Source organism: Myodes glareolus, chromosome 4, assembly GCF_982192425.1.
Source record: "Myodes glareolus chromosome 4, mMyoGla1.1, whole genome shotgun sequence".
NCBI lineage: Eukaryota > Metazoa > Chordata > Mammalia > Rodentia > Cricetidae > Myodes > Myodes glareolus.
In genome coordinates, this window is record NC_142029.1 from 79797681 (window position 1) to 80060171 (window position 262491).

General features: G+C 40.9%; 5 protein-coding genes across 18 annotated transcripts; 2 read left to right on the top strand and 3 right to left on the bottom strand.

The window, feature by feature from the left end:
- The first annotated feature begins 9556 nt into the window (after positions 1-9556).
- Ppp2r1b (protein phosphatase 2 scaffold subunit Abeta) lies at positions 9557-44359 on the top strand. 5 transcript variants are annotated; one of them, XM_048417492.2, is made up of 17 exons: positions 9557-9716; positions 10457-10547; positions 10902-11002; positions 13822-14054; positions 14813-14960; positions 18574-18729; positions 19205-19319; positions 19768-19838; positions 20098-20232; positions 22018-22191; positions 26039-26099; positions 28941-29095; positions 29651-29793; positions 30556-30647; positions 34797-34921; positions 43163-43263; positions 44219-44359. In XM_048417492.2, the coding sequence occupies exons 1-16, from the start codon at positions 9603-9605 to the stop codon at positions 43226-43228; spliced, it is 1980 nt and encodes a 659-aa protein (XP_048273449.1). In that variant the 5' UTR covers positions 9557-9602; the 3' UTR covers positions 43229-43263; positions 44219-44359. The 5 variants fall into 5 exon arrangements, with proteins under 5 accessions (XP_048273449.1, XP_048273451.1, XP_085544864.1 ...); XM_048417494.2 differs by having other exon boundaries at positions 43183-43263; XM_085688738.2 differs by having other exon boundaries at positions 43163-44359.
- Sik2 (salt inducible kinase 2) lies at positions 41032-145350 on the bottom strand. 5 transcript variants are annotated; one of them, XR_015001632.2, is made up of 17 exons: positions 145085-145349; positions 135182-135298; positions 132657-132720; positions 78969-79130; positions 67466-67590; positions 66944-67067; positions 65526-65746; positions 63594-63746; positions 59228-59392; positions 51164-51392; positions 50130-50414; positions 49829-49992; positions 49024-49134; positions 48328-48419; positions 47021-47629; positions 45543-45666; positions 41032-45038 (listed from the first exon to the last, which is right to left on the bottom strand). XR_015001632.2 is itself a non-coding variant. In XM_085688736.2 (16 exons), exons 1-16 carry the CDS (start codon positions 145217-145219, stop codon positions 44951-44953), a joined length of 2769 nt encoding a protein of 922 aa, XP_085544862.1. In that variant the 5' UTR covers positions 145220-145350; the 3' UTR covers positions 41032-44950. The 5 variants fall into 5 exon arrangements, 4 of the variants coding, with proteins under 4 accessions (XP_085544862.1, XP_085544863.1, XP_085544861.1 ...); XM_085688736.2 differs by lacking the exon at positions 45543-45666 and having other exon boundaries at positions 59228-59317; positions 145085-145350; XM_085688737.2 differs by having other exon boundaries at positions 41032-45666; positions 59228-59317; positions 145085-145350.
- Positions 145351-193441: 48091 nt separating this feature from the next.
- On the bottom strand, positions 193442-210867 carry Layn (layilin). Of its 3 annotated transcripts, XM_048417396.3 has the most exons (9): positions 210736-210867; positions 210214-210331; positions 209616-209639; positions 207255-207552; positions 202540-202697; positions 199704-199739; positions 198654-198737; positions 196009-196111; positions 193442-194318 (listed from the first exon to the last, which is right to left on the bottom strand). In XM_048417396.3, the coding sequence occupies exons 2-9, from the start codon at positions 210296-210298 to the stop codon at positions 193955-193957; spliced, it is 1152 nt and encodes a 383-aa protein (XP_048273353.3). In that variant the 5' UTR covers positions 210299-210331; positions 210736-210867; the 3' UTR covers positions 193442-193954. The 3 variants fall into 3 exon arrangements, with proteins under 3 accessions (XP_048273353.3, XP_085544867.2, XP_048273354.3); XM_085688741.2 differs by lacking the exon at positions 210736-210867 and having other exon boundaries at positions 196009-196051; positions 210214-210484; XM_048417397.3 differs by lacking the exons at positions 209616-209639; positions 210736-210867 and having other exon boundaries at positions 210214-210481.
- A 2529-nt stretch (positions 210868-213396) lies between these two features.
- Positions 213397-234822, bottom strand: Hoatz (HOATZ cilia and flagella associated protein). Of its 3 annotated transcripts, XM_085688744.2 has the most exons (7): positions 234575-234816; positions 234058-234096; positions 233542-233612; positions 217563-217622; positions 216191-216243; positions 214302-214381; positions 213397-213874 (listed from the first exon to the last, which is right to left on the bottom strand). In XM_085688744.2, exons 1-6 carry the CDS (start codon positions 234798-234800, stop codon positions 214324-214326), a joined length of 507 nt encoding a protein of 168 aa, XP_085544870.1. In that variant the 5' UTR covers positions 234801-234816; the 3' UTR covers positions 213397-213874; positions 214302-214323. The 3 variants fall into 3 exon arrangements, with proteins under 3 accessions (XP_085544870.1, XP_085544872.1, XP_087761782.1); XM_085688746.2 differs by lacking the exon at positions 216191-216243 and having other exon boundaries at positions 234575-234822; XM_087905656.1 differs by lacking the exons at positions 213397-213874; positions 216191-216243 and having other exon boundaries at positions 214164-214381; positions 234575-234818.
- Positions 234823-236919: 2097 nt separating this feature from the next.
- Btg4 (BTG anti-proliferation factor 4) lies at positions 236920-252824 on the top strand. 2 transcript variants are annotated; one of them, XM_085688743.2, is made up of 5 exons: positions 236920-237147; positions 248330-248530; positions 248980-249117; positions 249714-249912; positions 252424-252824. In XM_085688743.2, the coding sequence occupies exons 1-5, from the start codon at positions 237077-237079 to the stop codon at positions 252664-252666; spliced, it is 852 nt and encodes a 283-aa protein (XP_085544869.2). In that variant the 5' UTR covers positions 236920-237076; the 3' UTR covers positions 252667-252824. The 2 variants fall into 2 exon arrangements, with proteins under 2 accessions (XP_085544869.2, XP_087761781.1); XM_087905655.1 differs by lacking the exon at positions 236920-237147 and having other exon boundaries at positions 248201-248530.
- The last annotated feature ends 9667 nt before the right edge of the window (positions 252825-262491 follow it).

Consider the following 262491-nt stretch of genomic DNA (forward strand, 5'->3'; position numbering starts at 1 on the left):
CCTTAAGCTTGCTAGTCAGCTGCATTGCCAAATACAGAAGGGCAGGGCCTCTCGGGTGCTTGGCTGGCTGTTGTAGAAACATTGCACTCAGTGCTGCAGAAATCATAACCAAGGGAGCTGCAGTTCTCAGCCAGAGCTGCAGGGTAGGAACATGGGGAGGCCTTCGAGCTGCCGCACTGCACAGTCCTCCATTGGAATAAAGAGCTAGTGGCTAGGGGGGAGCAGAGGCTTCATTGTGTTTAGAAAGCGTTCTAGTGCTAGCGTTACACACCACTGCCTTTGATAAAGACTAGGTAAGCTTCATGCCAGAGACCATTACTAACAAAGCAGACAGGATGCTATTATCCTTTTCTGATTGTAACCCCCAGTCTTCAGGCCTTTATTTGGGTCTCTCCCCTCTCTAGGCCCCAAGCCTTCCTTACCTGCTCTGTCTCCGATGCCCTCTGGAATCCTTACTGGAAAACTAGATAACTAGCCGGACACTGATAGATGCTGATGGATACTCGAGGGCTCCTGGAGTGTTCTAGTTAACACATCTAAAAAAAGAAAAAAAATACAATTACTCTTTTTTTGTTACCATATATGGATTTATTAGGTAGGAAAAGAAAGTTTGAGTAGGCAGTCTCAACTTTCATTGTAGGGCTTGACCCTGCTTGGCCTCATCAGGCAAGGACCCATGTCGAACAGGACAATGGGAGTAATAGTGTGTGCTTGTGATGAGCCCATCTTCTCAAGGCACACCCTGGGGCCAACTTTGCATGGTTAGTAAGACACACTTAGCTTAGCTGATTATGGTAACGCGTGACTTTAACTCTCAAGAGGCAGAGGCAGCGAATCTCTGAGTTCGAGCCAGCCTGGTCTACACAGAGAAATCCTCTGTGTGTGTGTATGTGTGTGTGTGTATGGCGGAGGGGGGCACACTTAGCTTTTCACTGGAGCGAGTGTGGTGAAGCCCCCACTCTGTTGTTTGCTACCGTTTGCTGACGGCCTCTTTGCAGCAGCTGCTGGCTGGCCGAGGCACGGGAGCAAAGGTTAATCCCATTTCGAGAGAAGTGACCTGAAGCGTGTTCACTCAACCACTAAGAAGACACTATGTACCATTCAGGAGCTCATGGTGCCTCTTTCTCGTTCCTTTATAAACAGCATGTCTCTGAGTTTCCCTGGGATCCCTTAGCGGGTGTTTCTATTCTTTCTTTCCAGAATACTTGTGGAGCTACATAGGCAAACAGGTGGGTCTCTCCGTGTGACGTTTAGAAGAAAGTCTTAGAAACTTTCCTGACCCTTCCTATTTCTGTTGTCTTTGGCTTTTTCTATATTTTCATCTTCACAGCCTGTGATGGCTGAATACAGTACAGTGCACGCGTGTGTGTACGTGTGTGTTCACGCGCAGTACCAGAGATTAAATTTGTTGCCACACATTTGCTTTGGGTGCACCCTATCTGTAGAGCCGTCATGGGGACTCACTTAGTGTCCAGCAGAGGGCACCCTCCTCTCACTAAAAATCACAGAGGTCCTTTCTCTCCAGGAATTTCTCTGGGCTTGGGGTTTGCTGTAATCCCAGGATGTGTTGAAACAGCCAAGCTGGGAGCTCTGGGACACGTCCTTACATTGCTTCATGTATTTCTACAGCCACAGATGTTTCCTGTGTGGGTGAACTGTCTATCACGTTTAGCATCCCCTGGTTGATAGGCAATCCTACAAGGTGACACTTCTCTGTTAATTTCAGTTGTATTTGTTATGCCCTTGGTTGTATTCGTAGATAATAATAAAATGAAAAAAAGCCTGTGTTCTTGAAGAGGAGGAACAGCTGCTCCTAGGGGCAGCTATCAGCCACCTGCCCATTGTCAAGCTTTCCCATATGGCCAGTTTTATCACATACACATTCCTAACCATACCACTGCTGCCTGCCGTGCGGATGCTGATAGAGGCGGACAGGAGGATCTAGGAATTGTCTGGCGCGCTCACCTTCCGATGCCAGCATGTCATTTACAGCTCAGTAGCTCCATGGAGGGTAATGGTGTTTAGCAGGGTGTGAGCCTTGGGCATTAAAAGGCCTTAGAACACCTTCAATTATGACTACTCCTCATGCCTAGCCCATGAGGTGAAAAGCAAACATTTGCAGAAGGAAGTAGTGTTCACATTTTAAATGTGCAGGTAACTGTGTACGCAGACTTGGGATTTGAACAAGGTCAGCTATGCAGCTATGGGATGAGAGTCCTCTCCTTCAGGTCTGCTACCTGACACCATCCTTCTAGCTTAACCTTAGAAGCATGGAGACTGTATGGTTTGAGACTGATGGTTTATGATTTAGGGGAGGGTTTTTTCTTTTCTTTTGTATCTCTGGATCATCAGATTGGTTTTGTGGGGAAAACATACAAATAACAGCTTATGCTACTGTTTGAGCAGGGTTTGCAGCTTGGTCATAGAGCATTTACAATCCATGTATACAATCCATGTTTGTTTTGTTTTTCAAGACAGGATTTCTCGGTGTAATTTTTGAGCCTGTCCTAGAACTTGCTCTGTGGGCCAGGCTGGCCTTGAACTCACAGAGATATGCCTGCCTCTGCTTCCTGAGTGCTGGGATGAAAGGCATGGACTACCACAGTCAGAAAGATTCTATTCTATTCTTTTTGTTTGTTTGGTTTGGTTTGGTTTTTTTCGAGACAGTGTGTCATTGTAGCTGTGGCTGTCCTGGAACTTGCTTGGTAGACCAGGCAGGCCTCGAACTCACAGAGATCTGCCTGCCTCTGCCTCCCGAGTGCTGGGATTAAAGGCGTGCACCACCACCGCCTGGCCCTCTTTTCTTTTAGTTGGGAAAACTGATACTCATAAATCCCCTCCCCATCTGTCCCTCCCCTCGGAATCCAACTCAGGACCCAACTGTGCTAGACGATACTTTACCACTGGGCTCATCCTCATCCATCCTGACACAAGCTCCAAGTCTGCTCTCCTTCACCTCCTTTGGGATGCTCGGGGGTGGCGGACTTGGAAAGAACAGATGAGCAAAGGGAATGAGATCTAGTCAAGGCCGTTACCCCTTTTTCTTTAAGCTCCTTGTTCCTCTTCAGTGACCACAGCCTGGAGTTTGCAGACAGCACATGCAGTCTTTGCTGGGGCTTTCCTAGAACACTGCCAGATGCATTAATCTCATAGCCAGATCAGAGAGAGAGTGGATTTCCTGAAGTCCTAGAAATTAGTATACATTCTGGCTTGTGGTTACAGCCCCGGCTATATTTCTGCCAAGTTATGAGAGGCATGTGCAGGGGATTTTGGCACAGGTTCTTTCTTATGTCTGGCGACTTTTCTCCTAACAGTTCTCCTGGGCAGCTCTGAAAAGGAAGTGAGAAGGAACGTCACCTTCAGGGGAGATGCAGGCAAGAGCTCCCAGGAGAGCAGGAAGGCGTGAAAGTAAGCCCTGCTTTTGTGAGATCAAATATCTGGCCAGGGGCAACTGTGCTGGTCCCTGAGGGCTACTGTGCTGCTGCCTGGGCCTAGCTTTGATAAGAAGTTTCTAAGATAAGGGAGGGGGGCAGGAAAGCTGGGCTCTACCCTGTAGACATAACGGAACTGAGCAGAGAAGAGCTGGGCATCTCTGGATGCCATAGGTAAGACCAGCTTGGGGAGGCTAAGTGTGGTGATCAAGACCCAAATGTGTGTAACAGTCTTCATGTTTCAAGTTCAAAATACAGTGAGTCTAGCTACCAAATAAGGACACTATCAGAAATATGGGGAAATGGGTGACATTTAAATAAAATCTGGAGGGAGATGTAGCACTGACTGGTTTCAAACTAACAGAAATCCACCTGCCTCAGCCAGGCGGTGGTGGTGCACACCTTTAATCCCAGCACTCGGGAGGCAGAGGCAGGCAAATCTCTGAGAATTTGAGGCCAGCCTGGTCTACAAGAGCTAGTTCCAGGACAGGATCTAAAACTACAGAAAAACTCTGTCTCGAAAAACCAAAAAAGAAAGAAATCGACCTGCCTCTTCCTCCGGAATGCCACCACACTGGCTTGATTTTTCTTAAGACATGTAGCCTGGGTTAGCTGGAATCCTTGATCTTCCTGGAGAGACCCCCAAGTGCTGGGTTTGTAGGTACATGCTGCCATATTCAGCTCTAAGCATTATATGAATTTAGTTTTCTGAACAACCACACAAAGAAGCCGGGAAGGCTATAGGTACACAAACCAAGATTCATAGAGAAGAAGTTGTTTGCCCTGCGGCACGCAGCTGGCAACTGGTAGAAATGGCACTGCAGCCCACAGTATCCCTGACTCCCAAATGTCCGGTCATTTGTAATATACTAAACCAGACCTGGTTAGACCGGTTCTTTGATTTGCTTTTACAAGAACTCAGGTAATGTTTTACCCTAGCTGCTGGGGGGACAAGGGAGGGAATAGCAGTTGTCATGCTTGTGAGGACTGCATTCATTTCATTGCTGTGTGACCTCAGCTAAAGCCTTCTCTCACTGTTGGAGTTTTGCCATCCATAGAAGAGGGTGGGTGGGTGGGAATCTGACCCAAAGAAAAGAGAGGGAAAGAAGATGAAAAGATCAATATATGAAACTGGGAAGAAAACATTTGAGTTTCTTAGAACGAGGCAGTGTTTGAATATGAATTTAAGATGTCACGAATGCCACCAGGGCGACTGTTACATTGGAATGAATTAAACATGGACCTGAGAGTCAGTTTACAGGGTTGTCCTGCTAAATGAAGATGCAGATCTTTTATTCATAAGGTCCCGCATCCCTAGATCCAAATGAAAGTTTACTATGAGCAGACATATTTCCTTTTCATTATGTCCTAATATTCAGTTGTTACAGTGTGGACTTGTTAGGTGAAATGATCTGGAGATGGTTTAAAACACATGTCTGGGTATGGACTGGACACAGATACCAAACCATTTTATAGAAGTGCCTTGAGCATTGTTGGATTTCGGCACAGGGGTATGTCCTGCCACCAAGTCCTTGGCTCATGCCAAGGAATGGCTGTATTTGGAAGGCACCTGTATGTCTCAGTTCACGAACTGAGCCTCATTCCTCTCTTGCTGGTGTTGTTAGTGGGCCAGTGGTCTAGGAGTGCTTTAACCTATAGGTCTCCCTCTGTTCTAGCCTTTCCTTCCAGTGACTGGAGGGGACTCGCTTTTGCCACTGTGCCTGTTTGTAAACCTCTGTGTCCGTGAGGAAGAGGCAAAGAGCCCATTGAGGATGACAGTGTTGTTCAGATTTGGTCTGATTTGTGCGACACAGAGAGCTATGATGGCTGTTGATTCCGCCAAGCTGTGTGATCATAGCCTTGCATTATTGTGCAGAACCTGGGCAAGTCTAGCCTTGCCTTCTCTCGTTCACACGGGGTGAGTGAACTATTGTGTGGGCGGAGAGCTCTGGCTTTGTGCTGAGACAGTCTCCTTTCAGAGCTGCCTTCCATCCTCAGCCTAGACTCAGCTGTAGCCTCTGGGCTCCCTGGTCATTAATTTCTGGTGGTGTGTGTGGGAAGCGGGGAGAAGGGTAGAGGCAGCCTTGGGAAGGACAATGGGGTATGAAAGTAGTTCAGTACCACAGGCTGGATTGGTAGGGCGTGGCCAGCTGCCAGGAATCAGCAGCAGAGGGATTATCTTTCTAATCAGGCAAAACCCATAGCCAGGAGGGACAGAATTGTTTATTGATAAGCAGTTAGCATTGTTGTTTGCTTTTCCTGGACAGAGGTGGCCTCCAAAGATTGTAGATCATTTTTTGAGTTTTTTGCCTGTTGCTGGACCTGGTAATTAATTTTCTTTCTAGATAAACCTTTCAACCATCATACTAGAGTCGCTGGAGAGCCCTGTAAAATATCCAGTCCAGTCCTAGGGACTCTAACTCAGTAAATCTGAGGGAGAGGCCAGGAGTTTGCATTAAAAAGATTTTAAAATTGTATTCACTTATTTGTGACCAGGTGTTACTATATAGCCCTTGCTGCCCTGGAACTCAGAGATCAAATTCCCTCTGCCTCCTGAGAACTGGAATGTATTAAATTAAATTCTTTTTAAAAAGCATACATGTGCGCTTGCATGCATGTGTATATGCACGTGTGCGTGTAGCACGCGTGTGTGCATGTGTGCGTGCGTGTGTTTGTGTAGGGGGCATATGTGAGGGTGTCCTTCTCAATCATTCTTTAGCACTTATTCCCTTAAGACAGGCAGCATCTCTCACTCAGCTCAGGGCTGGGCTGTCAGACAGTGAGCCCCAAGGACCCCCATCTCTCCTTATCACAACACCAGGGCTACAAGATGCTATTGCTACATCCAGCCTTTTAAATGGTGGTCTGAACTCAGGAGTTTATGTAGCGAGCCCTCTTCCCTACTGAACTGTCTCCTTAGCTTTTTCATGAAAAAATGAAATGAAACTTTTCATTTTCTATCCTGTAGATTGAAGCAAAAGCCTTGAGCATATAAAGCACACATTCTATCCACGGGCCCAGGAATCTACATTTATGACCAAACCCGTGCATGGTCAGTAGATCATATTTCCTCAAAGCCTGCCTTTGAACTTGGCCCCCTTTCGGAAGCAGCTTCTCCCGGCAGTGGCCCATTTTCATCCGCATTCTTTCCTGAAGGGTTTATTGGCATCTCTGCGTTTATTACCCGCTTTGTTCCCAGAGCCTCACAGTCACTGGAGTCGGAACCAGGTGGTTAACTCTGTTTTACAGGGGAGGGGGGGCGGAGCCTGTGACCGAGCCTTGGGGAGAGGTACGTGGGTCGCCAGGAGTCAGAGACACAGGTGGGGATTGAAGTCTGGCCTCGATGACTCGCAAAGCAGGCAATTTCTAGGTTCTATTTCCTCAGCTTGTGATTTCATCTTTAATCATAGTTATTCCCTAGGCCTCCACCTGATGGTGCCCGGTTGAGCAGATCACATCTGCGGCTGAAGCAGAGGAGCTTAAGGCTGGCGCGCCGTTTTATGAGCCTATCAAAGTGTGGGAATGCCGGGTCTGCTCCTCCTCTGTGCTTGCCTCTTTTATCATTTCTGAACACATTTTAGATCAGGGGATAGAAATGCTTGCTTCCAGGTCGTAGGAACTCTTCTGATCTTCTTCCTGGTAAAATACCGAGTCAGAACTTTTCAGTTTAGCCCTCTTTCTCTTTCGCTGGGTGTTAGGGAATGGAGTAGCGCCTCCTGCGCGACGGGCAAGCACAGGTAGGATCGCCGGCCTGAGCTTCCCATGCCAGGCTGGATCCATCGAGGTCTCTCTGTGAACCCTGGCTGGCCTAAAACTCTCTATGTATCCCCGTCTCTGATTCCTATCCATTGGATTATGAGCATGCACCTGGGTGCACTTTTTTCTGGGGGAGGGACACAGGGTCTCATTATGTAGCTTCTGCTGACCAGAAGCTCACTATTTATACCAGGCTGGCTTCAAACTCACAAAGATCCCTCTACCTCTATCTTCCTAGAGCTGGGATTAAAGGTATGTACCTTTAAGCATGACTTGGATCCACTTTTATTTTTAAATTTTCTTTATTTATTTAGTCAGTGTTCCCCCCCCCCACAGGTGTGTGTGTGTGTGTGTGTGTGTGTGTGTGTGTGTGTGTGTAGCCTTGGCTGTCCTGGAACTCGCTCTGTAGACCAGGCTGGTCTTGAACTCACAGAGATCTGCCTGCTTCTGCCTCTCTAGTGCTGGGATGTGTCACCATAGCCAGCTTTGGATCTACTTTTAAGGAGAAAAGAATAAACAAAAATCTGTAAACTCCATCAAATTATTAAATGTTACTTAAAATTTCAAATATAAATTAATAATATTATGTTCTTTTAAAATTACAGCCTTTATTCATCTACAAAAGCAAATTTACAAGTTAAATATAAATAAACCAACAAGACCAATACTATTAAAAGTAATAATGTTGATATTTTTGCAATTCAATCTGACAAAAGTATCTTTTACTAAAAGTAAGCCACACTTTGTTAGTTGGGGCTGCTTTAGGCCTCACCACACTCAGCCCCCAGTTTCTTCATTTTCTTATCACTTTTAGAATCACTGAGACAGTGTTATTGCATGATGCCCTCTGGCTTTCGTTTAGTACACAAAAACATATCTTTCACTTAAAATCCCCCTCTGTTCAGTTCTTATGAGCCCAGCACAATAAAAGCTGTGCGGAAACCGATGCCAGTGTGTGTGCTGCTGCAACCATGTGGCAAGGTTGGTCAAAGTAGTCCTGGGGCCAGCAAGATGGCTCAGTGGGTGAAGGTGTGCACCACCAAATCCGACAGCCTGAGTTCTGCTACTGGAACCCAGGTGGTAAAAGGAGATAACCCACTCTGCAAGTTGTCCTCTGACCATACTTGTTCAGTGGCTTACATGTGCACACACACACACACACCCCATACACACTCACTCACTTTTGTTATTTAAAAAACAAAGTAGTCACCCCAGCAGTCCAGACTATGTCTTATGTGAATCTAAAAATTATCAAAATAAAAATAAAACGAAAGCCTTCAAGCAAACATTTGTGGGCCCGATTTGAAACAAAACAAAACAAAATAAAAACCCAGACTGCTAGTCTGTTGGTTTTCGAGCTTTGACTACTAAGGGCTAATCATCTCCTGTTTCCTGCTAAGAGTCCCATGTTTTAAAAAGAAAAAAAAATCTTACCCCTTAAATTGCATTTATTAATAACTTGACAATTTCATGAAAGCGCAAACTAGTGTCGCTTGAGAAACTGTGATAGACTACAGAACTACGAGTCTAAGTCGCTTACATCTCAGTCTCAAACATAAAAAGACAGCGCATTCAAGTTACTTCGTGCAAGTGAAAACTTTCCATTGAGTTCTCCTCTAGGAGGACTTTTGGAGGTCTAGGGAGATCAGTTTCCACCCCACCGAACTGGGGAGATTAAAACTGGGCCTAGTTATGTTTGGTGCTTCTGCTTCTTGCTAAAGAGCGGTTTAAAAAAAAAAGGAAGGCAATACAACAGAAGGCGCCATTCCAGTACCACACTGAAAAGAAACACAAAAACAAGAGAGCAGCATGTTTTGAACAGCTTGCGTGGAAAAATTATTGACTGAGGAGTTTGGACAGCACTGTTCATTTTCTCTCACCGCACTATTATTTGTCTTAAGGAGCAGGAGCCAGCCACGATATTGGCAAACAGGCCAGCGGAAGAGGTGGAGGGGTTGTGCGGAGGCTTCTCGCCCAGGGGGAAATTAGGGTTGAGACCCAGTGGCTCCAGGTCAGCCTGGAGTCTGGGGGAGGTGCTAAAGCTTCTTCCTCCTGACCTAGGGTACCGTCTTTGGCTACCAAGGTTCGGCAACTATCACTCAGGAAGGTCCCTCTCTTTCAGAGCACAGCGAGCAGAGAATGGATCCCTGCCCGTGTTTCTTTCGGCTGGGGAAAGGATGCAGGGGTTCCATTGGTTTTCTCAGCCCGCCCTTCTTCTGGAGTCCAGATCTCCAGTACAGGCAATGCGGGTCAGGCCGGAGTCGCCACGCGCAGGCTAAACACTCGGTTCCTTCGCTTCCCCATAGGGGTCGGATTGGATTTAGCCCCGCCTGCCTAAGCACGGGGCGTGGCCTGGGCGTGGGGCGTGGCCGGAGCGCAGGGCGTACGGCGGCGTCTAGTCAGAGGAGGAAGAACATGGCGGGCGCGGCGGTGCCCGGGGCCGGTCCAGGCGCAGCGGGTGGAGATGGAGATGATTCGCTCTATCCGATCGCGGTTTTAATCGACGAGCTCCGCAATGAGGATGTGCAGGTACTAGACTGGGGCTGGGGAGCCGAGACGAGCGCGGAGGAGCACTTGGTAGGGAAGCGGGAAGGCCGGCTCAGCCGTGGGGGCGGTTCCGGGGTCGGCAGAACCATAGTCGGCGTTCGTTCGGGACCGGGGCGGCGGCGGCTCCGCGGTGGTCCGCCTCCACTCTCAGCAGTCCTACCTCGAGCCTCCGGGGCGGTGGCGCCCCGCCGCTCCGGCAGTGGGCGGGGAACCAGTTCCCGCCTCGGGTGGGCGAGCCCCGGTGGGTTGCGGGACCGCCCGGGAGCGGAGGAGCGGCCCGGCGGCCAGGGACCCTTTGAAGTGCTGCGAGTGTCTGTCTGGCTCTGCCGGCAAACTGGCCCGGCTAGTTGGGTGGGAAGAGCGCCCCAGCTGATTAACTCAGATGTGATAGAACTTTTCTCTGAAAAGGGAGGAGTTGTGTTTAACCGTTTCACCTGCTTCCTTCCGTCCGGAGTTTTCTCTTTTCAGAATCTCCCACTGCCCCGGTGTTTTCATTCATTCATTTCTTTCCCAGCCCTTCAGTGCCCTCCCTGGGAGAGCCTCTGATTAATGACGTATTAAACGGTCCTTGAGTTCTTTTTAGGAATAAGGTCTAAGTGAAAGGCTCATCCTCGTTTTATACTGTATGCCAGTGTCTCACCTGTTTGCTTTTCTTGACCTGAGTTGCAACCATCTCTTTGCTTTGTTGTTGCTCTTCCCACTTTATTACTTTATTTTTAAAGCTCCGTCTCAACAGTATTAAGAAGTTATCGACTATTGCTCTAGCCCTCGGGGTGGAAAGGACTCGAACTGAACTGCTGCCTTTCCTTACAGGTATGTGTCCTTTAAAGAAACACGTTCCATTTTCCATTGGCTTTCAAACTACTTTTTTCGTTTTTTAGTTTGTTACCTACTGTAGAAATAAGTACTAGATGGAGCAGGTGCCTTTTGCAAGGTGTATAGAAATGTTAGGCCAGACAAATGCAAACATAAGCCGTGTAGCTAATGGGAAGGTAATTTGATGTGAGATGTGAATTTCTTAATAATTCTGTGAAACATTTCGGAAGACTTCTGATTCTGATTCGGATAAGGAAGAAAATGCTTTTAGGAGAGTAGTTGCAGCAGCTGTGTGGGTACCAGCTCAGTGGCACTTGCCCCTATGGTCTAACCAACTGTTGTTATCTCCAGATACAATTTATGATGAAGATGAGGTGCTGTTGGCTCTTGCTGAGCAGCTGGGAAATTTCACTGGTTTGGTCGGAGGTCCTGACTTCGCCCACTGTCTGCTGGTGAGTTCTTATCTATGACCTACCCTCCTTTTGGAGCTCTGTTGACTCAGCCTCGTCTTTACTGTCTGGCGATAGACATGCAGCAGCATTTTCATGCAGTTCTTTTTATGGGCAGGTGGTAATTATGTTGATGAATGAATAATGTAGGCACTTTAGCTCTTTCTTGTATCAGCTGAATACAAGAACTTGTGTCTGCTGCTGAAGACTTGCTAGAGATGGGGAGGAAAGGAACTTGATTTAGCTGTCTTTTTCTCTTTTGTTTGTTTGCATTTTTGCAGCAGGGTCTTGCTATGTTGCCTTGACTGGCTTGAAATTCTATATAGACCAGGCTGGCTTCAAACTCATAGAGATCCTCTTGCCTATGCTTTTGGAGGACTGAGATTAAAGGTGTGCGCCACCATGCAGATGAATGAGGCCTTAAAGGATGACTAGAAATGGACCACCCGGACAAGGCAGGCCTGGCTGTTGTAGGACTTTAAATGCTGTATATATGATACTGGCTGCCATGGTTTCTGGCTATAGTATGAACTGTTCTTTAGAACTCCAGAAGTAGATGGATATTAGATGAGTGGAGACTTGTAGAGTTAGAAATGGCTGTCATTTCCCCTCAGAATCTGCCTCTCTTTGGTTGTGTCTCCAGCTACCCAGTTATACAAGTCCAACCTAGAAGATAGCTGTTTTTAGTGGTGCTAGAGATTGAAGCCAGGGCCTTTGCATGCCGGGTAAGTTCTCATTCACTGAGCTGCAGTCCAGCACTAGAAGGCTTTCTTTTTCTTTTTTTTTTTTTTCTTTCTTTCAAGACAGGGTTTCTCTGTAGCTTTAGAGCCTGTCCTGGAACTAGCTCTTTGTAGACCAGGCTGGCCTCGATTTCACAGAGATCCACTTGCCTCTGCCTCCTGAGCGCTGGGATTAAAGGCGTGCTCCTCCACCACTGGGCTAGAAGGCTTTCTTAAGTCCTCCCTTCCCTCCTTCCTCACATCTGAGTCCTATGGACTTTTTATCTGTCCCAATCAGTCTTAGAAGCCCACTTGTGTGCTGAGCACTTGGCCCCCAGCTAGTGGCGCTATTTTGGGAGGTTCTGGGGGCCTTAGGAGGTGAGAATAGCTGTAGAATGTAGGACACTGGGTGCAGCTTCTGGAAGGTGTCTTGTTTCTGTCCTTGGACTCTCTGTTTCTTTGTAGTAAGGCAGAGAAACTCTTCTGCCCTGCTTTGTAACTACCATGTTGTTCTGCTGAGGCTCATGGGGCCAGGCAACCATGAAATGAATCCTTGAAACTGTGACCCAGATTAAATCCTTTGTTTCTCTTAGTTATTTTGGTTCACAGTAGCGAAAAACTTAAAATATATATACTGTGTTCCTCTTGATAATTCATTCCACACACATTGGTCTTTCTGTTCACTGTAAACCCAGCTCATATTGCCTTAAGACATTGGCTGTAGGTGTTACCTCTAGAGAGATGCTATTTAGAGTTTCCTACAGTTGACTCCTTGTAAGTCAGACAACTGCATTTTGTATGAGAGGCCTTTCCTGACCACCATTGAAGTAGCCTCATGATCACCCCGTGCCTTACAGCCTGTTCTCATCTGATTCCACCATTGCATGTAGACTCCTTCAGAGTGAGGCACCTGTGCGTTTATTCCTTCTGGTGCCTAGGGCTACAGCATAACAGTATTCACTGTGGAAAGAACGGGTGTCATAGGGTTACAGCTGTGGAACTTTGGGTTCAAAGCTGCTGGTGTATAAAAAATTGGAGTGAAAGTAAGCAGGAGTTGAACTCAGTGGGCAGAGTTCAGATAAGCCATTCTCTGGAGTTTGGCTTCTTCCTGTAGAAATGAGAGGATATTGCTGTAGACAGAGGACATCATGAGAGACCGACTAGTAAGAAGCAGTGTCTTTTCAGTGGGCCTCTGACATCCTGTCTAGGAGAGAGCAGGGCTTTCTACCTTTTTGAACCATATCAGGCAGGCACACGTCTTCGCTTAAGTCCTGACCTTCACTCTTGGTCAGTTCTGCTATGGAGTTTTGTTCTAGTTTCTGCAGCTGTGCCTTAAGCTGAATTTACTGGGATCAAATGCAAATTGAGAAAGTCAGCTAGAGTTCAGAGAAACAGTCCACCTTCACCTCTACCAGGCTGCCACATTCAGTTACTAACAAGGGCCAGACCTTGAACCTCTCCTATCTTTTATGTCTCTGTAGCTACAGGATCTCCCTGTCCCTGCATTTAGTATTTGCTTGTTCTATCTGAAACTCCTATTTGGCTCTTGGAAAGATCCTGAATTTGTTTTGAAAAAAACCTGGTGTTGACTCTGCTTTTTATTGGTTGCATATTGATGCCACGAGCGCTCATCGATAGATTTCTTGCATCTTTAAGAACGGTAGGATAGTGCACAAAAGGGTGTGGACTAGGGAGCCTGGCTAGAAATTACCATGCAGTGTGGCACCTACAGTCGACCCTAAATTTGGACTTGTTCTTAAGGAAATATGCACACTCCTGTCTGAATGTGGCTGCACATCATTTAAACGTCCTCTCCCAACAATAGTGATACTGTGTCAAGTCTCTTCCACGGTGTCATTTGTAGATACCATCTGGGGATTGCCATCTGGGACACGCGATCTTGGCTTTTCCACAGAAGTCGTGTCTTCAGGTTGGCCACACCATATGTTACCACTGTGTGAACTGAAAGTCACCATTTGGTCTGATGTAGCTGACATTCTGGTTACACGTGCTGTTTCCCTTCAGTCACATAAAAGGTGTCAATCCGTGTCTAACCTGATTTAATAAGTTGTCATCTCTGCTCTTCCTTTTCGATCTCTGCAGCCTCCTTTGGAAAGCTTGGCTACTGTGGAGGAGACTGTCGTTCGAGACAAGGCTGTGGAGTCCCTGAGGCAGATATCTCAGGAGCACACTCCTGTTGCTCTCGAAGCTCATTTTGTACCTCTGGTGAAGCGCCTGGCAAGTGGGGATTGGTTCACCTCTCGTACATCTGCATGTGGTTTGTTCAGCGTTTGCTATCCCAGAGCTTCGAATGCTGTCAAGGCAGAGATTCGACAGTAAGAGAGTATTTTTTAGTGTTGGGATTATTGGGGATTCACAGCTAGAGATTACAGAGTGCTCTGCTGCCCTCAGCGCTTCTTACAAGCCTGTCAGAATTGGTGATGCTTTCTCATGTAGTTGCATACTGACGGCTTTTTTTAAAAAAATATTTATTCATTTATTATGCATACAATCTCTGCCTGCAGGCCAGAGAGGGCACCAGATCTCATTACAGATGGTTGTGAGCCACCATATGGTTGCTGGGAATTGAACTCAGGACCTTTGGAAGAGCAGGCAATGCTCTTAACCACTGAGCCATCTCTCCAGCCCGCTACTGACGGCTTTTGTGTATGAGTGTGTGTGCGGGTGTGTGTGTTTCATGTGGCAACTTCTGGTGTTGGTCCTCAGGTACCTTTCTCCTTTTCTTTGAGACAAGGTTTCTCATTGGCTGGAACTTCACCACAGACTAGCCTACCTGGCCTGCGAACTTTCTGGGATCCTCCCATCTCTGCCTCCCATCTTACCACCTCTGAGGTTATAGGCACTGCCACTGTGTGCAGCTATTTCCGTAGGTCCTGGGGACTCTGAGTGGGTGTCATACTTGGGAGGCAGGCATTTTCCTGACTGAACTATTTTCCTGGTCCTTTCTTTACACACCTGTAAGTAGAAACCTAATCATTAATATTTATAAGGGAAAGACTCTAAATGGCCATCTCCTGGTTTGGGGGCATGTTTAACCAAGTGTTTGACAGGAATACCTTATTTCATGCTGCAGGCACTTCCGTTCCCTGTGCTCAGATGACACACCAATGGTGCGACGTGCTGCTGCTTCCAAATTGGGTGAATTTGCAAAAGTTTTGGAATTAGACAGTGTGAAAACTGAAATTGTTCCATTGTTCACGAATCTAGCTTCAGATGAACAGGTAACGTTAGGCTTTAGATTTAGGAGATACAGATATGCTCTTTAGTAATAAAAAAACCACTTATTTGGGGAGTTTTGACTCTAATGTATGATCCTTTTGCCAAGTTAAAACTCAGTTCTGGCCTGGTGTTTATCCTAATGCTCCTATGTGTCTTTCTTAACTAGGCTCCACTTTCATTAGTAGTTGTTAGGAGGAGTTAGAGAAGAATTGGGTTCTGTAACTAGGAAGCCCAGGGCTGTATCAGAGAAGAATATCTTTCAGATTTGTGGACTGTATTGTGATATGGAGACTTTGGTAATTTCTGCACTAGTGTATGGTCTTACTGCACACAATAGCAATTTTAGACTCAAGGGTCTGGTTTCTTTGGTGTAGAAATGATAAAAGTCAGGAAACCCCTAAATTTCTCAATACTCAATCCAGCTGTTTCTCAGTATGGGCAGTGGAGATGGTTGCAGGGGCATCTGTAGAGCTGGTTTCCATGTGTAAAATGGTGTACATGTTGTGCACATTGCCAGCTTGTACACATCCTCTTGTCCGAGTCACTTTTAGACTACTTGCAATAGCTAATACAGCATAAACCAGGGCTGGAAAGGTGACTCAACCTGTGAAGGTGATAGCTGCCCATGGTCTCCAGAACCCATGCAAAGCTGGATGTCATGGCACGCATCTGCAATCTCAGCACTCTTGTTGGCAGATAGGAGGCAGAGACAGGAGAATCACCCTGAAAATCATGGGCCATCCAGCCTGGGGTACACAGTGCAGTAGCAGAAACAAGACAGACCCTGCCACAGAAAGGTGGAAGATAGCCAAATCCCGAAAGTTGCCCTCTGACCTCCACGTATGTGCTGTAGTGTGCACACATATGTAGTGTACCCACACTCTCACAAACACAATAAATGAATAATAATAAAGCTATAGTGTAAATGATCAGTAAATAGTTACTATACTACTTTCTTTAGGGATTGGTGACAGGAAGACAGTCTGTATGTGTTTAGTACAGATAAAAATAATTTCCCAAATATTTTGATCCATGGTTAACTGAATCCATTGATTTGGGGGGGAACCATGGTCATAGACTGACTGTATCTCCCAGCCTGTTTTAAGTGGCTATATGTATTATGAAATTAAGTTCTTCTAACAGCCCATGGCACAGATACTCAAGGAAATGGAGGCCTACCTAGTTTATAAAGCTTGTTCAAGCATGAATTTATGTATTAACTAGTTGTGGTTCATTTGGGGTTTGAATGTATGTAGACTTTGGCCCCAAGTTTCTAGGTCTTACAGTTTGAATACTGGCAACATTTCAAGCATGCAGATGCCACACATACATGGTGGTTTCCATGTTGGAGCAGGACAAGTTTAGAATCCTTATTTGGAATTTAGCTGGTTATACTTCCCATGGCATAATTTGATGTTTTCTTTTATCTTCTATACTTCCTGCAAAATAGTAGGCTAGGGATGTGCAGGTTTTCTGGTGAAGACCAACCAGGAAATATTTTTGGCTCTAGGGGTCATAGGTCCTTGTTAATTGTTGAACTTTGCTCTTGTATTGCTGAAGCAGCCACAGAGTATGGAAGCCAATGAACATGAAACTCACACATTCATAGGTGGGGCAGGCTGTTAGCATTTGGTGCTTTGTTAGGAAATATGTATACACTGTGCTTTCTCTGGCGACTGGTAGAAGATCTGCTCATGGCCTACTCATTGACAGAAATATTTGTGATTGAATGCCTACATAGAGTACCTACATATGTGGGGCACAGTTCTAGTGTTAAGGTCATACAGGGACCCTGCTCTCATGGAACTTACATATTAATGGAGAAAAACATGATAAAAATCAGACATAAATGTTAAGAAAATAGTGTAATGTAGTAGGACTTGGACTGCCAGTCAGCAGGGGGCTCTGAAGAAGTGACTGATGACAGAAAAATGCTGTCTCCACTCCTTCCATGAGCGTAAGAGTCTGGTAAAGAGAGCACATGAGATAGGAAAAATCAACTTTGGAACATGGTAGTTGGACGGGTCCAATAAGCGTGGGAGTGGAGAAGAAAGAAGGGGTGGGAACATTATTAGCCCACAGAAGACTGAGGTTTTGAATTTTCTTCTTTGATGTAGTGAGACTACCTAGATCTGGAGAAGCGGTGTGACGTGTAATTTACGTTTTTGAAAGGTCATTCTGGCTTATGGGTGGACACCAAATTGTAGGAGGGATAGGAATAGAAGGAGAAGGCCAGGTAGGTGACATTGATAAACCAGGCAGATGGTGAGGGTACGTGTTGAATTTGCATATGTGTTGTATTTATGTGTGTTTTATGCGTGTTCAATTGTATTACATAGACAGTAAATTTCTTGCTCCATTTCTCCTTGGTGCTCATAGGGTTATAGGTCTGATTTTCCCAAGTCTGAACTTGTAACTCCTAATGTCTAATTGAGCTTTAATTTTGTGTTTTCTCTTACTCAAAAGACATTCTTGCTTCCCATTTGGCATCGAGCAGCTTTATATATGGAAAAGCGGGTTGTCTCTGCCTTTCCGATTTTCTTCTCTGTTCACTAGATAGGGTTATCTTAGTTTGAGTTTCACCATTTCACTTCAACTCTGTTATGCGACTGTTGACCTTTCCTTCCTTCTGTGTCTTCCTTCGCACACTCCATCTCGTGCTACTCTTACGGCCATGAGAGCTGGAAATAGCTTTCAAAGTGATCTCCCTTGTCCTTTAAATTCTTCAATTATGTTATTAGTTATTTATGTAAGTATATTTTTCAACTTCATATTATAATAAGGGTTTGAGTATAGCATTAAATTAAAACAAATAATCTTTATATTTTGAGACCAGTCAGATGTCCCAGTGGTAAAAGTGTTTGCCAGATTTCAATGCTCAGAACTCATGGAAAGGTGGAAGATCTGACTCCAGGATATTGTCCTCTGACTTCCACACACTTTATTCATATGCAGTTAATAACATTTAGAACATCTTTCTCATTGTCCTTAATAAAAACTTGACTGTAGTCAATATAATTTGAACAGAGTGTCACTTTTAAGTCGTTGACATGCGAAGGAAGAAGTTACTCAGCCATTTGAAGACTTAAAGACACGCCATCGCATATGGAGGGTGTCTTAGTTAAGGTTTCTGTCGCTGCGATGAAACACCTGACCAAAATTGCATGTTGGAGAGGAAAGGTTTATTGGGCTTCTGCTTCCGCATTGTGGTCTATCACTGAAGGAAGCCAGAACAGGAACTCAAACAGGGAAGGAACCTGGAGGCAGGAGCTAGTATAGAGTCACAGAGGGGTGCTACATAACTGGCTTGCACCCTGATGACCTGCTCAGCCTGTTTTCTTATAGAACCCAGGACCACCCGCCCAGGGATGGAACTACTCACAATGGTCCTCCCCAAAAATAATTAAGAAAGTGACCTACAGGCTTGCCTACACTTGGATCTTGTGGAGACATTTTCTCAATTGAGGCTTCCTCTTCTCAAGTTGACATAAATTAGCCAGCACAGTGGTTTTTCTCTCCCTATGTCTTAAACGGTACCTGTGACAGCACCGCCTCACACTACACTCAGTATGCCCTGTTTCAGCAGACTGACGGAACAGAATGTTTTTCCTCTAGGATTCTGTGCGCCTGCTAGCTGTGGAAGCGTGTGTCAGTATTGCCCAGTTACTGTCTCAGGATGACCTTGAGGCCTTGGTAATGCCTACTCTTCGGCAAGCAGCAGAAGATAAATCTTGGCGGGTTCGCTATATGGTAGCTGACAAATTTTCAGAGGTAAAATGCACTGACATTTAAGGTATTAAAAAACCTCAAAGGCATTTGCCCCACAGATTTTTTAACAAATATAGCTTATAAATTATGTTGGAGGGGCTGGAGAAATGGCTCAGCGGTTAAGAGCACTGACTGCTCTTCCAGAGGACCCAGGTTCAATTCCCAGCACCGACATGGCAGCTCACAACTCTCTGAAAATCCAGTTCCAGGGCATCTGACACCTTTACACCAATGCACATAAAATAAAGATAAATAAGTCATAAAAAATTTTTTAAAAAAATTATGTTGGATAGCTGGATATAACATCAAAAATTTAATCTTTCCATTTTGGGGCCAGTCAGATGACTCAGTGGGTGAAGTGTTTGCCATACAAGCCTGCCAGCCTGTGTGGTTACAGTATACATTTGGAGATTGCACTATTTTGTTTTTATTAACTATTTTGTTAGTATACATTAAACCTGTAGAAATTGTTTTCTAGCTCCAGAAAGCGGTGGGACCTAAAATCACACTCAATGACCTCATCCCCGCCTTCCAGAGCCTCCTTAAAGACTGCGAAGCTGAAGTCCGCGCAGCTGCTGCCCACAAAGTCAAAGGTGCGCCTGGCTATGACCCCCTTTGTCTTTGATGTCACTGATTTGATGGGAGTTTGGTTTGGAGTTTTTACTTAAAATAGGGCCCAAAATGTATAAATCAGAAAAAATAAAAAATCAGTCCATGTAGCAACATTTCCACCCTCTTTGATGCATTTGTCAGGTCAGGAAGTTTGGCATAGCTTGGATTTATAAGATGTTGCAGACAGAGTTGGTGTCAGCATGCAGCTACTGCTGAATAGTTCACATCAAACACCCACTGTATCTTGTTTCTTTAGTTTGAATTAGTTTGTCACACAGGACATTTAGACCATGCAACGAGAAGGAGGCTCATTTTCCCAATTAGAGTTTATTTGCTTAGACATATGATTTAACTTGGTGCTGATGGAAAGAGCTGGTTAACTCTCTTTGGTTCCTTGACAGCATTGCATTTTCTGTTTATATGTTTCAGAACTTTGTGAGAACCTACCCACAGAAGGTAGAGAGACCATAATTATGAATCAAATCCTGCCCTATATAAAGGTAAATGTGACTACATCTTATTTCATTTACTCTGCCTATGAAGCTCTTAGCATTTTAAACAAGGATGAGGCATAAACGTGTCAAATACATAACATTTGTGACAATATTTATAGTTGATTTGTGCATATCATAGTTGCACACTGCTGCCGGTACCTCCCAAGGAGGTGTCTAGGTCATCTCTTCTGTGACTAGTGTTGCATCGACTTCTTGGGAGGGGTGTGGAGGCTTTTGTTGTCTTTAATTTTTCATTCTGTTTTAGGAATTAGTGTCTGATACCAATCAGCATGTGAAATCAGCTCTAGCTTCTGTAATTATGGGACTATCGACAATTTTGGGCAAAGAGAATACCATTGAACATCTTCTGCCTCTCTTTTTAGCTCAGTTAAAGGATGAGGTGAGTCCGGCTATGAATTCTTTTGTTTTGAGGTTATTGATTTGATGTGATTTTGGTGACTTTGCTAAAATAGGACCAAAAGTGGGGAAAAAAGTCTTTATTTAGAGATTTGATAGTCCTTCTGTTTGGGTATAGGGTTAACAGGTTTCCCCAAAAATGGGCACAGGGACTTATTTAAAAAAAAAATGTAGTTGGGTGTGGTGGCCCTTACCTTTAATTCTAGCACTGGGGAGGCAGAGGCAGGAGTAACTTCATGTTCAACACCAGCCTGGTCAACAGAGCAAGCTCCAGGACAGCCAGAGCTATAATGCGAAATCCTATTTTAAAACCCAAAACCAACCAAGCAAACTACAAACTCGGGGCTGGAGAGGTGACTGAGTGGTTACGAGCACTGGCTGCTCTAGAGGACTTGGGTTTGTCTCCCAGCATCTACATGGCAGCTCACAGCTCTAGTTCAAAGGCGTCTGATACCTTCTTCTGACCTCTGCAGGCATCAGTGCACAATTACACATCTAGGTAAAGCACTCATACATGTAAAATAAATAAGACTTAAAACCACCCTAGAAATACCTTCTTTTTTTAAAACTTTATTTAACTTTATTTCATGTGCACTGGAGTTACAGACAACTTGCGAACTGCCATGTGGGTGCTGGGAATTGAACCTGGGTCCTCTGGAGGTGCAGTCAGTGCTCTTAACCACTGAGCCATCTCACCAGCCCCTAGAAATAGCTCTTTTAAATTTTTTATATTATAGTCAATGGTTACTTATTTTTAAAGCCAATATATCTTTGCCTAAACAGTATCTTTTATTTAAGTTTAAAATATTGCATCAGATATTACCATTTAGGGGCTGGAGCTATGGCTCAGCAATTAAGAGGCCTGCTGCTTATAGAGGACCAAGGTTCCAATCCTAGCATCTACATTGAGTGGCCCATAACTACCTGTAATCCAGCTCCAGAGGATCTGACTCCCTCTTCTGTCCTTCATGGGTACATGTATGTATTACACAGACAATCCATGTATACAAATTAAAAATTCAAAAATCTGTGCCAGACATGATCTAATTTCTTTCTCATGTCATTAAACATAATCGCCACAGCAGGCTTAGGTCTTATATTTCTCCCAGATGTTGATGAGGAAGTAAGACAGAGGGAGATAAGATGATATCTGAAGTCTGCCTGCAATGCAGATCTAGAATTTAATTCCAGGGCCTGGGCTTTTTACCATCTCATAGACTTCGTGCTTATTTATTAATTAAATGTCTAAAAACTTAATTGTGTGTGCGTGCGTGCATATGCATGTTCATGCAGAGCTCAGAGGCTATCTTTGTAGACTCAGGTCTCTCCATCCACCATTCCATGGGTTCTGGGGATTAAATCCAGGTTGCTAGGTTTGTGAGGCAATCACCTTCCTGCTGAGCCATCTTGCCTGCCAATTTGTTAATTAATTTTTAAAATTGGCATACAGAGTAATGAAATCTCAGACTTTTTACTGACATTCTGGTTAAGATCAGTTGCATTGTATCTTGAATTATCTGTGTATTTAGCATTTAAGAGTTCCTTCTGATTGTAGTTCTTTTGGTCGGTACTGGCTGTTGAAACCAGGGCTCTGTGCAAGCTGGGCACAGTTTGACCACTAAGCTGTGTCTCAGCTCTTTGCTCCCCAGCTTTTAAAACCTGAGTCAGTACTAAATTTTATTTAGTACTTTTTATTTTCTCATGCCAGGAGGGTACTGGGCAAAGGAGTTAATTTTCACAGTAGTCTCTGGGGCTTGTGTGTTTATAGTGTCCGGAAGTTCGTTTGAATATCATCTCCAATTTGGATTGTGTAAATGAGGTAATTGGAATCCGTCAACTCTCTCAGTCTCTTCTTCCTGCCATAGTGGAACTGGCTGAAGACGCCAAGTGGAGGGTCCGCCTGGCTATCATTGAGTATATGCCACTGCTGGCGGGCCAGCTGGTGAGTTCATGGGCTCTGTGATGGAAGGGTCTGTCAGATTGTGGAGTGGGGCGTGGTGAGTGGGAGGCCAGGTAGTCTGGTCTGGTTCAATTAGATATACCAGAGGTAAATTCTTTGGCCTGTAAGATGGTTTTTATTTTCAGTAGTGCAGTAAGGCCTAACAGAATGGTGTTCTAGAAACACATTTACCTTGCTGCCCTCCTCATGATAAAGGTGTAGAGTATATTCATTCATGTAATAGAAATGTTGAATTATTTAAAACCTATGTGATTTAAGAACTGATCCTTGGAAGCAAACAGATAGGTTCAGGATAAGTCAATTTAACTTTTTGTTCCAGGTACCTTTTTGTTTGACTCTGTCCTGAGCATAATGAACTTAGCCTTTTCCTGCATCCTGATGACAGGAAGTTGAGGCCCCACCACACAAAGAGTCATATCGCTGGTTGTTTTGAATAAAGTCCTGTTACCACACTGGCCTCTATTCTTTGGGTTTCATTATTATTTTTATTATAATGAATATGACTAATTAAAATGTCAAAGCTGGGCGCTATAGCCACATGCTTCCCTTTCTTTATCACTAGGTGCAGACAACAGGAAGCTCAACAGCTTCACCGCATGGGAGCCTCTAGACTCTGAGGGCTTCGGGAGTTGTTAAAGTATAGCTGGGGAGATGGACAAGTGATTGCTCTAGGCAGGAACTGTGTGGTGTGTGGAATGTCCAGTGGCCACTGAGTGTGAGTTATTCATTAGACACTTGGCATTTCTTACCAGTTGGATGAAGGGAGACCTGCATGGTTTTTAAAAATGCTCGTAATATCAGTTTGTTGTCCCCCACTCCCAAGGCTTATTTCCATTCCTTTCAGATCACACCATATGGGGTTTATATTTTCTTGACCACTGCATCGTATTGCTAATTTTGGTGTTGTGAACATGCATCTTATAGATGGCCATGGCATTGTGTTTTAATAAATTTTTTTCCTTTTTTTATTAAGAATTTTTTACTACAATCTTTTCTCATTTTACATCGCTATCCCTGTTCCCACTCTCTTCCCTCCTCCCACCATACTTTTCCCTCCATCCCATTCCCCCATCCACTCTTCAGAAAGGGTAAGGCTTCCCATGGGGAGCCAGTAAAGTCTGACACTTCACTTTGAGGCAAGACCAAGTCCCTCCCACCTATATCTAGACCGAGCAAGGTTTCCTTCCAAAGAGAATGTGCTCCAAGACAACAGTTCAAGCACTAGGGATAAATCCTGGTCCTACTGCCCGTGGCCCCACAGACTGCCCATGCCTCACAACTGTCCCCCACATTCAGAGGGCCGACTTTGATCTTATGCAGGTTCCCCCACTATCAGTCCAGAGTCAGTGAGCTCACACTATCTTAGGTGAACTGTTTCTGTGGGTATCACCATCATAGTCATGACCCCTTTGCTCATATTTATTGCTCTGCCTCTACTATCTCTTGGACTGGCCTCCAGAAACTTGACCCAGTGCTTTGCTGTGGATCTCTGTGTTTGCTTCCATCTGTTGCTGGATGAAGGTTCTATGATGACAATTAAGATAGTCATCAGTCTGATGACAGAAGAAGGCCAGTTCAGGCGTTCTCTCCACTGTTGCTTAGAGTCTTAGCTGGGGCCATCCTTGTGGATTTCTGGGATTTTCCCTAGTGCCATGTTGCTAGCCCTTTAATGTCTCCCTCAATCAAGATATCTCTTTCCTTTCTCTCCCTCTCTGTCCTTTCCCCTTCTTGAGCATTGAAGCGTTCTGTTCTTCAAAGTGAATGCCAAAGATCCCAGCATATTTATGTGTCAGGTGAAGTCACTTTATCATGCTTCTCCAACATCACTTCCAAATGCTGATCTGCTCTTCAGATCTGTGTCATTGTCTGGAGTGGAAAGCAGTGGTGGCAAATAATGGATTTGTTGGACTGAAACATGTGTCTGGAAGGAAGGTGGATTATATTTACCATTTCTTTGAACCTTAGCTCCACCAGACCTGGAAAGTCTCCAAAGGTTGCCCGGGATATACAGAGCAGTGTTCAAGGGCCGCCAGTGATATGCAGAGCAATGTCCAAGGGCTGCAGGTGATATGCAGAGCAGTGTCCAAGGGCTGCAGGTGATATGCAGAGCAGTGTCCAAGGGCTGCAGGTGATATGCAGAGCAGAGTGGAAAGGACAGATGGTGTCTTGGCTGGTTTATACCTTGGGGACTGGGATGACATGCATCAGTCATGGACAGACATTGTGTTTTGCCATTGTGTCTTGTTAGCTTATCTGTTATAGGCTGCTTGCTTGTTTCCCTGCCGCCCAGACTCCTGAAATAATCACACAGAAACTATATTTTTTAAATCCCTGCTTGGCCAATCACTTAAGCATATTGCTAGCTAGCTCTTATATCTAGAATTAACCTATTTCCATTATTTTATATTTTACCATGAGGCTCATGGCCTACCGGCAAGGTTCCAGCTAACATCTTGTGTCTTTCCCCTCTGGCGGCTCCATGGCAGTCTCCCCGACTCCTCCTTCCTTCTCCCAGCATTCAGTTTAGTCCCCCCCACCTCTATTCTGCTCTGCACAGCCCAAGGCAGTTTTTTTTTATTAACCAGTGGTATTCACAACATACAGAGGGGAATCCAACATCACATATTTTTTGTTTGATTTTCTTTTTTTAAAGATTGACTTACTTTTATGTGTGTGAGTGTTTTTCTTGCACAGGAATGTGAAGCATATGCACGCCTGGTACCTGTCTAAGCCAGAAGAGGGCATTTTAGCCTCTAGAATTCGAGTTACAGATAATTGTGAGCTGTCATGTGGGTGCTAGGAAGCAAACTCTGGCCTTCTACAAGAGTCTCAAGTGCTCTTAATGGTTGAGCCATCTCTCCCACCTCAGTTTATGCATTCCTAATTTTTCTTTATGTGTAAAATTTTTTAAGTTAGTTAATTTATAGGATTCTCTCAAGACTATCCTGCCTTGTTTATAGGCTTTGATAAGTAAATAAAAAGTTAAACCACAAAATATCTGAAGGAGATTAAAAGAAAATCCTCAGCCTGGAATAAAAATGGATTCGAAGCTGATGCTGTAGGAGGCAAAGTGCCTTTCAGATTGGTCACAGCAAGATGAAGTTGTTCAGTATAAAGCACAGTACCATTGTTCTTGGTCTTTATTTAAAAATACATCGTCACTGGCCAGGAATGTCTTACGCTTCAATCAGAAGAATAAGCAAAATTACTTCAGAAGGAAGGCACCAGGAACATGTGCATCATGGAGCATCCCTGTGTACTGTGTATGTCCCGTGACCAGAGGTCTAGAGCTTGTCCCTAGCCTGTGTGAGGTGACCAGCAAGCTGGAGAGTCAGGATGGTTCCAGCTGTCACTTCTACCCTTTGCCCTACACACGTAGTATCTGTTTTTTTCTGTTGCTTTCTGTCATGCCCCAGCAATGCTATCTTCTGTGGGAGATATCTTGGTGTCACTTGCCACATTCTGAAGGACTTGCTGTTAACCAAAAAGGAGCAATGCAAATTACCAAGCCTCTCAGCGGCCATTTTTCTGGGGAATTCATTTTCCCACGGCATCTGGATCTGCTGGGCAGACTTTCCACTGTGCCTTGCCTGCTTATCTCAGTCCTGTGCACGGCACAGGTCCTGTCCCGTTAGCAGGGCCACTCCTGCTTGGTTTTGTTTTCTGCCTAGTAAGAGAGTTCCATGGTTTGTAAAGTCTATGGCACTGTTTTGTGGTCAGCTTGTTCGCGAGTGTATCTTTAGCTTTTAGGTAATTATTGAGCAATGTAAATTGAGCCTCTTGTTCTAACTTTGGAAATGTTTATTAATGGAATCCTCTGTATCCATAGGGTGTGGAGTTTTTTGATGAAAAGCTGAATTCTTTGTGTATGGCCTGGCTTGTGGATCATGGTGAGTAGACAAGTTAAAGCAGATATTCTGGGATACCCAGGCTTCTGCATGTGTCTGAGATGGTCACACATGGCCCTTTAGAGAAGAGGCCTGCAGGGCACACTCTTTGCCTTGAGAGCACAGTGCTGAGGAGAAGTCGTTGTGGTTCCACCAGCTTTCTATGACTTCAGAAACATCTCACTTACTTTTCACTGTGTGGCCCTGGCTGGCCCGCCTCTGTCTACTGAGTGCTGAGAGTAGAGGCAGGCACTGCCATGCCCAGCCTGACTACAAATTTGACATTTATACTTCCTGTTATTTTCTGTTTTAATTGTACTTTCTGTGCTGAGGAACTTCTTTACCCTCTCCCATCTCCTGCCACCTGTGGGCTTCAGACTCTTAGATGTACACTTCTTCCAGCGACATGGCTTGTAGCTGACCTGCTGCCTTTGGTGTCCTCAGATGTGCAAAGGTACAGTAGGAGCTGGGGACATTCCTGTGCCCTAGAATAGAGCCAGGGTTTCGATTTGGTGAGAGGAAGGCTTTTCTCTGCCTGCTGCTGCTGGGCTGGAGAACATGGACTCAGGGAAGGACTCATTGGACAGGAATGGGCAGGAGCCTTTCTGGTGCTACCTGATGTGCGCAGTGTACATGCTCCTTTGTTCCCCATCCACCTGGTGTGCACAGTGCACATGCTCCTTTGTTCCCCATCCACCTGGTGTGCACAGTGTACATGCTCCTTTGTTCCCCATCCACCTGGTGTGCACAGTGTACATGCTCCTTTGTTCCCCATCCACCTGGTGTGCACAGTGTACATGCTCCTTTGTTCCCCATCCACCTGGTGTGCACAGTGTACATGTTCCTTTGTTCCCCATCCACCTGGTGGGGGAGGGGCTGTGTCAGGTCTTAGACTTGGTAGCTTTGGTGCTGCCTGAGCCCCATTCCAGTGAGTCCCTTCAAGTTCTCATGTGATTTTCTCCATGAGCTTTGGGTCCATGTTTGGTGAGTGTGATGAGCATCCTGTTGTGGCTCCTCAGTAAACTGTACACTTTATGTAATGAGGGCATTTTATCTGTGGGCAGGCACTGTGACTAGGTACCAGGAAAGAATAAGAGTATTTGTGTCTGCTTACATCTGTAGGTGGTTTTGTTAACAGTGTATTTGTATCATATGTCTAAGTGAGAAAGGAAGGTTGTGAAGCTGTGTATGACAATCTGTTAGGGCATATGTATGGATACAGTTGGTGCTTTTAAACTCCATTGTAAAGACTTCTTTTTTTCTAAAAAGTTGTTTTTATACCATTTAAAAATGACAAAAATGATCATAGGAAAGGTGCATTAATTTTTTTATTTTAAATTCTGTGTGTGTGTGTGTGTGTGTGTGTGTGTGTGTGTGTGTCTGTGAGGTTGCACATGAGCTTGCAGGTACTCAGAGAGGCCATCAGACCCTGAGCTGGAGCTGGGATTGCAGACAGTGGTGCACTCCTGGCTTAGGTGCCGGGAACTGAACTCTCTAGTCTTCTGGAAGAGCAGTATGCATTTTCTTAACCACTGAGCCATCTCCCAGTCTAAGAAAATATCTATTTAAAAAGGTTTATTTTTGGTAAATATTAGTATGAGTGACATTTTTATTACCTCCTTTGAAAGCTAGCCTTCTGGATGAAGACAGGCTTTATTATTTTTTATTTTTTCCTTTCAAATTTTGAAGGACTTTTAAGGTCCAATATTCTACAAGGAGATTCATGATACCTCTTCTGTGTAGGAGTGCTTGCTGTATGCAACCTGAGTATTTTTCCCAACTTGAGAACCGGTGAAGTTTATGGATGGAGACTTCACGATTCCCTGATGCGTGGCTGGATGGTGGCTGACAATGTCCACTTCACCGTGGGCTTTCCATCTCTGCCTTTATTATTCTTCTATGAGACATTGAGACCGGGTTTTTCTGTTTAGCTCTGGCTGTCCTGGAACTTGCTCTGTAGTGCAGGCTGGCCTGAAACTCAGAGATCCACCTGCCTCTGCCTCCTGAGTGCTGGGGTCACAGCAGAACACAGCATCCTACAGCTTTTGCATTTTAACTTAGAATTTTATAATTGGAAGAAAAATTATGTTTTAGCACTTTAAGTGGTATGCAGTGAGCAGGTTTCTTTGGGAACATCCCCTACCCCTCCAAGGGCATGAGACTGCTGAAGACCACTGTGAGCAGTCTGGAGAAGCTGAGGGAGGAAGAAAACATGAAGGCTGCATTCTTGTCAGTGGGCAGTGTGGACACAAAGGGAGGGCTTCATGAGAGGAAGTTAAACAAAAGTTCCGCGTTTTGTTTTTCTGAGTGCTGGGGGCACTTTATTAATTTATCTTTTATAGGACGAAGGAAAATATTAAAGTGAGAATAGACAGAGTTAGGTAGTTAAAAAAAAAACCTTTCAGATCAGCCTGACTGTGAGGGGAAAGACAGACATACAGACAAAACAAGGAGTGAAAACTGGCAGAACTCGGGAAAGGCTTACATTCCTCTGAAAACAGAAGTGAGAGGTGCCAGGAACATAGTAGGCATCTGGCCAAGTAGAGTTCAGTGCAGTTGAGGTCTTGGTCAAGGCTCCGTCTCTGGTTACTTTGGCAGTGTAACCCTGTGTTAGTGACATTGTAGTAAGAACAATCATTTTATTAAAATAAAATATTTATTAAAAACCAGTAGCTAGGAGAAAAACATGGCACTACCATCCTTGGATATGAACATTTTAGAACTGCAGTGGCTGTGCTTCAGCAAGATTATCACCAAGTATGCGACCTTAGGTTTGCACAGAGTTTGTTTTGGGTCTGTGTAAAAAGCAAGAAGCTGAAGACATTCTCTTGCACTCTCTTGCAGTATATGCCATCCGGGAAGCTGCCACCAACAACCTCATGAAGTTAGTGCAGAAATTTGGTACAGAGTGGGCCCAGAATACCATCGTCCCTAAAGTGTTAGTAATGGCGAATGATCCTAATTACCTGCATAGAATGACTACTTTATTCTGCATTAATGTAAGTATTACATGGTACTATTCCTAAACTCAGGCATTAAGTCATTCTTGGTATATTTTTAAGTTCTGAATGAGCTATCTTCTGTTTGAGGTGCATTTCGTATACTGATCAATTTGGATAATTAGAATAGAGAAAATGTTGACTTAAAAATCTGGAGCTAGAGAGATGGCTTAGTGGACAGGAGTGCCCCTGTTCGCCTAGAGGACCTGAGTTTGGTCTCAAGCACCTCTGTCAGATAGCTCACAACTTTTGTAACTGCAGCTGCTGCTATTGGTGGATCTGACTCCTTTCATCTCCCACATCCTCCTCCTCCCCATGAATTCACACAGTGTGAGATAAAACTAAATATTTAAAACTTGCAGTATTTTAAATATTGCCATTTTATTGTATGTTTTGGCGTAGGTCTTTCATCTTTAGAGCCACCTAATGTTCCTTAGATGCTCAAGTAGGAAACATTTTTCTGTTGGTCAATTGCCTTCACTTTAAATATTAGTTTCTCTGGATTTCGGGCGTATTAAGAAAGTTTTAAATGTGCCATCTTGCTTGTTTTCCTAGGCACTGTCTGAAGCCTGTGGTCAGGAAATAACCACTAAGCAAATGCTGCCCATCGTGTTGAAAATGGCAGGAGACCAAGTGGCCAATGTCCGCTTCAATGTGGCCAAGTCACTACAGAAAATTGGACCAATTCTAGATACCAAGTAAGATTTTAGTGTTGCTCTTGGTTTGAAAGTGTCACCTCATGGAGGGGAGTAATAGCTAAAATAAGCGCAGGGGTTTCTTTTTTCTTTTCTTTTCTTTTTTTAACTTTACCTAGAATCTGGGCTTATTCAAAGAATTCAGCCCTCAGTTTTGAGACTGTCTAATTTGACGTTTACGTTTATGTTCTGGGTACGTATAGAACACTGCCCCAAAGCAAATTTCACCAAGAACTTCTTTAGAAATTATTTGATATACTTGTTGAAGCACGATTAATAAAAACTCAGAGACAGATATTGGGGTTCAACCTGAAGACCAGAAAAGCAAAGCAGCCAGCCATTGGCTTTTACCTCGACCTTAGTCCAAAATGGCGATCCTGCCTCCATGAATCTCAGAATGAAACTGTGACTGAGAGCTGTCCCCTCCCATCTTATATTCCTCTCTAGAGCTGGGATTAAGGGCATGCACCTAGATTCTGTGGCAACCTAGTGTGGTTACTGGGATTAAAGGTGTGTGTCATTTCTGTATGCTTTGTAAGGCTGGCTAGTGCGGCTGCTTTACTTTTCTGATCCTCAGGCAAGCTTTATTTATTAAAATACAAATGAAATGCCACTGAAACTTGTCATATTTGTCAATATTTAAAAGTATTTTCATTTTAATTTAAAAAATTAACATAGGTCCAAGCCCCAAATTCCATAGCAGACTGTATCAGCGGACTTCTCCGTACCCCCAGCCATCTCTTCACAGTTCCTTCTGAATTTCAGTGCCTTGCAGGGGGAAGTGAAACCAGTGCTGCAGAAGTTAGGTCAGGATGAAGACATGGATGTCAAGTATTTCGCCCAGGAAGCTATAAGTGGTATGCATTTTGTTTAGTGCTAGACGGGTTAGTGGAAGTTATCCCCTACTCTGTGAGCAGTGGGAAATGGCAGGTGATGGGCATGATGGGAGACAGAGGGTGGCAACACCTGCTATACTGGGCTTGTTTGGGTAGGGATTTCTCAGCTCTTGCTGGGCTTGGGAGAACACACTTGTAATCCCAGCTCTTGGGAGCCTGAGGCAGGAGGATGTCAGAGTAGAGGAGTTTGGGCTACATTTTGAGACCCTGTCTTAAATAGAAATGTCTTGGCCCACGGTTCCTAAGTGAGCAAGCCATTTTCTCAGTTCTGTGTGTAGGATGCTGATTCTTACTGGCAGGAGCAGTTTTGGATTGGACTCGATAAGTCTTTAACTTGCAGACAGCCTGACAGAGTGCAGGGCCACAGTGAGATCTCAGGCTCATGCTCTTGTCAGTGTTACATACTAAATGTTCACATAGCAACCGTTCATGAACTTTCTGTACCACTAACATGATTTTGTTTGGAATTTTCCAGTTCTTTCGTTGGCATAAAAGAGGAACAGGAGGGAAAAGCCTTTACTAAATTCTTATCACAGATCTCTAGTCAATGTGTTCTTACACTGGGTGGAGAAACATGGAAACCTTCAAGATCTCATCCAAGCAAATGGCAACAACTTAGAAGAAATCATATTTCAGTGACTTGATCCTTTCTAAACATGAACTGAGAATGATTTTCTTCTCTCTGTCGGGATAACTTCAAAGCCTTCTACTGACCAGGCACTGATACCCCTCACACAGTCCCCCCTTGAGTGTCTCCCTGTGCTTTTTCCTGCACCATTGAGGCTCCTGCCTCCTCCTTTTTGAGTTAGGCCCAAGCCACTTAAGATTCCAGACAGAGCCTGGATGGATTTGGACCCCGACAAAGTGGAGTGATTCTCTTATGTTTACACGTCTCTGTGCCTCTAGCATTCCAATGTTCAAAGTAGTAAATGGTTTAGAATAACTTATAATTGTCCTCTTGGGAGATGATACTGAGACTTGACTGTTGTGAAAGCCACTTTCTGGTTACAATGGTTCTCATCAGTGACTCACACGAAAGGAGATGTGAAGGTTAATGTATTGGTTCTTCTGGTTTTCATTTGCTCAGTTTTGGCTGTAATCATGTCATGCAGAAGCCTGAAGTGGATTTATCTTGCTGCTAATGTGTGATGTTGAAAAGTATCAATTTCAGTGGCTCAGCACTGTGACTGCCTTCAAAACTCATAAGGAACTTTAGTGCCTCCTACTACACTATGGTTCTACTGTTTCATTGTGAAGTTTTATGTTTCAAGTAAGCGTAGGAACCGCTGGTCCCTGGTTCTTCTTCCAGCGGTGTTAGTTAGCATCCTGCTGTTGCTACACTGTGCAGTATCAAACTGAAGTTTTGCTGCTCAGTGTCAGTGATGCTGGAACATTTTTTTACTTTTGCGCTAAAAACTTCATTAATTTGTCCTGAAATTTAAGGTAGTAAGTAGGTAAAGCTGAAGGGTTTGCTGAAGCAAATTGTTTATGAAAGGCTACTTGACACTGCTTAGGACGCACCTGCTTATCAGTGGGCATGCTGATTGCCTGTCACCCTGTCCAGTTAGAACACACTCCTTTCGTGAGCAGCTCTGACAGGGTCCTACCTTTTCTGGCAACACTTCTGGATTATTTACGTGTCTCTCACCAAACACACTCCTTGTCTCCAGTGGACTCAGTCAATGGGGTTCGTCTGCAGCCTGGTTTTCTCAGTGTGCCTCACCATGTAGTTTGCTGTTTCCATTTTGGTTTCTGAATTGTTGATTTTACTTACAAATTTTTTTAGATATATTAAGTCCTGCTCTGTTTTGTGAAGGCCCAAAGATACCTACAAAACTTTGTATATTAAACATAAGTTACAGAAAACCAAGTTTGTGTAAATGCTTTTATCATACCTTAGAAAAACAGAACAGAAACTTTCTCTCAGAGATTGTGTGCCTGTATTTTAAACTGCTGGATTACTTTGTAGTAAGTTTCCATTTTATGTGTTCTAGGGTGAAGGTATGAATATTTTCCTAAGCAAAAAGATTCTCATTTTAGTGCCTTAAATTACTGTGCTGTAAACATTATAGTTTCTTTTTGGCATCACCTGCAGGCTATACTCCTTTTTATTGAGTTTTATGTTTGGAAGATTATTGCCTTGATTTTGGTTGGAAATGCCACATGCTACACTCACTTGGGAATAAACTTGGAAAGCATCCCTGTCTTGCTACCTCCAGCCTTGTGCATTTACCTTTCTGCCAAAGACTATTGAACGTTGCGGGGTGGCGGGGGGCAGTGAACCCTTGTCTTCTCAAATAAAGGTTATATAGCATGCAGGGTCTGTTTTTGGGTGGCTGTTACAGGCTTCACTATTCTTTCTGATGTACACAATGAACTTCTTGTGGTACCTGCATAGCAGCTGCTCCTCAGCTTCAGTCTGGCCGTTTTCTTCACATACTACTGTTTATACTTGATTTCTTCACAAGCTCCTTGATGCTGACTTGGTCTGTTTTGTGTTGTACTGCTGCCTAGACCAGTGTCTGGTATGTATTGTTGGTGCTATTAAAATCCTGTTCACTGAGTGATTTCTAAAGTCTGCCCTCTGATGTGTTGAACAGAGTCATCAGACTGTCTCACTCTATAATTGATAAAATTAGAGATTTTCTTTGCTCCTAGGAAATAATAGCCTTTGACCTAAGCCAGTCCCCAGCCCCAGGATTTTTCTCTCTCCCTGTAGCCTACATAGAACTATCTGTGTAGATCAGGCTGTCCCTGCTTCTGCTTCCTGAGTGCTGGGATGAAAGGCGTGCCACTCTGCCCGGCTTGAGGAATCATTCTTTTGGAATTGTCTGGTTGCTTTAAACATGTAAATTGTTGTTGTTTGCACCAGGGCAGTTAGAGCAGTTGAGCCTTTTCAGAAAGTGAAGCCTAACAAACACATGCATCCTAGGCCAGTTAAAATGGCTCCATTAATAGTGAAGTTTTTAGTGATTTTCTTCGACAGATTATTTAGGGTTTACCCATCATGAGCTTAAAATACTAGATCTTATGTGTGTAATGTGCTGCCAATGAGATAGGAGCCCAAAGATGGATTTTGTTTCATAAGGATAAGCAGCTTAATGTGTGATTTTGAATGAAGCTTTGTCAAAATAAAGGACAATCTTCTGTTCACGGAAATACCAAGTTTGACTGTGGTGATGTGGGTCTGGGGATGGGGGAGTATGTTTACTGGAGGACTTGTCCTTATTCAAGAGACAGCCTGACCGAGGTGTCTTGTTTAAGTGTCCAGGATGCTTGCGTAACACCCCTGAAGACCTGTGTGGCTTTCTGACACCACTGTGTCCCTGAGCCGAAAGCCTGGTGTTCCCTACAGAAGAGTCCCTGGATCCATCACACTGGGGATGTGGGGCAAGGCAGCCAGACAAGCCGTGTGCTCAGCCTCCCCGGCACTCCTCCCCCCAGGTGCTGTTCTTTGTCATTTACTGTCCACTTGGATGTCAGGTGCACAGGAGGCCCTACACCCCCCCAACACACACCGTGTCCCTGGTAAATCTGTGATGTGGCTGCCGTTCTTTCTCACTGCTTCCTCCCCCTTATAGCCTCTATCTTGCTTGTCCCTCCTATTCCTTCTCAAATATCCAGTCCTTTTCTGTACCTTGAATAGCCTTGCTGTTCCTCATTTGCCTCCATGGGCCTGCTGTTTCCAGGAAATGACATCATGTTCAGTTGAGATGGAAATCTTTTGGAGGATGAAGAGAGCTTAATTACTCACTGGGAAGAAAAGCCAAGTCATTTCTTTCTTCGGAGTTGTTGTCTTAAACTGCTATGATCAGTTCTGAAAGGAGTTAGATCTTTTGTTTATTCAGGGCCCTACAGGCTACCCATGACCAAGATGGTGGGGGAGACCCCAGTTAGATCCAGTGGGGTGACTCTTGAGCAAAAAGGCACCTTAAGTAAAGTCCTGGTGAGGGCTGGCTTTTTCTGCACAGCTGCCCAGAACTTGGTGTGCTGTTGGGCCATCATGGTGCCAGGGTAGCTGAGGGCATCCTGGCTGGGAAGCACAGGTGGGCTTGGGAGGAGACATGCCCTGGTCAGGGACAGTCACAGCGTTGCTGTCTGTATCTCTAGTGGTGGCACAAACGCTGAGGAAGCTAGATTTTCCTGTGAAGGACAGTGAAGAAGAGTCCAGCATCCCTGGGGGTGACAAGAATCTCTTCCTGAGACCCCGAGTGCCTGGAGAGGACACTGGGAAGGTAAGTGCCCCTGAAACTTGGGGCCAGAGCCCTGTCCTTTCTGGGCTGAGAGTAGCCAGCAGAGCTTACTGCTGCGATAGGGAATCCCAGCAAGGTGGGCAGAGAAGCAGTTCCTACCACACTGTCCTGGAGAGGCAACCTTTCCAGGGGTTGGGAGAGTATATTTTAAAGTATTGCTCTGTTTCATTGCCTCTGAAGTGGTGGTCTTGTCCAGAATCATTCCTGTGGTTTGAGTCTTTTGACTCTTCCTTAGTCTGAGAAGATACCCACACAACAAAAGGGTAGACTGGAAGAGCCTGTATACTTTCCACACAGGCTGGGAAGTTAGTGGTACAGTTCTACTTAGGTAGGGAGTCATTTCTATTCAAGACAAGAGTCCATGCTGTTTTACAAGCCCATTTTGTGTACAATTACATGGAGCAGGGATGCAGAGTTTCGATTCATCAGTCCCAGGGGTTCCAGCTGTGGCCAGTGGTAGAAGGGTAGTTATGCTTGGGCTACCTAGTGCTGACATTGGACTAGTTACAGTGACTACAAGAAGTTGGTGCTCTCCACACTCCAGTGGATTGTGTGGTTGCCACTGATAAAAAAAAATTGACTTTAAACCACCTGACTTCATTTTCTGTAAATGGAGGCCACGTTATCGATCTCCTGTTCTGAATAGTCGCTCTTCTGTGTCTGCGCACACTTGTCCTGTTTGAATTGCCCAGCTGTCTCTGGTTCAGTCAGCCCCAGGGGTGTTGTTGCATGCTGCATGATGGGAGAAATGTTGGCTGGCTGACTGCTGCTTACAAAGCCTCCACAGCCTGAGCCCTGGCAGATGCCTGAGGTGCCAGCCCTTCATGCCCTTTTGTCTACTTTACAGAACTTCATTGAGGGAAGAAGCCTGCCTGGGGTAGTAAGAACAGTGAATCCTTAGGGGCCTAAGCCACACACTTCTTAAGTTGTTTTCCAGCATACACAGGACCATTTGGCCCTGCCATTCAATTCATGGAGAATACCTGAGCTGAGTCCTGACCACTTGAAGCATCCCCCTGCCACAGCTGACTTGGTCCGTCTGAAGAAGGCTCTCCAGCTGAGAACAGCACTAGCCACCATTTCTTGAGCCTCCACTACTGTAATACCTCCACAAGCCTTTGAGCATATTATTCCCTTGCAGTACATGTTTACATAGACACATTTCAGGTGGTTGGGAATCTTCCTTAGAAGCCAGCTGTGCTAATTCTCTGAGGCTGCAGTTCATTTTACCCACAAAATTCCCCTTCTCTGTGACTCAGGGAACCTTCTTTGCTCTTGTTTCACTACAGCAAATGCCCTTGGGGTGAAATGGAAAGGGACTTGCCTGTTGCCAGACAGTTTTTCATGTCAGGGCTCCACAGCCAAGTGAATGATCCAGGAAGTCATCCAGTTGCAAACCAGAAATCGTTCTTAACCCCTTTTTATGTTGCTTGGCCAGCTCACTGCACTGTCCTCATAGGGAGAGTATCTGGGTGTTGAGAACTCTGGGAACTGAGTTCAGAAGACTGGTCTCAAAGCCCTGAAGGAGTCATCTGATGTCTTAGGGCTGTGCCTCTTGCTTGGTTTAAGAGAGCAGCTCAGGGCTCCTCCTTGTGAAGGGTGGATGTTGCCTCAGTGCCATGGAGAGAGGCTCTTGAAGTTGCATGGTCTTCTGTGTGTTTGCTGACTCATGTTGCTCATGCAGGATCTGCCAGGGAACAGCTTGAGCCATTCTCACACTGTTACCTTCAGGTCGGCCTAGTCACTCCCTCCTGGGCGGAGGGTGCTCTGACCACAGCTGCTGGCGAGCTTGTCAGGCCCGGCGAGGGTTAACAGTGGATTTGTTTATTGAATCATGAAGTAGCTGTCACATGGTTTTAATCAAAACACCATTTCCCTGACAACAGTGATGTCAGTTTTGTCGTTGCAGGGAGGAGCAGCTGTGAGGGACATTGAGTCTCCTCACTGAGCCCAGGTTTGGAGACCAGATCAAGCGAAACATTCATAAATAAAGGGTGCAGACACTGGGTTGACAATCCACCCTCCTCTTCCTTTTCTCTCTGCCTGGACAGTCTGTTCTGTACAGACACTGACCAGACCCCGTCCCTGCTCCGAGTCTCAGCTAAGAGCTTACCTTCGCTGGCCCTGGCTCCCCCTACCCTTGGTTCTACTGGTGTTTTGCCCGTTTCTATCACCCAGTCTCTGGTTTGTGTCTTCGGGCATTTGTCTCTTCTGGGGTCTAAGCCAGGACTTGCTGGTGACCTAGGTAGGATGTTCTGGCTGGCCTGAGATGAGGCTGTTCTGCTAGGCAACTGGTTTATTCCTCAGATTGAGGGGCATAAGAGCTGCCCAGGAATTAAGGGCAACTATAAGGAGCCCAGCTGTGGGTGTCTGAAGGGCAGGAGTGTAAGAGCGTAACTTCTTAGTCAGAAGATTAGTCTTGAACTCAGAGAGAAGAGGCTCCATGAGGCCCAAGAGGACTACCCAAGGATGTTTGATCACCCCTAGAGCCCTTCAGCTAAGGGAGCTTGATCCCACAGGCCACTGATAGGTCAGAAGTATAGAAGTAAATGGATCGGTCACAGGCCAGCTGGAGCAGGCCCCTAGGGTCTGGTGTCCTGTGACTCCCTGAGGACTGAGGAGCTGTCTGTGCAGAGACTCCCCCAGGCCTTCTGGCTTTCTCCATCCATGAGTTTAATTAACTTCAAAGTTGGGGAAGAAAAGGCTGCCTAGATGGGATGTGTGTTACTGACCTTTGTTACTGTGACAAGACAACCCACATGAGGGTTTAGACTGGGTCCCAGCTTGAGGGGACAGTCCATGGTGGGTAAGTGTGTCACATGATGTCTGCAGTCTGATCAGATGACTGCTGATACTCTGCTGGCTTCCTTGTCTTTCCTTTTTATTCGGTCCAGGACACTAGGCTATGATAAAGATTGCCCACATTTAGGATGGTTCTTCCTTCCAGAGTTAAACATTTCTGCAAATGTCCTCACAGATAGACCCAGGGTGTCTCCTAGGTTGTTCCAAATCCAGTCAAGTTGACAATGAAGATGAACCACCAGATTCTTCTGGATGGGCTTACACTGTGGTACTCATGACTAGTGCTACCCAGAACTCATTACCAAAAGTTCAGAAATTCCAGGACTAGTTTGTCAGAACCTTTCAGTCGGTGAGGAGAGACTACACAGGCAACAGTATCACCATTTTTTCGCAGTGTTGTGCAGAGTGAGCATTGTAACAGGCTGTCAAGGGCAGTTGGTAGAACCATGTTTTCTTATTAGAGGGCAGTGTGGATCAGGCCACGCTCCTGTCACAGTTGGGGACAATGAGCCTTTACAGTGATCTGAAGGTTAGTGGCAGGCCTGGGGGTTAAAGACAGTCTGGAGTTTTTGCTGCCTTCTATGTTGTCTCTGCAGTAAGGGGTGGTACCACCCACCTGCAGTGCCTGCCTGTCTGGCTACCCTCTGGATGGGTCTGGGGAGCCAGTCTGTTTTCCTAAGCCTTGCTCTGTACTGGCCCTTCATCCTGGGGCTCTTCCAACTGCCTGCCTGTCCTCCGGCTCTCACTTTGATGACTAAACTTTTGGGTTTCTGTAGTGACCTAAGACAGTCACAGTGGGTCTCAGGCTAGACAACAAGCAAGACTGTGAACTGGGTCCTGTGTATGGCATGCTTTGTGGAAAAACTTTGTCATCCTCTTAGTTCAGCTGAGCTTGGTGGGCAGTCTTGGGGTCAGGGTTCTCAGTCAGGCCTTTTCTTGGGCAACTCAGGATTCATTATTCCATCTTTGGGGAATGAGGAGGAAAATGGAGTAAGACACCTCTCTGTGGAGGGAGTGACTCAGTGTATCAAGAGCTTCAACACCCAACTGCCTCATTTTCTGAAATATCTGTCCAGCCAGTGTTGGGGACTGGCTCCAGGGCAGTCTGCTTGTCTGCAAAGTTGTTGCTCCTCCACTGAAGTGTTTGCTTGTTTACTCCCTCATTGCCAACCAGTTCAGCAATCCTGAGGAAAGCCCAATAGATACATACGTATATGTAAAAGGAGGGGGCAATGTCCCCTGGCCCTGTGACTATAGATGGAGGGGAATTCAGCAAACTGATTCCTCAGACTCCTGCCTTGCCCCAGGTTCTGCCTCAGTGACTTGTGGTCTCAGGCTTTATGCCCAGATGGTGGCGGGTATGTTACTGATGACAACTCCATGTTTGAAGTGAAGGGCCATCTACTCCGGTTCAAGACCCATACCTAGTTCCTCTTACTGGACATCACCTAAAGTAATCTATGTACAGAAATCCATTGCTCAAGAGCCTTAAATATCTGACTGGAGCCAAAGTGAAAGGATAGAGCTATGCTTAAATGAGCCCAAGGTGCAATAACTATGGTCTGTGTGACTTCCTATGTGTCCATGTAGCACTCAAGATTAAGTGCACAGTGCTTGCACAGGCAGCACATTTGATAAACACTGGAACAGTATAGGGAGATTAGCATGGCTCCTACATGCAAGTTCATGAAATGGTCCCTATGTTATGGGAGGGATGGGAGGAATGAACAAAGAACATACATATCCATAGATAGGTGTGACGACATCATAATTAAAGCTGGTATTTCAGACACTAAAAAAAGCTATATAATCATACCAAAATTGAAAAATGACTTTAGTGCCCAAAGCCCAGCCTTGCCCCTGAGAACTGTAGGCTGAATTGGCACTTCTTCTTTCCTGAATCCAGTGGGAGGTATGAGCAACCCTTAGACAGAAGTCATTGTCAGAATCTTTAACTCTAGAAGGTATAGAGTAAGGGGTTTTGCCATCGGCCCAGGGTGAACCTCTAGATACTGGATCCATAGTCCTCCTAGAGACTTGAATGTCTCTGTCGGTGAGGTTTCTGGGGAAGGGTCCAAAGATTTCTCTGTATATCAAAGGACTGAGTCCACAGTTCAAGACACTGAGGAAAAGAGGAGGGCCGCTCCCAAGAATGAAGCTTGTTTGTTCGTACCTGGCCACAGGATGACTGGCAGTTTTGGAAATGTGATTACTGCTGGCCTGTTGTGTCCCTGAGTTGGTCAAGCAGAGGCCACAGGGTAGTGGCCTACCCTGGCCTGGTCATAGCCTATTCTTTGTGGCTCTTCATAGGGCTTTTGTGCTTGTCATAGAAGTGAAGGTGTCCTTAGACTTAGGGGAGGCCTGGGTGCTTGCCTATGACAACATTACAATGATGTAGTGATCCAATAGACAAGGGTCAAGTTCGCAAAACAGTCACTGAAAGTGAAAAAGAAAATTGAAACTTGTAATGGATTCTCTTCCCAAGGGGAAGAGCTGTTTGAAGGCAGGACAGCTGTGCACATGCTGTGAGGGTTCTGTGCTCTCAGCCCTATATACACCCTCATAGCCACCAGGCTTGCCTCAGTGTGAGCTGTTCCAGTTCTGTATAATACTGGCCCAAGGGGATGGCTTAAGCAAGGGAAACCAAATCTCAGCTGCGCTCACTGCCAGAGAACAGGATTTACTCCTACCCTTTTTCTTGGGGTCTGGCCGCATGAGTCTAGAACATATGAAAGCAGCTTGGCAAAGGAATTCTTCAAAACCCAGGGCAAAAGGTTGCATATTGTATCTTAAGAGATGTGTGTGTGTCCCTTTTACAGACCCAGAGAGGAGGTGACACTGTCATTAAGTAGCAGTGTTCTTTGCTGGCCCTCCTGGCAGTTTAGAGTACCTTACTTTCCAGGACTTGTTCTGGGGGAGCTGAACAAGAGCACGTTGTACTTGGCTTTGTTCCTCTTGCAGACTACCTGCAGCGATGGGCTTTGTCCTGAGACTAACATCAAGGAGCATTAACCAAGCCCAGTGGGGCCCTGTCTGTATGCAGGCTGTGGTTAGCAGTGTTTCCATCAGCGATCTGTAGTGGCTATCGTGTACTCAAGCAATTCGGGGCGAGGTATTATTTACCCTGCTGACGTCAATGAGAACATATTATCCACTGTCCTTTCTGTAGTGTGAAATGAGCACCGGAGCTCAGAGAACACAGCCACCTTCCACAGTTTGAAAACTACCCAGTATTCAGTGAGGTGAGATCTGCCTGTAATCTCATTAGCCTGACATTCACATCACCAGGCTTTTAGAAAACAAGGTGTTTTTATTTTAATTCAGGAGGGTTGGAAACATAAAGACAGTACATTTTCTTTGCAGAAAATTACTCCATTTAAATTACCATTTGGTACAAAGATCATTTATTAAACTGCATTTTAGGCAATTTTCTAACACTGAGTGGCAGGTTATACTTTGATTTTCCACATTGGAGCTATTAGAATTTGCACTCAAAATACCAAAGCTATCAAAGTCAACATTTTTTTCTTAGTAATTAAAAAGCACACAGAAAAAAAAATGACTACAATCAGATTAAGTTTATCAAAAGTAACTTAACTACCAAGCTGAATCCAGCAAGACCACTCCCTTCCTTTCTACAAAGTGCAAATAATCTCCACCACTCTTAACTTCTTAAACTGCAGTCCCCAGAGGCAAGCCAACCTCCCCTTTCCCTGCTGCTTTCTCCTTCACAGATTCTGGTAGAGGCAGATTTTTTGTTGTTGTTGTTTTTTAAACCATGGGTAGTGGGGATGTTCAACCATGTGAATTTCCTTGACTGAGAAAATCCTGGGTGGGCAGGCATCAGTTTTATCTGCACTTGGTACTGTGACATTGCTGCACCCACCTGGATGTTGTCTGTGTCTCTATTATTAAAGCTACCCCTACTCACCCATTTTGGTTCTGAAAAGACCTAGCATTCTATCATCAAAGCCCATTACCATTCTGTAATTCTGAAAGTGTTTAATAAGCCTTCCTACTTGGTAGAACTTAATTGTAAAGAAATGTGCTGGGTGGGGGTGACACACACCTTTAATTTCAGCACTTGGAGGCTGATCTCTGTGAGTTCGAGGCCAGTCTGGTCTACATAGTAAGCCAGGACATTCTAGGATAGTCATAACTACATAGTGAGACCCCATTTCAAAAGATTATTAAAAAAAGAAAGAAAAAAAGGAAGGAAAGAAGGAAGGTAGGTTCTGTGTGCCATCCCTTTAGGATAAAGGTTGAGCTCACAATTTTCTGGGTAGCCATTTTCTCTGGGATCGACTCTGTTACTAAGGAAGCCCTTTGGCAGTCAGGGAGGAGTTTGTCTTTCCCATATATACTTAAAAGAAAAAGCACCGGCTTACATAACTTTGAATAAGCAAACAACCTCAATTTAAGCCTACACTTCTGCAATTTATTGGACAGCAAGATGGCCAATCTCTGGTGTCTGTCTCCCCCTCCTTGCCTAAGTGCAGTCACCTGGATAACTGCATTGGGCACTTAAAGCCAGGCAGCTGTCAAGTGGAGGGTGCAGCCGTCTGGACAGGGCTTTGTTTACATAGCTGTGTGCTATGAAATGATGTGCTACCAAAGGGGGGAGGGGCTGTAGGACAGGGCTCCAGCACAGAAGCCAGAAGCCAGGCAATGAAGGTGCTCGTCTCTGTACTGCCACTTGCTAAGTCATGTATCCTTTGAGAGCTTTGCTTCCCTCAGCTGTGATAAATTAGCTAGTTCTCTAGCTAATTCCACAGAACCGGAGTGAGGACTGTGAGGACTTGTGAAAGTGCTTGGTACATTGTTGTGAAAATGGACAGGCAAGGTGGGAGGGCTGGACCTGCAAGAACCATCCTTGGTTACACTGTTGGGCACTATCCCTACCTGATTGTCAACCCATGCAGTCACATACTCAAATCTGCTCACATATAATGTGGACGTAAGATGTGGTGCAACTAGGAAGGCTGGAAGTCTTCTAGAATCAACTGGGCAAACATGGCTACGTGTTCTACAGATAAGTGAGAGGCTGTTGGGAGAGTAGAGACTTTAGGACCAAAAGGACCCTTGAAGGGTCACTGTCTCATTCCATTTGCCATTGAGGGCAGGTGGAAAAGCCATGGAGGCTCACTTCTCTGGGACCCCAGCCATGGAAGACAGAGCTCTCTCTTCCCCTTCTCTCTCTCTCTCTCTCTCTCTCTCTCTCTCTCTCTCTCTCTCTCTCTCTCTGTGTCTTAAGTTTTGGAGTATGGTTTTGTCCAGTGTTGAAACAAACAGGTAGATGTTGCTGCTCTTGTCTCCCACAAATCAGTTTGAAGGTAAGTTGTGTAAAAAATTTCCAGAAGCAACAAAATGATATAAGATCCCTGCCTGGGCAATGACTCCAACTTACTACCTGTTCTCCAGTTTTTACCTTTGATGTCTAGGCACAGAGAGACCGAGCGGCTCGGATGGCTTCCGAGGAGGCAGTAGAGGCAGCCCAGCTTAGGGGTACAAACGCAGCAAAGGTCAGCCCCGGCACAGGGCCCACTGGGATCAGTGTCATCAAATGACACTATACATCGTTTCTAAAGGAGGAGGAATGTGAAAAAGTCACCTGGACTATGAATTTTCTTTAAACCAACAGAGAGCTTAACTCATTGCTGATGTATAAAAGTGTAATCCAGAGCAGCGAAAACTCTGCTCCTCATATACTTAAGAAGCAGGCTTGTTTAGAGAACCCCATAGAGGGAGGAGAGCCCACTGGGTCCCCATGTTCTGAGATGCTGGCATACACACTTGGGACCCTTGATCAGCTGGCCTAGAAACTGCTACTTTCTGGGTTCCTTCAGTTTCTGGCTTCTCACTTTGTCACTTTCCAGCTGAGAACACACCCTTTCCCCCAGTTCTAGTTTCCCTGCCTTAGGTATAATGGCTCCTGGGGTACAGGGTAGAGAGACCTGTGATAAGTCCTTGCTGAGTGTCCTCGTTATTAAGAGTTCTGGGGCAGGGCAGAGGGTGTCTCTCCACTGGTTGGGTTGTACTGGAAGAATGGGGTAGAGGCCCTGTAACAGTGCAGGAGTTAGGAGGGAGCATGGCAGGCAAAGGTTGAAGTCCTACCTCCCCGATACCAGGACAGGGTTTAAACACGTCTGATCTTGATTTCTGAGACAGAGGGACCCTGGCTTTCTTTTTCCGAGGATGCCAAGTAAAAGAAACGGCTTTGCTCAGATTAGCTCTCATACCTCCCCCATCAGTCCCAGAGGCTTTTCCTGGGTCCTCAGTATCTCCCAATGGGTAGATTCTGGAGGGCTGTGAACACAGAACTGTCCCTGTCTTTGTTCTAAAGGTGGCGGTTCAGACAGGCCGGGTCAGGGCACAGTGAAGGCTGGCACTGGTCAGGCAGCTCCCCGGGAATAGAGGAGAGGGACTTTACAACCTGTCATCTTGCTGTTGCATTGACACCCTCTATTTGCCTTACAGGGACCAGCATGCCAGTTGCATGTAAATACTAGAGACACACTTGCCCAACTGGAGACTGCAGAACTAATGCATTTCCCCCAAAGCAGAGAGTAATACCTGGATAACAAAAGACCATAAACAAAAATAAAAAAGTACCACACATATTGCACTTCTGCCAAATGAAAATTTTACCTCATGTTTGAATTACCAGTCTCTTTGGAGAGGCTGGTTTACAAGATAACAAAGCTAAGGGTTACTATACAGTAGTGTACACACTGCTGATGTGAATTGACAGGCGAGCATGTCAGTATTTCAAAGCTGCCTCTCAGCAAGAGTGGGCCTAAGCCTTCTTAGTGTTACTTTAGTACTTGTGAGGAGAAATGGCTTAGAAGCTTCCATGGTCACTAGTTAGGGGACAACAACAGAAGCAATCAGATGAGTGACCATCAGAGCCCATCTGCTCTCACCAGCTTCCATCTCAGGAAATAAAGGTAGCCATAGAGTTAGGGACTTCTACTGGAAAGGAGTGAGAGGAGCACACGGGAGCTTACGAGAGATCCAGCAGGAGGGTTCGTGTTCTTCGCCAGGCGTCTGTCCTCACCTCCACTCTGTGTGTCAGTGCCTAACAGGCTGGCTGTTGATGGGTGCTCCCGGCTTCTCTCTGCAGCCTTTAACCTTCTGACAGCCTCTCCGCAGCCCCTCATCTGTCGCCTAACTGTCCTGCCATAGCTGCTAAGTCTCGGGCTAAGCAGCTCACAGCCCTGTTGGGGGGCAGGGGTTTATGCCAATCTGTAGCGGTGCTGTTCCTGCAGTCCTGAAATGAGCGGCCCCCATTTTCAATCTGGAAGGCATTTTCATTTCGTCAATATTACAGCGCTTCTGCAGTATATTTTGGGAAAACATCCTCCTCCAGTCTAAACAAATCAAGCCCCGTTTTATAGCTGGCTTATTCTGCAAAGCTTTAAAACGTATTAGAGATCTTAATGAAATGATCTCTCCAATGAAATGATGTTCTTTATCTCACAAAATCATCAATCTTAAGCATGAGGAGGAACAGAATCAATAAAAGAAACACAATTTATCCTTACTGGATTTTCAGTTATTAAATCACAAAAATGACAGTCCCTCCTGCTAACCATTCCTGCTGATACCCACAGCCCAATTCCAAGCAGAGCGCATTTGCAAAGCAGCCTGGCACCAGTGGGGGCCCAACAACTACAGTCTCTGGCCAGCCTCAAAGATGCTTGAATCACCACCACTGGCAGGGGTTGGGCTGGTGACCAACCAGGATGGCTCTCCGTAGACTTCCCATGCCTAGTCTTCCCTTGCCTGCCTGGACACTTACTACAGAGAGGAAAGGCAACTTATAGGTGTTTCTAGATGCAGCATCAGTGTAGTAGCTCTCTTCTTGTGCTTTAAGGAAGACGTTTTGTGCTTAGTGCATTCATCTGCTGATAGGACAAGCCACTCTAAAGAATAGAAATTATAATTTTTATAAATAATACTGAGTTTGTAACACCTGGATGTCAACTGTGCAAATGACATTACTAATTACTTCTTGCTATCTAGTTGACTAGCGATAGCATCTATTTTTCAGTTCTTTTGATGAGTGAATTAAAAAGTTAAGCTTTTCTAGTAAATGGCTAACACATCTGTGGTTCTTTGAATATTACTATAATACTTGAACATTTCACACAAATCAAAACCTTAAGGAAATTAAGACTTTTGATTCCCACATGGTGGAAAGCAAACTGAAGTGACTTTGGATTAACCAAGGACATGAATGGAAAACTTGGTTTCTATAGAAAAAAAAAGTCTGATGAGGCTGGGGAAGGCACAGCACTGTTGCTTCACATGGGACATAAAAGTTCCTTTTATGTGTGTCCTTAAAAGACATCTAAACTACATGAAACTGTCCAACTATGCAAAGCTCCATAAGCTCCTAACAACACAGAGCGGAGAGCCAAAGGGGTTACTACAGGGTAGCAGACAGGAGGTCTCCGGAGACAGGAGGTTGTGCAGGAAGAGCCTGGCTTCACAGCTCAGGGCCCAAGTTCCTGATGCTTTCAGTCTCTACTGTGACAGTCTCCTGTTGTCTCTACAGGTGAGAGCTTTGGAGTCCTGAGCATTTTAACACTTGGCCACCCAGGGGCACTTTTTAAAAAGGCATTATCACGTGCTCCCAGAGAGATGACTGCAGCTTTCAGGGGATCAGTGTCAGCTTAGTGTCCCTGAAACACCTCAGGCTCCACTACTCTGCGGTGTCTTTGAGGACATCTTACATCGATAGCCAAGAACTTAGGATTTTACAACAATGCACAACTCTCTTTTATTCCCTGTGCATCAGATTTCATGATGCACTCTTGGCATGCCTTGAAGTACTTTGCTGTTGCTTGGCTTTAGTGAAATATACTGCCTTTTCCTTTACCCTATGTGTGTATACGCAACATACACATATTTACTGCTTTTACTAAGGCTTTCCTTGGAAATGAATTGGTATAAAACCTAGGTCTGTATGTTGTCATTTTATACAAACATTTCTTGGTACCCTCCTGAAAGTGTGTTCCACTTTATCGAAGGGCATGTGCTTCAGCCTCCAACTATGTTCTAGCCCTTGCCACAGAAAATTTTGTGGTGGGACAGAGCCAGGAGGAACATCTACCCTAGTCAAAAGCCTGATTCCAGTTGGGAAACTTGATTTTTTTCCTACTAGGGAAAAGGGGAAAAAAATAAGCTTTAAAGGGCTGAAATAAAAATATAAACAGCCTGCCTTCACTAGAGCCACCTTCCTTTCTGTGCTGAGATTAATTCACCAGGACATACCCATTGTGTTGTGGATCCACAGCTTCTAGCATTTCACAATCAAAGAGTCCAGGGAGCTCAGAGAGGGCCAGCGGGTCATAGCTAGATGGGGTCTCCTGAAGTCCTGAGTTCCTGGGACAGTCCGCACCTGTGAGGTTGCTCTGCTGGGCTCCATCCACAGGATAGTGACAGGGAGCAGGGTAATCTGGTGCAGAGGAGGTGGTGCTTGGCAGCTCACAAGTCTGATAGGAGAACTGTAAGGGGGCTGGAGCAGTTCCTGGCTGCTGAGGTGGAGGAGGAGGAGGTGGTGGGGGTGGCTGCTGCAATTGTGAGGGTAAAGGATGTGGAGCCCGGGGGCTGGGTGTGGAGGGCAGGGGCTGCAACTGCATGTCTGGGTATTGGCTGAGGAAAGGGCTAAATTGCATCTGCTCAGAAGAGGGCTCGAGGACTGAGCTCAGGGGTTGGGTCAGGCTGAATGGTGGGGGCTGCTGGGATGGCGGTGAAGTCTCCTGATGGGGAAGAGCCAGCTGCTGATTTGGTCGAGGGTAGGAGCTCTCGGCTATCTGCATCTGATTAAAATACGCTTGTAGCTGAGACTGCTTCTGGAGGAAGAGTCGCTTCTGTTGGAGCCTAAATTGGCAATACCAAAAGAGCATTTTACATCTCAAGTGAATTTCAATGTAAATTCAATATCAGGCATTAACTTCTCTTTCCCTTTCTTTTCTGCTTTATTTCTGAGAATCTTCTATATAGTTCAGGCTGGCCTCAAATTTGTGATCTTCCTGACCTAGTCTCCCAGTGCTAGGAATTCCAGGCATGCACCAGCACATGTGACACCCTCATTTGTTATCTCTTTTCCATTCAGAGTAAGAATTCACCACTGTGCATTTTCTCTCGTTTCTTGCTCTAGAGAGGCTAATTACTCAGGAAGATTGCTCAGAAGAAGGTAACATCTTGGCTTCTGTGAGTAGGTAGGGTGATGATTAGGGCAATTTTATCTTGGCCAAGCAGCTTCTACTGGTGGGGCCAGCAGGCACGAACACCACCAAGGGGAAAGTCTCATCAGTGTAACCAACTGCTTTAGGCCACTGCTTCTGAAATCTTAGGACTGATCATATCCCAGATAAATACAAATGGCAAAGTGCATAGGGGGTCACCGTCGTCCAACTCTAGGATTCTCAACAGCCTCATTAACACCATGTCTGAACAGAAAATGACCACGTGCCAGTGCATGGTCCTAGGAGAAGCAACTAGAAGGAAGAGGACAATATACCATTCTCCAGGATGCTGTGAAAATAACTGACTTTACTGGCCAGAGACTTCCTTACCTATGTTCCTGTAGCTGCTGTTCCAGGCTCCGAGGTGGTTCTTTACAATATATTGGACAAGTATTCTGGGTCTTTGGCAGAAGACTGGGCTTCTGGAAGATCAGAAAAACAAGAGCCTAACCATATGCTGTCAGTTGAATGCAGCTCGTGTGTATCCTTTGGATGCCTGTCTGGATGGTATATCCAAGATGTGGCTCCAGAATCCAGAGTGAAGGCACTGCACTGTGCACTAAGACCCTGGAAGAGCACCAGGTCAGCAGACCTTGGTGTCTAGTGCTAGCCTACTTGTTTTCTACTTCTGCAATTCCTCCAGGACAAGGAGGTTCATGGAGAACAATGAGAAACCTAGTGCCTGCAGAGTGATTCATTCTGAATGGGATCTATGTTGTACCATTTCTTAGGATCTTCATATACCAGTGTAGACAACCTTGTTAGCATTTTGTATATTAGAGATCCCATCTTATTATTCACAAATATAGAATTAGAAACAAGCCAGGTCTCTCTTTTCTAGTACTCAATGGTTCATCCTTTCCTATTGCCAGCACAGGATATAAAGCTAAGTCTGAACATGTTTCTAGAAACTACTCATGTAGTGTTAAACCTACCTGCCTATAAGGGATAAAGCAGCCACCTTAAATAACGCAAACCAGGTTTCTGTGACAAAGTGAGCTAAACCAAGAGCACGAAGGAGCCCACCTGGAGTCGATGCTGTAGGTACTGGGTTTCCAAGCTCTGCTGTGGAGAAAGTTGAGGATGCATGCTGGCAGAGAGTGTGGAGACACTTTCCTGCTGCTGAGAGACTTCGTCCTAAGGATCAAGGCAGTGGACATTTCAATTTCTATGTGAGAAAGTTTTAGTTCATAGTTTAAGCACCTTTACAAATGACTAGTGGAACCTGGGCTCCACATAACCTAATACTCCAATGCTTTTACCTGACTAGTAGTTTGAAGGCCACTTTCAGAGAATCTATACAAAGTTAACAACTATTATCTAGACAGTATTAGATTAGAACAAAAGCACCTGCCTGGTATCATAAGAAGGCGCTTATCTACACGTGAGCCCAGAATATGATACTATCTTTGATGCGCTGAACATTGGCTCAAAAATAGCAACATTTGTTATATTTTTAATGTGACTAATCTTCATATTTAATAGTGATTTCACATCAAAAGTAGTGGCAAGAAGCTTCTCAACTGGCTGATGTTCATCATCATCATCAGTGTGTGTGTGTGTGTGTGTGTGTGTGTGTGTGTGTGTGTGTGTGTGTGTGTGTGTGGTGAAGAGAGGCTGAGTCGTCCATATATAATCTGCCTGCTTTGTGAACCACATTGAGTCTGTAGGCCTCTGTCTGGTGCTGAGCATCTGGGAGCAGCATGAAAACCTCTGAGACCTTGGACTTTCCCATAAAGCCAGCTTAGTTAGGTCTAGGAGGACATTCTCTAACTGAAAAACCACACACCTGTAGGACAAGTGTGGTGCTCGGAAGAGCCTGGACACTCACCTGAGGGCAACTGCTCGAGAGGTCTTGGAGCTGAGGAGCAGCTGATGCTAAGTTAGGGTCTGCCTCTGATCCTATTTGTTCATAGAGCAACTGTACTTTGTTCAACTCCAGAATTCCTTTGGTTCTAGCAAGATTCTGAAGATGTTGTCTAAATGCTACAATTCCTGCAAAGTACAAAACAAACATCAAACAGTTTACAAAGCAAAATAGGCCTTTTAGTTATACACTCACACCAGCAAGGCAACAACCTTCTTCCATATCTCTGGTTCAAGTTTTTAAAGCCAGAAAAGAAAGCACTTACCTTGGGTAAGGGAAGTGTCTGATGCCCTGCGGCCTTCTCGGAAGCTCACGGGGGACCGATTGTGGACCTCACGTTTCTGAGAGCTCAGAGCCTGCATGGCTGGGTTGGTAGGTCTGAGGCTTATGAAAGGAGATGCCATGCGGGGTGAAGACTGGTTAGCTAACATGATGTCCTTCAGGGAAGGGCTGTCTTCCAGGAAGTTCAGGTCTCTTTGGGCAGACCCCATATCGTACTCAGAGTCCACACTGTCAAGGGAGGGATTGTCACTCATAGAGAAAATTTTCCCTGTAGAAAAAAGTAAAACAAATATTACCTAAACCGATAGAACTTCTATAAACACACTGACAAATAGAAAGACAAAACGGCAGACTTTAGTCTTGACAGCTGCAATCTTTCAGGATGGGCAAGACGACTGGAGTACTTACAAGTCTGGAAAACAGAAAACTCACCTAAAACAAAAATTCCTGTCAAGGCTAGGGATTCTAAGTGTAACTCAGGGGCAGAAGAGTTGCCTAACATGCTCAAGACCTGCAGTCAGACCAGCACCACAAACCATTCTCCATCTTTCCAGAATGCTTTTACTGGTTAGTTTAACAATCTTCAAATTTGGTGAGGAAAACCCTATGGAAACTATAGTCATAAGATCTTGGCCTTGAAGACAGCCATAAGTGCACTGTCAACTCAGAGACGTTGCCTTTTACTTTCTGAGTAGACCTGATCCAAAGTCCATGGCATCTGCACTGTAAAGGAAGAGGCTATGGATGAAATTCCAGAACTGGGTGAGCATGACCACTATTTCTTTCTTTCTTACTTTGTTTTTCCTTTCAAGAAAGGGTTTCTCTGTAGCTTTGGAGCCTGTCCTGGAACTCGCTCTTGTAGATAAGGCTGGCCTTGAACTCACAGAGATCCCCCTGCTTCTGCATCCTGAGTGCTGGGATTAAAAGCGTGTGCCACCACTGCCTGGCTGGCTGCTATTTCTTGATGCATGAAATATGAAATGATGCTGTAAGGGTTTAACTTGGTGGATACCATACCTGCCCCAGGCATGACAACCAATTGGTTTGTCACTTCTGATAGAGTGTGCCGTCGCTGCCCACTCCGTGTGGCCTGGAAAGCTTCAAAGGCCTGACTGGGGTCTTCCTCAGCCTCTCCTTCTGTCTCCAAGCCTTCATCAATGGAGGTCTCCATCATATTGCTGGGCAGTGACTGGCATCCCTTCCTCACCAGGACAGGGGGCACAGGGTCAAGCAGACAGCCATTCACCTGTCAGCGTGAGAGGAAACCCAGTTGCTGCTCTGCTGAGGAATACCCACAGCAGAAAAATAGGCAAAGACTTAATTAAGGCAAACGAGAAATAAAGTAAAATATTAAAGTGTATGTATTTACTTCCAATGGCAGCACAGACATGAGAAAAGAAGGCAAGTCAACTACAATCCTCAGAGACCCAGACTGGCACTGCCACCAGGTTACTCTGAGTCATCACTGTTACAATAACCACTTTTTCAGTGGCTTACAGATGAATAGAATGTGCTGGCTTAAGGCTTACCAGTTATTATTATTTTTTAAGTAAGGAAAACAGAAGAGGAAGATGAGCTTCTTTTCACTTCTAGAACAAATGTCTCATAGCTGAGAGAATAGTCACTGACATTCTAATTCTCAACCACAAAACATACTGATTCTGGGTATACTTTTATGTTCATAGCTTAAGTACTGATCTATTTGATATTTTGTTTTTAAATCGATTCAAATGTGCCTAAGGAATGGAAAGTAAGAATTTTTTTGTAGACAGATACCACAAAAAAAGACTGAAAAAATTCAAATGGCAAACAGCCAAAACCTTCCATTATAGAATAACAAATGACTCACGGCTCCTAATTCCAGCAGAGGTTAATAAGCCCCAGTGCACGGAATCCTCACCCACTAGCAGTTCACACACCATCTCCGGGTCTATCCCATAGGGAGAGCTCGGCACAGATCCTGAATGAGCACACTGCCTTCCCACAGTTGCCAAGCAAACCACCTAATGGCCAGCAAAACAGCATACAAAGGGGAGTTGTGGTTTCAAGTTCTGGCTGGTAAAAGCCCCAAAGAGCAGGCAATTATTTACCTCATTACTCTAACTATTCCCCTGTGGAAATCAATCCACTTTCTCCTATGAATAGCTGCTCAGGAGCAGCCAGCAAGAGTCAGTTCTCTGTGGTACTTTCAATTGGAACCCACTGGGTAGAGCTTTTGTTTCCACTGAAGCAGAGGCAGCTCATATATGTGAGACGTGACGTGGAACTGTCCTATGCCAGGCACAAGAGGCTTTCCTCTTACGGCAGTTGCCGAAGGCATTGCAAGGTCCTTTTTATGGAGAGGGAGTAGGGTGACTCAGAGCTTTGTTTGCTTGGAGGAGCTGATTCCACAAGCATCTGAGGGGAGAGCTTTCATGCTGGTAAGGTAGCTGATGCTTTCTCCCCAGATCACACCAGTCTTCCCATGGTACAGAAAGCAGGAAATCTGAAATCTGGCCAGCAGCTGTCATTCTCTTCTTGGTCCAGGCCAGATACGTGTATCTTTTGTATTTTATGGTCTTCTTACAGGAAAGAATGACCAGCAACTCTTACTCTAGACTCCTTAGCAGTCCACTGTCAGCTTGCTAAGGCTCTCAAGACCTTTTACAGCAATTATCTACTGAGCACCCTTACATGTGCAACCTTTGTCAAATGCACTTCTCACCTCCCGTGATGTAAGCAAGCTCTTTCTTTCCCTCAGCATGGTTGTTAACTTTTCCTGACTTGGTCAAACAAGCCAGCTTCCTATGAATTTGTAAACTGTCACCATATAACCTTATTATCTCATCTAAACCAGAGAAGGAAATATGTCTGAATAAAGTCTCTTCCAGATATAAAACAATGCTTGGGTTTTTCACTGAAGACTTCATCTGGGGACAGATATGGGTGAGCATCTCTGGCCATGAGTAGGTTTCCTGAAGCAGCTGACCATCATGCTTAGCTAGAATTTTTATTATTGTGATAAAACATGACCAAAAGTATCTTGGGAGGAAAGGATTTATTTGGCTTATATATCCCAGGACATGGTCCACTGAGGGAAGCCAGAGCAGGAACCTGAAGGCAGGAACTCAAGCAGAAGCCACAGTGGAATGTTGCTTGCTGGCTTGCTCCCATGGCGTGCTAAGCCTACTTTTTTATAACATCCAAGATCACCAACCCAGGGGTGGGACTGCCTCCAGTGAGCTGGGCTCTCCTCCATCAATCATTAATAAGAAAATGTTCCAAAGGTCAATCTGGTGTGGGCATTTCTCAACTGAGGTTCCTTCTTACCAAATGACTTGACATTGTGTCAAGTTGACAAAAAACTAACCAGGACAGCAGCCATGCTAATTTACCCAGGGACTTGACTGTAAAATAACCCAGATAAGTTTTCCCCTTTAGTGTATTTCATATCTTCCTGCGAGCAAGAATGGTGCAGAACTCAAACTTCAAAGCGCCTCTCACCCATACACTAAGACAGTCTACAAGGATGTATGACTAAAATGCTGGGCTAATCTACATAAATGACATAAGCTGCTACAAATAAGAATTTATGCTCTAGAAATACTCTAGACAGATTAAATGAGAGGATTTCAAGATTTGGGCAAAATGTATAGTTTCTAACCCTTTCTTTTCCAGAGACTTCATTTGCAATAGATGATATACATACAGTAGTCAAAGCTCTCAGAGGCCCCAGCACTGACTCAGAGAGCCTTCAAACCTGCCTTTCTAAACTGGTATGTTGGCCTGAATTCCCAAGGTGACTATATTTGGAGATGGGGTCTGTAAGTGAGCAAAGCCCTGGCCCAATAGGATTAGTATCTCTATAAGAAAAGACACTTTGAGGGCTGGAGAGACAGATCAGCAGCTAAGGTGCATACTGTGACAATCCAAGTTTGCTTCCCGGCACTCAAGATGTTCACAACCACCTGTAACTCTAGCGCTAGGGAATTTGATACCTCTTGCCTCTGTGGGCACAAACACTCACGTGTATATACCCACAGACATATACCCACAATTCAAAATAAAACACATTTAAAAAAGTAAAATAAGAAAGGACACACAAGTGGTACATACCTATAATCCCAGCACTCAGGAGGCTAAGGCAGGAGGGTTAAGTGTCTGAGGCCAGCCTAGGCTTCACAGTGAGATCCTGTCTCGAAAAAAAAAAAAAAATGAAAAAGAAAAAAAACATCAGAGAGTTTGTTCTTAGTTACCCCTTGACACACAGGAAAGACTGTGTGATGTCTCAAGACAGAGTGAGAAGATGACTGTCTAAAGAACAGGAGGGAGACTTCTTTAGAAACAGAACCAGCTGGAACTAACTCTATTTTGCCCTCTGGCATTCAGAACTATGAGAAACAAATTTCTGTTGTTTAAGCTATGCAGCTTATGGTATTTCATGGGCAGGTGAGCAGGTCCATACAGTACACCAAGCATAATATAAGGCAGTAAGTTGGAAGAGAGAAATGGACCTTAATTCAATTGCATTCCATGTGCCTGGCAAATGGGGCACATGCTGAGCAGGTGCTAAGCTTCATCACTTGCAAGTCAGTTGCTTAGCTCTAGTCAAGCTCTTTTTTGATTTTTTTCATTTGTAAAATAGTTGTAAAGTTGTTGGGAGAATCAGCTAATATAATTCAGAAAAAAATACAGTTCCTTTACAGCTCAATACACTTTGTTGATTTTTTTAAAATAAAGGGGAGTACTTTTCAATAACAAAGCATAAGAATAACATTACAACACTTAAAAAAAAACACATTTTTTTCCCCTGACTTGAGTCAAATTAAACAGGTGAAGAAGAAAAGAAAGGAATTACAATGCTAGAAAATTCTTTTTAAAGCCAGTGTTTTGCTATGGAGCCCCAAGTGCCTCTGTACTTCTGTTCTTTTGCCCCATTCTACTCAGTCCTGGCTATATGTGTACTCACACTTGGCTAAGAAATGTATACTTAAGTAACAGGGCACAGTAGTTACAGACTTGGACATAAAATTAACTACCATCAACCTATTTAAGGATGCAAGATAAAGGAAAAACTGTGTTCAACAAGAGGCGTTTTGTTGTGGAATATCAGGTTAACATTTGTTTTTACTGTAGTTAATGAATTTATTAAATTTATGAATTTATTGGCTAATGAATAAAGAAGCTACTTGGGCCTACAGTAGGGCAGAATAGAGCTAGGTTGAAAACTAAACTAAATGCTGGGAGAAAGTAGGTGGAGTCAGAGAGATGCCATGTAGCCGTCAAAGGAGAATGATGCCCACGGGAACCTGATGGAAACTTGCCGGTAGACCACAACCTCATGGTGATGCACAGATGAATAGAAATGGGTTAATTTAAGATATGAGAGCTAGCTAACAATATGCCTAAGTGATGATTGGCCAAGCAGTGTTTTAATTAATACAATTTCCGTGTGATTACCTTGGGTCTGGGTGGCAGGGAACAAATGAGCAGCCTCCAACTACAGAATATTACTTTGACTGTGAAAGTGTGTTACATTTGTTTATGCTGCATTTGTTTAATTATGTAAATATGTGTTGCATTTGTTTCACCTTGCCTGCCAAAAGCATCTGATTGGCCTAATAAAAAGCTGATTGGCTAATAGCTAGGCAGAAAAGGGATAGGTGTGGCTGGTGTGCAGAAAGAATAAATAAGAGGAGAAATCTAGCCTTAAGTAGAAAAAGAGGGAAGAAGAGAAGAGAATGAGGGAGAAAGAGAGGAACACGCATAGGGTCAGAAGCCAAGCAGCTGCCAGTCAGACTTGAGAAGCAGGAAAATAAGCCATATAGAAAGAAAGAAAAAAAGATAAAAAGCCCCGAGACAAAATGTTGATGAAGAAAAACAGGGTAAGTTACAAGAACTAGCAAGAAATGAGCCTAAGCCAATGCTGAGCATTCATAACTAATAAGTTTCCATGTCATGATCAGGGAGTCGGTTGGTGGCACAAAAGAAAAAGCCTGCTAAAGCATTTAGTTAAAGAGATGCATAAAGCAACAGATTACATAATTCTTAAAGTTTATGTCTGCAAATACTACTTCATGACATGGAAAAATTCTCATAAGATACAGACATAGGATTACACACAACAGAGAATAATTTTAAGACTTTTCCCATCTACTGAGTCCTACATCTTACCCACTAATTTATAGTATGACATCAAATGGGTTATCTTTGAGTAGTGAGATTATAGCTACATTAATTTTATCTTTATTCTCTTCATATTATCATGCATGATTATGACTAGTTTTATTTGTTTTTATTTCAAATTGTAATTTGAAATTTTAAATTCAGAAGTGAAAGTGAAATTTCTCCCCTAAAGCCTCTAGGGGTTAACACTACTAAGATTCTGGTGTGGCTACTTTTCCACCCTTCTCTCGTATGTACCTCTTTCATGGTGTAGGTATTAAGGTGCAATAGACACAGGATGTCTCCACCACACTTGCATTTGCAAGGTTTATCTCACAGGTTCCTTGTCAACCAGCTACTGAAGGTGTGAACCTGGAAATCTTTTTATTACAGTCTCTAATAGTGTTCCATATGGACTGAAATGTGTGTACATGGGAGATTTATTCTATACTGTTTGTGCAAGTGTCTTTCCTCTATGGGCCCTATGTCCTTAGGGTTTCAGTTACTTCTCAGAAAGATGCCTTCCCCTCCTGCCCCAGAAATCCCAAGTCAAAATTTCAAGACAGACTCCTTAAGAGATTTTCCTAACAATTAAGGGAGAGAGAGGTGATGTTTTAAAATGTACAGTACTAGTCCTTGACTGTAAGCAGAAATGGAAGTATCAATATATACAGCTATGATATTTCTTTCAGAAAACAGCTGGGTTATAGTGAATGTATATGAAGCAATGTGAACAAAGGAAGTAAAAGGTTCTTTTGTGTGTGCATGTGTTTATGGGCCTCAAAGAAAGAGGCAGCCAGAAGGACATAATAAACGATCCACAGTAAGTCCTGTGGATGTTTATGGTTTGTATGAATTTCATGGTGGCATTGCCTGTGTGGGGGTCAGTTTCAGATTGACACTCTTATTCCTACAAATGAGAATATACCATCTAGCAACTGTCTATATCTTTTGCAAAACCATTCATTTCCTGTCTGTTTCCTAGTAACTGTAACAATCACAAGCTTTAAAAATAGCTTGCCCTATATATTATAGCAGACAGTGCCCAATCTGTGTTTTGGGCCTGGTGCCCTTACAGACAAGACTTCAACACACTGCATTTTAATTTCTTCAAGAGAATTAGATCTTAAAAACGAATTATGCTGCCCTAATTTATGTCTAAATGCTGAGCATGAATGTATCACTAATGTGTAATGCTAGGCAAACACAGGCATAGAAAACAGACTATCCACAGGAAGCAGACTCATCTTTAGAGCTGGACAGTAACTATTCCTGTTCAGCAACTTGGCTTAACACCTGCTCTGACAGTCTGGCATGGGGCTGCCACTGCCACTGTGCTCCAGCTAGGCTTGTGTAACTTAGGAGTCTGCCTGACATCCAGAGGTCTCAACTGAATGGCATTTCCTATCCCATTTGTCTAGGCTCAAAATATTGCTGGAGGCTTGGAATTCTATCCCCTCAACCCCACTGCTACCATCCCCTCTTCTCGCATTTCAATGGTCATTCCCATATTTCAGGCACTGCATCATCTCCCTCCTGAACCCATGCTTGCCCCCACCCCCTTTTTTTGTTCCCTAGCCTGTGCTTGCTAGAGAACCATTCAAGCAGAATTTCCAAGAACAGGATGCATGTAGTGTTTCCTTGCTCAGAAATCTTCAGTTGTGCTGACTATCCCATCGGCTGACTCACCTATACTTTACCACATTCCACACCTAGACCACTGCCCAGAGACCTAAACTGCTTGCTTGCCATTCAAAACTAACACATACTTCTTTATTTCTACAGTTTTCCTTTACATGCCCTTTCCTTCACACTGAACGACTACTCCAGTTGGTTGAACCTGATTACCTATAGCTTGCTTCTGAACAGCTCTTCCTTCACTGAAGATGTCCCACTCTCATTTCCAGACCCGTGGATTCTCTCGACTCTGCAGCTCCAGCTCTGAGAGTTACCCCCAAATTTTCCTGACCAAGTACAAAGTTAAATCCCCTGCCTCTTCTGAGGTTTACTCTGACTTATGTGATAATGTTATCAATTTATTCAACAGCTGGCATGTTGTTTCAGTTCCATCTAATATCCTTTTTGTTAGACCACAGTCTAGCAGGCTGTTAAGCAAGTCCATGACTGATTCATGTTTTTATTATCTAAAGAGGCTAAAAAAAAAAAATGGGAAAACTATTTGTTGACTATTTAAAATCTACCCTAAACTGCATAGATTATCTTACTTAATTCTCCTAACAGTCTCCTAAAACAAGTATCCTAGTTTATACAGAGGAAAGCAAGTCACCTTGTCCAAATTCACACAGCTTAGTAAAAAGCAGGTTAGCACACACATAGGCCTATATTTTATGATAGTTTTCTATTAATATGATCATATGTATAGCACTTGGTACTGAGTATATACCACTTATATTTGAAGTCAGAAAAAAATCCACTGTATAAAAGAAGCAGTCGTCTTCCATTTCCTAACAGTCAACTTTATACAATACACCAAATACAAACTAAATTCTTTAAGCATGCCCAAGCTGAACCAAAAAGGATGTTTGCTCAGTCAAAAAGAGATCCTATCACTTTGTATTTACAGTTTGCTGCACTGAAGAGAGGCAACAATAACAGTGTAATTCAGCAGAAAAGGTGATCTTTTGTTTTTAAAATCATAGTTTGTTAAATCAATCAATGTACCCTACCCATCCACTCATGCACCCAAAACACTTACAAGAAATCTTAAAACCTGGGAGAGAAGAGGAACTGGCTAGGAAAGGAAAAAGAGGGCTTATGTGGCCTGAGAGTTGTTATTTAATTGATGAGAGCTGATCTTTAAACATTTTAATAGAGTTCTTCACCAAAGCATCATCCAGCAAAGCCACACTACAACACTATACTCCAAACTGAAGTCTCCGGCAACTCTGCACCGCATCTCAAGCACACCAGCTGTACCTTAGGAGTGTCGACACACTCTTCCTCCATAAAGGCAGCTTCTGCTTGACAGCTGGATGCTGGAAATGAAAAGGCCTCCACAGTGGATGCCTGTGGGAGGAGGGTAGATCGCATCAGTCTCACGTTCGGTGAATGCAAGGTCACTGGGAGTCCCACAGTTTGTGCCTGAAAATATGGCAAGAACAGACAGTGTGGGAACATTGTTACTTGCTCTATACACATACACACTTCTCTTACAACTAGTAAGTCTTCTTAAGGCGACTAAAAGATAAAGTATTACCCACTGAAACTCCAGAAGACTCGGTTGTGAGTGTGTATGTATGTGTGCATGCACATGAATGGTAAGCACTAATTTAAGTCTCAATAATCAGACATTCTGAAATAAACTGTACAGAATTTTGTTCCTATCTCATAACGAGAGATACACCTTTCACAAGGCAACAATCTAGATAGCCTTTGTAAGGAATCAAAGAATTATCTTTGTCTCAATTCAACAAAGTTCTATTTTTTCTTTCTTTAAATACACCAACTGAAAGATTAAAAAAAAGAAAAATAAATTGCTCAGAGTATAGGAACTCAACAATGAGCCTGAGCCAGATATACATAAGCCCCACAGCTAGCTATAAAGAAGGCACATGAAGTAACTGGTTTTTTTTCCCTATTTCTTCTCCCCATGAGAAGAAGGAGAGAGAGGCGGCTACTCAGGTGACAGGAAAATCCCCTTTGAGAAGATGCAGTCTGAACACAGCCTGCTAGAGCAATAGAAGAAACACTCATTGCTACAGATTCCTGTTCCTGAAACCAGCCTGCTGCACAGAGCTCTGGGTCTAGTCTGTCTTTTCTCTCTTATCAACTTGGGCTACTGCATCTACCTCTTACGTTCTGAGGTATAGGGTGCCACCACCACCCTTGGCTTCCTGTGGGCAGTTCATCCATTCTTCTGTCTCCTTTGTTAAATGTTTTAAATAAACCAGGATCATACTCTTCTTTAAAAAATCATTTAAAAGAGCCTTTCCTTTTCACGATTGGCCATGATTGATTTTACTGCTGAAGCTCCTGGATGGTCCTATCCACAGCCCTTAAGAACTGACAGAATCATTTCTCAGATATATCTTGAACATAACAGACACTGAAACATCCAAGGGGACAGTTGTCACTGCAGACGATAACAGGAATAGGAACACCCTCTGTTTGCCCTGCTACAGTTACAAGGGATATATAGGATGGTGACTTTTAAAATCAGACAAACGAAAGGGACAAAATTATGAAATTCTATTTCTTTTTCAAGGTGTGGGCTTGATTGGTGGTTCTGTCACTTATTAATTGTATGATGACTTTAATCAGGCAATCTTTCTCTGAACCTTTTCTATATCTATAAAAATAGGTGTAATACCCACTTCATAGTGAAGTTAAGACCGAAAGGTAACATGTGAAGCCCTCAGCTTAGCAATGTTAATTCTCTCTTTCCCTTCCAGTCTTAAAATGACCCCAAAGACAAATCAACTGGACAGGAAGATGGATGCACTTTTGGTCTCAGTCAGTGTCTCATTGTGTCCAGTTGGAATTTTAAGCTGATTTTTGTTGTTGTTTGTTCTTTCGTTCTCTCTCTCTCTCTCTCTCTCTCTCTCTCTCTGTATGTTTCTGAGATAGAGTCTCTCCACGTAGCCCTGGAATTTGCTAAGGAGACCAGGCCAGCCTGGAACTGATAGAGATCCAGTAGCTTTTGTCTCCAAATGCTGGGATTAAATATGTACACTATGTTCAGCTAAATTGGTAATTTTTAAGTAGGAAGGAGTATGTATGGTCTTACTGTACATTTCAAACGTTTGAATATTTAAGTATTTAATTGAATTTTAAGTATTAAAGTATATACTTAAATATACTTTATATAGGATATATTCTGATATTAGTATCATCATATATAGTGCATGAAAAAAAGAACAAAACAACAGTAGTGAGTGTATGGAAAACACTGCAAACAATGCTACAGACCATCTGAGCACGATAACGGAGCAGCTTTTCTTCCATCCTTCTTTGGGCTTATGTCTTGGGTACCTTTTCCTCTTTCAAGAATTAGTCAATTTAATCTCTTGGCTACCACGAGATACTTTCATTTCCTAATAAAGTACATTTAGTACATTCCTACTTCATCACTAGTTTTTCAATCAAAGGGTGAATTGAAAGGTGTGATTTCTAGTTTTCCAGTTTCTTACCTGTTCCTTCCACCTGAGAGTGGGGGAAGCCTTACCTGAAAATACTGCACTGGAAATGAGATGCCCACATCTGATCACAAGGTCCTGTCTCCCTAGAATTCTGTTTCTTTATGGTGGACTGAGTTGTATCAGATTAAGCACATCACATTTTCCTTGACAATTTTTTCTTTTATTGGAGACAAAGTCTTATTCTGGAGTTCCAGCTGGCATTGGCCCTTGAATCCTCCTGCCTCAGGCTCCACTGTGCTAGGATTACAGGCACACACCAGCACAGTCTCCTCTCCATAGAGTAGGATTACAGGCACACCATCACAGTCTCCTCTCCATAGAGTAGGATTACAGGCACACCATCACAGTCTCCTCTCCATAGTGCTAGGATTACAGGCACACACCACTTGTGGACTGTTTAAGAAGAATAAACTTAGCTGAGGAAGTATGTTACTGCACTAGGGGCATCCTGCTTCCTATCTTTTTGTCTGGCCACACTTGTATGTAAGCTTCACTAGAGCTCACTATCATCAACACAGCTTAGGAGTTCTTTTTCCTTTCCCAACCTATTTAAAGGCAGTGTTATCAATTCTAAAAGTTCTCAAGTGCTCAGAAATACTCTGATCCAAATATCTGGAGCTATACTGGTATACTATTACCTCACATTTTTATTGATACATTATTTTATTTATAAGATATAATCTGTTAGATAATCAAGAATTTTCATTCCCTTATTTTTTCATCTTCTATTGAATAAATGCAAAATTTTATATTCCTGTACGTTTATGATTCTGTTCAACAGTGAGTGCTACTTACAGATGCTGGCTGGCATTTAATGTGCAGACACCACTCCATTCCCAGCCTCTACACATGAGTCCTAGATCTCTCTGACCACATTGCTTTCCTAGCACTGAGTCACGTCCTCACTGTGCCCTCAGGCCTTCAAGGACAATGCCACTTTATCTCTGTTGTGGAACAGATACTCGGCATTTGCTTCACAGATGGTAGCTTATCTCCTAACTGTACTCAGTGTCATTCCCATTTTAGAACAGGTAAAGTGAGGCACAGAATCTGGGACTCGCTTTAACCACTAAGGGGAGCTGAACTCACTCAGGTCCACCTTTCTTAGCCCTCCCTCCCTTTCTACTAGCACCACATTAAGTCTTCAGCATCCCGCATCTTGATTAGCATAAGAATCTCAGAAGTATTCTTCAAAAGTTCCTGATCTTCCCAGACTGAGCATGGTAGCACATGTCTTTAATCCTAGTACTTGGAAAGCACAGGCAAGTGGATGTCTGTAAGTTCGAGATCAGCCTGGTCTATATAACAAATTCCAGGTCAGCCAGTGAGATTCTATCTTAGACAGCCATCTCCTGCAGCGCTTCCCTAAGAAGCCATCCTTTCCAATGCTCCCATACTAATTGGCTTATGGTCTTCATAAGATCGTTATTGCTTCCTCATTTATAAGTCATCCTTGGCATTTGGAGCTCTTCACAATATGGTTTCCACTTACCACTTCAAATTTTTATTTTCTTAGCCTTCAGTTCCAATGGACTAAATTCCCAAGAACAAAGCCTACAGTGGGCCATGTGAGCACTTCTGTTCATCCTGTGTGTATCTCCTTCTAGTCAGAATGGTGTCCTTATCACAGTCTCACACCTCCGTGAAGATCTGTTTTAAATGTCATCTCTCCCAGGAAGCTCTCCCTATTCAGATGAGTCTCTCACTCTTGCCCAAGACCTCAGGTGATTCTGGCCTCATTTTGCTTCTACAGGACAGCTCTGAGAAACATGATGGTATTCCATACATTCAAACTCCTAGAGCACCTAGTAACAGCAGCTTGCACATGGTCAATCTGCAATCAAATTCTGTTAAACGAACTGAAAGTACAGGCTAGTTACATTATTTCTCAAGATTAACAAATGATTAAATGACAACATATCTCTTAAAGAAAATGACTGAAAATAAAGTTAATCCTTAGAAGCAAGAAGGTTTTGAGAATCTAGTGAATGACAGTGGTTGAAACTTTCTAGAAAAATACTTCAGAAGATTAGATAAAAAAAAAAAAAGATGAGATCCAAACCTTTTGTACCAAATGATGGAAAATGTGTCCGACATAAAAAGGCTCATGCACAGATGAGACTAATGACTCCATGGGTCGTTACCTTGGCAACTGTTTGTTCTGCAATGGTGCTAGGCCGGCGCTGGCGGCCATCAAGTCTCTGCTCCACGGGAAAACTGCTCCTATGTGATTTCAGACGTTCCACCAACAAGAAATAAATGGCAGCAAAGTGATTATAGCTCTTGTTTTGCAAAGACTGAAAGAGAAAACAGGTGTTGAAGGCATAGAACTATAAAAACCAACCAGGGGTCGTTACCTTCTTAAAAGGGAGGGTAAGATATGTGTCCTGAAAATAAAATCAGAAAGCCTCCCCTTGCTCTCGTTTTCTAAGAAGTGAAGAACAGCCCTTGCCACTGAGCTATGATGTTTAGCTTAAGGGTATGTGTGAGTTCTCTCAGATTTACTCACATGAATTTCCACAATAATTTTAGCTTGAAATTTTAGATCTGTATTTTCCACTTAATTTTGGATATTAAGTTACTTTTAAAAAATCCAGTAGCAAAGTATACCTCACAACAAACCCCTTTCTAGACTTTAGACAGGAAGGCGTACATTCAGATCTTGCTCAATCAACGGTGACATCTTTAAGCAACTATCTGGTCCTATTTATTTGGGGATCCATTCATGTTCCTGCATTAGGAGAAAAATGCCATCACTCCCCCATGTACATATCCCATCTCCCAGCACTAGGTTTAAGATTAGTCAGCACCCTGTGCCCCAAAGTTCTAACTCTGTAACTTCAGGCAAAGATCCAATCACTGAAAACTCTGAAGTGAATGAACCAAGTTTTTTCAGAGCTTGCTGGTGATTATTCTGGGCTGGAGAATGACATCTGGATGCTAGATGGAGAGACACTGTGTCTACGTACTTAGGTAATATTTTCCTTGTTTTTGCAGTCCCGCCCTTTGGAAACCTTGAAAATAAATTTGCTTTCCAAATTTTTCACATCTCTGGCTTGCCAGCTATTCTGGGATGCCAATCCAACAGAGAAACTTCTCTTGGCTTCTAATCCCACATGACAATCCATGTGGGTGCTGTTTGAGGGCAACACAGACCCAGGAAACCCTCAGGGAAACAATACCCCACAGGCCTGAGGGACCCCACAGAAGCTACCATCCAGGATCTACTCCATGGATAAGCATGGGAAAACATCCCTGAGTGCACAACCTACAAAGTGAGACAGCGAGCTTGGTTTTGCTCATGGCCACAACAGGAGACAAGAAACAGTCTCCATAAAAGCACTGTTCTGCTTTAGGGGAGGGGGACTGTGGTGCAGGTCCTGTGTATGCTGTGTATGTTCTACAAGCATGCTAACTTGTAGAAGCCAAAAGGACATTTCCAGGTTCAAAGCTTTCTTCATTCTATAACCATTAATGTTTCTAAATCATAACTTCACTTGCTTCTGCCTGTTTATTTTCTCTGTTCTCCTAAACCCCACTGGCTTTCTTTAATGTAATGTTTCCCTTTTGGTTCTTGGTTCAACTCAGTCTTGTTCCATATATATATACATACACACATTTGTAATTCATATAAACTAGTTTAATACCAACATGGAACTTGATGTTTCACTTTAGAAAAACCTTGTATTCTTTGGAGACAGGATCTCACTATGTAACTCTGACTGTCCTTGAACTCACAGAGATCTGCCTGCCTCAGAGTGCTGGGATTAAAGGTATGCAGCATCACGCCCAGCCTCCTTTACATTCTATCTTTAAGCTTCAGACTTGGCCTTTTCCAAATCCTCTGAAAATTCTTTTCTTAGACTTTTTGGCAGAGAGAGTGAAGGAAAGGTTTAGAGATTCAATAACAGCAATTATAAACAGACTCGATGTAATCAGCTGGGTACCCTGAGCAGTACACCCAGGCACTGGGGATCGATGTGCTAAGACTCGGAAGACAGATATGAGCATAAAGCTTCAGGAGACAAATGCCAATGAACCTTCAAACATCTCTAGACACATCTCCATCACTTTACCTCAATAGTCTTCTGCTGATCAATTCCAAGGCTGTGCATCAATCGCAGAACCTGTTCATTAAATTCTCCAATAGATGGCTCATTTTCTTGTTCTTGTGGATAGAGAATAGGTCTCTGTACAGGAACTTCTATGAGCATCCACTTGTGCTCCTTGATTTGAGCTATGCTTAGCCGTTTGGAAGGATCTAGGACCAACATCCTTCTAATAAGGTGTTCACAATCTGTGGAAAACACAATGTTAAAAAGTTGCATAGATCACCTCCAGGCATACTCGCACGGCCCATGTGACTTTGCACAACAACGCTAATCTTCGTATCCTTCACTGGAAAGCAGGACAAATGAGCAAATGAATGCGTGTGGGGTAGACTGGTCAAGTTCAGATGCTAAACAAATACTGAAGAAACACACGTGAGTATAAGTCTCTATGTGCTATAAGAGCCTTCCGAGTGCATTTTATCTAGTCACACTAAGGAAAAACAATGCTAAGCTCAGAACAATGCTAATTCTCAGAACAAGGATTATGAACCGATCCTTGGTAGTATCAAGGCATGTTCAGTAAAGGCAGCCGGGAGAGCACCGTGTTTTTTCCAGTAAACTGCTGCTTTTCTCATCAGTGTTGCCAAGGACCATGTATGTAGCTCTGTTTCTCATTACATTATGTACACTGCAGCTATGAGTAACAGCAAGCTCTTCACCACCCTCCTCCAACTCAGACTCCTGCCACTCATATCTCTCACGCACTGTCCTACGTGCTTTGTGCAGAGTAGTTTCATCATCCTCGCGACACCTCTAGGGAAGGAATTACTGTCAACTCCACTTTACAGATGAGCCAAACTGTCTGGCCAGTGAGTAGTGAACTCAGAATTCCAACCAGGTAGTCTGTCGCCAGAGCCTATGTGGTCTTGCGTTCTTAAGAGCATTAAGTACGTCTACTGTTGCAGGAAGAGGAGATAAGGATGAAAACTATATCCACAACTAAGGAGTAAATCAAACTGTTGTCTCTTTGAGGGACCAAAACAAGACAGTTAGGGATTGTGGCATTTCAATTGAATTTACCAAAGTTCTACCTGTTGACTTTGAATTTAAAAACATTTAATTCTGCAGATATATTTCATATATAGAGTAAAATGGTTGTAAGTCTGTATCTATGGAGTCTAAAATAAACTGGGCCATTTATAGACCGAAGCTGAATGGCAAGACTTGCCACTCTTAATCTGGGTAGCTTCTGTTCTGTTACAAGGAGGAAGACTGGAATTTGTCTTGTCTACATAGAGGCTGATGAAGAGCTCCATGGCTTTTTAAATGACTAAGTCATTTTATCTGGTACCCAAACTCTCAGCAGGGAAACTAACTTTGGCTAGAACCTCATACAGCACGAATTCTGTAACACACGACTAATATGATGAACAGCTCGTTACCTTCTGACATGAAATATGGAATCCTGAATCTTCCTTCCAAAACCCTCTGCCTCAAAATAGGGAGAGTTGGTCCGTCAAAAGGCAGAGCTCCACAGACAAGGACATAAAGAACAACTCCCATGCTCTAGGGAAGAAAATGATGCAGTCGCTTTCAGAGAGAACATCAAACACTCATTTCCCACACAACACCACAGCTCTTAAAATCACATGGACTGATGGCTCCCTTCCTAAGTTCCCCTCTCACTTCCTGTGGTGAGAGTAAGCATAATAATACCCAATGATCTGAACTTGGTCATTTTGCTTGCCATATTACTTCAAGTCATTGCTGATATTAGTATGATAACACTTGTCTCTAGAAAGTCTTTCCTAGGGATCCACTTCCAGAAGCTCTGACTAATTACAGTCCACTGGATGGGGAGAATATAAAACCTTATTTATCTGTTGAGTACCAGGAGCTTCTAAAATAGGTCAGAGTAGCAATTATCATGATAGATATATTAACATGTCAAAGTAAAGCCATACCCATATGTCCAGCTGTGGCCCTTCATATTGCTGCCCTTCAAAGACCTCTGGGGCTGCATAAGGGGGGCTGCCACACCATGTTGCCAGTAGTTCACCAGTTTTAAAGAAATTTCCAAAACCGAAATCTATTGGGATGGAAATAAATGTTACTTTCATGTCTGCTCTCAAACTACACTGTATTTCTCAGTAATCAATTTTATAACTTGGGACCACTATGGTCATAATATATAAAGATGAGAGTGACATCTACCTTGTACTATTCCCCTAGTAACTACCACAATGATAAACTAACAATAAATGAACACCTGTCTCGAAAAACCAAAAGAGGTGAATGAGTAGAACCCAATTAAGTAATAACATATACCAGCTTTGAGTCAACTAAGAATTATAAGTACTGATTCTTTAAATGTTGATTCATACATCCTACTATAGGTAGATATACACCTGAATATCTCATTAACAAATGACAGCATATGGCCTAGTCACAAGTCACCCATCACCACTGACACTTATGTTCATTTCTGGATGCAGTGGTATTCATTATACGTCAAAACAATTGCTAATCTTAGTCACACTGAATTTTATTTTTCATACCCAGAATGTACTCTGCAAACACTGTACTCAAAGTCTTCAATATGCACATGTATACAAGTTTTCAGTGTACATTGTCATAGATGTGTGTTTGCCCTTTATTAAGACTTAAGAACGAATTCCTACTGTTGTACAAGTTAGGCCCATACTCTCTTGTGCTTTGAATCCTGAAACTGAGAGGATCTGGCTCTCCACTAGTACGTTCACAATACCGCATGCACAGGGAGTTTAAGCAAAGACTCAAAGAAGAGTGGATCCAGTCTCCACTGTCAGACAGACTGGCGTTGGGACCAGGGTCAGCACCTGTGAACCTTAGTTTTCCCACCTGCAAAGTTGCAATAATAAACATGCCCAGATGGCAGCTGTCTTGCGGGACCAATGTGCTAACATAAACTCCTGCTCTGTGCCTTGAGACAACACACATTAGTAACTTGGGGGAAATAGTCTCTCAACCTGCTGACCTAAGAACAGGTAGGCAGCAGGCACAGTAATGACTGTAACCATGTCATCTCTGCTTCATGGAAGAGAAAAATAACCACAAAATTAAGGAGAACTAGAACTGACTTACATTTGTCTCTTTGTAACTCTAGTGCTACAGGAAAGGTATTTTACTTCTCTGAAGCTTACGTTTCCAAATCTATGCCAGTGAGAATAATCAACCTGCTCAGATAAGATGCAGTGAGGATTAATGATTAACAATGTAAAATGCCCAGAACACAGATGTGAAATGTCAGTGCTGCTTCTGTGAGACCACTGTTACCACTACTGCCTTCAGGAGAAAGAGGTCACACAGAACTACACAGGAGAAGGAGAAAAGCCAGCAGGAGCATAAGGCCCAGGAGAGAAAAGATGGTGCATCTGGGAAAAAGCCTCAGCCCATGCCTGTGGGGCATATGAGGACATATGAGGTCAGGGGTGCCAACCACATACATCTTTACAATATAACACCACCGCAGAGATCTTTGTTTTCTTTATCTGAACTCAATGACTAGCTACTCCTGCCACTGGATCACACATGCATAGAGATGTTTCTAATCTTTTAGAAAAGCTACTCTAGAATGAGTTAAGAATTAGATACTCAGGTCTACTTTAAAGAGGAAAAGGTTAATTTCCTGTAGAAGAGATATAACCAAACTCTAGAATTGAAGACTGACTGCAGAGCCTGAAGTAGGCACAGGGATGAGTGTATTTTAAACCAAATGGCAAGATGAGTTCTTCAGTATATGTAAACTGAAGATACCCTCCAAGCAGCATGATAAAAGTTTCAATGTCTTAAAGAGTCAACGGAATTTCTGGACAACTCGGTGAAATGAACTCTATGGAGGGAGGACACAAGCCTGTTGGGAAGACAGCCTGGCATGTAGCCTTGAGGTCACTCGTAGGTATATTTCTTAGCAAGACAGCAAGAACTGAGGAGCAATCACTGAGGAGGATTGTAGGGTAGCCCTATCCAATCTAATTTGTACAGATCTAGGCAGAGAAAGCATCCTATTCCGTTACAAAAAGGTGGCACTAAATGGACACTTATGTATTCGATTCTGTAGAACAATCAGAGCCATACTGAATGGCAGCCAGACTCATTACACTGTCACAGAACCATAACCGCCCACATCCGAGAACCTTTACCAGAGCACTTTCAAAATTGTATTTGTGATAACCTGCGAAGTGTTTTAACAGTTAAGTAGAAAAAGTACTAATGCCACTGAAACATACTGTGTACTGAGCAAATGGCAGCAAGGGCCTCATGCATGCAAGGAAAGCTGCAGGTGCAGCCCAAGTCTTTACGCCTTTTAAAGGGGCTTTATCAAACATGTCACATGGTAATCTAAGCTCTGTGAGGAGTCTATACTAAAGCAATGCGGAAGATTGATTTCAGGAGAGAGTTAAGCACTTGTGAGAGATGATGTGGCTGGCTATGACACGGGAGACATGGACCAGAAAACCAGGTTTAACTACACCTTTACATCTTTCCATGACACAGTGATCGTAGCTATTTGTGACCAAGTTAATAACTGTCAGGTTAAAGAATTGGCAATGAAAAGCATTTTAAAAGGCCATTTATATTTCTTCATAGAAATTTGGATAATTTTCTTTATTCACAGCCTATAGCTTTCTGTAAATGGCATACAGTGAATGAGTAAGGGGTGAGCATGTAGATGAAATAGGAACATTCAAGATTTCTGATTAACATTTACTAAGACAGAATGGACTATACAACTGGCCTTCAGTATCTCTGGGGGACTGGTACCCACAGTGGGTACCAAAATCTAGATGTTCAGGTCCTTATATAAAATGGGGCAGTATTTGCATACAACTCCCACACATCCTCCTACATACTTTAAATCATCTCTGGATTATGTACGATACCTAATAATCTAAATAGTTGCTTAGGATATAATGACAAAACCAACAAAAACAAAAAACAAGTCTGCACAACTTTAGTAGAGATGCAACCTTCCTGGGCCTATCCACATAGTACCCATGAGCAGTATTTCCATCTGTGCTTGGTTAAATCCCAAGATGTGAAATGCACAGATACTTGTCTCTTCACTATACACATGAATGCTGTACGTGTGTTGTCAGCCACTGGACAAAGTCCAGAGCAAAGTCTCACAACTCAGAATAGTTACAGACCCCATCATCTCCAACTTTGGGCAAGGATCAGGGAAACAATCAGTTGGATACTCCTTTCTTTCATCTAGACTTAGATTTCAGGCCATGTTAGATCAGAAAATTAAACGGGAAAATGTTTCCTTTCTAGCATGGCCTCATTTCTACTTTTAAAATTTCATTTAAAAATATTTGCTTGTTTATCTATGTGTGGAGGCATATGCCTGCCATGGCACACATGTGGATGTCAGACGAAAACCTGTTGGGATCGGTTATTTGCTTCTACCATGTGGATTCCAGGGATTCAACTCAGATCATCAGGCTTGTCAGCAAACCCCATTGCCCATGGTGAGCCATCTTGCTGGTCCTAAATCTCACTTTTAAAATGCCAAATATAAAATAATATATATTTATGGAATATAAAGTGATATTCTGGTATGTTTGCATTGTTCAATGGTCAAATCTCACTAATTAAGTCTGCTACCTTATTAATTACAATTCCCTGTTACAAAGAGATGTTTATTTATCACACTACTGTATCATTCACTGTTGTAAATACCTGACTCTGAGCTACAATAGAATACTGCTGTTATTTATTCTGATATTCCAATTGTTCCAACCTGCTTCATTTAACTTTTTTTTTTTTTTAAAGTTAGTTTTAAGTACTCCTGTATCTTCGGACACCAGATTATCCAAGTTCATCTTGTATCTTCTTTGCCCAAACCCTTAACACCACAACTTCTCCAAGATACCATGGTTCTTTTTGTTGAGTAATAGACCTAGATTAGGTTCTAGATCTGGACATTGATATGCTAAGTATCATCAGTTACAACTGAGTAGAACTGCATTTAAATACAGGTCAGGTGTGCTTGTTTAAACTGTTCCATCAAAGCCCTAAGTATGCCACTAGGCAGAGTTTAATATAACTTAAAATCGGAGGTAAGACTGCCCAAAATCCAGATCAATTCTTACCACTAAACAGAGAAGGAGGATTTTAAATTCATTTCTGTGCCAGGTGATGCTGACCTATTGGGTCTTTTGTCAGCACCTTACCATGTGAATGAGAAGTTAGAATGTTTATAGAGCTCTATCTTAATTCACACTTACTTACATTCATTTTCAGAAGCTATATTCATTCTAAGAGTGCATGACGGAGCTGGGTGGTGGCAGCGGCAGTGCATGCTGGGTAGCACTGGCTGCACTTGGGAGGCAGAGACAGCCAGATCTCTATGAGTTCGAGGCCAATCTGGTCTACAGAGTGAGCTCCAGAACAGCCATGATTATACAGTCTGTGTCTAAAAACCAAAAAAGAGTGCATGATGGGCTATGCAGACATGATGGGCTATGACATACCCTGTCCTCGGTATGTCAAGATGATGCATGTTTTCCTCCCTGTGATACTAAGGCGTGTACTCTGTAGTTTTACTCTCACAATACAGCCACACTCACTCATCTGATTTATATATAGTTTCAGAATTTATAAAAGATAGGGTTTGGGCTAGAATCTTTAACCAGAGTTAAGTAACTAACATTCTTGGGATTCAAACCAGGCCTCTAAAGCCGAGTCACAGAACTATCGCTAATATAACCAGTTACAAGCCACAGGGATCACACATTCGAGCTAGTAGTGATTTCTGCCCTGTGTTCTGAAAGATAACTGACCTTTATCATCCTGATAACAAAAACCACCATTACTGTCATCATAAATAACACCAATTACCAATGCCTAAGCACCATTAGCAAAGGGCCAGTGTTTTGGGCACAAAAGAGCCAGATAAAGAGTAAATCAGCTGTTGTTGACTACTGCCTAATGGAAACACCAAGCACAGGAGAGATTTCTGTTGTCTGTTACAGCAGTATGCAGCTGGGAACTGCTACAGTGCAGATTCTGATTGAGCAGGGCCTGAGCTTCCGCCCCCGTGGCCAGCTCGGAAGGGTCGCCATGAGTCTGAGCATCAAGGAATAGACAGCAGCACAAGCTGTGCCCAAGAATCTAAGGATAATTAACTGTTGGTCAGTATTTACTGTTGCAAAATAATAATTACCAAACACATTCAGGTTTTTTTTTTGTAATTAAGAATTTGTTTAGTAATCTTTTTTTCAATCTTTAAGTACTCTAAGTCATTTTTTTTTTAAAAAAAAATCTTTACTTTAAGCTAAGAAAAAGTAAGTAATTTCTATAAATCACAACTCGGGCAGTTTTTAATCTCTCTGTGTTATAATGTCTATTTTAAAATTTTACAAAAATCCTTGGTTTGATTAGCAGGCTCTGTGGGAAAAGATGCCTGATGCCACCTTATGACCTAAATTCAATTTCCAGGACCCATGTGGTGGAAGTTGAGAACTGACTCTCGCAAGTTGTTCTTTGACCTCTACACTGGCACACTTACCCTTCCTTTCCCATATACAATATACAACTCATACACACATACCAATCAATATGATTTTAAAAATTAAAAATAATTATCTTGCTGAGAAGCAGATGGCTTAGGGTTAAATTTAGCCTTTCTTAATGACCAATAGAATTAGGCTATCTAGCCTGATGAAAGGGTACACATTTGTAACTATCACATAGGAGCAAAGACAACTATCACAAGGAAATGAACACTAACAATGAAAGGTAGAGAGTGACAGGCCGACCCATGCACAAACTGAAAATGCATTAGCCAACACTGACTTCAATGCATATTTTGTTGCCCAACAGCAAGAAAAAGTCGGTTGCTTTGTTTACCTCCAAACATCAATCACTCTGTCTAACAGGAGGGCACAGGAATATCATCAAAGCTGGGATGAAATGTTATCCTCAGACCAGTATGATCATCTAGAACCATTTAACTGTGCCAAATCAGGGAGTCCAAGAGCTAAGAAACAAAGAAATGATCATCCTTAGCCTTAGTGGAGACAAGATGGAAGGGACAGAAATAAATGGAGGCCTAAAGCACTCCTCCACAGTTCCAGCTTTATAAACTGAGCCAGCAAAGCAGGACAGATGGACATATGGCATCAGGCTTTCATATGCAAGGCCACTTGCCAATTTTAAACAATGCCAATAGTAATTGGAAGGTCAGTAAGTACTTTTTTAATAATTTCCTTTTCCACCTCCATCCATTCTAATTTCTAGGGCAGAAGACTGAAGCTGTATACACAGAAACCTTATCTCAAAGTCTTGTAGTAAGTGGAAAGCTGTAGAAGCAATGGCAGAGGTGACAGGCTACCAATCAAGTCAGAAAAGAAATGTTGTTTTTGAGCTAAAGAGAAGTGACTTCTGATACACAGGTCAGACTAATCTAGCTAATTCTATATTACTAATTACATTTAAGGTTTTGCTCAGAGCGAATGTTGTATCAGACAAATACTTTCAAATGCAAGTGATGTATTTTCTGTGTTCCTTTACTATCGGCATTGACAAGGCTCTAGGCCAGTGGACTTTATTTTATGTGCTGAAGGAGGTTATCTGGCCATCAAAGTTTTACAGCTTTATTTTAATGGAATCAATTATGTTTCGAATGCAAGCAGCAGCCTCCTTTTACTGAGTGCTTACTTGGTGCCAAGAAATTTAACAATTTATTTTGCAAACACTTGAACAGGACCGTGTACCCTGGTCTTAAGTACTCTGCAAATATTAATCAAGTAACAACCACTATGAGATATGAACTTGTGCCATTCCCCCTTTACAGATAAGAAAACTGAGAATGGGGGCGGGGTGGGGAGAAAATGTCTCCAGGTCAGTAAGCCAGTAAGTGTCATGCCAGGATTCATTCTCAAGTGGCCTGTTTATTACCTACTATATTGAATTGCCTCCTCATCTTAAATAATTATTAATCTCTATACACTGTTCCTGAAAAGCATAGTTAATTTCTAGTTAACAGAACAGAAGCCCTGGCCTGGAGAGGTTAATTAACCTAGCCAAGGTGACAGATTCAGATGATATCACCAGAGTTTGTATCAGCATTGCCTGTTACCAACCTCAGGACCTAAGTCCTGATAAGTTCTAATAAGTCTTTGAATTATGTTAATTAAAAAAGATGTATTTTTATTATTTTTAACTATTGTGCATATGTACATGCGTGTGTAGAGTCCAGAAGAGGGTGCTGGACCTCTTGGAGCTGGTTATAGGCAGTTGTGAGTCACTTCATGGGTGCTGGGAACTGAACTTGCGTCCCTGGAAGGACATCATGAGCTCGTCACTACTGAGCCATCTCTCCAGCTCTGAGTTGTAGTTATTTTCTGAAAACTTCCTCTAAGTAACTAATATATCTGAATCACCAGGTACTATTATGAAACTTTCAAAATGTGAAAGTTGGAGACTAAAACTAAAGATAACTCACTTTAATGCATGAAAAATTAGCCATGATGTCGAGGAAGGAGCAGTGCTGCAAGTACAGAATCCCTGAGATCCTGGTGCTTTGTTTCAGCCTTTCCCCTCAAATGCCCCCAAGCTCCTATTGGGACAACCTAAACACAGCTGCAGGTGAACCCATGGTTCTGCACTGCTGAGTTATTACAGGAGCATAAGCTAAAAATTAATTTCAGAGCCATGCTTCTGTATTTATGAAAACTAGCCAAGATTTATACTTCTAGCTGTGTGGTGGTGGCGCATGCCTTTAATCCCAGCACTTGGGAGGCAGAGGCAGGCAGATTCTGTGAGTTCGAGGCCAGCCTGGTCTACAGATTGAGTTCCAGGACAGCCAAGGCTTTTAACACAGAAAAATCCTACCTTGAAAAACCAGGGGGGGGGGGAATTCATACTTAAATTTCTTTTAAATATAGGCACATTTTAAATGAAAATTTGATTTTGATTTGCTCTTTCAACTTTAACACAGGTGGTCTAAAAGTTCACACTTAGCAAATTATAGAGATCTTAAGAAGCAAAAGAAGCAGTGGAAAAGTTAAAAGATTTAGCAATAATTCTATCTTATTTTCTTTTGATTTCTTTACATGTAGTCTCACAGAACAAGTGTGGTACATCTCTTTAAAAGTCAAGAATTTCAAGATATCAAAAGATTATGTTCTTAGATGTAAGCAGGGCCATCAAAGCTGGAAGTTCTTTTGATAAAGAGCAAATATTGGGTGGGAGATTATTTAAAAGACAAGTTTCTAATCTGACTTATCCTTTCTGGCCCACTTAACTCCTGCCAGTGATAGAGTAGTGCATCTCAGCTCTTACCAGAGAAACTTCTTTTTATAATAGATAGTAATACAGAGGCCACAATTGGTCAATGTGCAGAGGATAAGACTGCTGTGGTCCAGTCCTAAGTGAGACAGGTATACCACACCTCCTCCCCTCAAGGCTCATCCTGGAGGGAAGGGGGATTGTAAGAACCAGAGGTAGTGGATCTCTGCAGCAAAACAGTGCTGTTATACACATGAACTCACAGAGGCTATGACTTCTTGCACAAGACACGTACAGATCAAGCCGGTCAAAATCTCAGCATGTACAGGGGCGGGAACTCATGAAGTTCCACTCCCAGCAGCAAGAGCTATTCACAACTGATGGCTGCTGGGGAAGGTAGAGTCAGTTCTCTTCAGGACATACAGCTCCTGAAAGGCTGTCTTGTTCCAATAGAGGAACCCGTGTACAAACAGGCAGCACTAGGTGGACACAGTAAGGGGCGGGGGAGCAACACATGACATTGGGAGGGAAATGTGAGTGGTAGATTTGATCAAGATACATTATATGTATTATGAAATTCTTAAACAGTTACAACCCCTACAAATACTCGAGAGAAATTTGTTTAAAAATATGTCTAAACTTTATAACACATGGAGTCCTTCATGATCTGTCCCGACTGACAACCTGACCAGTTCAGGTTCTTTCCCATCAGTTTTCACTGGTACTTGGCATAGCTCCCTAGCTGGAGCCTGTAGCTGCCTGAAATAGTCTAGAGTTCTCAGACTAGTGGAATATAAAATTCACATAGAGATTCCACTTGATGACTGACATATAATGCTTGGAAATAACAAGGAGTGGCCAGAGATATCTCACTTGGAGTTGTAGAGCTGTTGCTGATTACCTGTTTGCCTTAGAAAGTTATCTGACCTTCTTGCATTTGGTTTTCCCATTAAAAAACAAAACAGGCAAACAAACAAAAATGCTGGTGATTGCCATGCAGCTTCCAAGTGTGCTGTGAAAATGAATGACTAAGAATTCAGCAGAGCACCTGAAAATAGCAAGGGCTTAATACAATGTCAACTGTCACTATCTGAACTAAAGGGAACAATTCTAGACACCTGACATTTTACCTTTCTTCTATACAATTAAGAAAGCCTTGAAGCATTCATATTTATTCAAAAGCAAAAATAAAAACAGCAAATCCCAACAAAATGCAAACTTAAATGCTATATAACATTAGGCATACTGTACTGACCTACCTATATTTGAGGCAGTATTATAGTAAAAGTAGACAGACAAAAGTTTGTTATAACCTTGAGCAATAGTCTGTATTTTGAATTTACAAGGTTTTTTGAACACCTTATAAATCTCAGGGTTCAAACTTAAAGTCTCAACACCTTCCCCTTTTCTGTGTAAAGGACTTTTCTGTAAAAGGTAATTTTAAGGCAGTTGATACTTTTAAGAAGAAAATGAAAGAAATATTCCAGAAGAGAAGGCTGGCAAAAATAAGTGAAATGAATGAGGCCAAACAGAAAGGCAAACAAACAAACAAATAAAATAAAAGATGATTAAAGGAGAGGAGGAAATCCCAGAAATGAAAGTAGTAAACACATAAAAACTAAGATCTTAAACCAACAACCCCTTATGGAAACACTGTAACTATGTATTGCATTTTTATAGCAAAAAGTTACAAATCAGAAGACACTCCTCCCCCTCACCAGTGCAGTTCCAGGACTATTGCATAGACTAAATCTTCCTGTGTTCAGCTCTCATGCTCGCAAGCCATCTCCACACTATTGCCAGAGTTTGCTGATATGCAAAGTTAATTTTGTATTCTAATCCCACTTCACTCAGATCCATACTCTAAACTTCAATAGCTTTGATTCCCATTAATTATGAAATAGATGCTCAAATCTCTGACAAGGCATTCAAGACTGTTGCTACTCTGTCCCCTAAGCTGCTCTTCCTCTACTGCTCCCTTTGTGCATATGAAGCTATGATCTTCATCCCAGTCTCCATCTGCCTGACTATGATATCTGCTTCTGCATTTTTGGCAAGCAGTTAACTCTCTGAGGCATAAGTTCAAACACTTCCTAATCTGGGATGCTTCCCTGGCTCTTCAGGTTGACTGATGCTCCATCACTTAAGTTTCTGTCCAAGTTGGTACATAGTTAGACCCTTGCTACTTTTTCATGTGGTACGGGGGAACTGAACCCAAGGTCTTGCATATGCCAAGCAAATGCTCTCTTGCTGAGCTCTCTATATCCCCAGCTCTGTATATACTATTTTTCTGTATGTGTACAACTGAAGGTATAATTGACAAAAAAAACCTCACACAATGTGAAGTTTTGATATATGTATATGCTGTGAAACAATTTATACATATTCCGTTATATTTAGCATAGCATAATGCCTGGCATATATTTTTACCACATATGAGTGAGTTTTGACTATATGAATTAAGAAATTCATATTGTTAACTTTAATCCCAGAATTTGGGAGACAGAGGCTGGTAAATGTGAGTTCAAGGACAAACTGCTCTACGTACTGAGTTCCAGACCAGCCAAGGCTATATAGTAAGACTATCTCAAAAGGCAAAGATTAATAAAAGAAGAAGAAAAAGAAACTCCTCTTAGGAAATTTAATTTTTTTTAATAATTGAGTTGGGCATGGTGGTATATGCTTATAATTTCAGAACTTGGGAAGCAACTATAATAAGATGGCCTGGGCTACATAGTGTGAGGCCAGTCTGGGCTATATGAGACCCATAAACAAACAAACAAACAAAAACCCATCAACAACAAAACCCAACAGAATAGCACACACATCCACAGAAATATGTGTGTGATGTATCTCTGTGTTGTTCTCAATCTGCTTCCATCGCCTTTGTCTTTTCCTTTTGCATCCTCACTACAGCCATCAGCATTAGAAGAGAAGCCAGTTAGAGTCAGTAACCAGAACTCCTGGCCCTCTCCAGCCATCCAAAAAGTCTCACTTTTGTCCAACAACCTCCCAAGAAATCAGACCACTCAGTACAGTCCTACCCTGTATACTTAATAGTAAACACATTTTCTTTTTTACAGCCACACACAGGTAAAAACATCTTGCTGAAGACTGACTCTGCTTGCAGGGCTCTCTTCACACACAGACTCTCATCTGGTCATTTCCCAGGCATTGCACCCCAGTCACCTGCTATTTTGATATTCATGTTGTTATCCAGCAGGAGATTTTCAGCTTTCAGGTCACGGTGCACAATTTTTCGGCCATGGCAATAATCAACAGCAGACAGAATTTGCCAGAATTTTCTCCTGGCTTCAGATTCATTTAACCGGCCATGATTAGCAAGATAATCTGTAAAAGAGAACATTTAGAATCTTTCACCAAAATAAAATAACCTCAATATTAGCATTTAAGAAAATACTTACAAAGTTTATTTAATGAAAAATTAATGTTCTAATAACACAAACAATATGTCTCCCAAGTTTCTTGCCTTTGGAAAAGTAATCTCAACTATATTTCACAGGTTCTACATAAATTCCAGAAGCCAATGTCAGATAACAGCAAGGGTTACACAATATCCACACGACATTGCAAACTAAGCTTATTTTATATTTGTTCCTGTGGACTCTGCTAATTTGCTGAAAAGATATTGTTTCTTCACATCACATTTAAATACATAAAAACTCTTGCAAAGGAAAGAACACGAATGAATTTTCTGAGCAGGGGCATTATAAGCTTCACTTTCATGTGAGACCTATAAATAATTTAAACCCTAGTCTGTTGAAAGAAACAATTCCGATCTACTCAATAGTCTACCCAAGAACAGACAAATTTGTGTTCTAATCACAACCATGACAAACGACTCTAAGCCACAGCTGTAAGACAATATATTTTGTAGGATACATTAGCTTCTTTGTACAGTGTTACAATCTTTAGTAAAGCAGTTTGACTGAAAATTAATTGTACATCAACTATATACATGACTTCAGTAAAACTAAATGCTACAACCTGAAGAGCTGAAAGCCTTCTGTAATCTTTAGAAGGAGAGGACCAACATAAATCTTGAAAAAATTTACTTAAGGTAGTTTTCTTAAGTAAAGAATTAGATTAGTGACTGTCTTACTTAGGATTATTATTTCTGTCATGAAACACTATGACCAAAAGCAACTTTGGGAAAAAGGGTTTATTTGGCTTACATATCCTAAATCACAGTTCACTGAGGGAACTCAAATAGGGCTGGAACATGGAGGTAGGAGCTGATGCAGAGGCTATAGGAGAGGGCTGGCTCAACCTGCTTTCTTATAGCACCCAGGACTACAAAACCAGGGGAGGAACCATCCACAATGGGGTGGACCCAACCACACTGATTAATGCTCTACAATCTTGTCTATAGCCAGTCTTATGATGGCAATTTCTCAAATGAGGTTCCCTTCCCTCAGATGACTATAGTTGGTGCCAAACTGACATAAATCAAGCACAGTAATAATATTCAGGTATCATCACATTTTCTCTCTGCCCTCATCTACATGGTTTATAGTTTTCTTTTCTTTTCTTTTCCTTTTTCTTTTTTTAAAACTCATGCCTTTGGTCCACTACCTTCTAAATATGATTGTTTCTTTTTAAAATTTATAAAAGACTTTGCAGTTTACAAAGTATACTGATACCAGAGTATTTTGCATCCTACAAACCTTTATGATATCTTTTTCTAATTCCCACATTATGGGCAAGAAAGCTGAAGATAAAAAGAATTCAATAATTTAGCTGAATTTAAATAACTTTTAAGTGAATTAGTTAATTAGGATCAGAACCTGGGACTGAATTCTTTTATCATCTCTTATAAACTCTTACTGAAATCCTAATCATCCTTTTAGGATCTTGCTCAAGTGTCTTGACCCTTGGTAGTCTTGTATCATTTTAAGTAAAAAGAATTTCTCTTTTCTGAATTTAGTTACTGTTATATTTTGCTGTGAAGAGACACCATGATTAAGGAAATTTATAAAAGAAACCATTTAATTGAGAGTTTGCTTACAGTTTCAGACGGTGAGTCCATGATCATCATGGCAGGAAGCATGGCCGCAGGCAGGCATGGCACTGGAACAGTAACTGAGAGCGCACATTCCTGAACCACAAGTTTATGGCAGAAAGAGGCAGATTGGGCCTGGCATGGCCTTTTGAAATCTTAATTCCCACTCACAGTGACAAATCCCCTCCAATAAGGCCACACCTCCTCCAACAAGGCCACACCCCTTAATCCTTCCTAAAGAGTCTTGGAACTTGGAACTTGGAACCAGACATTCAAATATATGAGCCTATTGGGGTCATTCTCATCCAAACCACCACAGAATCCCTTATCACATATCACACTCAAAAACACTGCAATTACTCTCACATACAAAAATATCCCAATGTATACATATATAATCTTAATGGTAACAGTGTGCTTTGAAAATAAACACACATCTAAGCATTTTGAGACTATAAATCAAGCTTTTCTCTACTATAATCTCCACAACACTTAGCACTACACAGGACACTATAAACATTTAACAAGCCTATTGAAATCTTATTATGGTGATGTTATGAACCTTTTTATCAACAAGTCTTAAATATAAATGGGTATTTTATCTATTCTGCATTTGCTAGTATCAGAATCTGAAATGGTAGGCTCACAGTGCTTCACTCTGCCTAGACAATAATCATCTACAGTTCTGAAGGAAAAGAAATGATCCTTTGAGAATATAGGAAATTTCTGGTAAAGATGATCAAACTGTCTTTAGGGAGGATTGTTTCACTGATTCCTCAACTTCCCATATTCCATATACATTATATTACAAATATAAAGGACTGAATAAATGTAGGCTTAGTTTTTTAAAAAGTGACAAAATGCTGTAGATATTTCTGAGGAGCACTGTAATATCTGGTTCTGCTTAGGAGTGCTTTGATTGACTAGTGAGCTCCTGGAGTGATCTTTCCATTCAGGATTCTCATCAATGACTGCTATGATCATGGTTCTAAAATGCCAGGACACACGGAACTCTCACAAGGCTTGTTAATCAGAGACTACTGGGTACTATGTCAAAGGCTGTTGAAAGCTTTAAGAAAGGGGCTGAGCACCTGCACCGTTTCTAGAAAGCATCCACGTGATACTGAAGATGAAGGCACAGGAATCAAAGTCTGAGACCCATAGCAACCCAAAGTTTTATCCTAACTGGTTATCATCACATGAATCAATGATTTCATATAGAATCGGAATTTGGTTTTTATAATTATTTATTCCGGCCACAAATATTAAATAAAATTTCCTTGGGAAATTTTTCTCAAGAGAGAATTTTCTATTATCAATTAGGGTTATTTAGTTCTTTTAACATCCTCTGAATGTTAACACCCTAGGAATGATTAAAAAAAATAAATCTATTTTTTTTCAGTAAGTACTAAGTTGAGAGTACAGAGCAGGCACAGCAGTCACTTCTGACACTAACACTACTAGAATCTGCATGTCTGGTGAATACCTTGTAGTAGGTTGGTTTTTTTTTTTTTTAAAACTCTTTGGTTCTTTACTCTTTTTTTTGTTTTGTTTTTTTAAATTTTATTGAGCTATTTATTTTTCTCTGTTTCCCTCCTTGCCTCTACCCTCCCCTCCAACCCTCTCCCATGGTCCCCATGCTCCCAATTTACTCAGGAAATCTTGTCTTTTTCTACTTCCCATGTAGATTAGATGCATGTATGTCTCTCTTAGTGTTCTCATTGTTGTCTAGGTTCTCTGGGATTGTGAATTGTAGGCTGGTTTTCTTTGCTTTATGTTTAAAAACTACTCATGAGTGAGTACATATGATAATTGTCTTTCTGGGTCTGGGTTACCTCACTTAATATGATGCTTTCTAGCACCATCCATTTGCCTGCAAATTTCAAGATGTCGTTATTTTTTTCTGCTGTATGGTAAGTACTTCATTGTGTAAATGTGCTACACTTTCCTTATCCATTCTTCGGCTGAGGGGCATTTAGGTTGTTTCCAGGTTCTGGCTATGACCAACAATGCTGCTATGAACATAGTTGAGCACATGTCCTTGTGGCACGATTGTTACTCTTTACTCTTTTGTGGGGGCCCACCACACAGCTCCCAAATAAGTGGATGGAGGCTTATTCTTATTTATGAATGCCTGACCTTAGTCTGGCTTGTTTCTAGACAGCTTTTCTTAACTTAAATTATCCCATCTATCTTTTGCCTTTGGACTTTTACCTTTGTCTATTTCTGCATATTTTTTCTTTCCTTCTTATTCCATGTCTGGCTGTGTGGCTGGTCCCTGGAGTCCTTCTTCTTTTCTCTACTTGATCTCCCCTCCCAGATTTCTTCTCCTACTTATTCTCTCTGCTGGCTCGCCCCACCTATCTTTTCTCCTGCTTTGCTATTGGCTGGTCAGGTCTTTATCAGACCAATCAGATATTTTAGACAGGCAAAGCAACACAGCTTCACAGAGTTAAACAAATGCAACATAAAAGAATGCAGCACCTTTGCATCACTAAACAAATATTCCACAACATAAACAAATTTAACACATCTTAAATTAATATTCCACAACAATGCCTGGGTTTTTATATTCAACTGTATGTAGTTATTTATTACTATGTTCAGGTTTTCTTGTCTCTGGCCAGTGAAAATTCCATCACACTGTCCATCCTCTCCCCCAGGGATGGGGATCATTCTAAAGTCCAGGGCATCATGTGTGCCAGGCAAGTGACCTACTACCTCTGAGTACATTTTTCATCCCTACTCCACACTGGTTTTTAACTCAATTATAGAAAAATTTACAGCTTGCTGTTTTCTAGCATAATAAAAGTGATTCACATTTATCTTGGATATTTCCTGTCCTGAACTTCAGTCTGCCATTTTTTTAAGGTGTGGTATTTTCCTGGGAAATTGTAATGGTGTGCTTACTAGTGATGGGTGAGGGGTCACTTCCATACCTTTCCAGAGACAGAGCTACAGGTAACTATTTCAAAAAAAAAAATCATATATTATTCTGTTTACTGCCATTTCAAAACTAATACTCTAGTTTTCAAAACAAATATTACATTTGTTTGACTATTTATTTATTTAGGTTTTTTGAGAGAGGGTTTCTCTGCACAGCCAGGGCTGTCCTGGAGCTCACTCTGTAGCCCTGGCCTCAAACTCAGAAATCTGACTGCCTCTGTTTTCCAAGTGCTGGCATTAAGGTATTGATCAACACCTTGGCTTTTATTTGTGTTTTTAAAAATGTCGTTTTCCTAAACAATCTTGGTTCTTAATATTCACATAAAGTACTTGTTCTATCCTAGAGCTAATATCAAATAATCTCAAAATAGCCATACTAATATTATTACTAACAATAAAACCACTGAAGTTTACAAGCTAATATTTCTGTGAAGTTCTTTTTAGCTTGAGATAACACTATTCTACAATATGCAATCTAACTATTATGCTTTAAAAGTACTTGAAAAAAAGGTTTGGGGATGTAGTTCAGTGACAGAGTACTTGTCCGGAGTAGGTTTCAATACTCTGCACTCCCTAAAATAAAGCACAGCTACTAACATGAGAGAAAGACAGCTGTGTATGTTTTCAGGTATTAGGAATGGCTTCTGTCTAATTTTACTTTGAATATATAAAACAATCTGGTACTTAGTATGAGGTCAACATTAAAACTAGATGATATGACATTATCAGAAGTCTTCTATTCTGGTCCCCTACTCGGTCTATAGGTAACTTTTTGGATTTTGATGTCTTTTGGTGTTTCATTTTGTAATAATAAAAAAAATGCCCACAATTGTCTTTTTCCTACCTTTTACATAAGAACATTTACTTTCCCTTTCAAACTTCATGAAAATTTCTCTTTCCCGTTAGTTCGTTGTAGACATTTCTCATATTTAATATAATTATGTAAAACTGAGGGCTCAGACAGGTGAGTTGACATTTATCTCTATCCCCAGGAAATAAGTTCAAGGCCAGGCTTGGCTACATAATACACTGTCTTAACCTCACCCCAACACTTTCTCAAAAATGAGGGGTGGGGTGTTCAGGAGCCAGGCTGCCAGAGTTTAAAATCTGTCATAGTTGCTGACCATGTGATCTTGAACAAAATGCAATCTATAACCCTTCATTTGCTAATCAAAAATGGAGATCATAAGAGAATTCTTGCAAGGTTATTTATAAAGATTAAACAACAACAACAACAACTTTCAATTTAAATGGAAAAAACCGTGGTATAGGTTCTGACACAAAGAAGTCTTCAAAAAAAAAAAAAAAAACCATTACTCCAATCGTGACTTACTATTGTTGTTGCTATTGTACTACTAGGGTTGATTCAGTGATTCAGGCCACCTCCCTTTTCTGCCCATCTGCCTTTTGTTATGTAGTTTCTATGCTTGACATCGCACTGAAATTGCTTTAAAGTCAAGGGCAATTCCCCTAGGTTAAATCCATTACCCTTTCTCAGTTCTCAACTTTGAAAGCCTTTCAATTATATTAACACTTAGTTGGTCTCCAATTTAAACATCTCTCTATTGATTCTGTAATTTCTTGGTTGTCTTCTATTTCTTTCACTAATGTGTTCTTACTCCTTTTCAAATTACAAGAAGCTACTACATTCTAGTCTGGGCCATCACCTCTTCTTTCTTCTCCCTTTTTTTTTCTTTTTGGTATTTTGAGACAAGGTTTCTCTGTGAAGCCCTGGCTGTCCTGTCGCTCTGTATACCAGGCTGGCCTCAGAAATCTGCTTGTTTGTCTCCTGATGGCTGGAAATGCTCTTTCTTCCCTCTTTAAAACAATGTTTTCAAAGTTCATCCCAGTCTGGAACTATTTTGGAATTTTTTTTTTAAGATTTATTTTTATTTTCTGTGTGTGTGGCCACAGAGGCCAGAAGCAGGTATCAGATGACCTGGAACTGAAATTATGACTGTGAGCTGTCATGTGGGTGCTAGCAATACCAAAGCCAGGTTCTCTGCAAAAGCAGCAAGTGCTCTCAACTGCTAAGTCATCTCTCTAGCCCCAAGGCTTACTAATTAATTAATTAGTTAATTAATTAAAAATTTAATGTATGAGTGCTCTGTCTGCAGGCCAGAAGAGGGTATCAGATCCTATTATAGATGGCTGTGAGTCACCATGTGGTTGCTGAGAATTGAACTGAGGACCTCTGGAAGAGCAGGCAGAGCTCTTAACTGTTGAGCCATCTCTCTAGCCCTGGGTCTTTTGTTTTTTAAAGATTTATTTATATGAGTGTGTGTATGTAGGCCACGTGTATGTGTGCTGCTGTGACAAGACGGCACTGAAGCACCTGGTGCTAGAGTTATCTTTGTGAACCACCTTGGTTGCTAGGAACTGAACTCAGGTCTTTTGTAAGGGTAGCAAGTACTCTTAGCAGCCGAGTGATCGCTGTAGCCCTGCTTTCTTTTTCTATACATAGTCTTTCCTCACAGAACTAATCTAAATTATCACCTTTGTGTGGAGCACCTTTGGTCTCCATTATTCTTAACTGGACAATGTTATTTTCTCCTTAATTTTTCACCTCAGGGATGCCTCTTAGTCACTGGTCTAGGACCTTCTGCTCATAGATCCTATGGAGAGCTGTGGTGGTTTGAATAGGAATGGCCCCCATAGACTCATGTGTTTTAGCACTTGGCCCATATAGAGTGGCACTATTAGGAAGTGTGGCCTTGGAGTAGGTGTGGCCTTGTTGCAGGAAGTGTGTCACCGTGGAAGTTGGTTTTGAGGTTTTATATGCTCAAGATACACCCAGTGTGGCATACAGTTTCCTTCTGCTGCCTGCAGATCAGGATACAGAACTTGCAGCTCCTTCTCCAGCACCATGTCTGCCTGCATGCTGCCATGTTTCCCAAAACGACAATAATGAACTAAACCTCTGAAGTATAAGCTAGCGCCAATTAAATATCTGAGAAATTCATGTCATACAGATTAGGGTTTATATAAGAAAACAAATTTCTCATTCTGCTCTGATAAATATAAAACTCAGCACATAGATTTTGATATGTAATAAATTCTAATCAGATACATGCTATCATCACTACATCACTACGCCGTGACAACCGTCCCTTCCCCTGAGAGACAGGGACAGCTTTTCCACACTCTTATCAAAGAAATGGGAAAACCAAGCCAGTTGAGTTTCCTTTGGTTTCAAGAATTTTAAAAATCATGTCATAATACTGGTAAACTTCATATTCTTCAATTAGAAATGATCAGTTAGAGCTGAATGGTAAAAGATTAATAATTTTTGAAATGAAATACTTAATGTTAAAGGTTTGATTTATAATTTTCACTTTTTATGTTAATGAAGTGTCTCATTAAGTTACCCATGCTGGTCTTTTACTTCTTAACCTCTTGCCTCAGCCTCTCCAGGAGTTGGGAATACAGATTCATGTGACAAGGTCAGCTCAATTTGTTGCAGAACCCAGTGATATTTTGTTCATATTTTAACAAATAAAACCTGCCCGAAGATCGGAGTGCAGAGTTAAGCCACTAGAGGTCAGCGAGTGGTGGCACACACCTTTGATTCCAGGACTTGGGAGACAGAGAGAGGGGATCTCTGTTAGCTCAAGGCCACCCTGGGCTACAGGAGAGACTGAATCTGTCTAAAAGAGGAACTGAGATCACATAAAGGTGATCCCAGCACGAGGAAGGTGGAGACAGGAGTGATGTGTGATGTGGCTGGGTGGGGTGGAGAGAGGAATATGAGGGAGGAGATGGGCTCAGCGCAGTCTGAGGTTTGGTGGAGACGGAGTCTGGAGATACAGTTTGAGGACAGGATCGCCCCCTTGGTCTGGTAGAGGTAAAAGAACTCTCTAGTGGTTGGCTTCTTTGCTTCTCTGATCTTCAGTATTAACCTCTATATCTGACTCTGGGATTTTAGAATTCATGCTACAGATAATTGGTCAGAAGTTCTGAACCAATAAATTTGTGAAGATTTCCTATTTCTAGCGACTCAATTTGCAGAGAAACAGTGCTTTAGGAATATGGAGGAAATAAGCCCCAAAGTTTTGACAAGGCAATGAAAACTGGCTAATTTGTGTTTTTTTTTCTCAAAAATTTAAAGATCCATTATTTTTTCCTCTAAAAAAGATTTATTTTATAACTACATATATATTTGTACGTATCTTAAGTGGATTTGTGTACCACAGTATGCAGGAGTGCAGGTGACCAAGGAGTTCAGAAGGTGGCACTGGGTACCTGAAGCTGGAGTGGCAGGTAATTTTTAGCTGCCTGATGTGGATATGGGAACCAAACTCAGCTCTCCTCTGCAAGAACAGTAAGAGAACTGAGCCATCTCCTCCTTACTTTCAGTTCCTATAACCAGATCTTATATTTTTCCTAACAGTTATTTCCTTTAATTAGAATTAAAATATATAAAATAAGATCACATTATTATTAAATCAAGACTCCAGTCTGTCAACTTAGTTCTCACTGGTTCTTACCAATCTTTGATAAAGTGCAAGAAAGGAAGGTTTATTAAGTAAAATCCAAAAAACATTTTAACATATTAGATGTTCTATATAAGCATGTGACTTCTAATAGGAGATAAATTAGGTGTGGAACCTGTGTTGAGTTAGAATAGTTTAGATTATCTTAATTTTATATATTTGGTTTAAAAATAATTTATAAAATCAAATTACATTCAACTTTTAACATTGAGACATTTGTGAATATAAAACTACAGATTATAAACCTCATTTTATTCTGTTTATTTTTGTAAGCACATAATCATTTCAGAATATGTGTTTGACAAAAATTAAGGAAATTGTTGCCTGTGTTATACTCTGGCAGTTTAATTGTGTTCAGCAATTTCCCTCCGTTATGCTGTTCACATCTGTTACTCTTCACTCAGTTCTAGTTCTATGGAGCTACTGAAGGAAACTGTGCTCTTCTAAGAAGTAAAATGAGGTTTTAGTCACATACTTTTTTGTTTGTTATTTGAGACAGAGTCTCACTGTGTTGCCTTTGCCTACCCTAGAATCATTATGCAGATGAGGCTGGCTTTGAACTCATAGAGATTCACCTTCCTCTGCCCTCAGAGTGCTGGCTGGGATTAAAGATGTGTGTGCTACCATACCCATCTAGTTATACACTTTTTTATTTTAAAGGTTATTTACCACTGGCTTCCATGTTCTAGTGTTAAATAACAATTAAAAGCAATATTCAAATTTTTCTAAAATTATGTATAACTCTTAAACAAACCAAGAAAGCAATAATACAACAATAATAGATATCAAATAAAAATTCAAAGTTTTTTTTCCCAATAAAACACAGGAGTAAAACAAACTTCTATGACTTTTTTTAAAGTAAAAAAATCCTAGCCGGGCGGTGGTGGCACAAGCCTTTAATCCCAGCACTCGGGAGGTAGAGGCAGGTGGATCTCTGTGAGTTCGATGCCAGCCTGGTCTATAAGAGCTAGTTCCAGGACAGGCTCTAAAACTACAGAGGAACCCTGTCTTGAAAAACCAAAAGAAAATCCCTAAATATAATAGAATAAAGTTCCAGGGTCAGCCACACCTTATTTTGAGTCCTGGCTCTATGTCCCATGCTTTGTGACAGTGGCAAATTATTTAGCCCATGGGTTATCTAGTAATATAATAAAACTCAGGGTTAAACTGTTCTGCACATGAATTCTAACCAAATGGAAAAGAACTTAGGGAATGGGTTTTTATTACACATCTATTCTGCTGACTTCGGTTATACACAATACTTTCTTTATTCTATTGCAAGATTCTAGCAGACACCTTACAAAATACATATTAGGAAAAAAAAATTCCAGTTCTGAACTGTTTAATGGTAAATAAAGGCCTATAAAGATAAATGGACAAAGAACATGACAACATGACAGTGGTCCAGTTTCCAACTACATGGCATACTTTTCTTTTGACTTTAAAAAAAAAAATTCTGAGTCTTTCACATCATGCTTCCCGATCCCATCCATCCACCCCCCAAATAAAACAAGACAATTTTAAGAGAAAAAAAATAAATAAATAAAAAAGGAAGAGGGAAATCTCATGGAAGCTGCAGTGTGGCACAAGTGATTCACGCAGTAAACCCCTTATCTATACATTTTTTAAGCCTTCTTATTTTAAATTGTTTGGACCTATCCAATGTGCTATTCATCCCCCCCCCACTTCCCTCTCCCCTTCCACCTACCCCCATGACTTCCATGCTCCCAATTTACTCAGAAAATCTTATATTTTCCCCCTTCTTAGGAGGATCTATGTATGTCTCTCTTGGGGTCTTCTTTGCTATCTGGGTTCTCTGGGGTTGGGGCCTGTAGGCTGGTTGTCCTTTGCTTCCTCCATTGTTGGTGGGAGTAAAATCTTTGGAAGCTTTTGGAAATCAGTAATGGTTTCTTACAAAATTGGGCATCAATCTACTTCAAGACCCAGCAATACCATTCTTGGGCATATACCCAAAGATACACACTCACACCACAAGGACATTTGCTCAATTATGATCATAGCAGCATTATTTGTAATAGTGAAAACCTGGAAAAAACCTAGATGCCCCTCAAACCAAAGAATAGATAGTAAAAATATGATACATTTATACAATGGAGTACTACTCAGTGGTAAAAGACAATGACATTTTGAGATTTGTAGGCAAATGGTTAGAGCTAGAAAAAGCCATCCTGAGTGAGGTAACTCAGACCCAGAAAGAGAAATATGTACTTACACATAAATAGATAATAGACATAAGGCAAAGGATATCCATTTATTTCTAGATGCAGCGTATATCACAAAGAATCATTGGTCTAGTCTGAGGTCCCTAGTCTCTGCTGAACTATTGATGTTGGGCCCTCATTGGGACTCTTGCTGGACATCCCATTGCTGGACGGTGTCTTGGGGATCCTGCAGCCCTGGGTCCACAGGACTGACAGCTCCCCTCCCCCCATACTCCAGTAGATCATAGATCGGGTAGATGTTGGGGTGGGCCAACACATAAACCTGGTTCTGGGCCTGAGTAAATTGCAGGATTGATCAGCCTGCCAGCTCTTCACCACCAGAGTGAGTTCTCCAGCATTGTCCTGGCTAGTTCAACCCCTGCAGCAATGAGTAAGGGTGGGGCCAGTTCTCTGGCTTTCCCTTCCACAGGGTTGGTTCTCCCACACCCACACCTTCTGGGCCAGCTTTACTGTGTTGCCCAGGCTAGGTGTAGGTGCCACAGTGCTGCAGCTGATGAGGGGGCAGGGCCAACTCTCTCACCTGCCTCAGGCATTGATGGGTGGGTATCTCTCTCTTGCCCATGCCAAGAACAAGACAGATGAGTAATGAGACAGCTCTCTCATGCTCACACCATCAGAGTTGGCTCACTCACACCTCTGCCAAGAAGGTCAGCTCTGCTGTGCTGCCCAGAAGAGGTGTAGGGCCTGCTCTTCGGAGTGTTAGAGCTGGTAAGGGGCAGGGACAGTTCTCCCATCTGCCTCAGGTGTTGATGTAGGGGGGATCTCTCCCCTACCCATGGCATAGATACTTTCTAAAAATTAGTTACATTGCTTTAGCAAGTCAATCTGAAAATATAATAGCTTCTCCTTCATGAATCAAATTAAAGATGCAAGTTGAATCACTATGAGGTTAAACTATGAAGCTAAAGAGTAAGAGTAATCATATTCATTTGTTTTTCAAGTATCTGTACTTGTCAAAGTACTTGGAACTTTGTCTTCATTATCCCCATTATTCATCTATGTCAACAGTAAAGACAATAACTACACAAATAAAAATGGTAACTACAGAGTATGGTAAATCTCAGATACAGTGTTCTCCCCTGGAACGATATGGAGAGATTTCTCTAAGAAGCTCCTATCGCAGCTGGGGAGAGAAGCATGCCAGCATGAGATGGCAGACACATGAAACCAAAGGAGAACCAGGGGCAGTGGACGAAGAGTGAGGAAGGGGATGGCACAAAATGCATCCGAGCCTAAGGAGCAGCCATTTTACAACATGGGCATACTGTGGGAGGGTTTGAAGTAGAAGGCATGAGATCTAATGTGATTTATATATTACAAACTGAAAAATAACTATACATTTCTTTAAAAAAAAATAAGATGCATGAGCTGAGTGGTGGTGGCACATACCTTTATTCCCAGTAATCGATAGGCAAGAGAGAAGCAGGTGGATCTCTGTGAGGTTGAGACCAGCTTGGTCTACAAGAGCTAGTTCCAGGACAGCTAGGGAAATACTAGGACACAGAGGAAATAGGAAATAGGACCCAGAGAAATACTGTCTTGAAATACAAAAACAAACAAAAAAGCTGTACATTTGAAATGTTAAAGAAATGTAGGTAGCCCTGCAGGACTTGATGGCTGATCTGGGACCATAGGAAAACTCAGTAACCAATACATACAGATTTACAGTTCATGTGACAAAAGAAGGCTAATTATTAAAAATCTCACCACTTTAAGAAAAACACAGAGGAGCCATCATTAAGCAATGCTGGCTTATAGACAAGATGAGATAGTGTCTGAAACATAGTAAACTCTCAATAATTCCAGAGAAATAACTGGGTATGCTTACTGATTCTATGCAGTAAAGTTTCATTATTTCAAAACTGTCTTAGGCAGTTATTATTTTTTAAAAAGGTAATTGAATAGTGTGGGAAAGTGCTACAATTCATATTTGATGATGATGATGTCATCTCAATGGTATTCAACATTCTAGACAATTCCCCCCAAATAGGTATTTTTATCCCACTTATTTTTATCATCTCTATAGGACCTCAAAGTCTGTTGTAAATTATTTCTGAGTAATGAATTTGACTGGACCGATAAATGAGTCATTCTAAACTGTACTGATGTGGTGTGCTATTTACTCAGCTTATGCTAGTGTTATAATAATATTTATAAATGCAATCTGGTCACACATCAACATTTCTTTACACAGATAAATACATTCAGATAGCTATTTTGATATGCAATTATCTCTTAAGAAGGGAAGAAATGTAGTTCAAATATTACGGTTTTGCAAATCACATAATTTCAAGAATTATGATCTAAATGTCAAACCAGGAGAGTAAGATACTGATGAAAGAAAGATGTTATTTGACATCTGAACTCCGTATATAAAAATACACTTTTTAACAGATATAAGGCATTGCCATTTTTCACTCGTAGAGAAAGAGGCAACATACCCACCCACACACATCCTTAAGTTTTCATTGAACTGGTCAGGTGGATTGAAAGGATGAGGCCATGCTGGGTTGTTTTGTTCAGAAATGTGCACTGGGAAGTTAAGCTTACAGACTGAGCTGGACAGAGCAGGAACAGTTTTTCAGTGAAGCAATTGCAAACAAGTTAGCAGAACTGTACATTAAGGTTCTTAGGTGAAAACAGTTAACAGAAAGTCTAGCCCTGTGCTTTTTCAAGCTATTTATCCTCAGCTTTCCATTTATTTCCAGGTTCAATGGTGGGAAGGCACAAATTATTAGGCAGGTTCTGAAGAATAAAGTATGATTCAATTTCAGAAAGAAGATAAAAGAAACAAATGCATTACTTATGACTAACTTAGCCAGGGAAGTAATTAAACAGACATCTCTAAAACACTGTCAATCAATTTCAAAAACATTGGGCTATGTTCTCAGTTCTTGGACAAATCAAATTTTGGAAGCTTCAGTTTTTAAGCATGTTGTGGAACAATAATCTTTTATCCTGTCACTTGTATTATTTTTAATAATACGCTGATTGGCCGGTAGCCAGGCAGGAAGTAGAGGCGGGGCAACCAGAACAGGAGAATTTGGGGAAGAGGAAAGAGTCAGTCTGCAGTCGTCACCCAGACAGAGAGGAAGATGAGAATGCCTCACTGATGAAAGGTACCAAGCCACACGGCTAACACAGACAAGAGTAATGGGCTAATATAAGATGTTATGAAAGAGTTAATAAGAAGTCTGAGCTAATAGGCCAATCAGTTTATAATCAATTTAGATCTCTGTGTGATTCTTTGTGACTGAATGACTGTGGGATCGGGTGGGACAGAAACCTTGGTCAATATAAGCATATCTAACTAGCATAACCTTCAAGTTTACCTTTAATTCAATATCAATATTTACATGGATCTTAGCTTTGTAAAGAAAAAAAACCATGGTTTGCAAATTTCCCTTGGTGTGTTTATATCTCATTGAATCCCCTATAATTTCTAGTACAACTTCCCCCAGGGTCCTTATTTAGTTCTGGAAAACATCAAATATATTGTTGGGGTAGCTCTACAATGACTTGTCATTAAGTAGCAGGGCTAAGAGAACAAAATCCTGGATGGTAAAGACCCATTGCTAGAAGCTAGAAGAAAACATATCAAAGAGGTTCACAGGAAGGCCAAAAAAAATAAAATGGCTGCAATTTGGGCAATCTAACACAGGCATGGAGCTTGTGCTTTTACCCAGGGTAGCATCAGAAACTAAGATATGGCATCTCATGAAGCTATTGGCAACTTGTAGAGGGAAAAAAATACAACCAAATAAAAGAACTTTGTAGTCATTCAACAAATGTCTTCTTTCAAGACAGCAAAGAAATTGTTCGTGTTTATGCAACCTCCTAGTGATGATGATCCTGACTACAGGAACAGATACAATTTTGAACAGGTTTCCTTTTGCAACCTTTATAATTTTAATGTTGGCAAAAGGGCACGACTTCATAGAATTGAATTGCAATTTAACTTCTGCATTAAATGATGTCTGTAAGTGGTTTAAATGGTTAGTTTTGTGCTACATTGTGGAAAAAGATTAATCAAATTGTCACTCAGAGGAAAGTGAAGTACACTATTACCCTGTACTGCTAAAACAAAGTTTGAAACAGGGCAACTACAACACATTTTGGTTGCAATCTTTAAATTTTGTTAAAACTAATCTTTAAGTTTTGTTAAAGCCAGTGTTCAAACTCATAGTAGTAGAATCAACAGAATTATAGGAACGTCAACCTTTTGACATTGTGATATGATGCTGTCATCTACAAAAGTTGTGGGCCACATCCATAGCTATCCTGGGATGCATATGGTCCACAGCTCAAAGGTTTGGCATACCCAGTTTAGAGGGTGTCTCACTGTGTGTTCCTAGCTCAGCATCCTACACCTTGTTGTTTAGTCAGCAGTTCCAACAGTTTGGGACCTATCCTTCTACCAATCTTTTCTGTCCTCCCCCTTTTTCCCTACTAGAAGCAACAGCAGAATTTACTTTGTATGTTTTTTAGACATCTGCACTCTTTTTCAGAATGAAAAATTCTACATGCACCAGCAAAGAAATACATTTGAATTTTAAAAAGCTACATGGAAAATGTCAGTCACTGAGGAATGGGATGGCCCTGGAGATTGGTGCAGCTATTCTGTTTCTGTGAAAGCCCAGTTTTAGGTGTTTGTCACCTTACCCTGGCATCTTAATCCTTTCTCTGTAGTTCTTTTCTTTTTCATTAGATTTTGAGAATTTCATACAATATATTTTGATTGTTAGGCATGGTGGCACACACCTTTAATCCCAGCACTCAGGAGGCAGAGGCAGGTGGATCTCTGTGACTTCGAAGCCAACCTGGTCTACAAACTGAGTTCCAGGCCAACCAGAGCTGTTGTATGGAGAAAAACCAAAACCAAAACCAACCAACAACAACCAAAAAAACCAAAACCCAATATATTTTAATCATATTTTTTTTCTTTTTCTTCAACTCCTCCAAAACTCCCCTACCTCCCTACCCTAAATTCATGCTCTTCCTCTCTTTAAAATTGCATAAAATAGTATTGCTATTTTTTCATTTAATGAAACAGGATCTCTCTCATTCTTTAGTCCAGATTAGCCTTGAACTCATGGTCATTCTCTGCCTCAGCCTTCAAAATTCTGGAATTAGGGGCATGAACCACTGCGTCTGGCTTCTATATATTAATAGTAGCAGCATTTTTAGATACAGGTAAATTCTTAGGGAAAGAAATGTACACACACAAATGTATTTCTTCTATCGCTTTAAATTCTGGCCAGTTTAGTTTTATTAATCAAAATAAGACTTGGCTAGAAAGCAGACAGAAATGAAGCATACATGAGCCACACTAAAAGATAGACTCAATGGAAGAGTTCTTGCCTAGCAGGCACAAGATCTGATTTGCTTTCTGGCACCTCAACATAAATAATAATAGAAATTAATTACAATCCTCGTTCTCTTTCAAGCTTTTATTTTATATATCTGTCACTCTTTTTCATTCATTAATACTGGCACCCTGCTAAATTGCATAATCTGCCAGGTATTCACTAAGCACACATGGACATCTACTGTACACTTCAAACTGACCATGCCCCAACAGAACTCCCTGTCACCACCTGCAAGCCTGCACCTTCCCTCCTCTTTCTGACACAGCCATGCACTACTTTATTTCTAAAGTTAATCACTCGACTTCTTTTTCTCTCTCTCAATCCAACCTATCAGTAAATCCACTCAACTTTAACTTTGACATTTTGCCATTATTATTTAATTCCATCAGTTCTTCTCTGGTACAGGCCACACCATTTCCTTTCCCAAACTACTGAAATAATTTCTCAGCTAGTTTTCCTACTGCTGCTTGCCCCCGACCTCCCAGTGATCTTGTTAGTCTTTGGCGATTACTTAAGTGAATCTCTTTAAGGCAGGATTACATTTACAAGTTTGGAAGTGTAAGAGTCTAACTATGTTTAGTGGAATATTATTTGAAAAAAAAACAAAACCAAAAGCATTCTAAAAATTCATTAGTCCAAGAAACATTCTAAAAATCCATCAGTAAAGGAAAGGCATATGAAAGAATTCCATGAAGCTGTTAAAAATCATGATCTGTATGCATTACCATAGGAGATTCTCCTTGCCTCTTATGTACCCATTCCTTCTGAAATACCTTCCTCACTGAAGAAACTTCTGGTCACCTTTCAAGAAGCTCATCCCAGAACATCATCTCATGAAAGAAGTTGTTTACCCCTCTGCTTTGCTAGGAATCAGGTACTTCAAATGTTTGTCAGATAGGATAAAGGATAAAATAAACACACACACCCATAACATGCATGCATGAATGCTTGCACGTGAACATCGGGTTATAGTGCTGCATGCCTTTAATCCCAGCACTCGGGAAACAGAGGCAGGAGGATCAAGGCTACACAAAGAAACCCTGTCTCAAATAAATAAATAAAAACCTCACAACACACACACACACACACACACACACATACACACTTTAACTAACTTGAAAATTTTATTATGCATATCACTTGGTATCTATTCTGTTTTTACTTTGAATCTAATATAATTTATTTGTATGCCACAGCATCTAGTACCGATAAGGAACTATGACCCTTTCCAGTAATCTTAAACAACAGTATATGGAAATGTGTTGCAATAAAGAGGTGTTATTTCATAGTTTTAATATATAATTAAATTATATATTAGTATATAATATACTAATAGTATATTATACTTACCTTAGTATTGTTCTAGTGCTCGAACAAACACCAAATGCAACTCTTATAAAACAAAGTATTTAACTGGTAGCTACTTACAGTTTCAGAGCATTAGTTTACTATCATCATGGCGGAGAGCCTGGTAGTAAGCAGGTAGATACTAGACTAGTAACTGAGAGCTACATCCTGACCCATAGACAGAGAGAGAGGAAGAGAGGGGGATGGTGAGAGAGAGAGAGAGAGAGAGAGAGAGAGAGAGAGAGAGAGAGAGGAAGGGAGAAGGGAAAGAGAAAAAGAGAGAGGGAGGGGAAGGAAGAAGAGGAAGGGGCAGGGGACAGGGGAAAGAGAGAGAGAGAGAGAGAGAGAGAGAGAGAGAGAGAGAGAGAGAGAGAGAGAGACTGGACTTGGTGTGAATTTTTGAAACCTCAAAGCCCACCCCCAGTAACACATTTCCTCCCAACAAGGCCACACCTCCTAATCCTTACAAACAATTCCACTACCTAGTGACTAAGCATTCAAATATATATGTCTATGGGGGCCATTGTTATTCTAACCACCACACACAACATACAAGTTACTTATTTGTGAAGATTAATCTTGATTGTCAACTTGGTGGAATTTATAATCACCATGGAAATGAATTTCTAGGCACATCTATGGGGATTATTCAGATTCATTTGATTGGAGTGGGAACCTACTCTTAATGGAGCAGTGCCATCTCACGGACTGGGTGCTTGAGAAGAATAACAAGGGGAAAGCAAGTGTGCACCACACCCATCACTCTCAGCTTCCGGACAGCAGTTACAAGGTTACAGGCTGCTCCAAGCTCCTCTGCAAGACATTCAAGACTTTCCCACGACAATGCAAAACCCTTGACCTGGGACCCAAAAATAAACCCTTCTTTAAGTTTCTTTTGTCAGGGTTTTTACTTTTTGTTTTTGTTTCCTACAAAAATAAAAAAACAAATATACTATTCATTTTGTTTTTGTTTTTTTGAGATAGGGTTTCATTGTAGCTTGCCCTGCAACTAGTTCTTGTAGACCAGGTTGGCCTTGAACTCTCAGAAATCTGCCTGCCTCTGCCGCCTGAGTGCTGGGATTAAAGCAGTGTGCCACCACCACTTGGCTACAAAGTAGATTCTTAAGAAAACAGATTATATTTTTATTTACTTATTCTGTGCATGTATACATGGCACACTGCATGTGGAGGTCAGAGGATGACTTATCTTTTCACAATCTTTTATTTTCAAACATACCTATTTACCAAAACACAAGGGCTGATTTAAATTAGAGTGTCCCAGCCAGATGTAGTGGTACACACCTTTAATTTCAGCACTCAGGAGGCAGAGGCAGGCAGATCTCTTTGAGTTTGAGGCCAGTCTAGTTACAGAGCAAGTTCCAAGACAGCCAGGGTAACACAGAGTAGCCTTGTCCTGAAAACCAACCAACCAACCAAATAAATAAGTTAAGAGTGTCCCTTTCTAACCCCACAAAGATTTCGGTTAACTTTTACAAAAGGTCACGAACAAAGAACACAGCCATATTCTAGACAGGGTCCTGGGATGTCTGAAACAAACTCCCACAGCCTTCTGTCACATCGCAGTTTATCAGAAACTCTGTGGCAGTTAAAATGGCTTTGGATTTGTTCCATAAGATAAGCTGAAATCTCCAGGGTACCCTTCCTGAAGGTCCTCATGTGGTCCAGTTGCTAGTACATGTAGGGGATCCCTTGAGAAAGCATAACTAGGTTTGTTTCAGCATCACACATGAGAGCCCCTGCCCTGGCTGCTTCTTGCCAGGAGGGCAATTACAGCCACAGTTAAACCAGGCTGTTGGGAACTCTCCAAGGTTCTGACACCCAACGGTGGTCTAGCATCCTAGGAAGCAGTAGGAGCATAACTGAAGTCCTCAGCAAACAGGCGATCAGTGGTCCCTGGTCACTTCTAACTTTTCATTCTCATGACTCACATCCAATTATAACCCAGTCTGCTTTATATTTGCCTCGTGGGCTCCTGGTGTACTGCCATAGATACCTCAATCTATTCTTTTCAGGCTTCAACTATTTCTCACATCCATTATTTTAGAATTAGAGTTCAATAAGTTTTAGAAGAGAGCTTAACTTCAATTTGATTGGCATTGCAGGGCTTCTACAATTGAGAAAAATAAAATTATAAATTCTTAGGCCTGCTTTTTCCTTCCAGAAAGTATACTAAAGGCTGCAAGCTGAGGAAAAGTGGGAAAGATGACAGTGGTATGATCAACAGCAGTAAGAGTTTTCTTCTCCTACCTGCTCATCTGGATCTAGGCAGCTGGGCCTTTGTGAGCAGAGATAAGAGGCAGCCTGCAGTGCTACAGTGCCCTGCTTGCTAGTACATTTCTCTAACAGGAGGTGTATATGTGGGTGGGATGGGGTAGAAGGTGGAATACTGTATCAAAGAAATGTCAGAATCAACTCCAAAAGAACTCCTGACTTTATCTTACTCTTTCACACTCCAGTTCATGGTGCACCAACATTTTCCTATGAGACACAGTCAGAAGATAAAATTTTCTCCAAGAAATTTTACAAGTCTTTCAAAAAATAGTTTCACAGAGAAACAAGGAAAGGTCAAGGCTGTGAAACTAGTCAGGGACTAAATTGAGCAGGAGTTTGTGTACAAACTAAATGAAAGAAGAGCAAAAAAGCGTTGCATGGTGTTTGTCTGAGGAAACGGAGGTTTGATCCTGGCTTACTTTTCCTCTGCTTTCTCCCTACAGGGTTTATATAACAGTTGCAGCACAGGCTCCACAGTTAAATGCCTGATTTCAAATTCAGCTGCCATCACCAGTTAGCTGTATGACTATGGGCAGGCTACTTTCTTGTCCTGTGGTTTCCACTGCATATTACAGATAATTATTTCAGAAGATTTTATAGATAATTAAGTAGTTAGGGTTAAACATTTAAAATAAATGTGCACAGTGTAATGAGTATGTATTTACTCTTCCATTCAAAATTTATCCTGAAGATGACTGCTTACTATCCCCTACACCACCATTTACTGAATGGAGGCCATTAATACTTCATGCTTGAATCTCAGGAATGGCCCTAAAAAGTGGTTCTCAACCTGTGGGTCGAGATCCCTTGTGGAGTGGGGGTGTTGAATGGCCCTTTCACAGGGTTGCCTAAGAAGAACATCAAAAAACAGGTATTTATTGTTCGATTCTTAACAGTAGCAAAATTAATTATGAAGTAGCAACAAAAATACTTTTATAGTTGGGGGTCACCACAACATAAGGAAGTATATTAAATGGTCACAGCATTAGGAAGGTTACGAAATACTGTTGGTTCTCTGTCTCCATTCCACTCTGTTCTCCAAACACGAGTCAAAGGGATTACTGAAAACTAAGTGCCACATCATGTCATTAATTAGAGCAAAAATTTTCACTGGTTTCCAGTTACTCGATATCAAATTTCAAGTCCTTACCATGGTCTATTAAACCCTACAGGATCTAACCACTGCTCATCCCCAGTCCTTGCTGCCTCTCTCTTTAGTTACTCCTACTCACTGTGTCATCCTGGGCTCCTACCTCAAAGTCCTTGTTGCTCTCCGTGCTTATAGAGCTAGAGGCTCACATTGTTTTCTTCTTTAGAGATACAAGTCTGTAAATTCAAAAAGATCTTGGAGCCCTTCTCAATCCTCTACATTTTACGGTTTCTCCTTCTTACCAACAAAGGTTACTAAGATACTAATTAGGAATGGACTGGATGAGCATGAGCAATGTCATGAATTTAATCCTTGCCTCCCCACCTAAAACAACAACAAAAAATCAGACCCAAATTAGAAATATATTATTACAGATCTTTGAAAAGAGAGTTTCTAAGCTATTTTAACTTTCCTTTTGAAGTTTTTTCTTCACAGTTCTTTTTGTTTGTTTTGAGAAGGGGTCTGTGTTGCTCTGGATCTTGCTATGTGGATGAGGATGGCCTTGAACCTACAGAGACCCCATGCCTCTGCCTTGAGAGTGCTGGGAATAAAGACACGCACCACTACACCCAGCTCTCCTCTATAGTTTTATTCTTCAATGAGGTTGTAGTTTAAATATTTTGCTTATACACTATATCAAAGTGATGGAGGTGAATGCAGATACTCAGTACTGTTAGACTCACCACAATAAACAGCATGCACAAAATTAGCATGATACAGACCTTGAAGAAACTGGCTCTCCTTTTGAGAAGTTAAAACTGAAAATTGTATTATATAACATGTTTGTGTATTAAATATATTAGGATGAAATTTTAGAAAATTATGTCTTTATTGGTACTATTCTCTTGGATGGTGTGCTCATTATAAGCAAAGGGTTTTGCATAAATTACAAATTTTGCAAAATTGTTATGCGACTGATATTTTTACGTAAAAGAGTAAGATGCATTACTCACTAAAACCATTTACTATGGAAAAAAATCTTCTGTGTCTTCAAGAAAACTGCGTCTTCAAGGATGTAGCAGGTAAGCCAGAAATGGCGTCATAAGTCTTTAAGACCTGCACTTGGGAAGCAGAAGCAGGGAGATCTCTCTGTAGGTTCAAGGCCAGTCTGGTCTACATAATGAGAGGTTTAGACTACTCTGCCACACATGAGACTCAAAAAATTAAAACAAAGAAACAAAAATTAGAAGACAGATCTAAAGAGGCATGTACCAGACATACTGTAGGGGACCCACAAATCCTCTGGAAGGCCTGCCTCACTGTTCAAAGCAGCCTTGAACATGTCAGCTGCATTAGTCAGCTGCATGGAGTTCTGACACTTTTGAAATAACTTACTTCTGGCCAGTTCTATCCCGGTTTTGAGTGACTCCTTGCTTTAAGCTTCTTGAGGAGGTGACACATCTTGGTGGGAGCACATGGAGAAGGAAGCTGCTCACCTTGTGGCAGCTGGAAGTGAAAGGAAAACAGAAAGGAGCTGGTGCCCCAACATCCCTTTTCAGGGCACATTCCCAGTAACATTGGGACCCACACAAAGCCCCATCTCCTAATGATTCCACTGATACCCAATAATCCCTCCCTGGGGACCAGGCTGCTATCACATGAACTTTGAGGAAGACTTATCTGAAGCACAGCGTATATTATGCTATTCCTAAGTATTAAGTATGTAGCATATGATACATATGCCCACACTTGACCAAATGATAACTATAGCACACTATCTTTATTTAAGGACACTCAAATCTTCTCAGTCAACTTCACAGTGACTTTCACTTTAAAAGAGCACGTTAGCCAGGTGTAGGGTCACCTGTCTGTGATCCCAGCACAGGAGGTAGAGCTAGGAGAATCATGAGGTCAGGGTTATTCTTGGCTATATAGTATAAGTGTGAGACTGGCCTAGGTTTTATGAGGCCCTGGAGAGAAAGGAAGAAGGAGAGAGGATAGGATGAAGGAAAGAGGAGGGAACAAAGGAGGGAAGGAGAGACGGGGCGGGGGGAGGCGACAGATAAGATACACCATTACTATTCCCTTCCTCTTTCCAGTTATGCCTCCATTTATTTTAGAGGAGAGTGATGACTCCACACAGAAGGGCCTGGCTGGTTTCGGGCACCCCGCACTTCTCTGCGCCAGTGCTGGCTCAGGACCATGGCTCTTTGGTTGACTCTCTTACAGCAGCCCCTTGAGCCTAGGCTCATCTCTAACTACAAACCTGGGGGAAAACTTGCTCATTTTTAAGTAGGCTTTAGGAACATCTCACTTCCTAATTCTAAGGAGACAACAGCACTTTCTGCTGGAAGTACTGTTAGTGGGGTCATACTACCAGTAAGTCACAGGTGACGCTGATGGCAAAGAGAGGGATGTTTAGAATGTGCGGTTCTTACCAACTAACTGAAGGCTGTCCTTCGTACTGTGGAAGGTAAGACATTTCCTCACACCTCAGGCAGTCTGACTCAGTTTTTTGTACTTGTAATGAAAAGCTGCCTGACCAGAAGGGATACTGTGAGCTGGACTGAAAAGTTTTACATGTGGTGGTAGTGGCACAGGCCTTTAATCCCTGCACTTGGGAGGCGGGTGGATCTCTGAGATCAGGTGAATCAGGCCAGCCTGGTCTACAGAGTGAGATTCAGGAAAGTCAGGGCAAAACAGAGAAATCCTGCCTTGAAAAACCAAAAATGAAAAAGAAAAGGGAGTTGTATCAGATTTTCACTCTTGGGAAAATGAGAGATAAAGAGGGAGGTGGCCAGTTAGTTGTAAAAATTTGAACTGAAACAGTATATATAAACAGGGAGCTTGTAAGACCAGACAGGAAAAAGGCTGGGAGGAGACGAGGAACAGAGGAGTGTAAGCAGCAAGAAACAAAGAGGCTGTTATAAGGAGCAGAGCCATTCCTTTAGGAGGAGATTTCATTAGGCTGCCCAATTCCCAAGATAGCTCAGCTAGGTTGCCTTCTCAGTAGACATCTCAATAAATCTGTACTGTGCACCCCATAAAAAGGGTTGGGCTAAGAGTGTTCCATCACTTAGCTAAGCTATACGGGGGGTACAAGAAAAGGAAAAAAAAACTAATTAGGCTAAAATTTCAAATGAAAATAACAATAGTTGAGGGAGGCAAAAGATTTAAGAATGGCTTCAATGACACTATAATGTAACAAAGACTATACACATAAAAAATATAGAAAGATTTACATAATTAGTGCAATACAAACTGACCTTTAAAGAGAATAAAGCACCACATGTCAAAGTGTTCCACGACAGGAAGGTTTCTGAACCAGCATTAGAATTTCAAATCTTTACCTGCCCATATTTTGACCTTCCTTTCATTCTCATGCTTTTAAATTCACACCAAAGCCTGACACTTCTCTCTGCAATTGCTTTTCCACCACGTGTCTCTTTTCTTCACTTCCTCCTCTCCAGGTAAGCTCTGTCAATACTATCCTATATTAGTCTTGATTAAATTCCTTCAGGTTCCTGACAGGGTATCACTATGGTTTAGATCTTCCAATTCTAATACTGATTTGTCTTTCTAAAGCAGAGCTCAGAACATGTCATTTCCCCATTTAGAAACTGAAGAGCTCTTCCTGCCTGTGAGCTCAAACAAGCACAGGTTACTCCTTAGCCTATTTAGCATGCAGAGCCTGCATCACCAGCTTCACTGTCTTCTATGCCCTCACTCTCCTTTCCTATTACCAGCTCCTCCTACTACCCACCCTTCCGCCCTCATGTGCTCCACTCAGGTTGAACTGCTTTGTTCTCCAGGTAAACCTCATAATTTTCTATTTCTGTAGTTTGTTCACTTTTACCTTCATCTGAAACTGCACCCCACCATACATAATCTAAATTATCTTCATAGGTAGGGGCTGCAGAATTTTGAAGCAGCTATATATACTATTCTGATTAATAAGATCAACATATGAACAGATCAAAAGCAGAAATATAAAAAAATCCCTAAAAAGGCTTCAAATTCTCTAATACTTTATCAAAACAAGAAGTTTACCAAAAAACATAGTAGCAACCCAAATATCAAGCAACTATTATACATCAAGCAGAACACGTTTTCAATAGTCTTTCATGTTCCAAATCAAATGCCATCTTATGCAAAAAAACCCTGCCTTGCTCTTTAAGTTTGCTTATTGAGACAAGAGTAAGTTTCAGATATTCTAAGATACTTGAAAACGAAAATCCACAACAAACAAACAAATACTCCCATCCCCCAAACCCAACAAAACAAAATCTTACTGAAAATGAAGTTTATAACACAAATAATGACTAATAAGTCATAAATGCTCAATAAACATATTCATAAATTTATTATGAAGCTACTGGAAAACAAAAGGACACTGAAGTTTCCTTTTCTATCTTCAGACTAAACCATGAAAATTCTTTTCAAGGAGTTTTGGTGTGAGAAGTCTTTCTGTACATGTATTGATTTTATTGGTTAATAAAGTTGCTGCTTTTGACCAATAGCTTAACAGAAAATAGCCAGGCTAGAAGAGACATATAGAGAGAAAGAAGGCAGAGTCGAGAGGAGCCATGTAGCCCTGCCAGAGATAGACACCAGACGGGAACTTTACCTGTTAAAGTTTATTGCAAATAGTATAATTTCAGTATGATTATTTTGGGTCTGGGCAGCCAGAATGAGCAAGTGGCCTCCATCAACAGCGTTTCACTATGTGGACCATAATTCGTGTTGATGAATTTTAAGTGTAGTGTGTGTTGTGATTTGAAATTCAAGAGTTGCCACTCACTATCATGCGCTGGTGCTGTGATATGGGACCTTAGTGAGGTGAGCCCATCACCGAGGTTCCTCTCTTGTGAATGGGATAACGGCCCCTAGGAAAGAGGCTTCCTGTAGCCTTTGGTCTGTAGCCTTTCCTACCTTCTATTATTTGAACACACAGAACTACTTCCCACCACAGTAGGAAATGTGCTTTTGAGTGAGCTCTGATCTTGGACTCCTCAGCCTCCAGATATGTGAGAAATAAATTTCTAATTTTCATAAATTATCCACTCAGATATTATAACAGCACAAAACCACTGAGACAGAGTATGAGAACACAAATAAGATGTGTTATTTTATTAAGAAAAAAAGTTTCTGAGATAAGTTAGAAAATTGAATGAGAATTGCACAATTAGTTTATTAGCAACTCAAGTTTTAACTTCACACCATGATTTATTTGCAATGTCAAAGTAACTGTGGCAGTAAATATCATATATTATTGTATGTAAACTAAAACATGAAACAAAGATGCAGAGGGAATTCAGCATAACTAGAAAAGCACTTCAGAAACAAACTGAACAGGCCATTCTGCACCACGTGAACTGCTGCTCCTGTTTCTTCCCACTAACCTCTAGTTAAGTCTAAAAAGACTTTTTACCAAGGATTTTAGAGTACTAACAGAGGAACTAGTGGTTGTGCCTACGTATGAGTAATGAGTAACAAACTAGCCTGAAGTGACATAAGAACCAGGACACTAGTACCTTTACATTAGGGTCTTATTTGTGATCTGAACAAACTTATCTTCATATGACTACGTTTAGGGCATTGACACTTCTTGGTAAGTTAAGAAAGTACATACTCTCATCCCAGGCCTCAGAAGGCAGAGATAGGAGGATCTCTGAGTTCAAGTCCAGCCTGGTTTACAGAGGGAGTTCCAGGACAGCCACGGGTAAACAGAGAAACATTGTCATGAAAAACAAAACAAAATAAAATAAAACATTATGAAACAGAAAAGAAAAAAGAAAGAAATTACATACTCTCTAGAGCCATTAGCAACACGGAAATAGTCAAAATCAATAAACATATGAGATAAACTGGATCAAGTAAGTCTATCTTCAAATCAGTATTTATTAATGTTAAAGATTCAATTTTTCAATCATTTAATAGACAATGTGGTCTAAGCACTCTGCCAGGTACTGAAGACAAAATTACAAGAAAGAAATACTCTTTGGCCCCAGGAGTTCAGTTTGGCAGAAAAATAGAACTGCAACGTACATTTATGTAACAGCAAGTACAGCTTGGAGATATATGTATAGGCCGTAAGATCACAGAGATGAGAACTCCACCTAGTGAGTGTAAAGAGAGGCCTTGCCACACCTTTAATCCCAGCACTTGGGAGGCAGAGGCAGGTGGATCTCTGTGAGTTCAGCCTGGTCTACAGAGCTAGTTCCAGGACAGGCTCCAAACCTACAGAGCAACCCTGTCTCAAAAAACTCAAGAGAGAGAGAGAGAGAGAGAGAGAGAGAGAGAGAGAGAGAGAGAGAGAGAGAGAGAAGATTCATTCACATGGCATTGTTCCTTCTGAGCCTAGAGTGTTAACATTACACCATAGAATAAATCTCTTATTGCTGTTCCTTTAATACCATCTTGACTCCTCCTACCCCATCATTGTCAAAAGCCTATATACAAAGCCAAAATGGAGCACATTCTCCACACAGAGCATTAGTTAACATAAAATTTAAGCCAGTTTGGTGCTGCATGTCTGTAACACTAGCATTAGGAGGCTAAAGCTGACTAAGTTCATGGCTAAGGTTAAACTTAAAGCATTTTAGGCTATATAGTGAGACTCTGCTGTCTGAAAACCAAGAAACATTTGGTTAAAAATTAATTCTCAATTCTCTAGTGTCATTTACCTATTTGAAGGATCCACTGACAGATGTTATTAATGCATTGTAGAATAATGCTTCATATATTCTGATTTCTTGGTTTCTCTCCAAGGAATGACTGTATGTATTCTGAAATCATATTTCATACTCAAATTATCTTCTGAACTATTCATATCTCCAGTGAAAAAGAAAACAAGTCCCAACCTTGGGGCCTCAATTCACGTTTAACAGGCACATTCTACACAAAGCGTTCACACAAGGCTCCTCTACAAGGATGGAGTTGATGATGTACATGTTCTTAATAAGACACAACAGATGGACATGGTGAGTGAAACATGGGGAAGACTGAGGAGGAGAGGCAGCTGATGACAAGCAGAAAACCGCACAATTCTCACTTGCATTTATGTGTGGGAAACTAATTAAAAGCTACTTAAGATGCCTGTCTTAGAACTCTACAGCAATACTTTAAAAAGTCACTTGTACTTATAAACCATCATATTAAAAAATTTACCCTAATTTGAAATGTCATAACTGGCTATTTAGATAGCGAGAACTATAAGCAATTAGTGTTTGCTCAGTCACCGTACAGCTGAGTCACTGGAAATAAGAAAGAAAAGAGGCAGGTCATCAATACCTATCTGACCCAACAACCTGACACTGGCCATGTGCTGCTTAATAAAGTCTTGGAGTATTTTAAAGTGAAAAAAAAGAAAGAAAGAAAGAAAGAAAGAAAGAAAGAAAGAAAGAAAGAAAGAAAGAAAGAAAGAAAGAAAGAAAGAAAGAAGGAAAGATCAAATAAAAATTAAATTAAATGCTCTGCAGAGAAAAGAAAATCAGTCACTAAAATCCTGTGAAATTTTTCTGTCTGTTGGTAAAATTGATTGAACAGCTTGATAGAGACTCTGAGAGCACTTTGTCCCCTTCAAATGCAATTCTGTTATTCTGACAGCTGAAATACAGCATAGGAATTCATTGAGTCACAAGATGACCATTATGTTACACAGCAAAAAAAAAAATATTTACTAACAAATTTTACCATAATCATGTCCTTCCTAAACAACCTCTATTTTTGCTTTCCTCACAGTTTTTTTATTCAAATTCTTACTGATGGATCCTATCTTAAAATTGGTTTTCAAATTCTAAGTCACATACATACAAGTCCCACAAAATGGCCAGCTAGTAAAATGCAACAGAGCACAAGAACTTCAAAGAGATATTCACACTATAAAAATTTAGTTAACTTCTAAGTGAAGGGGGCAGACTGAGAAGGAAGGACAGTTCATGACATGGACCATGATGTCCAGGTTGTCAGTCTGTCTAGGAAGCACTCTACCTCCTTTCTTCATTCAAGAGTTTTAAGGGAGAATTGGCTATTTATCAAAGATTTATATGTCCTAAAGAATGACAGACTAGGAGATGATATATCCAGACAAGAATAGCACAATTTAGATACGGAAAGAGAAGCAGCCGAAATGTTTCAGCATCATGATACAGATGTAAACAAGGCTGTTAGAACAGGGACAAGCAGCCTTCCATGCTGTTCCATCGATCTGGAACTAACTTCCCTTTGGAAGCTTTTCCTAATCCTAAATTCAGTCTTCAGAGCCTCTACACTCTCCATGACAACTAATATTACCCAATCATGTACATATTATCAGCCTCTGTGAGACTTAACTCACACACCCAGGACCTTCATCCTTCTATTCAGCTGCCATTAGCTTTCTTTTAGACACTTCAATTAGGTAGCAGTTGCATAGTACAAGGGTCTCATATTTCAGTATCCTTAAGAAACACTCTAGGAAGTATTTGAAATGCAGAGTCCTGGATCCTATTATACCCAAGGAATCTGAGCCAGTGGGTTTATTACGGGAACTTAGGGTGTTTTTCAGTTACTCATTGTAATTTCAATGCTTAGAGACCTACAAAACACACTTTGAAAAACACTACCAAAATGGTTAAAAGCATATTTATTTATTTATTAAAAACAATATACATTGGTTACATTTGTTTAAAATTACTTTTATTTATTAACTATGTCCTCAATTAACCAATTTATTTGCCATTCCTTGTCCATATGAGGATATTAATAAAACATCTACCTGAAAGAGGTTCACATGAAATAGGCATGCAAACTGATTTCACATAAAACCTAGCACATGGTAGTTAGTCAATAAACAATTACTTACTGTTTTTAGTATCATTAACAACAATTTTAAAATTATATTTCCTAATTAAGGCCATTCTGAATCTGGTAGGTTCTGCTTCTTAAAGAATTAACATTAATCAAATGTCCAATTACATGAGTTCATATTACTTTCATTCATATCTACTGTTCCTTATTTTTTATAACTTGCTTTAAAATGGGGAGGTGTCAAAAAGGAACACCAAGATGGTATTAACAACACAGAGTCTATCACCAGGGCTACTGGCAAAACTGCCAACTGAATGATTTGATCTTGGTGCTCTACCAACTTCCACCACACCATACCCGCCACCTTACCTATGAACACATGCTATGACTGTTCCAATAGAATGCAAAGATGTTAAAAATCAGAAGCGATCAACTTTGGTCATAACTCTGAACCACTAATTTCCTACAGCTGCAGTATATAGAAAAACAAGATTTAAAGTTACAAATAACACACACAAAGTGGTTTTAAATCACTATTAATTATGTTACTTTTCAAATGTACAGATGGATATACACTTATATATGGAGATGTGTTATTTATTCCTCTTATTTCTGTATGTTTTGGGGGGTTACCCTTAATAAATCTGATAAACTCTCAAAGAAAGTACAAAATACACTGATGTATCTTCAGTCACGTGGTTAGGAAGGACACATATTTGTATAAGGAGCTGCTCTGATTCCATTATACATTTGTATAAAGCTTCAGGAATGGAAAATTACTTCCACTAGGGTCATCAACCCATAAAAATGAAAGCTATTGAACCTAAAAAGTAATCTTGACTAAGATAATATATTTGACACTGGCAAAGCAAAAAACAATAATAAAAAACAGAACAAAACAGAAAAACCAAAAACCCAGAACTCACATCATACCTAATGCAAACTAATGAAAATGAAGTCCCTGCCAGAGTGTAGGCACTCAGTTTATCTTTGACAAGTGAACAAATGTACAAGCAATGGTTACCTTCATATGCATGTAGGCATATTAGTTTATCTTTTTTTTTTAAAAAAAAATCACTAAAATTTGGGGGTTAGAGAGATAGCTCTGCCAGTAAAGTGTTTGTGTGTGACATGTGATGGTTTGAATGAGAAGTGTCCCCAACAATTGGGCATTTGAACACTTGGTCCCTAGTTGGTGCCAGCACTTGGGCAAGTTTAGGTAGAACAGCCTTGCAGGAGAACGTGTTTCACCAGTGGCACTCTTTGACATTAAAAGTCTCCTGCTACTTCAGGTTCACTCTCTCTGCTCCATGCTTCAGGTTCAAGATGTGAGTTCTTAACTTTCTGCCCCTGCTCATGCTGTCCCACGTTATAGACTTGAAATTCCTGGAACCATGAGCCCAAATAAGCTCTTTCTTTGATAAGGAGTCATGGCCTTGGTGCTTTACCACAGCAACACAAAAGTAGTTAATACACTATACAAGTGAGGGAACCTCAAGGTCAACCCTCAGAACCCACACAAAAAAAGCCAGGCAAGCTGGTGCACATCTGTAATCTCAGTGCTGTGGAGGCAAGGACAGGTGAATCCCTGTGGCTTGTCTGCTATATATGGTGAACTCCACTTTCTGACAAAAAAAGGGGAGGGAGGGAATGGACAGCTCCTGAAGTTGACCTCAGCTCTCCACATATAAAATACACACATATGTACACATATACATGTACCTATCTATCCATATACCCTCACCAAAACAAAAAGACATCACTAAAATTAAATATAAGCAAGTTCCCCATTAGAACCCATAATATTAGAATATCACTAAGGACCACTATGGAAACAATTCAAATTTAAACTGTATTTATTTATCAAAGAATAATTTTCCTAACACATGTAAATATTTCAGCTAAGAATATGCAGCTTGAGGAAACTGAGTAATATAGATCTAACTTAAACTCTGGAATGTTCTTAAAAGACAAAAGAGGCCAAGTAAAGGCAGCAAAATTCACTTTATTTTCATGTACAGAGTTAAGAATGACAACATTACCTCTACAGTAAAACTCACAACATGGTATCTAGAAAATTCATGCTGACTAAGACTAGCCATATTATTAGGACTTTCAGAGTAAACATGAAAGTGAATCTCACTTTGATTTTAGCTCTATTGATTACCACCTTGATCAAGGCTTCTAAATTTTTTTCATTTACCATACATAATTTTATGAAAATCAGTTTTATAATTTAATTATATACTAATTTGGAAAAACCAAGCAAGCAACAGTCATTCAAAAAATTATATTCTAATGTTTAATTACCAGATACCTAGATAGGAAAAATACAAGAGGTTAAAAATGACTGTCTTAGAAGAGCAACAGAATGTAGTAATTTTAGATGTACATGCCCAGCCTTTATTTCCTCCAAACTAATAGTTATAATATTTTATAACGGCACTAGAGCATTTTTGCCATTACTATTTCTGCAATGGATAAACAGTAAGTATTCAAGTAATAGTAAGCAAAGAAGCATTTGTGCTTTTCAGAGGAAATACATTTGAGGGATGGGCACTCCTGCCAAGAGTGCATGTAGAGTGAGAGGGCAGCTCTGTGGAGTTGTGTCTCCCCTTCCACCTTCACATGGGCTCCAAGGGTCCATGCAGGGCGCCAGGCTTGTGCAGCAGGTGCCTCGACCTGCTGAGTCATCTCACTGGCCCAGAAAGATGTTTTCAAAATCTTTTCCTTACTGACTTTTAATGAAGAGGCTGAAATTCTTTTCTTTCCTAGGCTTTAAAGAGCAACCAGCAGAATTTATAACTTGCTGCCAATTACATTTGTGTTTTCCTTTAAAAACCATGTTTTCTTCTACTTTTAAAAAGTTTATAACAGATGGTTTAGGCAAGTCACAAATTAAAAATTAATTGCTTGGAAAAATAATTATTTGTTAAAGCAAAGATCTAAAATGTAATTAAATTAAGGATTTAGCTCTTTAACATAGTCACAAAAGGAATATATAACCATTAATCCAATATTGTATTGAGGGATGATCTATACATTGAAAAATCATATTAAAAGGCTCAGAACTATTAGCAGTGTTGGGAAGATACTACATTTGTGTCTAACTCAATGTGTGCTTGCTAGCACACTACTACACGTTACTTTTCTGCATCTCTTCATCACCTAGATCTAGATAGATGTGCAAACACTTCTACGAATGCTGTGGGGATAACTTAAAAAACTGTGAAAGTGTTATTCTGGAGAAATGATAGTCTCAAGAAAGGCTGAAAAAAGCAGTAGTGAAACAGTCTTTCTCTGTTCCCATCATTAGCATGACATTGCCACTACCATCTGTGCTCTCAATGAGCACAGTGACAGAAGGACAGACCTACAACTGTACCATGAACCACCATTTATAACATGATCTGACATACATTATCTTACAGAATCCTTGTGAATGAAAGAATGTTCATTCCTTGTTGCATTATCTCAACCAATGAGTATTATTAATCCCAAGCACATAAGTGAACTGAGATAGTTACAAAAATCCCTCACTTATTGAGTAACAGCCACTATAGCACCACAAATGTCACAGATTCCTATTGTTTTACTTGGTTATGTCCACTTGTAAACAAGATGATTAGGGAAAATAATCACCATGTACTTGCAATAGCAATGCATCACTTTTAGAGCACAATGGTCACCAACCAGTGCACAGTGTTTGATTAACAGATTCAAAGTCAGCGTATAGACAGATACACGGAATATGTGCAAGGACCAACAAAATGCTGCACTCACAGATGGAGAGACAAATGCGCAGAAGAATGAAACTATGTGACACTCCCCTAACCAGCCTGAAACATAATAGGCGCTACAACAGTGGGGATGACAAGCAACATAACGGATCAATTATAAAATATGTAGAGACTGACAATTTAGTAAAGAGCAAAAAGTATTCATTTTTGTTAACAATTCAAGAACATGCTGACTGGGAGGCTGTAATTGGAAAACAGACATATATTTCAGTAATAAGATACAGTTGCCACAGTCTCCTGTCTGTTTGGACTATTTCAAAAAAAAAAAACTACACTTTAAAGTATATCTAGACTGAACTGTAGAGCTGCCTCACTTTCCCCAAATGATATCTTAGTTTTTTCTAAAAGTAAAAGCTACAAATACCTATGATGAAGAAATTTAAGTACAGAAACACCTAATGTAAAAACAAAGGCTCCTCAATCCCAGTGCTCAGACAACCAACTATAGCCCTTGATTCCAAACTTTGGCCCATGTTGATAAGAAAAATTTATATATAAATAAATTCAACATTTTATTTATAAGCACATTTATAGTATAAAATATGCTAAATTGTACAGGCTTACATATCTTCCAACAAAACAAAATTTCTATGTGGAAACTCCTATTCCTATATGTCTCCAATGTGACCTATTAGAAAGTGGGCACTTCTAACACGATTAAAGGGTTAGTACCAATGTAAAATAGATACCAGAGAGCTACCTCACCCATTCTACCATGTAAGCACACACTGAAAAGATAGCCTGTGAGGCACCTCAATTTTGGATTTACCAGTGTCTACAACTATGAGAAAATACATTTCCACTGTTTATACTAGCCAGTCTAAGGCATTTAGTTATGTAGTGCAAAAGAATTATAAACTGTTTTAAGTAAACTGTAATTACTAATAATATATATTTAAACCACAAATGCAATTACACTATATATATTATTTATTATTCTAGAACCTGTTTTTTCAATTTCCGAGCCATTTATCCTTTAAAATTTAAAAATATCCTAAAACCCATCAAGCCCATTTCCATTTTTGTTCCTATCCACTCATTCATTTATATTTTTTGTTAAAAATAGTAGTCTAGATAGCTTCTAAGTCTATCAGTTAACAAAGAAGCATGAAATTTACAAAGCAAATTCTTCATACACTATGGAAGCAAAAGCTCATGACAATTTGAGTCTTTTAATTTTCCTGTCTTCAACTTCTGCATCATGAGACATATTGTATATTTAAATATATAATGTTTAGAAATAAACTAACAGGTGAAGGTATTAGCTTCCTTACAAGTAAATCTGAGTTAAGCAGGAAAAATGATGAGAGGAGTCACTTAGAAAATGAGATACATGCTGTCAATATGTTACAATTTTTTTTTTAAGTTCCTTTGGGAACACAGAGATTTTTCTGAATTTTATAGTGTGGTAGACCTCAAATACATTATTTTACTATAGTGACAACAGTGTTCTATCCCCCAAGTCAATAAATACTAATATTAAAAATTGATAGCTTTCAGATAATTGTTGAGAAATAATGTATTCAAAGATTTGTAAAGATTGCCTGACTACACTAGATTTTAAAACATAAAACCTTAAACAGCAAAAGCAATTCCACTCAGTCAGACAGTTACTGAGCTCGTATTACCAAGTATACACTTACTGGTATCAAGGATACAGAGTGAGACCGATCCTGCTCTGGAGAAATCATTGTGCGGGAGGAAAACATAAACTTACTTTATAAGCAGATGACACGAGGACAGCATGAATGAAGAAAGCCCTCTTTAACTAAGGGACAGATGCGGCTTTAAAAATCAAATGAAATGTGAATAGAAAATGAGGGGGGTTTGTCTGGTAAGATGGGATTGAGGAGATTCTCTCCAGCTGTGAAAATAAATATGTCTGTTTGGTTTCTGTGTGCAATTCCATACACAGATCTCCTAAAGACTCCTGGAGCTCCTGTGTGACAGGAGCATCTTCCTTTCAAACCATACAGAGTTTATGCTAATTGGGGGGACTCTGGTCATTTTCTAGAGATCTTCAAAATGAGGCCACCAGCCTGAGGAATCAACTAAGATTAGCGAGTTTAGAACTTCAGTCCTACCTCCAGATCTTAAAAGGGAAGAGGGTTGGAGATTGAGTTAATCACCAATGGCCAGTGACTTAATCTATTGTCTTATATAACAGAACTTCTCTAAAAACACAGGACTGTGCCCAGAGGTTCTAGGTTGGTGAACACACTAGCACTAGGAGGACATGGAAATAACATACAGTCTACTTACTTATCTAGCTCTGACACCTCTTTCATTTGGGTTCATCAATTGTACCCTTTACAACAAAACAGGAAACATAAGTAAACTATTTGTCATATTCTATGAGCCAATCTAACAAATTATAAAATGCAAAGACTTGTGAGAAGTCTTGAGCTTGCAGCCAAGCAAACAGAAGTTTGGGTAATGACTACTTGTGACTGTGCTGCAAGTGAAGACAATTTTGTGGGTAAGCCCTTCAGCCTGTGGGGTCTGATGCTAACCACTTCTGGGCAGACGATGGGCTAGTGATGGAGAACTGACCAGGGTAGAAGAGGACTTCATCAGTGCACTGAGAGAAGGCCTGGGAGTGAAAACCAGGTAGCAGGGTGCTTACACAGATGCATGATTATACGGAGAGCAGTAGAGATCCAAACTGACTTGAGGAAAGAAAAGGACAAAGTTCTGTGGTATTATTTATTCACTCCAAACACCAACTATTATATAAACAAGAATCTGAGATTTTGAGAAGTTAAATAACTTAAGTTACTTATTGTTCAAAGACAAAATTAAAAAATCTAGCTTTGCAGATCTTAATTGGCTTTATTTGCAATTCTAGAATTGGTTAGCAGTCTGAATCCAAAATGGTTTAGAAAACTCCTGCACTACCACATGGGCAGGTTTTATTTATAGCTAAGAAGCGAAGTGACCTACAGAAGACAGAGGTGCTGAGAAAGGCTGAATGGCTACAGCTTGAGTCTGTCTTATTAGAACAGGGGAGAATGGACAGAAGGCCTGAATAAAATCTGTAGCTTCACTTGCTTTTAATTTGCCTTTATCACTAATTTTACAGGACAAGGCTAAGCAGTAACACTTCCATTAGCTTTACTACAGATAGCACCTCTGACATCTGGGTCATAGTAACAGTATCTGAAATTAGGTTTCAGGAACTTGGAGGCTGCTTTTGTCTAACTCAAACCAGGTTAAGATGACTGACTCTTCACCTTGGCCTACATGTGTTTGGTGAGTAACCTTTTGACCCCACAGGCCTAAAATACTACCTTGAAATCAGGATAATGATGGCATTTTCTGAACATGTGTCTAATGAAGAGCCATTTAGTTTGATTATGTATGTACAGATCAGCAATTACTTTACTCTTCTCCACTCTCTCCAATCACATTTTCCCAGATCCTAGACCATCTTGCTTCCTTGTTCCATAAACACTCTTAAATCCTACTTGAGGAGGCAGATCTGAGGCTTGGGTCTTTTCACATTTGCTTGCCTTGTGAATAAACTCTTTCTTTTGTGAAACTTGAGGGCTTTCAGTGATTGGCATATATTGCAGGGAAGAAAATGGGCTTGGTTTGGTAAAAATGGGTTCAACAGTTGGCTATTCGTGATTGGCTGAGACTCAAACTTCTTGTTACAAGACTAAGTTACAGTCTGTTTACACATCTAAGTTAGGTTACTGTTCACTATGAATAGGGAAACTGTTAGGGCAAACTCAAGTTATATACACAGGTGGCTTTAAATCAAACAGCATTATTCAGTCTGTGGCTGAGTTAGGATAAGAGTCCAAAGCTATGTGTGATTCCAAAGCCCACTGTCTTTCACATAGAACATAGAGGGAGAGGATGGGAACCAAAACTTCAAAAAGGCTTGCTCTGTACTACAAGAGATCTTAACTGTTGCTATACCAATTCATGACAAGGAAGAAGGCATATATGTATTTAGTGAATGTGTGTGTATGTATGTGTGTACATGTGTAGGCATGCTATGTAGGTGGTCAGAGGATAACTTGCGGGAATCAGTTCTTTCCTTCCACCATGTGGGTTCTGAAATAGTAATTCAAGTGGTGTTTTATATTAAATGGACATCCATGCCTAAAATAGATTGGTGAGGAAAATATATTAGAAAAGAGATTAACTGGATGTTAATAATAAACTGGAGTAAATAAAGGAAGGACTAAATTGGAGTATGGCAATGGAAACATAAGGCAAATCAAAGAGACAATGAGAAGTATCTCATAGAAAAAAAACCTGTAAGACTACATAACTAGCTAGACATAGACTAAAGAAAGATGAGTTAAAGAAAACCTTGTATAAGAAAACTAGTTAAATTGGTAAGAAAATTTTAAGCAAAGGAAGAGTGTATTTGGAAGAGAAGATAACGGCTCAGTTTGTAATCTGTTTTAAGTACCATGGAAGCAAGAAAGAATCAAAGTTCAGGGAAATTTCAAGGTTCCAATTAAAGACTTGAAAATCAATGCCTAAAGGGAGCAAAGCCTTAGGAACAAAGGTTCTCACAGGGAGAGAGTGCCTAGAACTGTTTTTTCCATCAGAGAATGCATTTGTGTGTGTGTGTGTGTGTGTGTGTGTGTGTGTATGTGTGTGTGTGTGTGTGTATGTGTGTGTGTGTGTGTGTGTGGTGCTTTCTAAGCTTTAGTTTGCTGTAGCCAAGGTAAACCAAGAGGGAGGTCTAAAAGGAAACAGATTTGCTCCTTCCCTGGTGATCTTCAACTACACACTACTGTTACTAAGTCTGTAAATATCCACCCTGCAAATATTCTCTGTACTTCAGTAATTGCCCCTACTGACTTCCTAAAAGAACTTTTCCTCAGAGTTTTTACAGCACCTCTCATGAGGTATAGTACTCTTCAGTTATGTTTAAATTCTCCTTTGGTCAATCCGCCCCTTCCTCAAATGCTTAGCAAAGATATCTAATAAAGATTTTTTAAAAAAATGAACAGCCAAATAAATGACTGACAATGGGATCAGGATGCAAAGAGAAAATTTTTTACTACTTAATGTTTAGTTTATTAACAATAAAGCTGGGTATTTATATCTTTACAAAAATCCTGACATTTAATAGAAAGTAAGTCTATTTAAAAATAACTGAATGCAGATGGGGATAAAAGAAATTGCTTTCCTTTTAAGATGGCAGACTAAGAACTGGCTAGTTTCCTTGTATATCAAATCCTAGAAATGTGAGAAGATTGATTACTTAATTTGCTGTCAGTCATATGAAAGAAAGTGGATGGGTTAGAAATAGAATATTTTACAATCTATAATAGACCAACTGAACTGAAGAGGAAAATCATGGTTTAAAATCATCATGGAACTTAAATAATAATACAGGCCAAAAAAAAAAAATCAGGAATGGCACTGCCAGTGTTCAATATCCAAATGTGTTTTGGACTAGAAAAGGCCAAGGCACCACAACAGTAATATTGGTTGGAATAGCCCAGAACGTCGAATCAAGCCAAATCAGTCTAAGTTCATACCCTAGATAACACTCCCCTGGATAGACAGAAAGAAGTAACACATATTAGATCTTAGAGTAAGCTCTAGTCCCAAGGAGGCTGTCTAACAGAGGTAGGAAAGAGTGTAATAAGGAATTTCAGTGGTGAGGTACAAACACAAAGGAAGAATGAAAACACTTCTAAGAAATGCTAAACTCCACTTTAGACAGAATACGAACTCAACAAATGAGGACAATGCCCACATAAATAAAGTTATAACATAAATGGAATAGGATTTAAACTAAGAATGCTTGATTTTCATCTGTAGTCATGGCCTAGATTTATCCTTAGAACAATTAAAAGATTATCAATATATAAAACTATTCTTCTTAGTGGCTAGAAAGATGAGACAGTTCAGCAGTGAGGATCCAGGTTCAATTCCCTACACCTACATAGTGTCTCACCCCATTTATAACTCTGGTCCCAGGAAATTTGATGTCTTCTTATGGCCTCCTTGGCACCAGGCATACACATACATGCAGACAAAACACCCTTATACAAAAAATAAAAACTAAACAAAACAAAACTACTGTTCTTAGACCCTGGATAAAAGGCAACAAAGAACTCTGGTTCCTAAAAGGAAAGAAAAAAATTAAGGGAGGCCTATGATCTCCTGGCTTTTCTGCAGAGGGTGAATTTTGATAGAGATGCTAAACAGAACACGTTCCTATTCTTTATTAGAAGGCAGAATCCAAGTCTGCGGTTTCTCTAAGATGTGGGACAAAGTTCTGGAGGGAACTGGGTATGCAGGAAAATACTAAGGCCAGAAATCTGCCCGAGGTACCAGCAGGTCTTTGTAAAAACTAAGACACAGGACTAGGCTAAAATTCTTTAAGAGTGCTTGAAGAAAGGCTGTGGCCTGTGAGATGAAAGACATTCAGGGGTCCTGCAAGGTTGAGCTCATTTACTGCTAACAGGCACAGTAAGAGCTTTCAATGGTCAACCAAGACCATCCATCAGAGACATAGACCATGGGAAGCATGGTTGGGTAGCCTCAGCAGGAAAGCTAAACCAACAGAGTAAAGGTTGTTCACATCCTAACAAAGCCTAGAAGGATCAAACTAAGCTAGGAGTAACACAACTCCCTACCAAATTTGAGCACTCTTTAAACGTAGACAAAAAATAAAATAAAATATACAGACACTTGACAATGTGAAGTCATGATGGTCAATATTAAAATTAGTCAACATAGGCAACAGAGTGTGGAAGACTGCTGCCTATAATCAAGAGAAAAACAAACAGCAGAAATTGACCTAGGAGGAGAAAGAGACTGGAACAACCAGAAGACATTTCAATAGCTGCTGTCACTACCCTCAAAGGTTTAAAGCAGACACTGTGTTGAGAAAAAGGAACCTAAGGCAGGCTTCCTAGCAAAGAGAGATTATATCACACGCATACCATAACAACAAACGGTAAAAATAGCAAATTAGAGAATCTAGAAACAAAAGACTCTAGACATCAAAATATCAACTTTAACTTGAGAAAACCAAAGTCTCAGCAATGAAAAACATCAGGGATCAATAATTCACATGGTAGTGTCCCCTAAATACTCAGGAATGCTTGGCACAAGAAATTCCAAAGGTTAGTACATGGAGAAGGTGAAATACAGATAAGTTGCAGGACGGTTTAGGAAGTAATTTCATCAGATCTCCTCTCTGAACCTATGCAACTAGGCGAGTATGCTGATTTCTAGTCCAGTATAATTCTAGAGTCTTGAAACTAAAATAGTGCCTCTAGACATAAGGACCCCAAGAACAAATGGGGAGAAAGTATATAGTCACATTAAAAATGATTCAGTAGATACAGACATGTTGGATCCTGACATGCCCCAGCCTTCTTCACTCAGGAAAGCTATGGTTACCAAGCCTCTCTAACTTCTAGATAAAAGATTAAAAGAATCTTATAATTTCAAATGCAAAGATAAAAATATTGAGAATCCCAAATAAAAGAATACAGCCAATCACCTTAATAAAAACCCAGAGTAAAAAAATCCCACCCACTGACTTGCTTTCTAATCATTGTTATGGTTCCTTGCTTTTATGTAGAGAAAAATATATGTACTAAATATGTACTAAATATGTACATAAACATAAAAAACCTCTCCAATGTAAAAAAAAATACACAGATGAAAACAGATCTGAAACAGAAATAAAATTCAACCTGGAGGAAAAATAAAGATTATCTAGTGAGAAAAAAATTTTAATTTTTCTCAGAGAATTAAAAGAAGATAATGTAAAACCATTAGGTTAATTATTTTTAAAAGGAATCACCAGCAAACAAATTAAACTCTTCAGTGTTAAAAATACAACAGCAACTAAGATTAAAGGATAAAGTTTAAGAAATGGCCCTGGAAGGCCAAGCAAAAAGATAAAGACGCTATAGGGTAAACCAGAAGTAGGCTCAGTGTCTCAGAAGTCAGTTCTGAAAGGAACCATCAATGGAATTTAAAGCAATTCACCATAACCGAAGACCGAGCTCTAGGTTGAAAGGATTCACTGCCAGCCCCAGCACCAGGAGTCCAAACACTCACTCAGAGGCCATCATTTCAGAACACTGGGGGTGAAAAGGATTTATAAGCTCAAAGACACAAAACTAATTCACAAGAATCTTCATGAAGTGAGGGACTTGGTTCACAATGCAATCTCAAGACCTAGAACCTACCTAACCTAGAACGTTCCCACAGCAAGTAATGTATCACTGTGAATCAGTAAGATATAATTTTTTAAAACATATGCCGTGGGCAAACCACACAATCAGATTATTCATTAAGAATAAAGCAAAGCATCCTATTTTTAGGAATACAACACCTTCAGAAATCTTAACTCTTTGTGGAAGCAGAAAGGATATTTGCTGAAGGGCATTAAAAAGGTAACCCCCTATGTAGACACAGCTTTTCATTTTACCCTAAGTAGGAAATCTATCCTTAGCAGATAGGATTCTCCCTTTTCACAACAGCCCCTTCCCCTGAATTAACACAACCTGATTCAAATTTCTTAACACAATAATTCACTTAACAGAAATTCACCCAAAAAATAAGCAGAGAAGAAATTATAAACAGACTGTCAGTGTCGTCTTCACATGACCAGAATCTGGCTGGCTGTGCTGCAGCCAAGTGCAGGGCCAATGCTTTTCTCCATTCACGGTTGTTGAGCTAGAAACACTGGACACGGCTCAGCTCACCTGCCACACAACCAAAGGTCAACTCTAGCCGGAACTCAAGGCAGGCTGCCAGGAATTATCAAGAGATAGTTGAAATAAAACCAGGAGTCAGTAGGACAAGGAGACTACTCTTTAGAAACTCATATATTCAATTATGGTCTATTAGACTTATGTTTCCAAGCACTCACTGAAGTTTCAAAACAATTCATTACTGTGAAATTTAGTCCATTCATCAACTATATCTTTAGAAACTTTACTTGCTGGGATTTACAGACAACAGTTTTCAGACCTACACTATCGACTATAAATTCCTCTAACGTAATGGATGGGACAAGCCACTCCTGCTTTTGTGTTTCTTAATTTCCAGCACACTGCCAATCACAGAGCACTTAGGATGCTCAAACAGCTCAAATTTTTGCTTGTTGACATGCTAAGGGAGACAGAGGTTCACAGATGTCAGATGGCTTGCCCAAGGATGTTTACATCAGCAGTTAAAGGTGGGACTCAGGCTAGAACACCAAGACCTTTCACTGGGCATTTTAAGTTTGTGACCCAATTTAAACAAAAGCAGGAGGGAAGGTCAATGACAACTGAATCAAGAACCATGCTGGGTTTTGTGTAATTCCTAGTTTCTCTAAATGCTGACCAAATTTACATATAATTCAACTAGGTCTGACATCTTCAAAGATAACAGTGTTTCACGTAACTAATAAATATTCAAAGGAAGTCATCCAAATTTTTCTAAGGATAGTTTAATTTTACCTCAACATTTGCACACACCTTCAGTCTTTCCACACTGACACCTACCAAACGCACAAGAACAACGTTTACCCACTGATCTATGTGCACAGCAGATTTAGTTCAGTCAATAAAACTCAAAAGATCATGTGCCCAGGATAGGACTGGAAAGAAAGATAGGAATAGGCAATTATAGCACATTAATTTTTTATTTGATACTGAATTCAATGGGAAGTACAGAAATAGTCTAAGCAGAAAACTGTTAAAGAGGAGACTTACCAGTCTCCTTCAAAATGATTGAAGGATCATTTTGATAGTAACATTGTAACTCAAGAGGGACTAGTTGAAAGCAAAGAGACCCTAGTCTGCTGAAGTAATAAAAATGAGAAATGAAGGTCTAAGCTAAAGCGATGAAGGAAAAAAAATGGAGAGATGGAGATAAATTTAAGTGATCGTCCCTTGGGACCTCAATTAGTAAGTTTTTCAAAATCTAAAAGTTAAATTAGAGTCAAAGAGGTTATGGAAAGTGAGTAACACCTTCGAGTTTACTTAAAGTCGGAAAATAAATGGGACTACCTTCCTAACATTACTTTTAGGCTATTGAGATAGTAAGCAATAGCCATGGAAATTGTCTCTGATTCCCTGGGGAACTAAGTGTCTAAAGGTATTTTGATTTAGACAAAGCCCTTTTCAATTATCACAGCTGGCATCCCAGTATGTTACCATTGAAAGGGAAAGACAGGAAATGAATCAATAAACCTCAGGCACAAATTCAGCCTGAAAAGACACAGCATATCAAGAGGCAGAAATCTGAAAACAAAGTCTCTGAGTAATTTAATTACCAGGCCGGAATCTGCTGACTGCCGGTTTAATTGTTTGAACAGAACCCAAATTGTCTGCCGAGGCAACCACTCTATGATTTTTGCACCATTTATTATTGCACGTGACCACCTGGATAAATAAGAAATAGTTCTAAAGAATGTAGAACTATGAATCACACCTATAACTCCAAAGGGAAAAAAAACCCACAATTTTTAAAAGCAAACTTATTTGCTATTATATATTCCAGGCTACTCAGAAAATTATATCTATCAGGTATTTTAAGAACCAGAAAATAAAAGCTACCAGGATTAAATTCACATGCTCTCATTTACCATGACATTCCAAAAAGGATACTTTAAGGAAGGTGTAGAAGTCAGAATAAAGTTAAGGAGAAGGTAGAACTACCATTAAATACCCAGAAACTGCTTAGGATTCTAGAAGGAAACCAATTTCTCCCTTGATGCAGTTGGTATTTCCTCATTCATGTTTATCTCCCCAAGAGTAAACACTCCTTTCAAAATCTGAACAAAGAAGTGCCTGAGACTACTTAACCTGGCAGTATGCTCTTTGGCTTCCCTGAATAAATAAGTCCTATAAAGGCCACAGTAGACTATTACATTGTTCATTCAACAGGCATTTATAAAATCATTTGTATTTTGCTAAATCTTCATCAGAACTTCACAATCTGTTAGAGAGAAAAAGTAGACGTGAAGTGCTAGAAATAGTTCAGTTGGTAGAATGCTTGCCTGCTATGTAAGAAGTCCTGGTTTGATCCCAAGCACCCAGGGGGTGAAGACACAAAGAAATTTAAGGCTTTAGGCCAACCTGGGCTACATGAGACCTTATCTCAAAATAAACAAAACAGGGCAGAGATGGTTCAGTGAGTCAAGTACTTCCTGTGCAAGCCTAAGGATCCCCAACTTCCACATAATAATTCCAATGATCTGCAATCCCCATGCAGTGGGGTGGAGACAGGCAGGATGCTGGACACTCAACTGGCTAGCCACTGTAGCCCAAAGAGTGGCCTGACCTCTAGGTTCAGTATAAGACCCTGCTTTATTTTTTATTTCTTTTTAAATGTGGCGGAGAGTAATACAAGAGTACACCCAGTATTGATTTCTGGCCTCCACTTGTATACACATATACATACACACACCATACACATGAAACCCAAACAAAACCAATAAAAACACAATAGCAACAAAAAGCCATGAAGACTTTTAAGAATAATGAAAAGCAGTTTGTAGATAAGTTATCAATATGAATTATACAAACAATGTAGAATGCTTTTCTAAGAGGAAATCATTGAGGATATAATTGAGAGGAACTTTTGATTAGAGAGAACTTCAATTAGTTTGGAAGGAAGGAAGAGAGGGAGAGAGAGAGGAAGAAAAGAAGGGAAGGAAGGGAGGCTTAGAAGACATAGAGAACAAAGGATTTCCAGATCAACATTAGCAATGCCTTATTTAGGGTTTCTATTGCTGTGAAGAGACACCATGACCATGGCAGCTCTTATAAAGGAAAACACTTAACTGAGGTGACAGTTACAGTTTCAGAGATTCAATCCATTATCATCATGGTGGTGAGCATGGTGGTGTGCAGACATAGTGCCGGTTATATAAGGCAACAGGAAGTGCAGTGCAGGAGAATTGTCTGTATTCTGTCAACCATGTTTTAAATAAACGCTGACTGGCCAGTAGCCAGGCAGGAAGTATAGGCAGGACAACCAGACAGGAAGTAGAGGTGGGGCAATGAGAACAGGAGAATTCTGGGAGGAAGGAAGCTATCTCCGCAGTCCTGCCAGATCACTGAAGAAGCAGAATGTGACCTGCCCCGCTGAAAAAGGTACTGAGCCATGTGGCTAACATATACTAGAACAATGGGTTAATGTAAGTTATAAGAGTTAACAAGAAGCCTGAGCTAAGGAACCAATCATTTTTTAACTTATGGAGACGGACCTCTGTGTGATTTTCTTTGGGACTTGCAGGCTGTGGGAACTGGGCAGGACAGAAACCCCAACAAGCAAGCCCTCGTTACAGAAGTGGGTGATATCTTGAGCACAGGAAATCTTAAAGCCCACCCCCACAGTGACATACTTCCTCCAACAAGGTCATGTCTACTCAACAAAGTCACACCTTCTAATAGTGCCACTCCCAGGAGCTTATGGGGGCCAATTACATTCAACCTACCACAAGTACAAATCTGAAATTTGTATGTTCTAGTTTGATAACCAGTACGAGCATCAGAAGGGTCTTGTGACAGATGATCAGTTATTGCTGTGAGATTTCCATTGTATATTAAGAGGTGATAAAAGGGCTCTTACAGTCTCCTGTCCTTAAAGACAACCACTTCCCAGCCTCTATAAGCACTCATCATTGTTGCCTGTGGTAGAACCTCATGCAGATGGAATCATACAATGGAAGCTTTTGTTTTGTTTTGTATTTTGACACAAGGTTTCTGTGTAGCCCTGGCTGTCCAAATTCACTCTGTAGACTAGACCTTCTGAGTTCTGGGACTAAAGGCAAGCATGACCATGCCTGGCTATAAACTGTAGTCTTGTGTTCACACTCTTGCTCAGTGGTTTCTATAAGGTTTATTTATGCGCTATTGTATGCATATGGAGAGCAATCCTTTTGCCTTCAGAGCCATCTTAGTTTGCATTACCATATCACAGACTGTTTTGGATACATTAGCCATTGATGAAGATTCTGACTGCTCCTCTTTTAGGCTCTTTTAGGTATTACGAAAGGGTTGCTATGAATATCCCTGGGCAAATCACTTGAAAGAACACTTGTTCTTTTCTTGTTTTTGTGACTGGGAAAATGCATGTTTAACATTATAAGAAATTATCTGTTTTTCCTAAGTGTTACACAAATTACACTTCTACCTGTAGTATGGGAGTTCTAGTTGCTTCACAGTCTTTCTTCCATTTAGTGTTATCCATCTCTATTTTAACTATTTTAGTTGATGTGGAACGTTGCTTTACTGGGATTTTTCAATTAGTATGCCCCTGATAACTAATATTGTTGAATATCATTTTCAGTGAAGGGTCTGGTTCCAACTTTTCACATACTGTTAAGCTGTTATATTTTTATTGTTGCAGCTAAATTCACTTTTTAATTTTTTCTCATATCTTCAAATGGCAACTATCTACATCAAACTAAATGTCCTGGTTATTACCTCTAACACATTAACATCTAATTCATCATTTTCCACTTTGAAGCCAAACCTACATATTAATGTTGCAATAGTATAAGCATTATTCTCCACTTATACCTGCTCCAAATCCTACCCCTGAATCAGTAAGACCTCCTGCAGAGAAGGTGAAGTATAATTACTGGCAGTACTGACTCTAGGATTGCCTCACTGACTCATCCAAGGCCAGTCTGTCATTTAACAGTTGTGTGACTTTAGCCAAATTTATGAATCCAAATTTCTAAATCTGTCAAAGCTTTCCTTAGAAGGTTTTTTTTTAATTTTAATTTTTTTTGAGATTTACATGATCATATTAAATACTTTAGCACCTAACTTGGGCATGCTTAACAAATATCAATTGTCTTATTTTTTAGAATTGGAATTATTTCATACTTAAAATCTTTTTGTGTGATTCTGGAATCTAACATCTTAATTCAGACTTTCCCTTCCATGTAAACAAAACAGTCTCTTAAACTGTCTCTTCTCTCTTCTTCTCCTCAGCTTCAGACTATACACCACCACTGGGTTATCTTCCTGAAACATCCATTTACACACTATCACCTTTGGGCTAAAAGATGGTCATTCTAAGAAATAATGCTAACCTTTTATTCTAACTCACAAGGTCTTCTACAACTGGTCCTTACACACCTCCTTAGCATACTTCTTTTACATATAGGGGAAAAATTCATGATGCACTGAAGATATTATTCTTAGAAGTAAAATTAGAAACAGAATTAGCACATAAGGGAAATGGAAATAAATCCAAATTAATGAGCTAAAGAAGTGAATGTCATTGTTTTGAAGGAAGAGAAAAATATGTCAGTAGAAATGAAGGTCGACTGGTAAAAAGAACAAACCTTTAAAAAAAAGTTAGTTTATCCTTATACTAGCACAAGCATACTTTTGCAAAAATTAGAATTTTGGATAAAGAAATAGGGGGGGGGAAGGAGAAGAAAAAGGAGAGTGAAAGAAAGGATGGAGGAGAGGAGAAAAAAAGTTGACCTATTAAGTAAAGCAGATAGTATAATCTGCAACTTGATTGTCTAGAATAATGATTATCAATAAATTATGCAAGGAATAGCTGGGCACAACCACTTAGTTAATGGAGCAAACCTAGTTATAGACTGGAGAGTTTGAGTTTTCAACAGTGAGATACACGAAAGCTATTAACACAGTTGTAATATAATAAAGCTATTTCAGGAAGATGGAACCAAGTACACTGAAATATACTTAACTGGGGAAGAAATAGGGTATGGTAAAACATGAGATCTTCACAAATTGAGACATGAGGTGATGAAAGCCTAGATTAGGGTGATGACTGCAGAAACAGAAGGATTCAATTTCAAGTCATTTTGCAAGAACATAGTATGGTTTGCTGGCCAACTAAATACAAAAATAAAAGAGTGAAAAAAGATGAAATAAAAAGGAATACCACAGCCTCCCAGCACAGAGTAGGTCTAAAAGCATACTTGTAAAGGTCAAAGGTGATTCCGAAGTCCTAAGTCTAAAAGATAAAAATACTAAAATATAGCAAAACAAAACTCCAATACTGTTTTTATGTGGTTCTTTTTATTACATTTCCAGCTGACTTAACATATTTTTGGCTCAATTCATTTGAAATCTTACACATATTTTTAACTAGTTGGTAGATGTTGCTTGAACTGCATATAATCACATATAGACGCTACATGAAAATTAATCTTTTTCTAACAACTGTTCTTATGCCATTACCTTACTTTCAAAACTACTCCTTCCCCCATACCCATCTCTATTTAATGGTCATTAAACAACTTAGAAAATGAGGACAACTAACATGACTATGCTTGTGTTTTATTATTTTTTTTAGGCATGTGCCACCACTGCCCGTTTTTTTTTTTTTTAGATTTACTTATTAATTTATGTATACAGTATTCTGTTTGCAGGTATGCTGCAGGTCAGAAGAGGGCACCAGATCTCATTACAGATGGTTGTGAGCCACCATGTGGTTACTGGGAATTGGACTCAGGACCTCTAGAAGAACAGTCAGTGCTCTTAACCTCTGAGCCATCTCTCTAGTTCCCTATGCTTGTGTTTTAGAAAGCTACCCTGATCATCGTTAATGGTACACTACTGAATCCTACCTCTATGAAGGAGGCAGAGGCAGGAGAATTGGTGATTTGAAAATTTGAGGCCTGTGCTATACAGTGAGGCCTTAAACAGAGAGAGGGAGAAAGAAAGGGAGTAGGAAAAAACAGATAATTCTAGAAACATCCTGGAGACCTTGTTGAATAAGTCAATTAACAACTGTATAATACAGACAGAGGAGAAAGGAGGATAGAAAGATGCATGTCTTTTGAGAGACATGTAGGAAGCACCGGCAGAATTTCAAATCATCTGAAGAGGGATGCAGGAGATGAAATCAATACTGACACCAAGGATCCCAGCTTAGAAGATTTGGCACATGATGAAGCCAAGTTAAAATAAAGAGAGAGAGAGAGAGAGAGAGAGAGAGAGAGAGAGAGAGAGAGAGAGAGAGAGAGAGAGAGAGAGAATTAGTTTCTGTGAGAAAAGACATTGAGTTCTGTTGGGCTACAACCCACATAAATAAGAAAGCCAAAATAAATAAAAATAAATCATACTAAATGGTCTCTGATTCCTTTAGAGTCTTCCATTCTAAACAGTAAATATTATCCAAGGATTTCATCATATTTTAAAATTAAATTATATTACTCATTGGCTTCAGTACCACAGTGGAAAGTTAACTAACACTCTCTGTCCAGCTTCTCTATCTAAAAGAGTTTTCTTTTCAGAATTTAAACTGAACATTTACCCTAGATAATTTACATTAAGAATAAACTTTTTATGTGAAAATCCACAAAGTATGCCTCAATTTAAATATGAGTGTGATTCAAGCTTATTTCAAAGATCTCAACAAAAAGAAAAGTTGAGACCATCCCCTTTTCATAAAAATGATACCTAACATGTAAAGCCATTTCTAGTTTAAACTACAGCTTAAAGTTTTAAAAAATCTAGCCTGGTTACCGTGGCACACACCTTTAATCCCAGCATTCAGAAGGCAGAGGCAAGCAGATCTCTGTTGAGTTCAAGGCCAGTCTGGTCTGTGACAGTCAAGGCTGTTACACAAAGAAATACTGTCTTGAAAAACAAAACAAAAAAAGCTTTAAAAATGGGTAACGACCTAATAAAGCGTTCTCTTGACTTCACTGATCCTGTGAACTACTTCCCATTTCTCTCATTGAAAAGGTGTTTGCACAGATGCTCCTTCAAATTTGTTCTCGCTACTTCAAAACAGTGATATAAATGCCCATTCTTCAGTTCTTGATCTACCAGTGTCACTTGACAGAGATGTTCACTCATCCTCCTGAGACTACTTGGTTCACATGGTTTCCAGCAAACCATGTTTTCTTCCTTTCCAGTCTCATTTTCTGTCTTCTCTTCTTTTCCTAACTCTTTAAGTGCCTCACGAACTAGATCTTAGTTACTCCCATAATTACACACACTACTTTAAGTAGTCTCTACCTGACAAGAAATCAAATTGATTTTACTTTAAAAATATGTACTGAAGGGCTAAAGAGAAGACAACTCAGCCAGTAAAGCCCTTATTGTACAAGCATTAGGATCTGAATTCAGATCCTCTGCGCCCACATAAAAAAACGGGTTCAGTAAAGGATCTGAGTTTAAGTCCCTAGCACCCATGTAAAATTCCGGCATGGTGGTGTGCACCTGTAAACCCAATGCTCAGGTAGTGGATCTCTGGGGCTGGCTGGCTAGCCAGCATAGCTGAACAGCAAGTTCCAGGTTCAGTAAGACCATGCATGCTTCAGATTTAAAAAGGTATAGAGTGACTAAAGAAGACATTTGATGTCAATCTGTGTCTCCACATTTATACAAGTGCAACACAGATGGACAGACAGACACACACCGATGACTCCCTATATTATTGTTCATTCTAACCAGAGCTGACAGTAACTACTTCAACACCCTCTAATCAGCTCTTTGGTTACAATCTACTTTGAGAACAGCAGTGTGTCTCAGTGATGATTTGAATATGATGACCCAGGCACTCATCTATTTTATGTGTATGGGTGTTCTGCCTGCACAAAAGTCTGTACATCACATATGTGCCTGGTGTCCATGGAAGCCAGAGAGGGTGTCAGATTCCCTGGAACTGGAGTTACAGTCCAGCTGTCATGTAGGTGCTAGGAATTGAACTTCGTCCTCTGAGAGAGCAGCCAATGGTCTTACTCACTGAACTATCTCAATAGTCCCATGCTTAACTCTTAATGAGAATGACTACTGAAAATCTGAGTAGCAGCTAAAGTATCTACAATAGATGCAAAGCCCCTAAATCTGCTCCTTACTACTCCCATTTACCTTTCTGACTGCATCTCTTACTAGTCTTTTTTTTTTGCTCCCTCTTGTTCCCTTCATTCTTTCTTCTCTCTAATCATGGTGGCCTCTTTGCTAATCCTTTGACATACCAAGAACTCAGGGACTCTGCATTTGCTCTTCTCTATCTCCTGATAATCCTCTTTTCTCCATATATATAGACTCATGCTTTCAAATATTTGGGCAATCTACAGTGAGGTTTTCTTTGACCATTTGTCTTTCACCCTATCCTTCCATCCTTCATGCAAAGAAGCAGAAAGATATGAGTAAAACAGAGGAGAACAGTAGCCAATCAAAGCTGATCCATAGCTGAACAGACATACTGGATATTAGCAGACATGGACAGTAAAAATTATTGCAATTGTATCTCAGATGTTCAAAAGCCAAGTAAAGACATGAGCCCCCTGATACACATGCAAAGGGTTCTAATCAGGTTGTAATTTATTCATTGTCTGAGGTGAAAAATACATTTAACTAAGAAAAATATATTAGATATTGCAGAATAAAAGACTAGTGAGCTTGAAGACGTAGAAAAGTAACTACTTAAAATGAAACATAGGAAAAGGAAATTCTTTAAAAAGACAAGACTCTTAAGGAGAGGAGAAAGAGGTAGGACAGAAATAAGTTAAGAAAACAATGGCTGAAGAATTTCTAAATTCAATGGAAACACTGTATTTACAAGTCCAAACAACTTGTGAACACTAATCTAAAGAATCTTGAAGAAAACCACACAAAATAATCAAGTTATTAAAATTGGTGAAAATTGCCTCCAGTTCAATCCTCCATGCCAGAAAAGGATAAAGACTATTTTAGATATACAAAAATGGAAGGGTTTCATCACCTGCACTACACAAAGTACTAATAAAATCCTTCAGGCCAAAGGAAAATGACTCTATATGAAACTAAGTACCCACTCAAAGAAATAAAGGTGTAAACAGTCACGTATACAGAGGAATGTAGAAGTGGTGTCTTCTTATAAGTAAGGTTTTTAAAAAGAGTGAAATATTTGCTATAAAGAACATATCACTAAAAACAATGTCATATTGTGTTTTATAAAATATACCCAAGCACAATACGACAAAACCATAATGTTCAGGCAGGGCAAAGCAGGAGTCTATTATTTTAAAATTCTTACACTAGATATCAGGGACAAATGTTACTTTAGGGTAGACTTGTACATGAATGTCCATAGCAACCTATGTATCATAGCCCAAACTGAAAGCAGCCAAATACCTGGAAGAAACCCACTGAAGCTAAGGTCTTACAGCTACAGTGAGTACCTGACTTAAGCATAAGAGCCACAAGATCACACGCAGGCCACCAATGAAACCCCTCAAAGCTAAGCCATAGCAGGACTCAATAAACAGAATGGTAAAAAGTAAAAAGAAGTAAAATTTCTCTTATCAGATAATGTTTCTCCTTTTCTTTTACTATCTACTCTTTAATGCAAATAAGAAAATTAAGAAGTACTTTTAAAATCACGTATGTAAGAAAATAAGTTATATTCCATATTTTAACTTACCTAGAATTTAATAGTTAAGACTTAAAATATTATTAATTCTTAAATAACCAGAAAAATTAATATGAAGTAGCCCATTCATGCAGGCTAGTGACTTCTTTAAGTTACAAAAAAAGTAAAGAAAAACTTACCAAAAATTTCTCCATTTTTGGCATACTCTGTCACAAGGTACAACATACTTTTGGTCTCCATTACCTATTGATAAATGGTCCTATATTAGTCAGACAGAAAGGATTACTTTACCACATTCTATAGAGTTACATAAATTAAAATTTTTGGTGAAAGAGTAAGTTATGAATTATTCAGAAGTCAGAAACATTTACAAGCCTCATATCCTCAACCCATCATTCCTGTGACTATTAGATTCTTGTTCTAAATTTGGATCCATGGCCCAGCTAGAAATGCAGAATTTCAAGTCTGATTCCAGTACTACAGAATTAGAATTGATATTTTTAACAAAAGTGATTCCTATGCATTCCTATTCAAGTTAAAGAAGATGAACACAGGCTAAAGAAGTTCTGAAGATCTTTCCATCAACTCTTCACTTGAGGCTGTGAGTGCTATGTTATCAAGGCTGTTTAACTGAGCTAACACAATGTGGTATCTATATTCTTTCCTACTGTGCTTTGGTTAATATTGTTATAAGGTACTTGTAATTTTAAATTATTGCTTGCAAGCTGCTTCTTCATAGCTCTACTGCTGTATATTTTCATTTAAATTAGCTTTTCTAGGTTCAGAAAGAGTGTATCATTGTTACCAATTTGATTTTTCTACTATATGAACAAACACTACTCAGACTCAAGATAAGCAATTTTTAAACTATTTTTCTGTATACTTTGTGTGTGTATGTGTGTGTAAAGGCCTATGTGCATGTATGTGTGGGTGCATTGTATGTTTATGTGTGTTATGTGAACATGTGTATAAGTATGTGGAAGATAAAGGTCAGGTCAGCTTCAGGTTTTCCTCAGCTATGCTGACCGGCCCTGCAAGCCCCAGGGATTTATGTTTACATCTCCCTTCACTCGGATCTTGAGAGTGTACGACCACTATTCTTGTCATTTTTACATGAGTTTTGGAGATCAAATTAAGTCCCTAGAGTTTTATGTAGGTTCTGGGGACCAAAGTGAGGCCATCTAGCATGCATGCCAAATACCTTATCAAAGTCGTTTAACACTCTTTTAATAGTTGTCTACTGAAAGGCTACAAACTAATTTTCACTAACATACAGGCTTAGGACTGTGCTTCATCAGACAAGTAAATAAGTACGGTAGTAAAGAAATAAGAGCTGTTGACAATTTGGAATTTAAAAAGATTAAGCAGTAGCTTGATTTTACAAATACATGATACATACTATTTGTACCATGTGACTTATGGGAATCAGTTTAGGACATGGCTCATCAGTTCTTCTAAAATGATTATAGACCCTTCTTCTTCAGAAATGTCAAACAAATGCCTATGGGGAAAATCTGATGCAAATTTGACTTAAATCTGTACAGTTTTAGAATTTTAGGAAATATTTTGAGTGGCACAATATACATACTATTGCATGTATGGGAGGCTGATCATAAGCTGATGGTTTCCAACTTTTTAAGTTGAAATTTTCAATCAATAAGATTGTTTATAAATATGTATGCACACATGTACATATATGTATAAATATATAGAATATCTATCTATCTATCCATCTATCTATCTGTCTGTCTGTCTGTCTATCTGTACCCCAGTATAAAATGCACTCAAGGACATAATAAATAAAACTAGAAGCTTTAATATTGTCTTACAATCCCAAGGATATTTAGGTAGCCCACCTAAGTATAGCAGTGTGAAAGCAAACTGAACCTCTGAGAAAAGGGCTCTGAGTTTTAATTCTGTTCCTATGATATAAGTATGTGTGAGTCTGAGCTACTAATGTGAAGCTTATCTGCTCACAAAATTTCTGAAAACTTATCAGTTGATCTTAAAAACTTGGACAGATTAAGTCCAACATACCATGGGTACAACTATCACAGGGCTCAAAGTCACAGGTCAGTAGACTGGGGCCTTTCAGTTTAAAATCCATTTTCAATTTAAAGGTACGGTACATTAATTAACAGAAACTTTAAAAAATATTTTATTGATTATTAAACATGAATTACTACTCTTAAAAAATCTAAGAAAACATTCTTTTTAAAACAGATGGCTTAAATTTATATGCAATTTACTTTAAAAAATTTCTTAATAAAACTGATTTTTAAAAATGGCTTATTTTTATGACTCATAAAAAGAACAAAAGACATGAATTTACATATTACAAAGTTTGTCTCTAAGATATATATTTTGTTAGCCTTTGTATTTTATAACACATAAACAACAGCTTTCTAAATAAAAGTAACATTTTTATTTGTGGTACCAATACCTTTGCAAATCTAGCAAGTTCAGGTGCAACTGCCAATTTTTAAAATGTAGGTAATCTAAAGACAACTTAAGGTTAAATACTAAGTAGCTTCCTAGTTCCATTTTTTTTTTTTACAAATTTAAATATATAGAAAGACTTAACATTTAGCTTAAGAAAACATTTCTTTTACAGACTAGAAAAGCTAGCATAAAAGCAAAAATCACAATGAAAACAAACAGTTGAATGTGGAAAATCACAAAGAGAAATAAGGCTAAGTCATACCTGATAAAGTTTGATTATGTGAGGATGGTCGAGCATTTTCATTATTTGTACTTCTCGGTAGATTTTCTCAAGGTTTACTGCGTCCAGCTGAGATTTATCTATTATTTTTATAGCCACCTGTAGTCCAAAATACACATAAATACAATTAGTATGTAACTGTTAACATTTTCCAGTAAAGACTTAGTAAACGCTATCTGAGATGTCGCCTGTAGGTGTCTGTGACACTGACAGCTAGCTTAATTCAATCATCATTTGTTTATTTATGCAACACACATTTCTTAAGCTTCTACTATTTACAATGCACAATAAATTTTTGTCTGGCAGAGTTTTTAGTGTGCTATGTAAAACAACTTTTCAAAGTTACTTTAAACTGAAAAAGTCTTAGCACTTTTCAACCAATGGCCTCACTGTAAATTACCGATGGACTAAGTATCTGCCAAGTGGGAAGCAGCTAAGATGCAGTTTCTAGGAAAGTGACAGGACCCAAGGAATATACAGGTAGACTTTTCTTTGCTCTCTGAAAGCCTCTTAAAATTTTTACTAACTTTTTCCATACAATATATATTGATTATATTCTTTACCCTGTTACAACTCCTACCAGATCCCCTCCCCGCCGAGGTACAGTTTTGATAAAGAAAAACCTGAAATGTAAAATATTAAAACTAATCTATGTGAGGTAACATCTATTGAATTAAAAATTATTAACAAACTATATGGTTCTGTCATAACTAAATAGGAATCCAAAGAAGGTGAATTTGAAGGTAAATGATTAGGTATTCAGAAAGAACAAATGTTTTTTTTCCCCCATGTAAATAAAATGGAGTTTTAGAAATTCATAGATTTGGAATGAGGTAATCTGATTTTAAAAAGGTATTTGTTAATTGGAAATTCCCCATATTTAATTCTAGTAAAAATTCTAAAGGAAGTCTAAAGTGCACTTCACATACTAGTCAAGAGAATTCCAAACACTGTGTAGTCTAGGTTGATAGTCTGTGCTCACTATGAGAAGCAGCAAGTGAACCTCCTCCAACACACATATTGAAAGAGAGCCCATTCTTACTAAATATGACAGAACCAGTATTATCACGTATTTCATGTAACTTTCGTAAAAACTGCCATATAAAAGGCAAGGGCATGTTGGAATTTCAACTTTCTTGAGGAAGGTAACAGAGTTTCACAGACATCACGTTTCAATGAAATGTCTTTTACTACAGTTTCCAAATCTTTCTCACCAACAAGAAGCTTCTATTGTGAGATGGGTCAAAACCACATAACAGAATTTAAGAGAAAAGAATCACATTAAAAATAGCATAATTATTTTTATTAAGAAATTTTGTACATATCTTTTTCTTAAGCTTTAATTTTTAAAATGTATACATGTGTACCATGTAAATGCAGGTGCCTGCAGAGATCAGAAGTCACTGGATCTCCTGAAGTGTAGTTGTACACCATTACTCCTTATGTATGACACCTGCAGGATGATTACACTTCTCTTAAAAAGGCAAGTGTCCCCATGATCCTTGTAGCACGGCAGCCTAACCCCTTTAACAGACTCAGCTATAATGATTCAAGCACAACAGAAGTTTATGTCTTGCTCATATAGCAGGCTCAGATGGGTGGAATTATTAGCAGGTGGTGTGGGAAGTTCTTCTGTATATGTGTTGCTTTTATTGGTTAATAAATAAAGAAGCTGCTTTCGGCCAATGGCTTAACAGAGTATAGTCAGGCTGGAAAAGATATATAGAGAGAGTAGGCAGAATCAGGGAGAAGCCATGTAGCCTCCAAAGGAGACAGACGCCTCCACTGGAGCCTCCTGAGACTTTGCCAGTAGACCACGACCTCGTGATGATGCACAGATTAATGGAGATGGGTTAGTGTAGGATATAAGAGCTAGCTAGAAATACGCTTAAGCTAGTGGCTAAGCAGTATCACAAATAATATAGTTTCTGTGTGATTATTTCGGGTTGGAGTGGCTGGGAACGAATGAATATCTTCCCCCAACAAGCAGGAATATATGGTTCAAAAAGGCTTCAACAAGGTTAAGGTGTGGCTTCCAAGTTTGCTCTGCAGGTAGTCGCCATTCTAGTCAGAAAAGAGAAAAGAGCTCTAAAAGGCCCTCCTGGGGGACTTTGGTAGCAGGCCTCACTCATTCATATACCAACCCCTGAATTATGAGAGGTACAGAAACAGCTTAGTTAATGCCCAGACATAAGAGTGGAGCTTTTGATCCACAAGGATCTCTGCTGAGTCTGATGGAGCTCTTTGCCAAGAACTTCTCAGAAATGCAGTAATAATGACAGTGGCTTTGCCAACTGCATAACACTTCTTAATTTTACAAGATACTTAAATGTATTTTATCTCATTTATCTTTCAATTCTGTCAAATAAATTAAAGGAGCAGGACAAATAGGAGCTGATGAAACAGTTTCAAAAGGCATTACATATTAGCATGTATGAGGCCCTCTGTCCAAATTCTAAAACTTTTATTGGCTCTGCCCCCCCACCCCAAAAGAAAAAAGTCACATAATCTACACATGTTGTAGAGCTCAGCAAATTAAGGTCAGGGAGGGGACAGACAGAAACAACAGCAGGTCTTCCATTCCAAATTCAGTCTCCTCTCTACGCAAAAAGTTCACTCGTCACACATACAGAACAAATCAGATGGGATCCCTACACTCAAGGAATGATCATGTCTGCAAGACTAAGGTGAATAAAACTGATTTAAAAAAAAAAACCCAAACTTTGGAATTTCTCAAAGCATACTGAAAGTCTCTAACTTACAAAACACTTTATTTCAAAGGTACTAGTTTCTCTGCATACCATCTACACTTAAGACAAATTTGCATGATCAAGAGAAAGTCAAGAATATCAAAAAGATTCTGTCAATTTTTTTTGTTAACTGAATCATTTAACTCTAAAGATTAGAGTTAACTCTTAATTACACACAGTTTTTTTTAAAACAAACTGGATTTAAGGTAATAAAAGTAATATTCCTTCTGCTAAGGAGCAAAACCAAGGTTTCCTCTCTAATGTAAGAGGACATACATGAGAAATCAGAAAGATTGCTATCACTCTAAACCCTCTATAAAGGGCTGGAGAGATGGGTCAGAGGTTAAGAGCGCTGACTGCTCTTCCAGAGGTCCTGAGTTCAATTCCCAGCAACCACATGGTGGCTCACAGCCACCTGTAATGAGATCTGGGGCCCTCTTCTGGCTAGCAAGCATACAGACAGAACACTGTATACATAATAAATAAATAAATCATTTTAAAAAAATAAATAAAATAAACCCTCTATAAAGCAGCTGAGTAATCAACTGTAGAAATACTCAGGAAACTGAATTTAAAGCAAAAACTACCATTTTCACTTTTATATTAGCAAAGATTGAAAAGCAGATGCCCACATAAACTGAGTTTTGATGTGATAGCCATTTTTGAAGAAATATGGTATAAATATAAATAGATTATAAGTTTCTCAGGAAGCAATTCAACAGTCTTTATAAAGGACTTTAAAAACCATTTCACTATGCCTGAGGACTTTGGTGCTGAAAAAGAACTCAACTGGAATAATCTGAATTAATGATAAGGACTTCTGTGTAAAAAAATTAAATGTATCGCTTAAGAACAAAAATACAAACAGTTGAAAATAATTATGTGAACTGAAGATTTTTAAGACTATAAAAGAAGTGATTCAAAATAACTTCCCACTTTAAAAAAGTTCAACAACTCTAAAACAAAACACAAGGCAATTAAAAGAGAGCCAAAAGACAAAAAAGGCAGTTTACTAGAGAAATGCAAATAGCCATCACATAATGCTACAATCAAAGTAATCAAAGAAATACAAATCAAAAATGCAAAGAAATTGCAACCAATTTTATATATTGGAAAATAAAAGTAAAAAAGAACCCAAAATAGTGGTCCTCCTTAAAGTGTTTTCCTAATGGTAATTAGCGGGCACTGCTTTTGTAGATGGTACTGTGGCACCTCAGGCCCTAACGCAGGCTCTGGATGGACTCTTCCATCTGGAATTCCACTGAGATGGAACTGCTCTGAGGAAACAATCAGGTATGCAAATGTATGCAAAAGAATATTCTCTGGAACACACAGAGTACTGCAATGGAGAAAAATGAACTTTATTTTCAGTGATAGCGAATCAGTTAAATAAAATACAGTCAGTGACATACACAATGCCTCCTAACGCTGCCACAGATGAGAGATTCTCAACCTGTGGGTCACGACCCCTTGGGGGTTGAGGGCTCCTTTCACAGGGGTTGCATATCACGTATCCTGCACATTAGATATTTACATTACAATTCATAGCAGTAGCAAAATTACAGTTATGAAGTAGGAATAAAAATAATTTTATGGCTGGGTCACCACAACATGAGGAGCTCTATTAAAGGAGTCACAGCATTAGGGAGGCTGAGAATCATTGCCTTAGACAGTGTGTTTCTTCAAGAGTTGGAGATGTTAATAAAAAGTGAAATAAAAAGCTCAGGTTTTACATACAGTGGACCCTACTTTATTGAAGACATATAATACAAGTGAATTAAGGGGGTCTGATCCATCTCCTGAGTTGTGAGAGAAGTGAGAATCTTTAGTTTCTCCTCCAGGCTTTTCCACAATGACTATAATAAGCAAGCCTAACTTCTGTAACTGAGCACAACCATATGAACACTGTATACTTTTTTATTTTTTTTTTTATATACATTGGTGTTTGAGGGAGTCAGATACACTGGAACTTGAGTTACAGACAGTTGTGAGCTGCCATGTGGGTGCTGCGAACTGAACCCAGGTCCTCTGGACGAGAGGAAGAACAGTCAGTACTCTTAACTGCTGAGCCATCTCTCCAGCTTGGAGTGTTTACTTTTAAGAACTTAAAGCATAGTAGGATTATCCCTAGTTTAATTTACTCAAGATGCATCTCTTAATCTGTCTAAAGAACTTTAAATTTTTTAAAATGAAAAGTTTCTGGTGAAATTCTACTTTGTCTTCCAATATTTTAACTATCATAACTGGATATGAAGGATAGAAAATATTTTATATGAATATTTAAATGAAAAAACGTTTACAGAAATCTCTTACTCAAAAAATGTAGAAGGAAAGAAAGGTAAAAGGTCTATTAAAAGGAAAAAGAGGTATCATAAGGAATTCCGTAATCCATTTGATGCCACGGAAACTGTAATCAGTGGGCCATAAGTCAAATGTCATCATGTGGTTCAAGGAGGCCAGTTTCATGATTTCCAAATAAATGTTTTCTTAATTGTTTGGTGCCAAGATAGAATTCCTTAGAGGACTTAAAAGCAGAACACGCTAAACTCTGTTAAAGTTAAATATTTCTACAGAACACAGAAATTACACAACTTAGGGCCAGTTCAGTGGGTAAAGGCACTTCCTACATAAGCCCAATGACCTGAGTTCAAGTCCAAGGACCCACGTGAAAGCTGAAGGAGAGAACTGAATCTACAAACTTGTCCTTTGGTTTCCACGTGTGTGCTACAGTGCCATAGCATGCACGTGTCCCTCTTCACATCACACACACATGCACACATTAAGTTAAAATTTTAAAATTTACACAGCTATATATTTGTTTTCCATTCCCCGAAAGAAGAGATAATTTTGACAATTTGCCAAATATTACTTGTCTGAGGGCCAAGAAACTAGAGAATAGTACAATGACAAATCAGAGTCCTATTTGAATATACAAGAGAAGATCATATACAAGCATAAATTCAAATATCAGTGGGTAAGACATTTGGCCGCAGGTCTTCCTATTGCACATAGTATAGGTACTTCTTGAAATCTGGGGTATTTCTGCAGCACAAGAAATACTGAAAAGAGCTGCAGAATGCCAAAGCAAAATTTAAAATGCAACTGAAATTCTACACTTTACGGTGGTGCTCTGAGAACTAAGCCTGAACATCCAAGCCACAGCAGCATGCACAAAGAAAATTTCTCAGCACACAAAAGCAGTCTCGTATAGCCTTTGACAGTCCTTCTGAGTTCGGGTGCTCTCAGCGGTAATTAAGCGGCCTAACCTCTACAGGCCATGAATAAGGTCACTTTCAGAACCTCTCCACAGTTTCTGTACACTTCCCTTCATATGACTCTGAAGGTAAGCAACACAAAAAGTATGGTATTAAGGAAATGTCAAGTTATCTGCATAGAGAGGGATCTGAAAATAGCAATGATTGTTATCTCTGGGTACTGATAGTATAGGTAATTATTTTCACTTTTCTGTACTTTAAATTTTTTCAATAATAAACATGAAAGTAATAAAAATTCTCAAATGTAAAAATTATGCCCTTTCACTTAGTAATTGCTCTTCTGAAAATTACTAGCAATTCTTTCTCCCTAATAACACTTATAGTGCAGACTTACATAAGCAATTGTATTCCCTGTCAATTGCTGAAAACTGGACATGATAAAATATTCAGTAAGAGTCATAAGTAAAATGGGTCATATACAAGGTAGAATACTAAGCTACTAAAATGCTGTTATAAAGTTATATACGATAAGCAAAATGTGTGGGCACAGACAAGGACTGTATGCTGTCACCTATAAAAACCAAAAGGCAATGTGAAATGTTTAGAGCAATGTATTCCCGTTGTGGGGAAACGACATACTTTCAGTGTTATGCTCTCTTTTATTCTTAATATTTGCTGTACTAAACATTCTTTAATAGAAAACAGAGCACTTATGGGCAAGCACAAGTAATTCTCCTAGAATTTTACTTAGACAACCCCCCAAAACAACAAAAACAAAACAACCCCCCCACAACTAACTATGTAGCTAACAAGAAGGGAAAAGTTCCTCCCTAATAAAATATTTATAAACCACTACTCATGGACATTCATAGAACAGAAAACTAGCAACCACTATTACCCAAAATAGTTTAATAGCCTAAATGGTGTTATTCTTTTCCCATTGTGCTAATTTTACAAAATTAGCCTCTGTAATTCATAAACCAGCTCTGCAAAGAGTTTATGAAGTATTCTGTTAGGAAGCTGGATTCTGCCTCACCCTTGCCTTTCCTTTTATGTGGAAAATTTACACAGAGATCGAGCACATGAATACCGCTTCAGATGACGTAATTATGTTTCTTGGGATTAGGCCATTGATAGATTCGACCAAAATTAAAATCTCTTTTGTATACTATTTTTTTCCTAAAAGGGAAACAGACTTCTCCCAAGCACTACAAAAATATATCTTATTTTTCATGAGTGATATAAAACAGAAGATGGAGGCGAGCCAATTAAAAATAAAAGTATTCACAGCTTGAATGTTTAAACTAAGCCCTAAGATTTGTCTGGGGGAGTCAAGATTGTCAGAAAATACAGACACTTGCTGCCAACCCTGATTATCAGAGTTTGATCTGTAGCACCCACTTGACTGAAGGAGAGAACCAGTTCCTGCAAGATGTCCTTTAACCAACACATTCATGCTCATGCACACACACACACACACACAAACACACACACAAATATAATAAAAATGATTCTATTTTTTAAATAGCTCAGCATCACATTTAAAGGAAATAAAAGATCTCCAAGTTCTAAAACACATAAACCTATAATTTTAAAATGCAGTATATAGTTTTCATAAGCAGTAAATATAATCATATTTTGCTAATAGTTTTCTTTAAGGTATATTAACTGTTCTCACTGTAACTATATGTAGTATGTTAAGCAATTAGAATATAAAATAATGTTAGAGTTGAAATTTTCACTACTTTATTTGTATTTTACACGGTGATTCTATTTATCAAAGATACAAATATTCAGTAAATAAAGATCAACTAACTATTCCTAAAAAAAAAAACAACTCACTGAAAACAAATGTTACACTTTTAGAAACTGAATCCTTGCTTTTACTAAAGAAGTCTTTATGTAACTTCCCTATAAAACTTCACAGAACCACTTTGCAAACTGACATCCACAGAGACTTTTCCATACAGTAACTGCTAGATCATTTGACCTTTCTGTGCTTTATTACTGGCAATCACAAAATTCACAAAACTCTCATACTCCTCACTGTAAAACAGAAAAGCACGAGGGAGGAAGAATCTCTAGGCTAAACTTTTAGCTTTTCACATATTTTTATACACATGCACTACACTCACATTTTAGGATCTGCAAGCGCGTTCATGATCTGACAGGTGTCTTCAATCACAAATGTAACTGACCTGGCAGTCACCGGCAGTGTTACTCCACAGTGCCCCCTAGCAGGCTTCCTAAGAAATACCAGTTTGAAAGGGACACCACCAGAATTGTGACCCTCCAGGGAAAGTTGCAGTTACCACGAGCTCCACTTAAGCAGCTCGCTTATACCACTTTAACTAAACTCTGACAAATAACAGCTGACCACTAAATATCGCTAATAAGAAAAAATAGTATAAACTATTGGATTTGGTATCTAAATACACAACAATATAACCAAAACCTTCCCAGACTCTCCGTAATGTGCCACTTTTGTCAGTCATGGAAAAAAAGACTCATAAAGATACCCATTTAAGATGTTTCCTTTTATTTATCATAGAGGCAAAGGTATAACAATTTGACCATAGCTCTTTACAAGAATGAGACAACTTTATTCATTAGAAAAGTACCAGGATCATATTAAGCTATGCAAAAATTTGGTAATGTCAACATACTCATATTATCATCATAAACAATCTAGGTTCATAACAATGGCAAACTTGTGAAAGGAAAATTTTTGACCTTGGTACTGATGTCCTAAAGAAGTCAAATTTAGGTGGTGTGTGAGGGATCCGTGAGGCAAAACAAAAAGCGAAGACATGTCAGACATATCCTCCTTATTATGAAAACGGACACGAAGCAAAACTTCTAAGTACAACTGCGAAGAAAACACTCAGGCTTTTAAATGCCCTTCACCTTATGTAAGTTATCCTGGGGGGGGAAAGTTCTACCTTCAAAGGCTAGAATGTTCTTAAGAGCGTACTAGGGAAAAAACCCGGGTGAGATGAAATCTGGGGAGAGAAACTGAAAACCGGTGAAACTCCAGTAGCAATCACAAGGCAGAAGACAGAGTACGTCAAAAACCACTAGATTGTAGTCTAAAAAACGTTTTGTTTCGATCGTTTTTCCCCAAGGTATTTAATTTGCACGTCTTAAAATAGAGACCCCGAGGAGAGCAGCTTGAGGCAATGGAAAGAAGGGGGGTGGGCTAGGTAAGAACAGAGACTTGCGGAGAAAATATGTGCGGTGCATTAGGATGTACCGTGGAGGGGGATGCAGGAGTCACGGTGAGGGAGCAGTTGAGGGCTTTCTGAGTAGTCAAACTGATGTGGCTTAAGGAATGCGTGCTTGGAGCCAGTACGCACACCTGGTAAAGGGACAACCCCAGAAGACGGTGCAGAGCCGCGATGACCATTTTTAACCAGTTCTATTGTCTGGAGTATTAGATATATCTCCGGCAAGAGATCAAGCCAGGCAGGCACCGAATCAGAGACCCTGCGGGCCCAAAGCAGAGAAAACGGACAGCGGTCCGTTCGCACCGGTCGGGTCCGCGGCACCCCCTCCTCGCCCAGCAGCGAGGGACTCCTGGACGGGCCGCGCTCCGCGTCCGCCAAGTCCGGGAACTGCCGGTCCCCTTCTCCCGCCGGCGACGTTGGTCCCCGCGCGGCCCCGGCCCCGGAGCACCGAGACTTCCCCTCCCACCCCACCCCCAGCCGAAAGCCGGGAAGACGCGGAACTTGGGGCTTGGGAGCCGAGGCCACAGACCAGGTCCCCGGGTGGGAGACTCGGGACGGAAGCCTGTGTGGCTTCCCAGGGACAACCCCCCTCCCCCGACCTGCACCCCGCGGTCCCCGCAGTGCCAGGCCCGCCGTCCCCCCTCCCGGGGCGCAACCACGCCACGCTCCCGCCGAACCCCGGTGGTGCCGCACCTCCGTCTTGGTGATCCGGTGCCGCCCCAGCTTCACCACGGCGAAGTTGCCCTTGCCCAGCGTGCCCTCGATGTCGTAGAACCCCACCCGGACCGGCCCGCGCTGCAAGTGCCTCGGGCCATCCGCCATGACCATGCTGGGCTCCCGCTGCAGGACACGGCAACTGGAGCGCGAACGAGCGGGCCGGCGTGAAGCGGCGCCGAGCGGGCAGGAGGGCGGCGGGCGGCGCGGCTGGGCTCTGGGCGACGGCCGCCGTTCTCGCTCCGGCGCTGCTTCCCTCCCGCCCCACAGGGCCCAGCCAGGCGCGCGCCGGCGCTGACGTGCGCCGACGTCAGGGGGCCGGGGCAGGGGGCGGGGGCGGGCCTCCACCGGTCACCATGGCTACGGCAGCAGCGCCGACGTCGGCGGCGGGGAGGGAGAGGCGGCGCGCGGCTTGGGCGGGCACGGTGCTTCCGGCCGCGGCGCCTTCCTCAGCCTACTCCGGCCTCGCGGCGGCCGGGGGCGGGGTCGCCATCCGCTCCGCCCCGTTTCAAACGCCTGCCTCACAGCAGAAGGGCAAGAGCGAGCCCTGGTGGGCCGAGCGGAGGGTGCACCGTGCCGCCCGCGCGTCGCCTATAGGGTCGCCCGGCTTTCCCCGCCCGCTTTTCCCGCCAAAACCTCGCCCGCAGGACTCTGCTGCGCTAAACTGGGAACCCGAGGAGCACCGAGGCTGAGCAACGCGTTGCTCACAGCCTCGTTTCTTTGTGTTCTTTCTAGCCCCCTTCTCGTTACTATATACGTCTCTGCACTTTTTGACGTCTATGAGGATCCCTACTCACTGCAGTGCATTACTCACAAAATAATGTCAGCTCTGAAGAGACCCTAGAGATGACTTAAATCCGGAATTCGAAATTGCCCATGGGCTTTGAAGCCTGGAACCCCTGAAATGTAGGCACAGTGTTTTACTTATTTGAGCGTGTCCCTGGGGAGAGGTGTCCTATCTTCTGTCACACTTCCTCAAACTGGGAATTTGTAAACGCTTAAAAAACCGTCCAATTTATTTCCAGATGATGCAGCAGGCTGCTAGAATGAAGGGAGTTGTCAACGTCACACAGGTAATGCTAGAATTCTAATTATAAATCATTACACCAGTCTTCCATATGGTGACCTAAGTAACAGCAACATTTTAATATCTTGAAATATATTGTATACGTCCAGACGCTGGTTCCTGGGTACCCATTCTCTATTAAAAGGAGCCCAGTTCGTTGGGAGTAATGACTCAGTCCAAGGCAGGCAGGGGAAGTGTACGATGCCCTTGAAAGAATTTACACGAGTAAGCAAGGAGAGTTCTTGAATACAGCAGGAAGAACATGACAAAAGAGAATAGAGCTGAAGGGACCCACCGTTGCCAGTCTGAGACAAACTGAGCATCAGAAACGAACACTTGGAAATACATTACAACACATATTAGATTTTATTTATCTTGTTTAGAGGTCAGAGGACAGGCTGTGGGAGGTGGTTCTCGATTTCCACTATATATCATGGGGAACTGAACTCAAGTGGCCAGCCAGACTTGCTGCAGGCACCTTTGTCATCTCTTGGCCTCTACACTGTGTGTGTGTTTTGGGGGGTTGTTTATTTGTTGCTTTGAGATGGTGTCTCACCATGTAGTCCTGGATAACTTAGGACTTGATATGTAGAACAGGCTGGCTCATACTTAACAAAGATCTGTCTCCTGAGTGCTGAGATAGAAATCTGGTATATGTGATGAGCCCCCAAAGTGTCTATTCCCTCTCCTTTTCTCTTCTCCTCTCTTCTCTTCTCTCTTTTCTCTTCTCTCTTCCCCTCCCCTCCCCTCCCCTTCCCCTCTCCTCCCCTCCCCTTCCCCTCTCCTCCCCTTCCACTCCTCTCCCCTTTCCTTCCCTTCCACTCCTCTCTCCTTTCCTTCCCTTTCTCTCCCTCCCTTTCTCCCTTCCTCCCTCCCTCTTTCCCTCTCTTCCTTCCTTTTTCTTTTTCTTTTTTTTGTTCAGGAAACTGAGACACAGATCCTTACATATGCTAGGCAAATATTGTACCACTGAGCTATGTTCTCAGGCTTAGCTTTTAGGTAAATATAAAGACAGGATAAGTGAGAAGAGGATGTATGTAGAAATTATGAAATCACTATTTTATTACTGTTAGTAGTAATTGGTTTAGACAAGAATTATCAATAGGCATTAAAGTCATTGGATGAAATTTGGTTAAAGAATAGGGCATTTATACAGTCTCAAAGTTTCTTTGAATTTTCAAAATCATTACAAAGGATTAACAAAGGTACCTTTACAGTGGAGAAATATGAGAGAAACTCTCCTGAGAAAATGACCCAAGTTACCAATTGGAATTAAGTGACACAAAGAGCCCCCTGATGTGAGGTACCCAGGACACATCTCTTAGATGATTCCTCTTTAAAAATGTGTATTCTGAATCTGTCACAAAGAAACAAGTCAGAAAAATATAAACTGAGGAACTTGACCCCTAACTTGTACACTTAACGATGTCATTGTCATGAAACAAAGGCCGAGGAAGAGTTCTAGATTTAAGTCTTCGGAGAGGTGCTGCTGAGGCTGCATGAGGTCCTAGGAAGGCACGTTACCAAGGAATTCTGTCAGGGCAATTGCTGAAAACTGAATTGGGTTGCATATCAAAGTATTGTTTCAATATTGATTTTTTTAAAACAAAGATTATTTTCCTTTTAGTTATATGTATGTATGTGTGTATGGGGGTATTTACATGCATGTGTGAGTGCAGATGCCCACGGGGTTCAGAAAAGGGCATTAGATCCGCTATAGCTGGAGTTACAGGTGGTGTCGGGACACCTGATTGTGGGTGCTGGGAACTAAGCTCAGGGCCTGTGCAGGAACAGTACTCTACTTTAACTACTGAGCCATTTCTCTCGACCTCAATGCTAAGTTTCTTGACTCTAATCATTGTACTGTGTTATGAAAGAAAGTACCCTTACTAAGAAATACACACTAAAGTATTTATGGATAAAAGTTGGTGATGTATGCTGTCGACAGACTTTTCTGTCCTGCCAGTCAGCTCTGTCCTGCCAACAGTTCCAAATAACCACACGGAGACTTATTACTAATTATAAATTCTCAGCTGATAGCTTAGGCTTGTTACTAACTGTTTGGTTTAATCTTAATAAAAGCCACTCCACCGACACAAGAAACTCCAGTCAAACCAGATCAGACAAAATTAAAATACCCGTGTTTAATAAATGCCGCCCTCTCGGGTAGATAGACAGGTAAAAACCCATGCAAACCCAAACAATGTGTTCCTTTCTCCAGCGTGAGCCTAAATAGCCTATGGAAGTGGCCCTGACTCTCCCCGGGGGAGGGGTCAGTGCTTGGCAAGCTGGGAGTTGGAGTCCGGACTCCCAGGCCAGAGACTTCCCCTCATTCCAGACTTCTTGGATATAGGGGTGTTAGAGGGCTGGGATGACACCCCCAGCTTAATATCACATTCCAGACTCTTTGGATATAGGGGTGTGACAAGGAGCTGAGGTGATATTTATGATCAACACTAGCTCTTACAACTTAAATTGATGCATATTTATTAATTTAGTGCTGCTACTTGACTCATGGCTGTGACATCATCTTCTACACATCTACACATCCTCTGTGTTTGACTGGCACCCCCTTATTCTTCCCGGCATTCTCTGTCTGACTTTCGCACCTAACCTCTTCCTGCCTAGATACTGGCCAGTTGGATCTTTATTAAACCATCAGGAGCAATACATCTTCACAGTGTACAGAAGGATTGTTCTAAAGCAGTAGGCCACTTATTCTTAATCCAGGCAAAGGGTAGTTAATTGTTGTTCTTACAACTTTCTTGTTGCTTTAATTTTATTGAGAATTAGTATATGTGTATTTATATATGTAAGCATTGCAGCTCCACTAGAAAAGCCTCCTGGCAGTCAGGAGCCAAGGATACACAAAGTCACTGTAAGCCTAGCAGCTCACAGCCCTGCTCCAGGGAGAGGTTCCCCCATTGTCACAGCTCAGTCCTGGAAGGAGAGGGTTTCCTGAACGAAGTTGTTACAGCTCTGCTCAGGTCAGGTGAAGTGTTACTGCCCTGCTCTGCTTAACGGAAAGCAGTGGAACATTTCCCCAGCGAAAGTGTTATAGCTCTGCTGAGGTCCCCTGGAGACAACTCTTCTCACCAGGGGAAGTGTTACAGTTCTGTTCTCTGCTCCAGCGAAAGTTGTTGCAACTGAGCTTCGCTCAGGTAAAAATGTCATGCACAAAAAACCTCACTCAAGAGATTTATTGGGAAGGAAGAATTCAGGAGGTTTACTGTCTCTAGGTCAGGTGCCAGCATACTGAACAGGGTACAGAGCTTATATAGGGTTCCTTGGGGGGGGGGTGGAGATTTCCAGGGTAGCTTGTGATTGGTGGGTTTTTGTGCTCAGGGTTTGGTGGATTTTTGTGCTCAGGGACCTCAGGAATTGGCAGAATTTCAATCCCTGTTCCCAAGTCAGGGTCAGGGTATTTTTTCTTGGCCCTTTTCACCCTACAATATACACTTTTACACATTTTAAATTTAATTTATTTGTGTGTGTGTGTGTATGGTGCCACAAGAAGGTGCATAGAAGTAGAGGATAACTTTATAGACTCTGTTCTCTCATTCTACTGTGTGTTCCAGGGGTGGCACTCAAATATCTGGCTTACATGCTAAGCATTTTTACCCACTGAGCTTTCTCATCAGCCTTAATATAATATTCTCTCTCTCTCCCTCTCCCCCCCCCCCTCTCTCTCTCTCACACACACACACACACACACACACATGCCTATCTGTCTGTTACTGGGAATTGAACCCAGGGCTTCGAGCATACTGGACAAATTATTCTATTACTCACCTACATCACCATCTCTGATCACACTTTTTTTTTTAGTGCAGGGTTTTCTAGCTGTTGAGCCTTCCACTGGTCTCTGTGCTTGTAACTTTAATCCCCCATGTCATTCTGTACTTTGTTGTGAGGTATATTCTTTTGAACATTAGGGGACAAGTGGGAGAAGGCCAAAAGGTTGATACAGAGTTACAGATCAATGATAATGGTACTTCAAGTGCCTCTAACTAGGCCAGGAGCCCACATACGTACTCAGTTCTGGAGGGGGGTTCCTTTGGGAATTGATTTTAAAAAACCCACTTACTTCAGAACCAGAAAGTACACACAAACTCATTAAAATCAACAACTTCCTCTTTAAAGGCCACATTTTAAACAAAAATTGACTCATTTCTGATTATTTGAATCAGATAATTACGCTAACCACCTACTTGCAGTCTGGGGATAAGATCTGGTTTGAGGCCAGAAGGAAAAGAAAGGACTAAGAGAAGGTACCAAAAGAGTTCAGTGTCATTGTGCCCATGTCTACAGGTTACAGACAGAGAAGTCAGAGGTAGGAAGAAGTGTGCCCAACACCAATTTGGCCTATATAGAAATGCAGCGGGTGTGTCACCGAAAATGACTAGTAGGTTGTAACTGTCACTTGGAGGGGCTCTGTGTAGCCTAGTTTACGGTTTTTTAACTTTAGACTGCATGATTCAGCTTTAGTTCTCTGTTCCAAAAGATGTGCTTCCTGTGAACTGTTAGCTATATATATTAGCAATTAATTCCTTTTAATTACAGTGAATATTTATTCGTGTATGTGTGCTGTGTAGGGGAGAGCATGCTGTAGCATGCATGTGGAGGACAACCTGGGGGAGTTGCTTTTCTCCTTCCGTCATGTGAGTCCTGGTGATTGAACTGACATCATCAGGTTTGGCAGTAGGTGCCTTTACCCACAGAACCATCTCTCCTGCTTCAATTTTAGCAGTTATTAATTTCATCTAACTCCTGCTTTCTCCTCTTCATCTCTCTTCTTTTCTCTTTATATGCAGCCATCTTCAAAGGGTAAATAAAGGTTGAGGGGAAGCAAAAAGAAAAAAAACTTCTAGCAGTCAACTTTTCAGCTCTGCTTTTAGTATAAGTGAGTAGAACAATTGAATTACAAGATTTTTCATTATATGACATTTGAAATGCAACATTTCCAGATGATGCTGTGAGTTCACTATATTTATTATTAAGTTGAGTAAAATAAGTTAACACTTCCAAAGGTGTAAGGATGTGAGTATACAGAGAAAGAAGTGATGAAAGTATAGAGAGACCGACAAGAATTAAGTCTACAGCTCAATTAGCATGAATAAAGTCAATGTATGAACAGGATAGGAGAGGAGTTGGCAACAAGCTAATGAAAGGTGGTATGAATTGGAGGACGAAGCAATTTCATGGCTCACTGTGCAATACATGCATATTTTGCTGAAGTAAAACAGCTTGTGCACTTGGAAAACAAGATATATACCATTTGTTCTTGATTGTGAACATCTGCATTTTTTTCTGTTTTATCATCTCAAGACCAAAGGCAAGCCAATATGTTAATAACTTAGGATTGGATTTAGATTCCATTCAAGTAAAAAATGAACAAAGTTTATTAATTATAGTTGTTTAGATGATTTTGCTTAGAAAAGAGTAGGTTACAGTGGTAGAGCGAACACTACATTTTTGTGATAACCATGGTGAAAGTTCACGAGAAAATCTAAATCTATAGCCTGTGCCAATTCCAAGTACTTGTTATTATAAAATAAAGATGTTTGTGAAACAAGTATCCGTCAATCAGACATTTCACTGGAAATATTTGTAGCACTAAATGTAAGAGACTATTATAAAGTAAACTAGAGGATTGAGATTTTTTTGAAGGAAACTTTCTTGATACTTCTATTTGTTAAAACTTTATTAAAGTAAAATTACTTTTTTATTTAAAAACTGTATATTTACTATGTACAGTTTGGTGGTATGGGGCACATTTGTATGTATATGGATATAGTCCATCAGAACGATCAAAGTAATAACATGTCTACATATTCAAACCTTTTTTTCTACTTCCCATTTGTGTGAGGAATAAGAACACTTATTTCAAGGGCTAGTCTAAAATTTTCAGTATGATGTACAACTGCTCTCCAGAACTTATTCATCTGTGTAACTGGAGCTTTATATATATTGCACAGTTCTTCTTTCCCCTTCTGCACAGATCCTGCCAGGCACCAGCCAGCCTTTTGTTTCTGTAAAGTTGCCTGTTTTAAACACTTCGTATGAATGGGCTCCCATAGTGTCTGTGCTTCTGTGACTAACTTATTTTACTTAGTATAGTATCTTTCGGGTTCTTTGTTGCTGTACACAGCAGGATTTCCTTCACTTTTAAGGTGGAGGTAATATTACTGTATGCATTACATTCTTTCTCATTCATCTGTTTTTTGTAAGAAATATTTTTTATATTTTTATGGAGGTGGCAGTGTATGCCAAGGCTCTTGCGTGGAGGTCAGGATGTGTGGAAGTGAGAGGACAACTTGTGGAACCCACTATGTGGGTCCTAGAGGTCAAACTCAGGTCGCTAGGCGTGGGACAAGCTCCTTTACCTGATGAGTCACCTCACTGTCCCTCTTTTATCTGGTGGTAGATAATTGGGTTGTTTCTGTATCTTGGTTATTGTGGATTCCACCTCATTGAACATGGGAGTGCGGATATTTGAGATCTTGATTTCAGTTCTTTAGATAAATGCCCGGGAATGGCCTCGTTTTATGTTTTTGAACACCCACACTGTTTTCCATAACAGCTACATTATTGATAGTCTCATCATCAGTGCACAAGGATTAAAATTTCTGTACATCTATTTTTTCTCCTTAGTGTCTAATAGCCACCTGAACAGGTATGAAGTGATATCTAATTGAGGTTTTGATTTGCTTTTTCCAGTGATTAGTAAAGTTGAGCATCTTTTCAGATAATGATGTCTATTTATATTCTATCTTTGGTGCGATGTCATTTTGCACCCTTTGCCCATTAATACTTTTACTGTATTTTATTTTACTTAGAGTGTATTTGTGTGTGTGTGTGTGTGTGTGTGTGTGTGTGTGTGTTTTCTCTTTTGTTACAATATGGGTCTTGGGAATAAATTCAGGTCATCAGCCCTAACTAGCTACCCATTGAGACATCTCACCACCTCATTTTTCTATATTTAGATCAGTTTATTTGGTTTGTCTTGCAATAGAATTGTAGGAATTTCTTATATATTTTGAACAATCACCTCTTACCAGATACATAGGCTACAAATTTTTCACCCATTCTGTACCTTGCTTTTTCATTCTCTTATTTCCTTTGCTTTTAGTTTCGTGTAGTACTACTTGACAATTTTGCTCTACTTGTTGCTTTTTGCTGCCATGTCCAAGAAATCATTGCTGAGACTGACATCAAGAATATTTTACCTATGTTTCCCTCTTGGGGCTTTATGCTTTCAGGGTATATACTTATCTTTAGTTCACACAGAGTTGATTCTTGTGTATAGCATAAGTTAAAGATCCAGTTTCAGTCTTTTGTAACTGGAGGTTTCTCTACCACCTGCCAGTTCCCAAATAACCACTCTGAGGTTTAATATTAATTATAAACTATTTGGCCTATTAGTTCAGGATTATTATCAGCTGTCTCTTACAACTTAAATTAACCCATTTATATTGTTCTATATTTTACCATGAAGCTCATGATTTGTTACCTCACATCTTGCTTCTCCGGCAGCGGCTGGCATCTCCCTCGACTCTGCCTTCTTTCTCCCTGTATTCAGTTTGGCTTTCCTGCCTAGCTATCTATATGCTGCCCTGCCATAGGCCAAATCAGCTCCTTTATTAACCAGGGGTAATAAACATACTCATAGAATACAGAGGGGCATCCCACATCAGTCTGTTGCCATCTAGCTCTCCTAATACCATTTGTGGAAGAGATTAGCCTTTGTGTTTATTGGGCACTTTATTGACCATTATTTGACCACACATTTGTGATTTTATTTTAGGTGCTCTATTTTGTTCCATTGGCCTTTATTTGTTTTTATGACAGTATTAGTACTGTCTTAATGGTTTTAAAAATTAAAAAAATTTGAGACCTCCAACTTTATTCTTGTTTCTCAATATTGTTTTGGTGACCCAGGGTCTTTGAGAGTCTATGCAAATGCATATCCTTCCCAAGTACTCATAGATCATTCCCCAAATGGTTCACACTTCAAGTAATAAAACAAATCTTAAAACATTTAAGAAGTTTGAAGCATGCAAATTATATCTTCTAAGCACAGTGAAATTAAACTAGAAATCAGTAACAAAAGGAAATTATAAAATTTATAAATATCTGGAAATTAACACATTTCTGAGAAAACAGTGGATCAAAGAAAAAGTTGAGATTAGAAAATATCTTTTAAAATGATTTGTTTTTTTATGTGTCTGGGTGTTTGCCTCATGTGAATGTGTTTTACATGGATACCTAGTATGTGAAGAAGCCAGAAGAGGTCGTTCCTTGATCTTCCTGGAACTGGAGTTACAGAAAGATGTGAGCTACCATATAGGTACCAGGAGCCAAACCCTGGTCCTCTGCAAGAGCAGTCAATATTTTAAATTTCTGAGCTCTCTCTCCAGCCCCAAGAATAGAAAATATCTTAATAAAAAGATATAAGGCAGTCGGAGGTTTGAAAGCATCCAAGACAAGAGAAGATGAAGCACAGCCTACTACAACTTATGGAAAGCAGCACAGTAGCTCTACGAGGGAAGTCTCTGGTTCTTTTAAAGTATGAGTAGCCTTGCCGTAGTTTTCATTATTTTAAAGTTTGATTTTAGCTGTGATGGTTCTTCTCCAAATGGAAATATTTGTAGCCTTTTATTATTTTATCTTGTGCGCTCCAGACTTCAGATTATTAATGTCCTTCTTGGAATATTGTTCTCAAAAGACAACACTGGTGCCCAGGCCTATAATCGCAGTATCCAAGAAGCAAAGGCAGGAGGATCTTTAATCAGAAGCTACCTGAGCTACATAGCAAGGTCCTATCTAAAACAAACAACAACAAACAAAAAACCAAGCAAACAGACAAATAAAATTCTTTTAAAGTCGACAAGAGAATCCAGAAATATCTAGCATTGCAGAATAGTGACCAACTGACTGGTCCTTCCTTTGCTCCTGGTACTCATTTTAATTCAGGTAATGATTATGTTTTTACTTTTTTCCCCTTTCTTTTATATGTGTATGTATTTGAGGGTCTACAAGTATGTGTCAGGAGGTACATGTGTATGTGTGTATGCGTGTGGAGGCCAGAGCTCAACCGGTGTCATTTCTCAGGAGCTTTCTACTTAAGTGGTTTGCGATAAGGTCTCTCACCGGGATCTTGGGCTTGCCAATTATGTTAGGCTGGCTGGCCAGTGAGCCTCAAGGATCTGCCTGTCTCTCATCCCTGCCCTACCTGGCTTTTACAGGGTGCTGGGGATCAAACTTGGATCTTTACACTTGCAAGGAAAGCACTTTGCTCACTTAGCTATCTCCCCAGCCCATTAGTTTTCTTTTTAGCCACAACATCCTATAGTTAAAATGAGAGACAATTAAGGACCCTACGTTTTTAAAAATAACAATTATTATCCTGGGTCATTTGTAAATTTTATGAAATCAATTTTAAAGTGAAAATTCTGAGTTAAAATATTATCTTATTGATTTTGTTCACTGTTTCATATAATAGAATCATTTTGATCCTTTACTTTTCCATCCATAATAGTACCTTTCCCCCTTTTCTTTCTCTTTCTTTCTTTCTTTCCTTCTTTCTTTCTTTTGTGTGTTTATTTGTGTTATGTCTGTGTTTGCATATGTGTGCACATGTGTGTGTAGATACATGTTCACTTGTGTTCATGTGCATGTGAAAAAAACCTCTGGACTTAGCCCAAATGCTGGCTCCTATGACCTGTTCTTTAGTTTATGATCTGTTTTCGAATTTCACTAGCATACTTTTCATATCTCTACCATGCTTATTAGTCTTTTTTATCCCATAATAGACAATACTTACATAGATTTTTTTTAAACCAAATACCACTTACTGTTGTACATGTGCATTACAGAACTTTTTAAATCAGGATTTTGGGTTAAGTTCTATTACATATATATATATATATATATATATATATATATTCTTATCAGTAAAGAGGTATGAAAAACCTTAATAAACTTGGACTATTTCCCTTGGTGCATGTAGGTTTATGATTGTAGGCTGATCAACAGGTAGGCCTCGGCTAGCTTCAGACCTTGACATCAGATGTCTTCCGCTTTAACATCTATCACTGCTTTCCACTTACTTGATTCGATTCTCAGATGCCACACACTCTGGGAAGCTGCTGTGTTTTACTGCTGGGATAAGATTTAAGGAGGATCTTCAGCTTTCTAAAGCTGATATTAGTTATTCAATGCTTAGTTATTTTCTCCTTTGTTTTGTCCCTTTCTATTTCCTAATCTTTCCAACCCTACCAAGTCATAAACTTCCTTGAGGGTACTTACAGCTTACTAATTTTTGAAATCCCTAAAGTTTTTTATGTATAATTCAACAGATGCCATTTGGTTTGATATTTATTATACTCATATGCTGGAGTCATAATAGACGCCAGGAACACAAGCACAAAGACACCGTTCCTGTCCTTGAGAATGCATGGTTCAGAGCAAAGCTCTAGCATGAATGTTGCTCTACCATGTATTAGAGAGTAGCTTCCAGGAAACTGCTTATTCTCTCTCGGCCTTTATCATAGTTAAATTAGCACTTCAGGGGATTATTGTGATAAGGGTGGATACATATATAGATAATTTTGACTTAATACACTGACAGCTAAGGGGACCTCATGGGAGACACACTTAGTTCAATTTAGTGTTCACGGGAAGGCATGCAATGAATGAACAGATAAATAGATAAATAAAGTTGAATTCTTAAAAAGTAGACTTATAAAAGTCTAGTAAAGCCAGATGTAAATCTGTTGGTAATATGAGACTGACGTGCTTAGACAACACTCTCTGTTCAGAAATATCTAAATTTAGTGGTGAGCATGTCCACAGACAAAACTGAAAGATACCTGGGACAGGTCATGCAGAGTTCTCTCATTCCCTCCTCGCTATTCTAGCCGTACAGTGTCTCCTACGCCCTCTGTAGAGAAATTACTAAGCTGGAACTGGGAGGAGGCTGCTGACATAACCATGAATTCTTGGTAAGACGTGAAGGATGGGATACAGGGAACTGCTGAAGATGCTCCCCTGCTGTTGATAGGAGTGAATAATTACTGAGCGCTTACCACTTGCTGTTCATTCTTCTGGGCCCTAAATAGACAAAGATAAGTAAAATAAGGTCATAAGCCCTCAATATAGACAATTGGCCTTAGTTCTTTTTTACTGGGATACTATGAAAGACCATTAAATAGCTTAGAAAAATCAATAGGTGTGTCTGAAGCAAAATTAATTGTTCTGGGAACCAAATGTATTGACCATTTGTAAGCTTGAGATACAGTGCTCTGGAAGTCAGGAACAAAATCCAGGATGAAATATAGAGGTTAAAAGGTAGTTGAAGTCAAGGATGTGGATAGCATAGCTAATGAGGGTCTCAGGGCAGAAATCCTGTAGTATTTGTTTAGCATTCATGGGTGAGCAAATCAAAAGCATTTTTGTTTTCTACCAGAGAAGAAATAAAAGGATGAGTAGAGAGGGAAGCACCTTGAAGACTAGAAGAGAAAGAGCTTAAAGGGGGAGGGGTGCAAGAAGGAAGTCTTTCTCTCTCTCTCCCTCTTTCCTTTGAAGCAAGACTAAAATAGAAAGGAATTCATTTGACTTAGTTATAAAGAGATAATTGATGACCATTGTAAAAGGTTTCAGAATTGTGGAGACAGAAACCAAACTGGAGTTGGGTGAAAAGCAGTGTAGAAAAATGATTGTAAACAGATGTAAAACTTTTTGTAGAGCTGGGATGTGGCTCCATGGTAATATGCCTAACATGTATAAAGCCCTGGGTTCCCTGTCTGTAGCACCACAAATAATAAATAACAATGGTGAAACACTGTTCATTTTTGAAAAATTAAAGTTAAGAAAAGGATGTAGAGTGAAACAAGAAATTTGCTTTTTATCATTTGTCGTCTTTCTTAACTGGGAGACAGTTTAACATCTTTGGAATGAGCCAGTAGAGGGGAGCATCGAAAGAGAGGTGACTGGAGATGACCTGGAGAAGGCAGGGTGTCCACAACACAGGACACTAGACAAGAGGGGAGAGGATTCACCTTTGATTCAAGTGGGGAAGAGAAGTGAGGACAGTTTTGGTTGCCACAGGTAAGTGGGTAGTTTCCAGTGCAGAAGTTCAATCTTGGCATTTATTTTCTCTGTGAAACAGGAAGTGAATTATTTGCAGAGTGCATTGGTTGGAGGAATTCAGGAAGCTTTAGATGAGTTGTCAGACTTGAAAATTGCTGAGATAGCAGGATAGGAAATTGTCTAGGACCCATCGAAAACTTTCAGGGCCTTAAGAAGGTCCAAGACAATCTAGTGGAATCAAGGGAGCAGTGAATTAGTAGGATCCGTTCATATGGTCATGGATGTTTCCCAACAGTATTAGATAGCTTAGACGTCTGACTAAAACAGTGTTGGAGTTTGCTAGGCGTGTGCTTCAGAATGTCAAAGGAGCAATGGAACTGAAAACATTATCCTGTGGCTGTATAAAGACTGGTGTGAAGGGAGACTAGAGGAATGGCTCAGTGATTAAAAACCTTTGTACTTTCAGAAGGCTAGTGTTCCACTGCAAGCAGCCACATTAGGCTGCCTGTGACTCCAGCTACAGGGAATCCAACACTCTCATTTAGCCTCTGTGGGTACAAACATACATAGATACATAAATAATAAAATATTTTGAAATAATGATATGAAAATAAATAAATTAGTTGTGGGTGATGAAAGATTTTGAGAAGGAGTCATGTTCTATGCTGGCATATTTGACTTAGAAATTGCTCTGTGTATTGGCAACACCCTGGGAATGCCATCAAAAATGAGTGACTGGAGGAGGAAGTTGCATCATTCTCCACAATTTTCCATTACTAATTACTGATTACTGAATTAGTAATTACCGAATGCCTGGAGAAGGTTCTCAATATATATATGTGTTCAAACACTGAGTAAATATTGCTTTCCTTTGCCTCCTGGTGTATTTTCCAGTTTTTTTTCTCTTACACATTTCATCCATTAATTATAATTAAGACAAATTCTCTGGAAAAAAAAGTACTACAGAGTGCAACATTGCATAATAGAGATTCCTGGTTTACTTTGAGGTCAAGGAATTTTCCTCAGAAAATGACAGTTAAATGAAATTTATAAAATCTGTAGGAGCTAGCCAGGGGATAATATGTGTGGAAAGACTTACTGACTACATACATTTTTAGTGTATCTTTTTGTCTTGTTTTGGTGTTTGGGATTGAATCCAGGACCGTGTTCATGCTGAACTCTTTATCTGCCTTGAGCTAATTCACAGTTGTCTCTAAGTACCTTGGGATAGGAAAAAGCTGAGACTTTTAATGATGAGTGACTAAGAAGCATGGGACTGAAGAGCCAGCTGAACCAGCTTACATGAGGTCTAGTATGTACTAAGTCATGAAGTGCATTGTGTCTAAGGATTGTAATGGGAAAAGTTGACATAATTGCTGTTAGCGGGTATGCTTTAATAGGAGCTACAGCATTTTTTATAGGTATATGATTCTCCATAGTGAGATTTGAAAGCTGGAAGATTATACTTGCTTAAATATCTCCTCCGTCACTCCACTACTTCCTGTTCACGATCCTTATTCCTTTGAATTAAACAAAACAATGGAAGAACCTAAAAACTATTAAAAAGTTGGTTACCTGAGATGACTCTAAGTTTCTTTCCTTTCTGCAATTCACTTTTCCCAGTGGAATGGCCATAGCAAAATGCCTTGGGTTAGGTAATTAACAAATAGAAATTTAATTCAGGCATGTTAGTGTATTTTTGTAATCCTAGAACTCTGGGAACTGACAGACAAGTACATCATTAATTCAAGACTAGCTTGGGATCTATAGTAAACATATCTAAAAAAAAAGAGGGAAAAAGACTTCTTTTAGTTTTAGAGGCTTATAAACCTAAGATCCTGTTGACAGCATATCTGGTGTCTAGTGAAGACTCACTCTCTGTTTTATCAAGTCCTCTGGTTGTAAGTTGGGGAAGGAAGAGAGATTTTTCTCTGGACTCTGTCTAAGCTCATTGATCCCATTCAGGAAAGGTTTGCCCCATGGCCCAGTTGTCTTCCAAAGGCCCTGTCTCTTAATGTAACCTTGGGAGATAGAGCTTCACATATGAATCTGGGGACATATGCACTGAGTTTGTAGCAATCGGGTCAATTGGGTATTTGAATAAAGAAAAATAAACATAGCAGAAACAAAGAAAGCCAAGGATGTAGCAGATGATGAGGAAGGCACAACTGAGAAAGCACTGTGGGATACTTGTTTTGCAACTTTGTCTAATTCTAATCTATGTAAAATTGCATTTTTTCCCAAAATAGATCAATCTTGGAGGAACTTGTTTTGAACTGGTGTGTGTGTGTGTGTGTGTGTGTGTGTGTGTGTGTGTGTGTGTGTGTTTCTAGTGCCTGTGGCAAGAGACTTCTGTGGAAATTGACAACAGAGGTTCAGACTAGGGGTATGAAGGTCACAGGAGAACAATCAGATGTGGAAAACTGTAGTGTGAGGGCCGGCTTGTTGGGGTTTCTGTCCCACCTGGTACCCCACAACTGGCATACCCCAAGGAAAATCACACACAGGACTCCATAAGATTATAAACTGATTGGCCCATTAGCTCAGGCATCTTATTAACCCTTGTAGTTTATATTAATCCATTATCATTATCTATGTTAGCTTGGTACCTTTTTCAGCTGTCAGCTCACATGTTGCTTCTTCAGTGATCTGGGCAGGAATGGCTGAAGGAGCTTCTTCCTCTCTAGCCTTCTCCTATTCTCATTGCCACGCCTCTACTTCCTATCTGGTTGACCCGCCTCTACTTCCTGCCTGACCAATCAGTGTTTTATTAAAATACATGATTGACAGAATACAGACAATTCTCCCACACCAGAAAACCAGTGGGGATTAGCTGACCATGGGCGCTTACTCTCCTACTGCTTCAGTCCTTCTAACCCCACCCCGGGAATGGCAATTTATAGTCTAGCAGTGCCATCCCTCCAGGCTGCTTCTCTTTGGGTCTGGAATTCTAGGGTTAAGGGCAACTCTAAACTATATACTGAAGAGCTGTGGTGGTTTAATACCTAGCCTGAGCAATTAATTGTGGTAGCCTATCTCTTGGAGCTTTCTATCCTAGTATCCATCCTTCCTCTCCTCTTGAGCTCTGTAGATGTTGACATACATTGGGATCTGGTTTGGGTTTTTTTTTTCCCATCACCATTAGGCACATTAGCTGATACCATCAGAGAAAATAGATACTAACAAATGAAGAAGTAAGGCACAACTACTTCAAATGAAAGCAAAAACTGAGATGATAGATGTCATCAAAAGATGATAGATGTCATGAAGCCAGACTGTGGTGGCACACGCCTTTAATCCCAGCACTTGGGAGGCAGAGGCAGGTGGATCTCTGTGAATTCGAGGCCATCCTGGTCTATAAGAGCTAGTTACAGGACAGACTCCAAAGCTACAGAGAAACCTTATCTTGAAAAACCAAAACAAACAAACAAAAATGTTAGATAATATGTTAACAAATACAATGAGTATTTGAAGCAAGCATTATTAATCAATATTTTCAGGTAGCCTTTTATTAGCAGCTATTTGAAGCTGTAATACATGAAAATAGTGTTTGTTCAGAAACAGAAAATAAACTCAGGCAAATAGAGAACTCAGAAATTGACCTGTGTCCATATGGGATGTCATGGAAGGTCAATGGGGAAAGGAAGGACTACTCAATGAACGGAGTTGTGAATTTATGGAAAGAATACCATTGATTCCTGTCTCATACCACATATAAAATTATCTCCAAATAAATTAAGGACAGGAATGTTACAAGTCAAACTCTGGAGTTTCAATAGAAAACAAATATATATCTTTTAAAAATTGTACTAGTAATTAATTTATTAAGAACATGCACACAAAAATTATTACTGACAATGTAGCTCAGTGACTGAGTGCTTACATAAGTCCTGGGTTGATCCCCAGCATGGAAAAAAATAGTAGAAAGGGGCTGTAGTTAGAGAGATGGCTCAGAAGTTAAAAGCACTGGTTGTTCTTCCAGAGGACCAGGGTTCAATTTCCAGCATCTACATGGACGCTCACAGCTATATATAACTCTAATTCCAGGGACCAAATAACCTCTTCTGGTCTCTGTAGGCATCTGGCATGCAAGTGATACAAAGACATAAATGCAAATGAAACACCTATACACGTAAGAAAAATATTAATAATTTTAAAAGAATCATTCATGTTATAACTCAGTGGGAGAATGCTTCTCTAGTATGCATGAAGCTGTAGGTTCAACCCCCTAGTGTTAAAACTATCTTAGTTACTTTTCTATTGTTGTGATAAGACACCATGACCAAGACAACTTTTAAAAGAGTTTATTGGAAGCTTACAGTTCCAGAGGGTTAGAGGGTTAGAGTACAAAGCATAGCAGCAGACAGGAACGGTGATGTTAAAGCAGTAGCTGAGAGCTTACTTTTTTTTTTCTTAAGCAGGGTGTCTCCATAACTCTGGTTGTCCTGGAACTCTCTATAGAGCAGGTGGGGGGGGCTTGGATTTACAGAGATTCATCTGTCTTTGCCTCTCAATTGCTGGGATTAAAGGTATGCACTGCTATACCTGGGGAGAGCTTATATCTTGATCAAGAAGCACAAAGCAGAGGTAGCTAACTGGGAATGGCATGGACTTTTTAAAGCCTCAAAGCCCAGCCCCAGTGTCACACTTCCTCTAGCAAGGCCACACCTTCCTATCCTTCCCAAACAGTCTCATCAAGTAGGGGCCAAACATTCATATATATGATCCTATATGGTGGCCATTCTCATTCAAACCATCACAGAACCTAAACTAATCAACCAGACAAAAACCAATACCTGATTAGTATTGCTAAAATAATTAATAGTAATACTTATTCACAGCATTAGGGAGGCAGAACTAGGTGTATTTTTCTGAATTTGAGGTTAACATGGTTTGCATAAGAAATTCCAGGTCTGGCAGGGCTACACAATGAGACTGTTTCAAAACAAAAACTCCCAAATACCATAACCAATATGAAAAATATTAATAAATCTGAATAATCTGGAAATACTAATCTTTAGAAGTTTAAAATAGCAAAAAAATCACCTTAAGAGAGGTAAAAGAAAGTACAAGCTGGGGAAGGATGTTTATATATTAAGTTGAGGCCAGCCTGGGGCATACAAAAGCTTTCCTTAAATACATATATACATATATACCGCTGTAATGAGATGATAAGCTGCATTATTGATTGGGAAGTGAAATTAAATCACAAGATAGGACTTTATAGCAAGTCAGTTGGCAAAGGTTAAGAAAGGTGGCAATACCGAGTGTTGGAGAGAATTTGAATTAGCAGCATGTCCTGTGCAGTGTTCTCAAGACTGTTCATAGATTAAACCACTTTGGAAATGTTGGCATTCTCTATTGTCAGCTGTTTCTATATCCCATAACTCACATATGATGTAGTTGCTGGAAACCAAACTACAGTCCTCTGGAAGAGTAGGAAATGCCCTTAAGTTCTGAGCCATCGCCCCAGGCTCCATGACCTACTTTTTAAAAATAATTTTTAAAAACAAATGCAATTAGACAATATAATGTTTTAAAATGTAAATACATGATAAATCTATAGCTTCAAAAGCAATGGAATAATAAATGTGAGAAGAAAGGAAAGGTAGAGGAATGATTAGAGGGAAGTTTCGAGCTAAATGTAAATGATTTTTTATGTTCAATTTTTTATATTGGTTGGTTATTTTTATTGGGTACTTATTTTAATAATAGTGAGGAGATGCATAATTTAGTGCATAAGCATGGATATTTATCTGCATAAATATGTAAGTAGAATAGACCACGATTGAGCCTGTGAATGTATCTGTTACAAACCAATGATATTCAAATTCTGTGCCTGTGAGCATAACTATTTTATTTTTACTGTCAGCTATCATTGATCTACCCAGTAATCCTCTTATGGCTTAATACTGTAATCCACCTTTTACATGAATCAAAGCTTAGTGAACTAATATAATTTGTTTAAGGGAATGAAGCAAGCATATGGTAGAATCCAGACTTTCAGTTACATCTGTTTAAGTCTAGGGTCTGCTTCTAACAACTGTATCAGGCATCTAGTCACTGAGCATATTTTACTCACTAAAATAACCACCAGGAACAGTTGTTTATTGATAAATAATATCTTTAGGTATGTGAAAGTAAAGGTTTATCTAATATATAAACATTTTGCTGTACAAAGTATGTTGTATTGTGTTGAGGAATTTACATATTTTTGGTACAGTGGAAAATCTGTAAAAAGTCACATCTTAACAAAGAGTAATAAGATCTAGTTATAAGAGAGCTCAAGTAAGAAACGCCCTGTATTGTTAGACGGAGGTGATTTGCTATCAAGTCTGCACAGTGTGCCTCTTTCCCGTGTCCCCACAAAAAACAGAGATAGAGAATGTTCCCAAGCTTATTGTGGCTTTAGGTTTGTTATATACCTAATTTTTTCTTGTGTAGGAACCTCATCCAAGGACCCTTGGTTCTAGTTTCTTCTTTAAGGAACACTAAATATGAAGCCCATACCCCCTATACTAGCCATTCTTATCTACTGCCCTAAGGATATGTTGCTTTAGAAGGTAGTTTCTGTAAGAGAGAGAAGCCTGTAGTGTGTGTGTGTGTGTGTGTGTGTGTGTGTGTGTGTGTGTGTATAAAATAATTGTCACCAAGAATCTGGCTTGAAAATGAACTATATAGTTGAACTTGCACACATCTTTTGGGGAATGACACTAGTGATATGAAAATCAGCTTCAGAGGCAGCCATGGCTTCATAGGAAAAATATGTTTCCTTCAACTTACCATCGTATTAAATGCATTTGGTACTCTGACGGATTACTAGCCATATCCCTGTACTTCCCCCACCAAAGATTGTTTTCTCCTCTTCTTCCTGTGTTTACAAGTCAAATCTATTCGTCAGAGTCAAATGAGGATCTCTGAGGACAGAAATCACATTTGATTTTCTGTTAGCTCAGACTCTAACTCCCAAATAGTGCATACACATGATAAATAACAATTATGCTACTTAGCTACCCTTCTCAAATTACTGCATCAGAGCAACAAACATCCTCACTCAGTAACCCAAGGAAATCCAAATCACAAGGACCTTGCACCAGAAGACCAAATACGTAATTTTATTCTTGTGCCCATAATCATTGTATGACTAGGAATGTAGCAGGAAGTATTGATTCCAAGATGTCCAAGTTCAACAATTAGATCCAGAAAACATCAATTAAAGCTATTTTCCTTTTCCCCCACCCCTAAATTTCCAATTGTTAAATGCTGAAGAGGGATACATAATGTTTTAAATTTTTTTCAATCCTTGCTGTACCTGACCCAAACTCCTGAAAATTCTGTGCAGCGGTTCTGAGTATCAAAAAGCTAGACAAGGAGGCAGCTTTGTGGATGGGTCAGGAGTCTTGGATTATCAACTTGTCTCTATCACTTATAGCTAGGTAATAATTGTTAAGTTGCTCAATTTAGTTTATACCTTTGTTTCCTTATTTGTGAAAAGATAATAATTATCACCAACTTCCGTACTAGCTCAGTGGGTAAACAGATGATGTCAATTCATTGGTCCTCCATCCTCTCAAAGCACAACTCTCCTTAGTGGTGAGAAGTTGGGACATCACACTTAGTCATACTACTCCACTGAGCATCCACAGACTACAGGCTTCTGACAGCTCTCAGACTGGGACAGGTAAGGCCTACTGGGCTTTGGAGAGCCTCACACATCACACACAACATGCACACATGCCCCAAACTCCTCTCCAAACACACATACGGTTAAGGGATCCATGAACTCCCTTCTCGTTTAAGCATTCAGTATCAGCACAGCATGTCCATAAAACTTAAGTATCCATTCTGTCACACTATTTAGGCCTCAGGAGAATATTTTTCCACATTTCTTTTTTTTCATGTTCTCAACTCAGCAGGTGGCTACATCTGTGTGCTATAAAGGTTTGCAGATTGTACCATTTCCAGAGATAAGTCCCACACTACTTTGATGTGTAGAGAGCATTTGAATGATGAAAGTGCTTAGACAGATGGATAAACAAATTAACCAATTTTTCAAATTGTCTCTTTCAATAAAAGTGAATAGATTTTTCCCTCACTATCATTTTTCAGTAAAAATAGGTATACTTAATACACTTTTGCTTTTGTTTTTTGTACATGTGATTGAAAAAATAATTTGTATTTTTTATTTTATATATATAAAATGTTGGGGGATGTTTGATCACACTGTGAACCCCAAGTTAACCTTGGGTCAGGAGGCTGAGTTAGCAACTAGTTGACAGAAAGTATCATAAAGCATCAGACAAAACGCATTCAGCATAGACACAGAGAAACAGGAAGTAATAGGGAGGGATTTGGAGTGACACAGCTTTTTCTGGTTGGCAAACCTGAAGCATGGGTCTTTTGGAGAGCCAGCAAGGAGAGAAGTTGTGACCCAGAATCTCTGAGCTAGCAGGGTTTTACTCCAGTTTTTGAATTTTGAGTCTTATTTATAAATAAAGTAATAGAGATTTAGTTAAAGCTACCTTTAGGGGCAGCAACAGAGCCAGTACCTACAGGGACAGAATTCCCACAAGACTGCTGAATGAGTGACCAGGCTGCTGTCAGAGAAACAATTTAGTAACTGTGGAGTTGCAATTGCTGGGTGAAATAGCAGTAGAGATTAAGGCATAGTCAGTGAGCTGAAGTTAAAACAACATTTGGCGCCCTACATTGGGTGCCATATATAACGAACCTTTCTTTGTCCTGTCAGCCAGCTCCCAAATAATGACATGGAGACTTATTATTAATTATGAAAGCCTGACTTTGACTTAGACTTGTTTTTTACTAGTTCTTATAACTTAAATTAACCTATTTCTAACCTTTATCATGCCAAGTACTGCAGATTCTGCTTCTTCTGGTTTCTCCTGGCATCTCTCTCTTGCCTAGATTCCTCTTCCTTTCTCTCCCTGGAATTCTTGCCTATACCTCCTGCCTAGATGTTCAACTTTTTATTAAACCAATCACAGCAATACATTTTTACACAGTGTACAAATATCCCACAACATATAAGGATGTATTAGTCTTCTTAGACTGTCATAACTACCCAAAATTGGGTGGTTTAAACTCTGGAAATTTATTTTTACATAATTCTGAAGGCTGGAAGTCCATGAACAAGGCATCAGAAGGATTGATTTTTGCGGAAGTCTGAATCACTTGCTTGTAGCTGGCACCACCTTCCACATGTGGCCTGTCCTCTGTGCATTATAGAATGTTCCAATGTCATTTTGTCAAAGATAACAGTCCTATAGGATCAGAGCCCAACCTTAAAATCTCATTTAACTTTAACTACTTCACATCTACACATGCAGTCACACTGGATCGAGGTTATGACTCTGATATATGAATGTCTGTAGTAAAATTCAGTCTCTAAATAACTGAAGGATAAAATACCATAACAATTCTTTGCATTGGCAAGTAGAAGGTAATAAATTTTGAGGAGTTATTTTATCTTTAGAAACCGTTTAATAACATTTAATTCAGTTTTTAAAAGTTAACATTTAAGGATTTAAAGTTTAATATTTTAATATTTATTCATTTTAATATGATTTTTTCCTTTTTTAAATTTTGCAATATAGCCTCAGAATGACCTCAAACCTATTGTGTAGTCCAGGCTGACCTTCCTTAAACTAATTATGTAGCCCAATGGGAACTAGAAATTGACATCCTTCTGTATTTGACACCATACCCATCTTCTATTTTGTATTTTTATTTTAATAGATGTCTTTGAATATTTTAGATGAGTTGTAACTATTTTAACAATATTTGAAAATAATTTCACATTAAAATTTTATATTTAGGTGCATACATTTACACATGTACCCACATACACACTGTGCACATGAACAAGGACAGATGCTACTGGCCAATCAGAGTTTTATTAGTACAAGACCATTATCCCACAGCAATTCCCTCCTTTTTTTCAAAACAAGAACTCTGAATCTAATCTCTTTTGTTTAGTTTTTTTCCTGATCATTATCCTTAACAAGTTGTAAGCAACACTTTAAACAAAGATAAATATCTATAATCCATTTTTGGGGAATGTGGGCATAGCTTTCCAGTTTACTTCCTGCTGATTGGGGGCACTGATAATCTTATGGGGACCTAAAGAAGATTTATAGTTATGATCAAGTACTGGATCAAGGACTGGAGTTTTCTGTGATGCTTCATCATCTCAGCTAGCAGTCTTGAAACTGTTCTGGATGTGGAACTCAGAGGAAACTCCAACAAAGGTCCTCTGAAATGTTGGATCACCTTGACCATCTGCTCCTATCAGATATTCTTCAGGGGGTCTTCCTCGATCAAACATGATTTTTTCTTAATCCAGATTAAATCCCCAGCCTCTCATTTCCTGTGCAAACAAAAATAAAACCTCTTCTCTAAAGTAATATATCTTTTGACTTAAATTTTGAAGTCAAAGCATTTTCAAAATATATATGTTGTATTAATTCAGCAGCATTTATAATCAAATGTCTTTTAGCAGCTTTTGCTCCTTCCTCAGCCATCAAACAATTTAAAGACAACACAATAACATACAGTACTCAGACTCTGTGTATTTTCCATCTTTACATGGCTTTATTTTAAATTCTTTTTCTTTTATTTTTATTTTTTGGTTTTTTAAGACTACATTTCACTATGTATCTTTGGCTGTCCCAGGACTCACTATGTAGGCCAGGTTGTCTTTGAACTCACAGAGATCTGCCTGCCTCTGCCTCCCAACTGTTGGGATTAAAGGTGTGTGACATTACACCTAACTGTTCTCTCTTTTTTTTATTTTAAGGACTTTCTCCTTTTTCTTTTCTCTCCCAAGCCTACATATACATTTAAACACACTCAAAACCATTTAGAGGGTTTTTATTTTTGGTCTGAATCTATCTTTACTGTGTATCTCTTTTCCTGACCACATGAGTCTTTAATTTGCTAAGTGATATGACTAGAGTTAAAGCTATGACTTTGACAGCTGAATCCACTCCATTCCTTAGTTTTCTGAGAGTCTAGCTCTGAAAGTCATGGCGGAGGTGCTGGCAGGAGCCATGATTACTGCCAGATCTCTATGAAGTTTCAAGGTCCTGCCACCACCAAGAGGCATGCTTTTGGCTATTCATAAACACCATTTAAGTGTTTGCTAGTGGGTCCTCTTAAAACAGCTGCAAGGTGTTTGCAGCTAAAGCTGAGTCAGGAAGCCTCTCTTAAATGAGAGGTGCTTGCCTCTAGCAGAGTCCGCCTGAGAAAATGCCGCTACCAAGAAGCTGTGCTTAACTCTGTTCTTTTGTGTCTAGAATTCCTTTCCAAACTCTTTCAGGTTTTAAGTGAATTTAGCTGTCCACGTTGGCATCATTTGTGTCCTGCCCAGTCCCACAGTCGTTCAGTCCTAAAGAAAAACACAGAGGTCTATATTAATCCTAAACTCTTGGCCTATTAGTTCAGGCTTCTTATTAACTCTTATAACTTACATTTAGTTTAATTTACACTTTTGATGAAAATATAAAATTTTATACTGCACTTTACTAGTTTATCTCATTACTATTTATAAAACACAGATTATAGCAAACTCTTGATTACTGGTTTTGCTAAAAGAAAAGCAAGGATGTTAAATGTTCTATACATGTTGAATGAGCAGTATGTTTTCTCTTTAATAATATGATTCTACTCCAGAGCAATAGAAATATATTAGGAAAGTGATTTTTCTCTAGTAGGGATATGAAAGATAATGATTAGGAGGGAAAGATTTCTCAAAATGTTCATTAAATATACTACATCCCTTTTAAGCTTAGATTTCCTTAAGAAAAACAGGCTGTGAAACTTGAACAAATATTTAAGACATATTTGGAAAAAATATATTTCTTAAGAAATTTACTTTTGGGTCGAGGCAGTAGTGGTGCCTAACTTTAATTCTGGCACTCAGGAAGCAGAGGCAGGTGGATCTCTGAGTTTGAATCCAGCCTGGTCAGTGGAGTAAGTTTCAGGACAGCCAGAGCTACACATAGAAACCCTGTGTAGCCGAGCAGTGGTGGTGCACACTTTAATCCCAGGACTTGGGAGGCAGAGGCAGGTGGATCTCTGTGAGTTCGAGGCCAGACTGGCCTATAAGAGCTAGTTTCAGGATAGGCACCAAAGCTACACAGAGAAACCCTGTCTTGAAAAAAAAAACCCCAAAAATTTGCTTTTGGTCACTTCCTCAGGTCTATGTGTACATACATACATGAACATGTCTTCTCTCTCTCCCTACACCCCCCCCCCGTGTGTGTCTCTGTGTGTGTGTCTGTCTGTGTGTGTGTGGTATGCAGCTTGCATTCTTCTCTACCTGTACTTATGGGGAAAAGATTTAAGAAACACTGAAAAAAAAACAATAAACAACTGATGAGGACAAGAAAGTTCAGATTAGAATTTCTAGGAAGGCTCTGAAAGGAGATTTCAAAACAACTCCTCCATTTGAAAGGAATGAGGCACATGCCACATTTCTGATTTAATTGATTTGTTTGTATATGATAGTAAAACATGAAGAAAGAAAATGGTGCATTCTGGCTGTGTTCATTTGCTGGTTTTGAGCCAGGTCTCAAACTTGTTATATAGCTGAGGATAAACCATGAACTTCTGATCATGCTTTCTGCTTTCAAGGTGTTGGTATTACAGATATTCATAACCAAATCTGATTTTATGTAGTCCTGGGCATCAAACCCAGGTTTTTGAACAAAGTAGGCAAACACTCCACCAACTGAGACATTCAAGAGCCACATTCTGTTCTTGTGTGTGCTGGTTAATTGAATTATTTTGCTTTACTGAGAGGATGGCAGCTTAGCCAACCTATTTTCTAGTGTATAACTGTTTTGTTTTTAGCAATAGTAGAGGAGAAAGTATGGAAGGTACAATAGAATTTAGTGGTTCTTTGGAAAGTAACAAAAATATTTCTAGTGATACTGAGTGTATCTGTGTAATTTGGATTCTGAGTTTCACCAAAGTACTATGAAGTTAGGTGTGAGCTGAATTTCCCTGTCTGTTCCCCTGTACTCTTGTTTGTTTTTTTCCTGCAGCTATAAAGAAAAGTTGGAGCTACCATATAGTTGCTGGGAATTAAATTCAGGACCAATGCCGAAGAAGAGAAGGAGGAGGAATTATGGGAGGCTGTGGGGTTGTGGATACTGGGAGAGCATGGCCTAAGAAATCCTAAACAGGGCTCATAGGGGTTCAACTCAACAGAGACTGAAGTGGCAATCGGGGAGTCTGGCTGGGACTGTGCCAGGTCCTTGGCATGTATGTTATGGTTGTTACCTTGGTGTTTTTGTGGGACTCCTGACAGTGGTAGTGAGGTTGTCTCTGATTTTTTTGCCTGCTCTTGGGATACCTTTCCTCCTACTGGGTTCTCTTGCCCTGTCTTGATGTGAAGGTTTGTGCCTGTTCTTACTGTATCTTGTGCTGTGTTTGGCTGATGTCTCTGGGAGGCTTGCCCTTTTCTCGGGGGAGACAGGAGTGGAGTGGGAGGTAGGAGTGGGTCTGGGGAAGAGGGGGAGGGGGGAACTAGGAGAAGCAGAGGGAAGGAAGATGCAGTCATGATGTATTGTATGAGAGAGAGAAAAGTTGGAGCAGTGAATCTGGAGAAAAGTGGCGATATTCAGTTAGGTCCTGGTGCCTTGTAGCTACGGGTTCTTCAACAGGTTGGTTGAATCTTTCTGGGCCTCCTTTTAATTTGTTGAGATCAAGAGTTTGAGTCACTAAAGAATGTTAAGGTTTTTGGCTGGTTATTTTTGAGGCACTCTCTTATGTTTCTCAGGCTGACCTCAAATTTAGTATGTACCTGAGTGTCTTCGTTAGGGTTTCTAATGCTGTGAAAAGACACCATGACGGTGGGAACTCTTTTTTTAAACAGTGCCTCGATCTTTATTTTTCATAACCTATATCTTTTTTAGATTAGACAGTTTTTCATTGAATGACACAAAAGGAAACTTAAATTATCAATAGTTATGTGTAAGTTTGATTCCAGGTTTAATGAAAAGTAGAAGAGAAACAGACACCCTCAGGCAAGCTTTTATGTTACACTCCTGTTCTGTGACTCACTGCTGTTAGTGCTATTGGAATCTTCGATTGTCTGTTTCTTTCCCTTGGTAACTCTTCTAAAGAAAAACATTTAATTGTGTCTTACAGTTTCAGAGGTTTACTCTGTTATCATCATGGTGGGACATGGCAGCACACAGACAGACATGGTGCTGGAGAAGGAGCTGAGAGTTCTACATCTTGATCCACAGGCAACAGAAAGTGAACTGTGTGTACACTGAGCATAACTTGAGCAGAGGGAACCTCAATGCCTGCCCCATCAGTGGCACACTTCCTCCAACAAAGCCATACCTCCTAATAGTGCCACTTCCTATGAGCTTATGGGGCCAATTACATTTAAACTACTACACCAATGACCTAAAATTTCTGATTCTCCTGCTTCCACAGGTATGCACCAGCACACCTGGTTTATTGGTACTACATGTTGAACACAGGGACTTATGCATGATAGGCAGGCATTCTGCTAACTGATCTACAGACTCAGCCCCCTAGTCAGTATTATTTTTGAACTTTTGCTATTAAAGTTTTCCATTTCTTTTATAATCCCTGTAATATGCAGACTTAATTAAATTAAAAAAATAACCATATGGCTTCCAGGAACTTATTTTTGAGGGGGGGCGCTTAATGACTTAGTTTCTCTGAACATAAAGCATTTTGTCTACACTCTTGGTGTTGAAGTGAAAATGTTGATATGAATGATGTGTATTCAAAGTTTTTCCTAGTTTTACCCCCTGAAAAGGCCTAGAAATAAAGACTAAACTAGTAACAGTCAGTTTTCCTAGCACTTGGAATGGGGTGTTTATGTGTTACTTTTCTCTAAAAATGAAGTGTGCAGTGGATGTTGTAACTTGCCACTAGATTCCTCTTTCAGGGCTGAAGCCTTAAACTCTTACGTTACTGGGAACAACAGTACTGTCTAGTTCTCATCTTGAGACAGGAGAATGCTACTCTCCTAGGGCTGCTGCAGAAGGAGTTAAAGTCCTTTAAATACAATTATATCACTGTTAAAGTTAAGGGGTCTTTATTGTAAGTACCTCTTTTAATATTTCTGTGACTGTTAAACAAGCCCAGGTGTTGGGAGCCAGGGCAATTTCGCTCTCTAATTGACAGCTGTTAGATTTTCCTCTGTGCTCTGGTTGCCTTGAGTGAAAGCATCAAACAAGCAGCCCTCACGCACCTGGTGCTTTGAAAACCCCACAGACACCTTTCAGAAACACATGCTAACTCCAGCTGCTTGCTGCGTGAGAGCAAGGCTAGCTCCAGAGAGCTGTTAGCTACAATCGTCTCCAAACAGTTTGTATTAGATTTTTGTCATTACAAGTCTCAGTGAATTCCAGATGACTCCGGAGCCATTTCTATTCATTCCAGAGCTTGAACACTTCCCTTGTTAGCCCAGCAGGTCTGTGATTGCTGTAATTCATTTTCAAGAGATTCCTGCAGCTGGAGCAAGCATATTTCCTCATGTGCTATGATTGGTGTAAACACAGTCCCTTATGAAGGACTGGTATGATTGGTGGAGACACGCTTGCCATACTCACTTTTCTGTCTGTGTAAGTAGGCTGTTGACTCGGTTTATGGGGTAGCTGGGAGACAGCCTCCTGTGCTTCTACTTGGTGTTACAACACTAGACCAGTTAAAAGGCTCTTCTCACGTGGTCTTTGCTTGACGGTTTTTGAGTTTTATCATTTGTGGGATGAGCTGGTAACGTGAAGGAAGGGAGGTATTATAGCAGTGACAATAGCAGTAGCGACAAAAAGGTAGCTAGAGAGTTCCAGAGAATTCTGGGGTTGAGATGGTAAAGACAAAGAGGACTGTGAAGAGCTGAAAATGAGAAATTGGTGCCTTGATTGCTGGACGAGTTCTAGGGGCCTTCCAAATTCCCAGGTGTCTAAGACACGCTACGCCCAAGTGGAATACAAACCACTATTAAGGGCTAGGGATCTTGACACAATAGACCTGATAGTTGTAATACTTGCCTCTGTATAATGGAAGGTTCTAGTATCTGAAGCCTGTCCAAGGACTGGAACTAGAAGGCACCACCTAGTGCTGCTTGTTACTATCTTCTGTCCTTGCTCATAGCTGCTAAAAGGTATGGATTACAATAGCTGCCAAGTGCTTGAGCTCCTGGTGCTTAAAGCCCGGAGAGATGAGTTTGAGTGTACACCACGAGCGTGCACGCGCGCACGCGCACACACACACACACACACACACACCCCATACCGATACACAAACACTCACTCACTCACTCACTCACTCACTTACTCACTCATTCTTAGGGCTTATTCACTAGGTTTGCCTTGGGCATGCAAGTGTTTGGAATCACCAGCACGGGAAGAGAGTGTCTCCTTGACGACCAACAGCTTGTTTCAATGTTAGAACAACAAGAACTCACTCAGCTTACTGGTAACAGTCTGAGTCACTGCCTTAGTGCTGCCCTAAGTCAAATTTTTCTCAGTTTCTGTACTATTGACATTTTAGATTAGACATTCTTTGTTATTGGGATCATTCTGTATGTTAGAAGGTATTTGGCAAAATCTGTAACTTTTTACCTAGCAGAATCCTACTCCTATCTTTTACAACCAGGAAGTATCTCCATACAGTATAAAGTGTCCCTGGGGGGATGATATCTCTCCTATCAGATGACAATAGCTATATCACTCTTAGGATCTTCCCTATACCCTAGGACATCTTACACGGAATGACTAATGCGGATTACTTCAAATTCTTTTGCTTCAGGACAGAAAATCTTATAGTATTCTGTGGGATTGCTGTTATTATGTTGTGGTTCAATTCTTCTACCCAACCCTATTTTTGTCTTCCCTCAACAGGTGTTGACTCTAGGGGAAGTCCCTAATAAATTTCAGGCATCTAAATATTCAACTCAGGTCCCGGAGAGATGACTCAGTGGTTGCTGCTTTTCCAGAGGTCCCAGTTTGGTTCCCTGCACCCACATCCAGCAGCTCACACATGCCTGTAATTCCAGCTCTGGAGGGTCTGACATCTACCTCTGATATCAGTGGGTACCAGCACACACGCGGCATGTATACACACAAACACTGACACAAACAAACAAACAAACAAATAAATAAATATTCAGATCAGTCTTTTTCCTGGGGAAATGTGACATAGGGATTCTTATGGAAATGATTAATTCCATGTCTGAAGTAGGACGTATGCTGCGTTAGGGTTAGAAAGATTTGTGATACGAGATAGTAAGGAAGTTATCCGAAAATGTTAGAGTCTTATCAAAAAATATTCAGAGTCAATTTAGATAAACTTTTATTGGCCAAAGGTAGTTAAAATGAACAAAAGTAATGGTGATAACTCTGTGGATTTGTTTTTAAATTTGTGAAATAAAGTTAAAAAAATCTTTTTTTTTCAGGTTGCAAGAACCACCTCTTAATTTTGAAAACTGATAAAGGAATTAAGCATTTTACTCTCTTTCTCATATTATTCTATCAAATAACCAATTAGTTAATGAGGAGCCCAATTCATGTTAATAAGGAAGACAGGAGAGAAGCAGACTACTTTGTAGTCCCTGAGAATTAGCTTTCTGCAATAATCAGAATGACTGCTAAATCATCACAGGAGTAGCCAGATAATTATGTTACCCTGTCAATGGACACCATCACAGTATAATGGCCTTGTAGAAAGTTTAGGGAGGCTCATAAGAGTTCCCTCTTCAGACATACACTGCCAGTTGGAGGATCCCCAGAACCCCTTTAGTTTTTGGTTATTTGCTAGAAGGGTTCATAGAACCCACTGACATACTAATTGTTTTGATTTATTGGAGCTAAAAGATGGACTAAAGAAAGGTAAATTCTCAATATGGATGTTCCAGGTGTCTTTTCTCTATGCATTTGTGGACCCTACCTCTCTCTGATATTTGATGTGTACAGTACATACAGCTTGTTGTCAGACAATGAAGCTCATCTGAACTTCCCCGCGGATTACTGTATTTGATCAATTACACATATGACTTAGTCTCCAGACCTCATAAAAATCAGGTTGACTATATGATGTTATCCAACTTTATTCACTGGCTCCCAGCAAACAAAACATCCTGATCAGTTGTGGTATTCAAAGAATTTTGAGTTTATTTCTTAGAATTAAAGTCAAAAGCCAGATCTCCTTTGGGCAAATTAAGTTCTTTGTCACATATCTTGCAAAATAAAAGATGCTAAATCTGATGCTGGACGATACCTCAGTTAATAGAGTTCTTAGTATGTACAAAATCCTAGGTTTGACTCCAAGAAAGAAAGATATTGAACCTGGACGTGATTATACCTTTAATTAATAATTTATGGAAACTTGGAATAGAGAACATGTTGATATGATACTGTAGTAAATTCAGTTTGTAGGAAAATACACACCAATTGACCTACTGTTTTTGTTTGTTTCGTTTTTGAGACAGGGTTCCTCTTTAGCTTTGGTGCCTGTCCTGGAACTAGCTCCTGTAGAGCAGGCTGGCCTCGAACTCACAGAGATCCGCCTCTGCCTCCCCAGTGCTGGGATTAAAGGTGTGCATCACCACCGCTGAGCCGACCTGCTAGGTTTTTTCTCTTTTTTAAAATTATTTTTATTGAGCTCTACATTTTTCTCTACTCCCCTCCTCCCTTCCCTAACTCTCCCCGCCCCTTCAACCCTCTCCCAAGGTCCCCATGCTCGCAATTTACTCAGAAGATCTTGTCTTTTTCTACTTCCCACGTAGATTAGATCTATGTATGTCTCTCTTAGGGTCCTCATTGTTGTCTAGGTTCTCTGGGATTGTGATTTGTGGGCTGGTTTTCTTTGCTTTATGTTTAAAAACCACTTATGAGTGAGTACATGTGATAATTGTTTTTCTGTGTCTGAGTTACCTCACTCAAAATGATGTTTTCTGGCTCCATTCATTTGCATGCAAATTCATGTTATTTTTTTCTGCTGCGTAGTACTCCATTGTATAAATGTACCACATTTTCCTTATCCACTCTTCAGTCGAAGGACATTTAGGTTGTTTCCAGGTTCTGGCTATGACAAGCAAAGCTGCTATGAGCATAGTTGAGAACATGTCCTTGTGACATGATTGAGCATCCTTTGGATATATACCCAAAAGTGGTATTGCTGGGTCTTGAGGAAGGTTGTTTCCTGATTTTCTGAGAAATTTCCACACTGACATCCAAAGGGACTGTGCAAGCTTGCATTCCCACCAGCAATGTAGGAGTGTTCCCTTTACCCCACATCCTCTCCAGCATAAGTTGTCATCAGTGTTTTTCATTTTAGCCATTCTTACAGGTGTAAGATGGAATCTCAGAGTTGTTTTGATTTGCATTTCTCTGATAACTAAGGATGTTGAACATTTCCTTAAGTGTCTTTCAGCCATTTTAGATTCCTCTGTTGAGAGTTCTCTGTTTAGGTCTGTGTTCCACTTTTCTTTTTGGGTTATTTTGACAACCAATCTCTTGAGTTCTTTGTATGTTTTGGAGATCAGACCTCAGTCTGATGTGGGGTTAGTGAAGATCTTTTCCCATTCTGTAGACTGTCGTTTTGTCTTGTTGACATTGTCCTTTGCTTTACAGAAGCTTTTTCAGTTTCAAGTGGTCCTGTTTATTAATTGTTTCTCTCAGTGTCTGTGCTGCTGGTGACCTGCTGTTTTTAACAACAAAAGAGATTGCAATGAGGAAAGGGAGACTTTAGTGAAACCTGCCGATTAAAACCTACAGATGAAAAGATGAAGTAGAATTAAAGACATACTGTTTAGTTGTAGTGTACCTTATTTGGATTCTGGTTTCAAGAAGCTGGAAATATTAACAAGAGAATTGGGAAATTTTAACATGAATTAGTTAGCTGATGATGCTAAGATATTGTTGGTAATTATTGCATGAGAATTTTATCATGGCTGTGCTTGCTTCTGTTTCTTTTTTGAGATATGGTTTCACTCTATAATGCCATCTACCTTCGAACTTGCTATGTTGTAGACTAGGCTAGCCTTGAACTTATGGTCATTCATCTGCTTCTGCTTCCTGTAGCACAAATCTAATTAGTCTGAATAATAAAAACCCAGAGTCAGATATTAGGGGGTGAAGACTGAAAGATCAGAGAAGTAAAGCAGCCAGTCACTAAAGTTCTTACCTCTATGAAATCCTCAGACTGAAAGACTGAGTGCCTCTCTCCTCCCGCCTTATATTTCTCTCTCTGCCCAGTCATATCACTCCTGTCTCCACCTTCCTAGTGCTGGGATTAAAGGTGTGAACTCTGTTTCTCTTTTAGACTGGTTAAATCTAACGTAGCCCAGGGTGACCTTGAACTCCTAATCTTCCTGATTCCACCTCCCAGGTGCTGGAATTAAAGGTTTGTGTACCACTAACTGTAGTGTGTGTCTCTCTGTGGTTAACTAGTGGCTAACTCCACACTCTGATCTTTAGGCAAGTTTTATTTGTTAGAGAACAAACAAAATATCACCACAGCTTCCTCAGTACTAGGGTTATAGAAGTGTACCACTGTGCCCATTGATGTTTAAAGAGTAATGAGAACCTTTACCTTTTACAGATAGAAATCAAAATATTTACAAATGGGATGGTATAGTATCTGAGATATGCTTTATAATAACCAACTGGAGAGTTGGCAGTGGAGGGATTAAGGTTGAATGCTAGCCATGTGTTGTAAGAAAAGAAAAAAATCAGTCATGTGTGAGTTCACCTATTATTATTGCCATTTTAAAAAAAATGTAGAGTAGACATGTAATAAGTCTGTGTCACAAATAGCCTTCACTGGGCCTTCTTTCTCTGCCATGGTTTTTGTGCAAAATAGCCCAGGCTCAGTTTTATTTAATTCTATCTGGGAATTTGAGAGAGATGTTGGTTACTTTGGTTGAAAATTAGAAATAGTATGTACATTGGTTGAGGCCAACTGGGCTACATAGTGTGTTTCAGTTAGTCTGGCCTACTTACTTAACTGTGTTTCATAGTGGAAATGGTGCTGCAGAATCCTCCCAGGAAGCTTGCCTTGTACCTGATCCATGTCTGGTACAATCTTAACCTTACTTAAAATTAGCAGCAACAATACAACACCACTTCCTGACAGCAGGAGCCGTCAGTCGTTGCAGGGAGTGAGTACCCTTTAGTTATAAGTCAATGAAGAAAAGTTTCGTAGCAGCATCTAAGTGCCCAGTCTTCTAGCCTAGGAAGGGAAAACTAATTGAGAATAGCAATTCAGACACATCTACAACACTGACATGACCAAAGTACGACTAAGGACTTTACAGAGTTCCTTCAGGCAAGAGCTCCAGGCTTTAACCTGGAAACCACGAGCAAAAGGATATCTTCAAGTTTTGTTGGTGCTTCTTGTGGAATCTGCAAATGAACTGGATGGATAGAAAAACTCATAAAGTCCATGATGTGTCAGAAAATTTCTAAAAAACCTGTGTGGCTAAGCCCACCTGCCATTTTGTCTGTGCACAGTATGTACTATAGTGGGTAAAACAACAGCAAAGCAACAAGAAACTGAAGCCGACCCACAAACACTGGGCATTTTTGTTGTTGTTTTGAGACAGGATCTCATTGTATAGATCTGGGCTGGCCTCAAGCTCACAGTGATCCTCTTGCTACTGCTTTTCAAATTCTGGGATTAGACGGGTGTGTCACTATGTGCAGCGAACACCTGGAATTATTAAGAAAAAAAAAGCTTTCAAATAGGCTGCTCATAACCTAATATAAACATTTTTATTCCTGGTTTAAAAAAGTTTTAAATTACATTTTCTAAATTTACAAGTTGTTTCTCTCCTTCTGTCATGTGGGTCATGAAGAGTCACCCGCAGCACCATCTCCTGGCCCACGTTCCTGGTTTCTGTGATACTGATGACTAGGCAACGACTTCACAGCTATAGCAACATGAGGACAAGCTGGCTATTCTCTGTAGGGTCTCAGGTTTTCCCTGAAAGGATGTTGTCTTCCTTGGACTGTCCAGTTGTTCTGAAGTGTGTTCTCCTTTGAAAAATAGTAAAAGTAAAATTTATTAATGCCTCAGTGTGTGTTTCTCTTTTCACTCTGGGTAACTACTGAAGCTGGGTGGTAGGTGCTTCAATCCCACTTGCTCTTCTTCCTGATTTTGTATATGTTCTTAATGTCCCTTAATAAAAACCAGAACTGCAATGGGACTGGGGTGGGGAGGTTGCTCTACAAAGTTTCAAAGAGATTTCCCTAGGACTTCTGAGGCTGTTCTGTTTGAAAGCCCAGGCAGCCAGTATAAATGGCAAAGTTCTGCTGTTTACCGCTGAGGATCAAGGAAAGTTATCTTTTGTGGTCATGAGGCTGGTGTTTTTGACCTTCTAGTGAGATTAGAATCCTCAATGTCAAATGCCAATGAAGTGAACTAGAGTTTCTATATTGTTTGCTGCATTTGGTGTCCATGTCAAAAATAGGCCCACCAAAACCATAGCAACGGAAAAATATTTATTTTAATCACTGCTTAAGAAACAGATGTTGGTATACAACTTCAGAATTGGCTTTTACAGCATCGATATTGGCAGATCTAATTCACAGCAAGGTCCTACAGCACTTTTTTCTCTTCTCTCCTTTCCTCTATCCCTCCATCCCTCCCTCCTTTCTTTCTTAACCACATGTTAACTTACTCTATAAACCCTTTGGGGAAACAAGATTGCTTCCTGGGCAGTTTCCTTAGACTTTCCTTGGCTTTATTGTCATGATTATCATCATTTATTGAATGTTCCTTTTAACTATAGAAAGAAAGGAATACATTATACATTGTCCTTTAGGTACTTAACAAATACTTATTAATCTACAGTGCACAAAATATTCTAATTATTTTAGAAAGATATAAAGTTGAGTCAAACACATGCTCTGAACTCAATTACTTTCAGTTTAATAAAGAAGACAGCTGTGGTCCAGGCATTAAAGTAGGTGCTAGGAAGCAAATGTAACAGCTCTGAACAAACTTCCTGACTTCACGTTTCTGCACATAATTAAGCCAGGCAATACAGGATCTATAGAAGGCCTTATGAAGCAACACCTTGAACCTGGATTGTAAAGGACCAGAGTTAGACAGACAAAGTAGTAGGAGGAGGCAGAGTGTAGACTTAAAGAAGAGAGTGTAGCAGGCACACTGAGATCTTGTGGTGCAAGAAGGGTTGGTGGGGTAGGGGACAAGCCTATTTCTAGTTTCTTTACTATTGCAGAGATCTGATCATTCCAGATTATCAGAGTAGACTGAACACAAACCCAAATAGCAACTTGTTAATCTGCAATAAAATGAATATCCTGTAGACCAGAATACCTAGATAGCCTGAGTTTTTCCTCCCTCATTATTAGAGCTATGTGAGAGGACTGCCTCACAATTCTGGCATCAGAATTGGGAGTAAGGTGTATGATCCAGAGGCTCCTGGGATATGATTTCCAGTCTCTTAATTGTCTCTCTGCAGTATGGAGGGAGTTATTCTTGGGAACAGGCTAAAATAGGGCTTCATTTCTTGGAGGTACACACTGATCACCAATTTTTCTTTTGACTGTTTTTAGTGCTAGCCATTTGCCTTTGATTGCTACTTTTCATTTTTATATATCTAGTTGATCTCTAAGTCCTATAATTCTCCTTTCTTAAGCTCTTGTTAGTCTGTCGTTTCATTTTTACTGCCGCCAATCTCTTGTCTGCAGTATGAAATAACTTAAGTGGCTGTACCCTTCCCCTCCCTTTGCTTTCCTCCACTCTCTTCACACTGTGGAAATGAAGATCTTCCTAATGTACATACCTAATCGTGAGATACTTCTCTTAAAACCCATGTGCCTCCGCATAGCCTTTTGGATTATAATAGTTGGGGTCTTGACACATGATACAATTTATCTCACATGGTTCAAAGGAAGAGACTTTCATCTATATAATAGATAATGTGTAGATGTATGGAAAATTAGGGAAGTCAATTGTGCATAGGGAGGTGTCCAGATTCTAGCTGGGGAAACTGTTAGAGCTGAGTGGGGAAGAAAGAGAAATAGTTACTGGGTGTCTTAGTTTGCTTTCTGTTGCTGTGATAGGCACCATGCACAAAAGCAATTTGGGGAGAAAATGGTTTGTTTGGCTTACACTTCCCGATCACAGTCCATCGTTGAGGGAAGTCAGGGCAGGAATTCCAGCAGTAGCAGAGGCACGAGCCATGGCAGAAAGCTGCTTACTGGCTTGATCTCCCTGGCTTGTGCTTAGCTATCTTTCCTATAGAACCCAGCACCAGATGTTCTGGTGTGGTATCACCCTCAATAGGCTGGGCTCTCTCACAACAGTCAGGAAAATGCCCATAGGTATGCCCATAGGCCAGTCCTTCAGTTGGGAATAATAACTTTCGGTCTGTCAGGTTGCCGGCTGGAAGCTAACTAAGAGAATGGATTAGCATCAACGGGAGGAGAGTCAATGGCTGGAGCTTTCGTCACAGGCAGGCAGCTGCAGCTCTCCATATGAAGGGAATGGGGGAAGAAATACTAGGACTACCTGCCCGCCTGCTCACAGATGGCCTGCTCGAGCTTCCATTCCCCTATCATATGGGGAAACAGATGGTAAGGGAGTTGGGTAGTGCAGTATGCTGGGGACAGGACAACAAAGGGGAAGGTAGGAAATGGATGTGTATGGGGATGTGTTGATATGGCTAAAGAAAAATGCTCAGCACAGGGCCAAAGTTCAAATTATACAGGAAGGCTTATGGCTCCATTTATGAACTATTTCTATCTTTTTAGTCCTGTTCCCACCAATCGCTACACCACAGCTTTTTACATTGTGGGATGAGATTCCATATGGAGTTATGTAACTGACTTTGGGGAGCATGAGAAACTTGACAACAGTAAAAGGTTTCTGAATGTGCAGTGCCCAGAAATTAGTTCAGAACCCAGTACATAATGAAGCCGAGGTGCGTTTGGCAGTGCTCACTCTGTTGGATCACATGGCTTCACCATAGCCTTGGTCTGAACATACAATATGTGTACTTCACACTGTGCATGCTGTCACACCACACAATTCCAACAAATGCTGTCTGAAATGCCTCAGCTCAGATTGAGATTTTTGTAGGCTCCGAATTGCCATGTTTTTACTCCGCATACAAAGTTTTACATAATGGCTTAATTACAGAAAGCAACAATTTAATATTTTTAATTCCTTAGCATGAATCGAATTAGTGTATCTTTGCATTTTGTGTTAGAATGTTTGTTTTTTTCCTTATTTATTTATTTATTTATAAGAATTTCCACTTCCTCCCCTCCTCCTAATACCCTCCCGCTCTCCCCACTCCCTCTCCTCCTCCCTCTCCAGTCCCAAGAGCAGTCAGGGTTTCCTGCCCTGTGAGAAGTCCAAGTTCCTCCCCCCTCCCTCCAGGTCCAGGAAGGTGAGCATCCAAACAGACCAGGATCCCAAAAAGCCAGTACATGCAGACGAAACAAGACCCAGTGCCATTGTCAATGGCTTCTCAGTCAGCCCCCATGTCAGCCACATTCAGAGAATCCGGTTTGATCACATGCTCGGTCAGTCCCAGTCCAGCTGACTTGGTGAGCTTTCATTCGATCAGTCCCCTTGTATCAGTGGGTGAACGCACCCTTCGTGGTCCTGACTTCCATTTTCATGTTCTCCCTCCTTCTGCTTTTCATTTGGACCTTGAGGGCTCAGTCCATTGTTCCAATGTGGGTCTCCGTCTCTATCTCCATCCAACATCGGATGAAGGTTCCCTCTGGTTCTGCCTTCCTTGCTCACGTTCTCCCTCCCTCTGCTTCTCATTTGGACCTAGGGAGTTAAGTCCAGTGTTCCAATATGTGTCTCTGTCTCTATCTCCATTCATTGCCAGATGAAGGTTCTGTGGTGACATGCAAAATATTCATCAGGGTGGTCATGGGCCAAGGCCAGTTCAGGCACCCTCTCCTCTCTAGAATGTTTGTTTTTTTAAAAATTATGTTTGCATTGCTAACTTTCATTCAAAACAGTTTTTTTTGCAAGTCAAAAATTCATCCTGCAATATGGTTTCCAAATTTTTGATTATAGGATATTTTCACTCTATAAAATTGAAAGCCTCTCCAAGAACTTTTGCTTTAGTTAAATCTATTAATATTTTATTTGCAAGAATTTATTAATGTAACAGTTTAATAAAGTAACTACTTTTGAAATAAGAAAGTGAATCTTGTCTTGGGGTTAGGACAGAATTTCTAACAGTTTTTGAAATGACCCCAAATATACTTAGGCCATTGTGCACTAGATATTTATGTGAATGTTATTCTTAGCATCGATGGCCATAAAATCACATTGACAATCACCTGAAGATGCTCTATATCCTACCGTTTCAAGTGTTCTGTCAAAGTTTAATATTCATGTAAAAGTTAGCAAGCACATTCATTTATTAGTATGCAAATTTGCTTTTTACCTTCAATAAGTAGTAAAATTATATACAAGCCAAAGAAATGTTTTAAAACCAATTTTTTAATAATGCATTGTCAACAAAGGTTTGGTTTCTATAGCTGTTTTCTATACCTAAATACCTATGATTGTGTAAAGTCAAAGGGGTTGCAAGCAGAAAAGTCTAAGGAGCTCTGGTTTACCCAACACCCCGAGCTCAGTGATGCTGGACCCTGCTCTCATGCCTCATTCATTCTCACAGTCTACTTTATTGACTACCACCTGGCTCCTTCCTAGACTATTTCCACTCTGAGATTAGAGACTGTCTTCTACAATTCACATCCCCAGTGTCTAACAGAGTAGTTGTCATATATAGAACTGCTGCTCAATACTGGTTTGTTGATCCATCGAATAAATTAATACCATTTACTCTTCAGAACCTATAGATCTATAGCCAGACTGGGTCCGTGTAGATCACATGTTCTGGAAACATTCATTTTTTTCAGCTTTTATTGTATGTGAGTGGATGTTTTGCTTGCATGTATGTCTGTGCACTATGTGTGTGCGGATGTGGCAGAGGACAAAAGAAATCAGATCCTCTTGAACTGGAGTTTCCAACAGTTGTTAGCAGGCATGTGGGTCCTGGAAATCTAACTCCTGGTCCTCTGGAAGAACAGACAGTGCTCTTAACCACTGAGCCATCTTTCCATCCCTCTTGAAAACTTTTTTTCCCCAGTTACAAGTCACTATCCAGGTACAGGTTGATTTTTTTCTTAATTAGCCTCTTTATTTCTGGGTCTTTTTCTCTGCTATTATTCCTTTTGCTATAGGCAAAAAGTACTAAGTACCAGGAGAAAAGTAGATAAAGAGAAATAGCTAAAGAACATTATAAGAAGAGAGAGGCTTCAAGGAGTGTGTAACACTTAACTGAAGTTTGACTTGTGGTAAGACTTGTCATATAAAGATATAGGGAAAGAGCATTCTTGCCCAAGAAAAGAAAAGGAGCAAAGTCAGCAATAGGCAAGTATGTACAGGAGCAGCAAATCTTGACTATTACTAGGGAAAGTCATGGTGAGTCAGATGTGGCAACTGACAAACCGCATAAGCCATTGGATGTTGAGCTGAAGAGTTTGGACTGGATTCTGTAGATTCTGTCAGTCCAAAAAGAAAAAAAAAAGTAAGGGGAGCATCTTGAAAGAAATGATTTTTTTTTTTAGGGTCAAGTAGGGAATTTGCAACTCTGGAAATAAGTGCTGTTAGGGACTGTAGGAGTTTCAGAGCAGGCGAAGGAAAGCGAAGGTTTTCAGAGGTAGAGTGAAGAAGGCTGGGCAAGTTGTTTTGAAGCCATTATCCTTGACTACAAAGATCAACAAGGAGTACATGAGTCCAAGGTTAAACAGAGATTTGTTGGGCAGATGTCTTCACAGAAATGTTGTAGTGACCTTTGGGTAAGATTGTGGTGTTCAGAGAGTCCTTGCCGCAGTTCTTACAATAAGTAGGTATACACCAGAGCCCTCTCATCAAGGCCTTCTGACTCTATTTTACTAAAGTTTGACATAAATGATTCCATTTTTGATTATGACAGTTTTTATGTAGTTCTAGATCAGAGGAAGATACAGGCATTGATCCATGTAGGAGATACATTGTGACCTTAAATATGCTCACCCTGTATCTATTACTAGAGAGACTGACTGGGCTGTAATACAGAGGAGGCTGGGCTGGCTTCTTATCTCATATTCTCTCCTTAGTTTCTCTACTGCAGCCTTGGTGACACCTGGTACTAGATCTCCCTCTCCAGGAGCAGAGCCTTAAAACTCAGGATGGTAAAAATGCACTATTTTTTGTGGGCACTCATTACTAGATTTAGTAAAAAGCAGAAAATTATGAATTTGGGGGATGACACAAAAGAAAGTCAGATTGATAGGGAGAAAAGAGCTGGTTCCAAGATGCTAAGAGCACATTGGTGGTTAAATGGCTTAGTAGCCCTGAACAAGCCATTTTGAGAAAGCTCTATTCTTGATCTAAAAAATGGGAAGGAAAAGAAATCTCTTGTAAAAAGAAGACATTCTTTTCTTGGAAAACAAGTCGTTTCAAAACATGAGCTTCCTTGGTTTTAGATCAGGGCAACTCTCTATAAAATAACTCTTTATATCAGATATCTCTGCCTACATGGGACTTTGTAAAAATTAATTAATTAAACAATTAATTAATTAATGTGCACGTGTGTTTTGCTTATATATACTCTGTGTCAAGGTATTGGATCCTCTGGAACTGGAGTTATAGACAGTTGTGAGCTGTCATGTGAGTTCCAGGACTTGAACCCAAGTCCTCTGGAAGAGCAGCCAGTGCTCTTAACTGCTGAGCTATCTCTCCAGTCCCCCCCTCAAATAATTATTATCTCATAGAAAGTGACTCAATCCTTGCATGTTTCTTTGTATTCAATAATGATTTTATATATATTAAAAAGACATTCACATCTGTTAAGAGAGTCTAGACTGACTTTTTTTTTCCCCATAGGAAAATAAGGGAAATACACAATTGAAAGGGCACCTGGAGAGTGGAACATTAAGCCTGTTGTACTTGCTTTTTCATTTTCCATGAACACACGCCTAACCAATAACGTGGAAAACGGTGCTCTAAGAGTTGTGGGAGGGTCCTGCATGACAGTTGAGTCGAGTAGGGTGGCTCACAGGAACGATGAATTACAGGGTGACTCACTGTGAAGGATGCATGATTTATCTGTGGCTGTGAGGGATGCTGTAATGAAGCATATGTTCAGGACTGTGGGCGACAGGGTGACTTACTGATCTGTATAGAAGTCCGGGAAGCTTGCACAGGCAGGTGGGACTTTGGAAGACTATTGGGTTTATGAAGAGTAGGCTACGTCAGGCTCCTCCCTGTGCTACAATTGCCTCTTTGATGTACTTCAAAGGCAGCACACAGTGACCTTTGCTTATTTACAGGTAGACTGTGGACACTTTAGGGTAGGGCCATATTTATCTTTGTGTTTACAGGGTTGGAAACACAGAAGGTATTTAAGATACAAACGTCAGTGAAAAAAACAGTAGGGGCATTGCATAAAAAATGCAAGTGATTTTCATTTGTGCTTCTGTAACAGCAAAGTTGTATATATTTAAAAGAACAATGACGTTCCAGTTGCATCCACTTTAGTATATACAACCTAACCATCTATGGGATGATTTATGGAATAGGCAAAAAAAGCAAAACCCCCTAATGGTTAGCCCATTGACCCTTGATAAAGGTATTCTCTTCCTTGAAGTACTGTGAGGATTAAGAGGCGATGGCTGAGAAGGAACTCAGAATGGAGGCACCTCTCTGGGAGTTGGTATCTTCTTGTTCATCATAGCTCAGCTCCTGAGAGGGAGCAGATGTTAGGTAAAAACCTGATGAAACACCAGCATTCAACACTACACCACTCATGATTACGTCCTGTGAGGAGAAGAAACTCGTAGGGATTTCTGAACTTTCTGCCTTACCCAATGTAGAGCTTCCCCCAGCAAGAGGAAGGCCTGTGATCCCCCCCATTTTTGTTTTGAAAACTTTCTAGTGGAAACCTTTTAAAATAAATAGAAAAATGCCTCTTTATGATATCATACATGTATTTCTTTATACTTTGTTCTTTTGTATCTGCTACTACCCTCTCTTCGCCCTCTCTTGTTGGTCCTTTTCTCCCCCAACAAATAGTCTCTCCTTATGCAGTCATGTTGTATCATATGTATTCTATCACCTGCTCTTGCTACTACTGCCTCGTAAGATCGCTTGCTCCCCTCGGTTCATTTTCTACTCTTATGACATCCACACACTCACTCTAATGGAAACTCTCAAGTACATAAGTGCCAGGAGGTTAATACAAGGAACCACCATGTACCTGTTATTCTGCGGAATGGTCACCAGTCCTCTGGACCTGCTTCACTCCTCTGCCTGTCATTGTTCTTGCTAGCATGTTTTAAAAGGTATGTCAAAAATTGAATCATTTTACCATATGCATCCTTAAAATCTTTAAAATTTAAAAAGTAAGTAAATAATAATAATTGTCTCTCTGTGTATGTGTGTGTGCACAAAGGATGTGTGTGTATAGGCTCCCATACCATGACATGTGTGTAGAGGTCAAAAGACAACTTAGTGGGGTTGGTTCTCTCCTTCCACTTGTATGTAGCTTCCAGGGATCAACAACACATGTAGCAAGGCTTGTGCAGCAAGTCCCTTTACCCACTGGACTATCTCACCAGCCCCTCGATAGATCTTTAGCTAGTAAGATCTTTTCTTTAAACAAAACACTACTCTTAACAGGAGCATAAATAAATCTTTAATTTTGTCATTCTATGTTCAGCTTTCCCTAATTGTTTTGAGATGCCTTTTTTTTTTTTGATAAATTCAAGTAGAGACTTGGACGAGGATAACACACTAATGGTTCCTTTTAGTTCAAGTTCTAACCAGAGGCTAATGTGCTCTTGTGTTCTCTCTCTTTTTCTTTCTCTTCTGTGAGCTAAGGGTGGTGTCTGTCCCTGAGGCAATTTGTGTGGACTTTTTGAGCATTTGAGGCTACCCCGGGAGGTAACCCTCCCTCACAGTCTGTCTGTATCACGCACACAGAGCAGGAAGCTCTGAATCCACACCGCTGCTGACAGCATGGCAGTGTGACTAACAGGAAGGAGGATTTGGAGCGATTTGCAGTAGTGCTTATGTAAGCACAAACTATTTACTCTGCCTAAGCATTGCCTTGGGGGTTAAGGTGAGGCTGGCGCAGGGAGAAGGTGTGTGCTGTAGGGTAAAATGTTTAGAGCAGTTAAGAAGAAACTGTATTGTCTTGTGTAAGTAAAGGTGTACAGGGCTGATATTAACTATTGTTAATGAGCTCTTATCATGTGCTATATTAGTGGCTTAGACTGCCAGAAGCAAGTATCACAGCCTGGGTATGGATGAGCAAAAGAAATGTAATTTTTTCCCTCACAATTTTGGGGTTTAGAAGTTCAGGATCAAGGCAATGGCAGGTTGGTTCCTTCCGATGGTTGCAAAGACACGCTTATCCATAACTCTCATCTGGTTTCTGGTGGTTTTGGCAGCAATCTTTGGTATTCCTTGTAGAGGCATCACTGCTTTGCCTTCACCATCTCATCATGTTCTTCTCATGCACACAGCCTTTCCAAATGTCTCTTTTTATGACGATGTTAGCCATTGGAATTAGTGAGCTATCTTAATGATCCCCCTCTTAACTAAGACCTTCAGTGCCTCTTAAAAGATGTTTCTTTTATGTACTTAAATAATTATTATTATTTTTAAAATTTTTATTAGTTTTTAAAGAATTTCATATAATGTATTTTGATTGTATCCCCCCACCCATCTCCTTTTGTAACTACTCCTACCTCATTACCACCCCCCAGACCTGTTGATTTCAACGTATGTTGCCCAAAAACCCTTGGGCATGGGCCCTGCTCTAATGAGTGGTTAATCTACTAGGAGTCACATTGTTAAAGAAACTGAATCTCCTTCTCAAATCAGCTGTCAAGTGCCAAGAGCTCCTCAGTGAGGAGTGGGACTTCATGTCCACCTCCCCTCTTCTAGGGGCCTCTTAGGGGTTAGGACTTTCAATATGTGAGAAACTTAAGAGCTATACACAATCCAACCCTTAAGATATACCAAGTGCACTGTGTGTGTCTGTGTGTTTATGTATGTGCGCCTGTGTACTTGTGTAGAAGCCAGAGCTTAAAGATGAATGTCTTCTTCTATTGATCCCCGCCTTAATGTTTCTGAGACAAGGTCTCTGGCTGAGCCTGGAGCTGGTTCAGCTAGTCTGGCTGGCCAGTGAACCCTGGGGATAACCCTGTCTCTGTCTCCCTGTGTTAGGGAGCATTCTAGGTCCTGTTTTTTATGTGGGTGCCTGTGATCTGAACTCATGCTTGTATGGCGAGTACTTCGCAGGCTGAATAATCACCTCAGACCCTATTATTCTTATTTTAGAGACGGAGAAACGGAGGCTTCAATAATGAGGCAGTTTGTTTAAGATGGCACAGCTAGTGAGCGGCAGAAGGAGCCTAGACACCTGATACCAGAGCCCACGTTCTTATCGACTTTGTTTTATTGTGTCACCTCACCTTCTATCCTTACCCGACCCCCTTCTCGCTTTAGATGGAGGAATTTGACACAAACTGAAGATTAGTAGTGGGCAAAATTTCTATGGCATCTTAATGCTGCCACCTAGTGGCATAAAAATTAAAGCCACTCCCAGTTTTCTGGCAAGTCCTTAGTGTATTGACTTTTCCTACTACTACAATAAGTCTATATGGACTCGTGAGAACAGATATTTACAGTACAGGCCTAACTTTAGCTCCTTAATGTAGATTAATTTCTGATTAGAATGTCTAAGTGCTAGAAAATATTCAAGTACCTATTCAGGAGGTTATTATACATTTAATAATTCAATTTTTCTTGGAAACTTTTAATTGCCATTACTATATTTTGGGAGACTGTTTCTCCTAATATCCTTGATCTGATAACTCGTTTTGGTCACCTTTTCTTATCTTCAAACTCAGGACTCTCTGATAACTTAAGATTACTTAGCAGTTAGTAACCATTTACTGATCTTTGTTAGAAAGAAACAAAGGTCTATACAGAATTGGTTTCACCTCTTAGTGTGCAAGTCCCCATAACCCCATATTTGTATCTGTCTCTGCCATTATGCATGTTCTTACTACAAGTTCAGAAGGCTGTCTTATAGTCAGTAAGTTAGGAAAAATATCATTTTGAAATAAAATAATTTTAGAGTTGAAAGACACCTTAATGTTTATTTATTCTAGATCACACAACTTATTTGCGTTTCCAAATGGGAAAGAAGGAATCTTGGAGGAAAGGGGTCTCTGAATTGACGGTGTGGGTCAAGGTGCTGCATTACAGCTCCCTGCTGCCTTTAAGGAGGGCAAGACAGAGATCTCTGGGATAGGCCAGAACCTGGGTTCTGATGATGGCTCTGTCAGAAACTCATTTGTTTTTGTCTAGGATCAAAGACTGTTTGATGCTCTCAGCCACAGCATGTGTGCTGAGCTCAGATACATGGATGGCACCATGTAAGTAATGTAATCAATAATTATAGTGCTGACATTTGTAAGTGCGTTTCCTTAAATAATTTCTAACTAAGAGAAGAGACAGCAAGTACAGTGCAAAGAGCATTCCTCTACCCCCAAAGCGCATGAGAGAGAGAGAGCTGTCAACCTGTGGTCCTTCATCCTTCATTACTTTAATTTTCGACAATGACATTCCCCCTGTCAGGACATATCCTCAGTGCAGCATAAAAATCAGGAAATCACCGCTAACACATGATAACCGTTGACTCCCCCGACTTCATCCAAGTGTGTTCCCGTATTTTCCTTTGCAGGGAAGAAAGGGATCTGTTTCAGAATCAAGCAGTGCTTTGAGCTGTCTCCTCTCTCGCTGCCCTCTAACTGCAGCTTCCCATCTTGCTTTCGCTTTCACTATCATCAGGCTTCAAGTCTGCAGTCCAGTTATTTCGCAGGCTGTCTATTAACTTGTTTGTGAGTCAGGCTTCCTTCTGATCAGCTTGTGCACTCAGACTGAAAAGCACAGCTGCGATGCTGTGTTCTCACTGCACCACAGTGTGGTCTCTACTCTCGGTATGCTCCATTGTTGACAAGTTCACATTGATCAGTTAACTGAGGGGGGGTTTGCCCATTGTGGCGCTTTTGTAATTAATGAAAACTTTGTGGGCGAGGGACTTGAAATCATGTAAATATCCTGTTCCTCATCAAAGTTTGTTTATTCATTTATTTTGTATCAACATACACCAATTTATTTGTTTTATCTAATGGTCACACTCTCTTGTTGATTTTACGGGGTTAATGATTTTGATATTCTAATTACCCCACATGTTACCAGAGGTGAGCCATTGTAAACTGAATTCTGTAATCTGCAGATTTCCACTCGTTCTTCCTTGTTGGTGGTGTAATTTTCCAAATGACCACTCTCCTTCCCAATCTCTTTAAATAAAAAATGTTAACAGTAGTGTGACTTATCGGCATACATGCACAATGTGTACTGATTAACCAGGGCAATACATATCCTCACATCCTTATCATGACTTTGTGTTTGCTGCCCTTGACCTCCTTTCTTGTAGTTATTTATCAATATGTGATAGCCTATTGTGTTGTGCAGGCCACTGCTGTTCCTGTAGAACAATTAACCTGTTAATTCTACCTATGTTTGGGTACTCATACTTTTCATTACTCAAGTAACTCTTATTTTTTTTTTTTTTTCTGCATCTGTCCTGGAGTTGTCCAACTTCGCGAAGTCCTGGCTCACTTTAGTGGAGAACATATGTGTATCTGTATGTATCCCCAATACGGAAAGCCCCAAAGTGACACCACTGTTTTCTCTTTGAGTCGAACACAATAGGGTCTATTCCAGTTTTCTCCCTCTGATGCCTGTGACTGCCGTCTCTGATGGTGAGGAGCCTGCCTCTTCTCTTTAGTACGTCTGCTTCTTTCACCAGTCTTTCTGCCTACCCAGTCTCCAGCCCTTCTGCGCCCCCATCCCCAGACAACACAGACTGTCGGAGCCAGGAGAACAAGGAACGCTGAAGCAAACACAGACTTCATTTTTACTTACTAAAGGATTTCCAAGTTGGATTTTTTCAAGTTTAGATGTCAGAAGAATGATAAAAAAAAAAAAGTCCCCCGAGGCCAGATGCAGAGGAAGGACTGTAGACACACACTGACTAACATTCTGCTTCCTGCTTTTTATTGGATTTTATGTGGGGTGGGGGGCAGATATGAGAATTGTTGATGTGCAGTCAGCTTGGGGTTTCCATATACAGGCCTGGAGAAGATCCCACAGTTTCTGCCTTTTTGTGATTACATGTGCTGCTGGTGTAGAGAGCAAGGAGAACAGAACCTAGAGGTGGGCTTTCTGAGCTCCTCAGTCACACCTCATCCTGACCATTGGAAGCACGAGCCCTTGAAGATCTGTTGAAACCCACTGGCTGACAGGCGCTGAGGGTCTGCTGTATGGCAGCCCCGGGGCAAGGTGCCTTCTCACAGGCCGAGCTGGGTGAGGCCCTGGAATAAGGGATACAGCCAGAACTTGGGGACCCAGTAGGAACTTGTGGAGCTCCTGTGTTTACCCTAAGAACCGGTCTGAGCATTTTCATCAACTTTCTGAACGTTTTCCTTGTGAGAAATAGGATGCTTTTGCTTCTCTTTTCTCATTTTTGCCAGTTTTCCCCATATGTCTCAGTAATATATTTCATTTTCTACCCAGCCACTCTCCTTGCTCCTCCCCATTCTGTCAGGGGAGAACTCATAAATGTCATTGGTCACAAATCCACTCTCCATACTTGCCAGAGTCATAAACCCACTTTCTGAAGGGTTCACAGCCATGTTATCGTAGTCACAAGTTACGTCGTCGTCGGGAGTGGCTTCACCAGAACACACCCGAAATGAGCTGTTCTTCAGGTCTGGTCGGGGCTCAGCTAAATCGGCTTCACTTTGTTTTCTGATGACATTGTAAACATCTAGGTTGGGGCTGTTTTCTCGGTGAGGAGTGGGCCAAATCGTGTGTTGCTCCTTTGTGGTAGGGTCTGGCTGCTCTCGTTTTCTAGAAGAAGAGAACCAGGCTGAGTCTTTGAGCCCAGGGTACTGAGGGTATATATTCCTGTTCCTAATGAAGGGGGAGGAAGTAGCTTCAGGAAGTGACCTAGTTCTACTTCAACTTCGGGTTCCACCTATGGGTTTTGTGGGTTGAATAGGAGACAGCCTCATAGTGATCCTACATCTGCCATTCACAGTCACTAGCTTGGGTTCCAGGACTCCCTTGAGAACGTGGGGCCAGAAAGCAATAGGAGAAAAAAATTATACTAAAAATCTCATTTCTATGTAAAATTAGCTATTTCTATTTCTGGTCTATTTCTATTCTACCATTGAAAGTATAGGTAACAAGGGTAGGATTAATAATATTGACTCTATCACCAACAGAAATCATGTTCCTGTATCATATCAGTTATTATACTTGCTTTGAAATATTTTATACTCACCTGTACTTCAAAATTACAATTATACCTACCATTAAGAATCATTAATAAAGAAACTGTTCATTTTGGGAAATATTTTTGCTAAACTATGTAGTGGTATAATTGCTTCATTTTTCTACCAATGCATTTTGTTTGCTGCACTTAAAAATATTGTTTAAAGGACTGGGGATAAAGCTAAATATTACTTGTCTGGCATGTAGAAATCCCTGGGTTGATCCTGAGGACAGGAAAAAGAAAAAAGAAAAAAAGAAGGAGAGAGAGAGAGAGAGAGAGAGAGAGAGAGAGAGAATGATTTGGGAAGAAAGCTGTAATTCTCCAATCCTAGCAACGTAATAAATACATTTGAAGAACCAATTGCAGTGTAAGCCATTAGAAAAAATGTATCTGTAGTTGTTTAACTAAATTCTATTTTAAATTCAAGAGAATTACCAACAAAATGATTATAGCAATGGCTAATACTTTTGAGTATTCAATAAATATATGCTTGTTATGTGTGTATTCATTTTTTAATACCATAATAACCCTTTAAGGGGATTATTAAAAGGAATAGGTTTTGCATTGAAATTTTACAAATTTATTTCAAATTGCTCATCAACGTGATATTGACTTAAGTTGGGCCTTGATTTTCCTTCTGAAAAGTGAGACTGCTAGCCTTTTTGTATGTAGACCATGATGATGGGGGACAAAAATGTAACTGAGGACAGTTGCATGTACCTAAAATATGTGAGCACATGATCCAGATTACATACAGAGGCTGCCTGTGCTACCTAGTTTAGCTGCTTTGCAACAATATACTTTTGAAATCAATAAAAGTCAATTAAAAAGAATTTGGCTGATTCATTTTGAATGGACTGGCTTTGAGTCAGATGCTTCCCAGAATGCTCTGGAACACACAGTTTTCATGTGGTCTGTTAGTCATTCCTTACTCAATAGACATTTTTGGAATGAGGACCTCCATTTAGGAGAGCGCTTTGCTGGGTGATGCATGGCTACAGAGGAAGTGAATAGCACGGTTTTACCTTCCACACACACAGGGAAAAAAGGATACAGGACCACTAGCTTAATCACAGCCAGCACAGATGCTTGCTGCTCGCCTGCTGTGCACCTAGAGTCCTGAGTCAGCCAGAATTCATTCTCAGTCTGCACCGATCCTTCTCTTGGAGTTTGCAGGGCTTTCAGTGACATCACCTGGGCAACCTCCAAGTCTCAAAGAATGCAGAGGGGAGCAAAGGTTTTCATGATGAAGGTTCTACTTGCCTCCTCCTACAGATCCAAATCCAACATGCAGCTGAAGTGACCACTAGTAGGAGGAAAAGGGGAATGCTGGGGATTAGGATGTAGGCAAGATTCAAAGCAGCCTCTGAAAAAGAAAAAAGCATATATTAGCCCTGGTGATCTCTTTTTCTGTCTTTCTGTACGTTTTGTTTCAAAGCAAGCTTTAAAAGCACAATCAATAAAATATTGCAAGCAGCACATGTGGGAAACAGATGAAGTTGCCCGCGAGCAGAGTCCCTAGTTTCAACAGATGAGCATTTTCTATATGACCTGTTAATCAAAGAGATACTTAAACAAGTTTAAAGTTTGGAGTCTGGTGAATATTGGAAGATCATGTTTTATACTGTTTTTCAGAGTAAAACTGTCTTCCTTTTCTATGTACTTCTTAGTAAAACAGGTCTTGGTCGGGACAGTGTGGATGTCTTTGCCTCCAGGGGCATTCACAGAACTTCGCAAGATTGGGGTGGGAAGAGCGAGTGAAAAAATCAAGCCAGAGTCTCAGTGTCATTTGCAGGAAAGACAAGGATCACAATAAAGTCGATCCCAGACCTTCCCAGCACATCTGGCTGAGGCCCAGCGGCTTCGACTAGGTCCCCGAGTGCCGCGAAGAACACTTAGGGGTCCTCTTTTCTGAACCCTGTTGTCTCTGACACAGAATGGACAAGGCTCCCTTCAGGACTGTGAGAGAAATAAAGGGTCAGCGACTAACTAACCCTTCTGCTTCGACTGACTATAGGCTCCTGATCATCCAGAGCCTGCTACTCCCCCACTTCCTGTGAGGATAGAGACTTGACAATCATCAAAAACAACAAACACACTCAGAAAATGGAGAATTCATTTAAAATACCATTATAATTTTAGAAATGTCACCCACTTAGGATGGCTCTTTATTCTCTTTTTAACATATTTTCACAATTCGTCTATTGGATAATAAAGAATTTTACTCGCCTCTATCACTGGTCCTTGGTAGAGAGGCTCCAAATGCTTGAAATTCTCGAAGAAATAGGATTGAGTTTTTATTCATGAGCCTCTCAAATACTACAGAGTTTATGGTGAGGAGATTTCTTAGAGTGGGGGCTGGTAATACCAAGACTTACCAGGTGACCATAGGCTGGAGCTTTGACCAGAATTCTCCTTTGGAGAAACACCCCCTGACTTCTAGCCTGCTTAGGTAATGAAACCCAACAAAACCTTCGGACGCCAAAGCCTGATGGCGCTTCCTGGGCTGGTAACATGTCAGTGTGCCGGGAGAAGTATAGTGTTGACTTTTGTGAAGCTGTGAGAACGACTTAAAGAAGGAAAGGTGATTTCAGCTCTGGGTTTCATGGCTGTCTCCATGACGTCAGACAGAATCTGGAGATAAGCAAATGTGGCTGTGTACATCACGGTGAACGGGACGCAGAGAAAAAGGAATGTGACTGGCTCCATGACGTCAGACAGAATTATGGAGATGAGCAAATGTGGCAGAGGAGGTGGCTGTGTACATCATGATGAACAGGATGCAGAGGAAAAGGAACATGCCAGGCTCTATGTATTAGCTTCACAGGCATGCTCCCTGTGACCACTTCCTCCATCAATGGCCCAAACCCTAAAGTTTCCATGATTTTCCATATAGCACTACCACCTGGGGACTAAACATTCAATACATGAGCACTCAGAAGATATTTTATAGTCAAACTGTAGCAAAGAGGTTGATAGTTCTGATTCCACTGGGAGATGACACGGAAGACCCATCTGAAACCTTTCCAGACCTTGCCCTGGCTGTGTCTTTGTTTGGCTGTTCTCAACTTGGATCATGTATAATAAGATGTACAGAACTGTATTCCTGAATTCTGTGAGTTCTAGTGAATTACAGAACCTGGCAGGGCTGGTGGGCACTACTCCATGTGTAGCCAGTTGAACATGAGTGCAGGAGGTCTGAGGACTGTGAGCCCCATGACTGATGTCTGTCTGATGTGAGAGGTATGGAAGGTACCTTTAAGCTTTGTGGGGAGACTGCATAGACCCTCAGTGTCAGAACTGAATTGCCAGGAAGCATTACATTTTACTTTATGAAACTGATAATACTGTCAGCTAGGTATGAAAAATACTAAATGATTAAACTGAAACACAGAGGATTTTTTTAAAAGTTAAGTTGCCTAGTGACAAAACCCCAGATTTCCCTTTTGAAACTCAGGGCGAGAGTGAGGCCCAAAGCTCATTAGCATTGCAGTTCATCACCCCGACTTTCCTTTACCTTTTTGATGCAGACTTCTAGATATTTATCCTTCCCATTTCCTCGGTTTGGTTCCCAGATGAATATTGGTCCCAGATAGCATATATTATGGCTTGGGTTATTTCACTCTCATTTTTCTACATCCTTTCTCTCAGTCCCTAGCCTGTCCCACTTCCCATGGTCAGGTAAGTTCCCAAGTCTTGGAGACTACCACCTCCTGCCTAGTCTCAGTCATCTTAGGATAGCACCCATTGCATATTTCATTGATGAAACCTAGCATTTCATACAGTGCTTACAACGTCACAGATCCTTGCCTAATTTCGCGTTTTAAGGAACTGTATGCAGAAGAAAGCAGGAAGTGTAACCATAGGTAATTTCTAGTCACACGAGTCCCATCATCTTTCCCTAGTACCTCTGCTTTCTTTAAATGTTTCTTTGGTGTCTTCTTTCTGTGTTTCTTCTGGAAGTACTGGTGTTGCTGGCTCAGTAGCTTCACCTGAGAGAGATACATATGAACTTGAGAGCTTGAAGAAAGGTGCTATAGTCCGGGCATGCCCTGGGGTCCTTTGACACATGTAGTGAGGGATGCAAGAAAAACGGTAGTGATTTGACCAGTGCCACTGATAAACACAGTAAAGTTTGAATTTGTTGCACTAGAGGTTTGTCTTCATTGTGTGTGTATTCCTGTGTTCATGTGTGTATGCAATATATATATATATCTGTGTGTTTTGTGTGTGTGTGTGTGTGTGTGTGTGTGTGTGTGTGTGTGTGTGTGCGCGCGCATAAGCTAGAGATTGACATCAGGTGTCTTCCACTCCTGTTCCTCACCTTGTGTTTTGAGAGAGTCTCTCTGAAGGTGGAGCTTGCAGATTCGGGTAGGTTAGCTCACAGGTAAACCCTGTCTCTGCCTCCCCAGTGATGGGGTCAGAGGTGCATATCACTGTGCCGAGCTTTTAGACATGGATTCTGGAGGTATAACTCAGGTCCTTGAGCGTGCACAGAGAGCACTTCATCCACTGAGCATCTCCCCAATATGTCTTCATGTTTGTGGTGCAAACTTTGCCAATGATCAGGGACCAAAAAGTCAACAAGCAATATAAAGGACTGAAGTACATGGGGGAGGTACAATGGCTTACTGCTAGGACCATAAATAATCAGTTGGGCTCACTTCTTACTTTATTAGATTAAATTATTCCCTTTATAGCTGTAATAATAATAAACATCCAAACTGTAATTTTCAAACTATTACTTTTCCGTTTTGACTAGTATAGGTAACAGTGGGCCGAGAGTGAGTATGCTGAGCTGGCGGCCACAATGGGACGTGACGTACATCTGTCTACGTTGCTTGGGTAAATGCCGGTGGTCTTCTGATGAGTAATCTGCTCTAAAGGCATTGTTTTACATCTATGGATGGGACTGTGAAATGACCCCAATGAACCCAAATCTCACAGGATAGACTCACCTCCAGGCCTTAAAGAAGGTGTTGTACTTGGTTTCTCTGTAGCAGAAAGAAACAAAAACAATAGTTACATTTTCCTCCCTCTGAATGAAACCAGCTAGTGTGGCATCTAATTCTAATAAACTCCATTTATTATCCCCTTATTAATCATTATTATCAGATATCAGAGGTATGTTGCCTAAGTCAAAGAGTTAATTGTACATGAATACTAGCCTTTCTTCAGCTTTACTCTTCAGTGCTGTTTTTAAAAGTATTTAAGTATTTCCAAATGTACAAAAACAGTATATTGAGATCCCATGTGCTGTTATTCAAACTCCACCTTATCAGCATGGAGCTGCTTGAGCTTCAGCATTGATCCCTACTGGCCCACTGCAACTCCTGGCTGAGACTGTCTTAAAGTGGTCCAAGATATTTTATCAGTTCCTACTGAGGACATTTCAGAGAGCAGCAAATACTTGGTCTGCAGGGAGTGGAAGTGGTTGAGGGATTGCCCAGTTTCCAGGCAGAGACTGGTGATTAGCCTTGTGACGCTTAAAACATTCCTAAGAGCTTTATGTCACACAGACAACTTACGGCAAATGTTTTTGCTGTTGGATGACCTGGTATTTGCTTACACCAATCAGATGCCTGGGATTCATAGGATCCTGAAGGTTTTAGTTTTCAGGCCTAGATATCAGGAATTTCATTCGAAAGGGAAGTAATGCTTAAACTTTCTTTTTTATCCTCCCCCCCCCGAAGATTTATTTATTATGTATACAATGTTCTGCCTGTATTATCCCTGAACACCAGAAGAGGGCGCGAGATCTCATTACAGATGGTTGTGAGCCACCATGTATATGTGGTGGCTGGGAATTGAACTCAGGACCTCTGGAAGAGCTGTCAGTGCTCTTAAGATCTGAGCAGCTCTCCAGCCCTTGTCTTCTTTCTTTGCATATATGTGTATAGGCATGATATAAGTCTGTTTATTTACTTTCAAACTTACCCACATAGTGCCTACTAGATCCTAGAAATCATCCTAAGAGTTATATAAAAAACAATTTTGATAACAGGTTTATAAGGGGACCTTATTACTATTCTTACTTTGTACACAAAAAACTAAAATAAAGGCAATAAATAACCTGCTTAAATTTTATAGCTAATAATTAGCTGAAAGGAATTTCAACTAAATAAATCTAAATAAAAATTAAAACCATAAGCAGACATAACTGTGCTATTTAGTAAAGATAAAACAACAGATGTGGATGAATCTAACTCTGTTAAAGGGCTTCTCTTCTGACACCCTGTGATTCCCACAGGCAGTGATCTCCTGTAGTTCTGACCACTGACACTTGACCATGTGCACAGCACATCAGTGAACACAGCACATGAGCGCACACTGGCCGTGAACACAGCACATCACTGCACAGCACATCAGTGCATACTGGCCGTGAACACAGCACACCAGCGCACACTGGCCATGAACACAGCACACCAGTGCACACTGGCCGTGAACACAGCACACCAGTGCACACTGGCCGTGATGAACATTTTGCAGGTGGGGCTGTTTGGACGAAAGGGTGTACTGTGTGGCGCATCACATCCCACTAGGACGAATGAAGAGATGTTGGGAAGATGGAGGGGTGAGGTGGGTTTTTGTTCTGTTTGTTTTGAGTTAATTTTGGGGGGAGCATACTTCAGGGGTGAGAAGTGGATCTGGAAAGACTGGGAGGTGAACGGGATTGAGATGCATGATGTGAAATTTTCAAAGAGTCAATAAAGAATTATGTTTTAAAAAATGTGCAAACACTTAAACCGTAAAGTTAATAGACTCTAATAAACAAAAACGATAGAAGTTGGAAAAATCTGTGCATAGCCAGCGCTCTTCACTGCTCTGGGAAGGTGGTCTGCGGAGGCAGTCCAGGTCCCTGCAGCCTCTCTCTCCCTGGGCAACTGTGTATGTGGGAAGGACAGGGCACAGAGAAGAGTTCATCTGAGGCCAGAATGGGCGAGGAAAAACATCTTTCAGCACACACTTGCCACCAGAGGATAACGTAGTTCAAGCAGCTAAAAATGGCAATAGTATTTAGTCCCGAATTATAACAGATATTACTAATAAGTCATTCTGCTCCTGTCGGGAAAGGCTGTGGAGTTGGGCCCAAGCCGTTGGCTTCAGGGAAGTGAGGAACTTCAGGGACACATCAAGAATGAGTTTAATTCTGAGTCAATTTTAATAAAGGATTCTAGGAACTCAGTAGAGCGAGACTGTGGGGTTTTTGCCAGTTCCAACTCTTTGCAGATCTGGAAGCAAATGCAAGATGAATTTGCAAGGCAAATCTAGAGGTGGGTGGCTGGAGACTTTTAAACTTCTTCATAAAAGTGCCCGCTGTCTAAGCCTGCCAGTGAAGTTGGGGTATTTTGCCTTTTCTGGTCATTATTATGTTGCCTTAGATTTCAGGACATAATCTCATGTGACTGCCAGAGGACTTGCAGAAGTAACCCTCAGCTTATTCCTGGCTCCCACAGCCAGCCACACATGGAATGAGTGAGTTTGAGCCTGTTCACAGCAGAGGCCTTTATCAGATGTTCACATAAGTATTGCTTTTTATCCTAAGTAAATTAGAACCTTTCCTTTCTCATCCCTTCCTTTGCATCTCATAGCCTCTCCTTTGCTAGAACTGTTTCTCAGGGAGGAAGTGTCATCACATTTCCATTTACAAGAATTCTCAAAGTTTAATTCTGCTGGCATTTGCAACAAGCTTTCTCAGGGATCACAGAGTAAGTTCTTGGTATCAGCCGCTGTTTTTGAAATGGGAGAAGAGGTTGGGAACTTAGCCGTGTAACTGGGGAAAAGTTTCGTTACCATCAGCATATTTGCAAATGAAATTGTTCTTCATGTTGCACCGGTCATCATTCCACTGGAACATGTATGAGCCCCCGATGCCGGGGGGTGCCGACGGCTGATGGTACATGACCACGCAGACCTCGCTGCCACAGGATGGCTCATCCACATACCAGTTCCTGAAGGAAAAGGAAGGACAATGGAGATAACCGGAGAAACATACCCTAAGACTTCCATGTCCCTACTTTCTCCTGAGGGTCCACTGACCCGCAAGTGTCAGACTCCGCTTCAGAGCTCAATGCAGAGAGAAGGGAGAATTGAAGCACTGCCAGCAAGTAGACACGTGCTGTTGATCCAGCGTGGCTGTCACAATCAATCACCTGACATTTGCCACAACCTCTTTGCAGGGAGGCATGTATTATGTTCTTATGTCTGCGAAATGATTATGAGAAATAGCAGCTAGCACAGAGCTAGTCTGGAAGATCTTAATGCTTGCCTTCTCTTTTGGCTCTGTGCTGTTGCTAGTTGGGCTGATCTTTTCAGAAATCATACATATTGAGGAGAGACGTGGCTTCTCTCTCTCAAAGCTCTCATTTCTTGCATCTTGCTACTTTCCAACAGATACCTCTGCCATACCAGCCCCAGATGATGGATGAGAAGGTGAAGAATCTGAAGGAACTATCCTAAAATTTAGAGGCTGCCAAAGTAGGAGATGGGCTGGGGAAGGGAACAGGAGGCCATCGTGGTCTTGGTTAGTTTTCAAATCATTGCATAGGATCAAGGAAATAAGACCCTTTGCCTCCACTCTGAGGTATCTTCCTTTTGCCTCTTTAGCTCCTTGAAAGGGTTCATAGCAGGTTTAGCTTTACCATCCAGTACTTCTTGGGACTGGGTGGTGCTGCCACCTTGTTGCCTATGTGGGAACCAAGAGAAGGTCTTGGAGCCCACTGAGGAGAAGTTTGTAAGCACTTACCCCGTCTGCCAATTGAAGTCTGGGCTTTGTAGTCTGCCTGAGTATCTGATCTGCTTCTGCCCAGGGATAGGATCTAGCTCCAACTCTCAGACTATTTACTAGATACTGCTGCTCTGTTCATGTCTTCTCCAGCCTCTCTTCAGGAGGGTTGGCTAAGAGACATGCTTGGTAGCACCACAGTATGACCTCACGTTAGTCCTGGGCTGCAGTCTGCTAAAAGGAAGATCCTTTGTTGCACCTACTGTATTGAAAGTGTTTTCTGGACAACAGCTGAATATATGATAAAACTCTGGATATTATGCATGAACATCTGGGTGGGGGGGTCTTGGTGGAGATTGGGCTTTGTGCCTCATTAGTTAACTCCAGCACAACCAGCCCTCCCCAAAGCTTTATGGGTTTATGTTACTTCATCTCAGAGAGGGAGAGGGAAGCAGAGGGAGAAAGAGAGGTTGATTCCTAGAATAATATATTTGGACTTGAGCCAGTTTTCAGTCTCATAACTCACAGATAAGGGGAGAGGCCAGATGCCTAGAAGGAAAATCCTATGATGTTGTGGCAGGTGTCTATGATAACAATTTCTTCTGTTCTTTCTCCAGAAGGACCTTTGGCTATTTAACCAAATAACCATACCCTTGGGAAGGGGGGTATGTCTAAATATTGCTAGATCTGTTAAACATAGGTTATAAATGGGCATTGATGACATGAAAGCCACACATTGGAGTCGGAGCACACTGGGGAAAGGTAATCAATCAGTCAGCTCACAGTGGGCCTAACCAGTGTAATTGGCCCAGTTCCTAAATATTATATATATATATATATATATATATATATATATATATATAAATTGGTTCTAATTTTTCATTTGTTGTTGTGAGACTAGGTCCAGTGTAGCTTTTCCAGGTGGGCCTTTAGCCAGCTGAGGCCAAACACGAACGTGATCTTTTAGCTTCTACCTCTGGAGTTGGGAGGATCACATTATATGCTAGTGTGCCTCAACAACCCCATTTTTAGGGCTTGTTGAGGTTGGAACCCAGGGCCTCTGAATAGACCTGCTTCGTAGTTGATATAGTTCCACACTGACTCCTTAGGCTATCGTGGTATAAACCCCAAGCATAACCTCCGAGACTGCATTCCCCTCAGCACAGCATCTTATCTAGAGGTAGATGGTAGGAGGCAGTTGTGCCTTAAAGACCTGACAGTGCACAGTGCTGTTTCCCATCACATCCCTGCCTATCCTGCAAAACCCAGACCCTAAAGGATTATACAAAAAGAGCACACACTCAACCTTGTAGAACCCTAATGTGGCTGCTGTTCTGTAGTGATATCTTTGCTAGAGAAGTATGCAGATCTGGGGAACACATTCAAGAGACCATGGAACAGTTTACATTCCTAGAAAACCGATAGCCGTATACACTTATGGTTTTGCCTTAATTTGATTTTTTTCCTCTCACCCAGTTATAATACCTGAATTGCCTATGAATTGAGAAGAAGATCATACTGGCCCTTTATACTGCTGACCACTGTGCCAACTGCAGCAGATAAGCAAGGAGGGGGAAGATATGTTGGAGACCTTAGTAAGATTCATGTATTCCAGAAAGTTGGAGAAAAACTCAATGAATATTCAGGCCCCATCACTTTGATAGGATATATAGATGTCTAGAGATCATCCCTTTCAAATTTAATGCAAACCACTATATCATACAATAATTTAAGGGAAGCATAGCACTTACAGGTCTCTTTGGGTTCTGGAGGTTTTATATTTTGCATCTGAGAGTACTACTATGGCCTTTATGACAGATGGCCAGTTTTGAGTGGGAATCAGAGCAGAAAGAGACTCTTAAGGAAGGCCTAGGCTCAGACATTTCTCACAGTTGTCCCAGCGCTTCTTCCTCAGCTCACACCCCGTGTGTGGAAGAGTCACTTGTGACTAGTTGATACAGTCAGCTCAACCCTGGTTCTAAGTGAAGTCAAGCAAGCTGAAGTGGCTACAAGTTTTACTGCAGCTGCACTAGGAGATGGCCTTGGAAGCCAGTGGTGAGGGAACAACCTCCCATCGGCTGGAACTTTAGTTAGTATACCTCATCGGACACTTTAGAAGGAAGTAGAAGTTTCTGGAGGTTAAAACATGTGAAACTTGGGGGAAACAAAGATGCACAGCCAACCAGCAAGAATGTAAAAGAAAAAGAATGAAGATAGGAGATAATGACATCTTGGACAGAACGAAGTGAAGAGAGATAAAGAAGTGATCACGAAGTCGGAGAATTGTGTCTCATGTGATAAGCCCAGCAGGGAGTACCGTCCACAGAATCGGCACTAGACAACCAGGGAGACAGAAATGAATGAGCCAAACGATGCCAACCAGTTGTTCTCAGCCACGCCCATAGCAGCTCAATAGATAAATAATAACAATAATCATGGAGGCTTTGCATGGGCTCAACAGTTTGGATTGCACACAGAAAGATTGATCTGACTGTGACTACCAACAAATATCTAGCCTTCCAGCAATAGAGACCAATATTAAGATCGATGCTATGGGTATGTTATGTTGGAACAGTAAAGGTGCAGTGTCAGCAAGTGTCAGTGTGAATCTAAGATCATCTTCAGAGATGAGAAATATACTTCCTACTCTGAACCTCCTCTTTCAAAATTTCTTCCAGGAAGAAATGGCTGTAAGAATGTCAGAGGAGTTTCTTCTACAACTTAAATGAAGATGAGATCTTATAAGTATAATCGAGTAGAGTGAGAGCTGGCATGCTGCCTTAATGTAACAGATAAACGATCTTAAACTATCGTTTTAAAGTATTTATTTATTTTATACATATGAGTGTTTTGATTGCTTGCATGACTGTGTACCATGTGAATGCAGTGCCTTCATAGTCCAGAAGAGGGAGTAAACCCCCCTGGAACTGGAGATAAAAGAGCTGCCATGTGGGTACTGGGAACTAAACCTGGGTCCACTGCAAGAGCAGCCAGCACTCTTAACTACTGAGACATCCCTGCAGCCCAGATAAACCACCTTTTAATCTTTATGCTTTTGATAGTGATTATACATTTTTCCATATAATTGTCTAGCAAATTCGATTTTCTTCATTGTGAGCTCTCGCTTAGGTCGTTTGTCTTTGAGGCCTTTGTATTTTATCACCTATGTATTTAAATTGACTTACAACTCTTTATCATACAAAGATTAACTCTTTGGTAGATTGTTCCCCTTTCCCATGTTTGCCTTGTAATGTTGATATTGTTGAAGTGTCTGTCCATGTTTCTGTAGTTTTGAGGAAGAGATGATGCCAGCATCATGGGACATGGTGGGATGTGGGTGATTATCAGTATCTTGATGCTGTGGGTTGAGGAGTTTTCCACAAACTGTAGTTTTCTTCTAGCTCCACTCTTGGTCAGTCCGTAGAGTAAGATGGGTTTTGCCCTTATCCTGATTCCCTGTGGTCTGGAGTCCTACGCCGGCCCTATCTTTATGCACCTTCAGTTTCTCAAGGTACACAGTCAGCTCCCCGGGCCAGAGAGCCAGAACCATAGGTACCAAGCATGGTGTGGTATTTAAACAGTGCTGCTGGGTTTCACCTACCTGAACAGGGCACTTTGGCCCAAGTCAAGGCTGAATTCTCCATCTTCGCCATACTGCTCTGATCTAATGTAGCCATTCTGTTGTTACTGCAAGATCTTCTCATGAATCTGACTGTGGGTCCTGCTTGACTCTTTTCTGAGCTATGTTCAAGGGAACCAGCTGCTGTGAGATTCACACACTTACCTAAATTGTGATGTGCTTCCATCTGTCCAAGCGTAAAGGTCTTGGCAGGCTGTGTTGTTCCCCTGCTTCTCCTCCAGCCTCCTGAGGCCAATCCAGAAATCACCATCAGATGCCAGGAGGTTTTCAATGAACTTCTCTATCAGTCTCTGCTCATCTTCTGTTTCGATACTGACTAGCTGTCCCCCATCTCTCCTGCAGGCTTCTTTGGCTTCCTCAAAGTTCAGTCTTTGAAAAGCCTCATGAAAGTAAATGACTTTGTAGCAAGGCCTCCGAGTCCCTCCCCAGCAGACCAGCTGCCCTAGGGAAAAAAGAAGGCAACCAGTTTCAGTGCTCCCAAGAAAGTGTACCAGAGCAGATGTACTTGGAAACACCCGAATGAAACTGTCTCTGGACAGGAATTCAGATGGTTCATTTGTGGATTCTTATCTCTCGGGCTATCTAGAGAAAACTAGTACTCTTTCCAGCACAAAGTAGCAGTGGCTTTAAACTCTAGTGCCTGTATTGTGCAGACCATCTATATTTTTATTTCAGTGCAGATTGCTGAAGATGTTTCTGTGTTTTAAGAGAATAGGTAAATATTTATGACTACACTTAATGCACACAAATAAGACATGTATGCTTTAGGAAGTCCCAGGGAATTATGGGGCCTTAGAGTAAGTGTTACTGTTAAGGGTTCCTTCAGTAAAGAGGCGCATTCTGAAGCCAGACATGGACCACAAAGTCTCCTGTCTATACAGGGACTAACTTGCTCAGTCTCTGGCGTGAGCAGAAGCTAAGAGCATCCACGGGCTTTTCTGCTACTGAGAATCAGATCTCTGACCGAAAGATAATAGCTAGAGTTTTCCGAACTTTTTCCATGTCCCATTAGCTATAGAAAAGGTTTTATTTTTATAAAGATTATTCTCCTTTAGTCCTCGTAACAGTCGTCCAATGTCAGGACCATTTATGCCCCACTTCATGAATGAGGAAACTGAAGCTCAGAGAAACTGATTTGTCATACAGCCATCAGCAGCACTGCCAGAGTCAGGGCCCAGATCTGATTATAAAGTCATACCAGGATCACTGAGTTGTATTGATGGTGCCCCCACTCTCTGACAGGCTCAGGTTGCACTGGGAGCGCATGTCTTATTTGATTGACACTTGAAGGATTGAAGACAGTTTTAGAAAAAATGGATGAGACTCCATTGAGCAGCAAGTAGCAAACTGTTCACCAGCACAGACGGCCTTAGCTTGTGTCTGGATGACTGGTCTTGCTGCAACTGAAACCTGACCCAGTCGCCCCTTTGTTCAGTCGACATTTGTTGGGTGATTCCTCCTTGCCTGATGTGCTAGTTATGGAGAATAAAGAAATGCCAGTTCCTAACCCACAGGAGCCCATAGCTTGACTCTGGATTTCAGTGTACAAAATAAAGGACAAATTTCAACAAGGAGACTAGTCCCTTGTAATAAAAGAGCCAAACTGTAAGCTAAGCTTCGGGTGTGAATTGCTGCCACCAAGTAAGGCATAAGTGATTTTAGTTTCTGAGCCTCTTGCCAGGCCTTCTGGAGTGTTCCAACTTCCCCACCATGTATTTCAGCTCTGCAGGGAGCCAGACAATGTTCATTATTTTCAACAATTGTCCAGCATACAGGTCAAAAGACCGCAGACAGTGCTAAATTCTCCCCCAACTCCACACTCGAGCAAGGAGCTGAGAGTGTTCTGTACCTCTTCCCTTTAGAAGGCTGCTGCTGCAAAACAAAAGGTCTGTAGCAGGACAGGTTCCCCGGAGGATGAGGAGTGCTCAGAAGCTGGCCTTGCTCACCGGAGAAAAGGAAAATGTGGGTAGCAGAGAAGGTAGAGGGGCCCTGGCCTCTCCCAACCTGGCTACTAGCACAACAGACACTGGAGTTGTCTTTTCTAGCATTCCCACGTTCCAGGCCAGACTGCCAAGAGAAAGCTTAACACCTCGATAGGGTTTCCTGTATGGTCCGGGATGACTGCACACATCCCCGCATGCTAGTGAGTGCCAGGGAGCACCAGAGCTGGAAGGCAGCCGAGGACCCATCTGGTTCCCCTGCCTTCAGGAAGTGTCTTTCTTTTCTCATTTGCAGGAAGGGGAAGGGCAGGCAGGAGGTCTCCCATCACCACCAAATGCAGAGCCATGCAGTTCTAACCCTCGCTGCTCCTCTGCTGAGCCGAGCCACATCCCATGCTGAAACCAAAGTTAGAGTCTTTAAATCAGGCCCACAAGCTGGAATACAGTGGAGATTCCCATTTTCCTTTGTCCCTCTTTGATCAAAGGGGAACTGATAAAAAGATATAGATACTTTCTCTCAGACATGCAGACCGAGTGGAAGGAGAAAGAAGTCAGAGCACTGTACCTCCTCTGGGGTCCAAGTCCGAGGCTGCAGTGACACACAAGGAAGGAAGCAGAGTCATTCTTGGAGCCTGGCAGGGCTGGTTCCGTTCGTTCTAACTAGACTGCTTTCCTAATCTCCAAGCGCTCCCATTCCAGGCCAGCCACCAACCCCTCAGAGGAGAGCGAGAGTAACAGGTAGGCTTCCCACGGTCCCGCAGATCCAGAATTGGCTGCCTCCACCAGAAGGATCCAGGCACTGCACAGAGCAGCAATGCTCAAAGGTGCAGGCGGAGGGGAGCAAGTTTGCCACTGCCCCACCCAGGCTATCCTCCCACTCACCCCTTGGTAACCCTTAGGCAAGAATGGACTTCCAGCGTTTCAGGATACCCAGGGCAGCCCAGGAACCGGAGCTGGCTGCACATTTGCCCCCTGCAAGCAGAGAACTCAGAAGGACAGACTGGGTCCCAGAGCGGATCTTGGGATCGCTGACCCCCTCACTACGCCAAGGGACAAAGTAGGGGTGCAGTAGCCCTGAAGACAATCCTCAACAGCTGGGGTGTACTGGGCGCGTCAACCCTAGGCGCTTGGGCACCAACCCTCTTCCCGGGACGCACACTCACCGCTCAGCAGGCGACCCTTCAAACCCCGCGGTTCTGCCAGCAGCACAGCCAGCAACACGGCCTGCAGCGCTGGTCCAGGCTGCATTGCTGGATTCCAGAGCGTTCCGACACCCTAGGGCTAAGGCAGAGAAGTGGGCAAACAGGCGGCTGCGTTCTGGCAACTGCCACCAAAGCAGCCGCATCTCCCATGGACCCACAGACCCCGCACTGGGAGGAGTCCGGGAGGGCGCAGAGTCCGTTAGTTGGTCGCCCCTCCGCCTCCTGGGACGTCACTGCGGCGAAGGCAGCCCCTTGGGCTGGCCCGCCCCCGACGGCCTGGTCTGGTGCTCCAGGCTCCAGGCTGGAGAAACTGCTAGCTCACTGGAGGGAGCAGGCAGCGGAAGGGGCCAGCTCTCCCGAGAGAGCCGCCCAGGGAGGTCCTGAGTTTGCCTAACTGAGAGGAACGTCCCACTCAACAGGAAGAGAGTGCAGTGTCTTCAAATAGTATCACCTCTTACTTTCATCACTACACCCAGTTCTTACCAAGTGGGCCAAAGTGACAAGACCCCTACTCCCACCTCCGTACGCTTCAGACTCAGGCTGCTCCTGGGACGAAAAGTCCGGGATGAGAGAGGAATGGATTCTGAGGCAGGCAGTGCATACTGACTAGGAGTGCTTCAGACAGAAGCTTCCACAAAAGGAGGTAGGGCAGGAGTTCTTAAGAGTCCTCCACCAGAAGCTGGAGTGTTTCCAGTCTCAGCCAGAAAGCCATTTGCTTTGCCCAGGACACATACTGAGAGGTGGGAGTGGTTTGTGGAGTTCAGCCTTTGGTGGACAGAAAGATAACTCCCCTAGGAAAGAATGATCCTACCCGCCCAAAGCTTCCATAACCAACCTAGCCTAAGTGGATGCTCCCCTTTAAATTCACAATGGTTGTATTTATATTTGTGTCTTATAGTAAACGGGTTTTCAAATAATCCGAACAATAGAGTCAGTCTCCTGTCAAAAAATAAAACAAAAAACCAAAGAAACAAAAAACTATGAACCAAGTAGGTAGCTCACAATCACCTGTAACTCCAATTCCAAGGGATCCCCTGCTCTCTTCTAACCCAAAGGGGCACCAGACTTACATGTGGTGTCCATTCATGCAGGAAACACACTCATAAAACAAAATAAAAAGGAAACTTTTAAAAAATGTAGCGGTGATGCTCCCACTGTCTTGTTCTAAGCAAACAGTAGCCAGGCAGGATCTGCAGCAGCTCTAGCTGAGATTGTAGCAGGAGCTCTTGTAGTTGCAGAAACAGCAGGGACAGGGCAGGACGAGCAGCCCTTCCCTTTGTTCTGGCAAAAATATCTCAAAGCTTACAACTGTTCTTGCTAGAACGTCTAGGTCACCCCAGCAAGACAACAGCTGTTGTGGTGCCGTGGCGCCGGATTGGTACCTGATGCTCTGCACCACTGGAATGCCACCTTTCCTCAGGGTCTTTGTGACCTTTGTCATTATCATTGTAGTTCTTGGAGTTTTGTGATAGTTTGTCAAAGATAATATGTATGTAAATGTGTAGTTACATCTGACTTAATGTCAGCTTAAATATTTTTTTCTAATATTACAAGATCTGCTTCAACTTATGAAATAACAACTTTGTTTCAAATAGTTAAATTGTGTCTTGAGTTCTCCCTATGATACTCTGACTTTGGTCCATATTGGGTTTGTTAGCATACACAGTAAACTGAGTGTAGAGACTTGCAGTAATGACCTCAATTCTTCACACCTCCCAGGATACATATCCTTTATCATGCTAGTGCAGTCCCCCTTGCTCAAAAGGCTGAATATGTTTCTCTCTGCCATGAGATCTGATTAATCCATAGAATAAACCAGAACTTTATGAGCCTACTTCAGAAAAGTCTTTTGTGTTCTATTCACTCTCTTGTATCTTATTTCTGAGAGGAGCAAGCCTCAGGTGTCCTACTGGTCCACGAGTGTCTCCAAGAGGTTGATATGTAGTGCAGGACTGCCTCAGTCCATCGGCAGACTTAGAGCGTGAGTGACAGAACTCCTTTAAGTGGCCTGAAAGCAGATCAGTCAGACCAGCAGTTGAATGCTGTATGAGCAATAGCAAAAATTGCTTTAGAACTCTGTTCAGCAGTATTGTTGCAGTAATAACTGCTATACCTGGCAACGCAGGAATGTATCACTGTGGGAGGACTAGTTGCCAAGAAAACTCTCAATGTGTTGTAATTTTTCTTTCTTCTTCTTTTTTTTTCTTTTTGTTTTTTTGAGAACGGGCTTTTCTGTGTACCCCTGGCTGTCCTGGAACGCACTCTGTAGACAAGTCTGGTTTTGAATGCACAGAGATCTGCCTGCCTTTGCCTCCCAAGTGCTGGGAATAAAGGCATGTGCCACCACTGCATGACAGACAATGTGTAATTTTTCTTGGTAAAATTTCTTTGACCCAAGATCCATTCCTCAACTTGATGAGCTCAAAGTGGAGACCACCAATTAAAATGCTTGGGCTAAGAGTGTTTTACGTTTTGGAATGTTCACACACACACACACACACACACACACACACACACACACACACACATTTTGGTGATAGTACACAATATCAAAGGCAAACTCATTTCCTATACATCTTCTGTACATAGTCTGAAGATAATGTTATGCAATGTAATATCTCTGGTTTTTTGTATGTGTGGTGTATCTCTGCACATGTGTGTGAAAGTGTGTACTTATGCACGAATGTATGGAGGCCAGACGCTGACACTGGGTGCCATTTTGCACTTAGTTTACACTCCGTACTCACCAACTGCCTAGACTAGTAGGCCAGTGAGAGATGCGCCACCCCTCCAGACCCTCCAGTCCCTGCCGCCAAGTCCGGCATTACCAGGGCTGGGAATCCAAACAGCTTCTCATGCTTGTGTGAAGAGCTCGCATAGCCACCGAGCCATCTCCTCAGCACCTTCTGCTGTACTTTTAGTGTCCATATGAGGCCAGGTACAGAACTTTCTCTTTGTGCTGTCATGCCAGTACTCAAAAACATTTGGATTTTGGGTCCACCACCTCTTTCTGATTTCTGGTTTTTGGATGATGGCTGCTTAACCTATAATATGTTTATATATTGAGAATTATAAACCTAGAGTAAACCAATGCTTGGCCTGTGAAGCGTATTGTCTTCCTTTAGACAAGGAAATAACCCCATGGACACTGAATCAGACCAAAGGTTTATTAGTTACATGATCTTAAACTTTAGACTGTGACAATCTTCTCTGTCAGTCTTCACGAGAGCCACCTGTCTGATAAATACTTCAGCATGACAGGATACCTTTGCTTTTCGACAGTGCTGAGGGGCAAATCCTTAATCTTCTGTTTCCAATATATACCAAAGGGAGTAGGCTTTGAGTGAGGTGGATTAGCAGTAGGGTTAAGTATAAGATAGCGGCTCAGGCCTGGTTTCAGGCCTGTTCTAGAAATAGAATAAGCCACACTTTAGGAAAGGGATTTTTTGTTTTTTGTTTTTTTTTTTTTTTTTTTTTTGCTTTTCAAAACAGGGTTTCTCTGTAGCATTGGGGCATGTCCTGGAACTCGCTCTGTTGACCAGGTTGGCCTTGAACTCACAGGGATCCGCCTGCTTCTGCCTCTCGAGTGCTGGGATTAAAGATGTGCACCACCACCGCCTGACTGGGAAATGAATATTTTTAAGAGAAGTCTTTAGGTTTTTAAGAATGCCTTTTCATCCTTGCTTTATTATTTTGCTTATAGTAGACTTGGGGGACATATAGAGCCCCTTATTCTTGTTTATTGAGTATTCATAATACAAATAAAATATATACATTCTACAAGTACCCTTCAAACAAAACAAAAAACAGGAGTTTGGGATGTGTCAGATGACAAAGGTGATTATAGTATGACGTCAAACAAATAAATAAAATAGACACAAATGTTCAATGACTGACAAAACCCACCTGTCTACATTCTTAACTTTTATTTTAGTATATTATAACATGAATACTCAGTAATTGTCAAATTCCTGGAAATCTGCACACTTTTTACTTGGTGATCCTGATGTAAGCATAACTTGCTTCAAAGGTGAATACATGTCAGTCACCTGCTACAATATGTCAATCAAATCATTGCAAGGCTTTGACTTCTTCTTGGTCCTGTTTGTCTGACTCTGATGAGACTTTCCTGTAGGCAACAGAAAGAGTCAGTCCCTATATAGTAACATCAGTCATTGTGATCACGATGTAGTAGGGAAATGACTTTTGGAAACGTCCCCAGTAGGCAGCATTGTGGATTCTGAATGTGTATTAAGGTTTGTGACCAAGTATGAAGCAGATGTGAGAGAAATGTTATCTTACTGAGAAGTGTGCTGTGAAGGACGCCATGGCCTCCTACCCTAACTGACTCAGTCCCCCTTGAAAATGCAAATATTACTGGGGCAAATGCTAAGTGTATCACTTTTAAAGCATCGCCATGAATTTACTTTCTGCTGGAAAGGGCACAGGTTATCCTGAGAAGGTCTATTGAGGAAGAATATAGCCTGCATCACTGTGTACAGGAACTTGAAGCTGAGTGGATAAGATGGAGGAAAAATTATTTAAAAATTTAAGACATGTTTGTATAAGTTAGTGTACAGTATAGAGGCATCAATTTCCAAATTAGCTAATGCTTAATAATATGGTATTTCAGATTTTTAAGACAAATATATTCTGAATCCCAAGACTGACTTAAGTTGGGTGATCCAGTTTCTCAGGGAACCTATAATATATTTATAAGCAAGGCATAAAATTATGTGAACTATTAAGTAACTTAAGAGTAGTGAGCTAACTAATTATAAAATATGGACACATAGTAGTGTGTAATTGCCAAAAGGATGACCTTTAAGTGCAGAGGAAGATGTCACTGTGAAATGGAAATCTCAAGCTTTGGGATTAAGGAGAGAATATATTACTAAAGAAATTAAGCAAGAACTTAAAATTTAAAATTATCATTTTAACCTTGACCCTGAATCACAGCAATGGAATAATCTACACAGCAGATGGCTAGGCCTATGATAATGGGACTGTCGGCATTCACTTCTAGAGGGAAGGGGGGGTCACAAGACCCTCAGGAGACCCTTACAAAAACCTCTCTGGGGTTCCATATGATACTTCCTCGTGCCCAAATGTTAAATTCTGTAAGAGGTATAAAACTTTTTCAGGGTGGGACTTAATTTTCGTCGGTATAGCTGCTTCTGAATCATCCCTGCTCTAGTAAATGATCCCACTAAACTCATTTATTCACTAAAAATTATGCTAAAGTTGTAAAATAATGCACTTGTGTATGCAAATAAACAAGGGCAGTAACACAATATTCTGTAAAAATGCAGCATAGTCTAAGGCACCCAGACATCTCTGTGCCATTCATGTAGCGGCCTCCGTCCACCGTCTGGGCCAGTTAAGTCTCTCCTTTAGGCTGCCTTCCTACCCTCGCAGGCAGTAAGTCAGATCATCTTGCTTGAAAGTAAGAAACTAAGATGTGAGGCATAATGTAGAAAAGATAGACAGGTAATTAGTGATTTTTTTAAAAAAAAATCTATGCAGACAGAATCATTCTTTCTTAAGGCTATTTGACAGCAATCCTAACATTATTCTGCCGCCTACAGGCTGGTGTAGCCACCTTACTGGTGGGATCAGAGCTGGTTATAAGATCTGAGGATGCACTAAAGATGGCAGGCTGATCATGGGGAGGTGGAGCTGGGAGGGCACGAAGACAGGCGAGAAGGGACAGTGAGGCACACAGACACTCCAGTACCTTCTCTCCACTTTGCACTCACACATGTGTGCACATCCCGCAGATCTACGCAGGCTTGAGCACAGTTACAAGTATGTTTATTTAAGGCAAGAAACCTCAACATAGTGGTGTAGGGTTTTTAGATTTGTTGGTAGGTGACAAATAAAAATGTTCTTTAAAGACAGTAAATAAAAAGATGAGGATTTTTGGAAGTGAACTTACTTTGCTTCAAGTACTTTGGTCTTAGGTTTATAAGGTAATGAAATCAGCTCTTTCTAGAAAAAATAAAAAGGGAAAATGCTTACCACCAGGTCTCCTTAGCCTTATTCCCCAGGGATAGGTGAGTACGCTATCCGCCCATTCTGCAGCCCCACTATGCAGGGCAATCAGATCAGCAGCCCCACAATGCAGGACAATCAGACATGGTAGGGAGTCAAGTCAAAGCAGGAACTCAGTTTATATCTGTTAGCGTCAGCTTATATAGGTTAAGTGACATCCTGTGATGTGGGGGTACCTCCAGCCAATGAGAGACAGCTAAGCCCTCTCTTTGGCTGGAAGGGCTTCTACCTAGATTTTGCTGTCTCATCCTTGGTAGCTTTGAGACTATCCCTCAAACTCAAGCCAGACTTTTCTCTGTTCCACAGGCCTCGAGGTACAGGTCCTGAGATATTCTTGGCCCAACACTTACTTCCTCTGTCTGAAATGTATTCAACTTGAAAACTGTCTAAGGTAAAAAATCTTCACAGAGTCTAGAAAGACAAGCTTCTTACATCTGAAAACTATTGAGTTGAAGATGTTCTGATTACAGAATTTGAGGCCATTGAGAAGTTCGTGTTTGAATATCCCTATATTTCTAGTGAGTTATTTTTTTAAATAAAAGTTTTAATCACTTAAGTTTTTCATGGTCTACAAAGATCAATCATTGTAAAGTCATTAGCAATGAAGTAGTCGATATTAACAGTCTACAACTTTATAATATGTGAGCAATAGATGCGAAAGGAGACTGCGTGCACGTTTCCTGACTGTCCAGACCCAAATAATCACATAGAAACTATACTAATTGCAACTCTGTTTGACCAATGACTTAGGCATATTCCCAGCTAGCTCTTATATCTTAAATTACCCATTTCTATTAATCTATGTGTCACCACGAGGCTGTAGCCTACTGGAAAGGTTCCATCGTCTTTCTCCTTCGGCAACTACATGGTGTTTCCCTGACTCCACCTTCTTTCTCCCTGCATTCAGTTTAGTTTTTCCTGCCTAGCTCTCTATTCTGCCCTGCCATAGGCCAAAGCAGCTTCTTTATTTACAATGGTAATAAAACATATTCATAGCATACAGAGGGGAAATCCCACATCAAATAGACTCCCTGGCCTATACACCTCATTTCTTCTGCCATCAGAGTTACAAATTTTGGAGCTGTCTCTGGTTTATGGGTTGTCCAGTTACTTAATCTCTGTTTTCCCAGTCTTTGTTGTATAGAAGACTCAAGACACGGTAGTATAGATTTAAAGGGTCAGAAGAACCTCTGAACATTTACCACAGATCATGCATGCCTTCAGTCAGCTATCCAGTGCCCCACCACCGCTCTTACCAAAATTCTCTCTTCTCTTTGTTTCCTTAAGAGTTGGAGGATCTCATCTCTCTTTTTGGCCTATTTGAAGAAGAAGAAGAAGAAGAAAAAAGAGTGAGCCTTTTGTCACAATAGTAAAGCCTGTCTTTGTGGAAGGTGAAATTTCTGCTTTTCTTCTGGCTAAAGGAATGCTAAAATGTGTTTTCCACAACAGATCTATACAGAATAATTTGGTTTTGATTTTAAATATACAGGTTTTGCTCAGAACAACTAACTTCTATTTAGACCTTATCATATGAGCTAGCCTAAGATCTTAAAATACTTTATTATGATTTTAACAATTCAGAAATTTGACATTTTCTCTTTCATTTGACAGGTGGGGGAAACTAGGGCAGAGTTAGGTTAAACAATTTACTCTAGCAATTCAATGACAGATCTGATGACAAAATCTTAGCTATTGGCCACGGAAGGAAAGTTACCCTAAATGGCAGGTAGATATAAGATCAGTAAACCCAGATATCACATCTCACCCGAGCTCACAACAAAAGAATACTGGCCTTAGAACTAGTATTCAATAACAAAGCTTTCCCTGTATCTCTCCCTTTTCTTTCTTGGCTATCAAATTTCATATAGTAGGTGAGTTTTCATAAGCATAAAACTTAATTTATCACAGGCATGAAGATATATCAATATATAACTAAAGAGCAGGCAAACTCGGGGAAAAGGACATTCTGTTTAGTACAAGGCTAGACGAAAGAAATACAAAGTGAGAATAAACACATTTTTTTAGAGATGGGAAAATCCCAAATCAATCTGTCCATCCAAATGTATTACGCACTGCGCTTGGGCTTCTATTTCACAGTAACACACATTTTTTTTTAAACAACACCTTTTCTTGCAGTTTTGGAGGCGAGTTGTCCAGATCCAAGGAGTATGCAAGGCCATGCTTCCTCTGAAATTGACTGCTGGGCCACTTCCTATGGTCTAGTGGTCTGCTGGCTGTCTATGCTCTTCCTTGGCTTATAGAAGTTGAGTCTCTGCCTTTGCTGTCACGTGACGTTCTTCTTTATGTCTCACAGTCACATTTGGGGAGGGAGTTGTGCTTATTTTTTATTATTACAATATTCTACTTACAAAAAAATTAATCATAAAATAGTATATCCTATTGTGGAAGAAGCAGCCTCAAAAAGTCTTGTTTGCTATGCCCATCTTAAAGCTTTTATTAGCACACTGCAGTGGCATTTCATTTGTATTTTAATACATAGAGCTTGCCTGAGGATCAGAAAAGTACAACAGCTGCGCTGGCCAGCCTTACAGATGAGGCAGCAATGACACACACCTTTAATCCCAGTAGCCACACTATTTTGCCATAGAAACCAGATGGTTGTGGTGCACACTCTTAATCCTAGAACTAGAGAGGAATATAAAATAGAAGGAGACAGCTCTCAGTCTCAGTCTCATTCTGAGGTTACCTGGAAGCAGGATCACCATTTTCAGACTGAGGTCGAGGTAAGAGCCAGTGGCTGGCTGCTTTGCCTTTCTGGTCTTCAGGTTGAACCCCAATATCTGTCTCTTGAGATTTTATTAATTGGTATACAGCACACATTAACTATATATAGTAGAGTTTCTTTATGACATTTTAATATTTGTATATAGTGTATTTTGATCACATTCCCCCCTCATTACTGTCTCTTATCCCTCTTTCCACACCCACTGATCTCCTTTCTTTCCTTAGCTAGTTAGGGTCACCTTCTTCTGATGACTTGTCACCCTATTCCAGTGTGATTCCATCTTAATTAATTTCATCCGTATCAACTGTATCTCCAAATCATTTTTTAAAAGTAGTAGTTTGTTTTAATTCATAATAAGCACTTAGGCTATCACATTGCCATGTTAGTGGCTGAACAAGAATAATTCCTGCCTGGAAAAAGTTTTTCTTCTTATGGAGAAAGACTCAAGTGAGTTTTCTAATTTCTAATGCTCCATGATGGGTTTAGTCGAGCATACAGGGCAGAACTGAGATCAAGAACCTTCATTCACATGAGGGTGTGTGTGTAGGGAATGGGATTCAGAGATTAGAGAGGGTGAGTCCCCTGTGGAGACAAGTAAGACAGGGAAAGCTTGAGGCAGAGGAAGCTGCACATTGCTAATTCCTCAGGCTTATTATTCTTCAGTCTCTGTGACTCGGCTGAGGAAGACAGCGACACCAGGATCTCTGCCAAGGAGGGAAGACTCGTGATTGTCAGCTGTTACCAGCAGTCGGTCAGTTCTACTGGGTGCTCTGGATTTGTATTAAAAATTGTATGAATTTGTTTTTTATTCTTTTTTAAAATTGTTTTTATTGAGCTATATATTTTTTCTCTGCTCCCCTCCCTTCCTTTCCCCTCTCCTTCTACCCTCTCCCATGGTCCCCATGCTCCCAATTTACTCAGGAGATATTGACTTTTTCTACTTCCCATGTAGATTAGATCCATGTATGTCTCTCTTAGGGTACTCATTGTTGTTTAGGTTCTCTGGGATTGTGAATTGTAGGCTTGTTTTTCTTTGCTTTGTGTCTAAAAGCCACTTATGAGTGAGTACATGTTATATTTGTCTTTCTGGGTCTAGGTTACTTCACTCAATATAATGTTTCCTAGCTCCATCCATTAGCCCACAAGTTTCAAGATGTCATTTTTTTTTCCGCTGTCTAATTTTACTCCATTGTGTAAATGTACCACATTTTCCTTATCCATTCTTAGGTCAAGGGGCATTTAGGTTGTTTCCAGGTTCTGGCTATGTTAAACAATGCTGCTATGAACATAGTTGAGCACATGTCCTTGTGGTACAATTGAGCATCCTTTGGGTATATACCCAAAACTGGTATTGCTGGATCTTGAGGAAGATTGTTTCCTAATTTTCTGAGAAACCGCCATATTGATATCCAAAGGGGTTGTACCAGCTTGCACTCCCACCAGCACTGCAGAAGTGTTCCCTTTGCCCCACACCCTCTCCAGCATAAACTGTCATCAGTGTTTTTGATTTTGCTCATCCTTACATGTGTAAGATGGAATCTCAGAGTTGTTTTGATTTGCATTTCTACGATGGCTAAGGATGGTAAGCATTTCCTTAAGTGTCTTATTGTTGCGAAACTCTTTTTTGAGGCAGTGTCTCAGCATTTAGCCCTGGCCATCCTGGAGCTCTCTGTGTGGTTCAGGTTGGCCTTGAACTCATAGCTGCCTACCCTAGCTTCCTGAGTGCCACGGTTAAAAGTATGCATCATCATTTCATCATTCCCAGCCCAAATTTTGCCTCATGAACCTACAAAATTTAAGTATTTTGGAAGAAGGTTTGTACTTTATATCTAGCATTTAGGACCATCTATGTCATAGTGAATATACGAAAAAGCATGAACTCTTGTAACCAAACTTTCGTATGACCTATCAACTGTTACGGGTTCAATAAAGCAGTGTCTGCCAGTACAGACCTGGGTTGCTGCCATTGCACAGGTTCTGTGTTGGTTTCTTCAGCTCTTCCATGACGTGTGTCCTCGGTTGGAATGAAGCACTCCCATATTGTGATGACATGCATGCTCTATCTTTCTCCACTGCTCTTCTCTCTCTCTTAGTGGCTTCGTGTCTCTTTTAGAACCTTACCATCGTTTCCTTTAGAGCTCAGAGATGCCTAGAATGTGATTTTAATGTGTTTCTATTGACTCAAATTACTTGAATCGTGGTTGTATGAATAGAATCATTGTATTGTATTGTGTAACATAAGCAGTAGACAGTGTAGTCCTCATTGTTTTAGAAAATGAAATTAAAAATTAGTTTAGTTATAAAAATTCTCTAGAATCAAAATTTTATAATTCTTTTTTGTGTAACTCTTGGCACATGATAGGAAATTAAATTGCCACAAGCTTCTAGTATAAAAAGATAAAAATTAACAAGATTAAAAAATAACAGGAAAAATAATATTCATTTTTTTCCTTGGATTTCAGGTCTTTTTTTTTTAAATCAGAATAGATTTTAGTAGCTACAACCCCAGACACAAAGATTTCAAATGGGATTTGATTTCTGCTTCCTGGACATGTTTCCTGGGAATGAATAACAAAACTACTGTAAACAACTGTGTCCTCCGAACAAAATGTTGTGAACTATTCTAGGAAATTTCTTCCAGGAAAGCTAAATGCAATTCAGTGGTGAGAAGAAATTCTTGTAATTCACATCATGAGTAGTTCATTTTCAACCATGTTTTGGATGAATTATTTATTAGAAGTTAATATTTATAAAACATTTTGATAATTTAATTAGCCCCTAAAACAATACTATAAGGGGATCATAATTAACATTTAAAACATTAACTTTTGATAATTTATTTATACTTTATTTTTATTATTTATATTCAAGCTCTTCCTGAAAAAATTGGAAATAAAAGTTGAGTACATGAAATTAGAATTTGACAATACTATATATAAGTTTAGTGCGCATTGGATGATTAATAAATTTTTGAATCACTCTGGAGGTAAAACATTTAGTTCTCATTTCTTGGTTTTTCAAAGCCAGACAACTTAAGTGGCAGCATGGGTTAATGAGGTCGGGTATGTTGGGCTTGGGTCCCAGTTTTACATTGAGGGTAATGACTGTAGTTTAGCTCACTCCTCTTCTCCCTGCAGTTGTAATCACTAGCATGGCTTAGAAGTTTGTGGTCTTGGGTAAACAAAAGAGCACATTCCTGAATCTTCTTTCTCTTCTGCAGGGAAAACTGTGAAAACTGGAGATGATAAAAGGGCTTATAATATAGTGAATGGCAAATGGTGGCTGCTTAATAAGTTATAACTATTAAACATTATTTTTATGAGAGGAGACATTCTTCTAATCCCTTCAAATGTTGGAAAGAATGGGAGGAAGAGTAGAGCAGAGAAGGCCTGACCACATTTCACTGAGTAATTTCTAGGCCTCAGGCCTTGTGTGAATTTAGCCTCACAACACTTGCTGTTTCTTACACAGAAAAGTAGACATCCTCTCTCAGGGGCACTAAACCAAGCAGTAACTGACAAACCAGGATTTGAACTCGCTCCAGTTCTCGTGAACACCACACTCCATGTGTTTGTTGTTTCAGACGCCTGCTAGAGCTCTTCAAAGAGCCAGGGGACAGGTGGGAGGGGGGGGCTGACAGTCAGTCTGCATTTCCCAAATGAAGAATCATTATCAGCTATGGTGAAGAAGACAGTTTCTGTCACTACAGGAGAGTTTATGTTGTGGTAGGAAAGGCAGGTGAGGGCCAGGGAGCTAATCCAGTCTTCGGACAGCCTTCATCAAATCAGCTTACACATGGTACTTTGCAAAAGCGTGATCAAATGGTAAAGGTGTCATGGGAGAGTAACAGTGGGCCTTACAAGCTGGTAAGCTTTCTAATATCACAGTTAATGTAAATGAAATATTCGTGGTACAAGTTTTGATTATATTAACTAAAAACGGGCATTACACTTCAAATTTAGAATGCTACATAAGCAGAATCAATGTTCTATGGTTTTACAGAGATTAAGAATATTATATGATCTTCATTTTCTTTAGGTCTTATCATTTAATGTTTAATTCTGTATCTATGATTAGGAGTAAACTAGGAAAATTCTGTTCTTGTCTTCACAGAATCTTAATCCTTGTTGGATATGCTACAAATGCAATCTACGGAAGTTAAAAAGTGTGATTGACTTAAGGCAAAATTAACAACAAAGAAAGCCCACATATCTGGACTTGATTTCAAAATGCAAAAACTCTGCTCAGCTTCATCCATGAACTTGCGCCATTCTTTGTGCCTGCCTCCTGGAACGTGCTGTGTAGATGCCACGTTTGCTGCAGTGTGAGTTTATATATTCACTATTGTAATAAGATGCAGAGCTGTTAGCTCTCAAATAAGCTACTGTGTTTAAAAAAACCAGCTGAATAATCGCTGAAAAAACTTTCTCGAGAAGCAATCTGAGTTTTATAAACAGGACTAACCATAGTCATCTATGGGAATGGATAGAAACAGGACTAACCGCAGTCATCTATGGGAATGGACAGAACGTGACAGAGGGTTATTAATCAGAGGGAGCAAGGATGCTGACTTGCAGAAAAAGATGCAATGCTAAGACTATTCCATACTTCTTGGAAATAGCTCTCTCTTGGCTCAGTTTTTCTGCTCTAACACATATAAGCTTCATTTTAAAAACAGCAATTTATTAACTGAAGAAATTTACAAGTCATTCCATAAGAGAGAATTAATATAAATTTTAAATGTAGACTTTATAAATAACATAGATTTCTATTAAGTATGATTTTTTTCTAGGGAGGAAAATATATTTCTTGGCTCTGCTACATATTTATTTTTAGTCATGTTATATATATATTTACATATATATACACATATATATGAATAGAAAGTCAATAATAATTGCTGAAAGAATGTAGCTCTTATTTTAAAACTTTCATGTACAGTCAGATGTAGTAGCTCATGCCTATAATCCTAGTATTAAGGAGACTGAGGCAAGAGGATTACTGTGAGTTCCAGGGAATCTTGGGCTTCAGAGTAAGACTGTGTCTCACTCCTCCCACTAAAAACCAAAACAAAAATAAAAATCCAACCTTCCCCTCCCCCGCAAAAAAACCCCAATTACATAATGCATGAAAGACTAACATGGTGTGTTTTTTAAAGACTGCCTTAATATCACTTTAAAAAGTGCATTTAAAGAATGCAATGTGATATTTTAATGTTGAGGAAAATATGAGCATATAATAAATGATATAATTTAAGATTTCATAAGTTACACATATGCTTTTTCAGCATATGATTGAAATACATTTTGTTAATAAAAAACCACGTGATGCTGAAAAAGCCTTTGACAAAATATAATGTTCCTTCATGATAAAAGTCTTGAAGAGAGCAGGGATACAAGGAACATATCTAAACATAATAAAGGCCATATACAGCAAGTCAACAGCCAACATAAAATTAAATGGGGAGAAACTCACAGTGATCCCACTGAAATAAGGAACAAGACAAGGTTGTCTACTCTCTTTATATCTATTTAATATAGTTCTTGAGGTCCTAGCTAGAGCAATAAGACAACAAAAGGAGATCAAGGGGATACAAATCATAAAACAAGTCAAACTCTCACTATTTGCTGATGATATGATAGTTTACATAAGTGATCCCAAAAATTCTACCAAGGAATTTCTACAACTCATAAACACTTTCAGTAATGTAGCAGGATACAAGATTAACTCAAAAAAAAATCAGTAGCCCTCCTATACACAGATGATAAAAGGGCTGAGAAAGAAATCAGAGAAACATCATTCTTCACAATATCTTGGAGTAATTCTAACCAAACAAGTGGAAGACCTGTATGACAAGAACTTTAAATCGTTGAAGAAAGAAATTGAAGAGGACACCAGAAAATGGAAAGATCTCCCATGATCTTGGTTAGGTAGAATTAACATAGTAAAAATGGCAATCTTACCAAAGGCAATCTACAGATTCAATGCAGCACCCATCAAAATTCCAGCAAAATTTTTCATAGACCTTGAAAAAACAGTACTCAACTTCAGATGGAAAAGCAAACCCAGGATAGCCGAAATAATCCTGTACAAGAAAGGAATTTCTGGAGGTATTACAATCCCTGACTTCAAACTCTACTACAGAGCTACAGTACTGAAAACAGTCTGGTATTGGCATAAAAACAGACAGAAGGACCAATGGAATCGAATTGAAGACCCAGATATTAATTCACACACCTATGAACACCTGATTTTTTGACAAAGAAGCAAAAAATATAAAATGGAAAAAGAAAGAGTATTTAACAAATGGTGCTGGCATAACTGGATATCAACATGTTGAAGAATGAAAATAGATCCATATCTATCACCATGCACAAAACTCAAGTCCAAATGGATCAAAGACCTCAACATAAAGCCAGCCACACTGAACCTTATAGAAGAGAAAGTGGGAAGCACACTTGAGCACATTGGAACAGGAGACCACTTCCTAACTATAACCCCAGTAGCATATACACTGAGAGGAACAATTAATAAATGGGTCCTCCTGAAACTGAAAAGCTTCTGTAAAGCAAAGGACATGGTCAACAAGACAAAACAGCAGTCTACAGAATGGGAAAAGATCTTCACCAACCCACATCAGAGGCCCGATCTCCAAAATATGCAAAGAACTCAAGAAACTGGTCCTCAAAAGAACAAATAATCTAATAAAAAATGAAGTACAGACCTAAACAGAGAATTCTCAACAGAGGAATCTAAAATGGCTGAAAGACACTTAAGGAAATGTTCAACATCCTTAGTCATCAGAGAAATGCAAATCAAAACAACTCTGAACTTCTTTTTTATGCCTGTAAGAATGGCCAAGATCTAAAACACTGATGATAACTTATGCTGGAGAGGTTGTGGGTTAAAGGGAACACTCCTGCATTGCTGGTGGGCTTGCAAACTGGTATAGCTCCTTTTGGATATCAGTATGGTGATTTCTCAGAAAATTAGGAAACAGCCTTCCTCAAGACCCAGCAATACCAGCTTTGGGTATATTCCCAAAGGATGCTCAATTGTACCACAAGGACATGTGCTCAACTATGTTCATAGCAGCATTGTTTGTCATAGCCAGTACCTGGAAACAACCTAAATGTCCCTCGACCGAAGAATGGATAAGGAAAATGTGATACATTTACACAAAGGAGTACTACACAGCAGAAAAAAATGACATCTTGAAATTTGCAGGCAAATGGATGGATCTAGAAAACATTATTGAGTCAGGTAACCCAGACCCAGAGAGACAAATATCATATGTACTCACTCATAAGAAGCTTTTAGACATAAAGCAAAGAAAACTAGCCTACAGTTGACAAGTACAAGTGGTCCAAATGACCATAGTACAATTTGCACTAGGGGTAATGATGGTAAGTAGATGTGGGGAGGTGTGGTAGGCGGCAGATCTGTACATTTAGACTATTATTAGATCAGCTCTAGGAGTACACTAGATTATCATTATTTGCAGCAATGATGTTCTGAAAAGTCATTGCAAACAATGAATAGTGACTATAAAGTCATTGCTCTTAGGTTCCTGACAGCCTTTGGTTATAGAATTTCATCATTGGAACTACCGATAACCTTGTTTTATGTGTGTTTCTGTTTCAAAATATACTGTTGACTTCTCAACATAGAACTCATAACTAATAGCATGGTAACTCAAGCCTGAGAGAGGCTCATATGATTTATGCATTTTCTCCATAAGTTGCATCATGGTAATTTTACACTTCGTGACATTAGGGCACACTTCAGTACATGGAGGCTATTTAAAATAGCCAAGTTATACATACAGGAGCACACAAACACACACTAAAATGATTCTTGTTACAATATGATCTGAAATGTGAAGGTAGAGGATCATAGTGTTCTCAGCAAATTTGTGTGCTTGACAACTCAAAAATTTCAACTGCTTTGTGAGTGCATGTCTTCAAATGATTCATTCATTAAAAGTACCTTTTTTGCATCATTTTACATTCAGTAGCTTTATTTATATTTTTAAGTAGATGGTTAATGTGAGTCCTTACCTAATGGTTTAAAATGTTTTCACGTTGTTCTGATGAAGCACATGGGAGAAGACAAAATGTACTGATCTTTGAAAAAAGGGAAAGAAATGCATTTGAAGCAAAGCTCTAGATAATTCTAAAGCAGTATTTTTTTGTTTTGCTTTGTTTTTTCAAGACAGGATTTCTCTGTGTAGTCCTGGCTGTTATGGAACTTGCTCCATAGGCCAGTCTGGCCTCAAACTCAGAGATCCACCTGCCTCTGCCTTCCGAGTCATTGGATCAAAGGTGTGCCACCACTGCCCAGCTAGGTAGGGGCAAAGACATTCATATATTGATCCCAAAACTGATGTACTAGTCTTTCATAATTTGCTTGCAAAATGGTGGGTACACCATGCAAACTGCTTTTATGATTGTTCCAGTTATATGTTGGGATGAAATCGGACCATCAAATTTAACTAGATATATATTTTTTTTGTTGAGAAGGAACCCAGCAATCCTATTGTCTTCTTCTAATGGTAGAAAAAGAATTTCATAAATATTATTTTACATTAGGTCAAGTAACACTGCTACTAGGACCATTTAGACTTGTCTAGGAAGTCCATTCTTATCACTCTGACACAGCAGAGGATTCTCTTCTATCGGGATGTCTCCACAGCAGCTCTAAGGATATTGTTATTTTTCTTTGACTCTTTGAAGCTGACATACTGATTCTAAGTGTCCCTGTTACTACTCTGGAAGTGTAGGATAATAGCCATGCTGAAAAGCTTCCCCTTTCATACTACAGGGTCTAGAAACACTTTTGTGAGGATTCTAAGGTTCTAAGAATAATGACATCATGACCTGACTTGCTTTTGCTTTAAGCAGGAATCATGTAACAAACTTCTGGGGAGGAACTATTCTATGGTCAGTATTGGTTGTGTAGGATATGTGACAGAATGACGGACAGCCTATTCCTAGGGAAGAACCTGTCTGGGATGTTGTCCTACAGATGGCACGTTTTCCTCTTGAAAACATTTAGTTTACATTCCCTTGTGTTAGAATTGCTTCTAGATGCACATTACCAATGCACCTTCTACGTATGTACCTAAAATATTGTTCTGATCTCTTCTTCGCTTTCCTAGCAAATACGTTATTTATAATTCTTTTCATAAAGAGATAATCAGCTAAAGAGCTTTCTTAAGGTGGCAAAACTAGAAAGCAAATTAGTTTTATGATTTTAGAGAATTAGCTGACTATTCATTTATTAAAATGTTTTCAGACTACTTAGAACTCTCAAAGGAAAAATAATGGTTCAATATAGTGCTATAAGGTTTCCTTTATGGACACAGTAAGCCATTCAGTCTTGACATGCTCAAGTGGTTTTGAGTTCCTGCCATTGATATCCATCACCGAAACAGTAGTTGTGATTAATAGCGTTTTGCCTACTAACAAAAAGCATTTATAATGTATCCCTGGAAAATATTCCAAAATGGAGAGTAGCATTAGAGTTTAAAACCTGGGCCACTGAAAAATCAATATCCGTTGGGAAAGAAGGCGGCAAAACTACTTTAGGAGAAATGGAAAAGAAATTTCCAGGTTTCCATTTAAGAAAATGGTTGACTATAGCTTCAAGAGAATTTATAGGGAATGTTTTCCCCCTCTTTAATATGAAGCACACCTGGGATATACTTATTGATGTGTATGTTCACAATATGGAAAAAATTAAATATGTAACATAGGAAAAAAAACATGTTGTCTTCTATTCATTTTCTACATCAAGCTACATATTAGTGATGGTGATATCAACAGTGCAGGGAGGGTATTCATTTTAAGATTCAGAGAAACGGTAGTATCCAAAACTAGATTTGTTTTAGTATTTAATGGAGTTACATTCTTTCCTCTCATAGCCAGGCCCGTGAGACAAAAGCAAAATTGACAAGACAGGAGATGTGCGTATGAATTTTGAAGTATTCTTGCAAAAGATGATCAGTCTAGCAAAATTCTCAGATGAGTCTATGTGGAAAGGATTGAACTTGATCCACTGCACAGCTGTCAGCATAGCTGTGGTCCTGTGTCACATGCATGGGACCCCGGGCTTAATCTCCTGGACCCAACAACAATAGGAAAAATGCCAACAAAAATATTACTGTATAAGCAACCATGCAGCCATTAATTAGAACAATTACATAGATTGTATGTTCATGGGCTAATGAACAAATATCTGAATTTCAGTATCCTGAAAGATAGTGAGTTAAGCAAATGAGACATGACTTCTACTTTTGATAAGGGGCAATTATGGAGGATAAATAAACTATAGCCAGGTATTTTATATAGGTTACATCAAATACATGAGGTGGTTGTTTAAAAATATAATTTCTTCTTACTGTTTGGGGAAGCTGTTCAAGAGTTCAAGTGCATGGCTCAGTCACATTAGCCATCAGTGGCAGAGCTGTGCTTCTGGTCCAACCTGGCCTCTGATTAGTCAGCTGATTACGGTGCCTACAATCTAGCAGGCCAGAGAAGCATGGGTGATTGCTTTTCCACTGCACTCTGGGAAGCCACTTCGGATTGTATGTAAGCACTGCGAAGGTGCTGTTCACTCAGTTTCTAGGCAGCCTCTGGGAAAGCTTTCTCAAGCTGTCCTGGGAGCCAGGCCTTGAAGGCAGATGCGGAAGGGATTTTAGTGACAAGAAGTGTACTGCAGGCTGAAGAAACAATTTTCAAACTCAGTGTTTTGGGAATGTTTCTTCATTTCTAAATTTCTTAATTTTGAACTTCAGTGGGATTTGTTGTTGTTGTTGATAAAACAGGGTCTCACTATGTAGCTGGAATTTGCTTTGTAGACCAGGCTGGCCTTGAATTTCCATTGATCTGTTTGACTCTGTTTCCCCAAGTGCAAGAATTAAGAGCGTGTACCACCACCTGGCACTTTTGTTTGTTTGTTTGTTTTGCAGTTTTGTTTTTTGAGATAGGATCTTCTATATAGCCCAGGCTTATTGACCATAACTCATGAGTTTCCTTCCTCCACTTCCTGCTGTGACCCACACAGATGACTCCTGTAAACAAAACTGGGGTTACAAGGGAATGAAGAAAAAGTGGACACACAGACACACATACAGAAATGCTGGAATAAGATGGGTTATGCACTCTAGTGGAGATGCAACAGCTAGGAATTCAGGCTGCTTATTTTATACAGCTGAATGAGGAGGCAGGGTTATTACATAAACCTGAACAAGGAGCGAGGTTTAGTTAACCTTGGTAGGAGAAGTCTCAGGCTGTAAAACATCGAGGAAGAGGAATTTGTGAGTCACATTTTATGAACACCATGCCAACAAGGACTAGGGGAAGGCTTTGCCATTCCCACGGGTCTGAGGCATTGCGGTCCTTGACATGTCCACACCCATATCTAACACTTCATTGGAGACTTCATCTGCTTCTCATAACCTCCTAAATGGTGAGATTAGAAGGATATGCTACTATGCCCAGTTTAATATGTCCGTGTGCTTTCATATACATATATCATAAGAATACATTATAGTCATTGACTACATCTAGCATAGTACATGTACCAAACTGACTCTCAATAGGTATGTGTTGAACTGAATAGTTAATAAATTGAAAGAAGGACGCAAGACATGGTAGCCTGTTCTAAGATTAGTTATATGTGGTTTATAATATTACAATCCCCTGTAATTCACATCATTTTTATTTTGACAAAAGCTCATAAAATTGACTATTAAATTTGCCTTTAACCTTTACTTCTAATCCATTCCTAAAATGAAATACAATGAAAATTAAATTGCAAAAGTACCAAAGCAGTTGAACTTGCCTTGGAAATCACTGTGTAGCCTAGGCTGGCCACAAATTCATGAGGCTCCTTTTGCCTTAGTTTTCTAACAGTTGGGATTATAGGAATGAGTCACCATTCCTGACTCAAAGGTGTGTGTGTGTGTGTGTGTGTGTGTGTGTGTGTGTGTGTGTGTGTGTGAAAGAGAGAGAGAGAGAGAGAGAGAGAGAGAGAGAGAGAGAGAGAGAGAGAGAGAGAGATGCATGAATTGAATTAAATATGTGGCTTCATATATGCTAGGCTAGGCAAGTACTGTATCACTGAGTTATACTCCCAGCTCTAATGAAAACCAGGCTTTAAAAATCCCCATAAAGTGGACAGAGAGGTGGCTCAGTGAATAAAGGCACTGCTGTCAAGTCTGATGAGCTATGTTTGATCTCTGGGACCTACATGGTAGAGGGAGAGAACCCACTCACACAAGTTGTCCTCTAACCTACACGCATACATCACACACACACACACACACACACACACACACACACACACACAAATAATAAATAAATGTTACTTTAAAAATGAAAAGGTAGGACTGGAGAGATGGCTCAGTGGTTAAGAGCACAGTCTGCTCTTCCAGAGGTCCTGAGTTCCATTCCCAGCAACCACATGGTGGCTCACAACCATCTACAGTGAGCATTATACAGGCAGAGCACTATATACATAATAAATAAATCTTTTTAAAAATGAGAAGATAATCCCTGTGAAGGATGAGGAGATATCTCAGTGGGTAAAGGCACTAGCCTCAGAAGCCTGAAAACGCCTCTGATGCTGGAGCCCATGTAAAGTCAGATGAAGTGGCACATATCGAAAATCACAGCAAGACATGAGGCAGAGACAGAATCATCTGGAAACAGAGAAGCCAGCTGGCCTGAACAGCCCGTAGCAGAAATAGGAGAGACCTTCAGCAAGGTGGAAAGTGAGAACTGACTCCTGGGAATTGTCCCGTGCCCTTGGCATGCGTGCAGTGGACTGTGTGCCCTCCTGCACTTTCTCAACACAATAATATTTTTAAAAACCCTATAAAATTCTATTATAAATATATAGTACATAGTATTCTTTTCTGTTCTTTGCGACAGGGTCTGGTACTTAGTATTCTAAAAAGAGAATAAACTGCTAATTATTTTAATCCCTTAATTTGTTTGAAATAATCACCAGTAGTCTTCAAAGTGAATTGTTGTGACCAGAAAAGTTAAGTTAATTGATCTGTAATTTATGTGGAATTCCCAGTATGTCCTTTAGAGCTTGCCAATATGTTCAATGATTAAACAGATTATGCCCAAACAGATAGGTATTCTATCTCTACTTTGATACTGAAATAGAGTTCATCCACAAGTCAAACTTAGTGTTGCTTTTATTCATGGTATTAGCTGCTGAGTTAAAAGCTCCAGTTGCATCACGTGGCTGCCAAAAAGAGGCTTCAGGACACCAGTGTGTTTACTATCAGTTCTCAGTGAGAACAGGCCCAGATGGCAGACTTATGGTCTGGTTCCCTTGGTGTTGACCTATTAAGACAACAATTTTCCCGTTTTAAAACTATTTTTGTTCTTAGACCATTGTGTATGGTTTGAAGCTTCTTTTTTTTTTTTTTTGAAAAGTGAGTCTGTTTATTTCTGTTTCTGATGCTCCTGTGAGCTTTGGCAGAGACTGAAAATAGCCGAAGTTTAATAGAATGCATTTTTCCTTTTTGTAGCAATAGCGATCAAACTCAGGGCCTGTCACATGCTAGGTAGATATTCTCAGCCCTCTTTTTAACTTTCATTAAAATTATAAAACAGTCTCATCAAGTTTCCCAAGCAGACCTTGAACTAACTCTATATTCCCACTTAGCCTTGAATGTTTTTGTTATTTGTGAACTAAGTATCCTTCCTATATGCTTATTAAATTTATATCTTTGTGTGTGTTGTGAGGAATATATATGCAATGTTTGTGCTGATACATGCTCCTCTTTGCATGTTAAAGAGGATATTGGGTATCTTGCTTTACTACTCTTTGCCTTTTCCCCTTGAAACAGGGTCTTTCATTGAGCCTGGAGAGCAAGCCCCAGCCATTTTCCTGTCTCCGTCTCCCATAGCACTGGAGTTACAATGCTTTGCAGCCATATGTGGCTTTTTACAAGAGTTCTGGAGATAGTTTTAATGCAGGCCCCCATGCTTGCATAGCAACCTTAATCATTGATCCATTTCCTTAACCCCCAGCTCTGAACTTTTGAGTCTCTTGCCTCTGCTTCTCTATTGGCGGGGAATAGAAGTTTGCATTAGTAGGCCTGTCTTTTAAAAGATGAGCATGCACATGTGTGTGCCCACAGAGATAAGAAAAGGGCATCAGATCCTCTGGAGCTGGAGTTACAGGCAGCAATGAGCCATTTGCTATGGTTACTGGGAACCAAACTTGAGTTCTTTGAGAGATCAAGTGCTCTTAAAAACTGAACCATCTCTCCAGCCCCAAGGATTCTAAATTTTTAATCAAAACTCTAACAAAAAAGCTTTTCAAGGCAGAGATAGCTAAAAAATACATTTTATTTGCATGTGTTTAAAAGTAAAACATCCTTAGCACCAATAAACAAACAATATTTATCAAAATTACTTAGAAGAATAACGAAAAGCAGAAGAAATGAAGCATTGACCCACCTTTTGGAGATACTTTGCTTTCTCTTCAGCTTCCTGAATCTTTCGGATTTTAGCAAAGACATTTGCCTCCTCTGGAGTAAATAAAGTCAAATTTAATCTGAAATAGCTTTGTCATGATTTTTATAGTATTAGCATAAATTTGGATATGGGTTCATAGAGCAGGAGGGAACACAAGTATATACTGTCTTGAATATTTATAAGCAGATTCATAAATAGCTGGAGACTGAATTAATTATCTATGCTATCAGGAAACCTTCAATCCCTTTAGATGGTGAGCAAGCGTGTGTGGAAGAATACCAGTCTCTAAAGAGAAAGCGTCTGTGAGCTCAGAGAGGACATCTACATTTCTAGTAAGGCTTTATAGAAAGTTATCTCCTGGGTGAGTGGTGTGGGCCTGAGGCAAGGTGTGGGGTACATAACTTAATTAGACTACAATGTAAATGTTTACATTTCTAAAAATCCTAGGAGCAATCTGGGCAGTCTACCCATTGAAGGATGTTAAAACCTGGTACTTACTGTTATAATCAAAGGGAAAGGGTTGGGCTGGATTTTTCTCTAAGAAATACAAATGGAAAGTAAGTTATTGGAAAAGCAGACATTAACAGTGTTTGAATTTTCTATACTTATTAACATTGAATAAGAACACTTTATACATCCTTGGTCAAAGGCTTGTCAGTCAGGGAACGTGGTTCCTAAATTTGATTCTGCCTCCAACGTTTTCTCAGGCTTCAAATTTGAATTCAGTTTTATGTAAACGCTTTTCTAACCTTTTTAATCAACACACACCATTTTCTTAGATTAACCCATCCTCTTTGCCAAATAGAAGCCCTCATTTAAGGGACTCTTAGGACGTATTTTTATAAGTAACGATGATCCTATCTTTGCGGTGGAGAATCGCAGCAGTTTCAGAACTATTTGTGTATGCATTTGCATGTAGCTATTATTACTGCTTGTTTATACCTAGCAAGACGGTTGATTTTCTTACAGTTAGGCTGGGCAGTTTCTTCTTCGAGGAGGCAGCCCCATTACTCACCGCTCACTTGGACCTGAGAAAGCTTCGCCACTGGTAGCCGCTGGCTGCTGTCCCTGGTCAACACCAGCTGAGATTCAGTGGGGGGATACATGGATGCCCCGAGCCAAAACTGCTTCGCCAAGTTGGCATCCTGCTCAGAGCAGCCGGTGAACACCAGTAATCCAGGGGAGCAGATTTCCTGGGATTCCTTCTCGGAGCAAGGACTGTTTCTGGGACCCGTTTCCATGGTGACTCAGGACGCTTCGCTTAGTTCCTTCGCCCCGCCCCCACCGGAGAACGGTCCCTTTGGTAACTGTCACAAGCAAAGCTTGAGTTTCTTAGTTATCTGGGGTTCCTCAAGCGCTTGTGGCCCTGGCTTCTGTCGAGGTCACAGCCTTGGGGGGCCAGTCAAGCCTCGAAGTCAAAGCCTCAACTTTGTGATGTGTACAGCTCTGGAGTCAGTGGAGAGCAGTTAAGTCTCTTAGTTCTTAAATCAGTGTCCCCTCCCCGAAATGGCCGAATAAAGTGAACTTAAAAAGCTCTTTTGGACAAGATTGCCAACGCTCAGCACCCCCAACCCGCGAAGTTCTCAGGTCTGCGTTGATACATCAAGGCGGCATAATGTCCTAGACCAGAAATGGGCTGAGAGGTACCCATGGATACGGTTTTTGTGCTTTTAAAAAAACTTCATCTTTTATTGCAAATCTTAGGAAACAAGCTGGATTTAGAGTGTGTTCACTAATTATTCACGCCAAAAGTTACCTACGGTGCAACTGTTATCATTAAAAAAAAATACCCGATAAAGTGAGTTGAGCCGCCCCCCCCACCGTGAAAAATTATGAAAACATTTTTAATGTATCCTTAAAAGCAGGTTTACAATCATGGGTGAGCGTTTTTTCCTGGAGATTTTTGTCTATATAGGAACTGACCATTTAGTTACTTCAGAGATTGAGAGGAGCCGAGATAGACAACTTAAAGTCAGTTTTGGAAAGGAAATGGACACATGATAATGTCGATAGCTGACATTTTTCGTGGCACTTTATTTTTCGGTGTTAATAATACAGTGTCGGGAAAAGTCCAGAGATTTATAATCACAAGTCAATATAATGACCAGATCAGCTAAGGAATGAGTTCTATTTTCCAATATATCTAAAAATCACTGAAACGTACCCCCTAAAACACATCTTGCACACATTGTATACTTACCTCCCCACACACATATTGCACACGTTATATTTAGCAGCTAAGTGCTAGCTTTTCTTTTGCCTAAACCACTTAGTACGTAATAGATGAGCATTTCCCTATAGCCCTGTCCTCACCAAATTGATGATGCACACGGGGCTCAGTCGGAGGAATCTCAGTCTTTTTACCTGGCCGTGTGGTTAGTGATTGGTACTATTAGCAATCAGCTAACTACACTGCCTAGTAACTAGACTCGTAGAAAAAGCCTGCAGTCTTAGTTGGTGCTCTCAGATGTTGGTTGAGACCAGCACATCATCAGTCAGGCTGTGGTTGACTCTAGTTGCTGCCTTGGTGATAGCTTTCTTAGAAGTGGAAAACAGGCAGTGAATCACAGGAACCGTTCTGGGGGGCTCCTGCGGGTTTTTTTTTTTTTTTTTTTAAAGTTACGGCCGGTGTACACCGATTATCTTTGCATATCACTGAACGTTTTGCTTTGGCTCCTAGACACAGGTAGTCCCTAAAGGAAGCCGCCGCTCTCCGAGGGTTACTTGCACTTAGACCTCGTGCTCCGGCCCCTTCGCTGACGCATCCTGGCTCCAGCCTCCGCTTTCTGCCGAGTCAGCGGGGCTGCGGCCGCCTGCTTCTCCTCCGGCGGGCAGCGGGTGATGCTGTGCCTTGTTTTGATGGCAGTGGAGTTAGTGATTGTCAGCACCGTGGTACAATCAGCTAATTACACTGCCTACAAACCGAGCACCGGGTGTCCGCCGTTGCAGTTCCCAAGGGTCCGGCCCCTTGCCCCCTTTTCGCCACAGCCGAGGGTGGCGGAGCGAGAGATGTCTCAGGCTCCCGGCCCCTCCATACCCCGCAGGGCCGCGCGCGACCCCAGGTGACCCCAGGGCCCCGGAGCCTCTGTACCCGCCGTCCCCCGAGACCCTCCCGCTCCGACCCCGTCCCCTGGGCACCGGGACAGACTCCTGCTTCCCTCCCGCCGGGTCTGACCCGCCTCCGTCAACTTCTTCTCGGCTTCCAGCCCCAACTCTACAGCAGGATCTGTCCACCCCGCGCGCCCGGCAGCTCCTACTGGCCGAGTGGCCGTGGCTCTGCGACCAACCGCCCTTGGAACCCCGAGGCCGAGGGGGCGGGGCGAGTGGGGGAGGGGAGGCAGAAGCCACCAGAAGGGGCACTGGGCGGGCTCCTGAAGAGCCTCCTGGGAAGGGACCTGGGAGATGGAGACACAGATTCTTGAGAAGTTTATCTTCATGGTGTAGTAGGAAGCGCAAAGACCTACATTCATCTCTCCTACCCTGTTGCCCAAGAAGCTTCCAAGCCCCCTCAGTGTTCATGCCCATTCGCAGAAACTGCTTCTCAGGCACCTCAGCTGGAGGCTTGAGCTTTCCCGCAGGAGCAGGATTGCCCTTGCCAATACCTGAGTTCTTTCTAAAGATTATTTTTTTACAGGGCCATGCAGTAAGATGAGGGCCGCTTTTCTAGTCAAACATTGAACCAACCCCCTTGTGGTCAAAGTGTGACCCTTTTAAGATCAAACTCACCATTTTTGTGATCTCATGGTAAGCCTTGAGGAAACCATTGCTACTTCGGGCTACTGTTTTATTTAAATGTCTGTTACATAGTCATCACCTAAAGGGCATTGGTTCTACTATCCATCAGACAGTCTAGGGGGTAACACAGAGTAGTCACACGTTCTTTGCTGTCCCAGACAGTACAAAGTCACTAAATTGATAGACTTTATTAGTAGAAAAAGGTGCGCGGGGGTGGGGGTGGAGGGTGTCTACGAGAACTGACAGGCACCGGTCTTGAAGGAGGTGAGATTAAAGCAAGGGTGGATTTGATCATTAACAGTAGGTCTGCGGAAGCCCGAGTCTTGTGACAGTTAAATTTTCCTTGCTCTTCCTATCTCATCTGATAACGGGTGTGTTTGTGTATATTTGGAATCGAAGGCGCTGAGGGGCAGGGACAGCATTTCTGTGCCATCTTCACTAATATTTTTATCCTTTAAGTTAGTCTTTCCTTTCTTTTCGCTTAATTGATGAGCCCAAAGAGGATATATCATATTCTCTGATTGCAAACTTTGTGGAATTCAGTAGGAAGTAGCCTCAACAGACTGTGGTCTTCATGTCTTCATATGCACAGTATAATAATGGGTACATTATAACAAATGGGTACATTTGTATTGATCCAGAAAGTCTTACGGTCTACAAAGGGAAACTTCTCTGTACACAGATCCCTACGCCCAGCAGATGGTTTCATGGATGCAGTTATTGACATGAATACATGCTAGTCGTCAGGAACATTCAACACAAATTCCAAATTCAAACCATTAAAACTCAGGAACGTCTCAAGAATAAGGTTATGTGTATTTTAACATTATCTTTGAAAATGAAATAGCATTTTTTCCTCCAAAAGCATAGTTTGTTTTATGAACACTTAAGTGAAAGGAATCAAAGTGAAGTAGAAAATAACAGATAATTGTAAAATTAACTTGCAAGAGGTATCATTTCTAAATAACTATATTTTGTACTCATTCATCTTGAATTTGAGAAAAGCGCAATGTTGTGTGCTACAAAAATGTCATTTGAATGTTCACAAACAAACGAAGCTAGTAGAAGCAGCCTCCATTCCACTAGCAACAGAAAAGTTAGAAGTTTTGTGAGGATACCATTACGAAAGCAGTTATTTTACGTTTTGCTCAGTTTTACTCTATCCTTACTGCTTCCACATAGCTGATGAGTTTTTTTCCCGATTATCAGTTGCATCTTAAAGATCTTACCTGAGTTCGATTTCTGCCATCCAAAGCTAAAGTTGCATTAGATGCCTTGAAATTTACACTGTAAAATTTTTTCTTCAAAGATGAAAAAAAAAAGACAATAAAAATGTGTGCGCTCTAGTTCTGTTAGAAAAGCAACAGCAACAGAAAAGAATGCGTGTTCTTAGGGTTGCTGTTGATTTGGCCTGCAGTTACTAGAGAAACTCCGCTGACCTCACTGCATCTGCGGGTCATGTCTAGGCATGTCTAGACACCAGGGAGACTCAAGTTTTAATCCAAGTAAGAATGCTTGTGGTTAAAAGGCCCAAACAGGAGTTTGCATTTGGTTAGACCAGAATCCAAATCCAGGAAGGCACCTTGAGGAGGAATTGTTTACTGTTTTAATTTCTGGGCTTTTGGTCATCGGGGAGATGGGAAGGACCTTTGAGGAGATGGAGTGAGGTTATTGACGGGAAGGAAACCAGGAGGGGTATCAAAACAAGAACTTCCTACGTTAGTCTGGCGAATTTATATTGGCTTAGTTTATTACTCCTGTATAGAGGGTTAGAGAGCGAGAGGTGGCTCCCCACTTCAGCATACACAAATACCTAAACATTTGCTATTGCTTGTTTGTTTAATTTTTAGACAGGGACTCAATGAGCTCGGGCTGGCCTTGAGCTCTTGATTTTCTTGAGACAACCTCCAGATTACCAGCTATTTCTGCAGCTTTTGAAGGTTACTGAGGGAAGAACTTAAGAATGACACTAATTAGAAAGTAATTGTCTTTAGCAGCTTCTTTTAAAACTTGTTTTTAAAATGAATGGTCTTTGCTAGGAAATAAAACCATGCTTTGTTTTTCATGTAGACTAAGACTATCAAATGTCAGATGGCCATGTTATTATTCATGAAGGTATACTTAGGGACTCGTTTATAAAGTTGAAGCGAGGCTGAGTTGAAGTCAATTTAACGTTTGAACTACAAATCAATGAATCTGTTTAATTATGAGAGGAGATTTTCATCTGAGCTAACATGAACTGCTGGCAGTTCCATGATTCTGGTTCCATCTCATCAGACTCCCATTAGAAAGAGTGCACTAGGTTCTTAATTAGCTTCTTGCTTATATTTATTGATTAATCAATAGCATTGCTTTACATATCAAATGTTAATTTATCTTTTAGGCAAATCAGAAGTAATCTAACAAACTAGCTTCCTAATTGAAGTTGCTGGAACTCTGTGGCTCAGCATCAGGAACAATTCTCGTAGAGTCCCCATCTCTGAGGAACACAGTCTCCAGAGATGTGGTCTAATTGGAGGAATAGACTGTTTACACAGATAATTAAGAGAGTTAAATTATGTTAATCATATTAACACATCATAATATTAATATGTAAATTAATATTACATTAATGCATAAAATCCCTAGATAATGCATTTATATCACATAGAAATATATTGAGTGTCACAGTTGTTAGGTTAATAAGTGCTTAAGGACTCTTGAATTCTAGTGTTATCTCTGTTATTGTCAACATTTGGGGAAACATAAGAAAAAACACTGAAGTATGGGACAGAGAGAGGGCTACATAGAAAAAATGGTGTTCACTCCAGTAGTAAGAGGTAGGCCTGGAAGCCTTAGAATGTTAGTCTAGAGAGATTGAATATCACTCTGCTGGCTGGAAAGCCCCTGATGAATACAAGTGTGTTGTTTTTGGAGGCTGGAGCAGCATGGACTGCAGAGATTTGATGTAGATGATTTTTAACAAATCTGGAGATGAATGATTGAGGAAACACAGGATAAGTAAGAGACTTCATGAAGGGACTTTTACAGGGTTTGGGGGCTGATTCACAGTTTTTCAGGATCAGCAACCGACTCTCAGTGAGGAGCTTGAGGTGCTGAGGCGAACACATGATCAGAAGACGTTTATGATGAGTTTGGGTCTAAGCAAGCCTGGGTTGAGTTAAGTATTTAAATGCGGAAAGAGGTCAGAACTAAAAAGGGAGATTAGAAATTTTCTGACTGTGAAAATTCAAGTTGAATGAAGTCTCCCATTCTTGTTGCCATGGTTCTCAGAGGAAGGATAAAGTAGGTGGGCAACAGTGGAATGCCTTTGTGTGTGTGTCCTGGGACTGAACTCAGGTACACACTAAATAAGGTGGGTGGTCTTCTCTAGACTGTATGTAGGCAGATTAGCTTCCCTGGCTATAGACTGACTTCTGTCACTCATGATAGATTTCCTGGTTTGTAAAAGAAACTTTGGGGTTTCAGAACAGCTAACTGGTTGTCTAGGTGTGTTGTTGAAGAGAGTTTATTTTCCTCCAGAAGTCTAACATGTATTCTTAACTCTGTAAAGCCAAAACGGGAAACTACCTCATCAACTAATTTATTTACAAGAATGAAAATAATTTGTGCTATTCCCATAGTCATTGTTCTGTGTACACTTGTTCTTGCCTATATTTGTACTGTCTTCATCTGCTGCTTACGCCCCTTTGATTCCCCTATGGAACTTTTATAGAGTTTAGCAATTATATAGCTCACTTCTTTAGTTCCTCTAAACCCATAATATATATCTCAAGGATTTCATTGTATTTACATTTAGCTAGGTTTATATTGTCTTCTTCCCTCTTAGCTCACCTATAGCCTGTTTAAAGTTTGAGCTCAAGCCCCACTTCCTGGGAAAATATGCCAATGTGCCTTTAGTCGCCTGCTTTCTTCCTCTTCTCTCCTTTCTTTTGAACTCAATATATTCAGTCTATAGTTAGCATCTTCCATTAATAAAAGTATCAACCACCTATACTTTTTAATTTTTAACTTATTGTTTGTTTCAGACAGTATACAATGCTGTCACATGTACAGACACATTTGTTAAATTAGTATACTGTGTATACAAACATTTTTTTACACTCAAAATTATTTTTGTTGTACTGTCTTGGTTTTTAACTTAAAACTTGAAAATTATGTCTCAACAATTTATGTAATTTAAAAAAATATTTATTATGTATGCAATATTCTGTCTACGTGTATGCCTGCAGGCCAGAAGAGGACACCAGACCTTATTACAGATGGTTGTGAGCCACCATGTGGTTGCTGGGAATTGAACTCAGGACCTTTGGAAGAGCCGACAATGCTCTTAACTGCCGAGCCATCTCTCCAGCCCCCAATTTATGCAATATTTAAAACTGCAGTTTGAACACAGTGAGACTGAGTTTATATATAGGGTATAGAGTCCACTCATTGTTTCATAAAGTGGTGTACATATGCTATTGATAGAAGAAGCTTCCAATGATAGCAAATTTTTGCCAAAACAGTTATATCCCTCTACTTTTATAAACAGTGATGTATGTTTGCAGATGAACAGATGGGCCTAGAATTATAACTTACAGTTTAAGGAATAAATGGTAAAGAAATTAAATAGGAGACAGGTATGGTTGTGCACACCTGTATCTCAGTACTTGGGAGGTAGAGGCAGATAGATCTCTGTGAGTTCCAGGCCAGCCTGGTCTGCATAGTAAGTTGTAAACCATCTAGGACTATACAGTGAGACCCTGTTTAAAAAAAATGAAGTAGGGCTGATTATAATTCTGTTTATTACTTCATAAATCAAATTTAGTGTTCAGTGTAGGTAAATGGCATACACGTTCGGGTGCTCCAGGAGACCAGAAGGTGGCATCAGATCCTTTGGAGCTGGAGTGAATTGCCCAATAGCATGGGTGCTGGGAACTGACCTGGGTCCTCTGCGAGAGCAGCAAGGACTCTGAGTACGGAGCCGTCTCTCTTACTTCCGTGCTCTACCTCTGTAATTGACTGGTGCCTTTGGGACCTGACTACACTTTGATTTACCAATCAAGTCACACTCCATATGTTTTCTTTTTTCTTAAAGCATTTTTTAAAATTTTATTTTACATACCAATCCCAGTTCTCCCTCCCTCCTCTCGTCCTGCTCCCCCCACCTTTCTCCCACCCCACCTGATCGACATGTTTTAAAATGGAGAAATTGAGTTTTTGGAAATTTCCTTGCCTAAGGCCATGTTCATGCGCTGTACCATTCTCACAGGCACACTAGACAGGAGAATGTATCTTTCTATCTCCTTTTCTTTCTGATCTTCCTCATTCAAATGGAATGGAGCCTCCCTTTTCTCATTTTCTTACCCAGGCTTAGACTCCTTACTCAAACCTCTACAGAGAGAACATCACCATTTTCTCCTCTCGATACTTTATCTGATACTTTTAAAAGAGAATTCCTTAAAAGACAATGTCTTAGGTAAGAGAATAGATGTCTTATAATGGGAACTTTAGACATTACACGTGATCAGTTGAGAGATTTTTTTTTTGCCTTTTAAATTTTAGTAATTTCTGGTTTAAGTGAGGTTAAAGATGGGCATGGTGGTACATGCCTGTTGTCCCAGTGTGTAAGGTTAAATTCAAGAAGATTGCTGCAATTCCAGGCCAGCCCGATCCACGTAGTAACCACTAAACCAATCAGGGCTGCATAACGAGACTATCTCAAAAGAAAACAAAGTCACAAAGCCCAACAACCAAACAATGAATTAAGAGGTTTGCTTAGTCCTTGTTGGATCTACGTTCTTATATCCCTTCCTAATAAAATTATTTAAAATTACATTTATTTATTTATTCGCACGTGTGGACATACGTATCCTATAGCACACACATGGAGGTCAGAGGACAACTTATGGCAGATGATTCTCTCCTTTCACCCGTGGGTCCTGGGGACTGAACTCAGGCTGTGTGACTTGGTGAGCAGCACCCTTACTTGCTGAGCCCTGCTGTTAGGCCTCTCAGCTCCTCTCAGCAGACATTTAGTACTGCGCGATTAGTTGTCATCGGGAATTCAGTTTTAAGCTTAAGGAATCCATATCTTTGTTTTGCCCTGATCATCCCCCTGAACTACTTATTTCAATATTTTCTTGGCTACTGAAAACTTGGAGCCATCTTGCGAGTATCCCATCCTTAAAGTATTGTATTCAAATCATAGCTTGTGCGCATGTTAATTTTCCTTCTCTGGATTATAAATCTCTTGAAAGGGAAGGCTGAGTTCTGTGTTTTGTTTGACCCACTCAGCACACAGCAATATCTCATGTTAGTGGGCGCTCAGAAGGAAGTCGGTGTCAGTAAAGCAAAAAGGACAGATGCCATTCATGGGAAGGAGGCCACTGAGATCAGGTGATTGAAGTCCTATGCAAATGAAGGAAGTTTTACATGATGTTTACTCTCTGATTTTTCTTTCCTGAAGTATAAGTACATTCTTATTATATGCTTCTATTAATGCTTTCCAAGGTCTGCTTGGGCCTGTTGCAGAAAGTAATGCTAGGGAAAGGTTCAAAACCTCACCAGTGAATATGCCTCAGCAACTCAGGGTAGCTGAGCAGTAAGTTATCTGGGAAGGTGAAATCATAATTATTAAACACTTGGCACTATTAATTTAGCAGTGTAAACAGTAGGCATTTACCAAGAAAAGGCATGTATTTGCTCTTGTCTATGTTGCCTTGAGTTCAAAAGCAAGTTCTATTTCAGCAATATGCAGTGAGTTTGAAATTTTAGTTTTGTCATTTCTAACACAATTAACAATACTTTGAAACAGTGTGGGAAATGGCAAAAGAAGATGAGAATAAGAATTATCAAGACAATCTCTTAAGGCATTGTTGAGTAATTAAATATGTAATGTGATTTAAAAGTCTCATTGATAGCAAGGGGAGCTTTAAAAAATCTTGATATTGAGTGCTGGTCTCTCTTCAATTTCATTCAAATGACTGAAGAACCCGGAAAAGCAGTTGCTGCTACTGATGCACGAAAGTCTGCTATTGGTCGTGTGTGTAGAGTGTGTGTGTGTGTGTGTGTGTGTTTGGAAGTTTTGGAACTTTAGCTATACTGTCAGCTTTGGAAGGAAGTGTCCCGCTTTGCCACGCTGAGTTGGCATTTATAAATATTAACAGCCATATTGGTGTAGAAACATTAACTTTATTTTTTCCCATTTGTACAGGGGTAACACACAGTATCAAATATGGAAGGTGTTATCTATGGGGTCCTAGTGCAAAAATTAATATTCTCTATATTAAATAAAAACATTGTTGTCTAGATTTTAATTATTTCTTGTTTGATTGCAGTGTCAGTGGATAGGAGGCAGCCTTCAGTGTCTTAAGGTGATTCCAGAGCGTGCCCCAAAGCGTGGCAGCTTGGGGACCTCTTTCACGAGTAAAGAATGAAATAAATAAGATACTGAGAGGGTAGATCATTCGAGCCCTAGTTGCGCTTTTGTTTTGTTATCATATGTTATGGACATGGCGCACATGTAAATACTGGCTCTAACTGAATCAACCTTAATTTGGTCTTAGATGGTCATTCTTAGATGACAAAATACTCGGTTATCTATTTCAGTGGTCCTTATACTATATATATATATATATACGTATATATATATATACATATATATATATACCTCTCATGCCTAGATATTTAATGTCTAGGACAATCTTTAACATCTGTATTATGTCTTAGTCCACCACTGCTGAGTTTTGACACTCACGCCACTCCAACATGTCAGGAGCTCTCCGGACCCATATTCCACTACCACTAATTAATAGCTATACACGCCTAGTACCAACTGTCTGAGTCTGGGTCCTTGAAGACAGGACTCTGAGTTGGGAGTTGTAGGTGGGGAGGCTTTAGGGAACTGAAAAATACAGGATTCAGTAGGGGGAGATGCCATCCGTAACCAAGTCGTGGTAGGGACCTTGGCTTGTCTCGTGGGGAAACTGTAGAGGTACAGTGACCCTTCAGAGTTGTAACTTGAACCAAAGGAGTCAGTTTTCATAAAAGGGAAGATGGTAGCACCTTAAATTGTGCACCAGTTATCCTGACCCCAAGCAGGCAAAACTCTCAACTCTTACCAAATAGATGGTTCCTGTATATTGTGAAAGTTGGGATTACTTAGAACAAGAGGGCCGTGTCTGTTTAAAATTCCTTCTCCTTCTATATGTACGGCTGCTCTCTCAGTAGATTAGGAAAATGTTGATGGATTTGTAAGATCTTCATTTTACCACTGACTCTTTCCACGGTATGTGAGAGAATTAATTGGTTGAAGAGAAAGAAAGGCAATTGGAAGAGGTGATGCTTAAGGCTTTGACAAGGCCTTGCTTGGCCTTCACCCTGTTCAGCTTGTATCTTGGAAGGCACAGATGGTATTCTTACTAAATATGCAAATGTCAGGATGCCAAAAGAGATAATTGACTACATAACAAAATCTTCATTCACTGTAGCAGTGGCCCACACTTAACACATGCGCAGGAAATATGGCTCATTGGTTGAGTACTTTCCTGGTTTGCACGTGGTCCTGGGTTCCACTTCAGCACTTCAAATAAATCAGTTAAACAACACAGTGAAATACGATAGCATTTCTAGTCTAGCTAACCAATGCAACATTAAAATTGGCATAGAAAAGAGTAGAGGATCATTTGTACTTGTTAATAAGACAGCCGCTTTGAGCACTTGTTTTATGCCAGGTGGTCTGTAAAAGACTTTATGTGTAGTTTTATAATTTAACCTTGGCAAAATTCCTTTAAGACCACAGTCAAGTTGCTAGCAGAAGCGACAACACCTAACATTTATAGAGCACTTACTGAGTTCCAGGTATCCTTCTAGCATTTCACTCTTAATTCTCCTTATAACCCTACAAAGTGTACACTGTCATTTTCTTTGTATACACGAGGAAATGGAGGGACAGAGTGGTGGAATCACTTTAAGGCCAAGCCCTGGGTTGAGCTGGGATCCATTCAGTGTGATGGATTAGTATGGAGCCAGCAGTCTAGTACTTACTTTATCTCTGGAGGTCGGGAAGATTAGAGAGCATGTGGAACTTTGCTAAGCTCCTAATGAGATGAAGGGTTGGGATTGAAACATACAATGCTGACCATACGGTTGCTTTGCATTTTCTTTCTTTCTTTCTTTCTTTCTTTTTTTTTTTTTTTTTTTGGTTTTTCAAGACAGGGTTTCTCTGTAGCTTTGGAGCTTGTCCCGGAACTAGCTCTTGTAGACCAGGCTGGCCTTGAACTCACAGAGATCTGCCTGCCTCTGCCTCCCAAGTGCTGGGGTTAAAGGCATGTGCCAGCTTGTATTTTCTTTTTAACTGTCCTGTACTACCTTCCCACAGTTTATGACCGGGTGTATTAATTATCTACTGTAATCTTGATAACAACCCTGTGAAATTGCTTTCACTGACAGGAAACTGAAAGTTATGAAGATTCGAAACCAGTTGCAAGATCCTGCAGATAGGGTTTTGTTTTATGTTGTTTCCTTTCTTTTGTTCTTTCTGCTTTGTTTTTGAGTCAAGACCTGTGCTGGAACTCCTTCTGTGGCCCAGCTGCCTCAACTCAAGTTCTTCCCCTCCCAGCCTTCCTGAGAGCCGCGGTTCCAGGTGTGCCTCCCCACACGCTGTTAACAGATTGTGAGCTGCTAAGTTGCAAAATGCACAGACTTCTTAGACAGTTTGCCATGCTGGAAGAGAAAGATGTGAGAAAACCAGCAGCCTCGGGGAAGAAAAGCACACTTGCAAATTCAGTGTGAGGTAGTGACGTGATGTCGGTGCCCACAAGGGGAGGCCACCTGATGCTGCACTCGAGGACGGTGTCCGGGGCAAGGAAGGTGGCGGTCCCACTCCAGTGCCGGTCAGCTGACACACCTGGAGCACCGTGAGCAGCTCCTTTAAGATGTGAGTCTGTCACACAGTGTGACGCTCATCTAGGTGCCGGCTTGCCACACTGCACTGTCTGAGCAATATGTACAGAGGAACAGCTGCCAACAAGCTGAGAAAATTTAGCCTCGAAAATGGGAAGAAGACATGAGAGGTCAAATAGCTAAAATTTAAAAAACCCTCCCCACATGATGGAGGATTACATCTAATCTGTATAGTTTCAGTGTGAAAGACTAGGCTGCGTAGGTACAAGTTGGTGGAACTGGCTCCTTATAAGGTCCGACTGCTGTTTTTTTTTTTATTTTTTGATATGAAATCAGCTTCTTAGTTGAGAGTCAGTTTTTTATCACTGTGGAAGAAACTGGTCACTAATTGTGGGTGTTAAACACACACACACACACACCTGTGGAGTGGGTATAGCTTTAAACACTTTAGAGAATAGTCTACGTTTGCTATGGGGGAATCAAATGAGTTCTGACAAAGCTAAGGGATTGTCCTAATGGAGGGCACCTGTGTGGGGCCAGCCACCAATCAGCTTTGACAGCCTGGCATATATGGAGTAGCCCGAACCTCACCAGACAGGTGTGAGCAAGAGTTGGCAGGAAGGGGTATAGCTGGCTTTCTGACTCTGGCCCACAGTTTTTAGGGGACTAAAGACATTTTTAGAAATTTACCGGCGAGTGAAATGTGTTTTTATTAATCTTAACTTTTAGTGTAAACCACGTTTTCCACCTGCAGTCCCTGAACCCTGAAACGCTTGATTCTTCGTAAGTAAGTCCCTAAAAAGTGCTCGCTAGTGTAATCTCCTGTCCTCATTGGTAACTTTGTGCTTATGATGAATCCTGATTGCTGAAGTGTTTTAAACTTCGAACAATGTTGTTTTTTTTTTTTTTTTTGAAAAGTGTGAGGACAGAAAGGTTGAAGACTAGGTGTGTGTGTGCGTGTGTGTGTGTGCATGTGTGTTTTCTCATATGTGTGTGTTGATGTGTTAGTTCACTGAGGACTCACCCCCACTCCCCCCCAAAACCCTACGTTTTAGGCATATAAAATTTTCAGCCTTCAATTACACATTGCTGATCAGTTAAACCTAGGCCCCTCTGTGATCCGGTCTTGCTTTTCTTCATTGGTTTCAGGTCTCCGTGCAGACTGCTTTGGAATCATGAGAGATGAAATTGCAACAGCAGTTTTTTTTGTCACAAGACTGGTGAAAAAACACGAGAAATTGAGTGCACAGCAGATAGAGGTCTTTGCACTGAAGCTGATGACCATCTTGTTTGAAAAGTACAGAGGTCACTGGCATCCCGACTGTCCTTCTAAGGGACAGGCTTTCAGGTGAGAGCCCACGTGGCGCAGGGGAGGCGCAATTGGCCAGCAATAGCGTCTGCTAGGAAAAGGCAACTTTTTTTTTTTTTTTTTTGTCCGTCTTCAAGTAAGGGATGTTTTATGAGCTCCCATTAATTTGTCTGAACATAGGTTTGAAATAAAGAGGTGTGATATAGCTGAACACTTCATTAGACAAGTTCTCATCTGTTTGCCATAAAATATAGACGATGAACGTCTATCTGGTGAGCTAACAATGTGATTTAATGTTACGATACCCATTCTGAGTCAGCACGGCCGAAGTTAATGACGTTTTATTTCCACTTGTAAGCATGGAGGGCAGGGGAGGATGAGGAGAAGATGTGGGTAAGGCAAGATCGGTACCCACGATGTGTGATTTCCTACTGCAGAACCCGTCAACACACCTTCCTTGCCCTTTTCTTGCTTTCTGTTCTCCTCAGGTGTATCAGGATCAACAACAATGAGAATAAAGACCCTATATTAGAAAGGGCTTGTTCTGAGAGTAATGTGAATTTTTTTCACCTGGGACTTCCAAAGGAGATGACCATATGGGTCGATCCCTTTGAGGTGTGCTGTAGGTGAGTAATTGTGTGGTTTGTGTGCTTGGTGACCCCTAGGAAACCTAGGTTGCTTAGCCAGCTCTATGTACCTTTGTGAAAGATGATGCCCAAAGCATTGGCTTAGCAACTAGGACACTGTTTGATCACGGTTTCAGATGCGAACTTTTACTAGACAACACGCGTTTCCATTAGGGATGGTTGGATTGGCAAGCACAAAGGCACTGCAGTCTATTTGTAGTGTGACTTGGGTCATTGCAACCTGTTGCATACTGCGGATTTGTAACTTTTAAGTACTGTGGGAAACACCAGGAAGGCAAGGGGATCAGCTAGTGTGGAGGAAAAGTCAGTCCATTAATTGACCCGAAAGAAACAAAAAGTTTTATTTTGCTTTTTTTTTTTCTGACCAATTAAACAGAATAGCTATTGCAGGATATGCTCACTAATTGTAACATCCTTGTAGCTTCAGGTTACATTGCCCTTCAGTTTGCTTTTTTAGAAGAGTCAGACTCTTTAAAATACCTTTTTAAAAGTTAAAGTTAGTATGGTGTCTCCAGACAAAGAGATTATGCTTGTGGGAAGTCGAGTCTCTAATGAATATTTTCTTTCCCGCTTAGGTACGGTGAGAAAAAGCATCCTTTTACCATTGCTTCTTTTAAAGGCAGATGGGAGAACTGGGAGCTAGCTCAGCACATCAGCTATGCAGTTAGCAGGGCCACTGCCGATTGCTCATCTGGAACGTCTTCTGATGAAGAAAGCTGTGGCAGGCAGCCCCAAGTCATTCCCAAAGTCAACAATCCCAACAGCATCTACCAGGTTGTGTGTGCTACACCATTCTGTTCTAATTCTAGAAAGTATACACTCGCAAGAAACAGAGCCGGAAGTAGTGAAATGACAAAGAGAAGCCCTCTTGCCAGTGTCAGTATTTTGGCAGAACCTTTCCTGTCCCCCATCCCCTGACTGTTGTCGCCACTTAACTGAGTCTTTATGAGGCATGGTCTTTTGTTGTCCTGTTTTTTCACATAGTTCTTGAAAGCACCTGACTTTCTACTTATAGTCCTTCTGGTTAAATTGTAATGGTTAGTGGGTTTTGTTTTTGAGACTCCCTAAATAGCACAGGCTGGCCCACAATTTCTGATCCTTCTGCCTGTCACCTACTTGAGTGCTGTGATTTAGAGGTGTGTGCCTCCTCACTCTATTTAGTAGGTTTTATTAATCAAAATAGCATGTCATTTAGAGAAAGCCTAGCCTATTTAAGAAAGACCAGGACACTTTTCATGCTGGCACTAGTGCAGTTTGTTTTCAAAACAAAACAATAGCAAAAAAAACCTTTTAAAAAAGCCATAGTCAGTTTCAAGGGAGCTTGTCCAAAGAACAAAACACTCAAACAATCAAAACCGGTAGAATTGTAACCCATCAACAGATACACATTTATATGGAAATATGTTGCATGAAACAATACTAACACTTACCAGGAGCCTCCCACCCCAATACTTCTGTAGATAATTACAGACATCTTAAGTTGATTTAATGACCCGTTTGAAAAAAAAAAAAAACAAATCTGACCAGGTGGTGGTGGTGCATATCTTTAATTCCAGCACTCGGTGTGTGTGGGGGTGACAGAGGCAGTCTGGTCTATAAGTTCAAGGTCAGCCTGGTCTACAAAAGCTAGTTCCAGGACAGGCTCCAAAGCTACAGAGAAATCCTGACTAGAAAAGGAAAGGAAAGAAAGAAAGAAAAGAAAGAAAGAAAGACAGAAAAAAATCAAATTTGAAGAGCTTCTCTATCAATAATTCTTATGCATGCTTTCACCTTAAACACTTTTGTTAACATTCAGTTGTTTTCCTCTTAAGAGTTACCAGCCAATATTTTAAATTGCTTCCACATTGCTTTATTAAAAACCAAAATCCCCCCAAACCCGTAAAATTTGGCATCATTATAGAAGTTAGTTCTTTTGTTTTCTTCCTGAAGTTATTTCTTAAGACTTGATTCTCAGACATGGAATTTTCAGACCATTAAATATGATAGTCACTTATTCCTAATATATGGCTTAAGTACATACTAGAACGCTGTATTTTTAAAAATTTTCACTAGTTCTACTATCTGCTTTACCATTTTCCCTAAAATTGGCCTGTTCTCAAAAGGCAAATAATTTGAAAAAAATTCCTATAATAGATAGCACTAATGAAATTAAGTATTCAAAACTGTTTCATGAAAGTTCACCTATTCTTTGAAGACCTTATGTAGTATCATATATTATGGGTCAGAAACATATTAAACTTTTGTTATATTACTGGAAAACATTTTCTTTTAGTTTTTTTAAAACTGCGTGTGTATGTACGCATGCATCTGTGTGTCTGTGTATGTGCGCGCACATGCATCTGTGTCTTTGTGTGTGTGCGTGCGTGCGTGCGTGTGTCTGTGTCCCTGTGTGTAACAGTTTAAAACTATATAACACTAGATTTTTAGGTAGAAGGCTAAACTGTTCTATGGTAATGTCTTTCCAGAATGTGGTCTCTAAAACATCTTTGTCAATTATTTGTGATGTTTGTAATGGGTGGGTTTGGCCCCAGAGATCATTTTTAGGCAGTTTTGGAATGTCAGGAGGGAGTGGGGTAAGGGTGAACCTTTGCAATGTTTTATGTTTTTATCTTTGTGTGTGGTCTAGGGATTGAACGTGGGTTGGTAGATATCTACTTAGACACGAGTTGTTTCCAGCCCTAACTCATTACCTCTTCTTTCCTTTATGAGAGAGGGTCTCATTAATTTCCCCAAGCAGGCCTTAAACTTTTGATTCTCTACCTCAGTTTTCCAAGTAACTGGAACTAACGGCCTTATTAATAACATAGCTTACGTATTTATAGTTTCACTTAAGAGTTCATTTTCGGGGCTGGAAAACTGGCTTAGCAGTCAAAGGGAACTGGCTGCTCTTTCAGAAGATCCAGGTTCAATGGTTAACATAACCACGAACGTGGTAGCTCATAGCCAACTGTAACTCCATAGGGGATTTGGCACTCTTCTGGTTTCAACTGCCCTCAGTGGGTACCAGGCACGTATATGGTACAGACACACATTCAGGCAAAACATCCATACACATAAAAGAAAAAAGAAAAATTAATTTTGCTTAAAGATATAAATTGATGATCTCTAAAGGCTATAAAATTCTGGAAATTTTCTGTAGATCACTATTTACTTTTTCTAAATTTGTAATCCCTGTGCTTTGGAGGGACTTCTCTTCTGAGTTCTGGGCTCATAGTCTCAAGAGCTGCCTATCAGTCCAGAGACCTTCACACATTGTTTTTCCTGTCTTTTCTTTTTCCTTCCCAGGTGGAAACCTTCAAGCAGTCCTTCCAGCCGTGGTTGTGCCTCCCTCGTAGAAAGCATTTGGCAGATGGTCGTGGGGGCATCTTGGGGGCGGCTTTCCACCCAGTGCCCAAGAACCCTAAATGGTGCAGGCCTGCAGGGCGCCGGGTGGACAGGTACCACTGGGTCAACACACAATTGTACAGTGGTCAGGCAGCACAAAGCAAGCTTGAAGGAGAGGCCTTGTCTTCCCTAAAGCAAAAATGAGGCCAAAGCCAAGAAATTCCCCACCAGAAGGAAGAACTCTCTCAGGGATGGGAGTGCACACAGATCACCGCTCGACTTTTAGCTATACTTTTAATTCTTATTTAACTTTATATAAATTTTTATGTAACACTAGTGAATATATGTGTCTTGTAAAGTGATTGGAGATATTGCCTGTAATAAAATAAAATTAATTATGGGAAGGAAGAGTTGAAATAAACGCATTGTGTTTTTAACAAACCCCTTAGTTCAGTTTGCTGCAAGACAGTTTTAAGTGTCTTGTTTCGCCTGTAGTCACTGTTTTAAAAGCAGGTTTTCAATTAAGGGAGAGTGATCCTGACAGAAAACTCTTCTGGATTCGTCTAATATTTGTGGTAACCAGTCTATTTTATAAATCTTGTAAGAACTTGTTGGAATTATTTTTAATATAAGAGAATTCCCTCGGTATGTCTTTTGAAAAGTTTTATTTACTACTAAAACTTCATAGACATACTCATATGAACTGTTTTATAAAAGTGGTACCTGCTTCTTATAAAGAATTCAAACCGGGGGCTGGAGAGATGGCTCAGAGGTTAAGAGTATTGTCTGCTCTTCCAAAGGTCCTGAGTTCAATTCCCAGCAACCCCATCTGTAATGAGGCCTGGTGCCCTCTTCTGGACTGAAGAAAGAATGCTGTATACATAATAAGCAAATAAATAAATATTTAAGAAAAAAGAATTCAAACCAAGTCAAGAAACTCACTATCAAAAGAAATAAATCCCTACTAGTGAGCCGCATGCAACCATTACTAATATTAAATGGTGGCCGTGTTGCAGGTACATTTTGCATATATACAGACTTAAGAATGGATACAGAGGCTTTCAGATGGCTCGGTGGGAAGTTCAGGCCACCAGAGTTCAGGTCCCAGGACTCACAGGGTGGAATGGAGGAGTGACACCCACAAGCTGTCTTCTGTTCTCCACATGTGTGCCATGGCACCTGCAGGCCCTTCCCCAAATATGTAAACATCAAACTCTTTTGAAAAAAGAAGGAATACACAGATACACCATTCACTAAGAGACCCATGCTAGAGGAGCTACCCATCAGAATTTACATTTGGTTTTATTTGATTTTCATAAAACAACAAATAACCCTGAAATGGAATTGGAAGTGGCCCTGAAATGCTTCAAAGCTTTCCCACACCAGAATATCTAATTTCTTAAGTTTTATCTGGAATTCAACATTATGTTGGTGCAGTATTTAAAACTTTATATTTGCCTATTTGTTGCTATACCCACCATCTGAGTTAGGATTATTAAGTTTTTGTTGTTTATTTACAATATTATTGTGTGTTTGTGTGTGTGTGTGTACATTTTCATGTGTGTGCGCATGTGCCTGTGTGTGCACTTGCTTGTAAAAACCAGGGGTCTACTCTGAGTGTCTCTTCAATTTTTCTTCTCATTTTTTGAGACAAGGTCACTTACTTGGAGAGATGGGCTGGTTTACAAACCTCCTGTCTCCCCCTCCCTGGTGCTGGGATTACAGGCTCAAGCAGTGGTGCCTGGCTTTTTAAGGGGGTGCTGGGGATCTGAACTCAAGCCATTATGCTTGAACACCAAACACTTTACGAACAGCCTTCTCCCTAGCTTTCCTCTGTGCCATTAGAGACTGATTTAAAAACTTCATATGTATGAGTGTTTGCTTGTGTGTGTATGTGTACCATCAGTGTGCCTGGCGCCCATGGAGGCCTATTCTGAGTCTCTGAGACAAGCAACCTCCATCTTGAGTATTAAGCTTTGTCCCCTTGCATAAGATCATCCCAGCTGGACTTTTTGATCCCTTTGAGAATGGCAGAGAGGGGTAGAGGCCCCACCTGAGGATCCAACCCCACCCCACTACCTGTCCTGCACAGCTCTGCCTTATGTTTACGTGGCCTTTAGGGGATGTTAGAATAATAGGCTGGGGAAGATTAGGGAAGGGGGGCCCCCAAGTATATGTATACAGAGAAGCCTTCATTCCTGCTGGGTAATGCTTTCCAGGTGTGGCCTGTGGGGGGCAGGGTACCCACACCCCTGTAAGTATACACTAACCTATGCTCTGTAAGGGGGTGTAGTAAACTCATTGCTCCCTGGAGTGAACTTTGGTGGAATCATGCCCCAGTTTGTCCTTGAACTTGCAAAGGGAATATGTTGCTTATCTCTCCTTCTGGGAAGAAATTTTTAGCAGCGAGTCCACGAGAAGGCATCAGATCCCCTGGAACGGGTGTTACAGATTGTTGTGAGCTGCTTTGAGGGTACAGAAACCAAACCAGGGTCCTCTGAAGGAGTACTTAGTGCTCTTAACTGCTGAGCCGTCTCTCCAGTCAGGCCATACCATTTTTAATGTTGGGATGTAACATATTCTATGCTGAAACAATTATTCATGTAGCTTTTCGTTTATAGCTCTATTTTAAATGGTTAGATGCTTGTTAGGAGTCTTTTGTGTGAAATCTGTTTTGTTGGAGTTTTTTAGGAAACTTTTCTACAGATGGTTCATAGGTATGATGTGAATTCAACTGTGGTTTTTTGCTTTCTTTCTGTCTTCCAATTTCATTGTCATTGCAATGAAATGGTGTTCCTGGCACTGTATATTGCAGGGAGAAAAAAACAAACTGAGGTCCATTTGATTTCTTGGAACTCCTTGCTACGCACCAAACCATGTACGTTTGACTTTCTTAGGTATCTGTTTTGTCTGCCAATCTGGAAAATTAATTCTCTGTACTTGAATTAAATGTTCCAGTCAGCTGTTCTGTATCAGTTTTCCTTGGAACATTGTATATATATAAATCATAAAGATATATATATGCATATATATATGTATATCTTTCTGATATGCACATTTACTTTTCCATAATCATCTTAGTCACGTTTCTACTGCTGTGATAAAACAAACCATGACCAAGGCGACTTAGAAAAGAAAGCATTTATTTGTGCTTAGGGTCCCAGATGGTTTGAGTCCGTGATGGCCAGGGAAGCCTTGGGTAGCAGGACAGCTGAGAGTTCACATCTCAGTCAGGAGACAGAGAGCGCCCGGGGAATGGCAGGAGGCTTTGGAAACCTCAAGCCAGTCCCCTGTAATGCACCTTCTCTGTCTTAGCTCCAGTTTCTATTGTGAAGAGACACCATGACCATGGCAACTCTTACAAAGGAAAACATTTAATTGGTGTTGGCTTACCGTTCAGAGGATTAGTCCATTGTCATGGTGGGAACGTGGCCGCATGTAGACATTGATGGCGCTGGAGACGTAGCTGAGAGTTCTACATCTGGATAGGCAGGCAGCAGGAGACTGTGACACACTGGCCAGGCTTGGCTTGAGCTTCTGAGAACTCCTTAGTGACACACTCCTTAGTGACACACTCCTTAGTGACACACTTCCTCCCACAAAGCCACACCTCCTACTAGCGCCACTTCCTATCGGAGCCATTTTTATTCAAACCACCACACCCTCAAAAAGGGCCACACCTCTCCATCCTTCCTAAGCAACCACCAGCTGGGGACCAAGTCCCCTGGGCTGTCCTCTTTCAGACCAGCCCAGGAGTGTTTCACCTTTGCATGCCTCATTCTTCATCCTTCTCATGGACACCGACCAGCGGTATAAGGGTAGGGTCATTTTGTCATTTCGTCTGCATTTGGCCACTTTAATCTTTGTTATTTTTCTTTAAACCCGATTGTCTTAAGCCTCCCTTCTGTCCATTTGATTCTCAATCCTACTCAGTCTGATTCTTGTTTCTATTCTATTTATTAGTTCTAGAATACTTTGGAATTTAATTTGTGGCTTATTTTTAACCATCTAGTTGTAAATGTTTCAACTATATTTTTTAAAATATAAAACATAAAGTTTTCTTTTGTGTCCTGACTTAGGATGTCTATTACCGTGGATTCTTCTGTATTTTGTGTTAATCTTCTTAGTTGTAGCATTAATGTAGTTACCACACTGGCTTTTTCCTCGTTCCAGTTCAATGTGGACAGTTCTGTATAGAATTTTCATTTCTGAAGTACGGGGTGCATGATCTTTTTTTTTTTTTGTCTTCTTATAAAGTCTGTTCGTCCTTAGTGTTGGGCTTAGCTATTATATTTAATCTATTTTTATACAGCCTAAACCATACAGTTGATGTTGGAAGGGGAGCTTCTCATCTGGTGCTGTATGAATCTTAGGAGAAAAACACACTCTGTTGTTTGAGTTTTATCAAACACTATGCTCATGGCCCTAGCACAGTCAGGACAGAGCTGGGGGACAGTGTATTAGTTGGCTTTCTGTTACTGGTATAAAGGCCACGACCAAAAGGACTTGGGCATAAAAGGATATTTCATCTTAGAGCTTCCAGTCCACTAGGAAGGAAAGTCAGGACAGGAACTCAAGGCAGAACCTAGAAGCAGGGACTGAAGCAGAGGCCATGAAAGAGAGCTGCTTGCTCCCCAGGCTCATGTTCAGCAATCCTTTCTTATACTTCTTAGGACCACCTGCTCATGCGTGGCAGCCCCTACAGTGGGCTGGGCCTACCCATGTCAATCACTAATCAAGAGAATGCCCCACAGTCTGATGGAGATATTTTCTTAACTGAAGGACCCTCTTCCCCAGAGACTCTAGTTTTTGTCATGTTGGCAGAAAACGAACCAACACATGTCCCTTTAGTGCTTTTAGGGTAGGTCTGCCTGAGACATAGTCTTAGCTTTCTATATAAAAGTATCGTTTTCGCCCTCATTCCTTTACCTGCAGCTTCCCCTGGCTTTTATGGTCTTTAGTGAGCTATTTGATGTCATTTATTTTTTTCTCCATGGGTCATTTTCTCTGTCGGGTTGGGTTTCATGATTCTTTGTTTTTCTCTTGGGTTGCATGACTTTTTATTTATGACGTGTATAGGTGTGCATATCCTCTTTGAGATTCACTAGGCTTCTCCAGTCATGTCTCTTGCCAAATTTGCTCACATTTTGGAGCTTATTTCTTTGGTTACTTTGGTGTCTCAAGCGCAGAATGTTTGGCGCTGTCCCATAGGTCTCGGGAGTTCTTTTTGTTTATGTTGTTCTACCTGACAATCCATGGGTGGCTCTCTCCGTGATAACCATTTTGCTGGTAGAGGGGCACTTCTGGTGGCAGTTTACTGCAGCAAGCAGTTACCATGTGGACATTTGTTTGTCTTGATGAGTGTCGTGGCCCTGTGGATAGGGAGAACAGACTTCTGGGGTCTCCCATGATCTTTGCTTAGTGGCGGTGCATATGGGTTATTTACTACTTCACTTGCAACCTTGGGATACATGAGTGCAAAGAAATATTTGTGGACCTCATCATTTTTTTTTCTTAAGTTTTGAAGCTGCTGTCCATTCTATTGCTTTAAGTATAGTTTCTTGTGTTTATTATATATATATAAAGACTCCACATTTTTAGTTGCCTATTTTGGTAGGTGTATGAAGAATATATCTACTCCAATTTCGTGAGAGTGGATGTTCACATACCTTCTTTAAAAACGAAAAAGAAAAAAGTGATTCATGTGTGTGTGTGTTTATAGTGTATATGTGTGGTGCATGCATGTGAGTGTAAGTGCATGCCCCTGTGCATGTACATATGGAAGACACAACACTGGGTATGTGCCTCTGTCCCTCTCTACTTTGTTGCCTTGAGTCAGGGTCTCTGAATTGGAAGCTCGTTGTTTAGATTAGGATGGGTAGTAGCTGAGTTACTAGGCTCCACCTGTCTTTGCCTCCCAGGGTTACAGACAGGCACAGCCATGCTGGGCTCTTATTGCGGGTGCTGGGGATTTGAACTCAGGTTCTCATGTTTGCACAGCAGGTGTTCTTACCCACTGAGCCATCTCTCCTGCATCCAAAGTGATTCCTGCTAGGATGTTTTGATGGGAGTGGCCATGTGCCCCCCCAGGCTCTTACATTTGAGCTGCTGGTCCTCAGCAGGTGCTGCTGTTTTAGAGGTGGTGAAACCTTTTAGAAGGCGGGGCTTGGTTGTTATGGATGAATCACTGGGGATGAGGCTTTGAAGGTGGTAGCCCAGCCTTGCTTTTGTCCCGCTTTCTGCTTCCTGACTGACTGCCATGATGTCCTCAGCCACCCGATGCGCCAAACCATTCATTCCTTGCTCTTTCTGTTGGGATGTGCTGAAGTTCTCTGAAACCATAAGCAAAGCAAAATCCTTAGGTTGCGTTAGTCTGGTATTTTATCACAGCAATCCTTGCGACCCTTGTCTGCTGCAGTTTTCTTATCTCCTGTCTGGTTGACAGGATGCACACGTGTGTTTACACACAAGGCCGGTTTCCCAGGATAACCAGTACCTCAGACTTCCTCAAAGGAACTTGCCGTTGACTTGGTTGGGCAGCCATTGCAGATAATGCAATGGGAAGGGAAACTGATCCTGCTGTAGGATTGTGGCTTTTCCGTGATGAAGCATGTGCTTCCTAAAAGCTTGGAGCTACTAGTATATTAATGGAGATTTGATGGAGAGCCTGAGGAGGTGGCCAGAGAATTAATATGATTGTGTTCTGGTAGGTGCCTTGTTCAGCCAAGAGTCAAGACTATGCAAGAATTTCTGCACTGCTTTTCCTTTGACACGTCTCTTAGGGGCCCTTGACTCTTGGTCTGACTATCCTAAGGAGTCTTGTGTGTCTGGCTTAATTCATCTTTACTTTGCTTGCTGGGAAATGTATTTCATAATTTATTTGAGTAGCTAAATAAAGGTATTGAGTCCACATACCCAATATAAATCAAATCAAACTAAAAGTGCTGGAAGAGTTTTACCTTGTGAAGTTGTTAAATGCTGGTTTGGGAGTGCCCGATTCAAGCTTGGCTTGGTGGTCAGGCCTGGAATCCCAGTTATGTGGGAGACTGAGGCAGAAGACTAACAAGTTCAAGGCAACTTAATGAGACCATGTCTCAGAATGGCAAATTAAAAGCAAAGAGGCACAGCACTTCCAGCACATGGTGTGTAGGGCCCTAGGGTCAATCTCCAGTACTGGGGGAAAATGTCTTGTTCATATTTATACACCATTTTCTTGGTGTCAGTGCTTTGAAAGCAGCAAGTAATTTTAATCAGAATGGCAACTGATCTGGCCATTTTAACACTCACACATTGTCGTAGTAACTTTCCAACTGCTGGGACAAAACACCATGACCCAGACAACTTACAGAAGAAAGAGTTTATTGGAAGAGGCTTATGGTTTCAAAGGGTGCATTCATGGCCAGCATGGTGGGGAGCAAGACAGCAGGCAGGCGGTCTTGGTGCTGGAGCAGTAGCTGAGAGCTCACATGTAGAGCCACAAGAATGAGACAGAAAAGGGTGGCTGGGAATGGTATGGGCTTTTGGAACCTTAAAGCCTGTCCCCAGTGATACACCTCCTTCAACAAGGCCACACCTTCTGTTTTGGTCAGGGTTGTTATGTGAGGAAACACCGTGACTGAAGCAGCTAGGGGAGTAAAGGGTTTACTTGGCTTCCACTTCCACATCATTGTTCATCATTGAAGGGAATCAGAGCAGGAACTCACGCAGGGAGGGAACCTGGAGGAAGGAGCTGATGCAGAGACTTACTTGATTCATGTGACATGCTCAGGCTGCTTTCTTTCTTTTTTTTTTTTTAAAGTAAATTTTATTAAATTATAAAAGTTTCCATTTCTGCCCCCCCTCCCAACACCCTCCCACTCCCCCCACTCCCCCTCCTCCTCCCTCTTCGTCCCCCAGGGCAGTCAGGGTTTCCTGCCCTGTGGGAAGTTCCAGTTCTTTCCCCCTCCCTCCAGGTCCAGGAAGGTGAGTGTCCAAACAGACTGGATCCCCAAAATCCAGTATATGTAGAGGAAACAGGTCCCAGTGTCATAGTCAATGGCTTTTCAGAAAGACTTCGGGCCAGCCACAGTCATAGAATCCGGCCAAATTCCGAGAATCTGGTTAGATCACGTCCTCGTTCAGTCCCAGTCCAACTGGCCTTGGTAAACTCTCATCAGATCCGTTCCCTTGTATCAGTGGGTGATAGCATCCCTCGCAGTACTGATTTCGTTTTTCATGATCTTCCTCCTTCTGCTCCTCATTTGGACCTCGGGGGGCTCAGTCCGGTGCTCCACTGTGGGTCTCTGACTGTATCGCCGTCCTTCGCCAGATGAAGGATCTATGGTGATAAGCAAAATATACATCAGTATGGTTATGGGCCACGGCCGATTCAGGCACCCTCTCCTCTGTCCAGAGAGCAATCTGGGGGATCTCTCCTTGGACCTGGGATCCCATATAAAATCAAGTCTCCTGTAAACCCTAAAATGGCTCCCTTAGTTGAAATATATTCTTCCCTGATCCCATATTCATCCTTCCTCCCCCCCCCCCATCCCAGGCCACCAAGCTTTCCCCGTTCCTCCCCTACTCCCTTCTCTCTAACCCTCTCCCCTTCCATCGACCCCTCCCCCCCATGCACCGGAGGTTACCTGGGACTCTTGTCTATTTCCTACCTCCTGGTGGATAGCTAAATAATCTTCATCAGGTTCATCTTCTTATTTAGCTTCTCTAGGATCACGAATAATAGGCTCAAAGACCTTTAATTATGGTTAGAATCCACTTATGAGTGAATACATACCGTGTTCCTCTTTTTGGGTCTGGCTTACCTCACTCAGTAAAGCGTTTTCTATTTCCATCCATTTGCATGCAAAATTCAAGATGTCATTGTTTTTTACCGCTGAGTAAAACTCTAATGTGTATATGTTCCACACCTTTTTTAACCATTCTTCTATTGAGGGGCACCTAGGCTGTTTCCAGGTTCTGGCTATTACAAATAGTGCTGCTATGAACATAGTAGAACAAATGCTTTTGTAGTATGTTAGGGAATCTTTAGGGTATATTCCCAAGAGTGGAATTGCTGGGTCCTGAGGGAGGTTGACTCCCAGTTTCCTGAGAAACCGCCACACTGATTTCCACAGTGGCTGCACGAGTTTGCATTCCCACCAACAATGGATGAGTGTTCCCCTCACCCCACATCCTCTCCAGCATAGGCTATCGTTGGTGTTTTTGACTTTAGCTATTCTGACAGGTGTAAGATGGTATCTCAAAGTGGTTTTGATTTGCATTTCCCTGATCGCTAAGGAGGTTGAGCATGACCTTAAGTGTCTTCTGGCCATTCGAAGTTCATCTGTTGTGAATTCTCTGTTAAGTTCAGTACCCCATTTTTTAATTGGGTTAATTAGAGTTTTAGTGTCAGGCTGCTTTCTTATAGAACCTAGGACCACCAGCTGAAGGTAGGCACCACCCACAATGGGCTGTGTCCTCCCCACCACTCATGAATTAGGAAAATGCCTAATGCAGGACTTATGAAGACATTTTTCTCAACTGACGCCCCTCTTTTTAGATAATTCTAGCTCGTGTTGACATAAAACTCGCCAGCACACCTTTATACCGTTTCCAAACAAACAGTTCCACCAACTTGGGGCCAAGCATTTAAAAATATGAGAATATGGGGCCACTGCCATTCAAACCACACTTCGCTCAATGACTGGGTAACTAACCCATCTATTTAACACAGCTAAGCTAAAAGACAAACCGCCGGTAGCAAAGAAGTTAGACTTGATGCCCAATGTAAGGTGGGAGAAACAGAAGGTGTGCTTCTGAGCAGGTGTTCTTTATGGCCTGATTTCAAAACCTCTGTGAAACCTTAATTATCAATCTTTTCATGGCATCTCAAGTGGTTTTGTCTGGATTTTGAAACAGGGTTTGACCACACAGCCCAGACTGGCCTGGAGCTCATGCCCTTCCTACTTCAGCCTAAGTACTGAGATTACAGGTGTGTGCCACCCACCAGGCGTGGCTTCAAGTATTTTCAACTTATTTTCTGTGATTTCC

What these genes read in the sequence shown, in the direction of transcription:
- Ppp2r1b (XM_048417494.2), top strand. Translation starts at nt 9,603, where the DNA reads ATGGCGGGCGCGGCGGTGCCCGGGGCCGGTCCAGGCGCAGCGGGTGGA. An exon ending in ACTTCGCCCACTGTCTGCTG is followed by an intron (nt 11,003 to 13,821) that starts GTGAGTTCTTAT and finishes CGATCTCTGCAG; the next exon opens with CCTCCTTTGGAAAGCTTGGC. An exon ending in TAGCTGACAAATTTTCAGAG is followed by an intron (nt 18,730 to 19,204) that starts GTAAAATGCACT and finishes ATTGTTTTCTAG; the next exon opens with CTCCAGAAAGCGGTGGGACC.
- Sik2 (XM_085688735.2), bottom strand. Translation starts at nt 145,219, where the DNA reads ATGGTCATGGCGGATGGCCCGAGGCACTTGCAGCGCGGGCCGGTCCGG. An exon ending in ACCGGATCACCAAGACGGAG is followed by an intron (nt 135,299 to 145,084) that starts GTGCGGCACCAC and finishes TTTGGACTACAG; the next exon opens with GTGGCTATAAAAATAATAGA. An exon ending in GTGGATCCACAACACAATGG is followed by an intron (nt 45,039 to 47,020) that starts GTATGTCCTGGT and finishes AATGCCTTCCAG; the next exon opens with ATTGAAAATGGGGGCCGCTC.
- Layn (XM_048417396.3), bottom strand. Translation starts at nt 210,298, where the DNA reads ATGCAGCCTGGACCAGCGCTGCAGGCCGTGTTGCTGGCTGTGCTGCTG. An exon ending in CATTTGCAAATATGCTGATG is followed by an intron (nt 199,740 to 202,539) that starts GTAACGAAACTT and finishes TTTCTGCTACAG; the next exon opens with AGAAACCAAGTACAACACCT. An exon ending in ATTTGGATCTGTAGGAGGAG is followed by an intron (nt 194,319 to 196,008) that starts GCAAGTAGAACC and finishes CTCTTCTTCTAG; the next exon opens with AAAACGAGAGCAGCCAGACC.
- Hoatz (XM_085688744.2), bottom strand. Translation starts at nt 234,800, where the DNA reads ATGGAAACGGGTCCCAGAAACAGTCCTTGCTCCGAGAAGGAATCCCAG. An exon ending in TTCTCAGGTCCAAGTGAGCG is followed by an intron (nt 234,097 to 234,574) that starts GTGAGTAATGGG and finishes TGTATTTCTTAG; the next exon opens with AGAAAAATCCAGCCCAACCC. An exon ending in AAGCAAAGTATCTCCAAAAG is followed by an intron (nt 217,623 to 233,541) that starts GTGGGTCAATGC and finishes TTCTTCAAATAG; the next exon opens with GCCAAAAAGAGAGATGAGAT.
- Btg4 (XM_085688743.2), top strand. Translation starts at nt 237,077, where the DNA reads ATGCCCATTCGCAGAAACTGCTTCTCAGGCACCTCAGCTGGAGGCTTG. An exon ending in TCTAAGGGACAGGCTTTCAG is followed by an intron (nt 248,531 to 248,979) that starts GTGAGAGCCCAC and finishes TGTTCTCCTCAG; the next exon opens with GTGTATCAGGATCAACAACA. An exon ending in ATCCCAACAGCATCTACCAG is followed by an intron (nt 249,913 to 252,423) that starts GTTGTGTGTGCT and finishes TTTCCTTCCCAG; the next exon opens with GTGGAAACCTTCAAGCAGTC.